This window comes from Lagopus leucura, unplaced genomic scaffold (assembly GCF_019238085.1).
Source record: "Lagopus leucura isolate 7727_CA_CO unplaced genomic scaffold, USGS_WTPT01 Super-Scaffold_73, whole genome shotgun sequence".
Lineage (NCBI taxonomy): Eukaryota > Metazoa > Chordata > Aves > Galliformes > Phasianidae > Lagopus > Lagopus leucura.
In genome coordinates this window covers 64,435,143-64,683,424 of record NW_024962252.1, presented here as the reverse complement: position 1 = coordinate 64,683,424, position 248,282 = coordinate 64,435,143, and the positions used below count along the sequence as shown (strand labels likewise).

The 248,282-nt window shown below is 38.5% G+C and overlaps 1 protein-coding gene and 2 long non-coding RNA genes across 5 annotated transcripts; 1 reads left to right on the top strand and 2 right to left on the bottom strand.

Annotated features, from left to right (window-relative positions):
- Positions 1-4,739: 4,739 nt before the first annotated feature.
- SIPA1L2 (signal induced proliferation associated 1 like 2) lies at positions 4,740-146,297 on the top strand. Of its 3 annotated transcripts, XM_042877085.1 has the most exons (23): positions 4,740-4,913; positions 37,197-37,269; positions 62,831-64,538; positions 70,237-70,370; positions 72,527-72,715; positions 78,298-78,472; positions 81,072-81,175; positions 87,105-87,262; positions 88,718-89,294; positions 95,751-96,025; positions 111,089-111,346; positions 114,367-114,450; positions 115,957-116,057; positions 116,464-116,567; positions 118,133-118,521; positions 122,332-122,556; positions 124,943-125,096; positions 127,951-128,170; positions 133,949-134,080; positions 140,499-140,552; positions 141,494-141,617; positions 144,125-144,206; positions 145,059-146,297. In XM_042877085.1, the coding sequence occupies exons 3-23, from the start codon at positions 63,074-63,076 to the stop codon at positions 145,203-145,205; spliced, it is 5,151 nt and encodes a 1,716-aa protein (XP_042733019.1). In that variant the 5' UTR covers positions 4,740-4,913; positions 37,197-37,269; positions 62,831-63,073; the 3' UTR covers positions 145,206-146,297. The 3 variants fall into 3 exon arrangements, with proteins under 3 accessions (XP_042733019.1, XP_042733035.1, XP_042733026.1); XM_042877092.1 differs by lacking the exon at positions 140,499-140,552 and having other exon boundaries at positions 4,741-4,913; XM_042877101.1 differs by lacking the exons at positions 133,949-134,080; positions 140,499-140,552.
- A 31,992-nt stretch (positions 146,298-178,289) lies between these two features.
- Positions 178,290-181,573, bottom strand: LOC122174901. Its single transcript, XR_006177257.1, has 4 exons — positions 181,405-181,573; positions 181,229-181,325; positions 178,829-178,913; positions 178,290-178,411 (listed from the first exon to the last, which is right to left on the bottom strand). It is a non-coding gene; the product is annotated as an uncharacterized LOC122174901 (long non-coding RNA).
- A 9,568-nt stretch (positions 181,574-191,141) lies between these two features.
- Positions 191,142-209,514, bottom strand: LOC122194224. The gene is made up of 3 exons (XR_006183071.1): positions 209,502-209,514; positions 205,001-205,114; positions 191,142-191,168 (listed from the first exon to the last, which is right to left on the bottom strand). It is a non-coding gene; the product is annotated as an uncharacterized LOC122194224 (long non-coding RNA).
- Positions 209,515-248,282: the final 38,768 nt, after the last annotated feature.

Here is a 248,282-nt window from a genome sequence, read left to right as displayed (position 1 = left end):
TTTTTTTTTTTTTTTTCCTTTCCTGTTTCTGTCTTCCTCTCTTTTTCCATGTTTGTACCCTTGAGTTTTTGCATCCATTGTAAGATCTTCAGTTGGAATCTGGAGTAGAATGTGCTGAGTCAGGCACACAGGTGGTTGTCTCACCACCACTTGGAAGAAGCCCTTTGGTGGCTTCTCTTCCAGCTCAGTGTAGGAGAGGCTACAGTTGCTGTGCTGCACGCGCTTGTATCCCTGGAGATGCCCACTGCTGGGACATGCTTCTTATTTACCTTTGGTTAGGGTGAACCCAGCCAAAGAGAAAACAGCTTTTAGCAAATGAAATAGTTGGGGGCTGAGAGTGTGGAGTTAAAGAGTGGCTTCTTTCCACAGTGAGTGGAAGCCAAAATGGCTGTGAATCTCATTTCAGCATCTAGCAGAAAAGCAGCCAGCCTGGTAGTAGTAAAGATGATAATTGTATGTTGTTTAATCTCATCTGGATTTATCCCCTCCAGCGGTTTCCTGCTGGTAAACCACAGCGAAGGGAGGCAGTAGTAAGTAAACTAGAGGAAGTGAGATGAAATATTGCCTGCTCCTCTGGTTAGTAGGGGACTCATCTGAAGAATATTGCTAATTAAAACCAGTAGTATTTCCCTCTCTCTGAGCTTTCAATAGCAGAGGATGCTTTATCTCACAGAATTGCTTATATTTTAGGAAAGTCACTGGGACAAAATGCTAGCAATGAGGTGAATTATGCTTGTGCTTTAAGAGAAACGTGTGAAATGGGTCCCTTGCAGAATGTGAGTAACTGCTTTCACCCTCAGAATGTCCAAATGAAATGGCAGTTTGGGATTAGAGGAGCAAAATCCACCCTCAGCCTACCTTTGGAACAAGAAACTACCAAACAGCTGTGGTTACTGGAGAAAGGGCTCGTGTGTCCCCAGGCTGTACATGTGGCTCCAAGGTTGCTGGAGCTGCAGGAGCCCAAAACCTTAGGTTTACCTGCAGTGCCAACAGTAGCACCAGCCTGTGGATTGCTTGGTGACTCACAGGGAGCACAGAGCCAGCGGCTGCTTCTTGCAGCTTTCCTCCAGTGTGGCCAGAGGAAGGTGAGGTTGCCTTAAAGGCTTTGCAGTGCACCTCACTTTATTAAATGCCTCAGAACTCAACTGAGCAATGTCAGGGAAGAGGTTTTGTGAGGGAGATGACATCTTTCAGCATTATTGAGGCCTTGTGCTCAGTGCCTACTTACTTCAGCAAGATTCTAGGCTTGTGCCCAAAACTGAGGAAACAAACGTAAATTTTCTTCAGCTTGCCTATTCATGTGTGCCTTGTGTCAGCAAAACATGCCTCGTCATGTGGCTACCGGATATTTTCTCCACCTCCTGCACCACTTCCACAGATCTCACTCCAGCCCACTTCCACCAAAATGAATGGGAAAGTCCATTTTGGGTTGTAGCATTGCCATTGGCAGCAGCCTGTAAGAGATGCTGGATCAACTCCCTGTGTGTTAAGTGTTTAAAGGCTGGCTTCAAACATGGTTGAGCTGAGTAGGCCTTGCCCTGCTCCAGAATTAAATGCGAAGGGGCAAGTGAAGATGTTGCTGAGAAGTGTTGGCATCTGTTCTGATCAGAGGTGTCTGGGCTGTGGCCTGTGGAATGTCCTCTGTCTGACTTCTGTTTGTATGCTCTCTGGCCACTGGCTGAACTGTTGTGGTATGCTCTGCATCCCTATTGTCTAAGGCCAGACTGTTCTGCTGCAAGTGATCTATCCCACACCTGAGGCAAATGGCCTTTAACAGACAATTCAAGTGAAATATTGAATGAATTAGAAGCTGAAGTTTATTCTTTCTCCCCACTCTTTTTGATTACATTTTTATGTATGTTAGTTTTTAGTTTGGGCAAGGTGTTTCTCTTAGTCACATGCTTTTGTGCTCTAGAGGTTTGAACAGCCCTTTACTATTTTAAGAAGCTCCTGTTTACCTCTTTTCACCTGTGCTCTGTTTTCTGGCCCTTGTTCTTCTCTTGTTGACTCCCTGAGGGTACACAGATGGTAGCCTGGAAGCCAAATGGAGTGATACTGAGGGACTGAGAGAGGGATAATTAAAAAAGAAAAGGAAAAGGAGGGGAGGGGGTTGAAAAGCTGTGCTTACAGACTCTTCTAACAGCAAAACCCTGGTGCATATCAGTGTGCTGGATCTTGTCAAGATGCAGGTAATAAATAATTTTGGGAATGCAACCTACACACATTTGGCTTGTTGGCTGTAACCATGTAGACCTGTTAAGTGAGCTAGCACCATTCCATCCCAAAGTGCTTTCTGTCAGCTGAGAAGGATCTGCCCATCCACATGCAGTGCCATAGGTACCCTGTGGACGTCAGCCTCAGGGGCACCACATCAACAGAATGCTTCAGCATTTCTCATATCCAAATTAAGCCCTCTGACACAGGCTGAATTCAACCTGTGTGCAGGAAGGAGTTATTCTCACCACTGCAGTCTGGTAGGGATTAACCAGCATTTTATCAGAGGATAAGGAAATGCCATGATTTACAGATAACTTCAGTCAGTTTGTTTACTTTTTTAGCATAGTGCTTTTTGGAATAATAAGCGAAACCCCAAAATATTCTCAGAGAAAGCTGATTTGTATCCAAAGTGCTTTATAAAACGAGACGTTAAAAGAAAACCCAGTAAGTAAATGCAAATGCTCTTAGCGCACAAAATATTACAGCTCTGTAACCTGTTAGTACAGCATTGTACCAGCTTCCTACGTTTGCACAGGAAATGCAGCCAAGCTCATAAAAAGAACAGTGTAGCCGGGCTGACGATAAAGGCTGCAGAAACCAGCCGCGGTGGAGGCAGCTCAGTCATTAAGCAGGCGGCTCCCGCAAAGGGAACGAGCAGAGGACACCTAGCGGTGGCTGCTACGGTGGGGAGCTGCTCCTGCAAAGCGCTTGGGCTGCTGGGGGGCACTCCTCGAGAAAAGGCAGCAGCGTTTTCTGATGATCTAGTTTTCCTTCAGAGCAAGAGTTGCAGAGTAAAGCATGACTGTCAGCAAGGGGGGTGTAGTCAGCAATTGCTGTGAGGAGTCTGAGCTCCAGGAAGCCGACTGGGTTTTGAAGTGAAGGAGTCTCGCTGCAGTGAGCGTCCCTGTAAGCAGTGCTGTGAGGAAAGCTTGGGCAGCAGTGAAATCACAAGTCACAGTCTCACTGAGTGTTCCTTGCACCTCCCGTAATTCCCCATCATTCCACTGATGTTTCCTGGAGAGCTTTTAAAGAAGTGAACCTTCCAGGAAGGACATGGTCTGTGATATAATTCAAATGGAAAACACAGTTTTGTTCACTTGCAGTTGTTGGGTGAGTTTTATTTTTAATGAATAGTAGTCTCACAAAATCATAGAAATGTTTTGAGTTGGAAGGATTCCTTAAAGGCCATCTAGTCCAACCGCAATGCACAGGGACACCTACAGCTCGATCAGATTGCTCAGAGCCCCGTCCAGCCTGACCCTGAGTGCCTGCGGAGACGGGACATTCACCTCCTCTCTCGGCAACCTGTGTCAGTGCCTCACCACCCCTACAGTAAAAGACTTCCTTGTCACGTAAAATGTATCTTATCCTGAGTACCTTGGATGTTTGGCATACACTTGGAAGTTCCTTTCTATTAAAACCTTCCCCAGTTTTCACGGGGGAGGAGAAGCTTGCGGGCCAGCGGAGCGGCATTGCAGGGCAGCAGGCAGCCGGCCGCCCGTGCTGCACCAGCCGGTACAACCAAAACAGTACTTGTGCGTGAGATGGGTGCAGGTGGAGGGAAGAATGAGCAGGAGGGCTGAAAAAATGAAACAGCCATGGGTTGTTCTGTTGGGTTCTGTCGGAGCAGCCTTTATTTCTACTGATGTTGCAGGTAGCAAATGGGAGCGAGCGCGTCGGTGCTGATAAGTGTCTTCTGTTTTGCAACTGCCGTGCACACAGCCTCTTGCAGAACTGGCCGCAGAGCGGGAATAGGGAAATTCAAATCCCCAAACCAGATTTCGGTTTCCCTACCAGAACGCGTGGAGGAGGGAGCGGAAAATGCGGTTGCCCGGCCGAGGCTCATTTGGGAGGCAAACCAGGAGTGCTGAGGGCTGTGCCAAAGGGGGAGAACATCTCCGTTCCTAACCGCCCGCAGTTTGCGATCGGTGCACAGGAGCAGACCTCGCGGGGCAGCTCCAAGAACACGAGCCATCAATACGGGCTTCCTCGGCTCGGAGCTCTGGGTGAGAGCCGCGGGCGCTGGGGGACAGCAGCAGCTGTAAGCGCCAACGGGCGGCGTCGTCCAGGGACTTGATGCGGGGCGGAGGCGCCGCGAGGGCACGGAGCGGAGTTTCGTTGAGGCTCTGCTCAAGCCCTACGGCGACTGAGGGCCTCCCATACTCCTTCCCTCGGCCCCACCTGTTGCTCGCCGCAGGCCTCCCAACCCAACGCCGAGGCGCCCCGCCATCCCCTCCCCGCGACCCCCGCCGGGGGAAGGAGGCGGCCGGCACGCCGTGGGGTGGGGCCTGGCGGTTCGGTTGCGCGACAGCGCGAGCTGCCAATAGGGAGTTCGTGCTCCCCCGGGACCGAGCTGGCGGAGCCAATGGAAGGCGGGACCAGCAGGAGGCGGGGCTTGAGTGCGTGCGGGGGACGGAGGGAGCGGGCGTGAGCGGGACTGCTCCCGCCCCTCCCTCCGCCTCCCCTCCCGTCCGGCGACGGAGCGCACTCGAGAGCCAGCGCCGGGCAGAGCGCGAGGGAGCGAGAGGCGACCGGAGGAGCGGCGCGCGGGATCCCAGCGGTCACCCTCCGGCCGCGTTCGTTCGCTGCTCCGCGCCCCGAGAGACGGACAGAGAGGAAGGAGCGGCGAGGGGGCGGCGGTGCCCGCGTGGGTGATGGGGGTCCCGCGGCTGGAGCGAGGGCTGCGGCGGCTGAAGGTAAGGGAGGAGCGGAGCCGGCGCGGGCGGGGAGATCTCTGGGGACGCGGGAGCACTTCTCCCCGCCGGGTGCCTCGGGGGTCCCCGTGCTGCGCGCGACGGAGCTCCGCTTCGGGCTCTGTGGGCCGAGGGGCGGCAGCGGTCCGGCGGAGCCCCGGAGGGGATCGCTCGCTTTCCGAGTGGCGCCGCGATCTGCCGCATACGTAACGCCCGGCGCCTCGGGGCGGTCCTGCCCCGCTGGGAGCAGCTCTGCTCCGGCACGGGGCTCCGAGCTTCGAAGCCTGCTGTAGGGATCGTTGCAGTCGTGGAGTTAGTTTGCCAGGAGAACGTTGCTCCGGGGCCGGCCGCTGCTGCACCTCGCGTCGAGGAGAGCGGAGGGAGGCTGTTCAGCCCCTGCTGCTTCTTGAAGTGGATTTCGTGCTTTTTACTTAGTTACCGCGTATGAGCCTCAACCTGCGTTTCAATCTGTATCCTTCAGCGCTCTTTGTTGCCATGTATTCCTCAGGGGTGGCTGCTGCGCTCCGTTTTCCAAACTCACCGCTCGGTTCGCTACCTGAGAGCCACTCGGGATGGACCTGACGCGGGTCTGTTCTTACGGCCCTGTCGGTTTGGGGGCCGCGTGTCGGTGCGGGTGCGGAGGCAGCTTTCCAGGCAAAGACAACTCCGAAGTTGCCAAATGTCAAATGCGGCTGTTAGCGGACACGGAGCTGGGCAGGCGATGGGTACCGGGTCGCTTTAATGCGTTGGTAGTCCCAGTGTCTGCTTTCGGTCCGGCTTCGCTAGGGGAAATGAGTTTGTGTTTTCTGCATCATAAAACTAGAAGTTAACAGAGAATTGCTTACATTAATTTTCCCAAGCTCTTTTGTGTGTGGCTTTCACTTCTACGAGCTAACGCTAGATGGCTTTCTTATCTCAGATATCCCACGGAGAAGGGAAGCGTGTAATCTTTTTCTGCAGCCTACTATTTCTGTTTTTGTCTATTTTGTTCCTTCGTGTGAATAGTAAACTGCCTTCTGCATCAGTTCGGCGCTGATGGGAGCAGAGCAGAATTTAGTTTGCTTACTGGCTGACATCATTCAGCTATTTGACCTGCTTGTCTTCATGCTTATGGGCAGTATTTCCTACATGCTGCTACCAACAACTAAAGGAAGTTTATTTGGTTGGAAGATAGTTCTGAACAATATTTGCATTTCTTTAAAGGAAGGCAGCTGCATAGGAAAGGCTGTTTGAAAATTGACAGAAGCAACAAATCAATCTCAGTTATTACTGAGTCAGGCTGCATTTTAAAAAGGGCCACAGTACACTTGTCAGCTAATTTTTCTTCAGATCCTATCCATAACTGCTTTGGACAGAAATATTTTAGAGACTGGATTCAGGAACACGGGGCATCGCAGCCTGCTGGGGATAGGAATGCATAGGCCTGATGCTCTATTCGTCTTGTTCTTTAGTCTTTCCAAAACTGTGCCTGTTAGCAGTGGACTCCAGCATTTCCTCTCTGTCTCTTTGCTACTATCTCTGAGATACTTAAATCTGATCTTTGAAATGTTTCATTATTAATGCAGAAATGTTTAAATCATCATGAGCGATGATGTGTTAGGGATGTTTAAACACCACTTAAGCTCCACAACAGTTTATTTATAATTTATGTAGCATTCATAAAAAGATCACGGGGAAGGCTCTGAATGTGTATTGTCTTGGTTTGGTAAGTCCATTGTGTTAGTTTATCAGGTCATGCAGCACTTTAGATGTAACAAGAAGGAATATGTGCTTGTAAGGATGCCAGGCTGTTTCACCAATCATGTTGGATCAATTAAAGGTGTCATTCATATATGCCAAGGGTATGATGTGAAACCTAGAGCTAAACAAAACCTTATTATTTATTTGTTTCTAGCTGGCATTTGCTTACTGTGCCAGTCAGACTATTCTTTAAGATTTCTGTTTTGTTATCATAAGAGAAAGATAATTCAGTCTTTCTTGTGGGCACTTACTGATAAGCACACCCAAGTGCATTGTGAAATATTATTGCAGATGTTGAGTGAAACCAGGAACTAAGCAAAGCAGTGGTCACACAGGCAAAGCCTCTTTTACTGCCTGATGACCTTTACAAGTGAACTGAGGCAGTTCTTTCATCACTGTCAGCTTCACGTTGGGCATGGTAGCCGGTCATTGCCCCTAAGATTGTTATGTGCAGAGCAGCAGTTCTGTCTGCAGGAAGAAGTATTTGCTCCTTGCCTTAGCTGGGACTAAGATTTCGGTTAGGTATCTGGCTGTTAAAATATTACCAGTAGGTTCATGCATTTTACTGATGAGTGTTGTAGTTTGGTAAAGAGGAGTGAGAAATACATCTTGTATTTTCTTACTAACGTTGCAAGTTCCTGGTTGTGGAAGGAGGGTGGAGTGCTGGGTTATCTTGTTTCTCACATTAGTCATCCAAAATTACCTAACAGTGGCCATCCTGACAGCTTGAAATGAAGTCATGGTTTGATGAATGTTCCTTTCTCTTTCACTGCAATTTTTTGCTTTAAAGTGTTTTACTTCTATATTCCATTTGTGCTCAAGCTTGGTGGTGATTTGGGCAAGCAGCACTGTGAAGCAGTGAAGTAAAGAGGAGATGGCTGACTTTATTTGTTGTGGTGCTGTACTTAAAGTAAAAAATATCAATATGCTGAGCAGCATAATTTGTATTCAGTCTTTAAAACATTACTTCCTGTAAAGTTAAGAAAAGTATCACTTGCTCTCTTTATTTTTAAGAGGAATTTCATCCTCTTATAAATCTGAATGGTTCAGGAAATTTAGGCTTGGGGTGCACCTCAATATTTTTCTGCCCTGTTTGGGCAAATACTGTAATAACTGTCTACAAATCTGAGAACCCAGTACCAAGCTCCAATTATGGAATTTGCATTCACTAGGTGGAGAAGCATGTTTAACACTTTTCTACTAAAGAAACACTATTTATTTTAAATATAGACTGTGCTAAGAATACCATTAATTCTTCATAATGCTTGGCAGTGGTGCCATATGACTTGATTTTTTTTCTTAAGAAATGTTTGGACTTTGTATTAATTAATCTCCTGAATGTGTAATGAATGTAATCAGCAGCTGCTCCATCTTTTTGAACCCACAAGCAAACAGCCTTCCTGGATCTGTTGTGAAACATTTTAAGAATAGTAGGTGTTTGAAAGGAAGTAGACATTGTTTTAGCTACTGTTATCTGGAGAGTTTTGGATTCTTGAAGAAAATGACCTGTACTTGCTTAAGAATAGTTTTCTTTATTTGTTTAGGACTAAGAGACGTAATGAAGAAAGATGCTGCAGTGGGAGGAGGGAATCCACAGATCACAGAATCACCTGGGTTGGAAGGGACCCCAAGGATCATGTAGTTCCAACCCCCCTGCCTAGCAATCCCTTGGAAATAAGGGAATCTAGAAAACTCTGTAGGAGAGGTATCAAGCTCTGCTGTAGTAGCTAGGAAGGCAGCAGTAGCTGAAGTTGTTCTGACTTCCCCTCCCCCTCAGCAGCTCTGTGAATTCAGATGCTTGAATAAAATTCTGAGCACGGGAGTTGGAGTTCTGCTACTGACTTTGATTCTTTTCTTACATAATGTCTTCATTTGTTGCCCTGAATCCTGCAGTGTGACATATCCAGCTTTGCAGACATTTTTATAATCCTCCCATAGCTTTTGCCATTCCTTCATTCTTCCCCCTCTCCCTTCACTCCCTGTTGCCCCATAACTTGTCACTGACATGGTGCCTATTGACTTTGATGATGCTTCCTGCTGCCTCATCTTCTAGGTAGGTTTTTGAATCACAGGAATTTCAAAATATAACTTCCTAGATTTAAGTGATATGAAAATGGTTTGATGGGTTTTATGTTAGAGGATACATAATACAGATACAGGGCTGTGATACAAATCAACAATCTGGGCTGCTGTTTCCCTTTTGGTTTGCTAACCTCTACCTTAAATCTGATAGAGCCTATGAAGCTGTTTGCTTTTGTTTTGGGGTTTTTGATTTTTTTTTTTGATTTTTTTTTTTAACTTGGCCTTCGCTTATTCTGTATGTTGAGAGTGGAAAGGAAATTCTGAACTACCATGCAGTTACCCCTATTTTGTCCTTCAACTTGGATTTTCACACTTATTCCCATCACAGCTGATAAGGCTATGAGAATTAAGTGGCAAGTAAGGGGGATAAGAACATAAAGGGGGAGTAAGAAGTGAATATGGCTTTCAAATGCATGTAGTATTAAAATCCTCGCTGCTTTTCTTTTTCCGTTCTCTTGGGGGAGTAGAAATGAATTCTGCAATTAATGCATAGTTAGCAAAACTGTCACTGCAAATGAGTGTTCTCTCTATCTCTTACATTTTGTGGAGGAGGCATTTGTGAAAGATAGGAAATCCTACTCTGTGGTCTCTCTTTTTTCTTGTTTTTTTTTTTTTTTCTTGTTTATTTATTCATTTATATATTTATTCATCTAAGAACTAATCTCACAGTTCCTCTGTGATTATTTTCTGTTGTGATTTTCAGTTCAAAGCCTATTATTTCCTACTTTTAGATACCCAAAGAACATTCAAGGAAACAAGTATTAACTATTTTTCTAGGCTCTCAGCACTGAAAAATGAATACTTGACATGTACTGCAATATGAGAATTCACACTAAATGTGTGTGACATAAAGTGGGGGGAAAAAAAGTAGGAACAATGTGTCTTTGTATATGCATACATCCTAATGCATAGTGTGATATCGTATATAGTGTGTATGCAAGCATACATCTCTTATTGTAGTGGCCAGCTGCTCTAGAAGAATTAGGAGCAGCTTAAGGTGATCAGGTTATCTCGCTGCTCTGCTGTAGTAAAGTAAGCCTTTGTGAGGTTGTCAGGACAACAGCTTATTATTTTTAGTCCTAGTGTGTTGTGTGTCTTTTTTTTCCCCCCTCTATAGCAATGAAGGGAGCTGTTTCAAAGAGTGGTTGTGTTGCCACACGAGGATTGCCAGCTGTGATTTGGGTTCAGCAGGATGCTCTGGGTTTGTCATGTAAAAATTCTAATTGATGATGAATGCAAACCCAGTGTGAGAACAATTTCATTCATTGGACTAATGCAAAACAACCCATTGTATTTATAAACCCATAGCCTTTTTTCTCAGCAGTATTGTTATTACTCTTCTGTTCTCTTCTATTTGAATCCCAGCGAAAAATGTTTTATGTTTGGCAGTATGGAACCTGTGATATGAGCTGAGACAAGATAGGAATTAGTTTATGTCAGCATGCACTATTCTGACACTGGAAAGCTAATAAGTGAAACCACTGGGAATTTCTGTTAGTTTACTTCATTGTATGTTTCACAGAAATGTGGTATGCAAATGGTGCTCCATGAGAAACTATATAGTTACTGTGTTAATTTTGCCATTTTGAAGGAACACTAATCTCATTGTGCAGTAAACGAGGGTGGCAAGCTGAATGACTGAAAGGTGCTTCTCAGCACGCGGTGCAAGAGTGGCAGTAATCTTGGCTGAAATAACTTAAAGGTTATTTGTATGTGTATGGGAACTGTTGAGTTGTGGCCTGAACCACTGATTGAGCACCTGGGGAAAGGACCTGGTCAGCCCTGGGAGCACAGGTGAAGGCAATTCAGCTGTGTGACTGGAAGGGGTGGAGCCTGGCTGCACCTCTCTTAGACCTCATTTAAGGGCTGACAGCCACTGGCAAAGGATCTCTGGTTGGAGATCCCTCCCTTGTGGAGTCCTTTCTGCAAGCCTGGACTTTCAGAGATGGGTGAGCACCTTTACTTTACCTGTGAAATATCATCTTATCCACGCTGGTCCCCTTGCTGTTACATTCCTGTATTGCCTTTCCATCATGTTAATCTGTCCAATTGCTGCAGTATGTCTAGGACTGGGAAACTTATTGGGATGTTTAGCCAGAACCGTTATATGAGGAAGGCTTTCAAATAACTTTGGGGATTATTTTTTTTAAATCTTAATGTGCTAACACACAGGATTTGTTTTGACACTTCCATAGTTGCCTTCATACTGCTGATATAAAGATATCCCTTAGTCTGATCCTCTAAGTCTTTGATCTGGGTTGATCTATATAAGTCAATTAAATGATGTCCAAGTAGCTAAAATCCCTCATCAGAACGGTAACATTCTACTGCAAATTCCTTTTTTTGGGCAACTGAAACATGTTTATTCACAGAGTAAATTGACAGAACTATATAGACAGCTGTAGAAACTGCCTAACAGAATCAGAAACTATTGGGATAAACCTGTGAATTCTCAAATGTTTTCTCCCTTACTTGACAGTTAGTCTGGAGGTGGTTGTCTTCCTCCTCTCAGATTCACTGCTACTCTGCAACTGTCTTGGTATGTTTGTACATTTCTTTCAGTCACACAGCCTTGTTTGCATAGGAAACCATTTCAAATTCATCTACTTGAAGATGATGAGACTAGTGGGGTAAACAGTGCTTGCTGTAATCCATAGCAGTGTGAGAACATGTTTATTTCTACTTCAAGTGTGGAATTTAACCAATTTGCTAAGGGAAACAGATGAGGTTATCTGGGTTGGTCAAGAGCTGTAAAGATGGTTGTTCAGAATGCTACAACAAAAAACAGACAAGCAAATATCTGCTGAGCTCCAACAGTGTTTTCTAGATGAGTTGAGGTTGCTACTGTTAGGGTAGAGGGAGTTGCTGGGAGCCTGAACTTTTGGTAACCTCTTCCCTGAAAAATCATTATTGTCATTGGAGCCTTCTGAATAAAGGGCAAGCACTGCTTCATTAGCCTGTGAGTTTCTGAGACTTGATAATTTTGCTAATGTCAGTGCTTCTCTCATTCAGGGTGCTTTGGACTTTTTCTCCGTGGTTATGTAACTTCTACTAATGAAGTTTCTGTAGGTGTAATTACCCTTGATCTTCTCTATCAAATCTTGCTGAGTCAAACGACAGGCTCAAAAATTATTGTGGCAGAGGGAAGAGTTTTACTGTACGATTGGATAAAGCTTGTTGCCTTGTAAAATAGTTGTTAGAAGCACCTGACTATTCTTTTGCTTCATACTGCCCTGCAGCAAACAGGTATTTAAATTCATAATATTATTTTTAATTTTACTCTTGTAAAATTTTAGCTTTTAAGTACTGCTAAATATATGATAGTATACTATCAATTATGGAGTGTGCTGTTGTTCCTGGTAATGTGCATACAAACTGTCTTTGTATGTGCAAGCAGTTAACTGAATATCTGCCTTGCTCTATATCTATGGAAATACAGTAGCTGCATGTTAAAACAGAACATTTGCATATATGCATAGTGATATTTTCTCCTAGGAAGTAGATGTTGGATGTCATGTTTTCCTCTTTCTTATGTAGACTATACTCAGCAGTGTTAGCATTTGCTCATTTGACTATGTTCAGGATGCCTGCAGGTCAGAGGTGTTTAAAACTGCAATTTAAGCTTCTCCTGAGCCAATTCTTTTCTTTACCAGCTGTCTCAGCCACATCTTTCAGTATGATATTTGTTTGTGACAGCTCCAGGAATAACTGTGGGAAAAGTAATAATGCGCATCTCAAATATGTTAGATCCTCCTCACTGTGACTTAATATGAGATTACATGGTTGGGGGAAAAAACAACACAACTAAGAAAAATCTGCCAAAAAACAAACTGTTGTTCATGGACACCCTGCAAGCCACCTTTGGGTCACTGTGAAAATTTACTCAACTAGAAATCCAAGTGGAAGTCAACATATTTGTTGCATTTGTGTATGAAGGAGTAATAATTTATACTGATAAGTAATAACAACTTCCTTTTTAGTAGTTCTTCATTCTTTGTTAAAGCATGAAATCTTTCCCTTTGCATAATTCATGCATAAAGGGGATACTTTTGAGTTTCCTTGCTTTGGTGGTGAAATAATGTCTCTTTCCTATATGGACTATATCTGCAGATGCTAAAATTTGAATCTTTTCTGTTTTATGTATAAACATTCTTCATCTGTGTCCTCTTCCTTTAGAGGAAGAAATCTATTGCAATTGTTTCTTTGTTGTGGCTTTTTTTTTTTTAAACTTAAGCTATCATTAGATAGCCCTCAGTGAAGTCCATGAGTATCTTTTACATGTTGCTTATTGATAAGTTTGTGGCCTTTCTGTATATTGCTTAAACAATAAAATCTATTAGCTAAGATTTAATATTGCTTATGGCAGTTTGTTCATCATCTGTCTCTGTTTTAACCAGGCTTTTAGCATGATTTCACGGTGTCTGTATAATCAAGATGCAATGTTATCTTTCCAATGGGAGGAGTAGAGGAATGGAAAAAGTGGCTGGATTGTCAGGCTTAAGAAGTTTACAGTCAGTGGTTCATACTTTGCCCAAAGACCAGTTAGAAGTGGCTGGGGACCTATCTTGTTTAGTACCTATGTCAGTGACCTAGAAGAGGAAATGGGTCCTGTCCTCATCAAATTAGAATGTGACATCACATTACAGAAGTTGATATGGTCAAGAACAGTGCTCTATGACTTAGATTGGAGGAATGGCCCATAATAAACATCGTGACCTGCAAGAAGGATAAATGTAAGGTCTTATGCTTGGGGTGGGGGTTGTAGAATCTCTTGCAGTAGTACATGCTGGGGACTGCCTGCTGGGAAATAGATTTGCTGAGAAGGACATGAGTCAATGTGCCTCTGTTCTGTAAAACCATGCAGATTGCTCTGAAAGTAATGCCTCCTATTTCATTTCTGTGGAAACTGCAGGGGATGCTTTGAGCACAATAACACTATTTGATGGAGTAAATTCTCAGCTACAAAATATTGGTGTGAATTCAGTGCTTCGGGAGTTGGGTTAGATGATGTCCCAAGAGCATTCTAATGTGAATTATTCCATATAATACCACGTTCACTGATGATAGTTGGTCTGATAATTGAGAATTTTAGTTGATGTTCCACTATATTGTTTGTACTTCATCTATTGTAGTACAAAGTATTTCTCTATTATGATACTGGAAAGATTTTTATTTAAGCCCAAGAAATAGTCTTTTGTACTTACGTTGTGTATTCTTGGTTTAAACCAGTTGACAAGTATTCCCAAAGAAGTTATTGGCAGTTAAAATATGTTATAACTATAATCCGTAACAAAGGAATAAGCACTTGAGAAATGTCATTTTTTTCAGTTATTGCTTCAGATATATATCGCTAACCTTGTCACTGAATTCTAAAACATGATTAGCAATACTAGAATTTGAATGTGTGAACATCTGTTGAACTACTCAATTGGATTTCTTCCAAAAAGGTTGTCTTACTGTTAAAGAGCAGGACAAGCTGAGTTTGAAATTGACTCGAGCCTGTCAAAACTGAATTTATATCTAACTCTCTTGTTCTGATTACTAATTTTATTATTGTCAAACTTCTAATAATCTACGCTGGAATTACCTGTACAACTGCTAAAAAAGAAAAGGTTGTGATAAGTCTTAGTTTAAAAATCTGAAATAAAGTGTTCAGTTCTGAAGGGAGGTGCTGCCTGTATCTTTTTATGTTTAGTCTTACCTCTTAAGTTCATTAACCGTAAAGAAGATTGAGATGACTTCTGTTCTTGGTCATCCAGCTCCACAGTAATTTAAAATATTTCTGCGCTTACTAATGCATGAAACAGATCTTTGTTTTGGTTTTTATATGTTTGAGTTTTTTTTAAAAAATCAAGATTTTATGTAGCATTCAGCTTTGGTATGAAAGACAATGTATATATGTGCTGAGTTGAGCAAAACAAACAGGAAAGGGAATGGAAAGAATTTCCTTTAGTGTAAACCTCCTTTACGGTGAAATAATCCTGATAGCGCTCCTCTGTTGGCAGAGGGTTACAGATTTGCTTCTGATGATTTGCTAAAGATGGGAAGGAATTTTTTTTATCCACTTTTTGGAAAGGATACAGAGAAACTCAGTTTGTCCTTTTGAGTCATATTTTCAACAGGAGACAAAACTTTAGATTTATAAAATTGTCAGATCTCAAAAATTGTTGAATTCTAAGTCTGATGGTAAGTACAAACGGGCAGTCTTAGCCTGGAACTTTCTTTATCCTGAACTCAAGTATTTGCATAGTTATTAATGTTACTGCTTTATTAAACAACTGCATCATTGATCTCTTTACAAAACCAGTTCCTTTCAGTTCTGATTTACTGATGTTGCCTGTGGGGTTTTTGTATTTTTGCTTGTTTGTTTTTTTTTCCTTCATCCATCTTGTGTGATGGAAGGCTCTTCCAGGGACTTGCTTTACTGAGGACTAGAATTTTTTTTCTTCTAACCTCTATTTGCAAGACATGCTGAGATTAAAGATCCTGTTCTCAGAAATTGTCTGCAAAACTCACCTAGTCCAATTCCCCTACAATGAACTGGGGCAACTACAGCTAGATCAGGGTGCTCAGAGCCCTGTCCAAAGACAGGGTATCCACTGCCTCTCTGGACTACTTGTCCCAGTGCTTCATCACTCTTATTGTAAAAAAATTTCTCCATTATACCTAATCTAAGTCTCCCCTCTTTCGGTTTGAAACTATTTTCCCTTGTATCACAATGGATCCTGCTAAATTGTCTGTCTCCTTCTTTCTCGTAGTCCCCTTTTTAGATACTGAAAGGCCGTTATCAGGTCTCCTTGGAGCCTTCTCTTCTCCAGGCTGAACAGCCCCAGCTGTCCTAATAGGAGAGGTGTTCCATCCGTTGGATCCTTTGGATGTGCTCTAACAGGTCCGTGTCTCACCTGTACTGAGGATTCCACATCTGGATGCAGTACTCCAGATGAGACCTCAGTGCGGAGAAGAGAGGCAGGATCATGTCCCTCATCCTGCTGGCCATTCTGCTTTTGATGCAGCCCAGGATACAGCTTTCTGTACTGTGTGGGCACATTACTAGTTCATGTCTAGCTTGCTGTCTACCAGTACCCCCAAATCCTTTTCAGCAGGGCTGCACTTAATCCTTTCTTCTTAAAGCTTATGCTGATATTAGGGGTTTCCGTAACCCAGGTGGCAAGACTTTGCACTTGGATTTGTTGAACCTCATGAGGTTTACCTTGGGCCCACTGCTCAAGCCTGTATAGGTCTCTCTGGTTAGCATCTCATCCATTGAGCTTTTCCAACCATGCTGCACAGCACTATCCTTATTTAGCTTATGTACTTTTCCTTTCTCCCTGATTTTACTGTCAGACCTAATTTTTCTGAGGTTAATCTAGTCAAAAATTTAACTAGTCTTTAAATAAGACAAACATTTAGTTTTTCTTATGCAGTATGTTGACTGGGAAACAGGTCCTTCCCTGTACTTGCTCTGTGGGTTGTTTGGTTTTTTTTTTCGTTATGCCTAAGAAGAATTTAAGCAGTGTTTTATGAAGAATTATCTGGCAAATAAAGTGGCATTGAAGTATTATTTCTACTGGAAACATTGTGCAATTCTGTGTTCTTGTTGAGTACAGTGTCACGGTTATTCATTCTGATGAACTACCAGACGGAAAAATTCTCCTTTCATTCTTGAATGAATGATTTTGCACACAAAAGTGAAATGAAATTATTCCTCAAATCTCACTTTGTTCTTTTTCAGTAACATTTTGACCTTCCTTCACAGTGCAAGTGCTTTCCAACTGTGTTATATTCAGATTTCATTAGCAGCTTCCATTTAGTGTCAAGGCCATTATTGAAAATATGAACTAAGACTGGCTTCATTATTGATCTTTGGCTTCATCTAATGAACTACATTATTTCTTGCATTTTTCAGGATGGTGTGTTTTCTCTTGTTCTGTTTTCAGTATGGTACTGTTCCAGGTACTTTCTTTGTTCCAGGTTGTATGAACAGCTTTCTTGTTTTTCTTTTAATACCATTGATGAGTTGATCTAGGAAAATCACGCTGCTATGCAGAGCTCGCAGGATCCCAGCTGAAGCAGTAGTATTCATGAACATATCAATGAATGTAAATGATGTGGCTTACATATCAGATAGGGACAGTACAGTAAATTAAAATGCAGTAGTAGCAGCATTGCACCCTGATTTACCTAAACTTTACTCTTTAATTGCGTGGCATTGTTTGTTTTTACAGTTTTGCTTTGTTTTTCAGGTTCAGTTTGAGGTTTAAGGTGGGAAAGAAAAGGTATCCCCTGAGCCAATTCTCTCCCCCTCATTTATCTTCAGTTTCCTGCTTGTTAAGGCAGTATGTGTGTCTTCTACATTACTGACTAGAGAATTCACAGATTACTATGTTGTAGAGGTTGTGTGTTTTTTATTTTCCTGAATGTTTTATTTTCTTGCTTTTTCTTGCTGCCGTGGTCTTACTCGCGTTCTCATAGCTGATTATATACCAATGGTTTTGTTACAAACACCAAAATAAGCATGCAGCTTCCTATATTTGCTTTATATTGATCACTTTACTGATTTTGTTTGTGGTGGTTCATTTTTACCAGAATCATTGTTCAATTCCACTGAAGTTGATAGAACATATGAAATTGTAAAAAATACTAATTTGTTAAATTTTCCTGGTAATATCTGAATAAGCTTTTGGTGACAGACTTTTATTGGTTATACTGGTCTTCAGGCCTATCTTTTTACTCCTCTATATATTTATAATAAGCAAACTGTTGTACTGATGTAACTCCATCTCCCACCTTGAGAGTCAATTTTCTCTCCTGATGGATGTTCTGAAAAATCTTTACTAGCATTCCTTACTAGCACACCATGAAAGAGTAGTGCTGTGTTGTAGGTAGCTTAACTTCTTTCATCTGCTTATACAATATGAAGAAAAATATCATTCAGAAAAAATCAGAAGTGGAAATACAGACAGAAGCCAAAGTGTTGAGCATTTTGGAAACAGGTTTTGCTAAGGAAGGCTTTGATGCTAACTGTTCAAAACTGTGAAAGCAATTCATGTTCTGTTATTGGAGCTTGAGTATGATGGCTCTGCGTGGCCAAAAGACTAATGACTAAAGTGACACCAGAAGACTTAATATTTGTGATGGTCTATCCCCTAGTCTGTTCTTCCAGGAGGACAAAATCAAATTTTCAGGATGGACTGAAAATTGTTATAATTTCGTGCCTTTTGACATAGTTACATAATCATGGATAATAAAGCGATTTGGATCTACTTTTTGGTGTGGGCTTTTTCTGGAGATGAGGAAAGAACTCCTGCCCTTGATACAGCTAGATACCATTCAGTGCTGTGTTATGGGTGTGGTTTGTGACACTGGCTTCACGGCTACAAGGCATTGCTCTAAATGAGCTGCTGCAATTTGCAGACTTGTATAGCAAATCACATATAATGTAACAGGAAAATCTAACCTGAAGTAAGGTCATTGTTTCAGTGTTAAATAAAGTAGATCTTTCTCGCCATTTAAATTTTTCTTACAGTTAAAAAACAAAATGGAACTAAAAATTGTGACAAAAGCCAATAAAACCTGTGAATGTTATGATCATCTTATGTGTTCTGTTAAATGGAACTGATTGTTAAGATGTGCCAAGTTATGGTTAAAGATTTGGAGGGTACCACTGCTAATTCATCACTTTACTTAATAAACAAAAGCTGCTTTCTTTTTTATTCAAACTGTCACATCTGCTCTTTCAAGATTATGACTGTCCTTCAGGATTTGCCTGTGTTTAAGGAAAGATTACTGCTGGAGTGGGCTCCTGGTGCAATTTTATGCCATTCACCTGAAGTTACAAAAGAATTATGGAAATAAATTGAAGACAAGACCTCCAATGTATGATCACTTTAAGAGTGGAAAAATGGATTTTCTTTATGCTTTGTTTTGGTTTGGAATTATATCTAATAAGTTACATATGATCCATTTTTAGCTTCTGTTGTACAACTTTGAGTGAAGTCCTACTCTACCAGTAATCTCCTTTCTTAGAACATTGCAAAAGAACTGTGGTGCTTGATCAGATACCAAATGTGTGTTCAGATACTTAGAACATATCACAGTCTGTCTCCCCACCACCACACGCCCACATGCACATTTTGTTTCATTGTTAAAGCTTAAAATATAATATTACTGATGTGAGAGACTATATATTAGGAAGAAATTCTTTACTGTCAGGGCAGTGAGACACTGGAACAGGTTGCCCAGAGAGATTGTGGATGTCCCATCACTGGAAGCATTCAAGGCCAGGCTGGATAGGGATGTGAGCAACCTGGTCTAATGAGAGGTGTCCCTGCCTATAGCAGGAGGGTTGGAAACAGATGATCTTAAATGTCCCTTCCAACCCAAACCATCTGTGATCTCTGGTGCAATACCAGATACTTTAATGAATTATTACCAAGACAGTAGTCTTGTTTTTGTCTTGTAAGACATTGTTTATTTCAGCTGTTAATTGCTGTTATGTACAACAACGTCTTTTTGTGTTACTATTTTTTTCTCCCTACCTTTGTGTATGAATTTGCACTTCTGGAGATTAAGATGCAGGAAGGAATTTGAAGACATTTTCATTTATTGGAAAGCTTTGGTTGTGGAGAAAAGGTAGTGAATGGTTGCGTGGAGGGTATGGGGTTGAACTGTGTTCTTCTGTTCAGCTGTTGAGACTTAAGGAAATAACTGTCAGACCTCTACTTTCCATTTATTCCCCAGGAAACTCCTTTCTGCACCTTTTCTTTGAAAGAGGAACTTCAGCACGCACATGCTTTATTTTGCTTTCAAATTGTTTTATTTAACCGTAGTGTTCTGGCTCTTAGTTTGCTTCTACCTTTCCCCAAGAAACTAATAATTCAAAGTCAGCTCAAATCCTAATGGGATTACTTACTTGGGAATAAACTGATAGAAACAATTGTACTGAGCCTTTTGGAGACAGTAGCTTCAGAAGCACTAAAACAAAATTGCAACTAATTACCAGTAGCTCAGGTGATTTATAGCAACAACATAAAAACTCTTACTGTTGAACTGACCGCAGTAAAGCCTTGCAGTTGTGAGATGTTATGAAACATAAAACTTCAGCTTCTAATTAAATGTTTATGACCTTCAACCTTTTTGGCAATAAATTAAGAAAAATTCTGTTCAGAATGCATTTTTCTCTTAAACTGTAACAACATAATTTCTACTCTTATACTCTCCTCTTCCTACGTAATCTTTCCTACTACAATAAAACTCTTTATGGCCTTTACTCCATGCTCTATTCTGTCTCCTACACCCTTCTACTGACTGCCATTATCCACTTGTGGGATAACAATCACCTTTCTTTGTTGAATAACTGTAGGCCTATGGTACAGCAGCATAACTCACTCCAACCCTGGATATGTTACTGTACCCAGAGGGGTAGAGTGTGTTATTCATTTAACCAGAGGCTGGAGGCAGAGCATACATCCTGATGAAAGGCAGCTGACTGTTAGCTCACAACTTCTGCCTGGAAAGCGTGTACCCAGATTTGTTTCCTGACTGCTCATGCCTGTAAGGTTTCATGTTTACTTCTGCCGAGGGGGCATGCTCAGGCTTTGATTAGGCCAAAAGCCCAGGTTACCCATTGACTTCTGGCAAATAAGTGAGATTACTTATCTTGCAACATCTTGTATGGTACATCTTGTATTAGTACAGCACCTAATGTAGAAAATTTAGGGCAAAATGAGATTTCTTGTTGGCTTTGAATTCTTTCCTCTGATGCAGTGGTCTTTCATCAATAGACAATGGTTTTTACTCTATCCTTTCAAGCAAGTTAGAAATGAATGTTTTTCTCTCTCATCGATTTGAGGGTAAGTCAACCTATAGAACACAAAGTGGTCTTGTATGTTTGTTCTTAACTCAGTGGATTTTAAGTGCCTGAATGCTTTCTAAGCTACAAATCTTAGCCTTTTGTTTCTGTTTGGTACCTGCAAGTACCTGCAAGCTTTATCACATAGTATGGGAACTGTTGGGTTGTGGCCTGAACCACTGATCGAGCTTTTGGGAAAAGGACCCGGTCAGCCTTGGGAGCACAGGTGAAGCCAGTTCAGTTGTGTGACTGGAAAGGGTGGAGATTGGCTGCACCTCTCTTAGACCTCATTTAAGGGCTGACTGCCACTGGGAAAGGATCTCTTTCTGGAGATCCCTCCTTTGTGGAGTTTTCCCAGTGAGCCTAGATTGTTAGAGACAGGTGAGCACTTTTCCTTTTTCTTTGTAGTGCCTTTCTATTGTGCTTTGTTATTACACCTCCTGTATTGCTATTCCACTGTGTTGATCTTTCTGAGGGTTATACATGTAAATGAAATATTTAAGTAAAGTCTGGTGCTCAGGTATGATGGTAATTAAAGCCTTGTGAGTCCTTTCCAAATTGAGATATCCTGTGCCAAGTCTGCCAAATTTCAAGAAGCATTTGAACAAAGCTCTCAGACACAAGGTTGTAGGTTTTTCAAATAGTCCTGTTTGGAAACAGGAGATGGACCTGATGATCTTGGTGTGTTCCTTCTCTGGATACTCTGCAATTCTAAGCACTCTGCGTATCATCAACATCTCATAATTTGACCAATGGTCCTGTAAAACTAGATGTTTTTCTAAACTCCTTGCATGGTACATACAGTCAGTATGAAGACTTGAGAGCTCTGGAAACCTTAACAGAGGCTCCTTGTTAATTTACTTTTCTTTTTTCCTCCCTCCTTGTGACTGTTGTAGCCACCATCGTGTTTTGATAACGTTTTTATAATCAAAGATGAGCAACTTGCAAAGTACTAGCAGATGAAGAAAGTAGGTTAAAAAAGATAACATATTATTAGACTAGTTATATATATATAAATCTAAAATATATAGAGAGTAGTTATATATGTATGTATATATAATACTTGCAATCAAGTAAGTTTGTCTCATCAAACAGTGATTTCTCAATGAATTGGTGGCTTTAGGTCCTCATTTGTTTAGCTCTCCATACTTGAATGCATCAAGGAAAAATGGGTATTTTTTGCCTTCGTGATGATCTTAGATGCAGGAAGAATGAGGAGGCCTTGTGGGAACATGTGTTTACTAAGAATAACTTCCATACATACAAATATGTTCAAAATGTTCCCATTTTATTGTTAAATGAATATAATAATTATTTGGAGGAAAAAACCTTTAGATTTATTTTTATATATTAATTGCTGTGTCAGATGACATTCATTATAAATTTTTTATTATATCAAAAGAATCCCCTTCATGTTCATCTGCCTGTTCTTCTGTTCTTTGACTAGGTCAAATGGAGTTGTAGATCTAAATTTTGCCAGTGTTGATGTTTTTCAGCAGAAAGACACACAAGGCAAGGTTGAGGTTTGCTAACCTTTTTTTTGGTTCATATGTACTTTTCCATTACTATATCGAGAGCAGTCTATGACAAAATAACCTATTAATATCAGAGTTCACAAGTGAGTAACTTGGCTAGCCAGTCTTACTGGCCTAACCCTATGGTCTCAATGGAACAAAAAAAATCTGTCTGAAAACTGAATGCTATCTTTTGTAGTGAACTGATACAAGATAAACAAAAGCCCTGCAAAGTGAGCCTGTCTTTGTATAGAACTGTCACAGTTCCACAGAGCTGATACAGATTCTTTTCACCTGTCGCTTTCAGTACAATAGAATCAAAGCCTGGGTATAAACTAAATCCCATGCACTCGTCTTTTTTTTTTTTTTTTTTGTTTCTCTAAATCCAAGTTCTGATGAAGGTTATTTTTCATCTTTCCCTTTGTAGTCCCAAGGTCCAGAATTGTGATTTTTTTTTTCTTCTGTGTTTGCATAGAAAAGTTCACTGAAAATTTTTCAGTATCTCTTGGATTCAGAAATCACCAATGGATACTGTTTCTCCTGTTTTGGGGAATAAAAAAGCATGTCAGACAAAAATATTGTTCCCTCCGAGTACTCTGAAATATAATGTATGTTTTCTGTTCTTCTTGTAGTCCGTACATATTTAAAATACACTAAGTTGAAAATACTTCTGTCTTCAATAAAAAGCATCTTTGTACCTGTTTTGTTTTTAAAAAATGAGTTGTTTAGAAACTGTCTAGCTAATAATCATGACAGACAATAAACACAAATAACTTTATTGGAAGAGGAAGGCTGGGTGATATTTAAGATACTTGGATCTAATAACTGTTAAGTGTATGTATTGCAATTGTACAGTTGTCTCAAGCACTTTTTAAGTACCATTCAGTCTCATTCTTAACGTTCTTGCAGTGTAGTTAGAATTTCTTGGGAATAACCTGCTACTAAAAGGAAATAAAATGCAACAGAACCCACTGTTGGGTTTGGGAGAGACTGAGTAAACGGGTGTGTGTGTATGTGCTTGTGCACATAGCAGAAATGCAGAAGGACAAAGCATGTGACTAACAGTTTCGTTTTCTGTTCCATGAACAAACATAAAAAAGCAAACTCCTCTTAGAAGAGCGGATCACTTAGAAGTGGATCACTTTTTCTTTTGTTCTTTCAGTGATCTTGGGTTTACAACTCAGCAGAACGAAACAAGTTATTCTTGGCCTGTAGAATCAGCTTAATACAAGATCTTATTGGGCTTTGTTTTGTTTTTATGTATCCTGTTAAACTTTAAAACTGTATTAGAATATCCCTGTCACAAAAATGGGATTTCAAGCCAGCTGATATTTAAATTGTGGAGTTCTTTTGGATGCTAGATAGCTTTATGTGGAAATGGTGGATCGCTCTTTATTGCAGTTTTTGGAACTGAATTTATGGTAGATAATGCCCTTAGAGGGTATAAATTGTTATACAAGTGCACCACTGAGCTAAAACTGCATGACTGCACACAAAGTAACTGATTTACGAAGCACTCTGACACTATTTTATTCCAACCTTCCTCCTGATAGCAACTGAAACTTTGTAATAGAAGAGTTTGTCTTGGTTTAGTTTTGACTCAGTGGCTGAGATAAAGGCTGTATATTTCTAGAATTTTGGCAGCCTTAAAAGTCTGTTTCAAGTCAGGTTAAATTACTTGTAGTTAATGAGTATTTTTAACGAGTCCAAAGATTATATTCACTAGATTGGAGGTCAGTGTACTGAATGAGTAGACTTTTAAGGCAGATGTGGCATGATGTGGTGCCAAATCTGAGTGCTGTTCAGTCTGGGCTACTTAGCAGAATGCAAGTAGGTGCAAAGCCTTGCTGTTTTCTAAACTCTGCCCAAAAATATGGAGCATGAGCAGCCTTGTGACAAACTTTTATTCTTAAGCAACTTATAGGCAGCTATTATTCCTGTTTCACAAATACTCATAGCCATAACTGCTTCACAGTTAAGGCCATTTGTTTAAGTTCAGAAGCAGATGGCCTCTTTAGAAATACAAACTCAGAGAATATTTTAACTGAAGATGGAACGAAAATAACTGTATATGGCACATGGCAATGTAGAACTGTCATTCTTGCTAATTATTCAGTAATTCAAATGTGTTGTATTTTTTATGTCCCTCAGACATTAGAGTCTGTAAAAATCCTTCATAAATAAGGCCTTCACATACTTCTTGGTACAGCACACAAAACTTGGTCTTAGTGATTTTTTGTTTTATTGGTGGCAAGCTATTATCTATTCCTTTTCTTTGTTTCTTCTCTCATACCATAGTGGTTATGGGATGCTTCTAGTCTGATTGTCAAGTTGGTTTATTTAGGCGTGTCTGAAATACGTGTTGTGTATTTCTCATTTGGAACCAGACAAACTATGCTGTGTTTGTAGTATGTTCTTGAAGTTTTGTTTTCAAGAACAATGGGTTTAAAAATGCAAACTGGAAATCTTATTAACAACCCGTTTAAAGAAAGTAGAGAACGCGCATCTTGTAACCCTAAATGGAAAATGAATCCAAACAATACAATTCTGACTAGAAACCAAGTTTTAATTTTAAGATAAATGTGAAGTTGCTGACTATTCTGTTAACCAGTTAGTAAAGAAAAAAGGAATGGAGAGCAGCAGTGTAGGACACACTTGTCATAAAAGGGAAACGTGAATCTCTACCTGTAAGTAAGTTTTATCATGTAGATCCAATTTCTGTAGAACACGAAGCTAAATTTTCTTGCTCTGTTTTTTTTCCACAGTTATACTGTGTCTGATTTTCATAAGATACTTAAGTTGCTCTGAAAGTAATGCCTCTTACTTATTTCCTTGGAAACCTCAACAGATGCAAAGAATACAATAACACTATTTAGTAGAGCAAATTCTCCACTAAAAAAGCACTATTTTTCAATGTAGTCACCACCATTAGCTGGTTCACATGGATGAGTTATCAATACGCTCTCTGTTTTGTGATGTGACAGCTGTGCACAGCTATCTGGAATGTGACTTGTCTTTCACATCGCTGTTTTCTCTGAAACACACCACCAACCACCTCAGTGTACCAATGTCCAATGTTTGATCACCATAAGCGTTCAGCAAGTGTAGATAAAAGTTAGGAGGTGCAACTTTTCTGCATGGTGGACTTCAGTGCCGCACCTTCACTTCATGTGCACTTGTCAGATGCCTTTTGTTCAGTCTGCCTCTCTGTCATGTAGCAACAAAATGGAATGGAATTATTGGAGAGAAGATTCAATCTCTACTGTTGTACCTACATCCACCTATGATTTTGTAGTCCAACATAGTAAAACAGGTGACATTACTTTCAAAGCATCCCTTGTAGATAATGAAAGATTTCACAGTGCTGCACATTTGCTTTGTTTATTAGAACTGCTTGTGAATGAAAAATCCTTGCATCTATATCAGGGATGAGTGAAATACAGTAGTGAGAAAATTATTTAAATCAAAATGTTTTGCACTAAAACACATGGAAAGTGGTGTATAGGTTCTTTTTTGTCTGGCAAGTAGAATATGTGCAGGACTGTAATATAAGTATGTAGATAGGGCCTTAGTTATGATGGGAATCTAAAACACTTAGAAAAATCAAAGTAATTGCAGAAGAATTCGTTTCCATTTGCGTGTATATATGTAATGTATTGTGATTCCATTCTCATTGTTATGTCAAGTTTACGCTTTTATGGGCTTCAGCTTTTTTTTTTTTTAATGTAAGATAACTACTGTAGCTTAAAATATCCTGTGTTGCAACTTCCGTAAAGAGTATCATTTCCCTCAGTTCACCTGTTGGGTAAAATTATGGTGATTTTTGTCTTTGTTGTAATTGATACTAGACTTACAATGTAGCTGAAATCTGTCCCCAAAATGGTGATCTGTGGATATGAGTTGATATTATTTAGGTGCTGGAAATTTTTGACTGATTCCAAATTAGTCAATCTGAATGGAAAGAGTATTTTTGCTAGTGTGTTGTAGTGTACTTCTTAGCCCAGATCTCTGCAGTTCATAGAAGGGTCATTATTAATTCCTTATGTTTTATGGAATGTTTTTCTTATATATTCCATTATATTTTGCACTTAGTGTGTGCATTTAATCTGGCTTATTCTATTCTACTGTTTTGCCATGTAATTGAATGCTGACTATTAAAAGCAATGGCTGTAAATTATGAGACTCATATTTTTGAAATGATTTTGATGACCAGTTATGCTATTTTTGTCTCTATGCTTCAAAGGGAAGTGAGAGACATTTAAATGCAATTGGAGGCATTGTCTGTCTTTTCAGTGTTGGATCCTAGAATTAAGGTTGAAAGAGGACTGTACAGAATTTTGAGTAGGTTTTTCAATCAAGTGTATAAGTTTCTATGAAATGTGCTATGATGATATAATTCTGTTGACTGAAGAAATGATGAAATCAATTGCTAAATTTAGTGAACTGTTAGTTTTTTTTAATTAACTGGTTATTTCAGTGCAGAATTATAATATGGATATCTGGAAGGTATATTAAATATTTTGATGTTAAATATCTGATTTTATTCCCCATAGTTCAGGGGAGATGTTGGGGAAGTGGGGAGCACCAGTAGCTTGGGTAGTAGCTCCACTGCTTGGAGCGCATGACCTGTCACAAGATGTTGACAGAGCGAGGCTTGGCTCTCCTGACAAAGCAGCGACTAGTAGGTGACCTGAGAGCATCACACAGGTACTTGAAGAGCAGTTACAAAAACAATAGTGGACCAATGACCACAGACAGTGATTTGGTAGGGCTCCCATTAGATGTGAAGAAGAACTGGATGTGAAGATGTGAAGAACTACTGGAAGTAGTGCAGCCCAGGAATTGGCTGCTTGGAGAAGTTGCTCAGTTTTACATCTTTAGAGGTATTCAAGACTCAATGAAATAAAGCCATACCTGACCTTTCCTAGTGCTGATGACAGCCCTGATCTGAGCAGGAGTGTGTCTTTCTGAAGTCTCTTGTATCCATCACTGTCATGATTCTATGATCTGTGCTCAAAAACATACAATTAAACTCATTCCATCACTTGTGGATTGGTTTAGGTTTCAGCTTCCTGCCTTGTACTTGTGTGGTTGTGTTGCCACTAGAGCAGTGGTACCAACTTATAAAAACCTACATTTGATTAGGTTTCTGCTCATCCTCTATTCACTATCTTTGATTACCACATTCTGAAGTGACTGTGGCTCATTTTTATTTGAAAAAGCAAGCAACGCTGTCAAGATGGTATACTGTACGCACAGTGAGGCATTATTCCCAAAGCTCTAATCCTGTTTATGAGAGAAAATAACAAATACGAATAAAAAATCCTCTCCACTGATATTTGAAACCTGCCCTACTTCTCACTCTTGAAGAAAAACAGAGCTGATAAAGATTTATTTTTCTTTGTATCACACAGAGAGAGGAAAAGAACAACAAAGCACACTCTCTGCACAAACAAAAGTTACTGACAAAATATTGAGCTGCCCTATGGGAACAGCAGAAAGTTTTTCAGAATTTGAAATTTTAAAATTATCTGTGTGAATGACAAAGTTAGCTAAATTTGTGCTGTGAGTTGCATGTTTCTTTTATATAACTTCTGAATAATTTTTGCATCTTTTTCTATGCATTTATCCCATGTCAGTTGTTTTCCATTCCACTTTCTTTTAATAGAAAATTATCAATACTACTTCATCTTTATTGTTGACCTTTTTCTTCTTCTTTATAATGGATTTAGGCAGAGATTGGTCTTGTGTAGTAACTTCAGTTCGGGCTGATAACTCATCTTCGTCATTAAAATTTTAACATTTACATTTTTGTATTTTCTCTTTTTTTTTGTTTAGTGGGTATCAAAAACACTGCAGATCTCTCATTGTGAAGCTCATGTTGCTCAACACAGGATGTTAAAAGCCTTTTTTTTTTTTTTTTTAATTGTATGGCATGATACTCAGCTTTGCTGTGATTATACCAAGCCATTCATAATTAAGTTGTTCACCTAATTTTGTGGTGAAGTATGGAAGAGCACAAAGTATATTAAAGTAAATATGAGGAGTGAATGCTGAGTCCATTCTAGCAGAGATCAAAGAACCTGTGCCAACATTCAAGACAAGGTGTCACTGAACAGATCAGAAATTGGCTGTGTTATCTACTCTGTATTGCATCTTCTGTGATCTGTAGTCCAAATGTGGTAACTTATAGTGTCAAAGTTGATATGATTTCATGTTTTCTTTGTGGTCTTGATTACCATGTGGTTTTGCTTCATGGTCAGTATGAGGTGTTGCAAAGTGGGGGAAGAAATGCCTGGAGTTGAGCATTGTTTCAAAGAAAAAGGGGGGGAGAGGGAAGAGCTAGGAATAAAAATGATATTCATGTTAAGCACAAGAATGGCAGCGTGAGAGGTGGCGTGTTGAAAATGTAGATTGTAAAGATTTAGCTCTGTTATTTTTTTTTTTAATGAATATAAATAAATTGACAACACGTATTGTAGGTAAGAAGGTGTCATGATAGGTTATTTCTAATATAATTTCAATATAGTGCACAGACCATTTCCCAGTTGAAAAAGGAGTTTCAAAAGGCAGAGCTTTTGTCTAGCTTGCATTTCCTGTTTTTCTCATGAACAGCACTCCTGAATTTTAAAGAACTCTTCCAAGTTAGAGCAGGGCTGATTGATTTTTTTATTTTTTTTTATTATTTTTTTTTTTCCTTCAGGAGAAGGATAGAGTTGCTGTTGAGTAGTAGGAAAATTAGCAAGTCCTAAAGGTAAACCTGTTTATGCTCCCAAGAGCACTGTCCACCTTATATCACTTCTATAACGAGTACTCTTTACTATCCATCTCAGAGAAAGGATTATCCAAAATTATAGGTAGCTCAGCAGGTTCCATAAACAATTCTTCTCACCAGTCAGTCTGAGACTTAGGTAGACAAAAACAGAATGGATATTGCTTTTCAAATAAGTACTGCTGAGTAATTAATTGCATCTAATTAGCAAATCTTTCCTTAAGTATTCAGACTGCAGTGATCTAATTTATTTCCCCAGGTAACTGATCACATTGCATTCTGTTTCAAGCTGAACTGTCATGTTGTTTTTAACAGGCTTTAAGTAACTGCATGTTTTAATGAAAATGTTATGATTGAAACAGTGTGATCCATGTGTTAACCTTCAAATTGTTCAGCCCACCTAGTCCTTGTAGTTGGCTTCCTGTTGCATTGAACTGTGAGATGATGTTTGGGTCAGTGTTCTCTCTGGTTATTGAATTCTGTTCCATGTTTAGCATTCAGCTACATGTCCAGGGTTGAGCATTGCATCCATCTAGGTAGTGGATCATATCATTCCTTCACTGCATGCGCAGGCACTGTTTCATAGAACTAGGAGCAATATTTACCATGACAGTGAAATCAGAATATTCTGAGTTGGAAGGGATCTAAAAGGATGATAGAACCTAGCTTCTGACTCCACACAGCACCACCCAAAATTCAAATCCTATATTTGAAAACATTCTCCAAATGCTTCTTGAACTCTGGCAGCTTGGTGCTCAGCACCGTCACCATCTTGGTGAAGAAACTTTCCCCAGTCCCACCTGCCCACCCCTTCCCTGACAAGGCACCCTTGTCTAAATTCTACCAACTGGCCCTAAAATTGGGGCCTTGGGGAACTCCACTATTGATGAGCCTCCAGCCTGATGTGAGCCTCTCTAATATCGCCCTTTGAGCCCCATTCAACAGGCAATCATTCACCCACCACATTATCTTTTTGTCTAGCTACGTGCTGGATGCTTTGTCCAGAAGGATTCTATATGGTACAGTATTGAAAACTTTGCTTAAATTCAAAAAGATTTCATCAACTGACTTCCCTTGGTCAACTAGTTGGGTAACTTGTCAAAAAAAAAAAAAAAAAGGACATTAAGTTCATTAAACATAACCTTCAAGTCCTGTATCCAAGTCACTGATGAAAACTACCCATAAAATGGAGCTCTGTGGAACCCCAGTAGACACTGGGTTTACTATAACTAAATGGGTCTGTAGCTGATGAACTTTGGCCAGCCTGGGTCAAATAAAGTATCTTTGTCGTAGGTAGTTTGTGATAGCATTAACTCCCAAGATTTCTTTTCAAATGGAATGATAAACTGCTACATTACTCATCTGCTTGACTGTTTTTTGAATTGTGTTTTTCCACGCTTTGATATGCAATAATTACTGATCTTAGAATGTAACTCTTACTATAATAGGTTTAAGTATTTTTGAAACTCACAAGCATGTACAAACTGAGTTATCAGTTATCTTGAACCAACGGGGGTTATTTTTCCTTTTGCTCATGACTTCTTTAAAACTTGATTATGCTTGGTTCAAGATAGAGCTTGGGAAGAAACTCTGTAAATGAGGAGTATCAGCTTGAGTTGTAAATATACTTTGCAACTTGCAACCAGCATTTGTACTATTGAAACTTGTAAAATAAGAGAGTGTTGTTTTTTTTTTATTTTTTAATGTATAAATCAAGATTCTGGCCATCTTTGACTTTGCTTATTTCATGCTGGGCAGCATGAAATCAAGAAAAATTATGTATTATGTATGTAAGAGGAAAAGCCTTGTTAATAAGTCAGCATAAAAGAAAAAGTGGTGTCCCAAACCAGATTTTTTTTACAAATTTTAAAGCATAGGTACTAGCTTGTGCAGCAAGTACATTCCCAAACATTGAATAAATATTTTATTTGATAGTATTATAAAAGTATTGCATGGAAAGAGGAATGGTAAGGGTGGAGATTTGGGAGAGCTGGAAAACAAAACAAATCAAGTGAATGCTTAATTGGGATTATTAGCTGTATCTTTGGGTCCATGCTTTTTTAATTACATTTCACTTTCTAAATCTTGGTGACTCTTGTCTTTCTGTGTCTCATTACCCAGAGCTAAGAAAAGAAAGCACCTTGTGGATCTTGCTTATGGCTTGTTCATTTTATATTTTTATTTTGTTCCACAGTGAGGCATGCTGCTACTTCCTTACTCTTTTGTTTTCTGTTTCTTGGTCTGTATTTCAAAAAGAAGCAGCATGTTTTCTTTCTGAAACGAAGAATTAGAATTACAATAGATTTCATGTCTGAAACACCTGCACAGTAAGAAATGAAGCAGAATTTTTCAGCTCTTGCTGTTCCATGGCAAGGCTTCTGTTGCCTTTCCTTCCTGTAAACAAAGGCAGTCACTTAAAGAGTGGGGAATAGGCTGTTTACAGGATATTTTCTGTATGAAAGGAAGGAAAAGTGCCTTTACAGAGATCAACCTATTGTGTTTGGAATATTGGAATTTATATGGAGATAAATTGAGTTTAGCTTTTTGAGGGGAAACAGGCAGGAAAACACATGTAATCAATTCAGTCTTGACCCTGAGAAGTGCTAGATAACCCCTTTAGTTGCTGAAATCAAAGCAGGAGTTAGAACATGAGACATTTTGGTTTAGTCGAAAATCCTATATGATCATTTTAAGAACTTGATCAGATATAGGTTACGCTTCAGAATAAAAGGTAAGAGTTTATGGAATTTGGATTTATAAATTAGCCACTGCTGAATTACCATCATCGTTCTTAAAGAAATGTTATAATTAGATTGAGAATATGTGCAGTCCTCACGTACATTTCAAAATTTTACTTGACTTGTGATATATACTAACAATAGTTCTCATGGGAATCATGTTGTTTTATTCTTATGTTGTGAAATTAATTTCTGTGGCTAGTTATTTGGTTTTCATGCATCTTCTCTAGCACCAGCAGGAACCTTTTATAACTGATAAGAACTGTGAATTTTAGGCATTTTAATTATCTCCAAACATTTCAGAATAATCTGGTTTCATTGTGTATGGGAACTGTTGAGTTGTGGCCTGAACCACTGATTGAGCACCTGGAGAAAGGACCTGGTCAGCCCTGGGAGCACAGGTGAAGGCAATTCAGCTGTGTGACCGGAAGGAGTGGGGCCTGGCTTCACTCTTCCTCAACCCATGTAAGGGTTGACTGCCACTGGGGAAGGATCTCTTTCTGGAGATCCCTCCTTTTAGTGAGCCTAGATCCTCGGTACAGGTGAGCATTTCTTCTTTGATTGTCTCTTTTCCACCATGATAATCTTTCCAACTATAAAACCTGTAAAGTACCATCTTAACCATGCTACTCTTCCAACTGTACATTTGTTGGCTGTATGCAGACCTCATGTCCAGGTTGCATGGGGCCTTGGGGCAGCCTTCTCTAGTATTAAGTGTGGAGGTTGGAGGCCCTGCATGCAGCGGGGAGGTTGAAGCTTGGTGATTCTTTTTGTCCCTTCCAACCCATGTCATTCTACGATTCTGTGTCTATATGAGAGCAGCTCTGAAAGTAATGCCTCCTATTTTATGATGTCAGAGACAGATGTTCATGTTATGGTAGCAGGGATTGAACCTTCCCACTGATACTCCATTCTGTTTCATTGTTGTCTGACAGATAACAGCTGAGGGACATTCTGACCAATTGGCATCTGACACAGAAATGCATATGAAGCAAAGGTGTGGCATTGAATTCCTCTGTGAGGAAAAGTTGCACCTGTTGACGTTTATTGATGCTTGCTGAAGATTTCTGGAGAACAAAGAGTGGATGTGAGCACAGTGCGGTGGTTGTTTGGTGGTGCATTTCAGCAGTGGTGACAGACATGGGAAAAACAAACCATGTTTCGGTTGGCCACGCACAGCTATCACACCAGAAAATGAAGAGCATCTTGATTCAGCTCATCTGTGTGAGCTGGCTGATGGTGGTGACTATGTTGAAGAAGTGTTTTGTTTGTTTTTTTTTAGCAGAGAATTTGCTCTATCAGTGTTACTGTACACTATGTATATGTTGTAGTTTCCATGGTAATAAGTAGGAGGCATTTCTTTCAGTGTGACAGGTGTATATAAGCTGATAGGATAGGCAACAGATTTGCCTAGGAAACAGGCAAAATAGTTAAAAATAAACTTAGTGACAAATTATATCGTATGCATATTTCCTCTATTTTATCTATAATTCTTCTACTGTAGTCAAGCGTGTCCAAGATTTCCAACTTCAGACTTGATATATAGATCATAGTGAATGTGCAGTAAGCTGTTCTGGGTGTCTTGCTATGAGCTCATCCATGTAGTGACCATCTGTACAGTGTTCAGAGCTCTTGGAAGCCAACTTTAGAACTAGGCTTTTCTGACCTGGATGCTGTCCATCTAGGCCATCCTTTCTGGACAATCCTTTTCATACTAGACAAAACATTTTTCTTTTTTCAGAGGAAGAAAACTCGCCAGAAAAAAATTAGATGTCTGATACTAATGCTCTGCTTTTCCTGTGATAGGAAAATAGGAAGAGAAAATATTAAAAGATTGGGCGTAAATAACACCAAAGGTTCAGGGGCAGATTGTTTTCACATCAGGTTTGAGAAGGAAGAATTCACAGTGATTTAATGTCCAGCATTATATGCTTTGTATTCCAGCCTTTTTTTTTTTTTTTCTGCTTGTTTTCTGTATTGTACCAACTAGTTGTGGTTATAGGAATTTGAGATCAAGATAAGTGTATTTCTAACCTTTGGAAATGGTGTGCAGTATATGGCAGGCAACAGTTTGAATGCCTGACCTTTTGCCAAATGGGAATTATGATGTGACTGGCCTTCTTAAACTCACATTTTAGGTATCTTAAATGAGCATTTCTTTGCCTTGTCATTGGCCAAGTTGGCTTCCTCAGTGACATTTGCTGTAGAAGCAAAGTCCTGGTTTTTGATTCCAGGGGGCACTTAGAAAAACAGAAAGAGAGGACTGAAAGACCTGCAGATACATGTATTACTTCGTGGAGGAAAAAAAGCAATCTGGGTTGTACCCTGGGAATAGTGAATGGATGTCCAGGCGTATAATTATTTTCTTACTCAGAGGATTCTTCTGAAGTCTAATATTACAATCAAGTTTTATGGTATATTGAAGAAAATAAGCATGGTTTCACCTTGTTTCTGATATGCAGTTACCTTAAATGAATTTAAAGCAACTTGTGTTTTGAATAACTTTTAAATTGCATATCTTCGCACATGTAGGATAAGATACTATGAAGAAAACTCTTAGAATGCTGGTAAAACCATTAATTCTTCTTACGTGTGCCAATTTATTTTTCTAATCAGTTCTTAATTTCTTTTCCCAGTGCAGTGCACTGTTTTCAAACTCTGTATTAAAAAAATACCAATATGTGGACAAAGGCTAGTGTTTTCCAATTTGTCTATCTCTTGAAAGAACCATGTAATTCTCTGAAGTTACTTTACTTTATGGACCAGTGGATTCTACATTCTACACTCATAAACAGGCGATCAGAATCATTTGTGACAGGGTGTTTTTAAATTTTTTATTTTTATCTAACATAGAACCCTTAGACTTGGAAAGGACCATAATATTTAGACTTGTAGTTGACTTAGAATCTTGGACCTTTTTGTGCTTTTTCATTTTCTGTATTTTTGTGCATTTTCATTTTCATATTCAGTAAAATACTTTCTAGAATTGTTTTTATCCTTATGGTGGTTGTTTAGTAGAGGAAATAGCATAGCTTCCTGCTGTGTTTTCCTTTCTTTCAAAATGAATGTAGCATTGTGTATTTTCAAGCTCGATTTTACTATCTGAGATTATGGTAAAATAAATTCCCTTTGAAACTATGTTAACACAGATAACATATGTAGCTAGTTAACCATAATGGTAGATAGTGATTTTATATATGATATCTCTATATGTTGATTTAAGAGACCTATCTGAAATACAATCAGAGAATGGCATTGGTTGAAAAGGACCACAATGATAATCTAATTTCAACCCCTCCTCCCCCTCTGCTCTGTGCAGGGTTGCCAACCACTAGACCAGACTTCTCAGAGCCACATCCAGCCTGATCACCTTCAGGGATGGGGCATCCACAGCATCCTTGGGCAACCTGTTACAGTGCATCACCACCCTCTGTGTGGAAAGACTTACTCCTAGTATCTAACCTAAACATCCCCTGTCTCAGTTTAAAACCATTCCCCCATGTCCTATCACCATTAAACAGTCATACCCCCTCCTGTTTATATCTTCTCTTCAAGTACTGGAAGGCCACAATGAGGTCTCCTTGGAGCCTTCTCTTCTCCAAGCTAATCAAACTCAATTCCCTCAACCTTTCTTCATAGGAGAGGTGCTCCAGCCTTCTAATCATCTTAGTGGCCCTCCTCTGGGCCCATTCCAACAGCTGTCTTTCTTCTGCTGGGGGTTCCAGGCCTGGACGCAGTACTCTAGATGGGGTCTCCCAAGAGCCGAGTAGAGGGGGACAGTCACCTCCCTCTCCTTGCTGGCCACTCCTCCTTTAATGCAGCCCAGAACATAGCTGGTCTTCTGGGCTGCGAGCGCACTGCTGGCTCATGTCCAGCTTCTCATTTACCAGGACCCCCAAGTTCTTCTCTGTGGAGCTACTCTCAGGGAGATCTTCCCCCATTTTATGTAAATACCATTTGTGGTATTTACACACCCAAGTGCAGCACCTTGCATTTGGCCTTGTTGGACCTTATCAGGTTCTCAAGGGCCTTCTTCTCCAGCCTGTTCAGGTCCCTCTGGATAGCTTCCCTTCCTTCCACTGTATTGACTGCACTGCTCAGCTTGACATCTGCAAACTTGCTGAGAGTGCACTCAATTTCATTGTCTATGTCACTGATGAAAATGTTGATGAGCACTTGTCTCGAGACCAACCCTTGAGGGATCCAACTTGTGATCAGCCTCCACCCAGACACAGAACCATTGATCACAACTCTTTGGCTGCATCCAGCCAACCAATTCTTAATCCATTGAAGAGTTCATCCTTCAAATCCGTAACTCCTCAATTTAGAGAGAAGGAGGGATGTGAGGGACCATATCAAAGGTATTGCAGAAGCCCGGGTAGGTGACATCTGTCCCCCTTCCCCTGTCTAGTGAAGCTGTCACTCTATCATACAAGACTACCAGATTGGTCAGGCATGATCTGCACTTGGTGAAGTTGTGCGGCCTGTCTCAGAACACCTCTTGGTCTCATATGTGTCTTAACATAGTTTCTAGGAGGATCTGCTCCATGATCTCAGGCACATAAGTGAGGCTCACTGGCCTGTAGTTCCCTGGGTCATCCTTTCTCCTGTTCTTCAAAATGGGAGTTTTCCTTTTTCCTGTCACTGGGGACTTCACCAGACAGCCATGATTTTTCAAATATGGTGGAGAGTAGCTTGGTAACCACATCAGCCATCTCTCTCAGAACCCTAGGAAGGATATCATACAGCCCCATAGACTTGTATAAATTCAATTGCATGCGGAACTCTCAGACTTGTTCCACTATTACTGTGGAATGGAATCCACTCCCCACACCTTCACCTAGAGGTTCAGGATCCTCTATAATAATAATAGTTTTAAGTATATTTTACTTCTTTCTGAATTAGCAATATTTCTGTATGTTTGAGCTAGAGTTGTTAGTTGTTAGTTTAGACATTTTTGTTAATGTTTTAAGGGCTTTCTTTTTTGCCTGTAAAATGTGAAGTTTAGAGTGTTTGATGCTCTGTTAGCTGGAATTCATTCCATAAGTTGTAGCAGAATGTTTTTTAAACTTTGTGGAAAGAACTGACTACAATTTTCCTTCAAAATATTTTATGAAACATAATGAATTTTTCTGACTTGTAATTGAAAATATTACTGAGCTACTTGCTGCAAAAAATACAGTTCTACTGTGCACCTTTTATCATGACCATTGAAGCAAAGCCATAAGGAAACAAGCTGATAGTTCTGCAGCTAGTTGTTTATTACGCCTTCTCCCCACATTCCTCCCCAGCATAGCTTTTTTTCCCCAATTTATTGCCCGGAACTTGAACAAATAACATCTTTAAATTCTCTGTTGCACCACATAAACATGATATGTGTTGCACTATGCTGAATTTTTAAGCCATTAGGGTTTATTTGTATTGTATTTCCATATGCTATTAGATTCTCATACTAATGTTCTTCTGAAGTTATTGTGTTAGGCTTTTTTTTTTTTTACTTATGCCTAAATATTGTAAGTGGACACCTTCGTCTAAGAAACAAATGAACAAATAAAACAACAACCAACCTTCACTTCACTTCACTTGCAGGTATCTCCATACTATTTAAGTTAGAGAAGAAGTGACTCGAGTAGACATCCTTTGAGAAGCTTTCTAACCAAAGGTAAGCAAGATTTTTAACTCATGACAAATATATTTTTGGTGTATCTGTTTTATGGCCCACCTTTTAAATAAACTGGCATCTGTGTTTTTGTCTGTCTTGATGTTTGACATGTCAAAACCTGTATTTCTTACAGATTTGTTAAAATGCTTCTAGATGGTCTGAAGGGAATTGCTCATAAAGCTCAGCGTACAAGTGAGGTTCAGTCTTTTTTCAAAAATCTGTAACTTGGCAGGTTGCTTCTCATTAATGTTGGAGCACATGGTACCGGCACTGAGGCTAAAGTTGTCGTACAGATGTTATACAGAAGGACTCTTGCGTTCCTTAACGCATAGGATAAGCGCAGATATATATATAAATATATATTTAATTTTAAATTTTGGTCATTTGAAAACTCTTAGCCTGGCCTTCCTCTGGAAAGCTGATATGACCAGCCATGTGGCGCTCTTTTAGTATGTTATGCTAGTGTCTTTTTAAGGGCGAATTAAACTGTTTGTAGAAAGTTCTGAGCCTACAGTTGCCAAAAATTACCTTGATGTGTTCTGTGACAGGAATTATGAGGTGCAGTCATCTTTCTAAGCTCCTAATTCTGCAAGCTCCTTGATCTAGTCAAACTGGATTGCTTATAGCTTTAGCAAGTAGGTAAGCTTTAGAAACACTTCTTGTTTGCTCAGTACAGTCAGACTGTCATCTAACAAAGGTGCGCTCCTTACATCATAGTGAAGAGATGAATAACTTGTTTAGAGTTTGAATGCTTTACCTGACAGCGTGTGTGAATGCACACTTCTGAATAAAAACTGCTTTTGTTTTTTTTATGAAATAGGGTTCTATCAACAATATACAGTCATTTGAGGAGTATTTTAATACAAATTTTATCAACTTGATCAAATTCATACTACGTACTGTTATCCCATGGATTCCCCAAGATGCTGTAACATAAAGAGGAATCTGCCATATCAATATTTTTTTCAGTGATTGGCTCTAGCAATCTGGTCACTGTCAGATGTTGGTAAATATGTGCTACAACTGTTCTTGTTTTGAAGAATGGAATATTGTAGTATTGGTAATGGCAAATAGTAGAAGATATATTAGGTATAAATGTGTGGGAGTTGAGTAAGTTCAGATGAAGAAAATTAACTTGAAGTAAATGCAGTGATAAATGTGAAATATATGGAAAATAGCAATATAAGTTCCTCATATTACAGATAAAGAGAAGTAATGGAGGGTAAAGTAGTTGTAGGTGATGTCTCTTGTAGAGAGGAAATAAAATAGTACAAAGCCACAATGTGACTTACGATTCATTCAATTACTGGCCAGTCTAACATAGAGCATATATCAAATGTGTATGAGAAATACAAAGTTGAAGGTAATAATCATTTACAGAATTAAGGTGTACTGTGATATAATTAAAGATTTTTACAATTCTACATCTTCTGTAGGAGAAAATAAAGTTGTGAAGAGCTTGATTTAAGGGAAGATCTCACAATTTTTGCACATTTGCATTAGCACTGAAGTTAACTTGTTAGTGGGTACTGGAGGGAAAAGTCATGTACTCCTGTTTCTTCTTTCAGTGTAATGGACAGATTTGGTGGGACAGGGGGAAGAGATGAGTCCTTTCTACCTCCTTTCTAACTGAATAATATTAGGAGGATAAGATGAATGTGCAATCAAACTGTATCAAAAACAGAAAAAGAATCTTTGGTAATGACTGCTTCTAAGACAGCTTCTGTAATTTCTTTAGTATTAGTCACTTTATTGTATCTCTGTAATGCAAAGCACAAAATAAATGTATACATTTAGACTTGGGAAAGTAAGTAGATACTCTGAGATATTAGTCTATTCTAGCTTTTTTTTTTTTTTCCGATTAATGGTAAAATTCAAATGCTGCGTTTTGTACTATTAGGTTAATTTTATGTAAACAAATCATGTTCTATATAATTATAAGCAAATTATATTAAATGACTCCTGACACTGCGTTCCTTCAAATCTCTTTTATTTCCTGTATATTCAAGTGTTGTACTTCTGCAGTAAATTAGTGTTCCTCTACTATTCTCTTCCATACTTCCTAAGTAAAAGATAATTACTGAAGCCAATCAGAAACTTCTGTTCTTACTTTGAATGTTTCTTTCCAAAATATTCCTATATTGGGGTGGGAAAATAAGATAAACAGAAGCAACTTCTTTCTTCTTTCTTTTTCTAGATAGGTCCCCTTTGATTTCAACCCTTCTAGGATTTAGGATTCTGTGATACTCTAAATAGGAAATAATTGTAAGAAGCACTAACTGATCACTTAAGACATACAATATAATTTTGGTGAGGTTCAATAAAGTTACGAATTAGGCTGGATTAATGTTCAAGTTAATAATAAGATCTCCTGTTTTAATTTGTTTTGTGCTGTCTGTTTAGCAGAGGACATAGGGAAAAAGGAAAGAGCAGGTTGGATTTAAGGAAAGAAGATCTAAGATCAATTGCTAAAGAGTGATAACTTTTAGAAGGGAAAGGGAAAAGGAGGCTATTTTTAACAATTGAGAGCAATTAATATGGACTTGTCTTACAGCCCTCCATAAATTTATTTTCTGTGAGCAAAAGGCTGACGTAACACTAGTGCAAACTAAATTAATCTAAGAAGAAACCTACTACACCCTAGTAGCCAAATACAAAGAATTGAAAGAAAGTTCTTGGGAAAAGATGAGAAGGAGAAAAAAAAAAACACAAAAATATAAGAATGTAAGCTATCTTGATCTCTTTATACAATTCCTTAAACTGAAATAAATTAGAATGTATATTTTTCTTTCATACAAAGTGAAGGATTATGATAAATTAATTGAAGTCCTTTGTTTCTGGCTCTTGCAAAAAGTCTAAAGAAATATTTGAAGTAATGAAAAATTAATGCAAATATGCTTGTATGTCAACTAAAAAATTGGTCAGAAACATATGCTATGAGCCTATTTTCAGTTGTTACCAGCACTGTGCAGTGTGAAAAGATAGGTTAAAAATAATTACGTGTTTTCGAAGGAAAGACTTCTCTGAGAAGATTGGTGAAATGAAGTATGTAACAGAATGAGTAATGTGAGAAATGAGAATTTGAAAAAGGTTCAGGGAGAGCCAAACACCATCTATGATTATGAAGATGGTGAGGGATGTAAAGAACAACAAAAACAAAAAGACTACTGTGTGTGCATAAGTAGTGAAAGAAAAGCTAGGCTGATTAATTGAATTGAGTGATTACAAAGGTGTGGGAATAACAGAAGCCACAGAAGAAACTAAGATCATCAGTACCTTCTTCACCTCTGTTTTCACTGATAAGCGTGGCCTTCAGGTATCCCAGACCCTTAAGAAGGGAGGCTAAGCCTGCAATAAGAAAGATTTACTGTTGAAAGAGGAGGATTATGGTAATGAATGCTTAATCTGGATGTCAAGAAATCCATGGCATTGATGGGATGTATCCACGAGTTCTGAGTTGATGGCTGATAGCAGTGTAAGGGCACACCAATTTTCTTCAAAATGTCATGACAATTTAGAAAAGTTCCTGAGGATTGGAAGGAAGCATGGATCACACCCTCTAGGAAGGATCTGGAGAAGTGCAGGCTGGTTAGCCTTGTCTTGATCACTGCGATAGTGAAAGAATGTGTAATCCTGTAATTTCAGATAAAGAGCAAGAAGATGAATGGGAATAATGGCCATGGATTTAAAAAGAGAAAGTCATGCTTAGCTCACCTGATAGCTATCTCATCACAGAAGGATAGCTTGGTGGATGAGAAGAGGAGCAGTAGATGTTGTCTACCTTGCTATCAGCAAGACTTTCCGATTTGTTTCTTGTCGTATTGTCATAAGCAATCTGTACGGGCTGAACAACAGACAGCAAGAGAGACCGAAAGACTGTAAACTGGCTGAACTGCCATCTCAGAAGGTTGTGATTAGCACTACAAAGTCCTACGGAAGGCCAGTCGCTGGTGATGTACACTGTAGATTAATGCTGGCTTCAGTACCGTTTAACATTCTAATTAGTGATCCAGTTGATTGGTTTGATTGGGTACTTAGCATGTTTGTTGATGATCCAAAACTGGGAAGAATGCACAATACCCCAGATGGTTGTGCTTATCACACATGGTGAATGTTCTTATCAGCATATACAAATACCTGATGAGGCAAATCAAGAAAGGGAAATGAAATCCTTGGTAGAGTCAAAGCGACAGGACCAGAGAGAGTGGGTGGAAACTGAAATAGATGAAATTCCATCTGAGCACTGTGAAGGCTCTCAGGTACTGGAACAGGCTGTTAGGATAGTCCCCAAGTTCTCCATCCTTGAAGGTATTTAAAACATGACTGCATCCTGACCTGTGGTCCTTAGTAACTTGTGGTAGCTGACTGTCCTTGAGTAGGGGTGTTGGCCTAGATAATCTGCAGGAAGTCCCTTCCAACTTTACCTACTCAGTGATTCTATGTCATTCTCTGACAGTTTATAAGAAAAGGGGAAACACTATGTATTTTTCAGGCAGAAAAAAGTTAAAACATACTAATACATTCCATGATTGCCTGGGACACAAGTTTGCTTGCAATTCTTTCTTTCATAGTCAAGCTATAGATAAGCAGGGATGATGCTTAAGCCACTTTCCCCCTGATTAGGAAGTTTAGGTGATAGAGTAGTAAAAGAAAAGATACGTTTCTTAGGCTCAGCTCAGTGTTTGGTGTTTTGTTGTTGTTTTTTCTTCCCTCCCAGGGGAAAAAAATAGAGCTTTTGGAAGTATTTTTCAGGATCTAAGTGGAAAGAACAAAGATCAATTTTGATCTTGTGAAACTGACTGTGCTATAATATTTTTACCCTGCCTGCAGGGTGTCTTAGTATTTGTTTGGAATAAGTTCTAATCCTTATCTTTCATCTTAAAATACCAATGATGTGATACAGATTGGCCTCTCGTCATGCTTGGTCTTCTCTTAGTTACCATACCATATCACACCCACTCTCTATCTAAAAAATGCAGACAACTTAAAATTTCTTTGCAGGCTGACTTGGTCTGCTTATTAACCTGGCATGCCCTGAACCCTGTTTGTGAAGACTGGAGTGAGGAGAGATGGGGTCAGGGAGGGTAGAGGAGGTGAGGAAGTATCAGGTTTCAAAAATAGAAATCTCACAAGTATTTTTTTTATTTTTTTCTTAGTCTTGTAGAAAGTCATTGGTTTGCTCTGAACAATACTTCATAGTTTTTACCTGCTAGACTTGCAATTTTGTCTTGCCTTCTGATGCCATTTAGCCTGGTAACTAGATTTGCTTGTCAGATTCCTAATTTTGAATGTACTGTGTAATCTGTCACGTATATCAATCAAGGTGAGTGGGGGAGGGAGTGCTACAAAAGTTCCCCTGATACTCTACTTCATCTGCTGTCAGCTTGTACACAATTTGGTTTTGTTCATGCTGCAAATGGAGGAAGTGATATGAATGGCTAAAAATCACAGTTCAGGGAGAAAGGAGGAGGAAAGAAAGGACAATTTTCTTCATAAATTTCTTGAGATTTCTTTGTTATCATACATGAAAGCAAATGTTGGACAACATTGGGAGGGGCAGGGCTACATGCCAGCAAATGCTGAGGATCAAAGTCTGCTGTAGCAACAAAGTTTTCCTAAAAATGTAAACTAAATTTTTTTAAACATTTTTTTGAAGTGGTTATTTATAAGAGGGACAGGAAAACGTTTCCATTTCATATACTTTTTGTTAAACATCTATACTAACTGCTTGCTTAGAAGAAATGAGGAGTTGAACTGATTCTGTATGTGGCATGCTGCTTGTTGTTGTTTTTCTACAACCTCCAAAAGACAAGTGATCTTCATTCTTGTTAATGATGATAACAGCTAATTATGCTCAGGAGGCTGACAGATTAGATACACTATTTCTACATTCCTTAATTCTTTAGTTGGCTTCAAAGTACCATTCACAGATATTTACTTACCACTCAACGATGAGTGTTCTGCCTGTAACATGTTTAGAAATTAGATGCAAGGAATGTGATTTTGATTTTTTTTGACTCTGATTCCTTTTTTTTTTTTTTTTTTTTTTTTTTTTTTTTTCCCCCCCAAGAAGAGAATGTTTCTTGCTCATTTTAAAATTTAGAATACACTTGTAAACATGCGTATATATTTCCTGTTTTGTTCTTGTCAAGACTTCTAAAATTTTGAAGGTCAGATGCATCTTCAGGTTTAATTCAGAACCTGTCTTCTAGGGAGCAAGTAACTTGATGTCGTATTTCAGGCCTTTTGCTTTACATATGCTAATTATTATATTACATTTGACAGTTGGTGGTTTTATATAGAGGAAGAGGAAGTGTGAGCATTAAATGACAGCTGTATGCTTTGCAGCTAACTCAGTTTTAAGGGCAGCCAGCATTTAATGGTATTTTTAGGTTTAGCAAAGTGAACTTGGTTCTTTTGTTTTGCCTTTGATGTGCTTTGAAACACAATAAAGATAAATGAATTACTTTGTTTTTCTTGAAGGAAAAAGTGTAGCATGTGTAACCTTGATAGATTCTAAGTTACTAAAGTGCAGTGGTTTGGCGAAGAAGAAAGGAAACTTGTACCACTATAGTGAATTGTTGGGATTGTCATTCTGTATGGAGGTAGTGAAGTGATCTAGTTAAAAACTTAACAGCTAAGCTTAAATTAAGCTTTCTTTTTTTCTTTGTTAGGACTATAAAAATATAAATGTGAAATACAAAAACTGGCATACTGAAGTTACATTGTAGCTGGCAAGTCTGCTTTATGAAATATAAAGATAATTTTGTCTTTAAGCCCTATGTTTCTATTCCTGTTGCCCTTGTATTTGTTATTAAGCTCACCCAGGAACTTAAAATAGCTAAACCACACACTGAAGCAGAGTAGAGGATTCTGTGAAGAGCTGTAAACTTTGTTTCTAGAACTATATACTGAAATAATTATTTCATCATTGGAAACTTGGCTTTTTTGATTTAGTAGAATTGAATTAAAGCACATTTTGAAACAGATGCATTCAAGACATACAGGAACACTGCCACAGTTGCCTGTGTAACAGCTGCAGGTCTACAGACTTTATAAGGCTCAGGGAAGCTCTAACTGCGGCTGTACTTCTGGGGTGAAAAATAAAAAGTGAGTATTGTATCTTGATGTTTCAGTGATGCAGAGCATGGCTGACAACTTTTCACGGATAAATAATTTCTTAACTTCTCATTTTTGTTTTTTTAAAGCCAACATCCAGTGCTTTTGAGTTCAAGTAGTTTAGAACTTTATTTTAGGAAGATCTTGTAGAAACACAATAAAAATTCTGGAGAGACAGGAGATGCTTTGTTTATGGTCACACAAGGTTTAGATATTTTTGTAAAGTGTGATCAAAAATAGCATATTTTAGAATACTCGGGAAAAAAAAGTGGAATTTCATCTGTGAAGGCTTCCTATCTTGCCTCCCTTCTTTATGAATATCTACTGGAAGTGAGTGCTTTAGTGTTAATCTGTTTGATTTATGTATTTTACATGTGGATTGGTTTGTTTTTTTAAATCTACTTTAGTGATGTATGAATAAATCTTAACTGAACCTTTTATTTTGCTGGAAAAATCATTCCCTCATTAACTTCAGTGCTGTCTGCAAACGAAATGGATGGAGGATGAAGAACTGGTGTGTGTTTTCTTTTGGGAAATGCATTCTGTTGCATGTCCCTTATCTGCTACATGCTCTTAGCTCTTCAATTCTTCCGTCTTTGTTTCTGAGTTTTGCTCACTTATGCATTACTTCCTTTTCCCTTTCCCAACCAGCTTTTTTTCTTTTACTTTTTTTTTTTTCGCTCCTTAGTAAAACTACAAGGTTGCTTGTGTGTAGTCCACGTGGTTGCAAAAGAGGGAAGAACTGACATCAGCTAACATATGCAACCTTCCTGGCCGTACTGCTACATAAACATATAATACATAGCATATATAAGTGGGTGTGTTCATGTACTTCGTACCCTGAGGGACTGAGCAATCCAGTCTTGCTCAGTCTCTATGTAGAAGGAGGCCTAGAAACTGAGTGGCTTTGGATATTGCACAGATGTAGAGACTGAGAGAAATGCTACTAAGGAAATTTTAATTTTAGTCAGCAATGATTTGGTACTGCTTAATTTGTCCAATCCTTTTAAAAAAATATTTTCTCTAGCAATTCTTTTTATTGCTAACACGTCTTCCCCACTTCTCCCAATTTTATACCTTGACTTTTCATACGTATGTACTTGAGTTTCTATCTGATAGATTTTTGTTTTAAAAAATCAGTTTTATTTATGTTTTTGTTGCTTTTACATCTAAGTGTCTGCTATGGCTAGAATATACTTAATGTCTCCTTTCGGTCACTGATGACTACGGTGATTATCATGTAGTCATCTACCTTCATTATTTTAATTTGCATATTAGCATATTAATTCTCTGCCCTTTTTTAAAGTTACATTTCGTCAAGTATTTATCACAGCAACTGTCCAACTACGTTGGGTATACTACTCTGTGAAGATGTTACTAGAATAGTTTTATTGCATGTTTTCTTGCATACTACAGAGGGGAAGAGCTAAGCACAATGGCAACAGATATTGCTTCATTTATGTTTAAGTTACAGAAAGTAGTAAAATTACAAATAAGGTCTTCCATTCTCACAAAGTAGATTTTGATTCTTATTCATATTTAAAGAATCTTTCTGTTGATCATATATATAGTCTTAAATGTTATTTGTTCCTTCTCTAGAAGTATAGATTTCCAAAATAGTATGGCATACATGTTGACTACTCAGACCCAGTATCTACTTCTGTTGTTGTGTCTATAATTAAATGTGGAAGATAGCTTGAACTGGGGAAAAAAAAAATTTCCTATTACATTAATATTTAATTTTCAAAGTGATCATGTATTTGGTGAGGATGAACTGGAGATCTGTCAAACATTTTTGCTTTTCCTCTTCAGAGGATTGCTTGGTAGTTATGGTATTTCACTAGAATGTTGATTGCTGAGGTTCAGCCTTGTAGACATTTTGCAGTAAACGTTTAATTTCCTTCTCTGTTTCAAATAGAGAAGTGAGAACTTATTTGTTACTGGAATATTAATGATATTTCAACACAGTGGGAATACATAGTTACTGATGTAACTTAGAGTGCAAACTGAATATTGGATAAACCTTACTCTCTTTTTCCCCCTTATTATATGTATAAAGCAAAATTGCTTTCTAAAATGTGGAACAAAATCCCTATAGAAACAACCAGAAAACCCCAAATTTAAATTTGGTTCCTTGTAGGTTAAATGAATGACTGTACAAGTCAACCTGTTTGCATAGTATTTCAGAGTAGGATAGGAAAATGTTCAGTGCATTGTACTTTGTAGCTGCTCTGGCTAATCATTTCTGTATTTATACCTCAGTTCTACAGTTTTCCATAAAGCTGCTTTTTTTCCAATTGACTCAGAATTTTTATGCTAATGTGTATTCTTTCATCAGTCTCTTTACAAATGTCACTGAGGATCTGTAGAGCTCAATGGAAACAATGCCAGCCTTGTTTAGCTTAAGCACAATATGCTACCATTGTAGTATTGTCCAACTTTTTATGTGCATATCAGAATGAGATGGAATTCAGTGCACCATGCAAACTAATATTGGGTCATTGTGTGTGTAGGAACAATTAACTATTTATCTCTAAATTGCATTCTCTTTTTTGTGCAAGTGCACTTTTTAAGATTAGTTCCAAATGCTGTAATGAACTTGTTGCTCTGGTGCCTGCTTAATAAAAAATAGGTTAATTTGAATTCATTTTAATCTTAATTTAATAATCTTCATCTTTATAATCTTAACAATTAAGACTCAACAATACTAATTTGAGCTATACACTGTCTGAGCACTGACTGTGGTCTCGTTCAACATCTTCATCAGTGACCAGGACAAAGGGATAGAGTTCACCTTTAGGAGTCTGTTGATGATGCTGAGCTGGGAGGTGTAGCTGATGCACCAGAAAGCTGTGCTGCCATTCAGTGAGACCTGGACAGATTGTAGAGTTTGGCAGAGAGGGATGTGATGAGGTTCAGCAAGGGAAGTGCAGAATCTTGCACCTGGGGAGGAATAGCCACATGCGTCAGTACAGGTTAGGGGCTTACCTGCTGGAGAGCTCTGCAGAGAAGGATGGGGGTCCTGGTGAAAAACAGGATGGCTGTGAGCCAGCATTGTTCCCCCATGGCCAAGAAGACCAATGGGATCCAGAAGTGCATTAAAAAGATCATGGCCAGCATGTTGGAGTAATCCTCCCCTTCTGCTCTGTTCTGGCAAAGTTACATCTGGAGTCCAGTTCTGGGCTCCTCAGTTCAAAAAATGTAGGGATCTGGAGAGAGCCCAGTGGAGGGTCAAAAAAGACGATAAAATGAGGAGAGAGAATCTTATCAATGCTTATAAATATCTAATGTCAAATGAATGGGGCTTTTTTTTGTGGTACCCAGTGACAGGACAAGGGGCAACTGGTGAAAAGTGGAAGAGAGGAAGTTCTACACAAACATACAGGAGAACTTCTTTACTGTAAGGGTGCTAGAGCACTGAAGCAGGCTGCCCAGGAGGGCTGTGAAGTCTTCTCTGGAGATATTTAAATCCTGCCTGGACACTTTCCTGCTCAACCTATTATAGGGAACGTGCTTTAGCATGAGGGATGGACTAAGCAATCTCCTGAAGTCCCTTCCTGTATGATTCTATGATTATATGATCCTTAATATTAAAAGAACTGCTGCATGAGAGTGGCTTGCAGTTAGTTTGGGTTTTATGGCTTTTTTTGTATCTTTTAATTGCTCTTCTTACAAAATCAGTTCTCACTGTGCCTTAAGACATTAAATTACTGATGTGTTTTTAAAATTACTTACTGTAGTTTCTTAAGTAGCTGTAAAGGAATTAATTGGATTCTTTACTTTATTTCCAGGTGATTTGACAGGTATGTCTGGCAAAATGCATGGCCCTGTGACAGCCATAATTTTAACTGCTAGCAGGGATCTGAAAGGAAATTACATTCCTATACATTACACAACAGGAAAAGAACTATTCTCTTCTAAAATTCTACTTTAACTTTTCTGCATAAAACTGTCTCATCTCTTATGTGCAATTGGTTGTAGACTAGTTTATTCAAGTCCATTTGAAAAGGTTCACCTTCATCTGAAGTGGGATGGGGGAGAGGTCAGGGGTTTGTACTAGGGAAACGGGGAAAGGTCACTGTTTTACCTGAGAAATGTGATGATAGATCTTAATTTTCTGCAAAGTCTAATAAATTGGTCTACTATTTGCTATGGCTAATCTTACTGGTTCTATCAAACTGATCTTCAAGCCTGTAGAAATTTTTGTTACCTTATTGCATGGATGTGTTTGTGCTTATTTAATTGTTTTATAATTTTTTAAAAATACGTATGAGCATTTATTTGTTTAAAAATGAGGAAAAATCAGCTGAGCATAGTCTGTAGAAAATCTGTTAAAATCACTCACTTCATAATCTACCCTAGGTCAAGATACTTTTATCAGTGCTATACGTAATGGTGATGCTAATATCCAAAGCTTTTATAAGCAATTTATAATTCGTTGACAAATGCAGAGGCAATTCACTTTAGGGATGGACATTTCTCTAGGTTACAAAGAAAATAGAATGTGATAATGTTCTAAATTTGGGAAGAGTGGAGGGGTCTATTGTTCATTTTACTGAATTGAGAAGGAAAAGAAATTCAATCTCATCAGGATGTTTCAGAAACGTAGTTTGTGTAATAATCTTATATGAGCTTTCTAAGAGTCAGAAGCTTAGCAAAAGTGATTATTCCTTTCAAAACTCTTGGTTTTTGCAATAATTCTGTCATTTCTTCAATGTAGATGTGTTGTGGAAGAGAGAAATATGCACTGATACTAAGTAAAAATGCAGTTCCAGAAATGTGTGTTCTCCATGAATGAAAGTCTGTTGGCTGAACAGAAACTTTGTGCTAAATTGAGGCCAATAATAAAATTCAAAAGCAGATTTTTTTTGCAGTGCTTTAAGTTCATAGCTACATTTGTGCACGAACGGTTTGGATCAGTTAATTATACCCTCTTATTTTAACACTTTCATTTACATAATGAGCAGAACTTGATAAAACAAATGTAAAATTCAGTGTCTGAATTATTGGATGAGGAATTATGTAATCTGAATTTTAAAAGCAAAAAAAAGAACCTATAAATGTGAACCATTCCAGATAAGCATGGAATTTGATTCATATTCCCTATGCCTGATAGTGAATCACATTTGCATTGTTCGTATCTTCCAGTAGTATTCAGTATTCAGTTAATATTAATCTATTCAGATAGATATGTAAAGGTAAGTTACTGAAACTGTTGAGTATGGGTGTTTATTTTCCCCGTCATCTTATGACTTGTTCATAATGTCACTAAGCTACACAATTTGCTAATTACTGAAATATTTTGGTAAGTCATCTTAAAGTGTCTTCAAAAAGTATCCTAAAGTCATCTTTATCCAACGAATTTAGGGACATGATAGCAGAGTTACGAATAGCCTGAAACTATCATCATTTTGTCTCATAAGAGATTTTTTACAGAGAAAGAGATAAGTTTGGGAGTTGAGAGGGTGGAGGGCAAAGTAGTAAGATTTCTGTATTGTTAAGAACATATTTTTAAGACTGTACCTTTTACAGGCTAGTTTACTCCATTGTCCTCACACTAAGAATCAAGACAGGCTTATAAACGTTCCCTTTAAAGTCTCTCAAGCAGGAAGGAATATAAAATTGACTCTTCCTTAATTTTGGTCACAGTGACTCTGTCAGAAAAATATGTCTACGGTAGGAGAAGTCTTCTGTTTAGAAGAGCTAGGAAGGTGAGATCCTTGCTCATTTGGCTCAGAATTTCTGAAATATGTTTCCAAACTGTAGTTTTGAAAACACTTTTGTTCCTATTTAAAATGAAAATATATAGCAAATTTTTGCAGCAGGACAATTCATGGTAATTCTCTGTCACATACTTTTCCCTAACAAACTGAAGACAAAACTGTAGAGCAATGCCAGAGACAGATAAAAGATAGCTAAATTACTTTTGTTTTTTAAAGGAGCAAGAAGATGGGTAGGATGGGGTGGGATGTAAGACATTGTTTACTTAAAACTTTCATTTTACTAAAATTGCTTTCAGTTGTAATCTTAAGTCTCATTCCAGATAAGATATCAAATGATCACTGTACAAATGGCATTGACTTTTTATTGTTCTTAAGTTGTACTGAATTTGAGTGGACTGCTGGGAAATGAAGGGCAATATTCTGCTAGGAATTCTCTCATTTCTGTTACTGTTCTTCTGTTTGCATTTTAGTTTATGTGAAAAGGTTTCCTTCATTGAAAGAGATCTGTGACTGTTAAAGTTGCTAAGTTGTTTGGTAACTAAGAGTAATCTAAAATATTTTGTTAATATTATGCAATCTGCTTTCCACATTTACATTGTAGGATTAAAATCAAAATTGTTTTTACTTTCTAAGACTGTATGAATTAAGTGTATTCCAATCACCATAGATTTCAACATCCTTTCTTTTCGTATTTAGCTTGATCTTTGATTAGATTGAAAGGACAGAAGAAATGAAAGCGTATGTTCTCAGTAAGAACTTATTTAAAAGCTCTTGATATATGGTGATGTGCAATATTACTTCAGAGTACATGAGAAGGTACTTGTTGATATCTGAAATTACGGAGCCCGGGTCAATTGGAAAGGTGCATGAAATTGGCCAGTAGTATTTCAGTTTATGCCACCTCACAGTCTGTACCAGTCAATAAAGAGCCAAGTTTCCATTAAAAAAAAAAAAAAGTAATCAAGATAAAGGTTAATGTTTCTATTTCTATTTAAAAACTTTAATCAACTGCTTCATTCTTCACTGCTGAAAGTAATTCTGAGCTATGATATCAAAGCCATTCTATTGCCAATGACATGACATAAAACTTTTTTTTTTCCTGTTTTACTGTCTTGAAAACATAAGGAATAGTGCAGAAGCTAGAATTTCTATTTTTCATGAAAATATGCCCTTTTATGTGCATTTTGTACTCTCTAGTGAAAATTTTAGATCTGTTCCACACTATATGTTTAGATTTTTCAGTAGTCCATCTGTCATCATGGACAATAGTCAACTTTTTAATTATTATCAATTAATGAAGGTGTACTTGTTTGTTTGTTTTTTCAATATTTTGTTCTTTTGTGTTGGGCAAGATTAGTCAGATTTTTCCTTTGCTTTAAAGAAGTAGGCCTAAGGTCCTTTTTTTTTTTTCTTCCCTAAAAATGTGCTAGCTTGAATTTGTAAAACTATATTTATCCACTTTGTGATTGCCTACCTCTTCAGAGGTTTCAAAATATCAGAAAAAGTGCTGTTAACAACAGCAGGTCACTGTTTGTGGTGCATGAATTGAAGTAACGCTGAAATGACTTCTAATTTGTGGAGCCAACTCAGCTCCTGAAATGTACAGAGGGCAAATGTCTGCAGTTGCCTCTAGTAATTACAGATAGCTTTCCATCCAGCCTAAGGGAACACTGATGGTGAGCTTACAGTCCTTCTAACAGGAGTCACAGTCTAAAAAAATTTCAAGAAACTGTGTGTTCATTATTGTGAATATTCATTTGATGATACCTGGGTAGTAACAGTATGAAGCTATAGAACAACTCCTTGTACTTGGCTATGCTCAGAGACACATTTGTTTCTTTAGGCAGCACTATTTGGTGACAGGAGATATAGGCTCACTTACCTGTACTTGGAAATGTTGGGCAAATGCAATTGGTCTAGCAGAAGAAAAGGGAGTTAACGTTGCTTTTGTGTGTTTCGTTGAGACACTGCAGAATGTTTGAGGAATTACTGGATGATGCATAGAATCATAGAATCATAGAATCACTAAGGTTGGAAAAGACCTAAAAGATCACCCAGTCCAACCGTTCACCTATTCCCAATAGCTCCCACTAAACCATGTCCCTCAACACAACATCCAGTCTTTCCTTGAACACCCCCAGGGTCGGTGATTCCACCACCTCCCTGGGCAGTCCATTCCAGTGCCTGACCACCCTTTCTGAAAAGTAATACTTCCTCATGTCCAGCCTGAATCTCCTCTGCCGTAGCTTGAAACCATTCCCCCTGGTCCTATCACTAATGACACGAGAGAAGAGGCCGACCCCCAGCTCACTACAACCTCCCTTCAGGAAGTTATAGAGAGCAATAAGGTCTCCCCTGAGCCTCCTCTTCTCCAGGCTGAACATTCCCAGCTCCTTGCATACGTGCAGAGTGGCTGTGTAGTGCATTTGCAGTATGATAGGGTAGGAACAGAGGATTATTCTCTGTGGTAATGAGTTGTAAGGTTTTCCTATGGGACTTCTCTAGATCACCACCAAAACAGTATTGTTTTTTTTTTTTTTCCAAAAGAAGCTGGAATAATTGTATTTGTGTGAGCTGTTAATACATCTAGGAATTGGAGTCCTAACGAAGAACTTTGTGTATCATCAGGTGGCTTTGTTGCATGACAACTCATAAAGAACCAGAATGTGTTTTTTATTCTTCATATACTAAACAGATCCTATGAAGACAAATTTAAACAAAGCTTATGTTTAGCAAAGTTTTTAAGGTTTTATTTTAATTTTTGCATCTCTTTCAAGTACTGTCAAACAGTATTTGCTCACAGCGCATAAAATAACAGAAGTAATAATGTCGTTTCATAGAAATTGAATGTTAATGTCACATGCAGATATTCTGCACTTCCCATAGCTTTGTGTGGGTGGTGGGCAGATGGGTGGAAGGGTTGTCTGTGTGGCAGTTTAACAATTGATGGGCAGCTTCCCAGCGCTACCTGTAGGCATTGAACTAATCTTAAAAAGGTGAACATTTTGAGCCACGTGAGAAAATACATGGGGACCTCTAAGATGACGTGTTCAATTCTCATGAACATCAACAGAACAAGAGGTCAAATTTCCTCAGTTACCACTTGGAGACTTTGTACCTTTGAATCCAGTCTATAAGATCTGTTTCCTTTGGGCGCTCATGCTCTCACTGATGATAATTTGGCAAAATAGAAAACGTTTTTTTGGAATTGATTAGGATTTTTTTTCCTCTTACTCAAGGTATTGCATTGTTTTCTGACTAACAGTGGATTCATACATTTCCAGAGTTCTTCTGAGTACTCTGTCAGAATTAGAAACCTATTTTAAGGAGTAGGCAACTTCAGGGATCTCTGGAGGTCCCTTCCAACCCCTACAATTCTGTTACTATTTAATAATTTTGTTTTTTTGTTGGTTTGTCTTTTTACTGAGTGGACAATCCATCCTGATTTTGGGTTTCACTGTAGTACACTTATGAAAAATGGAAATGCCTTTTATAAACTGTTGGGGCACATTGACTTGTGAAACTCAAAGCTTGCAATCTATTCTCCTTACTGAGCAATTTACTTTTTTCCCAGTGCTTGACTCTTTATTCAAATGAAATACAGCCTCTGAACCTATTACCAAATTTCTGCTCCCAAATGTGAAATTCTAGTCAAAATGTTAACATTTCTTTCTTATAAACTTCTCATTAAAAGCCCTTTCTTCAGACACACCAAGGGTCTCCAGATCCAGTATTCATTATTTGATTCAGAATAATAGAAAACAATTATAAGCAGTATGTGAAAATAGTTTTACGAACATCCCATAAATGGTCTGGGAAACCTAGAACATGTATTTTCTACAGAAAGTGTATAACAGTGCTAACATGTTCAATGAGAAGTCTTAAAACATTTAGGTATTTTTTGTTTGAACTCATGCTGTATTCCTGAAGATTTAAAATTCAGACCATTAACTTCACTAGTTATAGTTAGTGATATTATCTAACTACTTGTAATTTTTCTATCATATCATTTTGTCTGCAGAAATTTGTTATATGTTGAGTGCGAAAGCTCTCTTACTGTTACTTTTGGAATAAAACTGGATGGGACATTTCTTAATAGTCTGTTTTTTCTTTTTTCTAATTTTTCCCTGTGCCTGCTGCTGCTCAGTGTTTTTCTAATGGAATTCCAATACTACTTATTGCACTGAGCTAGAACAATAAGAAAAATTGATACTTTAGGACATTATGATTAACTCTGGAAATAGGTAGAATGTATTTTTCTTTAATTGTTTCAGAATAATGGAATACATGTTCATTATTTCTTAAATGGTGATTTGCTTTTTTTTTTTTTTCTGCCAGTGTTTTACAACAATTGTGAACTTTTAACTCCTGTATTTGGTAGTGTTTGTGAGCAACCTGAGAGTAACAAGTTTGCTTTGAAATGTATCACATGTATTACATGCCTTGATTATAATATGAATATTTTCCTCTGTAATCCCCAGCTAGTCAGTTTACAGATGCAGAATTTTCCTTGGAGCATTATCCCAACACGTAAAATTGTCATGCAGCAGGTTATTCAGCAACTAGTGACTTTCTGTTTGCATTATGCAAACGATTGCTCACTGCAAGGTAGTAGTCCTTTCCCTTGTGTCTGAATGATCAAAATGTGGTGTACAAGTCCTGTCTTTCTTTCTAAGCTTTGCCTCTGAAAATGATTTAGTTCATTTGTTATTTACTAACAGGATTATCATAGTGTTTAGCATCCTGTACAATAGGGCTGGCATATGAGGGTCCTGTTGGATCAGGACCAAGAAACATTCCCTGCCTTTGGGGGATTATCCACTTTAAATGAGAATACGTGCCTTCGAACAGCAAAGGGCAATTCAGGAAAATGTGAACATGTGACCATTTCTGAGCCTGTAGACATCATTGTTTTTACAAAGGAATGAAGGATTCTGATGTTGTGCAGCTTGCTTTAGGAGACCATTGAAAATGACTTCTGTCTGGTTTTGAGTGAAGCTTGCTGCAGTAAATATTTTAGTTTTGTAACTGAAAGTTCTTCTAAAAGATGAATCATTCGTGCTCTAGCCTGACCTCTCTTATGAAGTCATTTCTAGTGATTGAGGCAAAATACATGCCATAAAAGCAGCTTTTTACTTCTATTTTGGAAGCTCTTTAACTGCACTGGCTATGTGAAGTATTATACAAAATTTACCTGAATTATCTGCTGTCTGATATTTCTGGTTTGTATCTGTATCATTATGTATTAAAGAATCTTCATTCTCAAAAAACAAAACAAAACAAAAATCCCCAAAATAAAAACCTGAAGTAAATATTTTGTATTACTGGTTTGTTTGTTTGTTTGTTTTTAAGGATAAAGATATTTATGAGGAAATTCTAATCACTATGAAATGTTGCAGGCAGAGAGATAAGTATGCCTAAATACTTTAAGGTATGGAAAAATCTTACAGTCATCTAGTCTGCCATACTTCTGTCCTAAGGAGATAATATACATAAATGTAAAATGTGTTCCAGATGTCATTTTAGTCTCCCTGTAGAAAATAGATTATTTAATGTTCAGTAAGCAGAGGTTTTTTTTTTTTTTTTTCCCTGTACTTTGACATGTAGATTCATGAATGGAAAGAAGAAAGGGAACAAAGACTCTTTAGTGATTTCTGTTTATTTAAAATTTGCACTGATAGAAAAACTTGACTGACAGGTATGTAGATTCTATTTCCAATTAAAGATTCACACTGCAAAAAAAAAAAAGTTTTGGTTAACAATATTCTGTGAAGAGTTTAGTGTTTGTATTCTTTTCTTCTTTATTCTTTCTCATGGGATAAAAAGTGGTCAGTGCTGGTAGATGTACTTTCAACTCTTCCCTAGAAAAATTAAAAGAATTTAATATTAAGACATTTCCTCTTTGCTTCATTAATAGCATTATGTTGTAGGCCTTACTGTATTTTTGTGAGGTTACACAATTTCATTTAAAAATAATGCAACTGAATGTGAAGAGTTCAAATACTCTTAGTGTGTTTGTTAGTGATCATTTTGCTTTTGATTTCAACACAATTGTGATTTCACTCTGCTACTTTGCATGGTTCTACGTGAGCTATGTGTAATTCCAATTTGAATTTTATAGTTAAACTCTGCATAAGTTGCATAACTGAACAGTCTTCAATAGAACTGTAAGAACAGCAGGCTTTCCGGTTTGTTTTGGAAATTGAATTAACCTTTATGCGTCTTTGTTTCAAAACTTGTGCTAGTGGAACAACAGAATATTGATGTTGGTGTTTTAAGAAAATGTAATGATAAAACATCAGATGGAAAATGATTTCTAAGACACTTTAAGATCAGTGACATTAATATTTTAGTCATTAATGGCTGTAGATAAAAACATAAAATCACAGAATTAGTCAGGTTAGAAAAGACCTTAAAGATAGAGTCCAACCATGACCTGATGACCTGACCATACTACCCTAACTCCAACAACCCTCTGCAAAATCATGTCCCTGAGCACCACGTCCAAATGGTTTTTAAACAACCACCTCTCTGGGGAGCCTATTCCAGTGCTTAACAACCCTTTCTGTAAAGAAGTGTTTTCTGATATGCAACCTAAACTCGCCCTGGAACAACTTAAGGCCATTTCCCCTTGTCCTGTCAAATGTCATTAGTGAGATGAGACCAGTCCTACTCTCACTGTAAGTACCTTACAGATACTGGAAGAGAGCAGTAAGGTCTCCCCTCAGCCTCCTTTTCCCCACGCTGAGCAGCCCCAGTTCCTTCAGTCTCTCTTCATGGGGCATATTTGGCCTTCACAAGCCTCGTTGCCCTTTGAACATTGATGTTCACTGAGAGATCACCTAGGTTGCTTGATTGAAAATCTTGAATGATGTTTTTCAGTGAAACTATCAATTGATCTTTAATATTTAAGAAATGAATATTCAATGAAAGTAATAGAAGATATGGTGATAGGTGTACTTTGTTATTATGATTTACACCAGTGGATCTTTGTCCAGATAGAGATTGGTCATGAGTGGGTGTCCCCCAAGAATCTGTCTTGGGACCAATGCTCTTCATCATCTTTATCAATGGCTTGGATAGTGGGATTGAGCATACTCTCAGCGAGCTTGCAGATCACACCAAACTGACTGGTATACTTAATACAATAGAGGGAAGGGATGCCATCTAGAGGGACCTTGACTGGCCTGAAAAGTGGGGCCATGAGAACTGAGTGAGGTTCAATGAGGCCAAGTGCAAGGTGTTGCACTTGGACTGGGACAAACCCAGATATGTGCACAGACCGTGAAGAATTTACTGAGAGTAGCCCTGCAGGGGGACAACTTAGGCATCCTGGTGGATGAAAAGCTTGACACGAACCAACAGTGTGTGATTGCTGCACAGAAGACCAGCTGTATCCTGGGCTACATAAAAAGAGCAGGGAGAAGGAATGTGATTATCTCTGTGAAGCCCTATCTGGAGTACACTGTCCAGGCCTGGGATCCCCAGCACAAGAAAGATGTGGAGTGGGTACAGAAGAAAACTGTGCAGATGATCGGGGGCTGAAGCATTACTCTCACGTAGAAAGGTTGAGGGAGCTTACTCTCTTTGAAGAAGAGGAGGCTTCAATGAGACTTTGTTGTTGCCTTCCTTAAGGGAGCTTATAAGATGGAGGGAAGATTGACTTTTTACATGGGCAGGTAGTGATAGGATGAGGAAGAACAGTTTTAAATTAAAAGAGTGGGTGTTAAAATTAGATGTTAGGAAGAAATTCTTTACTTAGAGGGTGCAGAGGCACTGGTGCAGGCTGCCCAGAGAAGCACTAGATGCCCTATTCCTAGAGGTGTTTAAGGCCAGGTTGGATGGGGCTCTGGGCAGCCTGAGCTGGTGGGTGGCAGCCCTGCCCATGGCAGGTAATTGGGACTGGATGATATTTAAGATCCCCTCCAACCTGAGCCATTATATGGTTCTATGAATCTTGTATGTGTTCCAAAGTCATGCAACTGTACTGCCTTGACTAGAAATGTGGTGCTCTTGTACTGGTATTGAGAACCATGTACGCTGTTGTCATTCCTACTTATTTTCCCCTCTCAACCCTGCCACACTATCCTAAATAATTTAAGCTGTGATATGATTGTTGGTTGATTATTCTGTAGGAAAATATATTTCTGTAACTATTATTTCAACAAGGGTTTCTTTTAACTTTCTTCTTTTACATTTCTCTTGCAATAATTATGATAATTGTAAGGAAAGACAAAGCAACTAAGGAAGTGTGCAACAAATATTCACTACATAGCGACTCAGATGTATTTCCTGTAGTCAAATGAAGAACTTCCCATCTTTCCTCTGTCTCTTATCTATGTCTGCATATTAATCAAGTGTCTGAAATATTCATATGAGAAGTAACCATTTATACTCTCGTAGTTATAGCTTTAATTGTAAATTTGGTATATTATAACTTGAATCACTTTTTCATGAACTGTGCTCATAATTTGTTCATTTTATTATTTCCAAACCATTTTGCACAGCTGCAATCTGAATAAGCAGCTCAATTATAGTTAGTGTCATCCTTTAATATTCACTGTGCCTCATAGAAAACTTTGAAAGAAATGTTCTATTTAAAGACAATTATTCTTAAATATCATGGCTTTCTAGAGACATTTGCATGAAAACAAATGCCTGAAGAGCTCATCTTCCTTTTTCATATTCCAATCTTAAGTAATAGTTCTCCTGTGATATCGTAGTCAACTGTCATATGGTATGAGATCACAGTTTTATGTGACCAGAATTTTCTGCCTCGGACACATGCTTGAAATCCAAGCATAGCCCTTATTTCGCTAATGACAACTGGGTAATTCTGATTTCAGAATCAACTTGGAATTAGGCTGCAGGGTTAAGAAATAAATGCCTTTAATATGCATACTAAAAATATTTTCATATGAATTTTCTTGTTTTGAAAACGTACTGTTTTTTTTCCTGGATTAGTTTTAGGAAATAATAGTTTGGATCAGATTTGTTCAGTGGGTTATGTTCAGAATTTTTGAAAATATCAGTAGCTGGAAAACTACGTACATTTCTCCTTTGCTTTGTTCATTTTCATTGAACAGAATTTTCTTGCAGACGTGCTTTAAATTTCCATAAAGTAGCCATTGTGTAGCTGCTACTTTGCAATAGTGGCAAAAAAAAAAAAAAAAAAAAAAAAAGAGAATACTATATTTCCATGTATTTCTTTGAAGAGTGGAAACTAAGCAGAAACTGAGCACACATAAAATGTTGCGTAGAATTATGTGAATACAAATTATGTCTTCAGCTTTTTGTATCTTCTTTCTTCCCACACTCCTATTTTATCAAATTGCACTTCCCATTTTTTAAGATTAGTAGATCTTGAGAGTCATGATTTGTAGAATTGTCATCTTGATGAATAGTAGAGATTAATGCTTTCATCCAAATTATGTGTCCTTTTTAGGATGATAACATTACATAATAATAGGGGCAGATTTCCAAATTCTTGATCAACAAAATGGTTACAGAAAGACTTCTTAAATAATTCATTTCCGTCTATCAAGGCTGACATGAGGCAGGGTTACCAAACAACCTCCTTTTGACAGGATAGAGCAGTAGTACAGTTCTTATTCATTGCTCTGCTACTGGCACAGGAGCGTCTGTGGGCGTATATCCAGGTCCCCAGAAAACTTGGAAACATTCCATTTTAAAGAACTGTAACTGTGGCTAACAAACCGGCTGCTGTATTGAGCTCAGAAGGAAGTCTTTGTAGCAGTGTGGAAGGAACTGAGGTTATTTGCATAACATCCAGCAGCCTTAGTGGGAAGAGTTGGCAAGAGGACAACAGCAGGGTAGGCAGCATGGAGCTTTTTATCTTCTGACTTGTCTGTTAGTGATTCCGTTCTTAAATCATAAAATGAGAAGAGAAAGACTTGAAGATTTTGAAGGAAATGGGACAAGCGAGTACTCATGATCTTACTGACAGCATTCTTGGTGGAAGTGATAGTTCATTACATTTACCAAATAAAATAAGTTTATATCAGATAGTATCAACGTCATCTCTAGATGCTTGTGAGTTGCTCAATTCTTATTATGGAGAGAGAAAACCATTAAAAATAACAACTACAGGATAACATAATCACCATCGACCAGCTGTCAATCAAAGCATGCTATTGTGCTAAGTTTTGGAAATTTACAGAAATGGTCAGTGCTGTAACACACATTTTACATTTAAAACAGGCAGATTTTATCTATTATGCCAACTTTTTTTTTTTTAAGTTTCCTAGTATGTCTTAAACAAATATTAGTATTTGAAGATGTGATCAAATTTTCAATAAAATGCCAACCACGAATTCTAAAACAGGCATTTCTTCTTCTGTCTTTCCAGCTTCGCTCTGTAAAGAATAATAATACTCTTTAAATGTTACCTTTTGTAAAGTACCTTTAATTAAAATGCTCAGGCCATGCTACATGAAGTGTTTAAGGCAACACTACCAGAAAAGATTGTCTTGCCTCTGGGTTCTTTCCTGCTATTTGCAAATAGAGCACTTTGTGAGACTAAATGGTAAATTACACTATGGATTTGGATTCAAAATGACTAGGGTGGTAGTTTATTTGTTACTACCCCTTTTTGCCTCCCGCCACTTCATGTCCAATTTAATTTTGACCTACAGTTACATTCCTGTCCCAGTTCACAACTTTTGCACAAATGCGTATCATGGAAAAAAGTTAACAGAAGGGAAGAAAAGAATTGAATTTTAGTAGGATAAACAGTATTGGCCTTACATGTATTTTTCCATTTTGTAAGAGCTTATTTTTTATTAAAAATAATTTCACAGAGTAGCAACTTCTGTGAATGGATTTGTGTAGGAAAAGACAAGAAGTCTAGAAGAAGTGATTCTCCATAATTGAAAAAATTAATCTTCAGTAAGAAGCTAAATATTCTTCCTGATATGAAAAATTGCACTCTATTTATTCTCAGTACTTCTTTTTCTTGCATAATTAGAAAGATGATTCTGGAGTAGCTTAGTCTTCTTTCATTGTTTTTTATTTGCTAAAGTTGACTTAATGTGAAAACTTTACTATTCATATAAAGAACACTTCCAATAAATATTTTGTATAAAAAATAAAAATGCTGTCAGCTGTTCATGTTAATGTGAATCTCATGGAAGTTTTAATGTATCTCACCACTACAATATTAGTTGTGCCACAAAAATGCTAAGTATGTTGATGGGTACTTTTCTTTTATGTTGTATTGTTATAAGTCTGTGTTTAAAAATCCTACCTATTTTTTCTGAACGATTGTTTTTCCAAACAAGTTAATGTATAGAATTTTTGGAGTCTGATAAGAAAACCAGGACTTTATTTTACTTGATGTAATTAGCCATCAGACAAGTTTTGAGGAATTCATACGTAGTTAAAGTTGCAATATATAAACATATCTTTGGATATAGATAGCAGTAACAATGAGTTGCATAGAAACCATCATATTCATGATGCTAGCTTGTGTCTATTGACTCATTTTAGCAGACTCTTCAAGTTTGCTGTATGAAATGCATCTTTGTGTTGTTTCTTTTTCTTTTTTCTGACACCCAGAAAAAAAATACTCTGAACTTTTATTTCAAATTAATCCTTTTCCTCCCTGCCTCACACTTTTTTTTTTCTTTTTTTTTTTTCTCTTTGGGAGTTTCTGTGGCATTAAATATAGGGAGAAAAAAAAATCATTTTCTGAGCTCCTCTCGTTATCTCTTATCTTAACTGAAGTAAGTGGAGAATTCATATTTCGGTCTAATTTGACCTGGCTTTCTTTAAGTCTCATAAAGGCATATATGTTTGTTAGTCTAGTTTTATGTGATGCATTAAAGTATGTGCTCTGCTTGTGAATGAATCTTCACAGGATGAGTTATAATCTTCTTTGAGGTCATTAAAGTTTTTAAAGATATATATATATTTTTGTCCTAGAAATTCCAAATTTGTAAGTAATTTAAAACTTATCAATAGGGCTACTCTCTTGTCTGGTTTATGGAAGGCAGCAGATGTGTTCTCCAGTATAGTAACTACATTAATGATCCACATTTCCAGCTAGTGAAATGTTAATGTAACAAACAAAGCTGTTTTGCACTCTAAGTAAAGGAGCATAAGGAAATCTGTTAGAAATTACATGTACTCACTGAGTTATCATAGAAAGTTTACTAATTCTTAAAATGCTCTTTTAAATGGAAAATTTTGATTTGTCTATTGTCCTATCTGTTTTCATATATTTTACTTACATTTTTACCACTCTTGCTTCAGTAATTCCCATATTAATCAGTCTCAGGCAAACATTAAAAAGATGTCTTGGAGATGACTGTACTCTCATGTTGTGTAAAAAACAGTGATTAAGTAGATATTAGGCATGTATTATTACTGTCAATATTGGGGGGAAAAAGAAAAGGACAGAATTGTACATAGCTGATATGTTTGTCAGAACCTGTCAGCTGGCTAGACAGTGTACATGTACTGGTTGGCCAATGAACAGGTGTGCAAGTCCAAACTACTCACATCCTGTGGGGATCATATAGGAAACTGGAATTTTTGCATTTATTGTGTTTTAAGTGTCAGAGCATATAAAACCACAAGAGACATTCTCATTAGTTTCAGTTTCATGGGAGATAGTATGTATACAAACAACACTGAAAGCTTACCATTGTTGACTATAAACATTTTAATACGCTTTGTTTTCATTTTTTTCTAAACAGATAAAAAACATTTGACTGGATTAATACTGAACTGAATGCATCTGAACGGAAGGAAATGTTTTAAGATTGCTCTCCTGGCAGAAGTTGGACAAAAATGGGACACTGAGAGTTCTGCTTACTCTTGTGGGAAGACTGTAACTGTGTATTTACTTTGGGGTTTACTGGCCCGTGAAAAAACAATGTAATAATAAAACTAACAGTACATTTATGTGACTTTAGTGGTTCCCCTCCCACTGACTGGACATGAGTGATCAAAGGTCTTTGCAAGAAGATAAGCACAAAATCAGCAGAACTTCTTCAAAGTTCAGGGAGTCTTCAAGAAGCATGCAATCTGATGATTATTTTGCTAGAAAACTTAAGGCTTTGAATGGTAGCATGGGTCCTCCTGTTCCTTCAAATGCATCTAGCAAATCTGAGAGTAGTCAATCGAACGGTACACCAGCTGTGCCTAAAATGGGTGTTCGAGCAAGGGTATCTGAATGGCCCCCTAAAAAGGATTGCTCTAAAGAGCTGAGTAAAGCTGCTTGGGAAAACAGACCACCAGCTAGTTATGAAAGCGTTGGATCAGTACATCCAAATGGACAAAATGACCAAAATGAAGGGCAGCAAGAAGAGCTGGAACTGGAATTTGCAGAGGGAAAATACTCTATTGGGGATCTTTTTGTTCATTCCCCTCAAAGGGGACTTCATCCCATAAGGCAGAGAAGCAACAGCGATGTGACAATAAGTGATATTGATGCTGAAGATGTTTTAGACCAGAATGCTGTCAACCCAAATACTGGAGCAGCACTTCATAGAGAATATGGCAGTACTTCTTCAATTGACAGGCAAGGATTGTCTGGAGAAAATTTTTTTGCAATGCTAAGAGGATACAGAGTGGAAAATTTTGAACATAAAGCCCTTGCTCCTTTTGGATTTCCTGAGTTTTTCCACTGTGATCCTTCAGTTTCTCCAAGTCTACACGCTGCTGCACAGATTTCCAGGGGAGAATTTGTCAGGATTTCTGGCTTGGATTATATGGATAGTGCCCTGCTTATTGGTCGAGAAAGGGAGAAATCTTTCAAGAGGAGACTAAAATCAGAAACGGTAGAAACGTCTCTGTTTAGAAAATTACGAACAGTTAAAAGTGAACATGAAACTTTTAAGTTTTCTTCTGATCTGGATGATAGACTCGACAGAAATGTTCGCTCTTGGAACTGTCAGAAGTGTTTTGCACATTACGATGTCCAGAGCATTTTGTTTAACATAAATGAAGCAATGGCTACCAGAGTAAATGTGGGAAAAAGGAAAAATATAACCACTGGGGCTTCAGCTGCATCACAAACTCAGATGCCAGCAGGCCAAACGGGAAACTGTGAATCGCCTTTGGGAAGCAAAGAAGATCTCAATTCAAAAGAGAACTTAGATGCTGATGAGGGTGATGGGAAAAGTAATGACTTAGTATTAAGTTGTCCTTACTTCAGGAATGAAACTGGTGGGGAAGGAGACAGACGGATTGCACTTTCCAGGGCAAATTCAGCATCTTTTTCTTCAGGTGAAAGTTGTTCTTTTGAGTCGTCTCTGAGTTCCCATTGCACAAATGCTGGTGTTTCAGTGCTAGAGGTACCAAGAGAAAACCAGTCGATTCACAGAGAGAAAGTGAAGCGTTACATCATAGAACACATTGATCTTGGAGCGTATTATTACCGCAAATTCTTCTATGGAAAAGGTAATTTCTTCTAATGCGTGCATGTCTCAAATCGGTTGGATTAGATTTTACTTGCTTAGGAAAAAAATAAAATTCTTCTCTATGGGAAGACCTAAGTATTACTGGGGATCTTGAAATGTGCTACTAAAGTTAAGCCTCTTAATATTTCCCTATGGGTAAGCAAAGAGTCCAGTGGCTTATGTGTAAAGATATGCAGTACTTGCCTAAATTCGCTAAGTGTTGGATCACTTAAATTGGTAGATGAAGTAACTTCTCTGTTCCAAAACTTTCTTCGAGGGCAGGAAAAAAAAGATCAGTTTTATACCCAGAAAAAGCTGTGGAAATACCAATACTCATAATGGAAATCATTATTTCCTAAAAAGATGTTTCCAGAAGAAAACATTTCATTATCAAAGCTCATGACTGCCTTCTAAATTAAACTGTCTTCTTGTGTCTCTAGGGTGTTTACTGTGCATACATATGTATGCTGATTAAACGCAGAGCTGTTGACAGTATTTAATTTTTGAGCCTTAAGAAGATTGTTGTATGCTTTTCTCCTCTCCTTTTACTCTTTTGAGTATCATCAAACTGCAAAGTAGCAGGGTGCTCTTCTCAGTAGAGTAACTAACTTGGCTTGAATTGTTATTCAGAGAGGAGATTTCCACTCTGATCTGCTTTGGCTCTCTGTATTCAGCACTGCCTTGCTCTCAGTGTGTTTTAATCCCTGTTTTTGTGAGAGGCAGAAACCCAAAATACTCTCTGGCCTATCTGTTATGAGTTCCCGCTCAATCTTTTTGCTGCTATTAAAAGAACGAAAAAAAAGGAACAAAACAAAGAACAAAAAGCAAAACAAACAAACAAAAAAACAACAGATGCCCAAACCTAAGACTTCCTGAAATCATTTTTCCTTTGTCTTCTAACTGTATTTGAACAGCAGGAAATAAGCTCTATACTGTATTCCTTCCTGTACTCCTTGCTCTTGTGACCCTTCATGAGAGACTCGAAAGAAAGTCCAGTAAGGTTTAATAACATGATGGAAGCCTAGGACATACAGATTGTAAAAACGGTGTATTTAAAAGAAAAGGAGGGAAAAATCTAGAACTGTCATGTATGAGAAAGAAAAAGGCACATAGCTAAGCAAGGATGGGCAGTAAATTCAAGCATTCAAAATGGCTTCTATGCTAGGCAGGTTGAAATGGACCGAAAAGTGCTGAGGGAGTCAGAGTGGAAGAGAATGAAGGGAAACTTGTGAGGGTAATGTGTATTATTTGAAAGGCAGAAGAGAAGATTGGCATAGAAAGAAATAATTGTCAATGGAGAAATGTTGTGGTATAGTAGGAAGAAGGAAAAAAAGACAAGGACTAAGTCAAATAAAAGATGACTTGTTTGTGAAATTCTTTTGCAGTGGAGGTGTTAAAGGTTCCAAAGAGCTGAACATTTTTGTTTTTGCAATAAAAACAGTGTTGGAAGGAGAAAGAAAATACAAAGAGAAAACACTTTAAGATACCTGAAACAAAGTTAATGTTTTTTCTTGAAAGCTGATGCAAGTGAAGTTATATTTAAGTAACTAATGTTCTGATGATGAATGATCTCTTGATTAAAAATAAAGTGTATTTATGTTAGTGTAATAATGAAAACTTAAATAGTACCTGAGAATTGTACTCCATATGGTGTAATACTAGTGAATGTGAATTGTTAATGTCCTTGTTACTAAGTGCTCTGTGGGTAATGTTCTTCAAAAGTAAATACCATGATGCATTTGGTATTCAGGAAGAAACTGTTACGGTTTCACCGTTAAAATCATATATATGCCATGCCCTCTCCCGTATTAAGTTTCCATGGAACAGTAACAGAAGCTGTAGAAGAGAAACCTTTATTTGATAACTCTTAAGAGTAAAAGAATAAGCAAGTCAGGGCACACATAGCAAAAACTCAGTTTTTGGTATCTGCTATCTGAGGGGATCAGGCATGTATGGAATCTCCAGATTACCTCCCACTGGGCGCAGTTTTACCTAAAAAAAAAAAGCACATAGAGGATATAAAACAGGTATTTTTCCTTCAGCGCCAAAATGTCTTGCTGTTGTGCTGATCTCCTGTGCAAGAAAAAATGACATGTGCGTACCGAGACTTGATACTATTCTGTGACACTGAGTTATCCTAGCTGATTGTTCAGTGAATTGTAGATTTAATAACACAGTTGAATTTAGCAAAATAATTATGGAAGGATGAAATGAAAAATGTAGCAAATAGTCACTTGCATGTAGAGACATATGTAATGCTACTGATTTTCTTTGCCTTCAATAACATATCTGTGATAGAGAAACAACTTTCTGCATATGTGATTTAATTCACAGTTTTATAATTGGCACTTGTCAGCATACAAGTTTTATTTCTGTTTTAAGATGCATTGAAGAAACACCCGGGCATGTGTAGCACTAATTATTCCATTCCCTTTGAAGAAATGAAAGATTTGGAATTCAATCTTCTGAAATGAGCTGTAGTTTTATATTGCATATTTATAAGCATTGTAACTATTGTTAAAATCAAATCCAACAAGACTGATGTAAAATATGTTAATGTTTATGAAAAATATCTTCAGTTTCCAGTTAAGGTTATCAAAAGCTAGAACATCTTATTTTATCTAATGGTTTTGATTTATTTATTGTGTCCTTCAGTGAACTACAATTTTGTGTGATGGACTGAGATGAGAGGGGGGAAAAAATTGTGTTGATTTTTTTAAAAAAGGATAATTGAAGCATGCTGTTATTGTCATTGAGTTGTCCTTTTCCTTTTGTGTGATTATCCTCATAATACCTCAAGACTTGACTGTTATTACTATGCTTTTTATTTGTGGGATGCTTGCTAACAGTTTTTACAATTGTTGGATTTATGAACTGATATTGAAGTGGAAAAAAATGTCTTAAAAGAAACGTGCAGGCTTAGCAAACTTTTGGTATTAACTCAGAGTTCTATAAGACCTTCATGTAAGAAGGAATGTTGACATCTGTTCCTCAAAATGACAGATAGAGTATTTACTGTCTCTCTTCAAACAGCTAGAAAATAGCATTTTCCTCTTTCATTTCAAAAAGATGATACTTTTAATTCAACGTAAATAAATTTAGTGAGCTTAATGAGTTTGTAGCTTGAGATTAAAACACTAAGAAATAAAACAACAACTTACAATTAAAAATACTGACTCTAAACATTGAAATATATACATTCATAACATTTTAATTTTTTTCTCTTATCCGCTAACGTCTTGTACAACATATCTGCCAAGCTTGCATTTTTCTGCTCAGTAATATAGCTGCCAAGGTGCCTGGTAAATGTGGAATACAGTTTTCCCTACCTTGAAACAAAGAGCTATACAAACTAAGTTCACCCTTTGTCAAAGCTTGACTAAGCAGCTATGGGGAGTTATGTTGTTCAGAATGTTTGACCTATGAATTTTATTCTCTCATGCACACACAAATTAATATTTTTATAATCTGTACAATCTTGTTCCATTGATTTGTTAAGTTTACTAATTGAAATTCAAAGTTTTGACTTAACACTATGAAGTATGAGCCATAATTAATCCATGCAGATATAATGGCCAGGATGGAGATGGAGAGAAGAATGTAGCATAGCTGGTGAGCATGAAAGAATAGGTTTGTCTGTGCCTTTTTGATCCCAGGTGTTCCTTGCAAAAAAATTTTTCTGTCTATAATGTGCTGCTACTCGTTTTCTTTCCAGTGGGAGATGGACTGTAACCACCACTTTATAGACAGAGCTTGGGAAAATTACTGGAAATATAATTTAAAATTGATTTGACAAATAAGTCTGTCATTTACATAATTAGAGATAACTTTATCTTTTTGTATCCATTCCAAGCGTGGGATCTCTGGGATGACTTCCCAGCAAAAGAAATTTTGTGAAAACTTCCTTATTCATTTCTGAAAACTTTCTTATTCATTCATGAAACTAGTTTAATGTAGGTAATCTTAAAAGAACAAATCAATCTATTGCATCGTTACTATTTAAAACCTAGAGTTACAGCATAAACCTGTTTGGGGGAAAATTCCAAGGATCATCAGTCCAATTCGCTATTAAAAGCCACCTTTAAAAGTAGATTCTGAGCAACCTGTTCAGAACCTTGTCTCTCTAGATTCATTCTATTTTCAGAAATAGAGATTTCACAAACTCTCCTGGCATCCTGCTCCTTTATTTGATTCTCCATTATGGGGAGCAGCATTTTGTAACTGAGGAATCTTGTCCTTTCTTTCTTACCTTGGAGAAGAGTCTGGTTCTCCCTTTGCTGTTGCTCTCCTTCAGGTGGTGGGATGAGACAATTGCTCTCCTTGTACTCTTCTTAAGGCTGTGAAAATTCATCTTCAGGCTTCGGTTCGTCTGTTACATGCTCCAACTTACTGTTGTCTTCAAAGATTTCTTTCTAATTGTCTGTTGGATTTGTATCCAGTTTTGGACAGAGGGTGACAACATTGCATGTGTGGTCTCAAAAGTGCCAGACAAAGAGGAATAATCTTTTCTTTTGACCTACTAGAATATTCCGACTAGCACAGCCTGGAGTGTGCTTAGCCTTCGTTCCTACCAAGCTGTTCTGCTGACTGCTGTGGAACTTGGTGCTCACCTGGGCCAGAGCTGCTTCTGAAATAGTTTGTCCCAAGCCCATGCCTTTTCATGACCTTTCTCTGTCTGAAATGCAGGTCTGTGTCAGTCTTTGTGTTCTTAGACTGCTGAGGTCCCTCAGAAATGCAGCTATAACCTCCAATACATGAACTCTTTCCCTTGAATTTAGACTTGCTTGTGAAATTCCATCCCATCCTTCAAATCTTTAAGAAAGGGTATTAATCAGAAGCAGCTCCTGTCTACTATCAACTTTTGATACAACTCCTTTAGCAACTGGCCACTAAATGGAATTTATATTGCTTATCAGAATCATTTTAGGACAGTTGTCCAGTTACTTTGTCTACTTTGTAACTTCTATGTCCAAAGCAAGTATTTTCAGTTTACATACACAGATACTATGGAAGGCTATCAAAAGCATTGCAAAAATACATGTTGTTGGCATTCACTGCTGCATCTTCATCCACAAAACTAGTTATCTCATTGTAGAAAGCAATTGGTTTGGTGATATGCTGTTTGCATTTAGTAGATCTATTCAGGCTAATCCCAAGCATCTTTTTATTGGCTTCCATTATAATTTTTTCTTTAATCTGATTAGGGCCTAATAGTCCCAATTTAACCTTACACAAAGATTGAAGAGTCACTAGTCTCAATTTTCACTTCTTGAAACCGAATTACTGAATGTAAAGTGTTAAGCAAGAATAAGAGTAAACTGAATGGAATGAAGGAACCTACATGGTACCTTATTTGTTTGGAGACTACTAACTTTTATTAGGAACTTTATCTAGATAAAGTTTTTTCAAATTAGTTTCTTACAATGTCATGTAAAAAAATAACTATTTCGGTATCAGAAGTTGAACTTAATTATGGGCTGTGTGATGAGGTATCATTCTACTAATCAAAGTTCATATTTTGTGACTTACATGCTTACTGTACAGTAAGTACAGAGTACACCCAATGTATTTACAAATCACTGCACTCAATTAGAAACAGTACTTCTTTTGGTGCAAAATTTTTTGATGTAGTTTGAACGTTTTCTGGGAGATTCACACTTCATTATTCTCTTCTTTCTTCATTCAATTTTGTGCAAAAGAGCATCAGAACTACTTTGGAATAGATGAAAATCTTGGACCTGTAGCAGTCAGCATCCGGAGGGAGAAGGTTGAAGATGCTAAGGAGAAAGAAGGATCTCAGTTCAACTATCGTATAGTTTTCAGAACAAGTGAGGTAATATTATTTCGGTAATATTATTTCAGTAATTCTGCAGAGGAAAGCTGACTTAGAACTTAGGGTGCTAGTTGTTTGCTAACTTGGAAAGTAAATCTGTTATTGGGAAAGTAATGTTTCTTGTACTGTTAGTAAATGTAGTCGCTACCTAGATTGAAGTTCTTCTCTTCACTGCTACATACAATTTTTATTTTTAGATAGGCGTCCAAAAGGAGGTAAGTTGGCTGAAATTAATATATCTGCAAGAGGTAAACAGGGAATCAGGTAATAAGAACAAACCTGTGGGCAAATTTGGACCAAACTGATAAATGTTATGCTTCTAAGGATTGGAAAAAAATGATTAAGAAATGCAGGGGAAAAGAGAGGGGGAAAAATATGAAAGTGAGTACTAAAACTTAAGTGTACTTTTGAGTATTCTATTTCAAACTATTTTCTTAGAAGCTTTTTTTTTCTGTGAGACGTGCTTTATGCACTTCAAATAATTTGTGGAAAGAACTTTACAACTTCCTAAGGAAGAGAAATGGAGAAGTGCTGCTCTCTTCTCCTTCTCAGGGGTAACCTATGATAGGATGTGTGTGACTGGCAGAAGGTCGCGTCAAGGGTATTAAGAAGTGAAATACTGAAACGGCCTTCACAGTGAGGTGGCTGATGCCCCAGGCCTGACAGATTCAAAAGAGTTCAAGGATAATACCCTCAACTATCTGCTTTAACTTTTGGTTAGCCTTGAAATGGTTAGACAGTTGGACTTAACGGTCTTTGTAGGTTACTTCTAAGTGGAACTATTTTATTCTATTCTATTAATATGTTAATAAGATAAGTACTTTAACTGGAAGAATAGCTTTCATTATTATTATGGAAGGACATTTCTCTTAATTTTTATTTCAAATCAATTAGTGTCTCTTGCAAAAATAGTTTATTTATGACAGCAACTATGTCTGATTTGCATGCAAATGCACAATGTTATTATCCTTATGACTGCTTGCCTTTTATTACTATTAAAACAAGTTCTTGATATCTCTGGGCTCATGCACTTCTTACAAACATGCAGAAACAGATTTTTTTATGGCTAGTTTTTTCCTTCATTGCCAAAAAAAGATGTGCCTCTGTTTATGGAGAGTAGTGATTTAGGTTACTCACTTCTACGTAATGTTTCTTTTTGCCAATAAAGACAAGTTAGCGTGGCTTAAAAAATGGATAAGATAAATGAAGGTGCCATTAGCCGTGGCTTACCTTGTCTGTCCAACCTCACAATCAAGTACCATGTTTTCTAGAGTAATATGACATTAAAATTAATGATTTTTAGCTTTCCTAGTGATTTAAAATTCTATTTTAGAAAAAAATAAATCTTCAGAATTTTACTGAGTTAATAAGTTCATCAGTAAATCTCTTTAAACAAAACATAGAAGCATTTCAGTTGGAGAAGATCAAGATCACCAATTCCAACCATCAGCTTGACTTCCTGAGTCTCATCACTAAACTGTTTCCCTTATTGCGATGTTTTGATATCTCAAATATCTCCAGAGATATGGACTCCACCACTGCTCTGGGCAAGCCTCTTTTAACACTTAACCAACCTCTCCATAAAAAAATTCTTCCTAATGTCCAATCTAAACCTGTCCTGATGCGACTTGAGGCCATGTCTGTTTGTCCTGTCACTTGCCATGTAAGAAAGGAAACTGGCACTCTCCTTGCTGCAGCTTCTTTTGACGCAGTTGTAGAAACAATGAAGTCTCTCCTCAGGTTCCTTTTCACCAGACTAAACAAGCCCAATTTCCTGTATTGCTTCAAATAAGTTCTTGTTTTCTATTCCCTCCACCAGCTTCATTGCTCTTCTCTGCATGCTTTGGAGCAATTCAATATTCCTGTTGTTACAGGGACTTAAAACTGAACACAGTATGTGAGGTGTGAACTCACCTGTTCCACATATGAAGAAGCAGTCACTTCTCCTGTCATGTTGATTATAAATACATAACTGAGATAATAAGAGCCTGTGTCCTCTGTAAAAGTTATCTAGCAATCTTTTTACTCATTTAAGAAAATTGAATACATTGATATTTTTCTTCATACTTTGTTTCATGCTTTTTGTAAAACCTGAACACATTATCTAAAATTCTTTCTAGTATTATAATTAAAAATGCTTTGTATCTTTATTGAAGCTTACTACACTTAGAGGAGCAATTTTAGAAGATGCTATACCATCTACTGCAAGGCATGGCACAGCAAGAGGTCTGCCTCTCAAAGAAGTACTAGAATATGTAATACCAGAGCTGAGCATTCAGTGCCTGAGGCAAGCATCCAACTCACCCAAAGTACCTGAACAGCTACTTAAATTGGATGAGCAAGGGGTATGTAATGTATGACTTTTATTTAAAGATAATTCAATTAGAATATATTTGTGGCAGTGGGGATTTAAAATATTTTGCAGATAATATTGATAAGCCTGGATCTGTAATGCAGATCAGTCACATTTTTTATTTTGGCAATATTTACTTATGAGCTCTGCATTTCTATTGACAAAATGAGGTTAACTTTTCTAAATAAATTATTTTAAATATGTTACAGCTTGAGAAAAATGATTAGGCTATTGCAATCCTCTTTAGACCAGTGAGTGGGATTATAACTAAACTTCTAATGTCTGTATTGAGTTATTTCCATGATCTTTTTTTGCCCTGTATATACTGTGTACAAATACTGTATGAAAATGAAAATACTTCTAATATGTTTCCTTAATACTGCTTACAGGTAAGAATGCAAAAGAATATAACATATCTCTATATCTTAAATTTTTATTTCTTTTAACACTAATTTTCTGATTAACTTTTACAGTAGATTGAATAGAATCTTCCTTGGTTCAAACAATGGAAATTATAATTGAGACTATGTAATTAATTAACTGCACCAGTAATGAAATAATCACCATTTTCCCCTGAAAATTTATGCTTATGAAATTTGTGTTCAATAAAGAGAATCAGCCTCTCTAGAAGCTTGTAGGTAAATTCATAGCTTATGAATAATTTGGAAGGACAAACTTACAAAGGGATTTCATTGAAGTGTTAAAAACTTGTTTTATTACATTTAAAGTGAAGATTACATGTTCTGTGTAAAAGTCAATATCTGTCTGTTGAAGCTGATGGATTCTGTTGTTTAAAGCAGTGGTATAATTTTTTTTAATGCTAATTCAGTTTCAAACGTGGTTGCGTCAAACATTATTGGTGTCTACCAATCTTTTCCTGTGACAAAGTGAAGGTAGAGTGAGGAGTATTTCTTTTTGGTTTAGACTATTAAGCTGGTTTTGTGTGCATGTTTTATTATTTCTCTTTGCTGTAGTCTTTGAAGAAAACTTCTAATTTGAAATTAATTTTGTCCAAGGTCCATATTTTTTACTGTTTTTGTCAGTGCTTCTGGTAAAACAACAAAGGAAATCAGTAGTGCTCTGTTCTGAATATGAGAGTTCTTGATCTCCTGTTGCTCTCAGGATTTCCTGTTTGAGTTCCAGAATGAATTTAGATTTAGATCTAATAAATAATATTCATTTCCTAAAGGCACTGGATAGCCTAGAGAGCAGGGAGTACTTGTTTAGTTGACTTCAGTGAGATATTTCCCAAACTCACGAGAAGTATTTCTGAAAAATAGTTATGGAGATCAGTAACTTCAATGAGTAGTGTAGTTTTAAACATCAACTCTTAATTTTGAGGCGCAGTGGTAATAGCACTACTGATTCTTAGTACTTGGTTCTGAAAATTCAGTCTTGCTTTTAAATTGACTGTCACCATGCAAAATGTAGTGTTAATTATTTTATATACTGCTTCTTATGGGATAATTACTTAGATATAAGCAGAAAGCTGTGCATAGAACCGGCATGAGATCCATTTATGCTTTTAATCCCCTTATGTACTTTATGCTTTCAGTTTATTAATTAAGTAAATATAAAAAGTTATGCATTGTAGCTGAAAGTGATAAGTGCCTGAAATATCATGAATTTAAAAATATGAATCGTGATCTAGAGATTTAGTACTGTCATCAGAATAATAAGTATTTTGTATAACAGTCTATTACATGTTTGCATAGTTCTTCAGCAGACTGAAAGTTCTTTCAGTGTTATGAAGCAGGTAGTGAAAGAAATCAGTAGTTCCAGTGAAATCTAAAGTGGGTTGTGGAGAAAACATGGCTAAAGCATTGTCCTTAAAATGACAGTAGAAAGCTGATGCAAAGTAAATGGTTGACATGATTTGAGAATGTAAGTAGTTCCCAGTTATTCTGCCATGTGCTGATCAGTGTTAGATTTGACTGTAAATTTACAGGAAAATTCATTAGTTTATCTACAACCTTGACAGGATTTCTTTTCTCTTTAATTCCACTCCACATTTCTACTAATGGTTTATGGTATATATACTTTTTGATACCAGTCATCACTCTATGAATGTTCACTTCTCAAACTAAAGCTTGAGATCACAAAAAGCCCTAAGAAAATATGAGCTTTGAATGTGGTGATATTTAGCTGCTTTTGAGGTTCCTTTCCAGAAAAACTGTGAAATCTCCACATGGTAAAAGGCATCAAGTTGTTATGTGATAAAGAATCTATGCTGTTTAAGACGACGAGGCACCAAGGTTCAGTAATGAGTGATTCTAACTTGAAGTTGTCATTTTGAGGAGTTCTATGCACAATTAATAAATCACAAAACACTCAAGTATGTCAATAAATTTAGACATTATTTTCTGATTATATGTTATTAAATTGCTCTCAATTACGCTAAACACAGTATTTCTTGTTTAGAAATCATGAGATCAGAACCATGTCTGAAATTATGTATACTTATGTAAGCATGGAATGCCATTCCAATACTGGCAAACTTTATCAATTTAAATTTTCTGATATTCTGATATTTTCACATCAGTTGAATCACCTGTTTAAGATACTCCCAAAGCTCGTTTAAGTATTTCTTTCTTAGGCATTGACTTTCTACAGGTACCTTGATTTCTGCCTCTACACAGGCCAAATGATTCTGAGCTGAGTTACTTTGCTTAAATCTACTAATCTTGTGGGCATGAGTGCTCCTAGTGCATGGGTGGGAGGCTCAGATTATTGCAAGCATGTTTGCAGCTGCTGTTTTGTTAGGGAATAGTGGTATTGATAGAATCAACCTTGTATAGGATCATTTAGAATTAGCAATTCTTGTCCATGAATTGAATACCCAGGATTAAGTGCTTCATAGGCACGATGGTTTTAAATCTTTGTCTTTACTATTTCTGAAGGAGAGTGTTTTAGCCATGAAATGACAGGACATTTTGGAGGATACTTCACTTTTGTTTGGAATTAATACTAATGATTCTGTATCTAATTCAAAAATTACTCATCTGGGAAAGAATGAAGGAGCATCACTGCAAATTTCTATACTGTATATTTTACCCAAGTGGTTCCCTGACTTGCCATTCACTTGTACTGTTAGTTGTTGCCACTACTATCGTAAAGTCCAGGAAATTAATTTAAGTTCCCTGTTTTTTAAATTGGAGTGTATTAGACAATGAGCTGGGGTAGAGGTGGCAATGTGCTACAAGCACTCTCATTCTCTGCTGAAAAGTGTCAAGTAACAGTACTGCTTCCTATAATCTGATATTTATATGAGCAGTTCTTCCAGTTTCTTCCATTTAGGGTTCATGCTAGCTTTACACTGAATAAAAAGTTCCTGGCATGCAGTCCAGAATGTTTTATTAGCTACATAGCTCTCCCCAGGCACTCTTTCAATGTGGAGATCAATCAGGGAGGCATTCTGGATGGATAGTATATATGGCAATCAAGAGGAAATAGCAAGAGCAGACTGGGATCTTAACCCTGCCTTTCCCCAGAGATTAGAGGTCTAACTCAGGCACCTTCAGCAGCGCACACATCCATACCCCTGAATCTTCTTCTACGTGATGACCCATTTCATTTCAAACTATGGTTATTTCTAGTTGATCTGTGCTCTGTGTGGTCTAGGCTTAATGTTGTTGCAGTGTCACTCCTCATTCCTGTCCTTACTGAGCCTGTATGTATTCTATATTCCTAACTGATCCCTGGTTAATGACCTTCAGTCAGAATATGTAGAGAGCACATAAAGATTCACCCTATGAAAAGCATATATCAAATGGAGAGGATGGACTGGGACTTGTGAGAGAGGGGAAAGGGCTGCCATTGTATATTATTACAGTCTGTTACATACCAGTAGATCAAGTCCTGTAGTGTGCTTTTACATGTATATAGATCTGCTGAAATTGCAGAGTAGGGCATTTTATACAAGGTTACATGGAAATAAATTGTCCCACTGATACTTTAATTTCATTACACGAAATGAACTTCAGTCTAGTTGATGTTTTGAAGGGTTTTGCTATTGATTTTAATAGTCTACTGCTATCCTAGTACTTCATTTCAATACATTTAGCTTTGGAGCATGAGATTCATAGTGTCAGTGATTCTGTCTGTAACCTACATTAATTTGGACATCTTTAGGATATTCTACTGTTGGTTGTGTATTGGTTGTGCTTGAAGGTAAATAATTAAACCAAGAATGCTGTCAAGTTAGACCCTGAATTTCATGGGACACAAGGAACCTCAATTTTAAAATCATGAAGCAGAAAAAATTAGGTTAGTAAAAGCATAGTGAGAGTTTCTATTCCTTCAGGGGTGATTTGGGGAACTGTAGGGTTTTTTTGTTTGTTTGTTCTAATTGATGCTTGGCGACTGCCTTGCATAGAACTCTCCAATAAATGTAACATTTCTCCATTTTACATGAAGTAGGAAAGATAAGGAACATTTGAAGTTTGGAATTATATTTTTGATGCTTTTTCTTCTGTATAGTGTGTGTTTCCTTGATTCAGTCCTTTAGAGTTTTAATTTTACACCTTTTCCTAGAAACTGCTGTGATAAAACATGAGAGCAGTAGCATTTCTGTGAATATAATATACTTAACAATATAGACTGTTTTACAAATGACTGAGGCGAAGCAGACCGTTCCTGTCACCTTTGATCTAATGTGAGAAACTGTCTAAATATAATTCCTGTTTTGGACACTAATCCTGAAGTTTAATTAGATCTGGTCTGAACATCTGGAGAGCTGAGTGGTGTGTATACAGACAGCGGATGGTGTCTGTCAGTTTGTGAAGCTCTACTGGTTTGTCAGTTAAGAATAATAGGAGTACTACATAGAGTTTCCAATTTGTCATTTTAAGCACGCATAAAAGTTGAGAAAACAGGACCATATTCCACTCAAGAAATAACTTTTTTTATATTAATACCCTACCATTGAGAATGATTTGTTTAAGAAAACTTCAACTACTGTTTGATTTCTAGCTTGAAGTATGTTGTTATAGAACTTGTATTTACATGTTAGAACCTTTGGAAACTGAATATTTTGTTGTTGTTGTTTAAACGGGCAATTTTATGGGGTGGACGCAAGATTTATTGAACAATAAAATGGAAATTATTGTTCTGTGAGTCTGTTTTTGTATTGCCTTGAGAGAAGCACATTTTCTGAATGGCTGCTATTACTGAATTAGAAGGTTGTGGAGGGGAAAGTTCACGTATAGGGAATGGTTCGGCTGAATCTTAAATAGAAGATCTAAGGGAAAATAAACCCACCTTGGACAAATACACAAAATTTGCCAGTTAAAATTCCAATACTATAACATGCAGTAGAGGTTGCTTCAGTACATCAGTAAGACAAAAGTTGTCTTGCGCTGTTTTTAGCTGTTTGAATAGTGACAATCTGGTTTTCTTTCAGTATATTTGTTTGCTTTTTGCTTTATATGGTGACTTCATTTCTCAAATAAGAACACAGTTTTGCATTTTCAAATATTTTCTGCTAGACATTAACAGTGTCAATATTATAATTTTCATTCATACTAATTTCCTTTACTCTGTAATTGTTTTTTTTTGTTTTATTTTCTATTTCAGCTGAGTTTTCAACATAAGATTGGTATCCTTTACTGCAAAGCAGGCCAAAGCACAGAAGAAGAAATGTATAACAATGAGATGGCAGGACCAGCTTTTGAAGAGTTCCTTGATCTGCTGGGCCAGAGAGTACGGCTAAAAGGGTTTAGTAAATACAGAGCTCAGCTAGATAACAAAAGTAAGTTATGTTTCTGATCTAGGGTAGGAACTGCTGTTCTCAAGTTAATCTTCTGCAAATATCATTTTATCTTTTCATTGTCATATCTTTGAATTTTGGTTAGTAATGTTATACGGTAGACAAGGATGATGAAGTATAGCAAAAATAGGAATTGCAGTGTTAACAATACAATGACACACATCTTTATTAGCTTTGCTCATCACTGCCCTTAACTTCAGCTTAACTCATTTTTTTTAGCTTAATGTGATTTTAACAGTATTTTGTCAACTGGTCACGATAAGCAGTGATCTTTTCTGCAGCTTGTCAGCTACATTCTGGAAAAAAAAAATCAGTTTTTGTATGCTATATGAGTGTGTAGTGAAAGAGAAACATAGTTAGCCAAGTACATCATTTTAAGCTATTAAATCCTGCTGTCCTGTGTATACTACATGTCCTTATAATCAAATGGGAAAGTTGCTTAAACTGTTAAAGATAAGCTGCCAAGAAGGAAACTGAGAAAGATATTATTAAAGGAAATTAAGGGAAGACCTTCTTGTCTTGTGTGGAATCTTTTGTCTTTTGGATAATCACAGAGATCTAGGAATAGATAAGTCCCAAGTTTCTTTGTTCTTCCCACCACTGTGTACCTGATCTAATCTGGTTCTTAGGATAATCTAGCTGCAATTCTTATCTATATGAAGTTATTTAAGACCAGTAGTGTTATTTCATTTGGTAAAAATGCTTTTCTGCACAAAAGCAGATGTGCTTCATTACTCAAAGAAATTTAGCTGTTTTTTTTCCCCCAAAATTTGTGAAATAAGTATTCAGAAAAGAACAAGGTGCAGAAAAACATAGTCCAGGTATGCTGTTTGCTAAAACTGTTAGCAGAGAAAAGTTTATAGTAGCAGCCATTCTGTAAATTCAGACAGAGGGGTACTTAAGAAATGTTCAGTGGAGCATCTGCTGAGTTAGAAAATTCCAGCTTACTTAAATAAGGGACTGAATTTCAAAAGAAACTTTCTGGCTTATTTTCAAAGTCAAAGTACTAAATTTAAATCTCTTGACTGAGTAGGATGTTGTATAAGAAACTTTTTTTTTTTAAAGTTAAACAATCTGCTTTTCTATAATTAGTATTTAAAAGGGATTATTTTCAAGATACTTTGTCCCTCTTTGCCACGCTCAGTGTAGTTTAAGCAGATATTTACATTGTAAGATCTAGCTGATTTCCCCTTTCTACATCTTCCAAACTCTGCCTGTCCAAAATGACACAAAGTTTATAATGAAATTAATTTCATTAAGGATTTTACAATAGAGGAATGCAATAATGGTTACTTTGTAAAATAAAATCCAAATAAGAAACTTAAGTGGAAATTATGCTTCCTATTTGTTATCAAACTAATTCATATTGTGTGAACGTAAATGAACATAATTTGTGCACACATAATTGATTAAGCCAATTGTAATATGAATGTATTCAAAACTATAAACACACTTAAATGCTTTCAAATTTAGGACTATAAATATACAGTGTAGTTACTGCTGAATGGTACACTTAGGTATATGTTACAGCAGGTTCCCTACAGCAGATTGCTTGAGAAAGCATCCAGATGGGTTTAGAATTGCCTATGGGTCCATTGCTCCTTGTCCTGGTGCTGGGCAGCACTGAAGGAGTCTACCCCCCCCCCCCCCCCCCACCTACCCTTTAAATATCTATGAGTATTCATAAACAATTATAACATATGGTCACTGCTTTCTAAATAAATAATATTTATTTTCTAAATAAACACTATGTAAAAGAATGCTAGAGAATGCTTATTACTTATTGCTTATGAAAGATGTAAAATTGTGTAAAAGAAATAGGCGAACATTGAAAAAATGAAGAAAAATTGAGATCTGCCTTGGCAGAGTAGAGTTCCCAAGCTCTTTCTTTGAAGGTAATTAGTCATACCTAAGTAATCCAGACATCAAAGTGAGTAACAGCAATTAATTTCTGACTGCAAAGTAAATCCCATCTAATTTGCTGTAAACGTTCTGAAATGTGAACTGTATTTCTAAACTACCTAATAAAAAGTCATATCTGATATGAAGTGTATTTCAATAATTTTTAAAACTCTGAAAATTCCCAACAAAATTATCTTTACATCGTTGTACAACATATTATGTACATATTCTGTGATTTTAAAATGTCTGATCTGCAGTATGTGTTTTACTGTGAGATTTGAAGTGTCATTGCCAGTACTTTATTTTTTGGTAAAGAATGGGATTAGTCAGTTGTCTTTATTAAGATTTTAAATAATAATAATAATATATGTATATAATACAAAACTAAATCATTTGTTTATTTATCCCATTGAATGTTAAAATCTTACAGTACTGGCTTATACAAAATTTGTTTATCCCCTAGGCAGCAATCCCTAAGAGTAACTTCTTGCAGAATCTGTCTGTCATAATATGAAGTTACAGAACAGATTTTTAGCTGATACAAATTGTTTTTATTCTATTGAAAAAAGTTTTAAATTGCATTAATAGATTTAAATCATAGCATGTAAAGAGTGGTGTCCGAAAAAGTCATATGAATGTTCTGTTTTACTGACCTTCTTATGATTAAATTCATTTTCAGCTGATTCAACAGGAACGCATTCCCTCTATACTACTTACAAAGATTATGAGTTAATGTTTCATGTATCAACAATGCTTCCATACATGCCCAGTAACAGGCAACAGGTATGTTATTTACCATTTTTATATAATTTTATTTTATAGATATTAACACAGAGTTACTGTTTCTCAAACAGTACTTATTTTAATTGAGCTGAATTGTTTTTATACGAAGTGTGTCTCATAATCTTGTGATTATGTTGGTTTTTTGCTTTTTTTTCTTAATCAAATGATTTTTGTAATATCTTTATACTTTATTAACTGATTCTATATTTACTTTTCACAGTGCTATTACACAGTATAGTTGCCCATGGTCAATCAGTTATTTTCAATTTGGAGTTGGTTTATATCTTACATAAGTTTTAAATGTTGCCTGGAATAAAGCTTGAAAACAGTCTTATGGTAAAAAATGTGCATGTGATAAGATTTCTAAATGACTCTACTTCATGCTGCAGATCTTAAAACGTTTATTGATGCATCAGCTTAATATTCAGTGCCTAATTGTATCCTTCAATGGGTCTGCTTGTGAAGTCAGAAAACTGCCGTGTACTTATTTCTGATAATTCTCTTTGCTTACCTGATTTTCAAAATATCTTTAAAGCATTAAGGATGGCTAAGCAGTAGCACAGCAACCAAAGTGTGCACCAATAAGGTTATTCTGTCTTGCCTGTCTCAGATATTTCTTATAACCAACTGAAAAACTACAAGCACATTTGGTATAATATATCAACATCATAACGTAACAGCAGAATTACTGCTCAGACTACTGATAGTTTCTGACTTTCTACACTACTAGTCTACATTTCTTTAACTCTACAGAAATAAATATTGTATTTATTTATAGAATATTATCTCCGTCTGGTGCGAGATATAAAGACTTGGGTTGTTTTGGAGGGTTGTCATGAAATGAAGATGCTATCTCATTTTTCTTTGTGAATGGTGTGCAGAAGTTGTGGCTAGTTATTGTTAAACCATACGATTTGCACCTTTAGTGTCTTGCCCTGTCAATAGGACTTGTGGAAGGAAAGAGATGTATCAAGGCAGCAACAAAAGGATACAAGAAAAAAAATAAAAATTCTTAATATAGGGTAAATGAAGTTTGCAATGGAGGTATGTAACGTGACTCAGGTAGTCAGTTCTCTTAACTCAGAACTCTTTAAACAGTTTCATCTAAACAGTTAAGACAACTGTGAATTTTACTGTATGACACAGGATTAGGATGTGGTGTAAAGAAACTAAATTAGGCATAAAAATATAAAAATTCTCTATCACGTGAATAATATGAATGTTTAGACAAATCATATATGAAAGTGTGTGCCTTTTAGAGGGCAGAATGTTCAGCTGCTTCACACACTCAGCTCTGACAGTAGCTAGTAATCAAGGTAACAAATTGTTATCAATATCTTCACTTCTCTGAATTTTTAATTACTATACAGGATTAATTTAGTAAGGAGTTGTTGTTTCTGTAATCTGTTGTAATGGTTTAACTCTCATTTGAAGTGTTTGCTTTGGTTTGCACACAAGAATACTTGGCTGTTTCATTTTTGTTAAATAGCCCAAGTTTTCCTACGGTACTGTACATTTTCAGTAATAACTTTAAATATTAAATATTAATATTTATTTAAATATTCAGAATATTAAATATTCTGAAATCCTGAAACACTCCAAAAACATTGTTATATTTCAGTTTATTAGTATATGTATAATATATTTGCAAGAACTTTCCAAGTTAGCAAGGCACAGATGAAGAAACTGTAATAGAAAAATTCTGAAAAATTCTGGAAAAAGTACATGTAAATTGGGAAAACTGTACATTCTTTTATGATATAATGCACTGAATGAGCTTGCCTTAAAGAAAAAAAATAAACGTTTTCATAGTTAATCACAGGCACTGACAGTAAATATGACCTTATTTGGAGTTTACTACTTTTATCATCTTTCATGACTTTCCCTTGTTTGTGAGGAAAGGATATCCTTTTGACTCGGTCCGCTCATTTTCACTATTGTTTGCAGTTTGTACAGCTGTACTGCTGTTCTGCTCAGCCACTCCCTATTCCTGTCCTTTCACTTCTTCTTCTACTTTCCTTACATTCTTGTCATTTCCTTAAGTGTCTCTTTATCGACAGGTGCCAGTTGTTGTAAATAACAGCCTTTTAACTCCATGGTTTTCCCCAGCAACAAACACTCCTTTCCCACAGTGTTTTAGTAAGCACTCATTGTCACTTTAACAGGTTCAGTATTTAGTAGAAGCATCATGTTGTTATTCATTGCTTTCTTGGGATCAAAATAATGCGTCAGTTTTCCAAGTTTAATACCATGTCTATCTGAAGACACCTCACCCCCACATTATTTTTAGGTGCTGGAATCTAGTACTATTTGCGCAGCACGGACACTGCCTTAATGAAGTGTGACAACAAGTTCACCCAAATGACCAGAATTTAGCCAGCCTTAATGTTCAAAAAGTATCTGCAATCATTATTAAATTTTCTTCTATCACCAAAATGAATACTGTGAAAAAAATTATCAAGGATTTTAACCTAGCTTTCACAAACTAAGTTAAAATTGGATTAGGTCTTTTTCCTTGAGACATTTTAGATGCTGAAGACCACAAATGCAGTTACGTCAGTTGTGCTTGAAACAGAACAGAGAGACACTTACAGGTGATGTGGAATGCAGATGTTGTTCGTCTCTTCAGGAGTCATCACACTAATTCTACGTAGCCAAAAAAGGGGAATTTTTTAGGGATTATGGTAATTTTCCTTTTGGATTCTATTAGTAATGAAGTCCTCCATTCAATAGTTACTTTTTATTAGCATATTGTATATTTACTGGCAATGAGGTTATCACACCCTCTCCCTACATCCTTTGTTTGACAATGACTGAGCAAAATACTGGATTACTCCTCATCATCTAGAAATAAGACCTTTGAAGAACAAGCACTGAACTTTTCTTAGATTCCAAATACCTGTGAGCCAAAACCAGGCCACACCAGAACTGTTTGTTGCTTCTTCCAGGACATAACTACGCCCTGCTTGGTCACTGATCAGGACATCCCTCTAGTTTTAGAGCCAGCAGGAGAACCAAAAACCAAGGTAATATTCACTTTGGCTGCAATATAGGCTGAGAACTTCCAGGTCAGCTGCTCCTTCCCTAGGACAGAAAAGAATGCCAGCCCTGGTGTGGCCAGTTCCTTTTCCTTCAGTGGCCTTTTCTTCAAGTCATGGTTTAAGGCCATCTCCTTTAAACTTTACCTTTGCAAAGTCCCTTTCCAAATCATTCCTTTGCATTTTTCCCATTCACATATTTGCAGTCTGCCTATGTACACATAGTAAGAGCTGAATAATCTAAATCAATTCAGTTTTCACCAGGTTTAATGAAAACTTGAAACAGATATGCAAGAGTGAAATGAACTTTTTGAATTTAACCTACTGCTGAAACGCTTGAGATAACCACACATATGCTTATGTCAAACTCATTTTTACCAGATCTGATGAAATATCTTTTGATATTTTTTCTGGTTTTGGTGCAGATTAATGACAGATTGAAATTAATATTTTTTAAAGCCATTTATTTTAGAAATGTGCTAAAATAAGTTTTGTGTTTTTGTTTTTTTTTTTTACTCTTGGAATTTATTTTAATGAAGAGAGCATTTTGTCACTGCAACTACAACAAGAATACGTTGTTTCTCAGTTTGATGAGATAGATAAAATTCTGCAAAAATGGATAGATATTTATGGCTGTATATAGCCTGTAAATGTTCTAAGTTTTATGACAGCTAATACTTTGCTTCAGAGATGCATATCTGAAAATTAAGAATTGTGTATTCTAGTAAAAATCTCAAAGTTAGTGTAATTATTATTTGGTATAAGTACTTTTAATCAAATGGATTCTGCTTTTCTAACATATTTTCCTTACTGGACTCCCCTTTGTGTGTCTTGCATTCCCAAATAAAATTTCGCTGGTTTCCTGTTGGCTGCCTATCGTACTTGACTGGGTTCATTTTTAAATTCTACCATGCCAGTTTATATTGATACTGGAATGATGTCAGAGTGTTTGGTATCTCCTTACTGTAAGTAATTCTCTGTGACCCGTGTACCCTGTTGAGAGTTCCTACTGTGCTCTGCATTGGCATGAGAATCTTTAGAGTATGTTAGAAAGGCAGAAGGGTGAGGGGGTGAGGAAAAGGAAAGAAAACAACACCTGAGCAGACCTCAAAATGGGAGAGGAAGCAGAAACTGAGAACCGGGGGCTTCGGGAAGGATGTGAAAGTTGGGAGGGATATATAAGTTACAGAATAGAAACTAGAGAGTTTCTTACAATTCTTCTTGCTTAGTTCCAGTTTCTTTCAATTCCTCTTTCATTTTCAGTATGCTATCCTTAATTCACATTTTTCGGGGAAGTATGTGTTCCCTCCTCCTTCTCCATTCAGTGCTTTATTTTCCTATTCCTTTATCCTATCCAGAGCACTTCTTTCCATGTTCCAGATCACCCCAATTTTTCTCTTCCCTTTCTACGTCCTTGCATTTTGACTCTCTGTGGACAGACATATGACTGCGCTTTGCATTGTGTTAATGTTCACTGACCACTTATGCATGACAGTTATTTATAATAGTGATATGCTGATTTTATTTTAAAATGTTGAAGAAGTCACTAAGATCTCAGCAAACTTGGTAAGGTTCTTAAAAATGATGACTTCATATTTACAGTTTTTGTGTCTCTTACTGTTTTAAGCTCTTGAAATAATAGCCAAGACATAGGATATGTGAACTGCCATTGTTGTGCAAAGGACTTTTTTTATAGTACAATTTCAAACATTTCTAAAACTTGCCTCTTAGTAAGGAACTTGCTTAAGTAACCTGTGGCAGCAAGCAGAATCTCTTAGAGTTCTACAAAAGCAGAAAATATACTTGCAAGCAGTGATTGCCTTGAGAAATAAATACAATTTTTAAAAGGTTATAGTTTTCTTTTTTTTCTGTAATTTTGTCTGTGGAAAAGTATAGGCAGAAGCATGAGGCATTTTCTATGGCAAGAAAGAGTAAATGGTCAGATGCAGTTACATAACCAAAACAGTAATGAATCACCTTGTACCTTGTAATTGGAAAGTGTCCTAGAAACTTTACTGCAGTGTAAATTCCAACCTGTGAGATAATAATAATCTCTTTAATATGAACTTCTGTTTCACTACTGTGATCTAAATATATGGTTCACTAGCTCAGCAAATTAAGATTTACCTGATGCATTTATTTCTGTGATAAGTTCCACATGGTGAGTTTATAGCATAATTTGTGTGCAAAAGGATGCACGTTGTAACTTGTTCAAATAGGCAGTTACATTCACTTTGATCTTAAATCTGATAAGATGATCAAGTCACATGACTTAATCAAATGCTATTTTCTGATATATGTTTTAAAGTTTCATCAGAAGTCTTGCTTAAAATAATACAGTTTCTAGTAGCTATTGTTTCTCCATGAATATTTTGTCTTGGCTCTCTTGAATTATGCAGCTATATATAGATTGTGATGATACTCCTGATAATCTATTAAAATAAAAGTTAAGATGATCACATTAAGGATGATACTAAATAAAAATGCAATATGGAAGAGGAAATTGCATTGAGAAATACAATCAAATGTTTTTTGTATTAAGACAGTTATTATGCTGTAAAAGGGGAACTGATTTTAATTAATATTCTGATGCACTGAAATAAGATAATTTTTTTCTTGTAGAATAAGAGAGAAGTGAGCTGAAACTATGCAGAACTAGTGTGGGGATGTGGAAAAACTCATTAGTATTTTTGTGAACTTAGTCCAGTTGTGGTGTTTTTCCTGTCTTTTTACAGTTCAGCTTGATATTCTTTATTTCCAGCATCCAAAATATCGTAACTTGAAAGTTTATTTCTGGAAAAAAAAAAAATCATTTATTTTTTGTTTGCTAAAATGAAGAAATTGTGATTTATTTAATTTAACTAATTTTTCAATGCATGTTTCTTGTCTAGCTGCTAAGAAAAAGGCATATAGGAAATGATATAGTTACCATTGTCTTCCAAGAGCCAGGAGCGCTTCCTTTTACTCCAAAAAATATTCGTTCCCACTTTCAACATGTATTTGTCATAGTCAAAGTGCATAATCCTTGCACTGAAAATGTGTGCTATAGGTGAGTAGAGCTTTATAAGTATTTAAGTTTGCTCCTAAGAATACAATGCAACTGGCCTTTCTAACCTTTTTATGCATGCTAGAGGTATTATGTGTACAGTTTTAAGATTTATACTTCATTTTGCATGAATTTGAAACACCATTGTCTTCCTTGCACATATCTAGAATCACAATGCACAATCTGTAAGATTTAAATGACTTTTGCAGAGCTCTGCATCTTGATTTATGAACACAAAAAGGGGCTATGACAGGTTGCTGAAAGTAAGATTTCCAATCATAGCAATAGAAATTAGTTCAGAATTTGTATTGCATGTTTCTTAAAGTAGGAAAATGGTTTAAAATAAAGTATTTTAGAATGCTGTTAATGTATATGAGTCCCTGAGTTTGACTAAGCACTTGAATTAGGGCTTTTGGGGAATGTAGTATTTCAAATTTCAGTTCATCTTAACTGTCACAGTTGAATCACAGTATCATAAATTCTAACAAGTTTACCAAGGAGGAAGCATATTTCTGAACTGATTGGGAAGTGTGCAAAGAATGACTAGGACTTCAAGGACAGTGGCACAGATTTAACACTTGTGAATTTTATATTTTGTTTAATATGAAATTCAGAATGCATCATGAGGTTGGATCATATTGCTGGAGAAGATGTGTTATAGAAACTTGATTTTGTTTTAGTAGCTCTTTTGTGCATACTCTTACGTGATATTTCATAAGTTCATTTTTATTGTTACTAAATGATAGCAAACGTGACCTGCATTTCAGTCAATCTCATAGTAGTTGTATGTAGTTTGCATGCTACTTTAAAATTCTTTTATGGATTAAATACCTTTCCAAGCTACCAATTGTAGTTATAACAGAATATCAATGAGAAAAATGTTTTTATTTCCTTTACATTTTGCTGTAAACTTTCTCTATGAAAAATTGTAGATATTAAGAAATGTTATGAATTTAGTAGTGGCAGTGCTTCCATTATAGACAGTTTGACACTGATACCTTTTCTGTCTTCACATCTTAATATTGCAAGATGTCTGAAGATTCATATCAACTTTATTTATATTTTTCTTAGATCTAATGAAATTACATGAAAACTGAAAGTGATAGATTTAAATAAAAAAATGTTTTAAAAAATGCTTAGATCTCATTTATATCTTGCAAAGAATTTATAAATTTATTCCATTAAAGAAAGGAGTCAGTGACCCCCTAAGAATTCATCCTTGATAATCTTTGTATTATAAGAATACATTCACTATGTCACGTATTTAGAAAGAAAAAACATTTTTAAAACAAATGGCTAAATAAGTTTTCTTTGTGTCTAAAATATCTGAAAATTTACATTTTAAAACTAAACTTATCGTTGTAACTGGTCTGCATAGATAACTGCTTGTTTTCTGATGTTTTGTTGTTGTGTTGGTTTTTTTTACGGAATTGACCATTGCATTTTTTCTATTTTTAGTGTTGGTGTTTCAAGATCAAAAGATGTACCTCCATTTGGTCCACCCATTCCCAAAGGAGTAACTTTTCCCAAATCAGCAGTCTTTAGGGACTTTCTTTTAGCCAAAGTTATTAATGCTGAAAATGCAGCACATAAGTCGGAAAAGTTTCGAGCCATGGCCACAAGGACACGTCAAGAATACTTGAAAGATCTGGCAGAAAACTTTGTTACCACAGCTACAGTGGATACTTCAGCGAAGTTTAGCTTTATTACTTTAGGAGCAAAAAAAAAGGAGAAAGTGAAACCAAGGAAAGATGCCCACTTATTCAGTGTTGGAGCAATTATGTGGAATGTGATTGCACGAGATTTTGGCCAGTCTTCTGACATTGAATGTCTCCTTGGAATCTCCAATGAATTTATCATGCTGATTGAAAAGGAATCAAAAAACGTTGTGTTTAACTGCTCCTGCAGGGATGTTATTGGATGGACATCTGGATTAATGAGCATCAAAATATTTTACGAAAGAGGCGAATGTATTCTTCTGTCTGCAGCGGATAACTGTGCTGAAGACATCAGAGAAATTGTTCAAAGACTTGAAGTAAGTACAATTACTAAACTGGAATACCAAAATTTTTATGAAGAGTTGCTTCTCTACAGCTCCTTTGAGATATAATTAAAAACGTCCTCTGTTTGTACTTCAGTACCATTTTCAGTCTTCAGAGAGCATTACGAAAAGTAATCCTCACACAGCATATGAGATAAGTTATCAAACCATTTTCAGGGATGAGAAAACAAATACCATCTACATTTGATAGACTTCTTGAGGCTATGGATGGTTTCAATATTGAAGTCAGTACCGAAAGGCTAACTTTTTGCCTTCCCTTGCTGTAGCCTATTCTCAACTCACACCTTTTTAGGTAGAAATATACCTTGAATTAAAAATACACAAAATCTCACGTGTATAAAATATTCTCACTTGAATTTGCTATTAAAAAAAAACAAAACAAAACAAAAAAAACCTGTGAATCTTAGCAGAAAAAGTTGTGTAAATTCTGCAGATTTGCTTTTTTTGTACTGAGCAACTGCAGGGAATGAAGAAAACTAGACCTAACAATGCCAGTTTTTACACCTGACTGGATAAAGATTTTCACGTACTTACGACCCTTAGTTAACTGTCCTGTACCTATTCCAGTTAGTGCGAAAGGACTGACAGGAGCTCCAAAGTAAAACCGCTGATACATCTCCTCCATGTGGTTACACTTTTTGCCCCTTTGATCTTAAATGATGTGCCCTATATATGGTGTTAGCTTTGTTTATATTAAAAAGCCTTGTACTGAACAGGAATTGTTACGCTTACCCTCTTTATGCTGGATTGCAACTGATGTTTCAGGGCTTCTCTAGTTCTACATACACATGTAGCATTGCATGATATTCTACTCTAAATAATCTTTTTTTTTTTTTTTTTTTTTTTTTTTTTTTTTTTTTCAATGATGGAGGCCTTTGGACTCCTTTTCTTGCTATTATTGTTTTCATTGGGGCATTCAGCTTCACTTTCCTTGCATAGATATTTTCCTTCTGAAAATTAGCGTATGCTTAGTCCCCTGCTATTATATATTCCACAATGGATAATATAACTTTTCACCTACTTAACACAGGTGGGAAAATGGTTCAGATTTCTAATGAAAACTTCTGCTGTCAGCAGTTGTAACAACTTTCTTTGCTGTTCTTCATTTCTTTGGTTTTACAAAATACGCAAACATGCCAGCTTCTGAGGGTAGATCTGTAAAATGAAGTAATTGAATACAAAATGATAATCTATATGCTATGATAACACAGATGATCGTCGCCACAGCTTCAGCTTTTAATTTGAATGGTGTTCTGTTTTATGAAGAAGTAAGCATCTGTCACAATAATATTGCTTAATTGACTTGAATACTTCCTCTTTATGACAAGATTTGCCGTATAGCCTTTAAGCCTCAAAATTTTGCATCAGTTATTGCTAAAATAATCTGAATATTATTTTCAGATAACTATTCTAATGAACCCTGGCTGCCTCCTCTTTTCACTACCACCTTTCCAACTTTCTCTTGCTTAGAAAGATAACTGTCATACAATTTTTAAAAATGCTTTTCATCTTCTTTTCTTACATCATATTTTCTTTTTTCCTCTGCTAATTCCTTTATTTTGAAAGCTGCATTGTATAATCAGTTAGTTATTTTATGATGTTGAATGTTCCTTATCTGTATTTTTGTATAGAATTTCAGAGATGGCACTTAAAACCACTAAAGAAGCATTTGAAACAGATTCAATGCTTCACATATATATATACTTTAAAACCCTTTTAATTGACTCAGAACACATCTAAGGTTGACAACTGTGCTAAACTTGAAAGCTTTAACTGTGACAAATTAGCAAGCTCCACTGACTGGATGATTAAATCTTTCCAGGCCCCAGTACAAACATTTCTTAAGCGTGTTTCATTCAGTGGTTTTAAAAACTGAGATTGTCAAAGAATTAACTTTATTGTCTGACTTTGAATTATCAAAATGAATAGGACGTCTCTCTGAATACCTGTATTAAGCAAAGAAGTGAAAAGCTGTGGTCTGTGATTTCAGGTTGAACCAAAAGAATGAGTTCTGGCCTAAAAGAAAGAGCTGCGATTGTTCAATCTAGAGTCAGCTCTGTATTGGAGGAGGAATATTAAGTGGTACGCTGCAGAGGTGGAAAAGTAAACTATAGATGAACTTGACAGATTTGTCTTTTAAGGCAGAAAAGCTGTAGATCTGGATGTTAGGATAATAGAGCAAAGCAGAGAGAGAGATTAAATGAGAACCCTGAATGGATCTTTGGATAACAATTTCAGTAGACAAGGGTTCATTAGAAGCCTCTATGCTTCCTGGTTCCTTCATGGGATTTAGAAGATCTGTTTTTTAATTTCATCTGTATTAAGTGTATCCAGAGAAGCGAAGCCATCTCTTCCTTCAGGCACAGCCATGTGTTTACAGAAACAGTAGCCAAGTAAACAGAAAGATCTGCTTTAAAGTGGAGAGTACTTTGTTTTATGTGACATTACTATGTATGATGCCATGCTATATTTTAAGGGATGTGCCTGTGGGGCACTTGATCTCCTGGAAATCTTTTAACCTTGCTAAGGACTTGTTGAATCTAAAGCAGAATTGATTGCTTTTCATCTCTCTTAACCTTCCAAATATTTAACCAATTTGAAGAAGATTCTGACTCTTCTGAGTTGAGGAAGTCCGTATACGTTGGTGCATTTGTTGTGCAGTATTCTATAATTGGGACATAGCAACAAACATGTATCTGCTCCCCCCAGCATCGTATTGTGTGCTTTTGAGAGAATAAAATTTCATCCATCAGCAGCTCCTGATTGTAATAGTCATTGTGTGACTAAATATTGGATATGTTTCAGAAGTTTGTGGCAGAAATATTAGGATAGTAATGAGGAGTTGAAAATTTTAATTTGCACTTCTCTGCTATAAATTATGAAGTTTTGCTGAAAATTAGCCAGGACTGAAGGTAAAGCTGAGAGCTGCAAAAAAGAGTTAAAGCTTAGTGTTTTCAGTTTGCTGAGTAACTCTAATAATACATGCACATAAATAACTTACTGCTGAGTAATGACAAGGGAAATAATTATTTAATAATTTCAGTGGGAAGATCCAGAACATGATTTGGTAAACAAAACCCTAGAATATGTATTGGGCATTTGAATAATGACTTTCACATTTTAACTTTGAAGCTGACACCCTCAGAAGGTCTGTGAAGTCAATGTGCTACAGCTTACATAGCCTAAATTTGTCAGACAATGATTCTTGAAATATCTGATCCTTGCAAGATCTTTCTGATGCTTCACAGATTGGTAAGGATTAGACCTTAATGAATGAGGGGATTACCTTGATTTTCTCTTGGGTTGATCAGCTCCCTAACAGTAGCCTTACAGTGGCTCTTTGTGTGTGTGCATACGTTCTAATTTTTCCTAATAGGTAGTAAATATCTGTATAGAAAATAATTTCTAAAGGTGATGGTGCTAATGCTTTGAAACTTACTAAGGTATTGAAAATGCTGACTTTCAGCTGGCCAGTTTGCAGGCGTAAGTTATACAAATGCTTTAGAGTTTTTCCCACCAACCATTGGATTGAGGAGGAATTAAAGTTAGGCCTCCCATCCTTCCAGGCTCTAAAACAAACATGGACAAAGATTTGTTTAAACAGGAAGCATAAAAAGGAAGCTGTGAAGGTAACTTGCAGCTTAATGTTTGCTTTAAGTTCATTTGTTGATGTTGATATGCTTTGGTTGCAGCTGTAATTGAAAGGGACAGTCTGTTCATTCTCTGCCCGCCACTCCTTTGAAATATTATTAGAAAAACAAACAAGCAAGGAAAACAATAAAAGCCTCTGTTTTTTAGATGAGTCATATCTTTGCATGGCTGCACAAGACATAGTGTAATGCAAGGGAAAGGTAACAAGGTGTTAGATCTGCTTAAACTTCCCATGAAATTGCACCTAGTCAAATCATCTGGCTCAGGTGGTGAAAGGAATGTTTCTGTGACAGCTTTAGCCAGTCTCAGTGGCATTGCACTGTCCACAGCTGTGTTTCCATGCCCTCCCCGTAAAGCCCTGAATTAGGTTGGATCATGCTTCTGTAGGATGCACACAATAAGCTACTGAGCTACTCTTCCCAAATTCTGGCTCAAGTAGAAAATGGAGAGGGAGAATGATATACAGACACCAGCCTCCTAACTTAAGGTAGCTAAGTTAGATGTCAAAAGTTGGATAATGTGCATGCCTTTGTAATGATTATTAAAATAAAGTGCAAACAGTGGACCTGCAAACAGTGGAACAAGGCATGCTCTTCATTCACTATGACCTTGGGAAGATCCCTTGACCTATGCTGTTAGCATACACATCTGTAAAGGGAAAATATTTGCCTTGCAGGAGAAAGAATGATATACATTATGAACAAAAATTTTTGATAATATGATTTGATAATGTCAGGGTGGTTAGGTGCTGGAATGGGCTGCCCAGGCAGGTGGTGGAGTTACCATCCCTGGAGGTGTTCAAGAAACATTTTGATAATGTACTGAAGGATATAGCTTAGTGGGAAATATTGCTGATATGCAGACAGTTGGACTGGATGATCTTGGAGGTTTTTTCCAAGCCTGGTGATTCTGTGATTCTGCTTTGCTAGTGGTTAAGTTTTTGCTGTAATTGTAGTAATGGCGCTAACATGCATACTGGTTTTGTGACAAAAACAAAGAGGAATGTTAGAGAAACTCACGATTTTATCTTGGAAGTGAGCTAGGATTTGGTCCCTTGAATCTGGCAAAGTAGCACAGCATACAGACTGCTGTAGGTTTACTGAGCAAAACTTCAAAGATTAATTACGTTCTATATAAAAATGAGCCTAATTAGCAAAATCTGCATTTAAAAGTTTTTGAGTGTTCTATATAGGGACAGAAATAATTTTAATTGAATAAAGTTTCTAACTTTCCTAGTGACATGCAGATCTTATCCCATTTTAGAGGTCTGCATCTGGAGGTGGTGGTGGCTAGGAACCTGACTACATGTAAAAATAAATCAAAATGATCTGCATTGCTGAAGTCTGGAGGAAGAGCTGCTGCTAGAACTGAAATGTTTGACTTAATTTCGCTCATGTTATATCTCAAGTATGTCTAATACTGAAGAAAAAATGCCTGTGCACCTGCAATCAGTCAGCCTACAAGAGTGAGGCAGTTGACAGGAGAGGACTTTGCTTTTTTGCTTATTTTGAGTTTTGAAGCTAAAGCAGTTGTTATGTTTTAATAAGATATAAGTGGTGTTCAGTTCATGTTGGACTGGGGTGAGGGAAGGAAAGGAATTTGACACAGGACAGCTGCTTCCATTGGGCATGTAAGATTTTAATATTGTGAAGTGTTCTGTTCATTTTAACTTATCAAGAAACCAACAACCACAGATGTCAGAACTATGATTAGTATTAGTATATTAAACATATTTAATGGCAATTAAATCTGAGGGCTGCTCTGAAAATAATGCCTCCTATTTTATTATGTTGGCCCATGATGTCAGAGATGTATGTTAGTGGTATGGCAGTAGAGGTTGAATCCTCCCACCAATATTCTGTTAAATTGTTACTGTGTGACAGATGCCAGTAGAGTGTGACAAAATGGTGTCTGTCATAGAAGTGTGTATGAAGCAAAGGTGTGTCACTAAATTTCTCCATGTAGAAAAAACTGCACCCATTGACTTTCATTTATTCTTAGTGAATGTTTAATGGAGAACAAGCAATGGATGTGAGCACAGTGAGGTGGTGAGTGGTGCATTTCAGCAGTAGTGACAGCAATGGTGTTTCACCTTCACTGGTACAAATCTGTTAAGAGCATAGCATGCAATCTCTTGTTTATCACATGTGTAAATCTATAGCTAATGGTGGTGTCTGTGTTGAAAAATAGTGTTTTGTAGCTGAGAATTTATCAAAGTTATTGTGCTTTTTTGTATCTGTTATAGTTTCCATGGAAATAAAACAGGAGGTATTATCTTGGAGTGACCTATGTATTTATGATCTAATGTCAATTGGGTGTAGGGAATAAGTCTTACAAGGAGTGGCTGAGTGGACTGAGATTGTTCAGCTTAGGGGAAAAAAGGCTCGGAGGAGACATTATTGCTCTCTACAACTACGTAAAATGAGGTTGTAACAAGGAGGGGGTCTGTTTCTTCTCCCAAGCAACAAGCAACAAAGGGAGGTGTAGGTTGGATATTAGAAGATGCTGCTTCTCTGAAAGAGTTGTGAAGCCTTGGAGCGGGCTGCTCAGGATGTAGCTGAGTCACCATGCCTGGAGGTATTTAAAAGATGTGTAGATGTTGTGCTTAGGGACATGGTAGACTTGGCAATGCTAGGTTAACAGTTGGACTTGATGATTTTAGAGGTCTTCACCAACCAGAATGATTCTGTGAACAATACATGGCTTTATACTGCTTCAAAAGTGATTTGTCTGTGTGTTCAAAGAAAAGCGTGTCCTAACAATTTGATACCTTTTTAGATAGTGACCAGAGGATGCGAAACCACAGAAATGACCCTTCGAAGGAATGGGTTGGGCCAGCTTGGATTTCACGTGAACTTTGAAGGAATAGTGGCCGATGTGGAGCCCTTCGGTTTTGCATGGAAAGCAGGCCTGAGGCAGGGGAGCCGCCTGGTTGAAATCTGTAAAGTGGCTGTGGCAACTTTGACTCATGAACAAATGATTGACCTTTTACGGACATCAGTAACTGTAAAAGTGGTGATTATTCAGCCACACGAGGATGGAGCACCTAGAAGGTAAGGAACAACAGTCCTCAATGTGATATTTGCATCTCTTTTGTTTTTCCTCTGACACTGCTTACACAGTTTCTCTGGAAATAGATATTGATGTTTAAAGATAATACTATTGAGACTCTTAAAGCAATCTTTTCCCAAAAGTGTTTTCCAAAACAGTTATTGGTTTAGAACATAAGATACAGTGAGATCTTGTAAGAAATTTAGAGGGAAATTTACATTTATGTGGCTTGAAAGAGCAAGAAGTAAACTTTATTGCGTAATGATTGAGCCACTATGAAAGCCTGTGTGACTTCTTTCCTTCCACAGGCTAATTTTATATTTCAGTGCTAATTGAAACCTGTAATCTTCTGACAACTATAGCTTTTATTATTTTCTAGTTTCTGTGCTGACTATGGAAAAGGATTGTTATTATTTTCTTGCATTGAAATTTTAGCAAAATTAGGAAAACAGTACATAAAGAATACCAACTCCTAGAGTCCTCCTCAGTTTCCACAGAAATCTAATTTAATATTATTAAATGTTGTTTTTAACCTGTGAAATCATCTCTTAAAGCATTTTTTTTAAAAAAAAAAAAAACCTTACTGGAGCATGAAAGAACTGGTCGCACACATTCAGGAAAAGACTGTAGTAGAAGTTATGGTGACTGTGCAGTTGTTCTCAGGGATGAAGTGCAATGTTCTTTTGTCAGCATTACTTCTTTTCTTCTGTGACAAGTATGTTTGCTCTTCTCTCTATTATTAATATTATTGAGGTAGATAAAAAGTAGGTAAAGTATAAAACTATTATAATGTCTTTTATCACACACTTTTTCAGACATTTTAATTTGGCTTATTCTGAATGAGAACTATACTAGAGTAAATTGGATTACTTGTCTACTTGTAAAAGGCCATCTTTAAATCTCTTGTTGATTTTTAATTTAACAGAAAAAAAAAATTAGATGTGTTGCTTTTGGCAAGACAACAATCCATTAAATTTTACACAGCATACAGTTCTGTGAAGTTGGTGCCAGCTGTACATGAATACTGTTTAATTGGTGGCAATTATCCAAGTAGACATTGGCCTGATGAATGACACAGAAGTGCCCTTCCCTGCCTCAACCTGCACGTTGAAGCATTGGGTTCCTTTCTGAAGTAAATGTCTGTGAATGTAGAATACTATCGTTTTGCTTAGTTGGATAGAATTTGCAATTAAGCATCTCTTTGCTTAGCTTTGCTGTTCTCACCATCTGCTTCTGGGTATGAGTTTTCACTGGCTTGTTTGGTATACATTTCCAAGTTGTTTGCAGAACATGAGCTTAATGAGCTGATCGTATTATGTTGAAGGTAGTGTGTATTTTATAGTCTCTGATAGAAAAATACGCACTGTTTGAGTTGTTATCTTAGTTACATGTTTAAAAATAAAACATTAAAATTCCACATCAGCTTAAGATACATGGCACTCTGTGTGTAGGAGGAGTTTTAACTAAGGAGTGCCATCAAACTGGGAAAGACCTACAAAAGCTGTTCTTGTTTATAAATTTTTTGCATTTTTGTCAACTGTGTAACTAATTACTAAGGAAAATGATTTTTTAAAAAACTGTTTCTATTCTAAAATGTGAAGAACACATGGAAGTATTTTTCAGCACTTTTCAGCATATCTCTGTAGTATAAAATAGAAATGTTCTTCAGTGCTTCTTTTCTCTCAAATTCCAGCTTCTCACTGAAACAGAAAGCCGCTCATTTCCCCCTCTGACTCCCAAAAACACGTAAAATGCTTTTGGCCACCTAGTTTGAAAAGCATCTGATAAACAGAAAGTTTTGAGCTTGCTTGACCCAAATGTTTATTATATAGAGCAGACAGAAAATTATATAGATACTAACTAACAGGATTGACAGTTTCAATTAGCAAATGTGCCCTGTGACACTGTGGGATGAAAAGAAGGCCTCTGTACTTGGCACTGGTGAGGCTGCACTTTGAATACATCCTTTGAGTAAAAGTCCAAAAACAGTTGAGGTTTTATTTTACCACCCTCCACCATCATTCTGTTGGTGGTATTGAATAATGTCTACAATGTGATTAAGATCATTTTTTATGGCTGCTTATTCACTGGATTTATTAAAATAGTGCATCCCACAAAACCATGATTATGCTTCAAGCAATAATCTGAATAATCAATTACCAGTCAGTTTTGCAAGATGCCGTGTCACACTCCTTCATTTCCTTATTAAGAGATGAAATAACATGAGGTTCAGTTCAATCCTTGTGCCAAATTACACGTGCCAACTGCCTACAGTTATGTATCACCAATCCTGGGACCCCTATCAAACTTAATACAAATCCTAATGGCTTGTATGAGAGAACTAAGTGGTGTGGATTACAAACGTAATCTAGAGTGTGGCTTGGAAACCTTTCCCTTGTAGCTAAGGAAGGCAGGATATTCAAATTATAATTGAATCATAATTCTACCACTTCTACAGGGACCACCTGTAGAGTTTTCTGGCATGTGAGTGTAATCAGTGGTTCCACAAAACAAAAAGCATCCCTTTTGCAGGATTAAATGTGCCCTGATGAAGGTTATATTCGCTCTCTAATTGCATGCCAATTGTCTGTTCTCAGTATTCACCTCTATTTCAGAACAATCAACAAAACTAAAACACGTTTCTACCCATGAGACATTTGCTACTCCAAAAGCTTAAATCTCTGTAGTCAAATATTCACTGAGAAAATTAGCAAAGAGCTACTAATGATTTTTTTTTTTTTTTTTTGGCTACTAAATATTTTCTGTTTTGTGTGTGTGTGGGGGGGGGGGGGTTAGCATGAAATTATTTGAATTGTTGAAGTGCTTAGAAATGAATGTCACAGAATGGTTAGGAAAATGGAAGGAGAGTTTACTCGCTAAATGTATTCCGTTACTTAAGGTACATCCCTCTACCTGTCGTCTTGATAGGAGTATATGCAAAAGCCCCAGTCATGGGTAAGGATTTCCAGGACTTGCTATCCTGTGGAGTTAATGAATTTGAGACAAAGCTCCTACTCTTTTCAGATTGCTCCAGCAATTAAATAATCATGAACAAATAGAGAAATCATAATTATTTACATGGCACCAAGCTGATATTTAGTTAGAAGGGATAAATGGGTATTAGAAAAATATACTGCTTTGTAATTTAAAGAATTTGAGAACAAACGTGGTTGTCAGTACATTCAGATCTGAATAAATATCCTTGTGTTATATTTATTTCTGACATGTCTTTCCCTTCAGAGTTGTTGATGTGTTCTTCTGTTGTCAATATTACTGCAGCACAGTAGCTAAAACTATACAGACTTTAACAAGAGAATAACAATTCACTTACAATTTGCTTTCACCTGTGTTATCACAGTAATGCTTAAGAACACTATCTCCTTAATCAGTCAAATCCAATCAAAGAATTCAAGAACTTGTAAATCCATTTTAAACTCTAGACTGTTGCGTTCAGTTAGAATCTTTAGTACTACATCAACCCTTATGTGTCTGAGTTCAATTATGTATCAAAAATGCTTAAACGATTTCTGGAAAGTTTAGAAAGCGAATGAAGCTTAAAGTAAGATATTCAGGATGGGTGGGAAGCAATAGTCCAAGTACAACCACTGTAGGAGAAGTGGCAGTGGTAGTTTCCACTTGTTTGTGAACAGGCTTTTTTTCCTGTTGTTGCTGGTAATTTTGAAAATGGAAATATTTTTGTACCTGCAACTAGAACTGCCTTGGAGCTGTTATTAAACACTACTGCATTTCTTTTGAGATTATTTTCTTCTCATAAACTTTGCAAACTTTTATGTGCAAAGTAAATGTAATGACCTTCAGTGCTTTCCAGTTCTGTTACTTGTTCTTAAATGGTTGTGATTTTATCAGACAATCGTGTTTTTAAGGCTTCTTTAAGTAACAGATATCCAGCAGAGCATTGAATGTTTGGAAAAGTAGTTTAAGTGTGAAAGAGTTAACTTAGTGAAAGAGTTCAAATCTTAAGGGTTTTTTTTGCCATAAACTGGTGGGATAGTTGATAAGCCACTTTTTTTTTTTTTTTTTGGTCCCTGGACTGAGTTCTTTCCTAATAATGTAGACAGTGTCACAGTAAGACCTTCTGGCTCTCCCCAGCACTGTGAAGTGCCTGCCACTCCTGCCTTCAGAAAGGTGACGGAAAGCAGCAAACCACAGAGCTTATACATACAGAATGGGACATCCCATACTGTCCATATACTGGGCCATAAAAAAGTGTGTTCTGTCTCTTATCTAAATAAACAGATGATCATGGTTCTGTAATGAAAAAAGGAAAAATACTTCCTTGTGAAAAAAAAAAAAATCACTTTTCTTTTGTTTCATTGCCCTCAGTATAATTTTTAAGGAAAAGAATTTGTGAAGTTGGCCTTTGTTTGTACCTACAATTTGCACTTTAAGATCTTGCTCTAAATCCATCATTCTTGAGAAAGTGGGGATAAGTATATGCAGCATTGCTGTAATCCTTGGTGAGCTGAAACTTTACTCAACTAGCATCTTTTTCTACTTTGATGTGCATCAAAATAAGGGAAAATCTAGGCAATATATGTAACATGTGGACTCTACCCAGGAATAATCTAACAGAAAAAGTAGAGATAATAAGGTGCAAAATTGAAACCAATTGTGAGTGCTTTATCATATTTTTGATCCAAGAAAAAAACATCTTTGAGTTTTCCTCATACTTGAGTTATGAATTGAACTCATAGCAGGAGCTATTTATAATTGCTGAAGTTTTGTACAGTTACTGTAGGCAAGCAATAAAAAGGGCAATACTAACATACAGAGCTCTGTGGAGAGATGGACTTCAAAATTCTTTTAATTCTTCTCTGTTATTCAGTGTGATTGAAAAAATCCTTGAGAGTGCCAAATGTTTGTGTTTTGAAACTTAATTTACTGCTTACTCAATTGTGGCTCAGCAGAGAATTTTTTGGTTGTAAATAAGTTGGGGCATATGTAACTGATATTACACAAAATATTTTTTAAGGATCCAGTGTGGATATAATATATCTGGGTTGGAACGTGCAACTTGTCTACAGAAATTGTGACTGATTTTATCTTTACTTCATTGAAAACTTTTTTCATTTATGGGAACACAGAATAACTCAGGGTAGAATGGATCCCAGGGATATCTGGTCTAACCTTCTCAAAACAGCAACAGCAATGAGGTGAATCCAGGTTATTGAGGGCTTTATCTAGTCATAGATTCAAAAACTCCAAGGATGGAAACTATGTAACCTAGGAAACACGTAATACTTTCTTTTCTTCAGTGAGAATCACTTGCTTTTTATCAAGAAAAGTATTTGGTAGGTTTAACTTATTTTAACCGGAGAGAATAGAGGAAAAAATGTCAATCTGTGTGTGTATACGATATAAACATCTATTTAAGAAGCTCCAGCTCAGTATTTGCAATTATACATATCTATACAATATTATGGTATCATTGAATGCTATAAGCTGATCTAATAGACAACTTCACTGGGTATTTTTTTATGTTGAACTAAGCCTTTTTCCTTAATTTAAAAAAAATCTTAGTGACTCGAGGTAAAACTGTCTCCTACTGCTGATTTATATTGTATCTCTTTTATTTGTTTTAAAGCTTTCTCATTTTATTATCATTTGGAAAGAATACCACAGTGTCTACCAATATCAAACAAGGAGTTCTATCTCTTCTGTCAGATTATTCGCTAATTTGAAGCAACTTCTAGTTCCCCTCCTTTTACTCTTCATGTTTGACAAGTTCATTGGTATGCCTAAATTTTAGAAGACCTAACCATGTAAGTTGAATGAGATATTTACAGTGCCAATTGTTGTTCAAATTGAGACTGCAGTTCTAGCTCATTCAGTACGTTATGCTTGTTTATTTATCTTCTAAGGCAAGAATTGTATGCATTAAGAATGAGAATCATAGAATCATAGAATCACAAGGTTGGGAATGACCTACAAGATCATCTAGTCCAACCGTTTCCTCATCACCATTGCCACCACAAACAAACAAACAAAAAACTCCTCCAACTTTCTTAAAAGGAAATAATTTCTGTTACTATCTTTAGAACTGAGCTTTCATTTCTAGGGAAGTGCATTAGCGGAAAAAAATTCATGGTTAGGTGTTGAAGTTAATATTAAAAATAAGTGACCTTTGCTTACATTTTGTACAACTCGAAGTAATAGCAAATTATCGTTTCGGGTAAAATGTTTGCAAAATCCTGCCATTGAATCACACTTCTGTTATTGGTTTTTGCTTAATAAAGATAATTTTTCTTTTTTCTTCTTTCCAAGTAACAGTAAGCATGGCGGCAAAGAATAATTGTATGCAAAGATACAATTTTCTCCTATATTTGACGTAGTAAACTTACGCATTCACATAATGATGAAATGATTGAGGTTGGAAGTAACCTCTGGAGGTCATCTTGTCCAGCCTCCCTTACTCAATTAGGACCATCTAGAGAAGGTTGAATATTTCCAAGGAATGAGGCTTCACAACTTCTCTGAGGAACCTGATGTACTTATTCACAGTTCTCATTTCACTAGTAAAATAAATAAATACAAATTTTATGCAAAAGTGCCTCTGATGTTCAGAGCGAACCTTCTCTGTTTATTTTGAGCCCACTGAACCTAAGCACAACAGAAAAGAGCCTGATTCTGTCCAATTCTCATCCTTCCATCAAGTATTCATATGCATTGATCAAATTCCACCCTTTCCTTAACCATGATCTTTTTTGAGCTGAGAAGTTCTATTTCACTTAGATTTTGAATTTTCCATTATTTAACTAAGGAGTTTCTTCTCTGCCCATTTCTTCAGCCTGTTGAGAATCCCTCTGAATGTCATCACAACCATCCTGGGGTATCAAGCACTCCTTCCAGTTTTGTATCATGAGCAGTCTCTAAGCACATACTCTGTCCCCTCATCTGGATCATTAATGAAGATGTTAAAACAGGATTGGACTCAGTATTGAGCCCTGGGGTTCACCACTGAATACTGTCATCTAGCTCAACCATACCACTGATCATATCTCTGTGAGTCTGACACTTTTCAATCCACATCACTATGCGTGCATCTAGATCACACTTTATGTATGTACTGTAGCTGATAGAAGCCCCGGGTATTCAAATTGTTCACTTGGTCCCTCAATCAAAGTAAAATACACATATCCATAACTATTTAGAGTACGCTTGAAAGATTTTTATCTTTCTCTATCAGAAGTTATAGTCAGTCTCATTTTTCTTTTGTTAAAGAAATGGATGAAAGTTTCAAGTAGCAAAGTTTAAAATACACCTTCAGAAATATGTTTCACTGAACTGATCTTAAGATTGGTGTACTATCAGTCTAGACAATTACTATGCCGTGTGCAATTGCTGAAACTTGTTGATAGCTTCAGAGTCATCTGTAGTTCAGTGTCTTTATTCTGTGTCAAAGAATTCAGGAGATATTAAAGTCTTTTTGCTGGTATGGAAAACTGTTTTGAAAAATATCATTTATCCTCCCACTGAAGTAAAGAATCAAAAATGTTGGAGGATTCTCGATAATCTCCCTCTTCTGATGCAGCCTTAGAATATTGTTGGTCTTCCAGACTACAGGAGTATGCTGCTGGCTCATGCCCAGCTTTTCGTCCATTACAGCCCACAAGTCCTTGTCTGCAGAGCTGTTCTCAATGAGTTCTTCTCCCAGTCTGTACTCATATCTGGGATTGCCTCAACCCAAGTGCAGCACCTTGCATTTGGCCTTGTTAAACCTCATTAGATTCTTAAGTGCCCACTTTTCGGCCATGTCCATGTCCATCTGGATGGCATCTCTCTCTTCTATTGTGCCAATTGTACCAGTCAGCTTGGTGTCATTGGCAAACATGCTGAAAGAGCGCTCAATGCTGCTGTCTGTGTCATCATTAAAGATGTTGAAAGAGTACCAGTCCCAAGTCAGACCCCTTGCGAGCAGCATTTATGGCTGACCTCCACCTGGACATAGAGCCATTGACAACAGCCCTCTGGCTGCAACCATCCAACCAGTTCTTTATTCACCTTATAACCCACCCTTCAAATCCATCTCTCTACAATATAGAGATAAGGATGTGGTGCAGGACCATGTCAAAGGACTTGCACAAGTCTAGGTAGATGATATCAATTGCCCTTTCTCTATCCTCTGATGATGTCATTCCATCATAGAAAGCCACCAGATTGGTGAGGTATGATCTTCCCATGGTGAAGCCATGCTGGCTGTCTCAGATCACTCTTAGAATGGGAGGAATTTTGCTCCCTGACCCCTGTTTAGTGCTCCCAGGACACAAGTGGTGTGAGAAGCCTGAGGAAAAGAACATAAGTACCTCAGTCTTCTCCACATGTGAGTAGTCCAGCTCTTTTTTTTTTTTTTTTTTTTTTCATTTCTCAAATTCATTTGCCTGTTTCTTCTGCCCAACGTCTCTAAAGAATCCCTTTTTGTTGTTTTTCACATTCTCTTACCAAGTTCAATTCTATCTGTGCCTTGGCTTTCCTGGTTCCATCCCTGGGCATCTGAACAGCATCTCTAGATTTTTCTTAAGCCACCCACTTCCACTGCTTACACTTCTCCTTTTTTTTTTTTCTTTTTTTTTCTTTTCCCTCATCCTGACCAGCCTTGCTCGTTTCCTGCCTCATCTGTCTTATTTCTTATTCAGGGGGATGAAGAGCTCTTGGGCTGTCAGAAGAGCATCCTTAAAGTGCTTGCCAGCTCTGTTCTGTTGCTGTGTCCTTCAGGATAGTTTCCCAGGGGATCTTGTCCAACAATTATTGAGAGCCAAGTTCAGCTCTCCCAACTCCAGCTGGGTACCAGAGATGGAAGAAAAGTGTGATGTGGCAGCATCCAGCTGGCACCTTGGGACTGACAAGATCCATATCTTTTGGTTATCTCTGTGTTGAGCTGAACTTGGCTCTCCTGAATTTCAGGGTCCTGAATAACATTTTCACCTGCTACTTGCTCATGGCTGATTCAAGTATCTTCTGAAAGGAGATCTTCATCTTAATTCTCTCTCTCAATTATCTTTAAGATTATTTCAGAATCAGATTTCATTCTGAACTCAATTCTTTCAGAACTCAAAACCTTATGTCTTTACTTGGTTCTTCATTTATTGTCTCTGTTATATTCTCTTTGTTATTTACCTTTTCCATATGGAGTCTGGAGTGCTTAGATGTTGGTTTTCCCAATCCTGGGTTTTTCAAGTCTTTTTACAGACTTCTGGTTAATTTTGAAAGTGTTTCTCTTCAATGTCACAAAAATCCATCCTATTTGTTTTCTCAGTAATTCTTACTTCTTGCCTGTAGCTTCTCGAGCCTTTACCCCTGCAATTATAATCTTCTTATGTGTTTGTCTTCATATTGACTGGGAATTGGAGATGTGCCTTGCTCTTCTTGAGTACCACTTTCCATCAGTGGAGACTGCAAGGATTGTTACTGCCTCACTGTTTGCTCTGTGAAGTGAAACACCATGGTTGTTTTGTGTTTTTGTTCTCCCTTTTTTTATTTCCTGACTAGTTCCTTTCATCTAATGCATGTGTCCTGTCTGTATTCCTCCTGCCCTTTTCATACAACATTGTGGGCATAGAGGCTTTTAAGAAGCTTCAAGTTGTTTGTCGGCTTGCTAATGCTAAGATTCTGTAACAAAGATTGAAAGACAACAAAGGTTCTTTCATAAAGGAGAGATTGCCAGCTTCAGCTCTTCAGAGAAGGACCTGCCAGACAGTTATTATCCCCCTAAAACTAGAAGAGAAAAAGTGGGAGCAGCCTTATGACCTGAGCTTGCCTTAAGCAGTTGTATACATCTGTTGTGTAAAGGAATTGTTTTAAACTAAAACACATTTAATATTTTTCAAATGATATTTTTCCCTTGTTTGATGCATGTCTGGACTACTTAGATGTCATAACTTGGGAATGTTTTTCTTTTCATTTTTTACCAAATAAGTTGTCTGAGGTCATTTGGATTTTATCCAATATCTTGAGGTTGCTCTGTAGTTGATGTAGAGAGTCAATAGAGTTCAGGGGTAACCTCTGGGAGCTACTTCAGAGAGTCACAGAAAAGAAAATGTATGTTTATCTTACTTAATTGCACAAGTCTAAGAAAAACTAAGCTAATAAATTCTGCTTTTTAATCAAATCTATACAATTATATGAAATCAATCTGTTTTATCATATGGATTTAATAGATGCATGGTGAGTTCTCCTTGTGACACCTTGTGAGAATTGCTAGAGAGTAAGAATAAACATATACAGTAATAGAAGAGATTACTTTCAAAGTTTAAGTTGGAGGAATGTAACTAGTTATTGTACTGACACATGTAGATAATAGCTCTTTATTGAGCAGGATGATATATATTGATTTGAAATGGTGATAACAACGGAATTGCAATAAAATTAATGATCACCATAAATACCTTTCTATCGCTACAGCCCCCCTTAGTAGTTCAGATCTGCAACACATTGACCTAATGTTGAATTGTAACCAGTTATTCCAGTTTTGTTATGCTAACAAATCATTCATAAGGATGAGTGAAATCTAAAAATTAAAAATCATGTTTTTGTGGGCTCTCGACAACCTCAAATGCCATTGAGTAAAATAACTTTCACCTAAAATCAGTTTTTTAAATAGTTAAACTGATGTCTGCATGATTGCTTTACTAGATCAAGCAATGCTTTTTGTATCCTTTCATCTCTAGACTTTCATAACTTTGGAAACTGAGAATAACATTCTCATTATATGAATTTATGGAGCCCAATAATGTAAGTTTTAAATAAATTTTTAAGATCTTAAAATACAGATTTATCTTTACATATTCTTTAAACTGAATTTTAAAAGTTTAAAAATTAATTAAGTAAATATATCATGGTATACTGGCACAAATTCTGTAATCTTTATCCAGTGGAATAAGTTGTGATTTTATAAATAGAAGTTAGATAATGGTCCAAGTATTTAATAGGAAATCACATTTAATTTCATCAGTTATTTTTCATACAGGATAACAGTTCCATAGCTAAATAAACAAATAAATAAAATCCCTATTAGATAACAGGCATGAAATAATTTGTTGTCATTGTTTGTGATCTACAGAGTTACAGTTATGGTCTTATATATCTCAGTAAACTGCCAATCTGTTCTTTAGCCAGTGTTTGTGAAGTGGTAAATTATTACTTTACATATAAATGCTGAATTGAATAGTTGGGCACTTTTACATTAAAATAAATAGTCTTATGTGACAAAGGAAGTCATGTAAAATAGTTCAGTTTAGCCATGGAGTATTGTGGGATTTTTGTGACAGTTAAGAAGGTGGGGTCCATTTTGGATTCCAAAGTAACATTTTTAGATTTTCATGCTTTTAAAAAAATTTTTTTATTCCTCTCTCATTGTAATTTGTCCTCGAGGGGAATATATTTTAGTAGAGTAAAAATACTTGTTTAAAGGCATTGAAATTAATTTTCTTTGATGGAGAGTTTGTTGGCTGTTCTTACATCATGCTGTAAGGATTTAGTTAGCAAGCTAAGTCAAACTGATATTAGTAACAATCTATTTTGCTTTTAGAGCCCATGGATATTCTTACAATACTTTAGAAAACCCCTACAAAGTGATTAATAAGGGATATAATGATAGTTGCCTTTCTCAATTACTAAGACAAACTGTGAAATCAATATCCTAATAATTAAAGTTGGAGAGAGAATGTTTTATTTTTAACGCTTAAGATTTATGGGAATGAAGGAATGAATGAAATAATACATAGAAATCAGCAGAAGAATGATTGAAATAGTTGCCTACTTAATTGTTGAACTTCCTATTCAAATAATGAATATGACTGCCTGAAAAATTACACAGTGTGCTAAACTAATATTAACGTTGCTTTATCAACTGCACACTCTTTGTTCTGTTTGTTTTGTATATAAGGTTTTATGAAAATCTTTAATTGAATAATCAATCTTATGGTTGTTTTTTTTTTTTTTTTCTCTGAGAACCTTCTGTGTTCACATAATGTTATCGCCCTGCTTTGGAAATGAATCAAGGTTGCACTGCTAGAGGCTATTGTGCCTTAGACATTGGTCTCATTTGTTGCACATAGTGAATAATATGTGGAATCTTATGAAGAGAAAGATGGTCTTATAAGAAGTTGAATGTTGCACTGGAGAAGTTCTTTCTATTTAGGCTTCTCCAGTATAAATGTTCGTGCAATTCTGTGCAATTTGCTTAACTTGCCTTTACCACATGATTCCTCATTCTAGGAATCCAATATTTGTGCTCCATGACTTTTCAGAAGGGTGAGACAATGTTAGAAATATTCATAAATGAACTGGTTTGAAGTGGTAATCTGAATAAATGTGACATTCATGCAGGGGAGGTGGGAGAGACCAGATTGATCTTCTGAAATTAATTGATAATTTTATAATATTGGTTTTTCTGTAGCTCCATTTTTTTTCTGTGATAGGAGACTGTTAAGGTCTTCTTACCTCTGTAGGTATGCTAAGACAGAAAGCCATTCTCTGATGCTTTGTGATAAGAGGAACTGGAAGGAAATGAGTTTTATACCTAGTGAAATTATGCACCTATCAAATAATTTCTCATCGTAAATCAGTACAGAAATACAACTGAATATCTAACGTATTCAATCATAATGATAATTACATATTGAGCAGCATCTCTCCAGCAAACTCTGATCTTTATATGCATGGAATGAGATAAAGAACTCTGCTAAAAGCAAAATACTAAATATATTGTTTCACTCCACTGACAGAAAGAGAGTAAAATGAAGTTGTATGCAGAATTAATTTTGAGATTTCTTACCTTCTGAGTTCTTAAGTTTGCAGAAATAATGTTCTTTTACAGTGTTAGCATGATTCCTTAGATTTTGTTTAAAATAACACAAGAAATTCTATGTCCAACTACATCATCAGAGTTTGCTCATTAGATTTTACTGTTGAGTTTTTTGTCCTTTGTTTGTTGGTTTGTTTTGTTGTTGGTTTTTGTTCTGTTGTGCTTGGTTATTGGTTTTTTTTTGTTTCGTTTGTTTGCTTTAGCCACAGAATAAGCTTGAAAAATCAGGAATTCTGAGTTCTGTTTTAGAGTACTCCAGTGACCCTTCTTTATCTCATCTTTATCACAGTATGCCCTGCACTAGCTACGAATATGCACCCACAATGCTTTATCCTCTGTATTATGACTGTAATTTTTTCTTTACCTCTTTTGGGGTCTGAGTTTTTTATGCTACATGATAAACACTGTTCCTATTCAAGTACCATAAAATTCAGCAGCCAGAAGCATTTGGTGGTTTACACTGGGTAGATACAGAATATGTGGAGTGCAGTTGTTAAAGTTATACGCGTCTTCTTTTCAGTGACCTTGAATAGCATTGCTAACATTTTTATAATACCTAATTTTGATCTGCTTACTGAAACACTGGGAGTGTAGGTATTACTTTAAGGTTTTGCTGAGAAGCCTTGAGGGATAGTATCTATACGAATCTGCACTGTGTATTTGTGTTAAGTCATTTCTCCCAAAGTATTTTCAAGGTTAGGACTGTACATGCTTTATAAACATTTTATGCAATTTTATAACAATTTCTCTAAGTGTTTTTAATTTAGTCAGAAATTATGAATGTTGAGTTTTTGACAAAAGCAAATTTTGATTAGGACTGAGCTCAAGGACAGAGTAGTGAAATTTGACTGTTTCTTGCTTTAACTTGGTGTGCATCAATAGAATTTTTTAGGCTGTTCACAGAATTAAATTAGTACATACTATCTATCAAGCAGAGAAACAATAGGTACTATTGTGAGAATGTGAGATATAAATGCAGTGGTAATCATTGGTAATCTCTGTTAATGAATTGGTGAAACAATTATTAACACAAGTCCAGCTTGAATCTGCAGAAAATACCCCAGAAGCAGACTGATCTTTTGGGCAACAGTGTCACTAATGTTATCTGAGCTTTCTGGGAATGCTAGTAGTATTTAATGATGCTGTAAGATTCAAACCAAAGTTGTAAGCTTTCCAACTTGTCTCTTTCTTCTGCGTCACAATTTGTCTTCACAGCATGGAGACTCCCAGAGGAATATTAGGAAGTACTATTTAGAAATAAATGGAAAAGCATATTTATTTACAAGTTAATCACTGACATCACAGTGTAGTCAGTGGGAACAGGACAGATTATAAAGGCTATTTCTCAATATCACTAAGGATTGTCTGGATTGCTGGAAAGCATCAAACATGTTTTGTAGTTTCAGATATGTAAATTTTACATTAAGAAATTGTTTGAATTTATGAAATTTAAACAAACCAACAAACCAAATTTAAACAAACAAGCTTTGATTGAAGAACTTGATGTTTGCTGATTTCTAAATGCTTTATGTCTGCTAGTTCTTATTATGTGAAACTCTAGTCATAGAATCATAGAATAACTTAGGTTGGAAGGGACCTTAAAGATCATCTAGTTCCAACCCCCTGCTGTAGGCAGGGCTGCCACCCACCAGCTCAGGCTGCCCAGGGCCCACCCAATCTGGCCTTGAATGCCTCCAGGTATAGGGCATCCACAGCTTTGCTGGACAGTCTGTGCCAGCCTTTGAGTAAAGAATTTCCTCCTCAAATCTAGCCTAAATCTCTCTTCTTTTCATTTGAAGCCATTCGCTCTTGCCGTTATCACTATCACACTCTGAAAAAAGTTGATATCTCCCTACTTTTTACAAGCTCCCCTCAAGTACTGAAAGGGCGCAATGATGTCTCCCCAGAGCCTTCTCCTCCCCAGGCTGAAAAATCCCAGCTCCCTCAGCCTGTCTTCATAGGAGAGGTGCTCTTCACATTAATATATAAATTAAAGCTTAATATTTTCGTCTTTTTGAAGAGAAACAAGAGAGAGAAAACTTTTGAGCACAGGAGAGCGAATCCTCTATTTTGACATGTTTCCCACCTGCTTGGCATGATAGCTTTGCAGCATGCAAAGGACAGCTTAACGCTATATGAACACCTCTAAGCACCCAGAAAAAAATGCCTGTACATCTGACTACAAGATTGTTTTTTCTGTTCTCTCCAGTGAGGCTGATCATGATTTTTGTTCATCCAACAGGGGTTGTTCAGAACTTTGTCGTATACCCATGGTGGAATACAAACTTGACAGTGAAGGCACCCCATGTGAGTATAAAACCCCTTTCAGAAGAAATACCACTTGGCATCGGGTGCCGACTCCCGCTGGGCAGCCTCTCTCTCGTGCCTCTCCAATCCTAGGAACATCTGACAGACTGCAGTGCCAGCAGCTTCTCCAGCAGGCTCAGACAGCCATTCCTCGCAGCACTTCTTTTGATAGGAAACTGCCAGATGGTGCAAGGTAGTATACCTTTAATGCCCATCATTTTCCTAATATGCCTTAGATATCTCTGTTCTGTAGAACTCTGGTGTACTTGATTTTAAACAACTTTTGAAGATTCATGCTATTTTGTTGAGTTTCAACAATAATTCTGAGGTTGTATCAGAGGGAATTAATTGATTACAGTTCATTCTATATGAAACAAGTGACTTCTGTTGTTCGTGATAAGAGTGTACTCTAAGAGGATCCTACTGATGAGGACACCAACATTCCCCTTTAGTCCCAAATCAGTAAAGTAGGAAACCCTAGTTACTTTTTGATCTAAACAATGTCCTGTCCTCCACCTTTTGGGATCCTATTTAAGCAATTAAGGGTGTAAATAAAATGAACCCATCCCTCTAAAAATGAATGATTTAATCTCATTACCACACTATTTGCATAGTTTCAAAGGATTGTGTAACTCATTACTAGTCCTTATGCTTTCCCCTGCTTTTAATTAAACAAAGCAGAGCTTGTGATTTGAATATATAATGTATGTTAGATGATGGGATGGTATCTTTAAATCTTAGCTCTGTTCTAATTCAATTGTAATCATAACAAAAGAATTTCTTTTTAAAAATTGTAAATACATACATCTTTAATTATTTAGGAAAACTTTAGGTCTTGTGCTCTCTGTCCCTTATTGTTCGCATTATTTCTGCTTAATGTCCTCTCTGGAGTGATGTAGTTCTCATCTTCAAGGATATAATATTGCATGTTTGGAATAGCTAAATTATATAAAAATCTGAAGTACGATTCTTGTACATCCTTAAAATTTCTGCCTGAAATCATTAAATGCTGTTACTGCTATACTGTCTACCTTATTTAGTAGAAGAGCTCTGACATCTCATTACAGATATTTTTGGAAAAATCTAACATAAGGAAAAAATACATTGAATGTTCCTCAAATATATCAGGTTTGATGGGTATTTGTTAAGCATACTAAATGTGAATGAATAGGGAAAGAATGAAAAATTTCTGAAATTTCCAAATTTCCAAATTTTGTTTCCAAATACTCATTTCCAAAAAATGTTCACAAACATAAATTTCAATTCTTACTCTCCATAAAGTACATAAAAAGCTTGGAATACAGAGGCTCTCTCTTCTCATGAAGCAATCTCTAGATTACTTAAACAAATCAAGTGCAGTGCATGAGTGCTATTCTGGGGAAGGCATGATACAGAATATAAATAATGAAAAAGGAGAGAAACGATCAATTATGATATGTGGGTCCTGAAACATGAAATGTTTCTAATTGGCAAGGTCGTTTCCACATAGCAAGAGGCATAGCTAATAGCTTGACAGAGAGATGTGATTAAAACAAGAGTTTGAAGTGAGGTTGATTAGTACTTATAGTCTTGTAAATGTGAAAATGTGTACTCAGACTAGGAAAATGATGAAGAGTTTTTAGAGGGTTGAGCTGCAATACCATCTTAGTCAAATTGAAGAGGAGTGAAGGCAGGGAAAAGTAGGTTGATTAAAAAAAAGGAAGTTATCGCAGATAATCTGAAAATGAGCTAACGTTGAAGTCTGTGATAAAGAGGTTCTTTTTACAGATAAAAAGAGGAAGAAACAACAGAAATGTTTATAGATACAGCAAAAAGCTTTAAAAGGCTAGATATAGCAAAAGGCATCAGCAGCAACAGTTTAACTACTGTGACATGTGACAAGTTAGGTGCCCAGACCAAAGATGAAATTAAAAACTGGGAGCTGAACGCCTGTACTCCTAGATCTCCTCCTGGGGAGAGTTCTTTGAGAAGGAAATTTAAATGTTTTTGTGTTGAGCAAAGTTTTGCCTGTAATTTGTCGTTGAGAAATACACAGATATATTTGAAATCTACTTCTTTTACAATTCGCCTAGTTCTGTGACAGCTTCTCCTAATTAGTGTCTAAAAGTGAAGCTTCAGTTGGACTCACTTTTTTGGCTTTTCACAGCAAGAAGATTCTGTATACTTTAGTCTTTGAGTCACAGTGGTAGAAGAGCGCGTTCTTTCACCTGGAGTCCAGAATCCATTCCAAGTATCAGACAGATGCTACTGTTCTGTGAACGAGCAGTGAGGCATCCTCAGAATACATTTCTGTGGTCCTGATTTTGTTGCCACTTTTTGTGTAGCAGGCTAATAAGTAGGCACTTGTCTGGGAAATAGGTTGGCAATATCCAAGGTTTGAGGATAATGTCCTAAATATTAATTTGAAGGCTCAAAATGTGTGGGATGATAATTTACCATTTCTTTAAAGCTGGTTCATTTAAGAAAGAAGTGCCGCATTCTTGGCAATAAGAGGAAAGAACACACAATTGAAACTCAACTGTAGCCTACAGAATAATTTGCTTGATTGTGAAAGGCTTAGTCCTGTCAGTGCTTATCAGAATGGGATATGCTGAAGAATTAATTAGGCACTCAACCATCTACATGTTTATCATACGTGTGTTTGATGGTTAGACAAAATATAAAGCAAATGTCTTTGAAATTTTCAAGCTGAACTCTGAAGTTGCATACTGAACTTCATGTCCTTGGGAAAGTGTGGTGCTTAAATCTAAAACAACCTTTTTCCAAGTCTTCCCTGAGTATATAAATTCATTCCTACATATTATCTTGAAAAAAAATTGAGATAATGTAGCTGAGTGAAATTGCAGAGTTATGGATTGATATGCACAGAAGTGAAGAGTTGGAGGCTGATCAAAAACAAATTTCGGCAGTGCATTTCAGCTGCCCAGAAAGGCAGAGGTTCCTATGCATGCATTTAGAGGTCTAATCCACCTGTTCTGACTTGTATGTAATCCCACTTGTTCAGAGGAAAAAATGAAAATTAGTGATTAATCATGAAATAAGTGATGTATTTAGAAAATTCTGAAAAAGAATGTACATGAAGTATATTTTATCTGTTTTGTTTGTAAAAGTGAATGCATATTTAAAAAAAAAAAAAAACAAAAAAAAACAGTTCAAGTCTGAAACTTTATGAATATTTCAGTGCACTGTTAATGACTCTAGTCAACATTACAGAAGTTCTCCAAGCAACCAGTCTTCCTCCAGTGACCCAGGTCCCAGTGGTAGCAGCCAATGGAGACAGCAAGTGGGATATGATGGGTATTGATTTTATTTTATTTTTCTAATCTTTCTGAATCTCCCATGCATCTTTTTTCTGAAACAAATTTTATATGGATGTTCCATATCATAGATTTATTTGGGAAATCTATTAGTAAACTTTTAAGACTCCTGAGGTTTGATGTAGTTTAATCTGTATGCTAATAAAATTTTACTCATACTACTTAATTCTTTAGGACCAAACTATTATTTTACAATTTTGGTAAATAACAAACAGTTCTTAGTTCTGCTTTCCCAGGACAGGACAGAAATCAGTTGGTAACTCAGAACTGAGACCATATAGTGATTTCTCCTCCTTTAGTTTCACCGGGGGAGTATTTAATTTACAAATGACCTTTATAGACTTGTAAGGTTTTATTTCCTACTGTTCTTGTTCAAGTGGTATCCATTCCCTAGTATCTCTCCTCAAAAAAGTAACAGTATTTCATAAGTATCATCTCCCTTTAAGGCTATTGCAATATGTAGGTGTTATGTTTGCATGCCTGTTAATCCCTTGGTGCTGAAAGTTTTAGAAATTAGTTATCCATGAATAAAAAAACCAACATGCTGTTCAAATTTTAAAAATATTACGAGAAAAAATCTGTTCATTACTTTAAATGAATCATTTTGTTGTACAAAATTAGCTGAAATGCTTATAAAATGTTGGGATGTAGATAGTGTAATGAAAAAGCATTTGGCTTTTGGAAACTGTAAGAAAAAAAATGTAAATACAGAAAGCATCGTCTTGCCTATGCAAAAAATTCCTTTGGCATAGCTGTTTGTGTGTGCAGATGTAAATGCTATATCTTGGAGATTGTTCACTGAAATCTCTGACAGCTAAATAGGTGCAAATATTTAAAACAAAACTTTTTTTTTTTCACAGTATATGCATAAAAATCTATCTGGTGTCTTTTTACTGGCACAGAGATTACTAACTGCGATTTTATTTTTGTTATGTTGCTTTGTGAAATAACTTAATTTCTGCAATTTTTACAGTAGAATTTGTATTTCAGATTGTAATCTCAAATAGATTTAATTCTAAAATGAGTGCAGACAATCATTCATAATGTTACGTAAAAATGAAGGAACAAAGTTTACAAAATATAAAGCATTTTATCTAGCAAACACGTTCTGAGTGTGAAACCTTGCAAAAATACCATTATTTTCTGTGGGGCTTAGTTTATTAAGCAGTTAAGTATGCATTACCATAGTTATCCCCTGCAAAACCCTTTGGCTACTGTAGCTCCAAGAATGCATTTCTTTTTAAAGCTCAAAGTTCTGTTCACACTGAAGGACATAAGTGTGCTGTTGAGAAAATTGTATGTAAATATGTCTATTCAGTGTTTGGAAATGTTACTATACTTGCTTGGTGGGAGAAATAATGACTGTTTAAACAAATCACTTTACAAAATATTTTCTTTGAAGAGTAGAAAGTGTTGTTTGTCATGTAAATATTTTTCTAGAAAAAAAAAAAAACCAAATGGCTTGATTTTCTGCTTATGTTAAAAGGTGCCAATCCCCTTTGCTTCATGAACACCAAGGTTCAGGCTCACTGGAGATTGAAGGAGGCAGAGAACGAGATGAAAATTTGGAAGGAACTAGACATTCTGGTAATAACAAATACCAAATCTCAAAAATAAATGCTCTTTCCACTGTAATACTTGCAAAAGTGCAGCCACTTTCTGATGTAACAGTTTTATACCCAAAAAGTGGTTATATGACATGACAGTGAAAGATGGAGCTGTTACAGACAATCTAATAGAATATGGTGTGGGATATCTAGATATCCAAATGAACTCCTGAACATCAGAAAGCATCATGAATGATGGAAAACAGGTTGAATTTCACTTAATTATGTTTGAAAAATTAGATTTTAATGATTCTGCAAAGTTGCACATCTCTGATTCCAAAGAGTGTACAGGTTTGAAACCTGATGCTAAGCCATGTGCTCTTTTCTTTGTGCAGTATACTCATCTTTTTAGCATTCAGAAATTAAAACACAATTATTTATGGCAGAAACCAAGTGGCATGCACCATCGACCAAAATCCTCAGCTCCTACAAAGACCGGGCTTTACAAAAAGATGGCAGTGGCAAGGAGTCGCCAAATAAACTTTCACATGTAAGTCTTTACCTCACTTTGCAAAGGAACCTTAACATTCTTCTGTGCATTCCCTGTTTATTCAACTCGATTTGCCAAATAGCTATTAGCTTTGGGACAGCCAGTGAAATTCACACTGTAAGCATACAATACTCTGTGGATTCTTTGAGTATTATAGAAAATGTCTATCCTGTAGTTTATTTTATTTATTTATTCATTTATTTGACCTTTGCTTTTCCTGTTCCTTTCCACTTTGGTTCTGTTTTACATTTACAATAGAAAAAGAGTCCTTTTTGCTGGACACTTACCAAAGTAGCTCCTTGGGAAAACTGTTCATTTGTATTTTTATCAGTTGTTCTGTTGTTTTTAAGGTCATGGCCATTTTGTAAGGGATAGAAGAAATGCAAATACAACCCCTACTTTTTTAAAAAATAATTTTCTCAAATTCTGAGGCGCGTTAATTCCTATATGGAATGGGAATGTTATTTCTGGAGTCTGGTTTTTCAAACTGCTTTACTGTATTAGTAACAACTATGTGTATATACATCTGCTAGGAGGGATTTTTCTCATTAAAAAATAAAAGATTGAAAAAATAAGGGTCTACCTACCCATTTATATTCTGCCTAGTAGAAGCCCATCTGCCTTTGTTCTGGCTACTCAGAGATGTTACAAAGATAAGTTAATCCAGCTTTCTATAAAATCTCTTTTTAGGAAAGAAAAGCAAAACACAAAAACTTTATTGACACAAACGCGTGACATAATTCTTCCACTTCAGTTGCCGTACTTAGTTTGGAGGCGTATTACTGAAGTTACTTTCATCTGGTACACATACATTGCACTTGGCTGGAGTTCAAGCGGCCATACATGCAATTGGATTCGATTCAATAAACAATGTATTTCACCCACACAGAGAAAAAGCCAAGGGTAATTCATTCTCCTGTGATCTTCAGATTTGCAGCAGAAATTGTTTAAACAAATAATTATGAATGCTTCTAGCTGTAGCAAATGCTTGTTTCAACTCTCTAGAAATTCAATTTTATGGATGTTAAGCAAGTCCTATAATCAAAAAATTCAAGTGAGATCTTATGATTTGCAATATAAGATGGAAATAGAGCCTAGTATTCACTTTTATTTGCTACCTCAAATTAACACCAAGGTTGGCAAAGACCTCCAAAATCATCTAGTCCAACTGTCCACCTACCACTAGTATTTCCCCACTAAACCGTGTCCCTTAGTATCACATCTAAATGTAGGACGATAACTCCACTACCTCCCTGGGGAACCCATTCAAGCACCTGATCACTCTTTCTGAGAATAAATTTTTCCTGATATCCAACCTGAATCTCCCTTGGCACTACTTGAGGCCATTCCTTCTAGTCCTATCCTAGTCTGTTTAGCAATTATGCAATTATTTAATAGAAACTAGTGGTATAATTTGTTTTTTTGTACTTTGTAATTATAGCATTCCATAAAAAAATAATAAAGTAATCTTTGAATGGCACAAATTCAGTAATTTACATTAAAATTAAGATTTTATAATTAAATTGAGGTGGTTCTTTTTTGTTTGTTTTCCTCTTGCTGTTAAGATTGGAGATAAAAGCTGTTCAAGCCACTCAAGCAGCAACACCCTATCTAGCAATACATCCAGCAACAGTGATGAAAAGCACTTTGGTTCTGGAGATCTTATGGACCCTGAGCTGCTTGGATTAACATATATAAAAGGAGCTTCAACTGACAGTGGAATTGATACAGCTCCTTGTATATCTGCACCTCTTCTGGCCCCTCTGCATCTTGCTGGCAGCAGGTCTGGAGTACACTGTCGTACTGAGCAATGGACTGAGTCTTCTGAAACTGCTGGGCTAGATGAGGATCCAGCTAAGATATATGCTGTTCATAGCTATGCCTCTGCTGTTTCTGCCAGTCATACAGCTGAAGGAAGTATGGGAGACCTCAGTGAAATCTCTTCTCATTCCAGGTATGTGTTTCTTATAAATTAGGGATTTGGGTTTATAGATTGATGTTCAGATAATTTTTTGTTGTTGTTATTGAATTTTTTTTCCTCACTTTTCTTTGAAAACATACCTGATATTGATTTTTGTTGTATTCAAATACCCGTGAGGAAGTATAGCGTTTTTCAGGTAATTTTTGATGAGTCTGCTTAAGGAGCATGACTAGTCCTGCTTCCAGATCTGATCAAGAATGTGTGTGTAGCTTTGTACAAATTGCTTAGGTTTTCAAAGCTGAGAAACATCTGATTAAAAATGAAGTGGTATAATAAATTGAATTCTTCAGTTGTATTTGTTTTTGTAGTATTTGTGAAGGTCATTCTCACAGTGTATTTCTAGGATATGTTTTGACAATAATTTCACTTCTATTTGGGAATTCACCATGTGCTATTACTGAGAAGTTTACTGAAATTTCTTGGATTTAATCTTTGACAATCCCATGATATTCTGCAAATGATTGAGAGCTAGAATGTTAGAAAACAATTTTACTTTCGTTGATGATGAAGGAAACATAAGATGCTTTCATGATACTTTGTGTCATTCATGTGAATTTAAAATTAGTCTTTCCTCATCTTTCTTGGTTGTAAGGAGGGTTGTAGGTCCAAACACCCCAGTCATGTTACTTTGACATCAGACTTTCCCCTATATTTCCCCGATATTTTCCCCGATATTTTTTTCCCCTTGAACTTATTTCACAGACTTATTTAGTACAGGGCAACAAATTACATCAGATAAACGATGAAGAGAATCAAAGAAATTAAAATTGGCAATTTTTACATAAAGTGAAACTGCATTGTATACCATCAACTCTAATTTACCTTGTTGTGGCGTATACTTTACGCTTTTGTATCTTGAGCTGTATTTCTAGCTGTGTTTGCGCTCTTCTTTTTGTTACCAATGGAATGTATGTATGGTACACCTGTTAAAAGGAAACTGTGAAAGTACACTTCTCAGCTGGTTGTCTTTATCTCCCATTTCCCATTGTATGATGACTTTAAATTTGAGACTTCGGTCTATGTGTGGAAGTTTTTATTCTGTAAAGTAATGGAAGGAAATTGTTCTTTTCATCTCGTTTTTCTTCTGAATGTCAATTAGGACAGGAAAATAACAAAATAATATTCTCATTTCTTCATGTGCTTGATTGAATTAGTCTTCAAAGCTTACTTTGAGTGTTAGACTTTTTCTTTATAATTTATGGGGAATAGCTTTGACTGGTATAATAGTTCTTTTTGTGAAAAGTAGGTACATAGTTTCACACTAAGCTTTTACCACATTTGTGATAATGTAGAAGCTTCAGATTTACTCTGCTTTGTATGTGTTGAAATTTAGTTTTACAGATTAGGAAGAAATATGCTCTTTTCTGGGACTTCATCATAGAGGGCTGTAATTGATTTCTGATGGCTAAAATATGTATTTTCAGCACATGTGTGGCTGCTTTCATAATTAAGGTTCCATGCAACTATTAAGTATTATGCTGATCACTTATTTGGAATGAATATGCCATAGATTCCTTTAAAAAACAATTAAAAATATATAGATTAAATAGATTGTAAGTGAGTTTATCCAGAGATTTACAAAGTAGCAATTATAGTTGAGGTGACAACTCATGTTAGGACTGACCAATTCCACTTTGCAATAGTGATGTTCAGCTTCTATCTGTGTTCCAAATCCTTTCACCACAAGAAAATGTCAGACTTGCATTATGTAACCCATCTGTATTGTTCAAACTTTTCTTCAGCATCCTTCAAATTATCCTGGAGTGATAAATGATTTTACAGTTCATTTTAAAAGCTGACATCACCTATATAGCACCTGCAGGCTTATATTATTTTTAAAAAAATCTCTTTATATAACTGTCGTGTTGCAATACTGTAACATTCAAAGAGAAGCAAGAATGTTAATATTTGTGTGCTATCTACTGCCACATCCCATGTATATTTTCCAGCTGGTCTGACACTGAGTTCTTAATTGTTCATAATTTGCAATGATGAAGCTCTACCTAAACAAGGCTTTTACTCAAAATTAGTTTATAAATGTTGAACAGTGAGCTTGTTTTACAGTGGCTAAACAGCGTAAAACTGAAAAGCAAGTCCACAGACTAGTGGAAAGTCACAGATCTATAAATGCTTTTTCCTTATTTCCTTATTAAAATTGAATTTATTGAGCAAAAAACATGATTATGTGACTCTGTGATGATTCTATGAATAAATTAAGTTCAATTGGCCATCAATTGGTTTGATTCTCTAACATGATCAGATAAAGAACCACTTAAAAATAACTGATTTCTGAGAATTAAGTCTGCTGTGTGAAACACTATTTCAAACTACAAGATTGACTTGAGCTATGCACAACACTATGTCTTGCAGCTATGTTGTTAATGGCTTTCTCTCTCCTATTTTATATTAAGTACACACATGAATTATCAAATGCCTTTAGGTTACTGTAGCTGAAACAGCTCCGTTGCCTTTAGGTTTTTTTTCCTCGCATAGACCATCAGTACCATTTGGATGCTGAGAATATACAGTTTTTATTCTAACCATTGCTTTGAACTCATTTAAAAGCAACTTTCTATAAGTATTTCATTTCTTAGAAAAATGTCCTGGTATTTAAAACGTACAGAATGAAGCTGGATGTTCAGTTTTTCTGGAGTTCAGTTACATAGAAAAATCTAAAATGCTCTGGATAGTGTCCTTGTTGTCAGTCTGATATGTTTTTTACATTATGCTTCAATACTTTCTTCACCTTTAGACTTCAGTTTTTTGTTACTGAATTATTCTGATTATGCCTTTATATAAATGTCTTGATATAATTTCTTTACACTTTTGCAAGGATAACAAGCATGAGAGCAATCATACTGCTATTAACACCACCTCATTTATTGTCTTCCTCAAAAACTCCTGATCTTGTTTCTGCATTTGTGGGGAAAAAGAGAGATGTTTGGAGCTTCTTCCATATCATGCAGTTTAATCAGATATAATGACATCTGTGCATGTGCACTGCTTGTGTTTGACTCAACAACCTCTTCTGGTCCTTTGTGAATGAATCCTGTACATTAAAAAGTAGCAATGTGTTTAGTATTTGCAAATCAACAATGAATCTTAGGAGATGCTGCTTCAGTTTCCAGTCTCTAATTTAAGTTCAGACTCTTGGTTTGTGAATGCATTGGTTGCTTCGCGTCCAAGGTGAAAAGAACAACTTTACTCATCGAGGAAGTGTTTGATTCAGCTCGTTTTGAATCATTTTGAGAGTTGTTGGTTAGATGCTATTATTTGTAGTAAAAGAAACTATTAAAATCATCCAGATAATGGTACTGAATGAAGGACTGAATTTAAACTGTCATAAGCTTGAAAAATCAGTGTGAAGTGGAAGAGACATAGAATTCTTAGATATTTGGGATAATTCCCTATATAGAGCCTTGACATAAATCGAATTATACTATGAATAATGTTTGTGTATGTACATATTTACTGAAAAAAGCAAATGGAAATCCATGTATTTGTATTAAGCCTGTGTCTTTAATTTTGGCTCACATCATGGTTTGTGTTGGCATTTCAGCATGTTAAATTGGACATTATTTGCTTTAAAAGCTCATTATTATTGTATTATCATCAAAGACATTTGATATATATACATATATATAAGCAGTATGTAGGAAATTATTGTACTGATGCTGCTGCCTTGATTTTAACTTGAGTAAAAGTGAACATTGAGAATTATATCTGAGTACATGGGGAAGAATTTTTGATTTGCTGTTTTGTGTGTTTCCTTTGCTTTTTCAGTGGGTCACATCATTCAGGAAGCCCATCAACACATTGCTCTAAAAAGAGTGGCTCTCTAGATACCTCCAAAGTCTATATAGTGTCGCAGAATAGTAGTCAACAGATTTCTGGGTCAGTTTCAAAACCATACCACAGACAAGCAGCAGTGAGTAAATACGTGATTGGATGGAAGAAATCAGAAGGAAGTCCTACACCTGAAGAATCTGAAATTTCTGAATGCCACGAGTAAGAATTCTTTTCAACTACGTTTGGGGCAGAAGGGCAAAGAAAATATATTTTAAAATAGGATAGAAAGATGAAAAATTACAGATTCCATTTCAAATGTTTGGTTTATTCCTGTATCTTTATGTATGACCTTTTCAAATCTCTGGGAAACAATTGGAAAGCCACAATTGTATTATGTCTAAAGGCTTTTTCTAGAAATCTTCAGTAACATTACAGTTACTTGAAAATAGCTTGCTTCTTAATGTTTCTGTATTAAACCTTCCTACCTTGTTGCATATTTTGTCGACTAATACATTAGAGATTGAGAGAGGTGACTATGAATTTAGCACACATCTGTGTGGGTAACTAGGAAAAATAATGCCACTTGAGATATTTGAATGGTTTCCATATACTTTTTTTCTGATGTATTTTAACAAATAGGTAGGAACTGGTGGATAGGACCTCACAAGACAGAGACGAAGTGTCTCTAATCCTAATCTCTGATGCTCAAGAGATTGAGCACAATGTGCAGGCTTCATTAGCAGTGCATTTTAAATTTATTTTAGCAAATAACATTTAGACAAAGATAATCTTATCAGTTCTAGTCAACAGCTGCATGTACAAGTTAATGCAGGAATAGTTCATTAAGAAAGTGCTACTCTTAGGTGGAAGGAAAACACTTGCATTCAAAGGAAAAGATGCAGCAGTTCAAATAGACATGAAACTTTCCAAGAACTGCAGCAATAACTAATACTCGAATCAGCTGTTTAGAACAAATGTTCAAATTTCTGTTACCGTCAGAATCATCTTGTCTGATAACCTCTTTGATATCTTTCTGTGCATAATTTGTTTAGTTCTATATCTCAATAAATCATATTTGGCCCTACATATCTTGATAAATTTACAATATGGCATGCAGCCCCTGATTTTTAAATGCCTAAAACGGGATTACTCCATTTAATAGGAATGGGATATTTCCATCTAATACTTTGTAGTGGATGTGTGTACAAATTTATAAGATAAAAGCTTGATGATATTGCTAACATTTTTAATTTTCAAAATTTAAAAATACAACTTTACTACCTTCCTGTCCTTGTTATTTACGTTTCTCTGTGGTATTGTACAGGTTATCTGTTTATTTGTTTGCTTATTTATTTTAGGCTTTCAAATATTAAATTGCTCAGTCATAGCAGTACTTGCATTTGGAAAGTAGTAGCTTCATTGATTCCTACAAGTTTTTGTATTTTGAAATTAATGAACCTCTGAAATAATTTCTTTTTATTTCAAATAGAACCCTTAAAACAAAATTGCATAATGAGGCATGGCATTTAGAATGAAACCACAGCTATTTTGAAAAGCATCCTCAAGAGCTAGTTCAATTTATGAAATATTAATTGAATATGGCAGCACTTCTTATACCAGAAAACATTTTCAGGTTTTTCCATGGTTTAGAGCACTTCTTCACCTCTTTCTTTCTAGGAAAGCTTTCTATACATCACAGAGAGGAAATATCCCTCTGAGGATAATTATGTTGAAATAAAATAACATCTCTAATTAGCAATGATGTTGGAAATCAGGTCAATTGCTGAATGTTGTGCCACTATAGGATATAATTCACTGAGAATTACACTTTACCATAGCAAAGCTTGTTTTCTCTCCGCTGAGGACAGAGTCACTGATTATGCTGCACTTGACAGTAAGTAATGGATTCAAATGCATGTTCTATGTGATTGGGAATCTCTGGTTCCTTAGATTGCATTTCAAAAGTAAATCTGCTAAAATTCTCTCCTTTCTCACTGGAAGGAGGGTGAAAAATAATAATTCAGCTTGACAGTCCTTTGTTGGCTGTAAATACATTTTTATATACTGATAATTAAAGAAGACAGCTGTTTATTTGTCTAAATAGCTGTATGAAATTGCTGATAATGAAACACACTTGGCACATGGCACAATTGATTACAAATATACCTCAAATGTTGCTGTTGATGACCATAGTAATTTTTTCAGTTTGGATACAATATCACACTAAAAAATCTAGATTGTCTTATTTGCTAAGGAATTAAAAATTGTTTTGATTTGTGAGGAGCTATTGAAAATGTTGATATGAGTAAAACCTCAACAATACAGAAATCTTGTGTGTGAAAAGGAGAGAGGTGAGTTGGGAGAAACTAGCATTATGCTCTTTTGTTTGTTTGTTTGTTGGTTTTTTTTTTCCCTCTTCAGATCTTTCAGTGACTTAAGAATTTCATCTTGGACCCGTAAAACCCACAAACAGTTTAATATAAAATGTCTGGAAAATGTTATAAATAAAAGCATGCTGTAGCAGGAGATCAGTCTAACAAGTTTTATTTTGTGACTGAAAATAAATCCAAGAGCACTATTGCTTATTTTGCAATTGTTTCAACAGAGTATATGATGATATAGATGCTGTGTCTGCATCAAGTCCACTTCAAACTGCTGTGAGGAATGCCATTGTTGAAAGCCAGCAAGTGTTGTCCAAAGAAGATTTTCTGAAGTTGATGCTTCCAGAAAACATCTCTGTGGAGGAGGGGAGAAGAAAGGTTAGCTACTTTCTTTGTATATAATTCAGACACAGTTATGTTAGAAATGATCTTCTGGCATTCCGAAAATGTCTATAGGAAAGGCAGCAGCATTTTGTGTAAACTAAGTATATTCCTTGGGAACGCTTTAAATACTCAGCATAAATCCCAAAACGTCAGCTCCCACATCAAGAAGATCATACCTACTTCATGATTATGTATGAAATACAGCGTTTGTCTAAGTATGACTCTGCTTAACTGTAAAGGTTGAGCAAGTTAATTATAATTTCAAAGGTTAAGAGTAACATTTTCAAGGTTGGATGGTTACATTTATTCACCTCAAATTATATTTAGGCAGAGGAATAAAAGTAAGCCTGCTTTTCCCCTGTCTTGTGCTACTCAATACAGACAATTCTGTCCGAATCACAATTTTACGTAGGCAGTGGTTGGAAGTACTCCAACCAGTAGCTGGAAGTACATAGTTGATGGTGTTGGAGGAGAGCGTAACTCTATACCGAATGAAGACAATCAGGAATATTAAAAAGTTCACAAGAAGAGTATAGGAAATTTAATATTTTCTAGGTTTCATGTATACATAATTCTGATTTTTTGGGCTTAATTTGCAATAAAGCACAAAACAATTGAATTGCTTGAGTAATTGTCACGCTTAGATATAAATTCAATGCCCTCTTAACCCCTGGTGTTCATTCACTGTGCTAAATAACTTAATCACGTCTGAACAAAAGAAACGCATGGGAATCCTCTAAGTGCAGAGTTTAGAATTCAGATTATATGTATTTTTAAAGTGCAATATGTTAAGTACATTAAGTATGTAGTTGAATTCTTATGAATAATGTCCTAGAGGTTTTTATGAATTATGATTAGTGCAAAATTTGGCTTTCTGTGACGATTTCAAGAATTGACAACGTTTCTGTCATTTCAAGGCTGCCTACATAAGAAGTGAGGTGGTGTGGCCGTTCTGAGATCTATTACTACTGTCCCCTTCTCCCCTCAAGATATCTAAGTAAGAGAGACCACGGGCTCTGATTTGTAAGAGACCCCCACAGGAAGCCACAGGAATTAGCACTATCCAGTCTTTGATGATGTCCTCGTAGAGAGTAGTTATCTTGCTGTAGCTTAGTCAGTTGCTTTTGACAGCAAACCAGAAAGTAATTTTTCTGAGTATGTAAAATTGAACAGAATTGAATCACATCTTCGGTTTCATTTTATCTCACCTTCTTCAAAGAGCAGGGAATAGTGAACTCTCTAGAATGTGTAGTGTTTAATTTTTGTCATGCTCTGAAACTCTGTAAAGCTTCGACAATTAAAGTTTAACATATTTGAAGAGCTGCTGGCCAATCTTTTTAGATAAAAATGTAATGTGATGTTGGGAGACTTCAGAAACATACAAGAGTTGTAGCAGAATGCTTGCTGAATCTCAGGTGTGTTAAAGAGGATTGGAGATGCTTTTAATTCACAGAAAGAAGGTTTTTAATCTTTTGCCCAGTGTGGTGCCTATTAAGACTCAGCAGCTTTTGGTGTTCTTTAACCACAGTTTATAAAAGGATACCATATATTTAATGTCCATATACTTAGGGATGTTGTGTATGTCTTTTATCCAGTACTGCTGCTCATGACTGTTGATACCACTATTTTACATGTGTTAAAATAAGGATTTGGCCTGACGTTTATTCCTATGATGGTTAGACTAGATGATCATATAGGTTGTTTCCAACCTTTAGAACTGATCATCCCCCCTTTCTTTTTTCCCCTTGCTGATATTATGATGCTTTCCTAGATTAGAATCTGAGAATCTGCCTTAATCTTCTTTGGGACATAGTTAAACATTCTAACAATTCAGCATTTTCTGTATTGTCCTCAAGATAGATGCTTTCCTGAACTAAAGATATGAAATACATTTAACTGTTCTGCAAAGACTGTTCTTTGTGGCATGATTGAGCGTTTCTGTCTATTCTTTTTAGATGCATTCATCAGTGAGTGAATTTTGTTCAGAAATATAACAATGTAGATATTTTTAACTCTATGCTAGATTCACTGTTTTGAAGAGTTACTGGTCCTGAGCTTACTTTCTTCATAGAGAGTATGCTTCTCGTAGTTAGGTACATGGCAAATAGGGCTAGATATTAAATTGTTACATGCAAGAGAAACCAGTTAAAATAATTAAAATAACTGACCTTTGTACATGTGAGAAGTAACAGGATTTGCAGTGCTGAAGAATGACTTATGAAGTGGAATGGCCCAGTTTTACACTACAATAACATCTTGTTCTGCTGTAGATGTTTGGGTTTTGGTTAAATAACTTTTTGGAATACGTAACAGTTTCCACTGAACTCTATTATCCTATTCACTAAGCCTATTTCATGATATTTGTAGAAATGCAGTCTCTAAAATCACTCTTACTGTTCAATGAATTATATTGCACCATGTATTAGTTCAGAATGTTAAATATTAAAGCATAGCCATTTCAAATTAAAATCAAAGAGTACAGTCCTCAATAAATGTTACCAAAAGCTGGTAGTCTTAGATACATATATTTCTGGAAAAAAAATTGCTGTCATAATGCTATGGAGATTTCATTTAACATTTAGAATTAATAAAGCTGCACAAAATCTGATTAATTCATGGAAATTTGTTCCAAAATATCGAGAGGAAGAAGTATGAAAATCCAATTCAACTTTCTGAGACCTCAGTACAGAGCTGATGTGATGGAACAAATCTCTGATCTGTGTTAGCTCAACAATTTCAGAATGCCTGCCCAGAAGAATACTCCCAGCAGTCTGATGATGGGATATGCTAGTGGAAATTATTTTAACCAGTAATATATGTTCTTATATCTCCATATTTTGATGTTTAGTTTTCATTTTATGGAAACCTTTCTCCACGGAGGACACTTTATCGTACCCTGTCAGATGAAAGTATATGTAGCAATCGAAGAGGATCTTCGTATGCCAGCTCTCGAAGTTCAATGCTAGACCAGGCTCTCCCAAATGATATCTTATTCAGCACTACTCCACCATATCACAGCACGTTGCCTCCCAGAATGAGCCTGACACCTGGAATGGGAAATGTGAGGAGTAAGTGATTGTCACTGTTGTTGCTGAGTTCGGAATATATGTTGGAATTTACTTTTGAGGGGAAATTGTGAAATGTCGCATCAGTCTTTTGGGTATCCTGGTAAAAGCATATTTGGTCATCAGTACATGCTTATGCTTACCTTGGTGATCAGTTCAGGTTTATTATGTTTGGAGATGGTGTTTACTTCCTATGAAGTTTTCAGATGATCAGTAATCGACAACAAACAATTGTCTGAAGATATTTCTGGTTATAATTTTATTTTCCAGGAGTGGCCCAATCAAGCCAAACTGGCCTGTTTTGCTTCAGTCTTTGTGTACGTTCAAATTAATGCTACATTCATCATATAATACATGAATGCTTATATACCACAGCCCAAATCTGCATACACAGATACATATATGTAGGCCACATCTTTATATACTTAATAAGGGTAATTTTATTATTTTTTTTAAATGCTGCTCAATTATTTCACTCCGGCCATAGGAGACACGAAATCTAGAAATAAAGAAATACTTAGCTATGTTAATATTGTATCGCAACTGACTGCAGTTTACAAAAATAGAACAACTGTGAACTCTGAAATTGATAGTTGAGAAGCTGTGGGTGGATTTCCTGAACATGTTGAGGATGCTTGTAAACCCATGTCCAGAGAGAATATGGACAAATAACTGAAGTAATAATGATAGGCTTCTGTCATTCATCATGTCTTTAAGGCACTAGCAATCACTTGCTTTCAGTATGAAGTTATATGAAAAAACACTTTCCTGTAACACTGAGGTGCATCACACTGAGCTTCTTTTTAAACTATTATAAACTTCTAAACTCCTGCTTCAGCTGGAAATGCAAGCTTTATGTACCTTTTGCCAAACTTCAAACTATTCCTCTTCCATCAGCATGAAACTCTTTAGCATAAATTCAGAATAGGAAGATCCTTTGCTTTTATTGAAGCTCCATTTTCTTTCGTTTGAGACTAATACGAAATTTTGTAGTGTGTTAAGGGCTTTAAAATGGCTTCCTGATTGCATTTTTTTTTTCTTACACCTGCTAGACCTGTACTTGTAGAGCATTTTGTTAGGATGGTTAATCTGCAAAGTGATCAAACCTTTATCAGGATGGAGGCTTCAGCATTCTGGAGGCTGGCACACAGCAACTAATGGTGCACATTCAGGCTTTATACTGCTCTTCCAGCTGTGGAATTTCAGTGTTTTGTGTATTGGTACTGTCTTACATTATTTTCCCTTCTTGGTGCATCTTAGATACAGACACTTACGTGCATAGTGGGGAAAAAACATGAAATTAGTATCCTGTCAGTCAGTGTGAAGCTGATTGTTAATACCCAAGAGAGTTCCTGTTATTTTCATACACAGGTCCTATTTTCTGCTTCTGGTTCCTTATTTTAAAAGTACCTTTCAAAGCCAGTGATAAAAGATCTGTTATGACGACTGTCTTAAGGAAGCTATAATCGTTTATCTGTAATTGCCACCTGAAGACAAACACATAATGACTTGCCCACCATTATTTTCAAAATACTGCTAGTCAGTATCTGGTTATAAGGAACTAATCTTGAATCTTGTTAGGGAGGATTTTATAATTAGCATGTGTCAGATATTTCCATTCTATTGCATTTATAATAATAGTTGGAGACTTCAGTTTCAGATACCTGGACTCCTAGCTCTGATAGTACTGTCTTCCATAAAATGCATCCATTTGTGATCTTAAAACATTTTAATTTTACTGATATTTAATGTTAACAGAAATCAGTAAAAATACTGTGGTTTTGACCAGAATTCATTTTTAGATATGCTCTTGCATGTTATTACCCAGCATGTGTTCCATGAAATATTGTGGCAGCACCAAGTCTCGTGAGACCCCTCCAGCAAAGAATAGACTGTGATTAATAGCAAAGCAAAGCCACAGCAAAAACAGTGCATAATGGGCAACCTGAAGGGTTTCAGATTACTAGAAAATCAGACAAAATGACTGTGCAAATATGGAAACAGGAACTTAAACTGTGTGATGTTCACTGTGGGAAGGAAATGAGAAAATAAAGCTGTAGGACTTTTTTTTATCATTCTATCACTGGAGGAAGTGAACTGAAAAAAAATGTTGCTTTCAGTAGAGCTTGAAATGAGTACTGTGGATTGCACACAGTACACAACTCCAGAAAGATTTGTTTTATCTTAGTTTTTAACTTAAACCAAAAAGCAGAACTTTTGTAGCTGAGAACTCTTAAATTTTACCTTGGGGATATTGAAGATTCCCTGACACAGTGCTTTTAGTGTTGAGTGATTCTCACATACCCTGCACAGTTGCAGATACAAATGTATCCCTGTCTTGTCAATTCATGGCGGCTGAACTAGCAGTGAAGGAGTGAAAACAACAAGAATCACAGATACAGAATTACTATACAAACGTGAGAGAAATCCAGGAAGACATACAGAGGCAGTCAGACTGAGACCGTGGTCCACTCCTATAATGAAAAAAAAAAAAAAAGAGGGAAGGAAGGATGGTGTGCTTTGAGAAAAGGAGCAAGGTGCAGGATGCTTTCACTGATGAGGGTCGTTAAGAAGGGAATATTTTGTAATAAGACACTAGCAAATTCTGAATGTTTTCCTTCATATTGTAGGAAACGCCTGTGAGAAGTTGAGCACAAAAGTAGTTATTGGGGCACATGCCCACTGTTTTAACAGTAATATAAACATAATTCCATGAGAAAGTCTACTAGCAAGCTGGCATCTTTGAAGGGAGACTTTTGTCAACCCTAGGCAATGATGCAGAGGGGGGAGATGCTAGGCAGGTAGTTACTAATTGCAGGAAAAAAGAACTGGAAGAGGCACTGGGATTTATGTCCACATATGACTTTCTATGTTCCTTCACTTGTAACATCTTTTGAGTATAATCTGCTTATTAAATAATGTGTTAGTTTATGAACACAGTAAGTACATAGCAGATATTATTCCACTGCCTACAATCTCTACATAAAAGTAACAGTTTTGACTGAAGCAAGATACTTATCTTAGAAGTAAAAAGGGTTAAGCCAGGTGAATCTTTTTTTTCTTTCTCCTTCTGGTTACTCTTTGAATACAGGAGGGGTGAGACTGACAGCAGTCAATTTCAGGAGATCTCTATTGGAAACTGAGTTTACCATATAATTCTGGTGAAAATAAGAACTCTTGAAAATGCTTTTACTTTAATGTAGCAATAATAAAAATAAAATTTGTAAGTACAGGAAGGGGCATGAATGAAAGGACCAGAAGCCAGGAGATCAATGATTTTGTGCCAAATTGGAGTAGAGCAAATAAAGTAATCTTTAAAACTGAAAGATAACATGCATTATTTCCTCAAGGTAATAAAGGAATAAGTCTGCATTGGTTCAAAACCAAACTTGCGTGCAATGAAGATAATGACCTTTGAGGTTCTGCATACCTTCCGGGAAATGCAAAAGTGTGCACGTCACATTTGCATAAGTCAAAAATGAAAACAGCAAGCAGCCTGCATGCTGATATTGCATTCATACAAAGAAAATGTGTAGGCAACAGGAAGGTAAGAGAAACTGGAAGGCAATGCAAATGCACTGCTGTAGAAATAATTCTTCCTAGCCAGAGTGTTCCTAAAGTATGAATAGTATTCTCTGAGGTTCAGATGCACAAAAAGGCCTATGTCTTTAGAGCTCCTTATTCTGCAGTGGCACACTGGTGCCTGTTCAGTTATCCTGCTTATAGTATCAGCCATCAACATGAGCACTTGAGTTTTCAGAGCTATCAATATTCAAATCTCCTACTCCAGGAGGCTTTCAGCAGTTAAGCTGCTCTGTCAGGTACCAAATAGAATCCACCCTAAGGTGAACTGAGGTTCTCACAAGACAGCATGTAATGAAGGTTGACTGCTGGTGGATATATCACTCCTACACTTCAATTTGGAAAGTCAGCAGAATGTACGGAGTACAGGCATCTTTCTGACAGCTTTCACAACCAGCCTCTGTAGGCTTGATTGTATAAAAGCAAGGGCTGCCCTTTAGGGCCTGCCTGCTGGTCTAGAACCAAAAGCTGGCTTGCCAGCCTTCAAATAAGGCTTTCTCTCTGTTTTCCCCAACAGCAATATATAAAACATTTCTACTAGCACAAATATGGCTCTTACAATTCCCAAATCATATACAGAAGTTTAGAGTATTCTCTACTGTTGAGCTTACAAAGCACTTTTACTCCAAGATAACCTTAGATCAGATTTTGTGTTTATAAGAAATTGAAAATATAATATTATATTATTACAGATGTATGAGTAGTTTCACTTCATATATCATCTACTTTGGCATCCCAAAAATGGTTACTATGGAATACATTTCTACAGAGAATTGTCAAATCTTTTCCATTTGTAGTAGAACAATACTTTCATGTAAGTCATAGAACAAGATGAAGTCCGTAGTAAATAAGATTTCTTCTTCACAGGCATTGATTTTGATTCATGGGACTTCCAGTTCTTGATAGAGAATTGCAAAACTCCTTTCCTCTGATGTTCCAGATATAAACACAAAAAAAGCCCCAGGTTTTTTTTTTACAAAGCTCTAATTTTACATGCTCAAATCATTGCTCTGTGCAGTGGAATGTTCTGTAAAGGGTTCTGCATTGGGATTTTTAGGTCAAATATTTAATTCAAATAGACTTCAGTATTCTTTGTTATGGTTCTGGACAATGACAATGTGCCACTTTCTTACACTAGAATAATCTTCCATGTGTGCGTGTGCATTTTTTCCTTCAGTGATTTTTATGTATGGTATTGTGCTAGAAAAAACATCACTTTAAATATTGTAATCTAAAGCACTAGAATAGTTAGATGGAAGAGACCTCTACTTCTGAAGTGTTCAATGAAAAAATAGGTATTTTGACACATCTTAAAAGCAAAAATCATTTTTCTTTTGACTGTACTATTTAATAAAAGTGATTGCATCAGTATCTTTAGATGAAATTCAGTTTAAAATTTGTTTTTAATGCAGTTTTAAATCATCTTTGTGTCTATTCTACAATATTCATTCACAGTGAAGATTGCTATAGAAAGATAAGGAAAATATTAAACTATTTAAGATAGTTATGAAAATTAACATCTCCTCTACTATGTTGTATGTTCACGGTATCTTTCTAAAAGACCGCATAACTGCACGAACTAACATTATAGATTAATTGAAATGCACACACTAATCTTCAGTGTACAGCATGTTACACCTTAATCTGGAGCTCAGGTATTGACATGCAAATCTTGCATTCTCAGATACACGAGTATTAATAGGTAATATTTTCAGTGTGAAAGTGAGTCTTGGATACAGGCTAGAACTTACAAATGCAATAGAAGTAGGTGATGTTTTTGAAATTGAAATGTTTACATTCCAGAATAAAACCCTGTGTGTAAATATTTCATATGTTGATTGCCAGCTTTATTTAAAGCATACCTTTGTTCATCTAGCAACTTTTCTACTCAGTGCCCAGGTTTAATATAGTATGCTTTAAGAATCAGTGCTGCCTACTCACAGAATTTACAGGAAAGTGCAAAGACCACATGATGTATGGAGAGGCAAAAAAATCTCTAGAAACCCTTGCCAGCTCATTTTGCTCGACTTAACAGTTGTGTCCATTCTTATTGAGTATTGAACAAGAAACAACAGGAAAAAGAAAAACGAAGATAGCAGTCATTAATTTTATACATATATTTACAGTTCATTATAACAGGTTCAAAATTAATTGTACTTCATTGTTATAGGAAGACTAATTATTGTGTTTATTGTTTAGATGAATTCTGGTTCTCAGATGGGTCCTTATCTGATAAAGCCAAATTCAATGATCCTGGCCTGATGCCCCTGCCAGACACTGCCACAGGGCTAGACTGGTCCCACCTGGTAGATGCTGCACGAGCGTTTGAAGGTAACAGGAAAAGTTGAATAAAGATCACTGTTCACTACACAAACATTTTTTGGGGAAAAAGAATATATATTTATATGTACATACACATACAAACACATTTTGAATTAACAAAAATCCAGTGTTTACCTTTGAAGCCCCTTTGTTCTTTTAGCAGTATGCTTTCTCAGTGATGAAGATTGTCACTGAAAATTTGGAGTATTCTCTAAAATACTCTCAGTACCTGTCTTACATAACATTCATCTCTTAGGGACACAGTGCTCTCTGTAATCTATTGGAAAAAGCAGGTGCTTTGAAGGAGAGATTCAAAGCACTTGAGTTAGATGCTTAAAAAGTGATTGGGAGTAACAATTTCTCTGGATTTATTGTGTTGTCTTCAAAAACTTTGTATCAAAGAGATGTTACAAGCTCTTGAAAACAGCAAAAATGTATGGTATACTTTCCAGTACTAGAATTTGAAGCATGGGATATAAACTAGGTTTGCATTATTGAATTATAAGACTGGGTTAATGAAGAAAAACCTCATTCACCTCTCTGGCAGCCAAGCATACTCGTAATGTATAAACACAGAAAGATGGATGTGTGTTTGAGTCTAATCATCTATCCATTTGTACATTTGTGTTTCTTGGTTTCCAGTTTTGGTTGGGTCACAAGACTGTCCTAAAACATGCAACATTTTTTATCTGGTATTATTCTCACTGGTGAATGTATGAATCAGAGATATCAGTAAGGATGATGTGTAGCTCCCATTTTTATCAGCTGAATGGGTTAAGTTATTAATAAGGTGCTGGTTTGTTTGGCTCTTGTTGTGTTTTGTTTTTTTTTTTCAGCTAAAAGCAACCATGGTAATAAGACTTCAGGTACTGGTTTCCTCCCTGAGTATGAAGTGATTAAATTTCAAAAGCTCTTCAGAAGTACTTTGCTAATTTAGTTGGCATAATTAAAATTTCAGAAAACAAACAGTAGTAAAAAAAAAAAAAAAAAAAAAAAATCAGATCAACAATGATGATCAGCATCCAAGAGAACTGTATTGTTTATTTTATCTACACTCAGGAAACATCCTAGTATTTATTTTTAGTAAATAACTGAAACAACAGTGAATTATATATTTGATAACTTGGTTCTCTAAGAATATTTTTAAATGCTAATACTAATACAACATTTGAGTTCAGCTATCTAAAAGCTTGTTCATATAGGCTATGCTCCTACATTTTTTTATTTCTTTGAAAACTGGAATCAATTTTCTTTACTTTTACTGCTTAATATTTTGGTGAAAATAACTTCATTTTGCTAAGTGTTATGTAAGTGCAATTGCCATTTCCATTTAAGAGATAAATGTAGAAGAAACACAGCTATCCACAGTGCGCTGTTCTAGGGAGGGCAAATATTGCTGGATTTTAATTGCAAATAGCTTAGTAGGTAATTAAGGTGAAGAATTGATTGGCTGAATTGCAAGATGGAAAGTTTTTAAGTCTGATTTTTTGGAAGAATTTGAGGCAGGAAATAATATATATATATTTGTATATTTTGGTGAATGAATGTAATTCTTCATGTTTAGAACTCTGCAGTAGATACATCCACATACATGCAAGATGATTTGTAATATATTTGGACTTTACTCATAATACTGCAACTTAAAAATTTTGACTTGTTCATCTTCCTCTATTCTATCTCCTGCAATTGGAAAACCATTTTTAAAAAGAATAACTGATAGGGATATCATAAAAAAAAATTCATTAGGAGGGAGGGAGTTGGATATGAATTGACAGATGTTTTTTCCTTATGTGTTTTAATGTTGATAACTGGGGAGTTGCTTCATCTAAGTGTTTAAAAATAACTTGGAACTACTTTTCTGCATTCTTCATAGTGAAAAAGAGAGAGTGGATAATTCTAAAAATCATAAACCGATGCATATAAAACTCTTTTGATCTTTTCTTTCAGTGGAATGGAAATAAGATCACATTTTAAATAGGACGATCAAAAAAGACCAATGAAAAAGGGTCAAAGATGGGAAATTGATGTTAGAGTTGACTTCTAGTTTGACTTTATTAACCTGATATTTAAAAGTTATGTTCCTTTCTAGAACCTAGATGCAAGTCTTCATTTGAGGGGTTTTTTTTCTTTGTAAAGGTCTTTTAGTATTCTTTGATTAGAATTACCAAACTGATTACAAGGTCATAGTTTTTCCTCAGTTATTTTTCTAGACTGTATGCTAAGAAGATACATTCTTCTCTGTTAAAAATCCATACATCCTGTGGGCCCCACAATCCTTTACCTGTCCGTATGCAAATGCAGTTGTATTCTGATTAATGCAGCAGTTTCTCATCTGTAGTCTAACGAGGGTGGAGGAAATGGTTGAGAAGAAGAGTATGGGGAAGTCATAACTTGTTAAATTAAAATTATCGTGATAGGGCTTTTTTTTTTTTTTTAGTTTGTGAGAGTTTCATTTCTGATACTTTTGCTTGGCAAGAACTTTTGCGAGAAGCTGAATATTTACTTCAGACTTTGCTGGAAAATCCAGTTTTACGTGGACAGATCTCCACAGTGCAATGAAGAGCTGCGCAGGGTTTACCTCCACAAGCTCCAGAATCTGCATCTGTAATAGGTTTTGTTGGAGCTGTTTGTGTTGAGGGTTAATATCTAAAAAGTTCAGTGCAACATTATTTTAAGTATTTGCACTACCTTCCACTGCAGGACATAGATTTGACTCTTTTATCCAGAGATGATTTTTAGCATTCATGCAGTCAGTTGCAAGGAGTATAATTCAATGTCTTCCATATGTAGATTCACTACTTCCACTTCCCGTGTATTATTTTGGTAGAAGGTATAGAGAGAGACAGCTCTAGAGCTAAGATATAGCTATAGATAAGACAGCTGACATGCTGGAAGTTCATTGTGGCTGTATCTTTGTATCTATACTGTTGTATCTACACCTGAAATAAAACATAAAAAAAATAGACAGAACTGCATGTGAATGTGCAGCAAAAGAGAGAAAAATGAGGTTAAAGAAGAAAAGAGAAGTAAAGCAACTTTTTGAGGAAATTTAAAGAATAAAGTTGAGAGATGAACAAGAACAAGGAGAACAAAGAAATCCAAAATAAATAAATAAATGAGAGAATGTGGTTTTTGTTCTGTTTTGTTTTTTAAATTCTCTTTCTTTTATTATTATTTTATTATCCTTTTGATAGATCTCCAAGTAAGGAAAGGAGGACAGATTTTCAATATGTGTTATGTAGTTGATATTTCATTTTGTATTCATTAGAGAACTTGTGGAATAAAAGGTAAAGTCTTTCAAGATGTCCATAACTGCTAGAGCCATTATAGAAAAGGATTGGCCCAAACATAAACACTATTGTTATTAATAGATCTTTGTTCTATTTTTGTTTGTTTAAACTTACTGTAGTCTGCTTTAGAGAGGTTAGTGTTTTATAAATAATATTATGGGACTAACAACCTAGAAGTCATTTTTGTGATGTCTTTAATTTAGTTCATTTAAATAGGTGGTTTCAGCTTCTGATTATTTTCCAGGTTATTTTTGTGATCATCTACTAGCCATGCCAATCAGAATGTAGTGTTTCTTAATGCCAACTTATCTTTGCAGAAACATCTGTGCTACTATAATTAATATAATTTTAATATTTCCATTTAAAATCTTTTTGGCTTAGTGCAAATAATGCTACTCACAACATAATGAGAATGAAGTGAAGCATTCAACAAGAGAAAATTATTCAAATCAAATTAGTAAATTAAACTGTTAGATTGATAAAAGCTGAAAATATTCAGCTACGATTTGGTCATTTCTAATGCATGCATGTGTAGTTCTGTTTTGCTTCCATGTGAATCTCATTGTATGTTTGTAGGTAGCCTTTACTTTGTAATGAAAGGGCTGTTTCATGCTCCATGCTTATTTTAGTCTTTTCTGCTCTCCAATAAGTAAAAGTTGTTTTGAGAATTTTAAACTTTTGTACAAACACTGATACACTGTAGAATCATAGAGTGGTTTGGACTGGAAGGTACCTTAAAGTTGATGTAGTTCCAACCTTCTACCAGCTCAGCTGCCCAGGGCCTTGTCCAACCTGGCCTTGAGTGCCTCCAGGGATGTGGCATTCTCAGCTTCTTTCTGCAGCTTGTGCCACTGCCTCATCACCCACAGTGAAAAATTTCTTCCTAATGTCTGACCTAAATCTTCCCTCTTTTACTTTAAAGTCATTTCCCCTTATGCTATTACTGTACTGCCTGATAAACAGTCTTACCCATATTTCCTGTGGTCCCTGGATAGGTACCAGAAGGCTGCTATGAAGTCTACCTGGAGCCTTCTCTCTTCAGACTGAACAATCCCAACTCTCTCAGCCTGTCATTGCAGTATTTTCTCAAATTGTTTATGCACTTGGGTCCTTGTATAGTTTGGCAAGAATGTCCCAGCTAAAACCTAAAATTCTGACATTTTAGCAGTTAGGGATGTCCTCATAATTTTGAGGAAGCACAACCTGCAGTATAATAGTCAGAAATATGCTTGATTGTTCTGTTGAAAAGTCAAGCATCAACAAAGGTGGCACTGATTTCATTTTTGTGAGTACAGTCAGGTCAGTTCTGTTGGGAATAAATAGAAACAAAATCAGTAGGAAAATTTTAGTATTTGAAACACAAGTTCAATTTTAACCACAGTTCAGATTTAAAAGCCATCTTGATTTAAATAGTAAGTTGGTGAAACTATTGTGAAGCATGAATGCTTTCAGAGAGATCAATGAGGCTTGGTAGGAGTTATTGAATATAAAAATGCATCCTTAAAAGTACTTGAAAAGTATTCAAAAGCAAAATATTTTAGTACTCAGGGATCTTGTTGATATAGTAGTTTATTGTGTCAGTAACTTGTTCAGAGAATGATTTTGACACCAACCAGGCTTTTGAAAATTGCCTATTTTGAAGAGCAACGCAGGAGTTTTCATAGTATGCTGTATAACTGGAGACTTCTGGTTATTAATGGCCATGCAATGACTTTGTTCCTCATCTGAGGAATGGGAGATGTTTTCATATTTTATGAATATAGGAATGTTTCAAAAATATTTTAAAGTTATACTATGTAAACAGAAAAGGGTTCATAATTTATTTCCTACTCTAAGTGTTATTATTTTTAATGACATGCATTTGAAATTCATTATGGAATATACTAGAAAAAAAAAGTCAATCCACAAATTATACCAAATTGCAAGCACCCGTTTTTGTGTTGTTTTTTGTTTGTTGTGGTTTTTTTTGTATTTTTGTTTTGTTGTGTGTTGACGTATTATGAAGATATTTAAAAATATTGGGCTTAAAACTTGTATCATGTGATTTCATTAACAGCTGCATGCATCTACTTTTACAGCTGCTTTTACACATCAAGAGAAAGCTACTTTAAAACACTGTTAGAGAGAACAAACTGACAAAACATGTTCTGAGCTGACAAAACATGATGAATGAGTGGCCATTCTCTTTAATTAAGCTTACTTTTTAGTGGAAGAAAAACACAGGTTTTTATCTTACAGACAGTATGGCCTCTGAGATGCAATGTCACGCATCACATGTTAGTAACCACAGAAAAAATAGCAATAGCATAGAATAACATTTGTTGCTGACTTTGGTTTCTTCTGTCAAGAGACAATGGAAATGTTAACAGTATAAAAGTGAAATTGATAATTACATATGTAGTTCAAACTTCTGACCCAATCCATTGTCAGTCTGATTGTCTATTCAGTTTTGTTTCTGGCCTGCATACTGCTTTTGAGTTGGGAAACTCCTTTTGGTTTTTTATCTGTACTTATTAAATCTACCCACTTAATACGTTTCAAATTGATTTAGTGTTTGAAATTATATTCTTACCTTATTTTCAACACACATGAAAGCATCATGTTCAAATTGGCTGAGGTCTATCATAAGTTAGAAATGAGGTTAAAATCAAATTAAATGAGCTGTGGTCTTTAAAATTGGATAAAAGTATGACATATTTCTCTTTTCATATAATAAATGAATTGTTAATATTTGCTATTCTGAAAACATAAGTTCATTTAGAAATGCCCTTAAAATGGCTTTTGAATGATTTCCTATTTTTATTTGGGACAAGTTGTAAAACAAGTTTTTCTGCCTATTTAAAGCATTCTGACCTGTTTTTGCTGTTTGGTGCTTAGAGTTTGGAGGATTGTCTTTTTTGTGTTTCGTGCCAAATTGCCATGCACAACACTGGGTATTGCTGTTAGAGACACTGTGCATGACATCGCATGCTTTACTGTAATGTTGGTGTACAAAAATGGTTTTGTAAGGCTGGCACTGAGAGCCAGCATGAGTTGCACTGGGAGTATCCCATTATGTGAACATTACATAAGGGCCACAGCTACTTTAGTGGAGATGGATTGTCTTGTTTATAGGAACATTCTAAATCTTATTCCAGGTTTTGACTCAGATGAAGAACTTGGGCCGTTCTGTCATCATACGCCGTTTCTAGGTGATGATTTGGGATTGATGACTTTTATATTTTGTAAACTTTCTTTAATATTTCCTGTGTTTGCACGTTTGCATGATAATGCAAGCTTTGGGTCTCTGGGGTGGTAGAACAAGGGGAGAAAAGGCGAGGCAGGCATGTTGTCACCAGAATTTAAACAAACCTAAGGACTTGGATTTTGCTTAAGAGAAATAAGTTAAATGAATCTCCACAGAATATGGATTATATTTTTATAGAAGACAAATTAAATCCTAATGAATGCATAATTTACTCTCATTCTGTGCAATTATGATCTGCATGGCATAGTTCTATTACGTGATAACTGATGTATTTTGGCAACCACACTGTATATCCATAGGTAAAACCTGTGCTTGTTAGATTACACTCTAGTGCAATCCAACATAGGTAATAGTGTGCCTTTGTAATATGTATAACAAAAACCTCAACTGATAAAACTAGCATGAATTTGTTGTTTTTTCCAGTCTGCAGATTACCAGAAGGTTCTGCAAATGCTTGAGATGATAGTAAACTGCAAAAAAGTACAAAATTGGCAGTAGAGATTTCTGAGGAATCCAAGGGCTCTAAGTCTATAGAAAATACAAACTTTTTCATTGAATTCATATTGACACTGGTTGTGGCCCTGAGTTCTCAAGCAGTTTTCTGTGGATTTCATCAAGACCAATTTACTGATCATATCAGTCTTAACTAGTCCAAACAGATCTGAGGTGCAAAAAATTTGCTTTGAGGTTGCCTTTGGATGCAGATGTGGGGAAGCCAACTAATTAGAACGTACTTTACATCTGCTGACTGTCTTCGAAGCTATGATGTAGAAATCTACATCCTTTTGTTGAACTGAGCAAGAACAATGGCTGTAATAGAGCCTTTTATTTTATATATATAAATATACATCTTTAAACATAACCTTACGTTACTTTTTTTTACAGATCAGAGAGTAGCATCTTTTTGTACCTTGGATGATATGCAGCATGCTCAGGGTTTGGAAGGAACACAAGAATTACCTTTGGATGAGAGTCCCACAGATGGAAAAGATTTTCTTGATGCTGCTGGGTATGTCAAAACTACAGCACATTTCCTTAAAACAAAACAAAACAAAAAAGTTGCTTTCTTTTTTCTCCTAGTGTTGCTTGTTACATATCCATTTCCTTAACTTAAATGCTGTAAAGGGGAAGGGGACATGGAAGGAGGTGCAAAGAAAAAACTGGACAAAATGAATAATCTGTGAGCCAAAAAGTAAAGAAGGTTAATAGGAGTCAGGATGTCATGTAGTGGGTGTCAGCCCTGCCCATGGCAGTTGGTTTGGGACTAGTGGATAGCTAAGATCCTTTCCAATGCAAACCATTCTTTGATCATGTGATTAAATGTGAAAAAAAGAAACCAGAGGAGTATAGGAAGCAGAGCTCCTGTGCTCTGAAAATATGCAAGTTTCAAAATTAAATTTAGTACTTTATTATTAAATTTTTAAAAAAGAGAGAGAAAAGGGTAGGAGATATATTTGGATATTTGCTTTGAGGTCAGTGTTCTGGAATGAATGCTGTAATCCTGATGTTACCTACCTTTTGGCTATGGGCAGTTTAGCATTTTGTTTAAACTATTCAGAAATTAACACATTATAAGATCTGAGGAAGAAAATATGACATTGGATGGAATTATCTTGGTCCAGCTACTGGTTTGTGAAAGTTAAGAATGTTTTCTTACTGCTCTTCAGCTGACAGATTTTAACCATAGGAAACTGACACAATCTTTAACTTCGGAAGTCCTCTCAATGGCACTGGCCTTGCATAATAGTTGCCATAAGGAATTAAAATCCTAACAGTTCCTTACAGTCTTAATTTAGATCATGAATTTACTGAACAAGGACTGCTTCTCTGAGTTTCAATCTATCAAAGCAATCTGTATATAGTGCACACAGTTTTGCTTGTGTGAACATTGCCTTTGTCTTCATAGTAGTATTTTTGCCAAGTATATGAACTATCAGTGAAAATGGCTCTTAGGGTTTTACTTCAAAACATGTGATGTCTAACTGTCTACAAGAATGTTTCATTATTTCATAGCTGAACTGTTGCCTTGACAGATCACACCTTCACTTTACTTTTGAAATGTTGTTTCAGTGTGAATCAAACTCAGAGCATTTTCATCTGGGAAATTTGTAGCATAGCCAGGAAAAACTCTCTCATTAGAACAGTAAAGGTATATACAGAGTTTAACCAGTTAACCTGAACTGATCTATTGCACCTCAAAGCTGCATTTTTCACTGTGTTCCTCCTTTGCAACAGTAGTTTGTGTTACATTCATTTCTGTTTTCATCTGAACTGGTAAAAGGAGCTCAGCTCAGTAGGATGCAAGACTCTTATCTGCAGCAAACATTTCAGCTCTTGGAGCAGGTGTTCCTATTTATTTTTTGCAGCTGTTCACATTCAAGGAAAAATTGCTACTTTTTCATTTATGAGGAGAGAAATAAATCAGGAGAACCTATAACTGGGGGCTGCGGGAAACTTCTGTGCCAAAACTGCCCAAATTCTTCACCCCCAGTAATCTAAGTGTGCTCCTGTCTTCTCTGTTGTGGGGAGTAGATTCTGTCCATTAGCTCATGTTAGAAAGGAAACACGTCTTTGATTAGTTTTGCTCTTCAGCAACAGGAATGGAAAAGAGGAAATGGAGGGATAAGAAAGGGTTTAGTCTTCTTGCTTGTTAGAATGTCCCATTTAATTTTGAACACATTTTAAACAAATTAACTTCGAAGTCCACATCCTTCACCAGCTAGTGATCAATAAGGACTGCAAAAAGACTTTAAAATGTTCATCTTTAAGCATTGGAAAATGACTGATTTTTGCACTTGCTTGAAGAAACTGATTCAGCTTTGTATTAAAAAAAAAATTGCTCTCTCTTCAGATTTTCTTTTCTAGATAATAATTCACATTATGGCTAATTTCATCTATAACATATTATGAAACTCTGCCAGTGTTCAGTGTCATACAGGGAACAGTAGCTATTCTCAATATTTTCCTCTAGTCATGCATTTGATTAACCTGTAGCAATATTTCATATGTTTTGACCTTTAAACAAAATATTTGTCTCCACGAAGCTGTAGGTTTATCTTTTGCTGGAAATGACACAACTGCAAACCAGACAAAAGAATTCAAATGGATCCTTTAATTTGCAAAAATTACTGCTGCAGCTTGCTTCAGATTAGTACAGTCCTTATCTGAAAGTAGCTTGTTAACAAATGCACTCAGCATACCATTTACCAGCAAGTTTGACTTGCAGTGGGAAGGTGTGTGCAAATAATACCTGAAACATTCCTCCTTAAAATCATTTTGATTTCTGAGAGACCTGAATGAGACACAGTGTCAAAATTCAAATAACATAGCAGTGGGTTTGTGTACTGATAGTAAGTAGTCTTCCACTGTTGCTGCTTTTATCTATCCCTACTATCCCTAAAGCGATTTGCTTCCCCTGCTATCACTAGAAGTATTATTTTGCAAAAGTGGGTGGAGAAAACAGGGGTTGAAATGTTTTTAAGTAACCCAAATTGAATGTAGTGGTTTTGTTTACAGGGAGCATGCTCCAACTACTCTGACAGGAAAAGTTAACCAGCTGGAAGTGATCCTTCGGCAACTACAAACTGACCTGAGAAAGGTAAGAGTAAGCTATTGGTATTATTGCTCTCTAATTTTAATAGATAGATTTTTGTGTGAAGGTCATTAAGGGCTTGAAAAAAGTAGGTAAGTTAAAATAGGTAACATAATCACGCTTATGAATGGTAGGGTCTAGTGATAAGTGTGGGAGTGGCTACACAAACAAATTGCTGCAAGGCTAACAAGTTTGCAGGTCACTGACTACTGCAGAATTAATTATACTACATATACTACTCTAGAATAAATAATGTACTTAATCCCTATCTTGTGATGTTTGAGATTTAACAAAGCATAGGGCTATGTACACAAGCGCTACTACTAAGAAGTTAGCACTCTAGATTTGTCACCCTTCTTGCCTCATGTGTGTCTCAATCATGTAATAATGACTTGATTTATCTCATTTGCTGTAATTCCTGAGCTGGGAACAATGCCAAGGACTGGTGGAAATGATTCTGTTTTTGTCAGAAAATAATTATTATGGGAAGATTTTGAAAGTAGATAATTTTCTTTCTTCCTGGACTTTCACATATCATTTATAATACTCAAAATCTGCTTATTTTTTACTCCTTTAATTTTTGTTGAATTGAGTGAATTTCTATGATTTTGATATTGAAATAGGGTCTAGCTTTCTTTTTAGCTTGCATCATTTTATCTTCATAACAATGTACTGAGAAGGAATGAGGCACTTGAAACACATTTTGGGAATCAACTTACCGTTATCAGTTGTCAAAATACATTAGAGTGCTCAACAGAATATAGCTGAATGGTTTGCATGGAAATATTAACAATAACACTATATAAGTCCTTGAATCTCGACTGCTTGCTTTCTTCAACTTGTATCTCTGTTAACCAGGAAAAACAGGACAAAGCAGTTCTCCAAGCAGAGGTACAGCATCTGAGGCAAGATAACATGAGGCTTCAAGAGGAGTCTCAAACAGCAGCTGCTCAACTGAGGAAATTTACAGAATGGTTCTTCAATACGATCGACAAAAAATCCTAATGGCTGAACCCTTAGAAAATACTTGTAACAGCTGTAATGTAGCAGCTGTATTTTTTTGAATTAACGGGGTAATAATTTCACTGTGTTCACAATCCATTGTAGGTGTTTCTGCTACATTCTCTATCCAGTTTTATTCATTTGAAAAGGAGAGAGACCTGTGGTAACTTGTCTTTAAGCTCGTATGAAGAAAGGAGAGAATAGCAGATATTTGTTTGTGTGAAGATGAATGTAAAAAAATTCCTAGTGTCATTTTAGACATTTTTAGAGGACGTGCTGGCTAGGGCTTGCCTGAAAAGGAATATTTGGGGTTTTAGTTCCTGCGTTTCAGGTGCACTGGTGAAGATGTTAAAGCAATTTACATTAGCTTGGGCTTCAGTATTGTAAGATAAAAAGAATAACCAGACATATACTTTAATGTTTAAAAGGTGCTCTATTTTTTTGTATGTACAGTAGTTTTATTTCCCCAGTCCACATCGTCATAGCAATAAGAATGGAGGTATAGTGAATAGTCAAAAAGCTGTGTTTATAAAATGTTAGCACTGATGTGTTTAACACTAGTTTGGATGCAGATACATTAGAGATTATTTATTTGCAGGAACAAATGGTGCCTGAATATAAACAGTGTTTTGATTTTCTAAAGATACACATGCCTTGTAAATGGCTCACAGGGGTTAGCCTACTCCCAACTTCTGTTACTTTTGTATAGTTGATGTTCAGCTAAACAGTTATACTGCTTAACTATTGGAAACATGTATGGTGTGAGCCAGCCAATCAATTGTATAATGCCAAATTTGTTTATCTTTGTACAGAAGCTTTGATCAAGTGTCTTGTATTTAACACCTTTATTTAAGCTTATTTAACCTTAAATTGTTGATTTTATAAAGTTTGTTTTATCTGCACTATGGTGAGGTCAGTTGGTTGCAAGTTGTAATATTTTTAGCTTGCCAAGACTGTACTGAGGAGTTCTAGAAAATTCTAACAATTGGATGCTGCTAGTACACAATTGATTTGTTTGTATGCTTTAACATTTTTAACTGTTTAATTTGAAATGAACATACATCCTGCTTTTTTAATAAATGTTCAAAATCTAAACCTGAAAAATTACTTTATCTTGTATCATCTACAACTACTGTCATCACAAATAGTTCAGGTTTCTGTTCAGCTCAGTCTACGTTCTCAATCTGGAATCACTCCAAGCTCCCATAGCTCTTACGGTCTCTTATTACTGATGAGGGATTGTCACCATTATGAGAGTTGATTTGGTGTATCCTATCCTATAACTAAGGTGGTAGCTTCATAGGTCAAGGAATAAAAGTTGTATTGAGTGTTTATGGGCATATATTCATTAGTGACCAATGAGAAAAACTGCTGTATGCATAAATATGTTCTAAAGAAAAAAAAAATTGAAAAGATGTCTAGCTTTTCTGTATTATTTTATATTTATCAAAACAGCAAATAACATCCATCCTCCTCTTGTATCTGCAATTGAAGATTTGATTGCAGTGTTAGCATGTGAGATGTGAAAGTAGGTTGATGATAGCTTGCACTACTTTGTTCCTCTTCTTTTGTAACAGTTTTGTGTGTGATATTGAGCTATATGTACTAAGTCTGCTCCAAAAAAGTAGAAGTTTACAAAATGAAATGAAGCCAATAAGATCCTTTGAAGTTATCCTTCTGAAAGAAAACGAAATAATTTGAGATCATGTTTGTATCGCATTTACATTTCAGTGGCTGACTGCATTCAGGCAGACCTACAGAAAATTGTAGAATTGTTAAAATATATATGCAACTGATGCAAATAAAATTCTGTATCCATTGTTAGCTTGTATTGGCTAAGAAATGTTTCATAAGACAAATGTATATTCCTGCTCCTGCTAATCATTGTTCTGATTATTTGGTCTTAGGAAGTTACATGGGCAGTAAACCGACGCTTTGATATCTTCATATTCAGATGAAAAAGTCTATTTTGTCTTTGTATTTTTCATCAAAAACTCTGACTCTTACATACCAAAGAATATTCATTAAGCTATATCAGCAAAGAGTAATTAAACATGGCAGTCATGTGTTACACTAGATTCTAATTTAAACACCTTACAAGAGTCATTAGCAAATCCATCTGGCTGGAGACCTTGCCAAAATAGCAGTGCTGAACAGCTCGTGCAATTTGTCTGTGAACATGTTTTCATGAGGACTGGTTTGGCCTTTTTGAGAAGCTGTGTTAATGGAAGTGAGCTTTGTCTGAAGGAATGCTGTTAGGTTTGTGTGAGATTTTATAGTCCAATATTAATTTCAGCGTTCATCTTTATCTCTCAATTACCAAAAAAAAAAAAAAAAAAAAAAAAAGCATTATTTTAATTAGCTTTGCAAAAAGGATTTTTCCATAGTTGTTTTTCGCCTTTTCCAACCAATTAAAAACGTTTTGTTTCTGACAGTGGCAGAAATCTTTCCCACAAATCTCTTGCTGCCTTTGCTGACCACTTCCTCACAAAAGTAGATTTGTCAGAGGTGTGTTCTTCTTCCTCAAGTGTCTTTCACCGTAATAAGATGTTTTAGTGACATGTGAATACAGTATTTATTAGGGATCATGATACAGGTTTGGCAAAGGTAATGAGTATTTAATTGGACACTTCAGTTATCTGATTTTTTTTAAGAATAATACTTTGAGACATTTTACTGTTAAAAATGCCTCATTTATATACGTGGAGAGACAAGGGCTTAAGTCAATGTTAGCAACTAGTGTGGAACACTAGAAAAATTGACACTGTTGATAATGCAAGCTTTGAAAGTGAGAGGAGATCAATCAGGCTCGCTCTTGTCCGGTCTTGTGATTGGGTAGCCTTTGGTGGCTGAAATGGTATGTTAGGTTGGCTCTGGTTTAGTTTTATCTGGAAGGATGCCAGGCACTGTGCAATAAATCCAATCCATATGAACCAAAGCATAGTAAGTGGGGATGGTCTGAAAATTCACTTCAAAGATTCTTTTGTGTTCTGAACTGAAACAATAATATGGAAGTGATTTAGATGTCAGAGAAGTCTTTCCAGCACAGTAGACTGTGCTGTGAAGTATACCAAGATGCAGAAACCAAACCAACTCAGGCATTTACTGCTGTAAGGGAAAAATATAAATTGTGGCAACATTACCAAATGTTCAACTTCTGCCTTAAAAATGATATCATAATTTATATACGGATCCTTATTCAAAGAGATCCTTACTGAGACTTTTGTCACAACATGGGCTGTATTTTATTGTGTATAGGTTTCTTTTCTGAGATCACTGCTAAAAAAATCAGGACTAATTTTTGCTATTTTGTTGACAACATACTTTTGCTGTGGTCAGTAGGCATGTAATAGCTTTATACAGAATTTTTATAAGGCACTGGAGGGACAGGAAGGTGACCTGAAACAGACAGCATAGCTTCACCAAGGGAAGTTCATGGCTGGCCGATCTGATGGTCTTCTGTGATGGAGTGACAGCACTGGTGGACTGAAGGCAACTGAGGTCATCTTCCTAGGCTTATGCAAGACTTTTGACGTGGTCCTCCACCACATCCTTGTCTCAAAATTGGAGAGATATGGATTCAAAGTGTCAGCTAATTGGCGGATAAGGAATTAGTTGGAAGGTCATAGCTTGAGGGTTGTGGTCAATGTCTCTATGTCAAAGGGGAGGCAGGTCACAAGTTGTATCCCTCAGGGTTCTGTTTTTGTACCAATGTTATTTCATATCTTTATCATGACATAGACAGTGGGATTGAGTGCACCGTCAGCAAATTTGCTGACTCCAATCCGAGTGGTGCAGTTGATAATGGCAGAAGGAAGGGGTACTATCCAGAGGGACCTTGATAATGTCAAAAGGCCCATGAGAACCTAACGAGGTTCAAAAAAGAAAAGTGCAAGATTTTGCACTTAGGTCAAGATAATCCCAGACATGTATGCAGACTGGGAGAGGAGCTCTTCGAGAGTAGCCCGGCTAAGAAAGATTTAAGGATCTTGGTAGATGAAAAACTTTAAATGAGCCAGCAATGTGTGCTAGCAGTCTAGAAGATCAACGATATCCTGGGTACATCAGAAGAGGGACGGCCAGCAGTTTGAGGGATATGATTGTCCCTCTCTGCTCTGCCCTCAAAAGGCCCCAGCTGGAGCACTGCATCCAGGTCTCAGGCCCCCAACTCAGGAAAGATGAGGAGCATTTAGAGAGGGTCCAGAGAAGGTTCACAAAAATGATCAAAGGGCTGGAGCACCTCTCCTACAAAGAAGGAAGGAACTGGGCTTGTTCAGTCTGAAGTAGAGAAGGCTGCGAGGAGACCTCATTGCAGCCTTCCAGTATTTAAAGAGAAATTATAAATGGAAGGGAAATCAAGTTTTACGTGGATAGATAGTGACAGAACAAAGAGAAAGGGCTTCAAACTAAGTGAGGGAAGATTTAGATTAGAGGTGGGGAAGGGTTGTGAGGTGCTAGAACTGGATGCCGAGAGAAGTTGTGATACTCTGTCCCTGGAGGTGTTAAGACTGGGTTGGATGAGGCCCTGGGCAACCTGATCTGGTACCTGATCTAGCAGTCAGCAACCCTGCCTGCAGCGGGGACTGGGAACCCGATGATCCTTGATGTCCTTTCCAACCGAAGCCATTCTATGATTCTGTGATTCTTTATGTCTTCTGTGCATTGTTTAATATAAATTCTGAAATTAATTTGCCTTTTTTTCTGTGCCCCAAATCAAGTTGTTTGAGAAATAAATGCTTCAATTACTTGCAATGCAAACACATAAGTAAATTGTAGAGCAAACAATTGGAAAAACAACTTTCAGTCTGTAAAGAAATTGCTAGACATTATGATATTTTTGCACTGGTATTTCATGAGCTCTCTGTAATACTTCTTTTAGTCTGAAATGCTCTAAAATTAAATTTTTGTTCTAGTTTCTAAGAAATTTAGTGAAACCCAGGAGCTGGTGTTGTATCATTTGAAAACATCATAACATTAAATATTGCTAACAAATTATTTGTTACCCCAGTTTCTCACTTCCACAGCAAAAAACTAGAAGGAAAAGAAAGTATTTTAATCCAAAAGCAAAGTTTTTAGACAAAAGCTTGCTTCTGTGTGTTTGGGAGCAAATTATGCAAACTGGGAAGGAAATATGTATTTTAGGAATCCAGAAATCAATTTGCCCAGAAAATAAGCCTTAATCTCAGCTCTTTTCTCTGTGCACACAGGATGCCTTTTTGTTTGATTTCCCACACTTCCTTTATTTCACTCCTTAGCAAGTTCCCTTGCTTTCTCTCAAGACGAATCCAATAGCATGTGGTCCAGAAGGAACACATATTGGCCTGCAGTAGCCCCCTGGTCTGGACAGCCAGGAACAGTTTTATATGGGTTTGGACAAAGCTACTGAGAGGCAGAGACTAAACGTTTTTCAGTCTTTGCTCCTCTGACATTCTCCACAGTGCCTGTAGAACAGAAAGCGAGGCAGGTAGACCTCCATCCAGCCTTGCAAAATGTAAAACTTTACTGTGGTATGAGAGTGAATTAACATTCAACATTAAATTTCTTAAGTTTCTCACTCTCTTATCACGGTACTAGCCTTTGGAATCATTTTTGCCATGTCAAGCCAGTCAAGAATATGTGTTTCCAAAATAGCTATATCTAGCAGATTCCTAAAATCTTAACCAGGGACGCAAATAAAACAAAACAAAACAAAAGAGAAAGGGTGTAGAGAGGGGAGGAGGAGGTAGGGAGGATATTTGCTTACATTTTCAATTCTTTTGATTTTCTTTTCCATCCTTCCAGACAGGCAAATGACACTTCTGGCTGTTGTGCCAAATTATGGGAAACCAGTAGGACCACAGAATGGAATGAATGAGCTTAATTGTTCTACTTTTCCACTTAATTGTTCCCTTCTTCTTAAGAGATTGTGTGAAGGTATCAAACTGTTCAATATGGGATTTTTATTTATTTTATTTACTACTCTTTAGAGAGGTAGTTTTATGTCCTTTGTTCTGTTTTTCAGACAGATGAGCTTTTTGTTTCCACTAACAGTTGATACTTAAAGGCTCCTTAATATGATAAAAGTCACATTGATATTGTAACAGGAGCAACCAGAAGCTGTTAGAGGAGCAACACAAATATGTTTGTTTTGCAGAAAAGCTATAAATCTATTTTGTGTTTTTCTGTGTTCCTGTTATAGCAAATCATTAAATCTCAAAATCTGAGAAGCAGTAGATGGGCATTTTCTGACCAACATCAGAAAACCCAAATGATGATTATATATTCTGTAATATCAGTTTATGTGTCCTCGTGTCTGTAGAGTAGCTGGAAGTGTTTGCAGTAAATCTGAGGCAAGATGACGGAGAGTAAAGAGACAAAACGTTCCATGTCAGAAAGTGGGATGTGCAAAATACACTAATAGTAATTGGGGGCATTATTTGAGTTGTACTTTTATTGATGACAGATAACTCTATCTCCAAATATTAGAATTTTAATAAAATTGGAAATATTTATGTATCCTGCCTATTCTTTTGTAAATCCACTGTTTGGAACCTAGAAAGCAATTGTGACTACCTCAAGAAAAAGTTTCCTCATGACTTAACCCCAGAAGAAGTCTGGAAGAAGATCTACAATATTCAGACTTAGTATGTAAGCTGGGACACTTCGTTAGTCTGAAATGTAAAGTGTTGGTAACTCAGTCCTTTTCATCTTTTCCTGTTTGAAACTGGTGAAAGTGTATGACTATTTAAGTGACCAAAACTACCAGTGATAGAATAAATATATGCCCTACAGTTGTCCAGAAGTAAATACCAGCCTACCCATCTTTCATTACCCATAACATTATTTCACGACTTTGTAGATAGTATATTTTTAAGATTTTTTTTTTTTTTTTGCATGTAAATCTGAGATCTATGTTCTCATCAGTGCTGCGTTTCTTGCTCTACAAACACTTTATTCACAAGCCCAAGATATATTGTTTCTTTTAAAGAACAAGTGCTCCAGGAAATACGTGCTTTAAGCACACTTCAAGCTGCTGAGCTCGAGGTTCTTCCCTAACAGATTTGAAATGCTTTTGAAATTGAACTGTTGACAGCATTTTGTCTCATAACTCCCAGATTCTTGATCATCCCTTCCTTTGCTAGGAGCAAAGTGTTTATCAGTAGGGGTTTCAGTTTGAATAAGCACAGAATTTTAGACTTCTAGTATCTTAATTTTGTAGGAAATACGTTTTTTTTAAAGGTAGAAAAATCCACTCCTTTTTTCTGGGCTTTCTTTTACTTTAGCTGCCGAGGCAGCTCGGCACCTAAACAATTCAAAATCCCTTTTTGTGAAATGTTTTTTGATTAGTATGGGACCCTAAATATTAGCACTAATTAATGTTAAAAATTGTTCAGCATGCTTTCAGACTGCATACAGACATTGATGTGGACATTGAGGAATGAGTTATCTACCATTCAAAAGAGAAAACAATGGGCTCATTCCTTTGCATTTTAATGTCATCTAGCCATCAGAAGATTCCTATCATTTAGCCAGAAGTACTCCAAATGGCACCATTAAATTGAACTGCATGTTGTGGGCGTGTGCATACTGGGTGGCAGATTTCTTTGGAAATATCAGTAAATATGATTCAATTCCTCTGGTGTTAATAACAGTTAAAAGTTTAATATAATTAAAATCGCTGAAGAGAGTAAAAGTGGGAAAAATGATCAGTCTCTTTGTCTGAAATGGTGAATTACATCCAGACCATGCTTAAAAAATGAGGTCAAGGGATTAGACCAAAACAGGATATGAAAATAAAATTGAAGCCTGTCTTTATTAACCATGACCTCAGTAGCCCGCAGTTTTTTGGCTCATTGATTTCTAATGTTAATGTGGTTTAAACCTCTTACTAAGCTCTGAAGAATGTTCTTTCAACAGAACCATATCTATTAAATGAGTCATTTGCTCTTTAAAACTAGATAGCCTCACAGCACAGCATGCAGTAAGCCTCCTAACGTCTCGCCAATTGTCCGGCAAGAGAAACGTTTATGCTGCGAAACGTTAAAGGGATGCTGACAGGAGAGTTTCATCGTTTGTAAATAGCCTTATTAAGGTTCATGCAGAAAATCCTCTTGGATACTTGAAATGTGGATTGTCGCTAAGACTGTGTATAGGTGCTTTCCTTCTGTCTGTCCTAGTTTGTTATTGCAGAGCAAGTTGAAGTTGTTCAGTTGCTGATTTCTTATTTTTGTATCTGAAGCATGAAATATAAGAGATCTAAGAAGATTCAGACTAGTACAGATGAGCATCCTTTTTACGTGTTTCTGTAACATCATAGAGATAATTTAATAATCTCCACAGAGAGAAAAAGAGAGGAATGATTAGGCATGCTTATTTAACTGGCCAGTGTATAATTCCTGAATGCATCAAATGTTCTCTGTCAAACCATGCAAACAGCAAACCACATTACCTTGAATGGCCAACAATATGGTGATCATGACTCGTCCACTTGCTATGAATTTCCTCCATAAAAATCACAGTTTTCACCCCAAAGAAAATTCTCAGAAATACCCCTGCTGCATTTTTGTGGAAATGATGTGGAAATACTTACTGTTAATGTTATGAAGCCTTTAGTATTATGAATGAGACTGGGATTCTGATCTATGCTGACAGAAAAATGAGATACCCAGAGCAGAGAAGCAGATATTCCTGCACCTTTCCTTGAAGGGAAAATGCCTGAAATATCAAAAGGGCTCCCAGTCAAATGCATAATTTGATTAGAATACAGATGAGAGAAATGTAATTGCTGACAGAGATACTCTGATCTTTTGATGGAGACAAACCTATTTTTTTCCAGTGTTGAAAAATAAATCTTTATTTTCTACCCATGAGGGCTGGCTGTTTCCTCTTGCTTGCACCATAGAGCTTTGAGCAGCTTTCTGGACTGCAGGGTCCCATCTGATACTTGAGGAAACTGTTTTCCTCTGGCAGCCTATGGCTATTTGTGAATCCTAGTGTCACAGGCAGGCTTTCTGTTCCCTTTGGGAGTCCCCAGCCAGCTTGCAAGCTCCCTACTATCTACTCCTTGCCTTTCACCACTGGTTTCACCTGCTCCACATGCTGCAGCAAGCTGCTTGCTTGCATGCCAGAGCAAAGCAGCCTTCCATTCTGCTGTCCAGCTGCAGCCTTTTAAATTGTACCTAGCACACAACGCTCATACAGTAAACAGTGATCAAACAAATACAGCTGATACCATCCCTCCCAATTATCTACTCATTTTCTGAAACATTTGCTTGTGGTCGTACAACGAGAACTCTGGAAAATCTGGTGTTACCAGTACTAAGTGCATACTGTGGACTGCAGCTGGAAATGCAGGAAATAAAGTGGGCTTGAAAAAATGTAAACAGCTTGGTCTGATTGAAGTCATCTACAAGGAGAAGAAGCACAAGAATCTTCAAATACTTTGAAGGCTCTGAGACAGTTCGACCCTTGATTGTAGAAATGTTTCTGGTGGCAAACAAATAGGTTCAGGATTCCTAGGTTATTTTGAAAGTAACTGTAGGAGTTTGCTGTGCATAGAGTAGCTTTTCTGGCATTCAAAAGCAGTCAACTGTACAGCTAAAGATCTACCTCTTTGAAAGCATCTTTAACCTCCAGTATGCTTAAGATACTGTGATGTCTGAAAAAAAGCACTCCTCTATGAACCTCCTTCTACTGAGGCTATTGTTCCAGCTATGAGCAGAATATATATGGAAAACTCTCAATTTTCAGGGAGGCTGGTTTTTGTTCACTCTATTACATGATGACTTTAAACCTGCTAAGGCAACATTGCCAGAAATGTAAACACTCTCCTTCATATCAAAGTGAATGTTCTTCATCTGGCCTACTTGGATTTGCAGGGTCCGGAGTCTATTTTTTATGTATGTAATGTTTCTGCTGCTCTCTCTTCAGTTTGTTGCTATCCCTCTTGTACCGGGAGTCCAAACTCAAATAATGTTCCAATGTGCCTTACAGGCACAGTTACCTATCTTGTATATCCAGGAACACGCAGAGAAAATGTAGTTTCCTTCTTTTTCCCACCTATCCAAACTCTCTTTGAAGATGCTGTAATTTTTCTTTTTGTTACATCTAACTTCAGTTTGAGGACAGAAAATGCTTTGCTGTTTATGGCATCAGTGGAAGTAGCAACAAGGGTGAAGATATGCACAGATGCACACATGCTTGTGATAGGTGCAGTGAGAAGTGTTGGTATTTGCAGTCAGCACTGCTTTGAGTTCTGTACAAAGTAATATCCCTCTAAGGGGATTTTTCATTTTGAATAAATGAGAACGGAGTATGTGGGATGCACTCACCTATCTTATTTCGGCTGAGACACGTTTGAAGCATTGTTGGATGCCCTAGATAATGATATATGGTCATCTGGAAGCCAGTTTTATAACCCAGAATTTCTATCCTTTTGGACAGATTGTTATGAGTAGAGGTCAGCTGTTTTCAGTCTGGTGTTAAAGCAGGATCGAGTAAAGGCACATCGAACTTTTGATAAATGAAGAGCCTTTGAGTCTGATCTACCACTATTTCATTCTAGTTTACTTCTAGGGTAACCCAATTCAGTAAATGTTATTATACTTCATATTATGCTTCAAAGTAGAGCTGCTCATTGTTGAATCAAGCCCCGTGTTTAGATCAAGATAGAGAGAAGTGTGTTTTTGAAAGTGCTGAAGTATTTGTTTATTTGTTTTGGAAGGTGTTTAAACATGTTAAGGAAAATTAGTTCTAGGCTGAATATTTGTATGACATGTTCTGCCTACAGCAAATTTCTGACTGAGCTACAGATCTCTAAAAATAAGATTTAAAACAGGAATGTTTATGCAAACCTGAACACTTGTGGTACCAGTGCTTGTTGCCACAATAATAAGTAGAATAACAGAATATTCTCATGTTGTATTGAATTTTTGACGTCTGTTTCATCTTGTGAGATTAATTGATCCTTGAACATGAGGGCTATGATGGTTTATCTGAGCACAATATGCTACGTAATACAAGGAAACAATAAATAGATTCATTATTCTGGTCTGTTTCAAGTGTCACTGGCAGTAAAGCACAAGAATCATCACCATCCAAAAAAAAAAAAAAAAAAAAAAAAAAGGAAACAGTATGAGGGATCTTTCTTATGATTTGTCTAACATGCCACAGCTGATAGCTGATTGTTTCTAGAGAGCAAAAGTACACAAAACCCAGTAATGAGTGCAGGAACTCCTACTGTTCCAGAGGATGTTTTCTTAGTGCACTGAAACATTTCTGGGCTCTGACAAAGAGGCAGTTGGGGTTCAGGTATAGCAACTGTAGAAGAAATGTCAAGGAGAGTTGTGCTTTCTGCTGCTACTCCCCTCTGTTACTGGTGGTGCTCAGAGCTGCCCCAGTGGCACCACTGATTTTGTAGGAGGCAGCAAGAATGGGAAGATGGAGGTACACTGCTACATTTGTGCTTCTTCGGCACCATACTGAGTCACCTCTGGATCTTTTGCATACACTTTAGATTGTGCTACTGGAGTTGTTTGGATCGTTCTTCAAGGTCATGGAAATTATGCTTGGAAACAGAGCCAGCCTCTTTAGAACCAGAGTAGCTGGAAGAGCAACATCTTGGCCTTTCCCTCTTCGTGCTCTGGGCTTCCTTGCTGCAGCCAGGGATAGCTGTCTGGGAGTCAATATGGAGCACATGTTTGCCGGTGCCATTAACATCAATTAATATCCTCATATTCTCTTTTAGAGTGACCAAAGCACTGTTAATGGCCAGAAAATAGACCTTTGTCTATACAACTATGCACACATGTATTTGTGATATCTGAACTCTGGGAGGATGGAGTGCCTCAGCCACGGATCTGCAGCAAGGATGCACTTAAAGGTCTCGATACCCAGGTCAGATAATCAACATAAAGAAGGTAACTTGTATTAGGTGAGTGTCTTCAAGAAAATCTTACATTAAACAACCGCAAGTCAACAAGCTAATAAAAGTGGGGTTTCTGTTACTTCTTTTTCTCTGATAACCTCCAAGGCAGAGTTACGAGTTTCCTTGCTTGTTCTGCTGATATTCCACAGAAAAACCTTCACCTTTTGTCCTCACCCCACGGATGAAATCCCATCGCACTTGGTCAGGTAATCTACTTTGATTCGATTGCAAAGTGAAATCAATAACCTCATTTAAAAAACTTGCTGAAGGCAGGGAATTTCCCTCATATTGTGCGTGCTATCAGGAAGAATCTGCCACTCTGAGTAAACCTGACCTACAGCCTGCAAGGATAAGTAGCTTGAGAAAGCGTGAGGGATTTAGTAGCAAAATCAAGTGAGAGGAGAGAAAATTGTGATAAGAACTATATACAGATACTGAGGAGTTATTAGGATTATACCACATTTCAGTTTTCCGGTCACAAACTTTTCCCCCATAGATTGTCTAAATAACTGAGCTCATATACATGAGAGGTTATAAGGTATGTATAGATGAATAAGTTGCCATGCTTTGAAAGTGTAAGCAGAGGACTCACTGATTCTACTGCTTGCCTCACTGTACACAAATGACAGTCAAAGTCATGGTGTGTCTCTGAAATCAGGAGTTTCTATGATCATTGCTGAGAAAATGTTCATTTCCTTTTTCCAGAAGGCTGTTTCAGGCACTGCGGTGGAAGAAAACCAAAGCAGCTGAAGCTGAATGCCATATTTTGGGCTTCCCCCACTGAAAACAAGACCACACTGCTAGTCTGACAGCAGAGAAGACCTGTTTTCAGAATGGGAAACCATGCTATTCCTAACTTCCAGCCTACATATTGTTCGTGTCCTTTAGAAAATCAATAAAATTAATTTCCAATTTGGAAATTTTCCATATTTGGAACACATATGCTCTTAAATCATTTCTAACCATCTTTCTGATGTTCTTTTACATTCAAGAAATGCAAGATTTCATAGGGTGACTCCATCTCCTGAAGCCTTGAAAAGTGCTCATTGATAGTCTCAGACTAAGTGACTGCGCTTGAGGGAACTGGGACACTTGAAGAAAAAGAAGAGTGCAGATTAAAAGAAACAACCCCCATTACTTTCCATGAGTCTGTGAATGATCAGACAGGTTTATTGAGGTACAATCTCCACTTCTCCCATTAATGTCTTGTGGGAGGGTACAGAGTCCCATGTACTCCTATTGCAATTGCTCTACCTGAGCAGCCCCAGGGCAGTAACAGGAGTCCTGTTAAGCTACATAGCACGTGTTACAGTAGAAGCATTTGAACTCTGTGGTCTCCTTTGCCTAATTTCTTTGCTTAGATCACATTAAGTGCATTGGAGTTAGGTATCCTCCTGTCTGCTATGACTTCAAGATCCTTCATACATTGCATCAGTCCCTGAGGGATGTGCCAAGCTGACAACTAGTCAAAGCCACAAACAAGCAGTAATACTTGATTCATCAGCACAAAGTCATCATTACATGTCCTCTGGACATTCTATTAGGCAAACACACTTTGCCTTCATTTCACTAGCTGTAGAATGTTCATCTGTTTTTGCTGAACTGGTGTTGTGCTTGGTAATGATTTGTAACTCCGTTCTTAGGCCACAGACTAAAGACACAAAAGGGTATTTTGTGAAGGCCAGAGTGTCTACCAGGGAGTATGGGTTACTTTAATCTTAAAGGAAAACAATGTAGCATCAAAAAACACCATTCAATCTGTGGCTCTCACCCGTGTCTGCAAAGAACATGTGCTATTGATGGGTGAGCAAAAGCTGCATATTTGGAACATATAAAGGAGAAAAGTGTGAGGGAAAAGAGAAGAAGAATCTCTATAAACACTGTGAGACGATGATCTTCCCATGAAGAATGGAGAGGATTGATATTTTCCAGGTGTGAATGATTATTTCCTACTACTGAAGTACTGTAGTGAGTGACCTGGATGCTTGCGCTGTAGACCATTGATATCATCATTTCAGTGCCTACAATAGCTGAAAAAGCATGGGAAGTTCAAGGAGCTCTTTGCAAAAGAGAAAGTGCAGGTCTGGGGGAGGTGAGGGCAGCTTCAGCAGGAAGGCCACGGAGAGTGTGGGAAAGAGTGGCCCTGTACAGATATTCTCCTGGAGCACAGGGCTGATGTTTTCCCGCCTACTGCGGGTCCCATGGATCTTCTCATCCCATGTGGAGCCATCTGTCTCAGCTCCCAGGAGTGCCCAACCTGAGACCGCCATGGACAGCCCCAGGCACTGTGCAGGAAGGCAGATACAACCTATTGATGACAGAAATCTGATTTGTTTCTGGAGATATATCTGCTTCCTCAGCAGCTGATTTCTGCTTCCTCAAGCAACAGACATCTGGAGAAGGCTGGGTGGGGGTGTTTGTGTCTAAATACGTGCTGTCTCTGTGTTTTCTATGTTTGTGCAGAATCAGGCTTTTTATGCTGGTAGAGGACATCGTAATAAGCTGAGCAGATGGGGAGGCCCACCTGGAAGGCAGAATCACTGCCATCCCCTCCATACATTCTGCTGACAGCCCATTCCAAGCCTGGTGCATAGGGCTCTCTCTTGACCCCAGAGAAGCCTTGAGATTTGGGTGTTTCCATACATCTAAGTATGTCATTAAACCTCAGCCTGATAGCAGGCTCAATAGCATTTTGATAAGAGTTGGAGCCAGGGAAATGTTAAATTTAAATCTGTTTATTTCTCTTTGATGTTGATAAAAGATGAACAATGCATAAAGCTTCCTTCTTTATAGAACAGGAAGCGAGAAACAAACTCAATTTCACCCGAGAGTAGCCAAGAAAAAAGAAGGTGAACTTGTCTTTGAAGCCTAAGCACTGATCATAAAATATATGATATTATTGCAGCACATGCTTCCTCCAGGTGCTTGGAGGTCGCTATAGCTGCAATGTAAGGGACATCCTGTTGCCTCGGTTTTTTCAGGTTGTACAAAGCAACTACTCCTATTTATAATGCATGGTAAGTTCAGCTATTGGAGTTTCCTGCGTGGCTGATTCTAATCAAATTTACAAGGTACATTAGTCTTGTGATTTACAGAGCTACCAGATTCCTGGGCAGGATTCCCCCCTTGAAGAAAGCTTCTCATCCACAGTAGGCCTGGGCAGTTTTACTTGCCTGTGCTAGCTCCAGCCCAGGATCCTGTAAGAAGAGCAGGGCAGGCAGCAGACAGCGTGAGACAGGTGAAGCAGCACTCTTGACACAGCAAATCACATCTGTGTTGGGAGAACGGTCTAATCCAGGTTTGCTTCTACCAGCCTCCTCTCTCTTGGTACCTTACTTCCAGGTTTGCCTTCCTTGAACGTATGGGTTTTGGCCAAACCCAAAATGAAATTGTAGGGCTGTATTTGCCTTTTGAAAACTCAGAATGTGGGAGAATTCGTCAAGTCGTTTGCACTTCTATGGCCCAAGGGTTTGTGTCTGCTCCTCTAAGGAGCCAAGGTGGAATGTCTCCATTCTGGGTGAGCCTGGGTGTAAGGTCACTCATAGGCATGCATTATGACTGATTTAAACGCCATGCAAAAGCAGAGCAAGATGCCAGAGCCCACAGTCTGCAATTCCTTGGGAACTAGTTCTCCTATTTGGTTACCTGGTTTGGTGTCAGCATTGTGCTTTGAGAGGCAATGGCTCTGGAGCAGCACCACTCAAAAGAACCTCATCTCTGGTGAGTCATTTGGCAGGCACAACACTTTTGATGACTTAATGTTATTCTCAGAATGACAGTAACTACTTCTGGCTTAGGAATAAAGTAAAGGAGAGGGAAAGAGGATTCAGAGGTTTGGTTGTACCTCACATGCTTACAATAGCACTCCTGCCTCCTCCTTCCCACCCCACTCCCTACGCTCCTCCCTGGCCTGCATGAAGTAAAGAGAGCAGCAGGTTTTGAGTAGCTTTGATGTGGTGCAGCAGTATGCTGTCATACTTCAATTAGGTACTTAGAAGCATTTCTAAAAGGTATTAATATCACAGCTGATGCTCGTGGACACTTTGTTGTCAGTCTTGAAAGAGTGGCAAAAGGCTGAGTTAAAGACAGGATCCTCAACCTGAATATGCTCAGTCCAGTCCAGACATGAAATACAAACACTGCATCACACACTCTGGCTCCAGGTGTCCTGTGTGACTGCACACAGTGCTTCTGTGCCAGAGCTGTCAGAGGGAAGTCTCCCACAAGCTCCAAATCCATGTCAGTGAAACAAAACAGAAGTGAAGGCTGGTGGTTAATATGAGCCTAAATTTGCATAGTATCGGGAAACTGAAGGCTCTGATCAAAAGCTTGTGATGGTTTGTAGTAAGTGCATGAATAGAGGTGAACATCAGATGTTTCAGAAGAGGTCATCGGGGAAGCTTAATTTACTAATCCATCTGAATGTAATGAGCTCACAAGAAGTTATTCTGAAGCAAATTGCCAGGACTAAAGCAAATACCCAAGGTTCATTGAAGTAACTGGTGAGTGAAGAGGCCTGATTTCAGGAAACTGTCTCAGTGCCTCCTGGAAATTTTTGAAGTCTGAAGGGCTGTTATTTTGGCCACCTTACGTGCTCACTGTTCTCAGGCGGCTGAGTATTTCTTCAGACTCAGCTATATAGTTTGCCCATCTGCCTACTGGGGAAAAGTAGTTTGTGACGGTCTTTTTTCAGAATGCTAAGAGCTTGGAGTGTGAAAAAATGCAATTACATTCCTGAATGCTGATCAGCTAAGAAGCTAAAATGCAAGGTCGCTACAATCAGAGGTGGAAAAACTGAAAATATTCACACTGCTGCGCTATTCAAATCAGGCCAAAATGCTGTGAATCAGAAAAAAAAAATCCATTTCCATCAGTTTTCCTGAAGAGAGGTAGTATGTATGTCCTGATGAGATTTAGTGGTCAGCCTTTAGATTATTTACCCATCTCTTTAGCTCACGGTTTAACTGCTTTCATTGCTTGGGCAAGTATCGACATCACAGAAACTAAAAAGCATTAGAGTATCTGGTTAATTTATGTGATATTGTAACTTTACTGAATCATCTCTTGATACTGAAGTAAACTTTGATAAATATCAGAAATACTCTGTCTTATAGAATCACCAAGGTTGAAAAAGACCTCTAAGATCATCTAGTCCTATCATACACCTACCGCCAATGTTCCCCACTAAACCATTTTCCTTAGTACCATATCTACACATTTCTTGAACACCTCCAGGGACAGTGACTCCACCACCTCCCTGGACAGCCTGTGCCAGTGCCCAACATCTTTTTTTGGGAAGTTTTTCCTAATATCACACTTGAACCCTTTCTCTCCATTCCTGGTACAATTTGAAGCCATTATTCTCTTATCCTAAAGAAAAAAAAAGACGTATCTCACATTGTCTATTACTAAAAGAAATACCTTCCAAGTGTCAATTATGAAATTGTTTCTATAAGAATACCTCAATTAAAAAGTTTTCAAATGATGCTATTGTCCTGGTTTAGTTAGCACAACTAAACAAATCTATGCAGAGTGCCCTCTTTCTAGCCTGTGTAGATAAAGTATCCAGAGGTTTGAAACAAAACAATCAGCTGTACACACAAGCCTATTTTTGTGGACCTCAGCCAGGCCATTAACACAACAAAGGAAATATGTTCTTATTCAGATTCTATTCATAATCCATATTTCATAACTTCTAATGAAGGAATGGCTTGAATAACGGCATTAATAATATATTAGTAAAGTTTCTTGCTGTAATCGTCAAAGCAGTCTGACAACTACAGAAAATACAGCATGCTGTTAAGTATCCTAAAGTGTGTGTATTCGTATGCTGGTAGAAGATTTGCAGAAAGGTGCATCTGTCACAGAAACATTGTATGAATCCTCACTAAAAGTAGTTATGGATCACAAGAAGTAGTTTGGGTCGATTTTTTTTTTATCCTTTTCACTGCCATCCTGAAAATCTTCATTCTAGTTTTCTAGTTCAGCGCTGTGAATTCTGTCCTCAGCCAACACTGTGATGATGACAGAAGTCTTGTAGAGCAGATGATGGTTTCACCACAACCCATGTGGGAGTCCTGCATATTGGGGTGTGTGCGACTTGGAACTCATCAATAGCTATGGAGGTAACTAAAGATGAGACTATTGGAAAAAGGCAGTGGGCTGCAATAAAAGATTCAAGTCCCCGCAATAATGCCCTGGAATAATGTCTGTGTTCCAGCAACGACAACATATTTGCTAGTTTGACTTGCATTTATTTAAAATTAAAATCCAAGTAACTTTTCATGGACAGATTTTCATACTGTATTTCTACCTAATACTGGACACACAAAAACCAAATTAAAGCAAGTGCTTTGTGTGATGTTTTCCCCATTCCTAAGTTTACTTTTTAAAGAGTGGGGAGCCTGGGTGTTGCTGCTTTCTTCCAATATACTTGAACTGCTGCATGCTTTCCAGTACAAGAGATTTTTTTTTTTGTTTTTTTTTTTTTTTTTTTTTTTTTTTTTTCCCTAGAATTGCCATTAGCAGAATATGGCACATGGAGAGATCTTGATGTGAAGACATACCTTATCTTCACCTACATAAAATCTGTTTTAGAATTAGCCAACTTATAAAGTGAGTGGACTTATTTATAAACTATGGGTGTTATTTTCCTTCATTAGCCTTCTACAAGGCCAATATCCAAAATAATAACTAAAAGAGGGCATTGTGAGGTGCAGGTATAGAAATGATGAAAAACTGAGGGAGAGCTGAGCCCACCAGCATTCCCCATGCGTTCCAGGCAACTAGATGATAGTATGAGCATCTTAGAATTTTGTTCTGCCTTGCTGGAGATATGGGCACATTGATGTCTAGTCACACATGGACATTTGTCTTGCAAAGAGCAGGGGATGGCCAGGTAGAAGATGGCACAACTAATACAGCTAAAAACAGACCCTGTATTTTGTTTTAATTTTTACTGATTTACTCAATCTACACACAGTAGATTGAATGTAGCCCTGATGAAAAAGACATGGGGATACTGGTGGATGGGAAGCTGAACATGAGCAAGTAATGTGCCCTTGAAGCCCAGAAAGTCAACCATATCCTGGGCTGCATCAAAAGAAGTATGGCCAGCAGGAAAAGGGAGGTAATCCTGCCCCGCTGCTCTGCATCGGTGAGACCTCACCTGGTGTACTGTGTCCAGATGTGGAGTCCTCAGTACAGGAAAGACACAGACATGTTGGAGTGCATCCAGAGGAGGGCCACAGAAATGATCCAAGGGATGGAGCACCTCTCCTACAGGCTGAGAGAGCTGGGGCTGTTCAGCCTGCAGAAGAGAAGGCTCTGAGGTGACCTGATAGCAGCCTTTCATTATCTAAAGGGGAGCTACAGGAAAGAAGGGAATTGACTCTTTAGCAGGGTCTGTGGTGATAGAACAGAGGAAAACGGTTTCCAGCTTAAAGAGGGTAGATTTAGTTTGGATATAAGGAAAAAGTGTTTTACAGTGAGGGTGGTGAGGCACTAGAACAGGTTGCCCAGAGTTGTGGTGGATGCCCTGTCCCTGACGACTTTAAAGCTGGATCAGGCCCTCGGCAACCTGATCAAGATGTGCATGTTCCTGTTCATTGCAGAAGAATTAGACTACATGATCTTTAAGGACTTTTCTGATTCTAAGGATTCTACAATTTTATGTGGTACAACATTAAGAATTTCCTTCAACATTTCTTAATGGTATGAAGTATGGTAAAGTAGATGAAACAATAAAAGTAACCTCAAAAAATAATAGTTTCTCTTCCCAAGTAGGTATTGCTTCCTATGCAATACCTGAAGTGATACCAGTGGGATAATATCTGTATCACTGTGAATCCCTTGCAGGTACAATTTATCATGCAGCTTAGTATATGTAGGGGTATTCATCCTTCACCCTTGTACTACACCCTTGTACCCTGGCACTGCTTCACATGCTGGCCAGGCCCCAGGGCCTCGGTCTTTCCCTGTGTGTCAGGATTACTCACCTAGGAAGCTTCAACTGTTTGCTTGTACAGGCTCTTCTCAATCATCTCTTTGTTAGAGGGGGGTAAGCAGGGAAGTTATAGGAAATGGGGTGATGCTGAAAAGAGAGTTCTAGGCACAGGAACACCCTCAGTTCTGCCTTAATCTCTCCTTAACTCCTGGTGAACTTGGAATTTCCTTCATACTGCACTGCCTCTATCTCCATAGGGATAGCTGCATTCTCAGCAGGAGCAGGTCATCTTTCCTAAGCCCGTGTTCCCATACAAAGCAGACCAGCCAGAGCTGGCTCTCCTTAGGGAACAACAATGATTCATAAATGACTGAGCCTGACAGGAGTACAGCAAACACCATGCCAAACATGGCCAAACAATTTTTCTTGACTCATGCTCAATGACCAATTGATTTGATGTATGTACCTACAGCCTCAATAATATGGCAAATTGACATTCCTTTTCCAAATTTGCATGGGCACATTCAAATAGGCTCCCCAGGGCAATGGTCACAGCCCCAAACTGTTGGAGTTCAAGTAGTGTTTCAACAATACTCTGAGACATAAATCTTGAATTTTGAGTGGTGCTGTGTGGAGCCAGGAGTTGAGTTCCCCTCCAACTCAGAATATTCTGTGATTCTGTGAATGGAAGAATTCTTAATGTATGGTATGATGAGACACATTTATGTGCTACAGGGCAGGCAAAGAGAACAGAGGTACTCCAAGCATTACAAATGCAGGTATGCCCCATTCACATTTTTAATTAGTGGAGAAATCATGAGTACCACGTCCATGTAATACACACTGAAAACTCAGGCTGGGTTTAAAACATAAATAATGTAATTAACTCTGCTTGATGATGCACAAGAAATGTCATGAAAAAAAAATGTCAAGTCACATATTAAAAATGCTACTGTGGGCATGATAAACTCATTGGAAAACACTGAGTGCAGACAGTTGCCATTTTTGCTCTGGAAAGAGCCAACAAATTCCTGTGCACTCAAGGGTTTGATAAAGGGAATGCAAATCTCAGAAGCCCAGATGCTGGCCTGGCTTCCTGGGAGCGAGCCAGCAACTTCCTTTTGGTCCTGCTATATTTAGTGAACAGTAAGTTCAAAAACTCAATTTAGATCCCTCTTACACTAAACACTTTGAATTAGTGCTTTATTTTGCCAATATTACTCACTTTCCTTAGTATTATAGTTGGATGAAAGTATTAGAGCATTAGAAGAATTACATTCAGGAGCATGTTGTTCCTATCCAAATTAAAACTTATTAAGGAACATTACAACATCCTTGAAGGCAAAGTCCATGGGAAAGACTTAATTATTTAATTTCTGCAGCCTCAGTTGTGAGGCACCTAGATGCAGAAGTAACAAGGTCTTTGTTGTCTTCTAAGAAGACCTCAGACTCATAGGTCATGGGGCTGATCCTCTGTACAGGAGGAAATGGGAATGTTGGACAGAGGAACTATCAGCTCCACTTTGGTAAGCTCCTGACTGTGGAAAGGGATGGAGATCTGGCATCCCTTTACCAATGGCAGCAAGAGAAAAAAAGGACTGTGCACTACTTTGTGCTCTAGAAAGCTTGCAAGTCATCCAGCCTGACTAAGGAAAAACAGATCTATGTTCAAATGAAGCATTTCCACAAAGCAAAGGTCTAGATGGTTCAGCAATATCCAAGAGAAAAAGCAGCTGGTACTGCAGGTATGCAGTAATCCTTGAGCCTGATGGTGTCTCTGCTGAGGCCAGCAGCCAACCCAATGGCAAACAGAGAGAGGCTGGGGATAGGTCTTTCCAGCAGTATGTTTCTAGTAGTGTTAGGTAAATATAGCTCCACATGATGTCTGGTGACCAACAAACAATAAGCAAGTGCCTACTTTTATTGAGTAATTCATTAATTATATGCCTCTCTCTCAGGGCAGCTCTCAGGCTGAGTGTGTTTAGTGGGATGGCTTGTATGTCTGAGCTGGCTAAGGTTGGAACTGTGGCAGCTGTACAACATGCTGATGCCTACATTGATTTCCTTGTCTACCCTCATGTGTTTTCTGCAGATATGAGCACTTGGACTTCCCAGTGGGCTGCCTCAGACAGCTGAGGGTACAGCTGTGCTTGGCCCCTCTGACTGCAAAGCATTCACTGGTCCATATTGCGGAGGCTTTCAGCCCTGTTGTCTTGCATCTCTCTTTGTTTGCACTGGGTAATAGAGCTGGAATAAGGGGTCTTCACTAGCTTAGAATTGGTTCAGAGCCCAGTGTGTACTGAAAATTTTTCTTTACGCTTTAATTTCAACCTGGTGTAAATCAGGTGAGAAGTTTGTAGAAAGCAGCGTAAAATGGCTGTTCTTACTACCTCAATGCTTTACAGTTCATAAGCATGAGCACAGTAGCTATATGTGGTAAAGAGCTTGTATACACAAACATAGAGGATATACCTGGTGATGTTTCCTTCTCCCTGTTATACCTTCGGATTTTACATGCCGTCTTTGTCACTTTTTGCTGACAGGAGTCAGAGGTACAGAATCAGCTCAAGCTGATGCATGTCCAACAGCTGGCAGGCTGGATGGCCATCAGTTCCATTGGTATGCTCAGCAAGATAGGCCTTGTGCAAACAGACTGCATACATTGACACAGCAGACAAGCAGGGGAATAGCCAGTGCCTCTGTACCATTGGGTGAGTGCTTGCATCCCACTTAGCACGAATTTGCACCTTTGCTCTCATATTCTCTCTGCTCAGCTCTGCCCCACATCATCATGGTAGTGAAGCATTAATGTCACCAATGAGTGTGTGGGAATCAGCATGGTGCAGAGCTGAGAGCTTTAGACAGTCCCTGAGTGTTAGACCTGAGGGAAGCTAGTTTTCTGCTGCCTTCAGACCACTGATATTCAACAATGCCATTCTTTGAATCTCTTGAGTGGAATCTCTGTATGTATTAATGTAAATAAGTTGATAAGAACTAATAATCAGCTCTTTTTGTCTTTCAGAATAGTGTATGTGCATTGTGTGGAAGTCTGGTGCCTGCTGAGACAACTGTCATGCTTTATTTCTCAGGAAACTTTACTATTTCCTGCTGATAGTTTTAATCAACCAGGAGGGAATTACACAGGCAGTGCTGCCAGACATATGAACAGAGATGTTACTTTAAAGGAAAAAGTGTGATGCTGGGATACATATGCGCATTCTGTCATGCATTTTCCTGATCTTCGCGTGTAATATTAATCAGATAAAAGAATACACAGGGAAGAAAACAGAAAGTGAAAGAGAGGAGCGAAGAGCATCTGGACAGCTTCTTCTGGTTGGATCATCAGGGTGAAAGGGTCAACAGTTCAAAGACCAAATGGCACCTTTTGTAATGAGTGGTTGTCTGCAAGATTTAATATTGGAGTAGACACTGTTTAGTATCTTCATCAACAGCCAGGATTTTTTATAGGTAAAGGTTGAGAAGATCCCCCTTTAGTCTTCTCCTCTCCAGGGTTAACAGCCTCAGCTCGTTCAGCCTTTTCTCCTAAGGAGATGATCAGCCCAAAGTCATCTTTGTGGCTCTCTGGACAAGCTCAGCAGACAGATATAGAGGGCTGGAGTATACAACAGATGGGGAGAAACTGAAGGAGGTGGTAGCAGTGGGGCAGCTGAGTCTCTGAGTTTCTTACAGAAACTGACTTCTATGAGTTATGAAACATGGTCAATTCTTATCACTTTGTCCCTTAGAAGGTGTCAACTGCTGTTCTTAAAGCCCAGATTCTCATTTCAAGTAGATTAATACACTTTTTTTCTGTCATTTCAAGATAACATCAATAAACCAGGACATGACCATTCTGGAACAGAAAATAACAAATATTCTTACTATCTTTCCAAGCGAAATGTCAGCTGCAGTAAAACTGTTATTGTTTTTCTTCAGAATTTCAATCACCTGTCCTTCTTCTAATGTTTTTTCCTCCTCTCAGAATCTGTATGAACCCTCAGCTTTTCTCAGATGTCAAAAGGACCTCAATTTACCATCTGTGAGATGAAACTGAACAAAAATATGTGAAGTGTGCAGAGATATAACATCAGCATCCCTCTGCAGCCAGCAACCCTAGGGCTGGGGAGCACTGAAACTCAGAGGGGTGGCATAGCAGCGGCACTTACTGCTCCAGTGCGGTGTCACCACGCAAGTGCTGCTATCTCCTTACTCTGGGAACCAATGCGGGTAGCTCTGCTAACCACCTTCCCCACTACCTATAAGGAACCTATTCACAACCACATATTTTCAGCCATAAAGAAGCTGCATTAATTAGCTCACCTGAAAGGTATGGAGCTCACTAACGCTCACGAAGATGTGAACATTTCAAATGTAGCGATGCAGTGTTACCAGTGTGAAATACACTCAGCTCATCGCAAGTTCTTCCCTAAGTCCTTCTTCCCTGTCCTTCCTTCCTCTGCAGAGGCACCAGGCACCTTCAAGGTTACTTCTCCCTCTCCCCTCTGGTGTTTTCTGAGCTGTTTCTTTGAAGCAAGGTCTAGAGGGACCTCTCCTCCTTGAACCCAATGGCCAGGCTGTCACTCATTCTTTACTTGCCTGTCTCTCCTCTGAAGCAAGTCTCCTGACTCAGGGACCTACTAGGCACCTCTTGTCACTCTTCCTTGGAAGGCACAGCAGATCTTTGTGTTCATATGGGTTCATATGTTTCATAAGAGAAAGTCCTTAGGGAATGGAAGGCACAAAGCACTTGTTCAGCAGGCAGGAGGGACAGTTCTCTGTGTTTAACCTCTGCATCAGCAAGGAGGAGAATGTGACTGTCAGGTACTCTGCAGGGGATGCCTGCCTTGTTTGAAGGAGCTGATGAGACCCAGAGCTGGAGGCACTGACCAGCAAGGCCAGAGGTGAATATCTTTACAGCAAGTGAGGCTTCAGCTCTGAGATCCTTAGTATCCTGTCATCCTGAAAAATTTTACAGCTTTGCCAAGTCATTCTCTCTGAAGCCATTTGTAAATGACCACTCTGCCCCAGAAGCAATTGGTGCTGTTTGCCCTTTTGTTCTTGCGACAGGAGAGGCACACTGCAAGTCAGAGGCAGCCCAATGCCTTTGCCTTCTGTGGGGCTGGTGTGAAGATGCTGCACCTGTCCCTGCAAATGCCATGCTTATCCCACCATCCTTCCCCCTAGGAAACTCCTACACCCAACCTATACCCTCAGCTCTGTTGTGGTAAGCTCACCTTTCATTTACAGTGTTAAAAGCATTCTAATTTTCTTTTTCTTTTCAGATTCCCCAAGGCGAACACCTCAATTTCACTCTGAGTCATATCTCCTTATGCCAATTGTGCTGACGTGCTGAGGTGAGTGGTGTGAAGTGCCGCTCTGCCTGGCTGGATGCTGCAGCATCCTGAGAGCATGAGAGCTATCACAGTGATGTAACAGCCAGGGACTGATGCCAGCCAGTATTTTCCAGGCGGAGTCCATCATTAGCAGTGCAGTCATGGCAAAATACCACACTGGCTCCCAAAACGCCATGCAGAAGACATTGCTCTCCCACCTAGTTCTGCCTTACAGTGGGAGATACTACTCACAAAGTTTCCTTTTGTAGTAGTAGCTGCTGCAGTTGTTCATGGGATCATTGGCAACCTGCAGTAAATTATAGCAGCCTTCAGGTATCTGTGACTTATGTCAGGGTACGGCAGCACAGGATCAAGCTTTTGCATCTGCTTTGCAAACCTCTTGCTGTTCTTTTTCACTGACTTTGTCCACCAATCAGCTCTTCCTTTCTTGGTTTCCCTTCCAACTTTTCTGAGTAAAAATCATTTTTTCCCTGGAAAGTCACCCTATAGCTGTGCTGCACTTGGGCCCCTCGTGGAAGAGCTTGAAGGAGAAGTATCTGAAATACAGGCTACTTCCATGCAGCCCCATGAGACCTGGCACCTCCTGCTCCTGTTATTGCAGTGAGACCCTCAGGTACCCCACGCCACCGGACCTCAGGGAGGGTGCAGGAGAGGGAAGATTCCAGTGAGAGATGTGTGGCAAAGAGGAAGAAAGACTGTATCACCACTAGGAAAGTCTTTTCAGCTGCCTATACTCAATGGCAGTACAGGGAGGGCAGAACTTGATACAGTCAGACTTGACTGTACAGTGAGTCCAAAGACAAAGAAGATCATTAAGTGGCAGATTTTGCAGCCTTGCTACCTGCTGTGTGACAAGAAATTGTTCTACCTGTGTACTCATAGCCTTTATTTTCTTATCTCCACTTCCTAAGCCAGATCTTCCCAGGAGCAGCTTGGTGCTGAGCAGGCTAGGAGCCAGTCTGTGCTCTGCCTTGTGGCTGCAGGCTCGTGGCAGCTCCTCCCCAGGCACCTGCACAGCCAATCCACTCCGGCTATAGACAGGAGTTTGAATATTATTACATTAGATCCATATTATTCAGATTAACTCTGTTCCCAAGTTCTTATTTAGAGAAGGATTGAGAAGATTTTCATTCTGGCTTGTGTTTCTTGAGGCTGATCCCTCATAGTCTGGTGTTTCTTCTGACTTCTCTGGGGTAGCTGCCAGGTTTTCTGAGTTACTTTAGAAGCTAATTGGCCTGGATTTTCTTTTCTGCCCCTAAGTAGACTTACTGATGACTTTTTTTTCTCCCATGCATGCCAATGTAGCTGCAATTGCAGTGCTGTACTCACAAAGGTTGCTCTCTTGTTTGCTGTGTGATGCCATTTTCCCAAGGTGAACAAAATGCATTTGAAGCCGTCACTAACCCAGCAAGTGTCCTTGTGATTTCTAGAGAGCAGAACAACAGAGAGCCTCTTTTCTTTATAATGACAATTGAATTTGCAGACATTTTATTGTTCTTGCTTCTTTTGGAGGACATAGAGAAGAGAGTGAAATACACAGGACTTAGTACGTCACTATTTACTTAAGTTTGCATGATGCTGCTTGTGACAAACTGAGTGAAGGCCTCAGAGACACAGCCCACATTTGATTTTCCTCTACCTGCAGAAACCCTGTCTTGTCCTGACTTTCAAGCTTTCTTTTATCAACTCAATCAGCATCACCAGGCTGTCAAAATGGGTGACATATACTGATTTCCAGAAGCCAGTGCCTACCATTCTTTCCTGGCTGTTCATGGAGCCCATGTGGAGTAGCTAAGGCTGGCATGACTAAACCTCAGACCTCTAAAAGAAGAGAGGTGAGTTCCAAACCCCAGTGCTCATACTCCAGTGTTATTTGTGGCTTGGGAAGAGATGGCTGTGTGGCAAAAATTGAAATAAGCAAAGCTGGTGGGAACTGGCATGTTCCTTATCCCCGTGTCCCCATTTAGTCACCCAAACACAGTATTTTCAGGCCAGCTGCCTGATGCTTGAGAGCCTTCCAAGTCTTGAGGCTGTTTTTCTGGCAGGAATCAGTTGGCTGCATGCTCCTAAGTCCTTGCTCAGAGATGGCTGCAGTACCATGTCCTCCTAATGATCCTGAACTGGTCTGCAGCCAGGCACAGCTTTCAGAGAGCAGCTGAGGGGAATCTTGATGAGAAGTGGGCGGATGCAGGTAGTGTGTGATGACCAGCAGGAGGGAAGACTGCATGGCAGGGTGTTGCTCAGAACAGGAGCTGTGAAAAGCTAGACTGTAATTTGATTCTGTGAAGTTTCAGTGGTATTTTGTGTGAAGCCGTAAGGAAAAAAGAGCCTTCATTGTCCTAACAGAAGATTTGTGTCCCCTTACTAAGTTAGACACTTGCTAAGCTGCTCTTCTCTCTGAGTCGCTTGACCCTATATTTGTTCAGGTCTCTTCTACCTGTGGTCCTCACAGTGGGACTTGCTGTCTGTGCGGGATCCCTGGAGGTCAGCGGTGCTTCCCAAGAATCCTGGGTCTGCACAGGACCACTGAGGCAGGTAGCACCCAGGTGGGCAGGGTCGTAAGCCTGTGGGGATGGAGACCAGCTCCCCTCAGCAGGAGAGGTAGTGACACTGCTATGGCCGTACATCATTGCAGCCTGTGTGGCCGAAAAACAGATAACCAAAAAATGATATGGAAAGTTCATCCTAAGGAGGTGCTGTGACATAGTCCTGATTTCACACAACACTTCTCTCACTTTCACTTTTCTATGTAACACCTCAATTCCTTTGTCCCTTTCCCATCAGGACTGAATGAGATGCATTTTCCATGCAGCAGCCCCCACAGGATTTGAAACTATACCCTTGTTCCCTGCTCTCTTCCTGTAACCCAGCACTTCCTAGGGGCCTGATCTTGTGCCCCACTATACATCACTGTGCCCTGCGTTGAAGAACAGAGTCCCCACATGAATGGCTCAAAGGCAGGCAGGGACATTGGTGGATACCTTTAATGAAAGGAAAGACAGAAGCAACGCTTGCTAGAAATAGTTTTGTGACGCAGATTTCTGCTGTATATTTGGCTCATATCTGCTACAATAGCTTCATGGATATTTGCCATTAATATACTTCTGTTAAAAAGAGAGAAAAAGGAATAAAAGGAAATTATTCTTGGAATCAAATCTCCCAGTTTTCTTTGCTTCACCACCATCCACTCTATTTCCATCCTGCTGAGGCAATGATTTCACTAAGGCTGTGGTGATGGCTGGAGGCCAGCTTGAGGCCTGCACCAGCTGCAGCCTCCCCATAATGAATACCTAGAGGGCAGTGGGGGGGAAGACCTACCCACCTTGCAGGTTCTACAGCCCATCACTCCTGGCAGGGCTTTGGCCAGCCACAGAAATTGAGGCAAGGACATCTACAGAACGTAGGCATCACTCACAAGAGGAGCAGCAGTGAGTCGATAGGCCTGACTGCGTGACCATCCATATGATGGATCTTCCTGTAAACTGTGTGTGATCTGGACCTTGCCACTGTATAAGAAAATCTGGAAAAAAAAAGGAAAGCAGCACAAAACCTCATTGCAACACATTGTGCAAGGTCAACCTTGCTGTTCAGGGAGAAGAAAGCAAAAGTCCTTCCTTGCTCATGCAAAGGGATCTTACTCCTCTCTCCTGACTTACATTGCCAGTTTCTCTGCTGGCTTAAAGCCACAGGTTTTCCTAGGCTGCTTTAATAGCACCTCTGGGAGGAACAGCACACACAGTGGGGTCCTGCTGTTGCCTGAGGCACAAGCTAGTGTGCACACTGCCTGTGTCTGGGGATGTGGAGAAATTCCTTACCATATTCCCCTGCTCCTCACCAGCCTCTCACGAGGGACATGTGTCATGACAGGATGACCACTTCATTATGTGATGATAACCCCTTCACATTGTCTCCCTCTTCTCCCGTTTCAACTGAAAAACCTCTTAAAATTCTTAGTCCAAAAATAAAAAGTCCTTTTTGTGTGAGATACCCACATTTCAGCCTGTAACTAAAGCAGTAATTACACATATGCCATTTGCGCATGACCTAATCCAGAGTTTTGTGTGTTGCCAAAACAATCCTTGCTGTAACTGATGTTCTCAGCTGCTGTTTTATTTCCTTAAAATCTGAGCCTGGGCAAAGCATTGCAGAGCTTTTGGGAGCTGGCAAGGGTCACTCTGCGAAATGCGTGGGAGCTACCCAAGGTACGGGGTGCTGTTGTTTAAACACCTCTGGGCCAATATTTTCAAATGTATTTAGAAACTTGAGGGTTTACAATAAGTGCCGAGGGGAATTTTAAAGAAAATATAGGCTGCTGGTTTTTAAATCACAGCCGATAGGTACTTCTGAGAATCCATCCCAAAGTTGGGGGCTGGGTAAGAGTAGAGCCACTCTACAACATCACAGCTCTCAGTGGTGCCCAAACACAGCACAGGGGTTTTCAGCAACATGGCTTCCCAAAGTCAGCATAGCCTACTTCACTCAGGGATGCATGTCCAAGCAGGTGGGCAGCAAGGGACTATGAGGGGACAGTTTATTGCTGATAATCTGGAAGGGAAAGGCGGTTTCTTGTTAATGTGCCTTAGCTTGCCCTACTCTTTAATGTGAAATCTCTCACGCCCTGATCCCCTGGGAAACGCAGACAAATTGTCGTTTCCACTTCAGATCACGCACAGCCCTTGAAAAGCCTCCCTGGCTGCTTGTCTGGAGTTTTGTTTAGAGGGAGCTCTGGGAATTTTGGGAGCATGGGAGGAAAGAGTGTTGCAAGGTGTTATGTGAGGAGCCCAGGAGATCACCGCTAGCTGCCTGGAAGAAGTACAGTGAGCTACCCTGACCCCCCCCCATCACTGCAGGCCCACACCCTGCCAGTTCTCCCATCAGAAGGCATTTTGGGGCTGGCTGCAAGCCAGAGCACTGAGATAAGCTGAGTTAAAGTACTGCAGAGCTGCAGCCTCATTAAAGCAGAGAGGGGAAAGGGTAGGCAAAGAGGAAACTGCACAAGCAAGAGAGAAGACTGGAACAAAGTTTGTGTACGTGTTTACATTATTTCAGTCATTTAGTATATGCATTAGAATAGTCCCAGAACTTGCTTTGGCTGTTGCACTCATATCTACGTCAATGTAAGCCATACCCTGTGCCATCCCTGCTCCAGAGTGGTTGGACAAAGCAGAAATGATGGATCCAGGTACACAAATAAGGGAGTGGGAGAAGAAAGGGCCTGTCAACAAAGCAAGTCAGGAGCCTAGAGCTCCAGGCTTCTCACCAAAGTCAGATTTACTGCAGACGTTGCAAGGAAGGGAGGTTTTACATCGCTTTTACTCATTCTTGTCTGCTCGAGTGTACAGAAAACACAAAGCTGGCTTTTGCAGTGGCTAGCTGCTATTTTGTTGGGTACATGGCCCCTTGCCTTGTTTGCAGTTTGCTGTGTAAGCACTGTTGTCAAGCTGGAGCTATGTGTTTCCATCAGATTTTTGTAAGAGACTTATCACCACGGTATGGGAGGACCTCAGACATCAATGAATTTCTTTCCTCTGTAACTGAGAAAGGACAAGAAGGAAGGAAAACCTCATGGCTCTAAGGGCTTGCCTATGCCTCAAAACTAACCCAAATTTCATGTTAAATATGCAGAAAACAAGAAATTGGGTAAGTGACTCACCCGGTTTTACACAGGGATCTAGTGGCACAAGCTTGTCTCACATCTTGTGTTCCTGAGCAGTGTTCAGACAGTTCCCAAGAAACTGCTCTTTCTCCTCCAGAAGTCCTTTCCCACCTCTTTAATTATAAATCTTCACCTGAAGAGACTTCTGCTCTACTTAGTCATGATTTATCCACAAATTTTCACATCCTATGTGCTACTGGGACCGAATAAATGTGCCTAGAAATTATATGCTATGAACATGTGAAGATAAGGGAGAAGCTGGGTTTATGCAAGCATTTTCTAGAGTTTGAGTACCTGGACTTTGTGCTCTGAATCCTCTTTTTCTTCGTGTTGGGATATATGCATGTAAACTTTCAAGTTTCCCTCCTGCCCTGTCTCTTCTTCCAGTCAAATCTCCTTGCACATTTCTCTTGGAGTCGTGCTGGGCTGTTCCAGACTCACACTACCTGCAGACCACTGAAGTTTTAATTGCGGAACCCTGCATCTGAGGCTTAGGGATAGGACCGCTTGCAGTGTACAACAAATATTTCTCCTGCTTTGCAAAAAAAAGTTTGTCTTTTTCTCTCGCCTGACTCTGGAAGTTGGAGCTTAGTCAGCATTGTGATGTAGTGGTAAGAGTTGATGGTATGTCTGGTTTCCAGGAAATCCATAAGGCTCTTCCCTTTTCTGTCCCAAAGGGCAGTGCACATCTGCCCACTTTACCCACTAAAGGCTTCATCTAGATTTTTTTTCTTTGTTGGGGAATTCACATGTTGCCACTCCATAGACACTGTTTTGACTCTGGCACGCAGTGGTGACATCAAGTCTTGTCACTAGTAATGATGCAATCCAGAAAATTGTCACCTTCAGTCTTGTATTGATTCAGTAGGTACTGATAAACTTCATAGCATTCTTCCTGTTCATGGATGAGCATTCATGGGACCCACTTGGCACAAAGTTTGTGATATTTTAGTGTTGTCATCATTGTTTCCAATGTATTGAAGATTATATTCAATTCTGTACACAGTTTCCTGATCCTAATCTGTGGATGAGCTGATCAAGATGCTCTTCACTTCGTGGTGTGACAAACTGTGCGTGGCCATCCAATATATGGTTTATCCTTCCAATCATTGTTACCACTACTGAAATGCACCACCCCCCAACTTACTGTGCTCACATTCACTGTTTGGTCTCCAGAAATGTTCAGCAATTGTCCATAAATGTCAGTGAGTGCAGTGTTTTCTGCACAGAGGAATTCAATGCCACAACTTTGTTTCATATGCACTTCCACATCAGATGTCATTTTTTCAGATTGCCCCTCTGCTGACATCTGTCATGAAGCAACAAAATGTAACAGAATATTGGTGAGAAGGTTCAATCTCTACTGCCATAGCACCAACATCTGCCTCTGATATCATGGGCCAACATCATAAAATAGGAAGCATTACTTTTGGAGCAGCCCTTGCACTTCACCTCTGAGAGAAATGTGTGGGCTTCTGGCAGAAGCAAGGAGGAAACAATGTGAAAGAAAAGGCATCCTGTCAGCCACCAGTCCTTGGTCCTCACAGCTGCATGAACCTTCATATTGCAACAGCAATAACACAGAAACCTGTTAAGTACAGATTCAGCTGGATTTAAATTGAAGAGAAGCATCTATAGTAATCAAGATTTGTTGTATGTGTCTTGAATACAGCATTGCTCTTAATTATTGAGCTCTGCACACCTGCAAGAAATATATTAGATGCAAAAAAGAGTTTTCCAGCATTCTGCTGCTGGTTAAGTAAAGCAAAGGCATATGTGGTTTTGTGCTTACAAAATCAAGACAGTTAAACTACCAATTCTGTTTCCTGCCTTTCTCTACCCGGAATGCCAGCTCTGGCACAGATCTCCAGCACATTCCAGACTCTTTTGTGCTCGATCTTTAAAAAAGCTTTATGAGAAGGGGCACAACAACGTATCTAGATGCTTGGGAGCTGTGACTATGCAGGCTGCAAACTGAATAGACCTCAGAAGAGCCAGACTCATTGTGTGATCTGACAAATAAAAGCCATGGTCATAATCAAGGAAGAGCTTTTTGTGTACTTGAAACCCTTTCTTAGGGCTTCACAAAGACCACCATGGTTTACCACGGTGCTCCAGCAGCTCTGTTGCGTCTTCACACCATGAGCATCCCCAGGAGGTGCTGGGAGACAGAGCTGGAAGACCTGCAGCATGGCAGGCCTCCTCCTCCTCTCCCTAAACTCACAGCCCATGGTCTTGCCTCCCCTCAGGGAGAGGGAGATGGTGACTGTGCTTTTGCCCTGCTGACATCCAACATCCCCTGGCTCTCCATAGGGAAGTTTGCTCCATGACAGCAACGTAGTCACACTCCTGCTTCAGGAAAAAAAAAAAAAAAAATCACAAATCTTTTTCAAGAAGCAGAAGGATGATATGCTAAAAAGTAAAGCTTTGATTAAAATGCTCTCTCTAGGAGGCCCCTGAAGCAGGAAAGGCATGTAACCTTGTCACTCTTTCCTTTGACAGGGTTATTGTACAGAAAATGAATGGAGCGATAGTGGAGAAGCAATGCTCCAAACAAGAAATCTGGTCTGAGAACACTCAGGCTTGATGCAGTATTTAAATGCATGGTTTCAAAAGATAGTACTGGGCATAGAAAAGCATGAGGATGGTTCTTCCTCCTTTTTTCCCATTCACTGGGGATAATGGTAACTGTATTACCAGAGTGCTGACAGGAGCATACAGATCCCTCTGCATGTGGGCACTTGCCTTAGAAAAGAATTCCCTCACCTCAGTCTGTCACAGGGCGGGATTTGGTCACTGTGTGGGTCTTCAGGCACAGCAGTTACTTCTGCAGCTCTGTCCTGATGTGGGTCTGTGGGGTTATGGGAAATGAAGGGAAATGAAGCGTGCTATGTAGAGACTTTCCCATCAGTTAAATGGGAAGGTGGTGATCACATTGCTCTTCTTTATAATGATCTTGCTCCCTGAGTGCCTTAGCAAAAATGTCTAAAGTATGGCATGCAGCTGGGTGTTGAGCCCAGCAAGCAGCGGGAGTCACCTTGCTTTGGTTTTGTTTCATTTCAGAGAGGAAAGAATTGCAAAGATATACAAAGAGCACCAAGCTGCTGATGCACTGACATTCTATTTTGTGAAGTGACATAAAATGAAGGGCTCCTCCCTATCAACAGACCCTTAAAAGCCTTATGAATGGAAATTTGTGTGACTCTTAACCCCTCATGTTGTTACAGACAGTGACCCTGGATAGTTTAATGTGAATTTTAAACAGCAGCTCCCTTTTTGCTCCAATGGGAGGCTGCTTATGGTAGACAGGGAGGCAGGAGGCAGGCCCATACCCATCATTTGCTGCTGATGGTAGTGGCAAACAGCTGGGGCTGCTCCACTGAATCCTGGAATGGAGTGTTCCCAGAAAGACTGGACCTGTCATGTCATGTTCTCCTTTCCTCTGTTTCATAAGGGAAATTTTTCCAGTTTTCCTCTGGCAGAACTGTTCTTTATAGAGCAACCTATTGCCAAGTTTAGTTGAATGGCCTCAGAGAGCTGTGTGCACAAATCCCCAGCCACAGAGATGAACAGTGGGCTGGCAGGGCTGAGCTTCGAAAGAAATAAAGGTCTGAGGGTGTTGCTGCAGCAGAAAAATAACAAACGCAATTATTTAAGGAGAAAAGATGAATCCCGACAGTCAATCTGAGCTCCAGCAGTGAGTCAGAATCCCCCTCCACTGGGGAGATAGGGAACCATATGACCAAAATCAATGTTCTGGACTTAAAGATGTGGTTACTGGGATTATCAAGAAGACTGGATTTGCCCATTGAAGTGTACAGGGTAAAACATATGGTACTGAACAAGCCAGCAAAGCAGCCAAGGGGCTGCTACACGAAGGGATTTGTATGTAAACATTGGAGACAAGGCAAAAGCCATGCTCCTGTAAGTTAATTTAGCTGTGCTTGCTGCACTGACAATATAATTATGGGAGTGCAATTTACAAGATTTATCTTTTTAATTAGTAAACTCCCGTGCCCTTCAAAAATCTCCTTTCACAGCTCCAGAGCCACCTGCGTCAAAGTGCAGCGGGGAGCCCTCGATTACGCACAGTTCCCTTGCCCCATGCCACAACACTGCCACAGTGCCAAGCAGATGGTCCCGCATCGCAAGTGGCCTCCCTATGTCACTTGCTATTAATTAATTGGAACATTGTTAGTGTGCATCAAAATTTCCTCGGACATTTTCCGTGTGTCAGTGAATTTCTTTTCAGTCTTATCTTAAATATAGAAACATAAAAACATATACTGCTTGGGAGCAAGTTTCCTAGAAGTAATTTCAGCTGAAGATTTTTTGTTTTATAGTTGTTCCTGAGACAACTCAGGGTGTTAGCAGTGCTCCCTGACTTTGCTGTATGGGAACAAGCCAAATTCTGGGAGCTCTGCCAGGAGCCATGGCCCATCCCTGTAGATGTGTGGTGCCCAAGAGGCACAGCCCTCCTCTCACAGAGAACTGGGCACTGTCCGTCACGCACAGGAAGCTGATATATGCACAGATCATCTCCATCCCCATCCCCACCACCATTGCCATCCCCAACCCCAGCCCCAGAACAACCCTTCTGTGTGGTGGCCCCATGCCAGTCTTTGCTTCTTCCTCTCTGCAGTCCACTACCCTCAAAAGCAACACTGGGTTAACATGTTTTCCAAAAGCAGCCACAAACTTTTCTTCTCCTGGAAATAAAACTGAATTAAACCTTGTTACCATATCCTTGCTGTGCTTCTGGGAGCACTTACCTTAGAATCATAGAATAATTAAGGTCGGAAAGAGCACTAAGATCATCCAGTTTAACCAACTACTCCTGACTGTGGCTGCTCTGGACCGTGTGACTGAGTGAGACATCTACAGTTTTCCTGAACAGCTCCGGTGATGATGACTCTACTTGGACAGCATTTCTAATACCTCATCACTCTTTTAGAGAAGAAATTTTTCCTAATATCCGTTTAGAACCCTATATCCAGGTCATGGAGCAATCAAAGGCCTGAGTGGAGATGGTGGAGACTATGCATGTGCACATGTGCATGGTGAAGGATTCAGCTTGGTAGCATTATTAGGAGAAGCTAACAAGAAGGATGATTGTAAAACTCAGTACTGATGCAGAATAACTTTGATTGAAAACACTACACTTACTTTCCTTCTTTTTAAGTGCTGGGATGGAAGAAAGAAACCACATCAAGCACAGAGGTCTATGAAGACCTCACAAAGGATTCTGGTCACCTCAGCAGACCTGTAGAAAAACCGATATGTGAACCTAGTTCAGCACATTCCAGCCAGCTGCTGGTTACACCAGCTGCCTGTGCCCTTACCATTACTGCAGCCAAAAAGCAACCATTGCAGATGCTCCCTCACATGAGCACTTCCTCCAGGCACTGCTGGAAGCCCCAGGCTCTCGGTAGCTGTCAGAGCACAATCCCACCAGCATCCTGCTGTTATCCAGGCAATTCCTGGGCTAGCATTGAGGAGCATGATAAGTGGCAAAGATGAAGACACAGCAGGGGAAGAAACACTCCTCACAGTAAATCAGCTTTCCAGAGGAAGCCTCAGCACACATGGACTGTGGTACTAAAAATGCAAACGCAGATCTGTGCAGAGAGGTCTTTTATTTTAGCTCCTGCAACATTTTACTCATGGCTGAGATTGCAAGGCAAGCAGAACTAACATCATGAATGCTTATGAGGAATGAGCATATTAGAGAATGCCAAAAGAGAAGTGTATTTTTTTTTAAGTGCTGCAAAATTTTTCACTCCCACCGAAAGGTCTGAGAGTTTAGCACTGGATTGTGTGCAAGATTTTCTCTACAAGAGGATGACACATATCTGCACCACAGTGACAGGTGGGTAAGCTAACCTGGCCTTACGCATACCCAAAGCCATTTACAACAGGAGCGAACAGATAAATGGATGAATTAAATCTTGCATAAGCTTTGGGAGGTGGAGACAACAACAGTATTTTCCCATTTTGGACGTGGAAATTAAAGCATTAGACTCTCACCAAGAGTTGGCTTCAAAGGTGTCAAAAGGGAGCAGAGGAAACGACCAATGTAACAAGTTTTTGCTCTCCCCTGGGCATAAAGTGAGGTAAAGGCAACCTGCTCAGTTGAATCCAGTGATTTTTTTGGCTGCTTTTTGGCCCTAGAACAGATGCAAGATGAAAAAAAAGCTGACTACATAAAAACCCTTTCTGTTTTGATGAGGAAGATGCTGTCCCAGGCTTGGTCATGATTTCTGTGTATGAAGTGGTCAAGGATGCTTTACATCTGTAATTAAATAGATCTGCTCCATGGAGGAAACCAGCTTACCAGCTGGGTACTTCCACCCCATCACTTGTGGATGTCCCTGTGTATTGTACAGAATGCTTCTGATATAAGTAGGGATTGAGACTTTGTTTCCTTCTCCTTCTGTTTAAATGAGACCTACATTTCCTTGAAGTGTTGATTTGGATCACTGCTTTGCCTCAGACTTTAACCAAATCACAGTGAGCAAATATTTATTTTAAATGTGAAATTCCTGAGGTCTGTGCACCCCTAGTGTCCAGAAAAGTTTGCAGTAAACAGGATCACTGCATGACACTGAGAAAAGCTTTATTCAGTGCTTCTAAAAAGGCTATTAAAAATATCCCATAAGAAGATAAGTTGCTTAGTAGGTGTCTGTATAGCAGAAGATTAAACATACCTCAGCCAGACAATGCTTCCTGGTTAGACCAAGCAGGCACTGCCTCTTCTCTTCATAAACCCTAATCCACTGTATCATTTCTTCTCTAATGTGCTCTACCTGGCTCCTGCTATGAGCTTTGCGGAAGCAGAAACTAATATTATTCTTGGGAAGGGAAGAGGAAATAGAACTTAAGCTGATTGTTTAATTTTCATACAGAACATTTTGAAGACTGATCAGGTTTTATTTTAGGATAAGAAATTGTGGCTATTCTCTTTATTTTTACTGAAAATGTGATAAAATACCTTTTTGAAGCTATATTTTGCATATGGAAGTATATAAAATATAAGACTCAATGAACCAGGTTTGCTACCAGGAAGGTCATATTTAACTCCAAGATTGTACATGGAGATAATTTTAACCACATCTGTGGTTAAATTATGTGGGGAGAGAGTTGAAGTGCTCACTGAAATCAATGAAGCAGCCTTCTTCAGAAAGAGAGGCTGTGGTCTACGGGTTGCTAAATGAAGAAGCAGTTATTGGCAAGTGGTGAATCTGAGGAGCTCTAAGGCCAGGGAACTGCTGTTGCATTTATGTTGGCACAGCACCAGGTGGAAACCAGAGAAACATAGCAGTCAATCTGTCCCCTGTCCCTCAGTCAGTTATGACGGAATGGATCTTCCCTTCCCTTCCCTTCCCTTCCCTTCCCTTCCCTTCCCTTCCCTTCCCTTCCCTTCCCTTCCCAGCAGCTTTAAGTACCTGTGATTATGTAGGTCACATCAGATCTCTCTAATCTATTAATTACTGTTGTACCTGTATATCCTGTCACCAAAGTAATCATCTTTCCAGGCCTCCTGTGACCTCACCTGTCTGTAAAGAAAACCACCATAGTTTTGGCCACTGTGATCAAAGCACATACGTGAGCAAAGGCATGTGCTTCTTCCAGCCTTGCAGTCCTGCACAGAGAGTGCTGAGGCACTTTTATGTGTTTTCCACCATTGGTGCTGTCTTAACTTCCCTCCCCCTTGATCAACATGAGGCCGGGAGGTCCCATTTGTACCTATTATTTCCACCCAGGGTCAGAAAGTTATCATAAAAAGATTATTTTTCAATCAAAAGTCGATTTCTCTCTTTGGGGACCAAGGGGGTATGAGGAGTGAAGAAAAAGAGAAGGCGCCAAAGGAGGCAGAGTGATGGGCAGCTGGCAGATAAGGGAAGCAGTGAAGTGGAAATGAAAGCTTCCGTATCATTGCAAATGGCTAAATTCATGCATTAAGCTAGGATGTCACAGGCTGTAATCATAAAAAGAATCAAAGATACATAATAGCACCATTACTGGGAAATATGAGAAAGACTTGAAAGATAAGGCATCATCAAAACTCTCTTACACTGAATATTTTGCCTCTGCTTCATGCAGAAAGAGGCAAGGAAATTGTTCTTTCTGCCCCCCATTACAGGCAAGTTATTGCCCTTTTCCACACACCTTCTGGTTTCAAGCACAAATAAAGACAGCACCTCCTAAGATAAAACTATATGACAAATGAAGTCATAAAACTCCATACAGAAAGTTAAACATTAGAAGAGCATTTAGGTTCTTCCAGCTGCAAAGCCAGCTGCAGGGAAATTGCTGTGATAAAGTTGCCCTTGGAGTTCTCACATCTGTAACGCTGTATGCTGTGCAGGACAAAGCAGACTTTCACTGCAGCCACGCATAATGGTTTATTTATGTTTTCCTCTGGAAGTAAGGGCACTGTGCAGCTGTGCAGTCACTGAGTACCTGCTCTGGTTTCTCTTTGTATCCTTATCAGAAGCGGTCTTACCTACTGTCTCATTCAGAGCCTGATGAAACTCCCATATCACCCATCAGGATTTTCTGATGCAACCTTGAACTTGCCCTAAGTTTTGTTCTCTATTCTTATCCCAGAGGTCTCCTTTCTTCTTACACGATGGGAAAAACTTTGAAGAGCTGCATATGTAGGTCTGCTGTCCCCGTGTTCCAGCCACAGAGAGATGAATCAGCTTATTCAGATCTGCCAAAATGAGCCAGAAATGTTAACAACTGAAAAAGCATTCATCAATGAATAAGATTTGACTGATTTATTTATTTAAAATGGAAATTAAGTAGTAAGCAGCACATACATGCAATGTACATGTAGGTCTGTATGTGTGTGTGTCTCTCTGCAATTATACATACCTTGCAAATTCCACCTAAAAGCTGACAAGCGGCAAGAGATGAGCTTTTGGAATAGAGGACAGCTAACCGACAATATAAACCAGCAGCAAAAGTGGGAGATTATCAGTGTCCATAATCCTCTCACATTCAGCAAAATATCTGCTTGCACCGAGTGGACTTGCTTTCCCACAACAATAAACCTATTCTGTATTGACAGATTAGTAATTTAGGTTTTTGCTGAGTTATTAAAACATATCTGACATATTTAGTAGCTCTTGGATTCTTGTGGACAGACATAAATACTGAACAGAAATCTGCAGTATGAATCTTCATGCCTTTCCAAAATCCTAATCTCTAAAATAACTTAGTTCACTGCATAGAAGTCACCCTTCCGGTGGGCTCATTTTTAACCCTCAGCAAAGACTTCTGATATTCCTGAGGTCACAAGAAGCTGAAATCACAAATACTTGGCCAGTAGTTCCTTCCTTTCCAAACCAGTGACCCAGTGTTGCTACCTGGCTTCAAAGACCGTGCTATTTACTCAATAGAGAAGCCAGCCAGCTGGATGCATGCTTCCAGCATCTTCCAGTTAAGGTAAGGACAAACCACATCCTTGAGCCTTCATTGCAGCTTGAGGTCTGCCGTTCCTCCCTGGAGGGATGGAGCCAAGAGGTGAAAGAGGCAGTAGGGCTCCCACATACCATCTGCAGTGAAGGCCTGGGGCTGTGGCTCCAGCAGAGCTACCTGCCTTTCCTCACAGGCACGTGGTGCAGACTTGGAGGCCAATAGCTTGTGCAGCAGATGGGACTGTAACCCCTAGGCAGAGGGGAGGGCAGGGCATTTCCATTCAAACTTTCACTGTTCCATGGCTCTCCACAGAGATTGGGCCAACTGACACTGCAGATGTACCCCCAAGGCTCTACTCTGGCATCTGTGAAGCTCTAGTGCAAAAGATAAGCATTTCCCCACAGCTGAAATGGATAAACAGCAGAAAAATGGTTAACAGTGGAGAAAACAAGAGCTCGTGTTTTTGAAATTGGAAGCTAAATGGCAGGTGAAGAGGACATGTAATTTCTACTTTCTAGATTACAAACAGCAGAGTAAGAGGCCCACAGCCCACACCATGAAAAATAGTGTGGGTTTGGCAGTGCATAGTTATAATTTAAGAAAGCTCAGCTCTCTACTCACCCCTTAAGATTTCCTTGAAGAGTAAGGCTTGGAACATTGCCCCTGGCTGATGTATGGCAAGTCATTTGGATGAATGTCCCTTGTGTGACATTAAAGGGAATACATTAAATATATGTGCCATGTATTGCTGTGGGTCAGGTTCATTTTCTTCCTTATGCTTTTCATGAATGTGCTTCAGATACAAGCAAATAATGGTGGGAAATGACCACAAAGAACTACAGCAGTAAGCCCAGTGGGCAGTGGGGATTTGTGCGGCTGATGTTGCTGTGGTTCACAAGATCTGCCGAGCAGTGATGTGGGAATGTTTTTTAGTGTTACCTCAACACATGCTGTAGCAGTGTAATGCTTCACCATGGAGGCCCAGTTGGGCTCTTCAAAGGTCTCACTTTAAATTCATGTGAGTTTTCTCCTATGTCCCTGCCACCCATCATGCTTTCCTATATAACCACGTATAACTATGCCCTCTTCCAATCTGTATTCTGGTTAGGAAGTGTTAAAAGGGGCAAGAGAGATCATGGAGCACAAGTATGTATCCCTGTAACTGGAACCTACCCATGATAAGATGCAAAGTGATGCTTTTGAAAACAAACTGCCTTCAATTTTTTTTTTACCACTTTTCAGGCTAAAAGACCTTGCACACTGCCAGCACTCTGGCTCTAAATGTTGCGTCAGCAGTACTGCTGTTACACAGCCTTCCATTTCCCTCAGCTGTGAAACTTCCTCCAGGCTCAAACTTGCCTTTAAAGTGCTAGCCAGGAACTGGTTTGATTTTCATCAGTTTTATCTATTTTTGCAATATAAACAGGAAGGTGTGTATATATATAAATACACTGCAAGGCAAAAAAGAAAGCCATGAGTTTTTAATTTAATCTGTTTTGGTTTTCTCACTTTCTTGCACCTTGAAAAACTCACATTTAAAATAGTATGTCAGAGCAGCCAATCACATCTAATTAGGTTTTCTGCTGCTTATACACTGGGTGAAAAAACGATAATCTGAAAGGTTAGGCCAAATTCTGATCTAACTGGTCTGACATCAGATATCAGATGTAGTGAAGGCTGTCTGGGTAGAGGAAATCAGATCCAGGCCTATTGTCTTGCGGAAAATTGTCTCTCCTTTACCCAGCATATTTAACCTGTAACCCCTAATTGGTCTAATGATTAAGTAGCAAATTATTTTTCAGACACTCAAGTTCATATAGATAAATCTTAAAGAGAAGTTATTTGATTTAAAATCAGCATTAGTGATTTGATGGCTAATGACCTGCTATTAAGTTCCACTGGCACAGAGACTGTACAACCTACCTCGATAACAAAGCATCATTTATGAGTGTTTCATAGATTTTTAATTATGATTATCAATCTCCTTTTCTGTCTCACCCTTTGTCTCTCAACGCAATGTGTTAATCTACATGTTTCTGCCTAAACTGGGCTAAGTCAGATCCTGTCCTAAGCAAGTGTAGAGTCCCTCAACAATCCTTTGGCTTATAAACACAGCACTAATGACCCTTTTGGTCCCAATTGGAAACCCTGCAAATCAAAATATCTTCTGTTGCTTCCTGATAGTTATTGACAGGTGAAGCAGGACTTTCCCTGCTTGTTTTGTGTGGCTCCTGCGTGTCTCTTTATATTTCATTCTTTTCTGCTGACTGATCACTTTTCCTCCCAGTTGCACTCCCAGGTACCTTTAGCAAAGAGAGGGGAAGAACAGATGTTTAAAGATTCATTCCTAAAACATATGTGCATTAGAATAATGTTAATTTGCAGCGAATCACTAGCTGCTGCAAATTAGGAAGTGACTAAGTGCAATATAAGAGCAAGAAGCATGAGTTATAAAATATGCTCTTTTCATTTATTTGGACAGTTGTAGCTCAGTTTTTAATTATTGATGGTAATATTCCACAATGTGCTAGTAAATGTGCTGTTTTGTGTTTAGTAAAAAATGAAGACTTAGTAAAACATGAAGTCGTTACAGCACTCAGATGTTAATTATTGCTTAGGGATAGAGGGAAGACTGCAAATTTTGTGCAGGTTAATGAAGCATGAATCAGCTGGCTTCTACTGGAAGGAACAGATGAATATCAGATATGCTGCTGCAGATAGGTAGAATCCTCAGTCTTTGTGTTTGCACTGGCTTGAACATCAGCACCTGAAAACAAGCCGTAAGAGATGTTATTTCAGAACTGTGAAGGGATGCCAACTGCAGGGAACAGTCTGATTTGTTCCAGCTCCCAGTGAATTTAATGGGACTTTGATGGAAAGACTGTGAGGTCTGTGTCAGGCTGTTAGGAGTCAGTGACATTTCATTGGTGCTGTTTGGGGAAGTAGGAACTGTGGATTATCAAGTGGACTGATGATTCTGTGTGCACTTGCCCCCACCATGCGTGTGGGTTGTGCGTGCTTAAGCATCAAGAGAGCAAGGAGGGGAAGCTTTGAGAGCTTACATCTTGCCATCTTCTGTTTAGCTGGCAAGAAAGACCTTTTGTTAATACAACAAATAAGTATTCACAATTGCCTGTGAAAATAAAAGCTGCTGTTGCTGTACCTCTAGTCCTTTCTGTTGCCTTTTACAGGCATGGATGCGTTCTGACTTGTGGAATTACTGATAGAAATCAAAACACCATAAATACCAGCAGTGTAAGAAGCTGGTCCTAGACAGTAGTGCCCTGTCTATTTTTAAATATTTCATAAAATTCATACTAGATTTTCTCTGTGATTGCAAATCTTTGACAGTAAGTAGTAAATGAGAGAAAACACCAGCCCTGTTTGTAATTCTTTGGTTGTCCCAGCCAAAGTAGAAGTTGGATGACAGCTTTGGTCACAGGTTTATAGCAAACGTCTTCTAATGCTCTGAGCTATTAGAGCTAAAACAAACCATGGAGTCATACAAACTTAAAAAAAAGAAAGAAAATGCTCGTAAAAGACTTTTCCTCTTTGTGGAGGCTTCATGAATGAAAACAAAAGTTGCATTGATTGTACAGATCAGTAGTGGTAAATAACTCAAGATCCATCCCTGAGCATTCACACTGACATGAATTTCTGACCCTGCAGGAAGCCACCAAGAGATCTTCCCCTCAGGGAGTGCTCACGCTTTCCTCCCACTGGTGTGGAAATAAAAGCATGGGTGAGTGGCATGAAAGGACCACCAGTGTGAAAGTTTTGGTGAGAACTGCTGTCTGCTTACGTTCAATAGGATTCTCTTTCAATACCTGGCACCTTGCAGCTTCTAGTTACTTTTTCAAACCAGGCTGTTCACTGAAGGTAGGAGGTTTCCTTTCATACTTACTGGAGGGCTCAGATGTTACCAGTGTTCTGCCACATGAAAGTTTGATGCATGTTATTTCATGGTCTCTAATAAAAGGAGCTGATCTCTTTACCTGAGATTTGCACAGAAAGACAAACAGCTTTCGACTGTTGGTGTTTCTAGCTCTGAAGAGAAATGAAACACAGGGTTTTTAGTAAACTTTCTGCAAATTGTTTTTCACATGGATTTTAAGCAATTTGGGAGGGGCAATATCTCAGAAATGAGTGTGTTGTGCATGAAATCAAGCAGCTAATCATGAAATCAATATGCTAACTATTCTTATCAGCCAGTGTTTTTCTAATACTTTCCTGCACTGTGGCTGTATGCTGGATGGCACCTCCTATACACAGAAGGGAATTGTGAAGATACCTGAACTGTGATGGCTGAAAGCCTGGAGGCTGATTCCAGTGCACAGCTCTCTCACATGGTCGGAGCCCGCAGAGACCTGGCAGTGACCTCACCACACCACCCAACATCCCCTGCTTGCTAGGAGAGGATCAAGTGCCCATTCAAATTGAAATGAATAGCATGAATGCATAGCCTCTGCTACAAGTTCTTGTGATTCCTACAGAGGATTTTGTCAGTATTTGTGTGCTTCAGCTCTCACCAGGATGGGAACAGCCTGGCTTCTCTCCTCTTCCTGACTTGCTTTGTTTTTCTTCACTTTGTGTGGATAGGGGACCAACTTCAATGATCCTGAGGTAATGGCTAGTAAGTGTGCACTGAGTGTGCACTGAAGGTCCAAGCCAAAACAGGACATTGCTGTGTTTAACCTGTCCTCTCCAGGGACGCTGCCTCTTGCATGCTTCATGTCTGCTTTCTCCCAAAGACAGAAATATTCTAAAATATTGCCTGTTTCTGCCCTCTCCAGAGGCACAATCTGGCAGCTACCAGTCACAGAACTGTGGCGCATGTGGGACATGCTCCTGAGTAATCATCCTGGGCCATGTTGAATGCTTTTGTTTGAGCTGGGCAAAATCCACCACCAGGTGAAATTCTGGCCTTGCTTTCTGAGTTAGAGGAAACAAAATTTGAGTAAGAGATTCAGCACTGGGCCTGTCTGTGCCTATTAAGCCAGCTTCACCTTTTTGAATTGCTTGTGCCACGGCAAAGAGATGCTTAGTGCATACAGAGCCGTGCACAGAAGCTGGCACCGCCAGTGGTGGATTTGCTGTAGGGGCCATCATGAACGCTGCATTCACAAATGAGAGGAGATAGGAAAGCATTTATCTGGGACATGCTCAGGAAGAGACACAATGACAAAACAAGGTTTCTTCCCCTGTCATTACCTCCACATCAGCTGAGTGGGCCAAACACTGCCTGTGCTGCCCACTACTGGCATGCAGAGCCCAGCTCATCAGTCTCAGTGCAGATGGTACCAGCCCCTGGGACCGTGGTGGTCATGTGATCAGTGCCAGCATCCTCACAGGGAGCAGAGAGGGCAGAGGGGCTGGGATGGAGCATGCATGCACTTCAACCCGGGATGTCACATCCTGCTGCCATCCCTCTACCTTTCCTCCATGCAGCAGACAAGGGCAAAGCTGGTACTGCGGCTCCCAAAAGCAGCTGCTCCTCTTCTAGGAGAGGCAAGTGCTTCCCCTTTAGCTTTGCTGCATATGCAGTAAAGAAGGATGTATAATCTATATGCCCTTCATTAGAAATATTAGCAATAAATACAGAAATGAATAATAAAAGCAAATATTGGAGACAGTCAGCCCCAAATTTTCTCACCTCATAAGCTCCCTCGGGGAAAAATCACTGTGAAAATAAAAAGTTTCAACTAAGTTATTACGTTTTATGAAAGGAAAATAATATCTCATGCTCATAAAGAAATATTACCTCCGCCCTTTCCTCGCCTTCAAAATGAATTAAATGTCTATTAAAAAGTACCTTCCTTTTAAAAAGGACAATGAGCACTTTGATTAAAAAGAGCTTTTAAGTATTTATATGATTATCTCTTTTGTCCCCCTGGCAGCATCTGTCTTGCTGACTGCTCAGCATCTGGCACGTGCTGCCTCATGTCAGGAAGGCTCTGATTTCTCATTCAGACAGGGGGTGGGTGAGGGAACAGACATACGGATGCACAGAGAGGCTTTTGCCAAAAGAATAAGGACATTTCCCTGGTTGTCACTGCTGCTGGCTGCTTGGCCACAGCGCTGCTGGAGAACAGCTCTCCTTTCTTCCTGCTGCAGCACGCTGTGGGTACCAGATGGCTAGCTCACTGGGTTGACATCCATCAGTGCTTCTGAGTGCAACATGGCCAGCCAGAGCATCACGGCCCAACATTTCCTCTGACTGTGGGCAAGATTCCTTTTTCTTTTCTCTTTCAGGCCCTTCTGCTTTTTCATACATAATAAGAAGACACAGCAAGACATCCAAAGCCCTCAACCATGGCCTGGCATGGGCATTTTGCATCACTTTGAAGCAGGCTGGAGCAGGCAGTGGTGGGGTGCTTGGGAAAATCCCAGTGCACCATTCGGTGTGCTCATATGCAGGGCATACACAGTGGAAGATCTGTGGGTTTTGCAGGATCAGCCTTATTTTCTGCATATTCATTTTACAAAAACTATCTTTGGTAACACAGTCAATGACTCAGAATAATATTAGTCATCGTTTGTAGCCATGTATAATTCCTCGCTTTGCAGAATTTCAGAATGTTTCTAAGACGATTTAAGCTCTCTGTCATCCACAATAGGTGAAGCAGAATGAGTCCATTTCAAATACCACTGCTTAACTAAGTCTAGAATTGCAGTGGCTTGCTCAAATACGACAGAAATCAACTGTCAAGACATGAGTCCTGCTCACTCTCCAACTAGTAGGAGAGGAGAGATTTAGGCTGCAGGAAGTTTTTTACAATAAGGGTGGTAAGGCACTGGGACAAGTTGCTCAGAGAGGTGGTGGATGTCACATCCATGGATCCTTCAAGGTCAGGCTGAACAATGCTCTGAGCAACCTGATCTAGCTGTAGGTGCACCTGTTCATTGCAGGGGACTTGGACTAGCTGGCCTCTAAGGGTCTCTTCCAAATCAAAAGATTTTATGATTCTATGGTGTGCACCAAGTAGTTCTCCAGTTTCGTTTTAAGATAATGATAAGTACCTGCACCTCTATTTAGAAGTCAGTAAAATGTAAGGAAAACCTTTTGAATTCCCACTCCACTGTCTTCATTCTTATGGCACTTTGCTTCTGAGAACTGCACTGCTATGTGTTACTTGCTTCAAGGGTGGTTGTGGCATCTTAATTCATCCTTTAAAATAAAAGATGCACTGTTAGATTAATCCTCCTTATTATTCAAGTCTTAACTTTTACTGGCTTCCTCAAGAGTTGGACTGAACAGTAAGTCACGTGCATGAAATTAAGTAGATTATCTTTTGGGGGGATTTTTTGTGGTGGAAGAGGTGAAGGCTTTCACCTGCAGCTAATAGAGCCTTGAGGCCTGAAGGAATTGGTAACTACAGGGGCAACAAGTCAAAGCAGGGTTATTTTGTCTTGCCCAGTACTGCATGACTCTTCTGTGTGTCCTAGGACCCCACTGGCTGCACTGCAGGGAAGCACAGAAGGCCAGAGGACCTTTTTGAACTCTCTCCTGCTTTTACACAACAGCCCAATTACAAAGCAGCAGTCAGAGATGGACTCTCAGTTTTGCCTATGGGCCTTGTGTGTGGAAAAAATAGAATGGAAATCCTAGAGTGTCTGGCTCATAAAGGAGCAGGTGCAAAGCTAATGTTTGTGGTGCCATTCATTGACTGTGCCATAATGGATACTACAGCTCAAGACCTTTTTTTTTTTAAACTGTTTGTGTTTACAGTAATCTCAGGGACTGTTCTGCTTTTTTTGTAGACATATATGTCATGAGCATAACTCATGACATACATGTCATGAAGGACATGAAGGACAGTTGTTCTTATTCAGTATTTGCAGGGTAGTCTTTATAGTCTTTACTTGCCTTTGTTGTGGGTTTTTGCTGTTTTTTATTTGGCTTGCATAGAACTCTCAAATCTTGCTTTTTTCACACTTGTTTTCCAGATGAATAGAAGTATAAACTTCTGGTTTATAAAAAAAAAGAAAGGTGATATTCTCATTTGTTTTCAATGCCTAAGGCTTCAAGAAATAGCACATACTGTTAGAAGCCAGAAATAAGATACAAACAATTGGCAATATTGCATCAGTGATTTAGGTGTCTCCTCTCATTTTACCTGCAGTATTAGAAAACAGCAATCCACACGTACGAACAAATAGCACAGCTGGAAAACAAATGACAAAGTGATTTTATTTTACTGAGATGAGTAAAAGTATCTCTCTACAAATAATGTGCCATCTTTAGCCTTCCTCATCACACTGCAAAACAAGGTGGGATTAATTGAACCTAATTTTAGTTCTCTTAGGGATGAAACATCTCACCTAAGTTCATTGCCTAATTCATTCTGCAGTCAATGGAGGCAGTGCCAGACGGTGATTCATCCCACTAACCACTATTCCTGGATTAAATGGGATGAATCAGACAGTGTTGCCTGCCCTGTTACCACCAGCCACAGAGGCCATGCAGACAGCAGCTGGGAGGAGATGTCCAGCTTCTGGCCAGGCCCATGTGGGTGAGGTGAGGGCTTTGTGCTGGCCTCCCCAGAGCTTGGGCACAGCCCATGGGATGCTCCAGCCTGGGAGGCTGTGAGAGAGGCAGAGGAGCTGAGTCAGCCAGCCGAGCTACCAGACGTGTAGCCTGACTTATCACCTTGTGATGCGTCAAGCCATCTCCATGCTTATCTGAGGACCAGAGCTGAATCCTGACTGAAAAGCAAAATAGGCTTAAGAGCAGTTCCTAGAGGAAGCACAAGTTACAATGGAGGAGAAGACACATCAGGCTGCAGACAGAAGTACAGTATCACAGGTTAATGAAGGCAAGCAGTCCCCACCCTGTCAGAACCTGAAGGTCCTCGGTGATGAAGGGTGCCATCACACTTACCTTCTTGGTTTCAAGCACAAGGTCAGTACCTGTGCTCTGTGACAGAACTGAAACTATTCTGAAATTTCTTCCTATATTTGCTCATGTTTACCTTGCCCAGAGAAGCTGTGTATCCCTGCTTAAAGCAAAACAAAACAAAAATGTATCTAATGTAACTGCTAGTGATTAGCGGTTATCCACATACATGTCTAACCCTGTTCTAAAAATCAAGGCTTCAGTGGTATGGCATGACTAGATCTCTATCAGCAGACTATGAATGCTGCAAAACTAGTGCTTTGTTAAGCAGCTTCAGATATCCTACTCATCCTGGATAGCTAAACAGAAACACATAATTTGTCATCTGATTATCTTTAATTATTACCTTTCTGCCAAATCTATACCTTGAGGATAAGATTTACCACAACTTATCCATATTTTACTACCCTGTGAGAAACTGCAAGGATAATGTTGTGGTTTAACTCCCCAAAGCTTTATGGTCTTCTCCTGGCCTAATTCAGGCTGCCTGCCCTGGTTCTACCCTGTTCCCTGTGCCTTCTTGGTGATAGCTCTTCCTTGCTAAGGCTTGACCCAGCCCTGGGTGCATACCCATCAATAACCAAAACACCAGTATACAGTTAGCGCTGCCTCAGCTGAAAACAGGACGGATCATTGTGAAAATAGATACACTTTTGGAGCAAAAACACATAACAGAATTGTTACCACATTTTGTTTTTTTTCTGGAATGTGTGCCTCAATTGTACTTCATGGCTGTCTCTGAGCCTCACTGACCTCTTAATTCCCATTAAAGTGGGGTAGCATGGGACTGCAGAGTGGCTCAAGGTAGCAGTAGCTTGCTCAGTTTTACTAAGGTAGCTGCTCATTGCACCTTTGGACACTTCTTAGGAAAATACAAGGTACATTTTAATTTCCATTCTTATTGCTCTTTAGAAACAAGTTACTGAGTGAAAAGAATAGCAGCAGGTAGGAAACAAAATAAAATAGATCTTCATAAGTTATAGTGGAAATAATGGAGAAGAAAAATGAAGTGACTGCAAAGGCCAGGAGATGTGAATCCAAGGAAGAGGAAGGAAGATGCTGAAGAAGACACTCAGGTGAGTGGATACGTGAAAAATCTGCAAACTAAGGAATGTCTGGGAAAAAGCTGAGTTGACCTATGGACTTCGTACGCTGGTGTCGGTTTATGAAGAAAAAAGTTCTTCATTGTAATGAGAGATAATAACATCGTACTTCCTGATCTGTGGAAGTGCTCTAGAGTGAAGACAACAAGGACAAAATTCCTCTGTTAGTACCAGAACACACTCCAGGCAAGGCTATTTGTGATAGAAGTCTGGGAAGGAAATCTTTTACTCTCAGCAATCAATAGGGAGCCATAAAGACACTCAGAACAGGGCAAATCAAAGTCTATTTTGAAAGGGGTGATTAATTTAGAAGGAAACAGAATGCCTGGCCAGTCTGACCCTTGCCAAATGGAGCACAAATAAGTAACTGTCTTGCTTTGGGGACAGCAGCTTCTCCAGAAAGGCATTAGCAAACTGACTGGATCCTCTGGAGCATAGAATCAGATTTACAATCGTGATCATTGCCCTGTTGCTGACATTCAGCTGATGAAGAAGAGCTTTTTAGAGTGTTTTCACAGAATATTTTAATTCACATTCATCATAATTTCCAGTGTGATTCACTGACTAGCACAGGAAGCTGGAGTCCCAGAGCAAGACTTGCCTGGTTCAAGTTGGATCCACTCTGGGGAACAGGCGGCCTTTCATTTGAATAATGCCTGTGTGGGGATGAACAGAGGCACGGGTGACACTATTTGGAATTAATTTCTATTTATAACCATAAATCAGCATTATAGAAGACATCTTTTTGAAGAGTGAGAGAGGGAACTGGGATTGTTTTGTATGGAGAAGAGGAGGCTCAGGGGAGACTTCATCCCTCTTTCAACTCCTTGAAAGGAGGTTGTGATGAGATGGGGGGAGGTCTCTTCTCCCAAGTAACGGTGATAGGATGAAAGGGAATGGCCTTAAGCTGCAGGAAAATCAGGTTGGATATTAGGAGTAAATTCTTCTCAGAAAGAGTGGTGAGGCACTGGAACAGGCTGCCCAGATAGGTGGTGTAATCACCGTTCCTGGAGCATTCATAAAATGTGTAGGTGTGGTGCATAGGAACACAATTAATGTGTAACATTGATAATAGGTGGACAGTTGAACTAGACGATCTTAGAGGTCTTTTCCAACTTTAATGATTCTATGATTCTGAAGTGTACTCATGGCTCAGCAGCTTTCCATGTGCCAAAGGGAAAGAGCAGCAGAAAAAGAGCAGCTACCACCCAGGCACTCATCCTGCTGGCTGCAGCCCTGATGTGGTGATGGTGTCCTTAGAGTGGGCACAGGATGCCTGATGTGGTGCTAAAGGGAAATGCCAGCAGTGAATTCTAACATGCTAATTCACTTATGGCTTGATTATCTACAAATAGAAATACAGCTCAGAATTTGTAAGCTTAGTGCTGTCCCTTTTCAAGACTGTCTGATCCCTGCGAATGTTCTCTTTAGAGTATTGCCGGAGTTATAACTTAAAGGGTAATAATTCCAAGTTTCCTAAAGAGATATTTTTCCTAATATTTTTTTCAAATTTGTTATGCTGCAACCTTCTGGAATTCCAATCATGTGATAATTGAAATGTAAGTAATTGCAAAGGAGACAAGTTTCAAAGCTCCTAATTCTGCCCTCACCAGGGCTGGTGCACTCTGCAGCTTTGCCAAGTCATTAGCCTATGTCAGCCAAGACTGTTATTGTCCCATCTTTACCACTAACCATCCTGCCAAAAGAAAATAAAGAAACAACTTCTCTAGCAAAAAAATGTTTTTTGACAACACATTCAGACTAAATTCTGGGAACTGACTTAATCTCTACCTGAGAGGGATTGTTTTTACCAGTGTGCAATTGCATGCACACAGGGGTCCTTGAATTAGGTTTTCTGTTGACTTTGTCAATTCACTAAGACATGCTGTTCCATAAACGAACTGACCCAGTCCTGTGTTCTGACACTCCTTAATTTCATGGATTTTAGAGACTAAGCACAGAGATTTATTTTTGGGAGATATTTCTAATAAACATTCACATTTGCTAAAACAGATCCCAGCCATGTTATTCTCTCCATGGGATACAGAGCCATGTCCAATAGAGCAAGAAGAGCTAGCATGGACATTTCATGGCTGCATAAGTAAAAGGTGCAGAAAATCAGTAAAAAAGGGAATGCACAGGTACCCAGAGATGAGTTACAGCTTTAGACTATGAAAAATACCTTGCACATTTTTTAAATATTGGTTTATCTCTTCAGGAAACTGAATGTGGCAGTGTTAATAAAAAGGTGAAGTGGGAAGCAATGTGAATTACCCTGGAAACCATACAAGCTTTGAAAATGCACAGAGAGAATAAGTGACCTTCTGTCACTTCTTAGCCAGAAGTTAGATTAGCAAAATAACAGGGCATCCTACAAGGATGGGATGGGAGGCAGAGAGCCTTTTTGCATTCTGCCCTGCTTCGTCCTTTCTTTTCTCTTTCTCCTTTGTGTTTACTTGGAGAATGTATTGATTGCAGAAATGACAAAGACAAGATAAGTCAAAACTCCTCTTTTTTATTCTGTGAGAGGAGGTTACTCTTGTATCAAATCTAATGCTCCTTGTGTTCTCTCCTCCTCCCTGCACTGACTGGGAAGTCACAGTTAGCTGTGGGTTGCATTTACACTAATGACTGTTTTTCTCCCCCTGCTACCCTTCCCAGACTTATTTACTAAGCTTTTTCTTTCAGCATGACCAATAAAGCATGAATACAAATAGACCCAATCTTTTTTTTTTCCCTCTCATTTTTATTTTGCCACTTTTAGAAGTTACAGAAGAAAATAGTGTCATTCTGTTCCAGAAGGGCTTTTATACCAAGCTGACACTGTACATTTAAATATGTATTGCTTCCTCTATCATTTGCATTTTAATGTTCCAAACCAATAATCATGAAGTCTTGTGTGAAAATGTAAAATAATAAGGATGGGAAGAAATTTGGATCAGATTCTAAACCAAGTTAAATTACACCTAGACATGGCAGTTCATTGAGAGGCCCTTCTAAAAATTTTTTTTTTATATAGATGCAGAGATTCTGACAGAGGATGTGCTGAATTGCTTGGTGTATTTGCACTCTTCCCTTTGGATATTGAATAGGCACAGCCTCACAGGCCTTTTCCTGTGCAGCTGGTGCACTGGCAGTGTGTCTTAGCTCTGCTTTGGAAGAGTCACCCTCCAGGCGTGCTTAGAGTAGGCTCTGCAATTGTTCATTATTTGGCCAATTAGTACAATAGCATTAGCCTGGTGACATTTCACATGTATGTAGCCATATTCTGGAAGCTAGACTGAAAATAATGCATGTTCACATTGGGGGAAAGAAAAAAAAAAAGAGTCATTTGAAGTGCCAGTTATAATATTTTCATGTTCTGCTTCATTATTGTCATCATTTAGCTCCCCATTATAGAAAAGAAGAACAGAATATTCAAATTAGAATTTACCTCGTGGACTTAAGAATCTCATCTTATGTGCAAAGTGACCCAATTGCTAGAAATTTATTTGTTGGAGCTATTGTGCAGTGTAACAAAAAGCTTTTTCTGTGCTTCTGTTGAATCGTCTCTGTATGAGAAGGCTTAGCTTGGAAAAAATGATAACTGGTGGTCCAGTTATAACAAAACATTTTTCTGTGCATTTCACTCTACTTTTTTTTTCTTTTTCAGTAGAAAAAAAAAATACTGTTTTGAAAGTAAAATGCGTTTCTTGTATCACAGCTGTCATGAATTTAAGTTCCCTCTTGGATCCTTAACACAGTCTATTTCAACGGCAATATTTTGCTTCTTTGATAAGCACCAAGCACTGAAGAACAAGATGTTGAATATTTTAGATGTAAATCTGACAGGAGGCAATTTTTTTTAGTCTTAGGATAGAGCCAGAAATAATTGCAGAAGGGTGAACCCCTCAGATAGCATAACAACCACTATGGGTGTTTGCTTAGAGCCAGAATGAAGCTCAAGATGTTTTTGAGCTTAGAAAATGGCCACTTGTATACATGCATCTTTACATGACTGCTAGCTTGTGGTTCCAGCTATGAAAATCATCCGGAAAAACTGTAAGAAGATTATTTTCTGTAAATCCCCTGACAGAAGCCAAGAGGCCTTGGAAACATACAAAAGCAGCTGTTTACATGAGCTTTTCACCTATAACCCAGGTAGATAAATCATTAAAATCAAGGTAAATACTGGGACATTTTGGTATCCATCCATTTCTTACACTCTCTCATTTAAAGTATTTTGCTGTTTCTTTGCCTGCTTTAGCCTTTTTTGCTTCCAGGCTTCCCTTCAGGTCTCAGATCAGTGCTTTCACCAAGACCAGCCTTAATTTGAAGCTAAGCAAACCTTGCTACCTTGCTGATAACATGCAGCTTTGGGCATTCTCTCTCTTCTTCAGTGTTCTCCGTCTCTCCCTTTGATCGCCGTAATGATGCAATGAGCTTCAGGAAAAGATGAAAGTAAGAGGATAACAAGTAAGGGGAAACATGAGCAGAGGGAAGGTAAGAAAAGAATGGATGCCTGAATTTCCCCCCCTCTTTCATTTTCATGTGAACAGTATTTCTTTTCTACAAGAGTTTCTCAGACATTCTGAAGAGCTGCTATGTTACAACTCATTAAATTAAGTCTCTATATTTGCTGCTTAAGAAGATGTTATCTTTGGCACTCTTGGAAACTAATGTTTGGTTGTTGTGGCTTTGCCACTGGCACAGAAGCATTTCCTGCATGAATGCAAATTGCTGAAGCTCCCGACTTCCTGGCTGGATGTGGCTCAATTCTGTGTGTTAAACTGATGGAATTAATGTTTAGTCCACCAGATGGGCTGGCTTCTGGCTGATGGCTGTCTCTGCAGAAAAGAAGGTCTAGTTGGAGAGGGCAGAAGGACTTGGAGCTCTGACCTGAGATGCCCCACTGAAAATCATGGCTCAGATGCATGGATCTGGATGCCCAGCACGTGCCTCAGCCTCACCACCCTTGCAAATTTGTCTGGGGTTATATCTTGCCCCCTTATGCAGCTTGGAACTGTGGCCTGGCCCTCACCCCATACCCACAGCACAGCCTCTTGCCTGGAGGAGAGCATGGGTGAGAGGTCCTAGCTTGTGGGGTGAAGCAGGCAGCATGCCAATCAGGTGCTGCCTAAAATAGCTGGTAGGAAATGCTGAAGAAAGTGGGGTGGATCTAGCATTTAACATATTCATCAGGTGAGCCCTTGAGCTAGATCAGCCCTTCCTTGGAGAAAATGGTGGTGTTTCTCTCCACGTGGAACACTCTTTTGAGAAATGAATTCATTCTTTCAAATCCTCCCAGCATCATGGATTTCACTCTTCATAGAATCATAGAATCACTGGAGTCAGAAGCAACTCCCAAAGGTCATCTAGTCCAACTCCCCTACAGTTAGATCACGGTGCTTAGAGGTTCTCCAAGAATGGAGCATCCACCACCTCTCTGGGCAGCCTATTCTAGTGTCTCTCCACACTTAGTGGAAAAAATATATTCCTTAAATCTAATCTAAGTTTCCTCTCTTTTAGTTTGGAACAATTTCCTCTTGTCCTATCATAACAGATCCTGCAAAACAGTTTGTCCCTTTCTTTCTTAGTGCTCTACTTTGGATACTGAAAGGCTGTTCCAGGTCTCCCTGGAGCCTTTTCTTTATCAGGCTGAAGAGCCCCAGCTCTCTCAGCCTCCTTGTAGGGGGGAGTTCCATCCTTTGGATCACATTTGTGGCCCTCCTCTGGATGCATTCTAAAAGGTCCACATTTTTCCTGTACAGAGGGCTCCATATTTGGATGCAGTACTCCAGATGAGGTCTTACTAGTGCAGAGTAGAGGGGCAAGATCACTTCCCTCAACCTGCTGACCACACTTCTTCTGGTGCAGTCCAGGATACAGTAGGATTTCTGAGCTGCAAGGGCACATTACTGGCTTGTGTCCATCTAGCCATGCGCCAGTATCCTCAAGTCCTTTTCAGCAGGGTTATGCTCCATCCTTACATCCCTCAGCATGCATTGATAGCAGGGATTACCACAACCCAGGTGCAAGACCTTGTACTTGGTTTTGTTGAACCTCATGAGGTGTTCCTGGGCCCACTTCTTGAGCCTGTCTAGGTTCCCCTGGATGGAATCCCATCCCTTGGATGTGTTGACCACACCACACAGCTTGGTGTTACCCACAAATGTGCTCAAGGTGTGCTTAATCCCACTATCAATGTCATCAGTGAAGATATTAAAGAGCATATGTCACAGTACTGACTCCTGAGGGACACCATTCATCACTGATCTCCATCCAGACATTTAGCCATTGACCACCACTTTCTGGGTACAACGTCACAACCTGCTACTCATCAGATCCACATCTTTCCAATTTGGAGAGAAAAATGTTGTGGGGGACCATGTCAAAGGCCTTTTGACACCAGTGTCTCTTCCCTTATCCACTGATGCACTTATACCATCATAGAAGGCCATGGGGTTGGTCAGGTAGGACCTGTCCTTGGTGAAGCCATGCTGGTTATTCCATATCATCTCCCTCTTTTCCATGTGCCTTAGCATAGATTTCAGGAGGATCTGCTCCATGACCTTCCCCAGCACAGAGGTGAGGCTAACAGGTTGGCAGTTCCCTAAGTCATCCTTTCCATCCTTCTTAAAAATGGGTGTGATGTTGCCTTTTTTCCAGTCACCAGGGATTTCACCTGATCACCATGACTTTTCAAATATCATTGAGAGTTGGTGGCAACTACATCAGCCAGTTCCTTCAGGACTCTGGAATGTATCTCATTGGGACCCATGGATACTCTTGGTACTCTTTTCTGACTTCAGCACTCCTAACCATGAGATTTCTTCAGGATCTCTTACTGAAACTGTGCTATCTTACCTGGACCTCATACATGTATAGACCAGGCATAGACCCTCCCATGTCCCTAGTAGATCCCTTGAGAACAATGGGAAAAGTGACAGAGCTGCAAATAAGATTTCGGGGCCATGTAACTCAGGAAGCTGTACTCACTGATGGCCAGGCACTGTTCTGGAAATTAGGTTTGCACTTGTCCAAGGCCCTAGTCCTGTGTGGGCAAAGGGGTGACTGTGTAAAAGAGACTTCTCACCACTTCATCACAGAATCACAAAATCACAGAATTGTAGGGGCTGGAAGGGACCTCCAGAGATCATCGAGTCCAACCCCCCTGCCAAAGCAGGTTCCCTACAGTAGGTCGCACAGGTAGGCATCCAGGCAGGTCTTGAACATCTCCAGAGAAGGAGACTCCACCACCTCCCTGGGCAGCCTGTTCCAGTGCTCCGTCACCCTCACTGTAAAGAAGTTCTTGCGCACATTTGTGCGGAACTTCCTATGCTGCAGTTTCCAGCCGTTTCCCCTTGTCCTGTCTCCACTCACCACTGAAAAGAGTCCGGCCTCGCCATTCTGCCCCCCACACCTTAGATATTTGTAGACCTGGATCAGGTCCCCTCTCAGTCTCCTTTTCTCAAGGCTGAACAGACCCAGTTCACTCAGCCTTTCTTCATAGTGGAGATGCTCCAGGCCCTTCACCATCTTCGTGGCCCTCCGCTGGACTCTTTCCAAGAGATCCCTGTCTTTTTTGTACTGGGGAGCCCAGAACTGGACGCAGTACTCCAGATGAGGCCTTACCAGGGCAGAGTAGAGGGGGAGGATCACCTCCTTTGACCTGCTGGCCACGCTCTTTTTAATGCACCCCAGTAAGCCATTGGCCTTTTTGGCCACAAGGGCACACTGCTGGCTCATGGCCAACCTGTCATCCACCAGGACACCCAGGTCCCTTTCCGCAGAGCTCCCCTCCAGCAGGTCATCCCCCAACCTGTACTGGTGCATGGAATTATTCCTCCCCAGATGCAAGACTCTACACTTGCTTTTGTTAAACCTCATCCGGTTTTTTTCTGCCCAGCTCTCCAGCCTATCCAGGTCTTGCTGAATGGCAACACAGCCTTCAGGCGTGTCAGCCAATCCTCCCAACTTCGTATCATCGGCAAACTTGCTGAGGGTGGCCACTATCCCCTCATCAAGGTCATTGATGAAGATGTTGAACAAGACCGGACCCAGCACAGACCCCTGAGGAACACCGCTAGTTACAGGCCTCCAACCGGACTCTGCACCACCAACAACGACCCTCTGTGCTCTGCCAGTCAGCCAGTTCTCAACCCACCTCACTGTCCACTCATCTATCCCACACTTCCTCAGCTTTGTTATAAGGATGTTGTGGGGGACAGTATAAAATGCCTTGCTGAAATCAAGGTAGACTACATCCACTGCTCTTCATGAGAGTTTTGACCTTCTGAGGACATATTTACTGGTTTGGTCTCTGCCAAAACAATTGTGACAGAATATTAGCTTGCAAAACTGGCCAGAACTGTGAGATCAAGCAAGTTTTGAGGCTCTGTCTTTGGGATGCAGGTGATACATGTGAGCCCTGCTTGGGCTCCTAGGCTCCAGCTTTGCAAAAGTACCTAAGTGTTGCAGCATGGTTATATGATCCTTCTGTTGAAGGCAAAGAATCCATCCCTTGTTTTCTGCCTCCTTCCAGGGGCTGGAAGTACATTTCCTAGCATCCCACTTTTTCTGTATAATGCTTTGAGATATTTTGTGTGCATGGAGTCTTTATATCCCACGTGCTGAATTGTATCAAATATATACAAGTTTTCATAAGTAATGGAGTTGACAACATAGTCTTAAGCTGAAGTTCTTTTGAAAAGGGTTATTAGAAAAGCTACCTTTGCCTAACTTAAAGCTATTGGCAGTCAGTAGAAAGTTTGCTGCTTCTGTTTGTGGCTGGTAGTAAATTGCACAATTGAAGATGTGCTCAGAAGAGCAAACCGAGCAGTTGGACACAGACATGCACACCTCCTTATCTATTGTAAGCAGTTTGTTATTCTGTGTAACCAGGAATATGAACTTCTTTATCTGAGTGCCTGTGCATGCTTCTGTCTACATGATGTGTGGCTGTAGTCAAAGACTGAAATGATCCAGCGTGTTTGGAGAATCTGCTAAGAATGGAGTACTCAAGACAACTCCCCAAAATCTGTGGCTCTGCTGTGAACCACAAAGACCTGATCAGTCAGACAAAAATAGGAAGTCTTGCCCTATTTGCAATGTAGAAGGGAGGAAAGGAGACAAAAATGTTACCGAATATAGGAAATATTTTTAGGCTTTATGGGCTGCATCTTATTGCAGTATGTGAACATTCAGTCTGCACAGGGCAGGAATCTTCTCTGCAGTTTCCAATTGTATGTGTTGTTAATTACAACAAGAAAAATGAGACTTATGCAATACTTGTTATGTCTGTTGTTCTTGTTCCTGGTTTTCTCGCTTGCAAGGAATAGGAAACAACAACAAAAAGACTGGTGCTATTTATATACTGCTCAGGCTGCTAGCTATAAACTCATTTAGCTATTTCCTTTCATGCCAATTCTATAAGATTTGAAGATGGTTTGAGCAGCATGAATATCTCATCACCATGGGTACCAAAGTGGGACCTCTGGAATGGTTTCTGCTCTCCAAGGTCAAGGTACTCACCCTAACCCACCTCTGTGCTGGGGAGCGCTCAGGTGAGGAGTGGCTTCCAATATGCTTGTGTCCTCACAGAAGAAGAGCCGATGCATTCGAACTGTATTTCATGCTGCTGTTGTCCTTGGATAGCATTTCAGGGAATAAATATGTGCAAAAGTATCAGGCAAGCAAATTATGGAATTGATTCTGATGCCCTTACTTTCATAACATAGCACAAGAAGACTCAGAGTGGAATTCTACGAAACAAGGTGCTTTTTAGTGTGTGCCAAGATTGCAGATCTTTCTATGCAGCTTATATTTATCTTCTCTGAGGGTACACTTACAGGATCAACATCTGGTCCTCAGGGAAATCCATCTGGTAAAAGAACACGTGTCACTCTGTAGTAATGCAATTGTAAATTTATAATGAAGGGGTAAACAAACCCAAATGGAGTAATTTAGAAATTTTCTATTCCAATTTTAGCTGTTTTATTGTTTATTCCAATTTTAGCTTTGCCTTAAATTCAGTTCACATTTTTCAGCTAGGAGTCAGTTAGGATTGGAAACAATGCAGAGTATTTTCCTTAAATTTTTATGACACCACATTTCATACTTCAGTATTTTGAAGTCTCCCCTCACCCAAGTATTTTGGCATATATCTCTGTATCTTAAAAGAGACCTTCAGTAACAAGTTGAGGTTTCAAAGAATCAGCCATTCCATGATTAAAATCTCATTCTCAACTAATTTTATTTTAAACGTGTAATAAAAAATGCAGTAACCAAAAGCTCAGAAGGTTTCAAGTAAGTACTAACACTTGATGTTGAGCACCATCAGTCCTTTTGTCCGTTGCAATTCCTGTGCAATGTGTCTAACCAATTATAAGGATACAGAATTTAGGTGGTATCTCTCTGTGGTTAATACAGAAGTCTAGCTATTCTGTAATTATTATAATATACAATAATGAAACAGTAATTTCATTCCTTCTACGTAATGCACTCTACCAGCTTTAATTAAACCTAGCAACCTCATTAGTGGATATCATTATATCAGCTTCAGGGAAGCAATACTATCTAGTGAATAAAAGATTATTGCATGATTTTGGAGATCTGGAATATCAGATGCATCCCGAGGCTGCTATTAGACTCTGGGCAATTCACTTCAAGTCTCTGGGCCCTTTTTTTACTCACTGACCTAGTGAAGTCTATGGTGTTTAGACTAAAATGCTCTGAATTATGTGGGTTCCAAATATCTGTATGAGCACTGCATTTTTGCAAATGAACTAGTGAAGACGCAGAGAAGTGCTGCCTGAAACCACAAAATGAGATATTGTTGGTTCCCGGATGTCCCCAGATATTCTGAATTTCAGTAAAAATACATTACCCGTGGATTAAAACTATATTTGTTCTGCACCATCTTCCTTACCTGGTGCTGGCTGGGAACAGCCTGCAATGTTTCACACAGACACCCAGAGCGCTTCCAGTGGAAGATGTAGACTATGCCCCATCACTTCATGTGGGTTTGTGAAAGGGATTAGGTCGAGCTTTGTCTCCTCTTGCCATTTAATTGATTTTGAGAGCCTTACCCAGGCTACAGCAGAGGGCTCTACCTGGGTGACTGTGTGCATGTGTCAGCAATCTGGTTTTCAGAGATGCTGAAAACCAGACAGGTTCAACCTGAAGATGTTGGTAGGGCTTCAGAGCTGGAATAGGTGCTGCTTCCCTGACATGATCAGCTTCTACGTTGTCCCCTAAGAAAAGAGGTGTATTTTCTAAAAGGGAAGGCAAACAGAGCAGGAGGGAGTCACATCAGCTTGTCAGCAAAGTGCCATGGGCAGCATCGAGTCTTGGCAGGTGAGAGGGTTGGGAGGAAGACAGCAACAGGTGGATGTAGCAGCAGGGGTTGTTAGTGCTTTTGCTACAGGAATTCACTTTTTCCTCCACTGTCACCTATTTGGTGTTGTTACCAGCAGCATGTTTTAACAAAACTGACTTTTCTTTCCTCCCTGTGCACCACTGAGGTTACAGCTGGAGAGCCCCCACTTTGCTGTGCTCTTTCTGAGGCAGAAGATGCTTCAAATCTGTGTCTGTGGGGCTGAGTGTGAGATCTGACCAAGTAGGCTGTGGAGATGAGGAAGTAGGACAGTGTTCCTGAAGGCTCAATGGGTGACTGAAGTGCAGTGTATTCAAGGACTCTTACACATCCTTCTCTGTCTGGCAGCTTTAAAGTGAGAACAATCAGCTGGGGATCATTGTCTTACTTGGTGCATGCAAAGAGGAGGCTGCCTGGTTGGCTGTTGCAGCACAAGTCATGCACTAACTACTGACTAGTTGTGATGACTGCAGCACGAAATGTGGATTTGTCAGAAATGCACAGCCAGTTTATTTCATGCTCACTATATGTGAATTTTTTTGTGGACAAATTAGCATATTTGTGCATCAGTATATTTAAGATGTTATATTTTTTACTTTCTCCCCTCCTTTACAGTAGATCAAGTCTCAAATACCCACTGATACTGAAGTTACACTAACAATATGAAGCTGCAGGTGAATTTAAGGCATCTTGTGTGGTTTAGCAGTGGAAAAGTATGGATGATTGCAGGTTGCAACATGAAGTTGCAATCTTTTCAGCTTTGCCCTCTAGTGATTGGAAGTGATTCATTCATCACATTGGCTCAATCTCTGTGTTATTCTGAAGGAACAGCATGCCAAAACAGACTGTCATGTGAATATCTCTGTATTTTCCAAAGCTGACTCTCACATTTTTCCAGTAAATCAGAAACCCAAGCAAGTTTTTTCCAGTTCTGACTTTGATACCCACACTACTTATCTGTTCTCCCAACTGAACTTAGGAAACGTAGCTAGAAACATCACTGTTGCTATTATTAGATGCTGTTAATACATACGTTTTGCAGAAAACAGTGGTGATCAGTCATGGCTTACCAAGTATACTGATTAGAGACACTAGGAAATCCCAGCTCCCAGCCCTTAATCTTACCTCTTGTTGGACTTCATACAAATATGTTTTCATCACAAGATATACAACTAGCACACCAGCTAGTTCAATGAGCTCAAGTTCCGTGGCCCATGGCAGCCTATGGCACAGTGCTCTGGGCGCAGGAAGCAACATTTTCACAGTGCAGACAAAGGCTAAGCTTCCTTCTGTCCCCACTACATCCATAGACTTGAACTGGCAACACATAAGCACATGTCTGAGAACATTATCTCTGGCAAGTATCAACATGCTAATAGGAAATCTTGGGGAGCTAACTCAGGGAAAACCACAAGAATTCATGGATCACCTAATATCTACTTGCAGCTGCAATGTAGATACAGCAGTGTATCTCTGTGCAACACTGCTCTCTGCTTCCTGGAACAAGTCATGAGTTCATTGCTACCACATCCACTAGCAGTATCTGCTAGCATTTGTGGAGATCAGCTTTGCACTGAAGGGCTTTTAAGATCCTTCTTGAAACTAAGTATTCATTACCTGACATACATGTGTTTGAGTAGTGTTTATGAAAAGCAGCTCAACTCTATCTTGGTTTTGTAAGGAAACAGGCAAGTGAGATCTGAGGCATTAAATATCCAAATTCACTGTGAAAATTAGATGAAGAGTGCAAGAGCAAGGCAAATCAAAGCCACTCTCATCACAGAGCTGAAAAAGATACTCCCATCCCTCTAGAGAAGCAGATGGCATCTGCAGTATGAACATCAGCAGTTCACAGCCACCACTGTGCACATGTCCTTGCACCAACAGCCCCAGGTTCAAAGAAGGGAAACAATGGGAACAGAGAATGAACTAAGGAATATAGAAAAAAGGTGGAATTTAAGAAAAACTAGGACAAAAATCTCTAGGAATCAGGGAAGTCTTCTCTTGCACTTCTGTGCAGAATGCAATCTGTGTGTGCAGCTGTTAATTTTACCATATATTCCACTTTAAAGTAATGGAATGAATTGAATTAGCTTGTGAGATAGCAAGCTGATTTGTCTGATGGTTTCTATACGACACTTAAATCCAGATGGTTTTTCCTGCTAATGATTTCACTTCTGTTGCATGTATATGTACAAGATGCTCAGGTACATTATATATAATTAAAGATGAACTCCATTACTTATCTACTGAGAAGATAAACTTTGCTTGTCCCTGACACACGTGGTTGATCCTCATGCCTCATACATCCAGGTGCCTCATATATCAATATAACTCTAGCAAATGGAAATACATTCACAGACTGTCCAATCTGAGGAATGTCATGATCAGGTCATTCGCAAATTATAAAAAAGTCATTTGCATTTAATGGATCCTGGATCTGGAGATAGTATGTAGGTGCTGAGACAGCCTTCCAGCCTCCAGAATGTCCCAAACCTTTGGAAACATTAGTGAAATAATGATCACAGCACATCTGCATTACTAATTCTTTCTTGAGAAAAAAAAAAAAAAAATAGGCACAGAAATAGGAATCTTGAGCAAGAACATGTATAGAAAAACTGGGTATCAAAATTCACTTATGAAGACCCTGCTGCTTACCCTTAACTCTGAGATCATCCTTCCATGATTCAGGAACAGTTTCATCATAGACATACAGGGGATGAGAGAGAAATAGCTCAATACCAAGATTCCAGCTGTGACCACAGCCTGAGCTGGCCACAGTTCCTTGTGCCAGAGGTCATGAGTTTGACAGGTTCCTGCTGTACAAATCCCACTGCAATACAGAAGCAAAAACCAGATGATTTCTATCAACTTCTTATAATTATAAACAAAAGACAATGAGAAACATCAGGGAGTCACATTTCACTGGAGGATAGAGACAGTGGGGGGCATAATTAGCATTGGAATCACATCTGCATCAAATTGAAAATTAGTAAAAACAAAGGAAACTCTTCACTTTGCAACTTTGCAGATGAAAAGCAGCAATTCTTCCATGCATAGCATATTTTTTGTTAAAATTGCTGTCTTACTACTTACAGGATTTAAATAAAAGATCCATAAAAATAGAAAATCCATTTATCCACCCATCTGAGGGGCATGTTCCCCACATATATGTGCTATTCATGCTTTTAAGATGGAAGGATGGATAGATACCTAATTGTTGCTAGATGATTTTCTCCAGCAGCAGTCAGATCAGCTTTTTGCTCCTTCCTATTAGATTATGGTCATTTTAATAAAGCTGACTCAGGTACAAGTCACACCTCAGAGAGAGAAGACAGAAAACCAGAATTTGCAGACCTGCTGTTTGTCTTCTGCCCTTTGCCACACAGACATTAAACAGTGCTTGGATGTCTGCATCAATTCAGTTTAGTGTGGAGATGCCCTCCTGCATGGAGCATCACCCTGGAATACAGAGGACTGAGAGTCTCTTTTGCCTCTTCCACTGTCTTGGCAGTCTTGGCACTTGGAGAAAATCTCACCTCGATCCTTGGAGCCTGATTTCTTTTAACTGTAAAATGAGATAAATGATGCCAAATTCCCTTGTAAAATTATGGATAAAAAGCATCACTGTCCTCCAAGGTGACAAGTGGTAGAAGGAAGCTCAAAAGGGAGTTCAGCCCACAGAGATCCTTAGGTCTCCTTTGACAAAAGTATCTGTGGAACTGGATGTCCAAAGCAGAGTGCCTGCTTAGCAGTATCCATCTTAGACACAAGACTATCTGAACTGTCTGCCCCTGTCCCTGAGTGGCTTTCCCTGGGTAGCTGGCTGGAAAATATGTCTCAATATTTAGCAATCCAAAAGCCATCTGCCAGCAAGGACACAAGGCTCAGGGATGTCCCTAGATACCTTCCATGTCCACCCTGACTGCCTGTGTCAGGGAGTGCATTTCTTTCCTTGCTCCATCAGTGATGAGGAGCACAAAGCACTCCCCTAAGCCAAGGAACTGAGCTAAGCAGCTCTGGGTTCTGATACATAATTTAAAGCTTTTAACTAAGCACTCTTTGCTAGCACAGATCAAACGGTGGAAGCTGAGTTGACAGGTTAATCCCATTGTCAGGAGATTTCAGTATTTCCAAAGCAGGTTTCATCTGGATTTGGAGTGAAACCCTGAGGCTGCTGCTCCTCCAGGAAGAGAGCAGAGTACCCATCCAGAGAGCTAAGGCAGCCCTGGGCTGAGAAGCTGATGGGAAACATGACAAGGTTTGGCCAGTCCTGCACCCTGCCAGAGCTGCTTCTAAAACTCACCTTTTATGGAATACTTTGACCTTGTCAGCAGGCAGTTCCAACAATCAAAAAGCTTAGTCCACTTTTTTTATTTCCTAGGCAGCTCTATTCTGACAATATGCAATATGCATTTGTCCAAAAAGATGCCTATAAAACCACTAAACTTGCAATTTTTCCTCTGAAGACTCAAAAGCCTCACAGCCTCATTGAATATTTGGGCTCTTTCATTCTGCTGTTGTTTTGACAATGTAGAGAAAGGCCCAGATGAGAACAGCTGTTCTAAAACTGTTCTTCACACAGATGGGAAGATCTGAATGCTGCAATGTAGTACTCGTCCTGCCCACATCCTTCTGATTCCACATCTGAACTATTCCCGTATAAGCATGAGGCCAATCTCTAGTTAAGAGTTGAATGCCTCCAGAAACCCACAAGAAATAATTGTTTTTACTGAAATGACTTTCCCTAGATAGTGGAAAACACTTCACAATAGCTTGTACATTTGTAATTCTTTACTATCCAAGTCCCAGCAATACAGCAAGGTAATAAATCTCACTAAAGAGTGATGTGTGGTATAATTGATGGGAATAGGTAGATATGAATCTTGAACATCTGTACATCTGATATGTGCATAGCGAAGGGGACAAAACTAAATATATTGGCACCCTTAATATCTTTCGTCAAGCTTAATTATAAATACAAAATATAATCTCAGTTTTCCATTCTTCTTTTAGAACCTCATAATTCCTATGGAGTTGATGATGATTTTTGTGGCTGAAAATAAACATTAGGTCACAATTCTGCTTTCTCAGTTCAGTGCAAAACATGAGCAATATCTCTAGGTCATCACTACATCACTCCAGAAATCACTGCATGTGTGACGCTGCAGAAATCTGCTTCTCTGGCACCTGCAGAGGCATAGCTCAGCTTGAAGATCCTCTCACAAACTGTCACATGGTCAGCAGGAAAAATATCACATTCTTTTCTGGTCAGCAAAAGATGGAGTTGTTTTTGAAAACAACTGAAGCAGGTAACAAAGCTCTGCTTGCAATCAACAGTCAATTGTTGTTGGCAAATGCAGAAGCACTTAATAATACTAGCACAGACATAAATCATTACAAAAAATAGGCCTTCCATTGCAGAAAATGCTCTAAAGCTCTGAAGTATTGAAAAATAATGTGCATTTTAGCATATTTTCTTGTTTCAGAGCATATTATTAATTATTTCTTACCAAAATATTGTGTAAAAGAGCCATCATTTGTATCTATAAATGAATGGCAAATCACAGCTTCAATAAGATGGAAAACCAATCTTCTGTCATGAGTTTTTCTCTGAATATTACTTTCCAATTTTACAAAAGCAAATCTTTTGCATGCCATGGAAGCGTGTGTTGCAGCCAGTTATGTCAATTTGCATATCGTGGCATGACAAAAACAAAACAATCTCATCTCCCTCGGTGGAAGGAATGACTGGAGGTTGAATTACTTAGTGACGCCAATCCTTCTCTGCTTTTGTTTCTGTCTTTAGGTCCTTTCCTTTTTATTGTTGTTTTCTGCCCAGACAGGCAAAAACTGTATCTTGCAGTAGTTACAATCTTCTGCTTGTCCTTCTGCATCATCCTCCCCTGAGCTGGAGGTTGAATCTAATACAGAGAGAAAGAAGGACTGTGATTTGTGATAATGTCTCAAAGTCTTAGGCACTCAGGCCCACAGAAATGTCACTGATTTGTGCTTTTTGCTTTCCCTGGGCAATTCAGACAACTTTGTTCAGTCATGCATAGTCCTACCAGCACTGAGCAACTCATGTGTTAGAGCTTTAAAACACACTACTTCACCACCCAGTCTTCTTGGGAAGAACTGAAAATGTATTCACAGATGTCTCATTATTCAAAAATGTAAAGGTTAAGATCTTTAAGCCTTTGGCTTAAGTATCTCTTACAGTGTCACTTCTGTGGCAGATTCCTGGAGGATTCCTGGCTTTTCTTACTGTAGTTGCTTATTTGCTTTCCTTACTTGAAGTGATATACTGGGCAAAAACATTGTTAGCCTGCAGCTTAACAGCCAGGCCTCAAAGTAATTAATCATGCTAAGATAAAATAATTACTTCATTTATTTGAAATGAAAGAAAAATAGGTTTGCATACAGCATGCTTTCTTTTGTAAGAGGAAAAGCCTTGTAATCAATCTTGGCACGCAAATTGCCTTGGATATAGTGTTTAGGTGAATATGTTATCAGAGTTACAGTCTTTCAGGAATGCACAAGTCAGGTTTCAATACAGGTATTCTTTGATTTCCCAGTTTACTTTTTTTTTTGCTTTAAAAATATCTACATTTAAAGAGTCCACTTTTCAACATCAAGATATAGAATTGTTAAGGTTGGAAAAGACTTCTAAGATCATCTAGACCAGCTATCAGCCCATCCCCACCATGCCCACTACCAACATTCTTTTGGTGCTGTATCCACAGCATTCTTGAACACAGGGATGGAAACACTTCCAGGTTGTAGGAAATGAGGTTTGTATCAGAAATGCTAAATCACGGCCTGAACCAGTGATTGAGCACCTGGTGGGAAGGCAGGGCCAACCCAAGGGAGCTCAGATGCAGTGCACCTGAGTGACCAGAAGGGGTGGAGCTGGGATCCATCCCTTCCCAGACCTCATTTAAGAGTTGACAGGGAAGATAAGGGTATTTTGTAGGAGATTGTTGCATACCTGAGGTTTTTGGGAGGTAAGCTGCTTTTTTTTCCTTTGTTTCTGTAGCTACAGAATGCATCTGCTGTGTTTGGAATCATCTTCACTTACTGAAGCTTGGAACTTTGCTACCCTGCTGTCATTGCTGTGTTTTCCATCATGTTATAGCATTGTCTGTGTGTCTGCTATTTGTGTTGATGTTTATCACAGATTTTTAGTGGGGGGGAGGTATAGAAATGGTTAAGAAATGCATGATTGGTTATTCTGAAGGTGTTTCAGTTTCTGGAGGGAAGAAATACTGTCAGAACTCTGGATCTTGCTATAGAAGCCATAGAGGACTTTAGGTAGGGGAGGAAGGGAAGCTGCTGAACACTAACAAGCAGGGCACTCAGTTCCTGCTGTTGGACTCCAACAGTCATGAAATGCTCAGGCCTGCTGCCTGCAGCACTGCCAGCTGGCTTCTGTGGGACAGGTGATTAATGGAGGGGAAATTTCTGTGAGCAAGTGAGCAGTATTATTTACTGATTTATGACTTCTTTGGAAGAAAGAAAGAAGTGGAAAGAACAGAAGTTAAGGCTCAATGAGAGAGAATGTAAAGAGGAAAGAGAATGTTGTGTCTGCGTTGTATGAGTCTCCAGCACTTCTGAGGACAAAATGGATTATTTGTGTGTAGTATGGCGGAGATCTTAGGAAAAGACAGGAAACAAAAGGCATCCCAGTATGAAGCTACTACTCATTTCAGAATCACAGGAAAGGTTTCTCACCTGGTGTATGTCATAATACTGTATCTAATTAGATGTGTCAAAAAAGTAAAACTTGAAAAAATCACGACTGTTTTATTCTCTGATAGGAAGAAATTCTACCTTCTGAAGATGCGCATACAAATACATATAAATTGCCCTGACTTCTCATTTGTATTGTTCTCTGTGGGGGGCAGCTGAACAGGGGGCAGAAAGGGCAAACTCTAGGACTGAACAGTGAGGAAAATTGGAACAGCTAACCCTTAAGCCAGGTAGCCAAATGGAAACCATTGCAATGAGTCCCCCTCAGGCATAGCAGGGAAGCACATCCTTGGCCCAGGGTCTAGATCTTCAGGAGTGTTAATACAGGTTGATTTTCATGCAGTAACAGTTTGCTCTTGCCAGTGTATGTTTAACAGCTCACCCTGTGGTTCTGTTCTATTAGTAGTGATGAATTCCAGTCAAGGGAGGCAAGCCAAGCTGCAGTATCTCTTGAACTTTAAAACAAGGCACAACATTAACAAGGGAGATTGCTGCCTTATCTCCACAGAGTGGTGCCTGATACATGCTTTGCTTTCATGCTCTCTGCAAGTTGTGATTTGTTACGGTTTCTCTAGAAATCAACTCTTCCCTTCTAATGTTGCCCACTGGTTGTAATAGATCCTGCATTTTTCTGGGAATTACTCTGAGTTGGCTGTAACTGTTTTGGGAAGCACTCAGAGAAGGGAGAGTGTAAAGGGAAAGAAATCCAACAGGAATAGCCATTAATTTCGTAGCACTTGCTGGTTTACCCAAGCAAGGCTGCACCCTCCATGGTGCTGCAGTAGGGGACTCTTGCCTTCTGCTTTGAATACTTCATGGGATTGCACTGGATTTCATGTTAAGGCACGGTGCTGTGTTTAACTCTCACCAGCCTGCCTTGAATAGCGTTAGATAGCGCATGGAGAGCCACAGCAGCCTGTGGGAATGAAGCAGGGCTGGTGACATAATTCTCAAGGTCTCCTTGGTTGTGTGGCTGTGGGCCGTGTGCTTTCTCACGTGCTTCCTCTCACAGGGGAGAGCTCCCTGCAAACACCTGCAAGGTCCTCTCATTTCTCCTCATCCTAGCCTGCCTTCTCATAGAGCAGCTGGTTTTAAGCTGCTTCCACAGTACAATGGAATGAATCTTCACTTTTTTTTTTTTTTTTAACTTAGGCATGTGCTATTTGCTAAGCCCCTCCTTTGCAGCTGTAGGACGATTACATTCCTCCAGAGCACAAAAACTCGCACCAAGGTGGCATGTTGTGCTCATGAGAAGGAGAAGCAGAATGTAATGCCTTGAGATGGTTGAGCCAGTACAAGAAACACTAACAAGGCTGTTGTTCAGATCTGAACTGTAGCTATCAGGGGCACCATTTGGCTACCCCTTATATTTTTACCAGCTTTGTAGTCCCTTGGGAGCTAAAACATCTAAAGCTAAATGTGATTTCCAGGTAAGTCAGGAATAATATGTTTTCTGACCACATCTAGTAGAAGGGCTCTTAATGATGCTCAGGTATTTGATATAGGTAGCAGTGAATGACTTCCCTACTACAAATGGGTCTTTTACAGTAATGCTCATGTTTATATAGCTTTCATTATTGCTGCCCCTATGTAGTCACCTGTCTGGTTAGCGAAGTTTCCTCTAACACCGTCTGTGTCCTCCCCATATTGAGCTTTGCTCAAAATTTATGGGATTTAGCCCAGTTCCAATGAGCTTTTCATTCTTTCCTGGAGAACAGGAAATGTGAGAAGGAGAGAGAATTAATTTCATCTGATGTAAGCTATGTAAAAGTCAGACCTGAACCAGTAGTTCAGGCCCTGCAACTGTCAGTATAATGCCATCTCTGGAAATGGGTTTAGATCAGCACAACAAAAGATGCTTAAGGCTCATGGACGAGTCCTCTGGATTTACTCATCTGCCTCTGTGCCTTATAAGAGGAGGCTGGCTGACCTAATTGTATTAAACTCCTCACTTTTAGTTCACAAAATTCTGTTTTTGGGTTCCTGAACCCCACTACCAGAGCTTATAGTGAGGCCAGAGAGAGTTGTTACATCAGTAGACTGATGTTGTTGCCTCTTCTGTGGATGGCTGGACAAGAAGCTATGTATGAGTTTCCAGCAATGTTTAATTCATGTGTGTAGCTCCAGTTGGATCCTAGATCTTGGGTTGAATACATCCCTACAGTTGGGTGAGATCAGGGGTCTACTGTATTTCTACAAACTGCAGTTCTCTTTACCTCCAGTTGTTTGCTGTTCAGCAAAAAATTGTAATGTGCACTGGAGAAGTGCTTGCTGCTAGTATTTGGCTTCTGTGAAGATGCTTGACTCTCACTGTAGTGCAGACAGAGTACTAATATGCTCCTGTATCCATGAGGCAGCAGCAGAACAGGAGAGTGAGTCTGATGCAAGCTCATTCTTGGTGGGAAGACTGGACTCAGGCCCTCAGCAGAGCTGCTGTTGGACAGCCCCTTTTGCTCCCCCAGCAGTTACAAATCACTCTAAAAATCACACGTTTTAATCTCAGTAAGGTGTTACTGCTTTGGATGGAGAATTGCTTTGTGCTTCGCTTATTTTCTTGCTGCCTTCAACAGTACTCATGCTGACTGACTCTTCTTCCAGCTGCCTTGTTCTACACTCTGTAGAAGTTGGCAGTGCAACAAATTGGATGTCGTCCTTCTCATGGCACACAGGCAGGATTATTCCTCCCTGCAATACATGTGTTTGGCTCCACAAAGCCCAAAGGAGCAAGCAATGTTGCTTTTGCAGCTCCTTGAGTAAGCATTCAATGATTAAACAGAACTCTCCATTTGTCTGTTCTCATGGATGCCTCCCCTGCATTCTTCTCATGCCAGTGGCTTACTTGCTTTTTAATAACTGGGTTTTAGCATAATCTTTTGACAGTGAGAGTTTGTAATGGACATCGTGAGATGGGTAAGGCTCTGAAAACCTCTGCAGTGGAAAGAATAATAGCTTGCTCTTCCTATGCCAAAGCTTGAATTGGCATAAATCAGCAGTGTTTCCTTGCCCAACATAAAGTTTTCTCTCATGTATATCAGTGAAGGATACACCCTTAAGAACTTCAGTCCTTTATATATAACAAGCTTAATTTTCTTGCTCTTCTTATTCTGAAGCCACACTGAATTTGAAGCTTTCTGAAATCCAGCTCAGTAATCCTCATTTCTTTGAGTCAGATTTATTGACAATCAAATTAATCTAAAGTGAACAAGAGAGCCTGAAGAGAAGTTTTCTATTTCTGACATTTTTTTTTGTGCGTCCTTTTCAGTGTCCTTCCTAACTCCCTCTTTCCCTCCCTTCCCTGAAATCCTTCATGCTGACACCTTGGGGGGGGCGGGGGGGGGTGGGGAGGGGGGAAGGAAATTAGAGTGTGTTCTCTTGCGTTGGTATTTTTCTCCAGTCTTATTAGCTAGCACTGTATACATAATCATAATTCTGATCAGCTTATACATAATCATAATCACTGGCCAGCTTCACAGGTTACTCTTCCTGCCTCCCAAGCATTGCTAAGAATAGCTAGAGACAGTGATATATGAGCCTAAGTAGAAAGCTGTCATTACAATGGCCTCTCTCTTTCCATGGACCTCCATCAGGAATCAGAAAAGGAATGAACTGGAGAACTTCCTCTGGAAACTTGGGATGGAAATTGTGAGAAAGAAAAAGCTGAGCTGTATATTCTGTACCTTCTGTCCTCTGGTGCTGAGCAGCACTGCAGTCACTGTCTGAAGAGGGTTATCAGTGCACTGTTCATTCATTCTGAGCGGGAAGTTTATTTATAATTGTTAATCTGTATGGTTGTGTGGCTTGAAAATCAACAAAAGTATTTGCTAGAGTAATGTCCTTGTGAAGAAAAGTAGCAATTAAAGCTTCTGTTTACTGAGAAGGGCTCAAAAACAGATATTCCATATTTTTGTCCTGTGCTCCTTACAGAGACAGATGCAACATTGTTGCCTGGCCAGAAATCACACATACAGCTGGTCATGCTCTTAAAGGCCTGCTGTCAATTGGTTTCTTCTCTGGAGACAAGGCTACTTGAAAAGTGTGCAAATGGTTACTCTTTGAGCCCTTTCCTTGACTTCTATGCCTATTAGTAAGAATACAGCCAATTAACTGAGGCTTTCATGATACCATTTGGATGACTATTTTTGCATGGTCTTTCTTTCACCTTTTGTTTCCCTGTTGGCATTGCTCCCATGGCTGCCCTGTTCCCTCTCCACCTGCATGGGGTATAGCAGAGCAATGGGCAGGGAACAGGACCAGCACCCTGGAGTTCTCATGGTCTTGATGTCTGCTGCTGATGGACAGAGCCTACCACAGTGAATCTGTGGTGCTCCCTTGCCTTGAGTCACTACAGGAAAGGTGATGGCAGTAAGAGCAGGTCCTGGATGAAGGCTGGCTGGGCTCTATTTCCTGTGCTGCCATGCTGTTTTTCTAGATCACGTATCTTCCATCATTTTTGTCAGAAACTGGGAGTGACGAAAGATTTGACTGCAGAGTTGACTGATCTCAGTGAGTGACATCTGCAATGCTTCCAAATGGTACTGATATGCATGTGGGGGCAATAGGAAGACAACCTAGGAGTAGTAGGGTTAGTGTTAAGACAGTGACCGCTCTGCATTGGAGATTAACTCCTGTTAGTGACCAAGATGAGTGTTAGTTTCACTTCACCCACAAGAATCCCAGCTCATGCACCTCCTCCATGATGTGAATCAAAACAAAGTAAAGCAGATATGACTGATAGCTACAAGCCTTTTGTTGCCAGATATGGGCTTAGAGTCTCACTGAACAGCTGTGAGAGGAGGATGTTTACATGATGCTAGCTAGCTTCTGCTCTGTAATACTGCCTGTGACCCGTGTCAAACCACCCCCTGACACTCAGAAGCCTGAGAGTACAGACCAAGAAGGTAGGGAGCCTCCTGAGGCAGCCATCACACTGCTGCCATTCAGGAGCTCACCATGAGTTGTGATAGGGGAGAAGGCTGCATGCCCTCACATCCTGCGGAATGGAAGGCTTATCACCACCAGGTCCCCAGAGGCATCCGTAGACTGCTGTTTTTCTGGAACAAAACTTAGTTTTCCCTAGTAAGTCTCTCAGTTGTAGCAGCAATTCTTTAGTCAAGTCACGTTTTACTAACTTTGCATGACTTTTGTGCTGAGTTGTCATCAAAGGCAGACATATGCTTTGATACAAAGTTATTCAAGATGTGGAACCTACGGTTTTTATCAATAGGAAGGAATATATTTACCTACAGAACATCTTAATAAATAAATAAGAATCCATGCCTTAAAATACTTTTACAAAAACATGGAAATGGTCCAGGGTGTCTTTTTTAATCAAATATTTGGTTTAAACAACTGCAGCTTTAAAAATGCTGAGTTTCACTCCATTCAGAATTAGTTCTTGCTGTATATGAAATCTACAAGCAAAACCAAACCCAATCCAGCTTGTGTCATCCAGCACCAGCCATTTACTCTTGCTATCAGTGTGTTGAGTCCTGTTGTTCAGAGGAAGGTTTCACTCAGCAGCATGAGACTGTGGCTTAGAGGAGTTGTTCCTTAAGGATGAGCGAGAAAATGTAGGTGATCCAGCTAATGCCTTCCCACAGCAGTAGCAGTGAGGTCTGAAGGGTGCTCTCCACAAGGGGCTGATGCTGGTGGGTGGCACAGCTATGGCTTTAAAGGGGCAGCAACAAAGCAGTGTAGTCCAGCGCAGCCGTTGATGTGGGCCCTGGCACTACATCTGAGCAGAATGCTGCACAGCAGTTATTACACCTCAGGCATTTTGTGCTTGAAGCAGCCAAAATTTCAGCTGGTGTGGGACTAAAAATATCTGCCTACCCCAGAGCAGTGATAGTAAAGCACCCAGAAGAAAGCATTACCTGCAGTCTAGAAGCATGCAGCAGATGAACTTTGCAGCCTGAGAATGTCCTTCATTCCTCTACCTTATCTAAGATCCACACTATAAATCAGATGGGAGAATATAGACCTAAGAAACGAAGCCAAGTGAATAAACGTGAAATGAAGGATTAGCTTCATTTGATGCCATATAGCAACAGAACTGTGTCTGAAAATGTACATTTCAGGTAATCCTTTTTTTTTTCTTCCCCATCCTATTTCTATCTTAGAGTATTTCATATGCCCTGTCCAAGCTTATGTTTTTCTTAAGAGATAAGCATGTCATCATCTAGTATTCAGCAGATAGTATGGAAGGGAGAACAATCAATATGTTCAACACAGCCTCACTAAAATGGATCCATTTTATTCCTGATGATAACAACATGTTTAATATCCTTATAGAGAGGCAGTTTGTATATGGCCATTGGGAGCTTAGTTAATGTGAAACAGAAGCTTAGACTCAGGGCTGTAACTGTGTAAACAATCCTTCTCCCAGCCAACTCCTCAGCCACACAGTGATAATTATTTTTTGCCCTTTGCTTCATTCTAAAGCTCACCCCAAACTTCCATGCTTCTGTACTTCCATGGGTAAATGGCACCCTGGGCACCAAGTGTCAGGTACATAGGGGTGGTAAGGAGCTCAGTTGTCTCCCAGAGAATAAGAACAAAAAGACCATGATCATGCAGACCTCCCACTGACCTCTGAGCAGGCAGGGAGTTGTCAGAGAGAAGGTGGATGAGATCCATCCCTGCTCCTAGATACTGATCTTTGCAAAGAATACATGTGGATGCCAACTGGGATTACCAACATGTAGATCAGAGGAAAGCAGCATGCCAGAGCAGAAATGCACACACCTCCCTGAATGCATGCACCCAGCCTCATGTACTTGTTTGCAATGTCCTTGAGTAGACCAGAGGGGTGCGATTTGCAGAGGTTCATATTGAAAGAAAATGAGAAGGTAACCTTGGATGAGCACAATAAAATGGCAGAAACATGAGAGGAAAGAGAAAAAACTGAGAAGTCTTAAATTAGTCCACTCTAAGTGTGTATTTGGTAAGTGGTATAGAAAAATAATGTACTTGCTTTTGCCAAGCAGCAGTTCTTGAAAGGCTTTCAAACCAGCTAGCTTGCACTCCTTAATCTCTTATATGCTTCTGAAACTAGGTGGGAATATTATTCATTTAAAGAAACCATGGCAAATGCACTGAATAGCATATCTAGCTTTCAGGCAGTGAGTCCTTCTCCACATGCTTGAACCCAATATGGTATAGAACTAAATTCCCAAAAGGCCCTCATCTTTCAGATTTTGGGATGAGGATGTGAGTTTTTCTAAAGCTCTGGGACAAAGATGGTCAAGTACACTCCGCTTCTTCAGCCCAGCACAACTTATGTATACTGAGGTAAAACTCAGTTTTGTCAGAACAGTGCTTATAGCCAGCACTTTTTTACCACTAGTCTTTGATCTCACTGAAGGGTTACCCAATCATCTTGGGGTTCTCCATTAGAGGTAAGCAGCAGCCTGGGTGGCTGTACTGAGAGAAGACCACAAAAGATTCTGTTATTTTCTTCCACCTCTTGCTCCAGTCTCAGTCATGAGACCAAGAACTACTTAGAATGGAATCAGAGGAATTGCCAGTTATAAATGGAACAGCTTCTCTTTCTTCATCTACATATTCACAGTGGTGGAAACAAGCAAGATGTGAAGATGTAGTTATTGTAGCAGATGAACGGCCATCATCATCTTTCAAGTTCTACACAAGAATATGGAGGAGGAATTAAATCATAGGCAGTGTATAACAGTTTAACCACAAACCACAAATTGTCCAGCATACTTTTTTTACAAGCCTGTGCTCAGGGAGATTCCTAAGCCTCCATCCACCAGAATATTTAGATTTCAGCTTCAAGCAAGCCAGAACAACAATATGAACTTGACAGATAAACCTCTTATTGTTTGCTCTCAGTCATACTATGACCTGCAGCGTAACGTTAATTTCATTTCAGTCTCTTTTGCTATCAGACAACAAAGATGATTCTAAAAGGATCATCTCCTAAAAGGATGTCTCCTAAAAGGACTTCTGATCATTTTATAAGAATGACACTCAGTAATTAGTTGTATTCTTTAAAAGGTATTTGTTATTAGTAGCAGCAAGTGAGTTGATATTAAAGAGTAATTCACTATAACTCTTCTCTTACGTTTGTGTCAGATGCAGGAATACATGCCCTGTTGTTAGAACCGGCAATGCATCTTCAAATCTGCACCCATTTGGAGTTACCATTTGTTATCGCTGTAGGATCTAGAGTACCCAGTTACAACTAAATTCCCAAGATATGCAAGAAAATACCATTGCAGAGAGAGTGGAGAAGGGAGATGCCATGGTTCAAGGTCTACCTGTTGCAGAACTGGGGCTACAGTGCAGCACCTGTTATCCAATGAGGATCCACAGCCCACTGGGATGTGACGGAGCCTTAGCGTTTTCTGAGTGTAACTATAATTCAAACTGATAGGATTTCTGAAAAAGTGTTTTACCACCCAGTTTATCAAGGTCTATTTTCATTTCATTGACAAATTAGCTGAGTTTTCTATTGGTTTTTTGTTTTTTTTTTTTTTTTTTTTTTTTTTGTGAGTGTTTTTTTTTTTTCCAACACAAATGCGATATATGCAAGTTGCAGGTGTCAGGAGATCTGAACATTATGTACAACAGGATGGAAAGGAAATTACACAATTCCCCAGCTCCTATGTATTTGATAATAAAAAAACCAGCACGAGGTAGGGCGGATAATGATGATTTACTGCAACTTCATCTGCATGAGTGAATGAATATAAATATTTATAATTTTATTTGGTCTTTATGATTTATTCATTATATACATAAAGTGATAATGACCAACACATGTGTATGCTATGAATCTAGGCTCACTGATGGTTTTCTGCTGACAAAATAAACGTCTGAGCATGAATCTTATGCTTTTTTCCTAAGATATTTTATTTGGGATGCCAGACTTTTTAGTTAGGTTTTCATTTAAAATAGAGATGCAGACATGAGAACAAGAATACTATCACACAGACAGACTTCAAGCAAAGAAAACAGTCTATTTTTCCTACATGAATTCTACATTTGCTTAGTTTTTTCCTATTATTGGGAAAGTCAGATGAAACAGAAATTCACTGCTCACAAGTGAGTGAACTTTGTTTTGAAGGCACTTCTTCATGACCATGGCTCATCACAGCCTGTATAAATTCAGCACTCCAATTGTTCTGAACTTTCTCACAGAAACTTGAGGTGCTATTTAGCTGTAGGACAATGTAACTTTCACATTGAATTTCAGTTTTAATTTGTTTCAATCCTTTTGTAGGGAGCAAACAAAGATTATGCATGTTCCAACTATCAAGCCCATTGGGATTTGGGGGAAGAAAAGCCACATCGTCCCCATCCACCCCCAATTAGTTTCCAAAATGTGAAATAGTTAAAAAAAAAAAAAAAAAAAAAAAAAAAATTACCTTAATTTGTTCTCAGTAGAAATTTACGATATCAAAGCCAGTAGGAGCAGTTCTTCTGGAGAAACATATACCAGCCACTCTAGTTTAACACAGGTGCATGATTTTTTTTTTTTCTATCTCCTGATGATTTTAAACTTTTCCAAAGATTTCAGCTCAACTTTGAACTCTAGAAAACATAGTATCATCAGAATATATGTAGCTCCTAAACTTACGATTTATCACCTTATACTGTTCTGTACAGAATGTAGAAGAGCAAAAGCTCCTATGGTTTCAATGAACCTCTTTATACTATTTTTCTGTAATATAATATGCAAATATTTTCCCTATTAAATTTTATAGTTTAGCCACAGTTCCTACATCAAAAATTTGTAAATGTGTCTTGTATTCCGAATATTTATTTGGAAGCATGAATACAGTGCCTGGAAACTTGTGGTCTTCATATCTGAAGGAGCCTTTGCCCCATTCTTTGCAAACATTTTTCACTTTTTGTCTACAAAAGAAGCTTTTGGTCCTATTGGTCATATCACAGCTTGCAGTGAAATGAGATCAGCTCATGGGTCTCACATTAAGATGGCTATCCCAGCAGGTGTCCTCCAGCCCCGGTGGTTTTGTTGCGGCCCTGGAAACTTAGGAAATAAGGTATGAAAGGGTGCATGGCTTAGGAAGAACATCGGAAATCTTGAAATACGTATCATATAAGTAAAAAAGTTCTTCATCGAATTTGCCTAGGGCTAGAAATATCCCAGATCATTATAGAGAATGTACTAATTATCTCTCTTGGCTATGGTATAAATTCAACAGCAGGTCAGATTCAGCGTGTCCTTCAGCACCAAAGGTGACCTTTTGGCTCAGAAAAGCCTTGGCTTGCATAGCCATAGAGGCACAGGACCCACAGAGAGCCCAGGATGCCCAAAATATCACTGCTGCCTCATTTGTTTTCTCTGAATGCCTTCCTTCAGCCCTGCTCCCAGGAGCTCCCACAGTGTTGGATGCACTCATTATCTATAGCGTTTCTTTTACATAAGGCTCTTTAATCATCAGCAGACAGTTTGTGATCTCAGAAGAACATATCAGCCTCAGGAAATACGCCCAGGCAGCTGAGGGAGAGCGCGGGCCCTTGTAGGGTGTTCTTTTCATTTTCTAGCTGTTCTCGTCAGGACAATCCCATAAGCAATCCCACAGACTCCAGGAGGTAAAGCAGAAAGCTCTGAGAGATTTTGTGCATCTCATCTGGTTTCTCTCCTTGCAGCCCTTCTCGGTTCCAGTGCTAAGGTAATTTTCATGCAAGAGGGCTCGGGTGAAGGAACAGCTGCTGCTCCCGCGTCCTCTCTGTTATCATCCTGCTACCAGTGATGCTCTGTAATCATTCCATTGTACCGCTGTGTTTCCTATAAAGCTGAACAATGAATAATGGATGCAAAAACTAAGTGGCGTTTCAGGTTCATTAGTATGCATATTGTTAGAAATTCATTTCAGTCAGTGTTGTGAAGCCACTCTCCTCTCTTTTGTATTTTGAGGTGTTGCTGCTTCAGGCTCTGCTAATGTTCATTTCGTATTCATTCATTTGTGCCTGTAGTTTTACCTGGATTGTGGGCTATTGTTCTTATTTGCAAAGCTTGGTTTTAATTTCCTGTAGGAAGCTTTTCTTTTGTCTTCAGGGCTCATTCTCTTATTATCATCTGCCTTGAGACTACTAAAGCACTGTCCTGCTGGTAAAATATAATTTGTATTGTAGGATTCTAACAAAAATTTTTACCGCTTCTGTCCTCAAAAAATATGAAGATCAAGATTTTCCCACTTTTTCCATTCCAGCTGTCAGTACCAAGCATCTCACATCTCTTCATTCTTTTCCTGTTCCTAACACTGGGTAGTTCATGAGCTCCCCAGACACTTTCCTGCACATAACCGTGTCCTTGCCCCCATCCATCCTCTATCAGAGGCTTTGCTGGCAATGTCCCTGGAGAGAATTCTGACCAGCCATGCAGACAGCATGCTGTGTAGAAGTGTTTTCTTACAAAGTTAGCAGATACTGCTTTCCACTCTGTTTCAGGCCCCCAGTCCCTTTTACTACATCTTGCATTTGATTCCTTTATTTATATGGCATACATATTTTATTCTTTCTCATTAGGCTGTTCAATAGCAACCCATTATCTTTCAGCAAACTCCTAGTAGATAAAACATTCATATTATTGCCCCTATTTTTATATCTCTTTCATGATGTACTTCCTCACACATTCAGACTTGTGCTTCCTAACAATTGCATATCATTAGCTCTTGCCTTCAGCTATTGTTAACAAGGAACTGACAGAATGCAGTAGGCTAATCTCAAGCATTTTTTTTGCATGCCTTCCTAACTGTATCTGGCTGATGGTCATGTAGAGCTATCTGTTCAAGAAAGTACAAAACAAACTCTGCTAACACTGGAAAAGCAACAGTAGTGAGTTGTAGTTGTGCTCTCCCAAAACACACTGAACAAAAGAACAGTCGCCTCCAGTAGCCACAGTAAAATGGAATTTGCAGTGATAATACTCAGTGTATGCACAGTGCATATAAAGTAATACAGTAGCAACTGATAGCAGTTTCTCTGCACATGAAGAGAGTATTTTGCTGAAACTGTTTCTCATTCTTGAAAGTGTACGTTAAACCTTCTTAACTTTACAAGCAGTACTGTTTGCTCAGGATAAAGTATTCAGACTAGGTTGCCAAAGATAGATGTTGAAATACAAGTAAATGGGTAATGTCCTACATTTGGAACCAAGAACCAATAGCGGCATTTTGAAAATGCTGGAGTCAGTTTGTCATTGCCTCCATCATCATTACCTTTGTTCTCCTGGAGAAAAGCCCAGCTCTCCAGTTCTTTGGTCATACGAAGCCAAAGATGAAAACAGATCTAGTAGCACTAGAGAGAATGACAAGACCAAGTGAGACACAGCTTCACAAAACTAGGCTGTCACTGGGAAGGTCATAATCTCAGTTTCATCTAGGATGCCCCTTCTGCTGGTGGTGACAGCAGGTTGGAAGCACTGGAGATAATATGGCTCCGTGATAAGAGAGCAGAACTGTACATCCCTAAGCAGAGTGTGAGAGCTCATAGATAACTGGGCATGAGCATATCTAAAAGATGCAAGAGCGTGACATCAAGACATACTACATGAGGAAACGAGGATCAATCATAAGCAGCTTATTTTCATTTTTATTATGTCAAGTTGCTGGCTAATGGCAAATTGAACAGATGCTTATCTCTGAAGTTTGAAAAATTCCTATCTTGTAAAAATATGAAGAGCATGCAGTTCCGCTACAGAAATTTTAATTACCATAGGAACAAGCATCCTCGTAAGTATCATAGCCTCATATATCATGTGTGCATAGATATATATATATAGATATATACAAATTTACTTAAGAAAGCTCACACATCTACACTGTAATTTTACTCCTATATAAATATTCACATATATATCTCTCTATAAACTTGTTAGTCCCCCTACATACATGCACAGACAAGCACAAATATATATACATACAGATAACATAACATGTATGTACATGCATATAATAACATGCATATTTATCATAGTTGTGTTTTGCTTGGTTGGCCACTTGCTTTTTAAACAGGTTTGCTCTTAGATATAAAAAATATTATCTCAGCCACTTTTCTGCTGACAATGGACATCTCCAAGGACGCTTCTTGTTAGCTTATTTCCTTAAAATTTTCTAAACAGAGGTTTATCATATATCTCAACTGGAACTTGACTGTGTGCAGTGGCAGACAAATAGCACAGAAATAAACTGTGTAGCCTCTATTTAAAACCAGGGCGAGGTTAGTCTATTTGTGTCAAACCACACCACCATTCAGGCATCCCACTTGCTCAGCAGAGGCAAACTGAGTAACTAAGAACCAAATTTGTCCCAAAAGCAAAAATAATTCTCTCCATAGGCAGAATAATAGATGACAGAAACTTGGCTTTCAGGCATACAGCTCCAGATTGAAAAGCTAGAAATGAGCATAGCAGTGTGTTCCCTTTCCTTTCTTTTCTCTCTTGACAAATTTGTCTTTGTTCTTGTGGTCTACTCGATTCTAGGGATTTTTTTCTTTTTTTTTTTGTTCCAGGGAAACATTTAATTTTTCTTTTTAATACAAGCCCTGGCACTGAGCACCTGCTGCAATTAAAGCACTGGTATTTGGCTCCTGTGAGGTCTATTCTATTATGAAGTTTTATCCATTGATTGTAGACTAATGAACCCATCAATTCATCACAGCACTTCTATTACCCTACTGCTGTTGTGGGATATTGTATTGCTGAGCATGGGTAAGAGGACTGACTCTCTTACTGCTGCCCCAACCATAGCTAAGGATGTAAAAAAAAGTAAAGTAATCAGAATTTCAATGCAGTTCAACTTTGTGGCCCTTCTGTGGCCTGCCGGTTTCTCCTATAGCAAGATTTTCTCATTTAAAGCAAATCATTTTCTGCAGTACTTGCTGTTTAAAAGTAGTGGGTCTTGAGTGAGACCAAAGAGAGGAAGAGACTTGATATTTTCCTGGGAAACAGTGGGGAACAGACAGATGATGGTGTTTTTTTCACACACAGAAACTGTGGAATGAGGGATCAGCAAAGTCTAGATAAAGGCAAATTAAAGTAAATAGAAACAGCAAGAAACAGTTTTGGCAACAGTGTTTGTCTCCCCCTGCATCACATTCTGGTAATGTCGTTTTTTTATAGCCAAGTCTCAGATTATTTATGGCAGATTTATTGTCATTCCATAGATTTTTTTTTTTTTTTTTTTTTTTTCCAGATTGTCTGGCATTGTATTGATTCAGCAAAAAAAGAAATGCACAACAGGAATTGGGAAGAAAATAAAAAGCAGGAATAGGAGCAACCCTTAAGGTATCACTGTGAGCTGCCAATAATCAAATGTAATAAAGTAAAATAAAAATAATTTCTGTCAGTCTTCATATCTTTCTAGAGATTTTGGTTGAATTTGGAGGGTGAGGACTAATAAAGTATCATACTGAAAGATAAAGGAAACGAGGCTGTTATTTGTAATTGTGTCACAGAAATCACATTGTCTATGTAAGAAGTGTGTAAAGAGAAGGTCTGAAAATACAAACAAGAGTAATGGATCTGTCTGAAAAAAAAAAACCAAGATGTCTATCATATAGCTAACAGAAAGCAGCGAATACAATCTTTTCAAATTGCATTCTTTGCTGAAAACCATTAAAAATTCCCAGCATGAGCAAGTCAACTGAAGTAAAAAAATTGTTTGAATTTCAGCAACACAAGTCCACGGGGAAAAAAAAAAGAAAAGTCTGTAAATTCCAAATATCAAAGACTCTTTTTATCTAACACAAGCATCATTTGAATTTAACCATCAACTCATTCAGTTCTTGTTTTTTAGGCTTTTACAATACAAATAGCATCCTGAGTACCCAAATGTCTCGGTTCTAGGGCCTGCCTGTGTATTTAAAGTTCATAATCTGATGGCACAGTGCAGACATGGGGTTTGGGTAGCATGGGCATTTCAATAGCACATCCATCACCTGCATGTGTCCTGACATAGGTTCTTCTGGATGTGGGAGATGGAGCATCTAGAGCAAACGTAAACAGTGAAAACAATGTGAATGATTAGCTAGTAAATACTGGAGCTGCAAGTCTAATTAATTATTGTTCGTAAAATGGTCCAAGATTCCCCAGACAGAATGTGTTACAGAAGTGAGAAATATTACAAGTGATTTTCACTGAACTATTAACAATCCAGAAGGCAGGAATGCAGCCTTGTTATAAAGACTCATAACAGGTTTCTCCTGCAGTGGTTTGCTAACAGGAGCAATCAGCAGCAAAACAAGTGCAAGGCTCCGCTCCCAGCTCTGATGCCCCAGTGCAGAACAGGGGAGGGATGTATGCAGCACAGGACTCACATTGTGCTACTAATATGGATCAGAACTTTGTTACTTGGAGCAGTGTCAGGATCTTCACACTCCAAACCCACAGGACCTATGAGCATACCGATGTGGAAACACTGGTTTATTTCTCCAGACTGCTCTCCTTGGGGTGACATACAATGAAGCGACAGCTTGGCACAGCAGAGTGCTGGGTGGCTGCAACACACCCTCTGTGCTCATGTCTAGCAGTGCACCTGTGAACACGCACTGTGGCATACTGCATGTCGTGTTTCATTATTTCATTTTTGTGGTTGCCACTGTTATGAATGAATATCCACACCCAGCTTCTTTCTGAGATCTTCTGATTAGATACTCTCCTGCAAATTAGTCCTTTAATGAAGGTTTGTGGGAAAGTCTGCAGGCATCCTCAAACAACACTCATTCATACTGAATGGGGGATGTAAGGTCTTTACAGCTGTGCTTCATCCTCTTTGCCTGTCTACAGTAGCTGGATTTTTCCAGCAAGACCCTAGCAGCCTTCAGAGAGATCAATGAGGCTGAGCAGCTGCAGAAGCAGCACATAAGGTCAACGCACAAACTCCTATCTCCCTCAGCATAAGACAGTAGGGTTAAGTGATTTATAAACTGGAATTGGAGGTGATTGCAGTCTTCAGGGCTAATTACACAGTTTCATTATCTTGTCACATTTTCTACATTTGTCACAGATCTGGCAAAATAAACCAAAAAAAAAAAAGAAAGAAAATAAAAAGAAAACCAATATACAATCATGAAGGATGGAAATTAAAATCTTGGATTAAGATCTGCAGGCTGCAAAGGTGCGGACAATGTCTGTAAAACAGAAGCAGCATGGAGCTAGAGAGAAATACTCTTCCTTGTTTTGTACATGAAGCTCATGGGAAATCTTGCTTTTTGTTCACACAGCCTGGCTCCTGGAGACATCATCTAGCTCCATATCCCTATAAGCTACACCTCCTTCTATCAACCCAGACATTTACGTCTCTCTGTTTAGGGAACGTAATCATACAGCTGCCTCTAATATCACCCTACCTCCTTCCCTTCTTCAACTTCGGTAGAGCTACCACTACCTTAAAAAAATGCAAGGCACATTGTCCAGTATCTACCTTTTCCTGGAACAAGTGTGTGTCCCCCTGAAAACAGCATGATTTTGATTTATTTTCTCCCTGTGCTTGTGTCCAAGAGTGTCCCTACCATCCTCATGTGGCACTGCTCTTCTGCTATGCTCCTGAGAGGACTTAAATCCATCATCACCGCCGCTGTGAGACAGACTGCCCCTGGACTGATCTCATCTGCTCCCACAGAGTGTTCCCTTTCCATGTTCTATGCAGACAGCTTGGAAGCAGCGAGCAGCTTTCAGGCTCTGCAGCCAGTTTTTGGGGTGGAGCAGCTGATGAGATCACTAATGAGCTGTACTGGCCCCAGTGTTCCAGCTCAGAGGGAACAGCTGAGGCACTTTAACCTCTGTGCACATTTAGAGCCAGACGAGCGCTCAGCCACTTTGGAAACCATGCGTAATTAAACTAATTGTTCTCTTCAAAAATAGTAAATGCTGTAATATCTAGAGAAGTAATTAGAATTGCCACACCACTGCTATTAAGAAGAAATACCTCCTCCCTTATATAGTCATTAATCTGATAATTACTCCTTTTAATAGAAATCAAATATTTGGGAGTTTTTGATCTCCTTAGGCACAAAGAGTCCAGAATCAGGCCTGCAAGCCCCAGGAGGTTCTTTTTTTGTGGGACTTTTGGAGGTCACAGGTCTTTTAGAGGGGTGAAGCTCCCCTTCCCCTCCCGGCTTAAAAATCTCCATCTCTCCCTCTGTGCATAGATCAATGACATATATATCCACATGTACTTATACATATGTATCTACAGCTATACATAGGCACATGAGTGTGTAACCAGGGCTTTCAGGGGACCTCCTAAGCTCCTGTTGCATTCTCTGCATACTCTTAGCTTCTTTCCCATGATGGACAGTCAACGATAGGTCTGCAAATCCCCTACTTCAACCTCCCAAATGTTTCCTCCAGATAGGCATTAAAAACACTCTGGGCCTATGATGCTTTGAGGATTCTTAGTTTGTATTATAACTTAAACAGGGACAACCTTGTCTTTCTCAAAGGACCAAAATAATTATGCAAATGCTGAAACTTGGAAGAACTGCACAAAATAATGAGGAAGGGAATAAATATGCTCAAAATGGAGGTGGGTGGAGTGTTAATAAGTAGTTAACTTTCTTCAGATGAAATCAGCAAACACAGGTGTGCTTTAATTTTGAAATGTTATATCCAGGTGACAGATTATATTGGTCTTGGAAAGCTCTCAGGTGAATAGGTTTACATAAAATGAAACTAATGACTGGTGTTTAAGAAAAAGACTTAAAGATTAACTCATGGTTTTGTTGCCTGAGGTGTACCATGCTGATGAATGCACACAGAAGAGAGAATGTGTGCAGTATTCTGACAAGAAGATTTCCTTAGCATAACATTGTTGCCTATGCACGATTTGTGTCTTCTCACAGCCGAAAAACAGACTTTGTGTATCCCAATTTTGGAGGCAGTGCTAAGTTTTCTTTTTATGAATGAAAATAGGCTGAAAAAAAGGGATAAACTTTCTTGCTCCTTTAGAAAAAGAAGCCTAAGGGAGTATCAGGAGATACCTTCCTGGAGCAGACACTGTGTGTTTAAAAAAATTTGCCAGTTCTTGTTGGCTTTTGTGTTGTAGTATCACACACTTTAAAAGCTGTGGAAAGCTTTTCTGAAGCTGCTCATCTTTATGTAAACTTTGTGCATTTATAGGATGTAATAGAGCCTCAGTTGAGCTTTCTGATTTTTGTGTAGAAACTCTTTGAGAAGAGATACTTCTACTTCAGAAAATACTGCCTCTGGGCTTGATTTGTTTTGTCTTGTTTTCTCCTTCTATGGTCATTCTCTCACAGATTTGTTGTATTGAGGTTTCCAAAGTGCCTAAAAATGCGTCTCCACACACTGCAATGCTAAAATGTTTCACAGAAAAATGATTAAAACAAAAAAAATCTCCAAGATCTGCAGTACTTCTTCTGTTCTACACAGCCAAGACTTTGCACTGAGAATTCACTCCTTAAACGTAAATTTCTATCTGCACCCTTAGTTTCTCTTGCAGTATTAAAGAAGCTTGATTCCGATCCTCTAAAACTGAATACTTTTATAAAGTATTTTCCACAGTTTTGTTATGACTGTGTGAAACTGAATCCACCCCTATGGCTGTAGCCCTCTATTGGATCCAGAAGTGGTGGAGAGGGTGAGGTATGCGAAGGGACGGACCCAGGGGAGTAGGTCACGTTGTTTGTCAGTACAGAGCTGGATGCAGCTGCAGATTAAGAAAAACTGAAAAACAGGCAAGTCTCAGTGGTTTTATACAAGACTTCCACCCAAGGTATGGGAATTCTCATCAGACTGTCTGGGTTTTCTGTTATTTGGTAACTTTATTTATTTATTTATTTATTTATTTATTTATTTATTTATTTATTGAACCATGGATTCCCAGCTTTCAGTTGCTGATTTTGATGTGACCCAATATTCTGGCCGATGTTGTTTACTAGAGAAAATCGGCTCAATAATTCAAATCTAGCTGAAGTAATTAGCACCTGCAAACCGTTTCTCTGGAGTGTCCTTAAGCACAGACTATGTGAAATGGATTCATTGTCTGCATCCAGCCTTTAAATTCTGATATAACTGAAACCAGTCTAATCTGGAAAACATTGCAGACAAGAATATAGTATTGATTACCCTGGAGAAAAGGGCAGAAAAGAGTAATTCATATTACCTATAGAACACGACAAAAACTTCAAGAACCTGTCTTGGTTAGCTGAAATGGGAAGACTGTTTCCTATGCTGGGTTGGGAAAGACCAACCTGCAAGGCAAGCCCATGTGACAAAAGAACAGGTCAGCATCTACCGCCTGTTGTAAAGTTAGAAAGGAAATAAGAGAGAGGCTAATAAATACTTCAGCAGCAGAGCAGAAACACAGAAATGGAAAAACCCGAAGTAGTTTCAAGACAGTGCTGGATCTATTCCTGAATGAGAATGAAGTGTCCCACTCGCAAGCTCTATTCCCAGTGGAGGTATGATTAGTTGGAAGTTACTCTTGTCCTTACATTAGAAGTAGTCACAAATTAGTACTTGTAATTTGCTGTAAAATAGATAAAACCCAGATCCCAGTGTTTCCCTGTGGGAAATGGATATCCTTGCAGCCAGTATTCTTTTCCACTCTAATAGAGACTGACTACTGATGAAGCATTCGGGGAATGGACTACAGAAAATAATCGATGTCATATGAACTTTCAGAGTAACACTTCCCAGTTCCACCATCATAAACAGAGTACTGGGAAAGAGGATCTTTGCTCTGACCCTCTGGTGTTTCTTCCTTGCTTTCATGTTCTTAATTGTTTTCTCTCCTATAAAAAGTGAATCCTCAATGTTAGTTTTGCAATCATGTTTGTAGAACAGTATCAGGAAGACTTATGTCAGATTGTCTGGTCTGGGTGCATCATGTCCTGCAGTTTTTCCAATCTGCAGCTGAAGAACCTAGATGAGGAAATACCATGAGGACAGCAAAACCCTAAAAGGTAGTGACACATAAGCAATGAAGACAGTGGGAAACATGAGCTAAATAACAGGTGGATGCATTTATGTGCAAGGTCATAGAGTTTATTGATAACGAGGCCTCTGTAGGCTAAGAAATGCAAGCATGTTTTCAACACGGTTATTCAAGAAAGAAGGAATATTCTAGGGATGTCTGGAGGCCCTTACCATTCTATTTTTTACAACTCAGTGATTTCTATGACTGTGGTTTGAAAGAGTAGCTGATGTCAGGCAAGTCAGACTGCAGGGGAGGAAAGGATTTGGATACCGATCATACTATTCCCAAGAATAGAAAGCAAAGCACAATCATGCTCAGACTCTGAGATCTGCAGCTGCTGAGGTGTCTGTGTAGATGAGAGCAAACAGATTAAATTAGGTTCGACAAAGACAACAAAGAGAAACTGCGCAAGTGGTAAGGAAAGGAGGATTTCTTTCAAGGGAAAGAAATGTCAAGGATAGAAATGTTCATAGAGTGCTCTTAAGAATCACCATTGTCTCTGGACAAAATCATGGGGTGACTTGTAGCAGCAAACAACGTGCAGCTTGGAGCATTCTGAGTCCAGTGAGCATAGTAACTAACCCAGCTATTCCCATGACCCATAAACGCAGAGTCAGTGAATGTGATAGACAGGAACAACAGAGTGATGCTGCAGTCACTGCTGTGCCCTAGCTCAGGAAGAAACATGTTTGCAAAGGGTGCAGTTCAGTCATGAACTCAGAAGCATGTTTGCACTCGTACTCATCTATTCATCATCAATAGCGTGTTGCAAACAATCATGAGAATGCCAGTTTCCTGCCAAGGCACAGGGAGTTCTCACGTCTGTCACTTGAGAGAGGCACAGCAATAGCAGTACTGGATTCCAGCTGTGTGTTCCATATAGCTTAGTGTTTATGAGCTTCACATCATGGATATATTTGTTGTGGCCCCATTCATCAAGGTATAGCTAAGGCAGCAGTAGTGTGCCAGTCCCTGGGATGGCACAAGTGGGCTTGGCATTGCACCAGCTGGTGACAAACAGAACTTTGTGCTTCCATCACAGTGTAACTCCTACATACAAGCATTTGGACACTGAAAAGGGTTAATTGGCACCCATGATAAAGACACTGGAGAAGAAATGGTACAATCCACAATGCAGAGTTGCCATCAAAATGCATTCGTGCAGTTAATAGGAAAGCTTACAACCAGATCCTCCTGCTGTGCTTTTTGTTACTCATTTGTGGCACAGCAGCACTTTGCCACTTGGGGAAGAAAGAAAAAAACAAAAAAACCACAAAGAAACAAAACAAAACAAAACAAAACAAAAACCCCAAGGTTTTACTGCTGGGAGACATGCAAAACACAGTTAAAAAGATGTCTCCTATCCACAAATACTCAGCACCTAACTGCATGGTGAGGCGTCACCATCCATACATAGCCATTTGCTGAGTAATCCATCTGTCATCACAATATGACCATTGGGTTTGCAGCACCCAAGTGCCTGCAGCGTTAAAGACAATATCCACGCAGTCTCTCATAGGCACTGCTCTTGCCATGTCTCTGTGGCCCCAACTTACTGAGTTTGCCATATACTAATATTTTCTTATCACTTTGTGTATTGAAGTTGAGACTTGGTTGAAGCGGCCACTACAAATGTCTTGTGGAACAAACCCCATGAGTGGTTTGTCTGTTTTCAGCTGCCAAAGACTAACAAATTGAGGTGGAAGACTCAGTTTGAGTTGGAATAGTTAAGCAGTAAGTGTCAAAATGACAACCTTACTACAAGTTGCACCTCTCAGTCCAACCTCTCATTTTCTTCCCCCAAACCTCCATTTAATTCATTGATCTCCCTCATCATCCAAAGGATCTCATGTTTCTTCCCCTTTCTCTTTGGCACCTAGCTCTTGGCAGGACAGCAGAACTTATGGGATCATATAGGAAGTGCCAAAGGCCAATCCCAAGGCAGAAAGCAGGAATGCAGGTGGGGGCTTAAGCTGAGGGGCCAGCCCCAACAGGAGGAGCCAGGAGCCCTGTTTGTGCTCCTGGCTGTAGGGATAGACAGGGAGCCTAATGAAAGGTGCTCCAGGGCTCTGTTCCAAGTCATGAGATGTTAAGTACTCTAGCTGGGGAAGAAGAAGAAGGACTGAAAGGATCATGGCATGGCATCAAAGACCTTGTTAGGATAGATCGTGGTGACTGCACAGCTTAGCTCGCTTTCTTGCTCTGGCTCTCTCCAGCATGACTGGTTGCAAATCTAGAACACTGCAGGTGAGACAGCAATAGCTCACGGTGAGGAACAAGAGGACTGAACAGGGAGGTGCCTTCCTGTGTAGGGAGGCAGGAAATGCAGGAAAAACATGAGAGCAAGTTCTCACTGAAGGCAGAAGCACAAGTACTCTGCAGAGGAGAGGATGCATGCAAAGCATGTATGCAAATACATTGCAGGAGTTAAGGAACAGGAAAGAGGAAGGCATATCCAGCAGCTGGTGCAGGAAAATTCACCAGAGGTACTTCCCCACCCATCTGCAGGCCAGAACAGCTTTGACAGGGTGTGTATTTTTTTTCCTGCACTGGACAGATTTCTAATCATGCCTTTCATACTGTACAAAAGCAGCGCTAGTATTTTCATTAGAACTGAATGCACTCAGCACTGCTGTGGCAGAAAATCTGGGCTCGGTGGGGAAAGGAAGTGCATGGGGTTTGTATGGAGGGCTCTAACCCTACGTCCATTCAATTCAGAAATAGCTCCTGCCACCTTTACTAATGCTGAGCAGTGCTTTCCTGCAAGAGTGGTCTCATTGCAGCCAGCAGTGCTAAGGTGCAACATTCATCCCAAGCACTGCATAAATTGGCCAACAAAAATGATATTCTTTGTTAATGCAAATGCAAAAAAAGCTCCTCTGAAGTGAGCAGTAGAATATCCCCATGGCTTTATATAATGAAGCCAGACTGCTATTCGAAAACACAAACTTGCCCCAGAGCTCTTTTGGCTATTCATTCCCACAATATGGATTTGGACATTTCCTGGACAGTGTAGCCCAGAGGCAGTGTTTGGGCCCTGTATGCTGCATTTGACGAAGATATGAAACAGCCAAATTGAACATATCCAAATCTTTGCAATAAAAATCTTCCATCTCATCTTTTTCTCGTGCTGAAAACTATGCAATTATCCTTTTTAGTAGTTCCCCATACTTTCAATAAAAATAACCATCAAAATTGAATTAAAAAAGCAGGAGAACTGCTTTGGAAAACACCTTAATTGATACTCAGAAATTAGTTTTCGTAGTTTATTATTAAAGTTGGTATGAAGACATTATCTCCTGTGGTCAGTCAGGGGGATTGGTACATCTTCACATTATTATCCTCTTTTCAAGAGAGAAAGTTTGAGCTTGGATTCAGTGTAGCACTCCAGATAATTGTTTGATTGGGTAGCTATTCCAGCCAATAAACATGCAGAAACTGTAATTGATATTTTATAATTAAAGTACAACCTGAGAAGGAATAATAATAACTAGTGGGGAAAGCACGTAATAAGATAAGGAACAACAACATAGCCAAGAGATTTCTGTTAGGCAAATGAAGCAAATTACCCTGAACCTTTGTTAAAGCAAAATCAGTTTCTTGCTTTTTGGGAGTGGTTTTTTTTTTTTCATTTGGAGTACACTTCAGCTTCCAATAGCCACTAAAGGGATGATGTATTTGTTTGAAGGAGAGTTAATAGTCTCATTCGCATTGCTTTTTTTTCCCAGATGTCAAAGACAGGAGCCGTTCATCCTCAATGTTAAGTGTTGGGCAAATAAGAAACAGTAGAGAACATCTGCCCCTCCAGGCTTCCCATACAATTCAATTGCTCAAAACAGAGCAGCCTGCAAGTGCTAATAAGCACTTTTCAACTTCTATGTCAATACATTTCACCTTTCCCTCAGATAGAGCTGGTGATCATGGAGGATCTGTGCAGCATGGGCTACACAGGTGGTGCAAAAGTGAGTGCGTGGCCTGTCACAGGGGAATGCGGGGATCTCAGCCCAGTGAATCTGTGGGCAAATATATTCAGGACTCGGATGTTTTGGGTTTTCCTGAGTTCATCTCACACATCTGGGATTCTCCTTGAAAGCCTGATTCAGTGAAGACCTCCATGAACTACCAGAAAAAACATGAGTATCAAACTGTTTCCACCATCAGCTTCACCATTCTTCTGCCATGCGAGAATAGGACAAATATTCCTTACTTCCATCCTTCATCTGCTAGAGTCTTTAATACTACAGGATAGGTCCAGGGGGAGATACAAAAATGCTTACACTGGCGGCTAGGAAAAAGTCACATTCACTTTGCAGGGTTCCTGCAGTGAGTGCTGGTGTCATAGCACCATAGACTAATTTGGGTTGGAAGAGATCTTTAAGATAACCCAGTTCCAACCCCCCTGCTGTAGGCAGGGGCACATCCCTCCAGACCAAGTTCCTCAGAGCCCATCTAGCCTGGCCTTGAATGCTCCCAGGGAGGAGGCATCCACAGCCTCACTGGGCAACCTGTTCCAGTGTCTACTACCCTCACAGCAAATAATATCTTCTTAATATCTAGTCTAAATCTACCCTCTTCCAATTCAAAGCCATTTCCCCTCATCCTGTAGCCACATGCTCTTATAAATTGTACCTACCCAGCTTTCCTGTAGGCTCCCTTCAGGTACTAGAAGTCTGTCTTCGTAGGGGAGATTCTCCAGCCCTCTGATCATCTTCATGGCCCTCCTCTAGACCTGTTCCAACAGCTCGAGTCCATTTCTTTGTGTCATGTCTTCATGTTTGCTTCCTGATACGTAGTGTGGCAAAAGGAAAATATGACTGATGAGGTCTCTAGAGAATGCTTCTCATAAGTGGCCTCCCTTTGTTCTCCTTTCTTAATTAATCTAATCCATGCAGGCTGGCAACAAAGACATTAAAAAACTAGCAAAGAATGTAATATAAGATAAAGCTTTTATTAAAGCATTTTTTGGAAAGTGTTTCTTAGTTCTGACGATCTGGAGGCTGTTTTTCTTCCCTTTTCTTTTTCTTCCCCTTTCTTTTTCTTCGTATCTTGTAGCCTTCCTTAGAAAGCCCTTCCTTAGAGATTTCTTTCCATCACTTGAGGGCAAGATCCAAATAGATTTTGTCTTTTGATTGAAGAAATTGTATGCTGCTCTGATGTTCAGATTTCCAGGCTAACCAGCAGTCCAATGCAAATCTAATCCACTTCACCAGTGACTTCTTTTTATTCATCAGAATTTGCCTTTCTGAAATAATAGTAATGCATTTAGAAAGATACTTGGAGAATTTTGTAACCTGCCCACTTACAAAGTCTGATTAGACACAATGAAATTAAGAACAATGTGACAGGCTAGCATAGCAATAATATTACTTTTATCTGGGACCAACATACGTCTGTAACTCATACGCATTCTAAGGCAGAGCTGAAGTTGTACTCATTCTATTAATATTAAAATATCTGACAGCAGTTCTAACAGTGCAGAAATCTCTGTTCATTTCTAAGTGTAAGCACTCACCAGACAGCTGTAGCACAATCCTACTAAAAATTCTTCATCTGTCCTTCTCTAAACTAAAGTTGACTTACACCATTTTTTTCCATATTTTTTCTTCAAAATTTGCAGTCACATTTCCTGCATTATTACTGTGCTCCCTCATGTTATTTTTTCTTCTTCTACCATTCCTTTGTTCTGCATACTTTACAAGGTATATCTTAAAATTTGTATTACAAGTGAGACATGTTTCTATCATCTTAACACTGCCTGGCTTTTTATCCTACACTTTCAGACTTTTTCTGTTAGATTCTGGAGCAGTTCTTTGGTGTTCTGCCCACCAGCACTGTCTTCTAGATTAATTTAGGCTACAGAGTCCCTGTTTCTTTTCACAAGTGGTTTTCCAGCACATGTACCTGCTTCTTCAATGTGCTGCATTTCATAGATTCTCTCTACACTGTTCCTCCTGATTTCTGCCTACAGGTCACACTGATCTTAGTTTTCAACATAACTAGGTTATGTTGGCACATGACTAGCTAGGTTTCCTATGTGATATTCATACAGGCCTGTGTAGAAGATGAGGCTGGGATTTCACAGCCACATTCACAATCAGTTCCTTGTATATGACCTAGTCTTGCAAGCAGCTGTTATAGACAGTGGTAGTTAAGTCAGAGCCCAGGGAATATCTACTGGAAGACAAGATGTTTTCTGTAAGCTTTCATTTATTCATTTACTTATTTTCTCAATACTGGAATCAGTAATTGGAGGTTTATGTTAATAGGCAATAAATTCAATTGATTGGAATTCCCTCACTCAAAACTATTATTTTTGCCCACAAGAGCTGCATACCTTTAAATCTGTGTGAATTCAGACTAAGTGAAGTAGTTTTGGTGACTCAGAAGCTTTGCCTTGTTCATCCTCTTCTTTCTTTCTTTTTTTTTTTTTTTTTAATTTATTCTACAAGTAATGCTAAAAAAGGCTGTTATCCAAACTTTCATTATTAAAAATATAGAAAAATCCCAACAGCATGAAAGTGACAGTTCGTAAAGGAAGTCAACTGCCTGTAGTAGAGCCAAAGTGACACGTTGCACACAAATTGGGTTACACAAGGGAAATAACTAATTTCTCCAGTTTTTAGTGGAAGGCTACAGTTAGCTTTTGCCAAGCTCACAGCACTGCTAACCCACCGATAAATCAGTTAAAGAAAGAAAGTGTTTTGCATGACCCATCTGTATTTTAAGAGTGGACATGTATATCTGGGTGACTTTCTATGTCGGTGAGGCAGGGAGAAAGCAGAGTAGTTTTTTGTCACATCAGATGGAAGAGGTCAGTGTGGCATCCACCACCACAATCACACCAGTTTGTATTGCAAACCCACTCAACAAAGGAGTCTGTCCCATGGTTCCTAATGTCTGCTGAAGCCTCTGCAGCTTCCCCATCCCTTTTGCCCCCCCTGGGCCAGTCACCATACTCCCCTTAGCAGCTACAATCAGCTGCTTCCATCAGCTGTGAAGACACAAACTGTACAAAACACATGGACCATGTACAAACTTCCCTGTGTGCAAAGAAGCACTTGAGATACTTCATATACTTCTGCATAAATCTAAAAATAATGACTTAATAAGAGGTTTATTAACAATGTATTTGTGCCCAAGCTGAACTTTACCATGAAAGTTTTGCTGATGTCTGCTAATTTGTATGCATCCCCATCTGCCTTCATTTAATTCCTGCTTTAAATAAATACAATCATCTAATTAGAGAGAAGAAATAATTCTGGGTGACCACTGTGCACTGAAAATAATAAGTAATTTCTGATTTAATGAAAGAATTCCAAAAATATCACTGACTGAAATAAACAAAATTAAACCATTTTTGGAAATAATGAAGGATTTTTTCAGATGTAAGTTCTGTACTGAAGGAATGATGAGAAAGATGACCTTATCTGATAATTCATTTGCAGTGAGTAATTTCACTGCCTCTACTAACTGAACATTTCTATGCAGTCAACAAATTTCATTAGACAGAAAAAAAAATGTGGCGATGGAAATACATGTTTACTCAAATATCAGCTAAAGAAAAATGCTACAATCCTAATATATCCTTGAAATAAGGAATGGAATATTCTAAGAGGTCACATGTGAGTACATGTCAGAAAGGGGGAGCACAGCTGTGATTGATGGGGACTTCAAAATACAGGAGGCTCAGCCAAAAATCAACATTTTGTTTCTGATGCCAGGCAAGAGACTAGTAAACACTGACACTAGCACACTAAAAATTGTATGAAGAGAAACTGAGCTTTTCTTGAGATAGAGAGGGCTATACCTTTAAAACACCCAGGCACCCAGTTCCCACTGAACGCCCCTGAGGTCACCAAGAGAAGTAATCAGCAGTAGGATCAAGTCCCTAGAGCCAAATTTTAATCTGATTACAAATGAATTTTGAGAGACTGGGTAATAAACTCCCTAGAGCCAAATTTTAATCCGATTACAATTGAATTTTGAGAGACTGGGTACCTAATTCCCTTTAAAAAAAATGGCCTTAAAACTTTAATCCTGTTCTCAACTACAACATTTTAAACTGACTTCAGAGTAGCTATTTTGGATTTAAATTAGTGCAAGTGAGATTAACATCGGAGCCAGAAGCAGTTCACACTCCGTGCGGGTCTGAACAGCAGAAAGATTGGGGCTGAGGCACAAATGTAGCTATGAGGGAATGAAAGTGGCTGTGACTTTTCATGGATTTTTATCCTACATATCTTAATTTACAAGGTATTTTGAATGTATGCTCCATCACACTTGTTCATGAACATAAATAAAACATAAGTAACAAACCAGAACATATAATTTAATTTTCCACTCTGCTTTTTTTTTTTTTTTTTAACAGCTTTAATTACTTGATATCACGATCTAATCTATGCTTCTTTCAGTTGTCTATAGAAATTACTGACTGGCACTCTAAAAGGAGAGGAACTCTGCAGAAAGAATTAAGGAAAGTTGAACGTGACAGTTTGTGTAGAAGCCAGAGGACAAGGAAATTTTAGGCATGTGAAGAATTCTACATTATATTGAGGGCTCAGATGGGAATTAATCAAGTTACTGAAGGCCTGTAAGATGCTATTGAATCTATCTTCCCAGTTCACGGAGGGATCAATTATTTCTTTGTGCTCTGTGCTAAGTGTTCCTCTCTTCCGTTCTTCGAAATCTCCTCCACAGCAAGTATTCCAGAGGTGCTTCTTTTCCACAGTACATTTCCACTTGCCTATGGCATCTATCAAGAAAACTCCTTGGAGATTTTCTAACTGCACAATAGGGTTCACATAAATATTTAGTTAGCAGTATACTTGACACCATATATGCTAGCTGAATCACGTTTCCACAGAACTAGAAAATTACAATAAAATTTCCTGTTTTCCATTTAGGTTCATCTGAAATAAGTGCCTTAATCCAGAGCTGGGAAACTGCATAGTTTAATGAGATCGTCTTTACTAGATTATTTGCCTTGAAAATGCTCTTTTAAGTTGATTCAGTCATGTTGCAAGTAAGGTTCTTGATCTCCTAAATATTGAGATCTGCAGTTTGTCATCTATTCCAGCTACCCGAATTAGGGCTCTAAACTTCTCAGTGCTCAAGTGAAAGTTCTGGGAACCTCCTGAGTTGAAGCAGTCAGTCTGAAATCTGAGGCATCCACTGTATGGGAGATCTGGTTCCCCCAGCATTGCATAGGTATAGTGGTACCACCAAACATGCGTCCAGTGCCACTGGCATCACCTTGGGCATCCTGCCAGCCTCCAGGATGGCCACAGAAGGTGCACATCTCCAGGAGCTCTTCTGTGGCATGTCTGTCCACTCAGGGAAGGGATTTCAAATATCCCAGGATGTTTCAAAGAAATCTCTAGCAAGGTTTAGCTGAATGTAGTGAATCTTGTCAGGTATTTTTTTCCATGCGCTATGTTGGCTACTTTCTTTCTAGAACTGTGGCTATCCCTTTCATTTGAAGCTGGCCACAAATTTTAAATGGCAATTTTCTTAAAATTAAAATAACCCAGTACCTTCCTGTGTTGATTGACAGCATTTTTCTCCAGAACCTTTGCTTGGTACACAGCAGAGAGTGCAGAGGTGAGACTTCACATGCAAATATGGTTGTGCTGCTTGTGAGGCACCAGCTCCCAAGCTCAGCAGGAGAATTGAGTCCCTCTGCCTGTGGAACTGTCCCTAACTCATCAATTCCAGTGGGGTTTGGATCAGGCACTAATTTTACTTTTTCTCCTTAATCTTCATACCCATTACCAAATAGGGTGACTCGATTGCTATGCACCTACTTAATTCATGGTTGCTACATTTAATACAAGGCTCCCTGGTTTGCTTTTGTTGTGATCTGTTCTTATGGAAGCCACACATGTTCTGGAAAGAATCAAATACTAAATGAATATTTTTCTGAGGCAGAAAAAACAATCTGAAAAGACTTAAATGAACTGGGAAAAAGCCACTAACAAAAAAGTATTGATTGCATCAGCCTTTCTCTCTTGACTCACCAATATCTCCCTCTGGCTTTTATGTTTGTAGAAATCCAAGGCTGACAGAGCTGCTCCAATGTGTACCAAAGGCAGCGCATTGATGAATTGAGCCTTTGATTTATCAGTTACTCTTTCTGAATCCCACTGTTTGAGATTTCTCATCTTCTATATGTTCCATTAAATGGGAAATTTGCTATGACAATGACATTCTAGGAGTAGACTTTGGTTTCTCCCATTAATTGGTTAGGCTAGTATATTGGCAATTTTCCCAGAGGCACTGATAAACTAGGGTATATATATATATATATAGCACATATCATAAAATTTGCAGGGTATAGATAAAAAGATCGTTACGATTCTTCCCTGTTACTTTTCTCATGTTTTGCATTTTATTTCTCAATATTGTGTTCTTCCTTGTTTCCTACAAAAATATTTTTTCTAGTAGCTGTATAAGGGTAATTTAGGAAGCTATTGGAATAATTTGGGAACACTTAGCTGAAAAAGGAAAGTGTTGTCTCAGAACAACAATAGAAACAGACAAAATGTCATTTGCTCACACGTTTTGTATTATACAAAATTGCACACATCATATTCTTACAACTGAAGAAAAACCAGTTTGAAAAATGAGTCTATGATGGATAACAGAGCTTTTCAACTCTGCCTCTGACTTCGTGTACTTAGCAACCCTACTGTATGATTTCAAAGCAGCTGGAACTCTTCTGAAGCTCTTGAGCAAGGAAACAAAGTCATTCTGCTCTCATTCTGCCATGCAATTATACCCCTATAAGCACACTTGCTAATAATAAAATGGAACAGAACAGATAAGCTAAGCACCAATGAATTATAATGGATATTTAGGTTTTAAAAACTGGTAAGGGGAAAATGCTGCAATTTCAGTGATAAAGTACTTCAGATTCAATCTTTTTCTTTTCAGTGACCTTCAGCTTCATCTTTGCTGCACCTCCAATGGTAATGAGCATGTCAAAAAAAAAAAAAAGAAAATAATTCCTATTTCCCCAGGGACTTAGTCTGCCCATTAATTGAGTTGCATTTCTTTAAGCTCGTACTTTACTTCTGGGAAAGAGATCTCTAACTCAACATAGCAGTTACCCTGTTCAGCTTGGAAGTCAATGGTTCATGAAGACTGTGCCTGTCTAGCCAATCAGCTTTTGGGATTCTCATTCTGGGACACGTCTGACTCTACAGATGGCACGGAGCTAATGTGTGCTACAGATTCACACCTGGTAGCAATTGCTTCTGAAACCACTGCCTCTTAGCTCCATATACCATAAATAAAATGACCTCTTTTGCCCAAGAAAAAAACTTCCTGCTTGGTTTCTTGCTGGAAGCTGAAATCTTCCCTTTACCTAAAAAGAAAAGGCACACCTTGTGTTCATTCCATGTGAGTGAAGAGCCTTCTCAAGTGTACATAATTCACCCAGCATCTCTTCAGGCATCAGTCTCTAACCCTACTGAGAAAGAAATGTTACCAAGCCATCTGTAAGAACAGCAGAATAACATGAACCCGAATAAATGACTGCCTTAACTACTCCAAAACCCACTATCAGCGTACCTGATAATCATTCAGAAAAGAAGCAGCCTGTGATTCCAGCTTGCTTAACTGACACCATCTGCCTCTTTAGTCTCTTTCTCCCACTGACACCAACAGGTTTTCACCTTCTGGTTCATGAACACCTTGCCAGAATAATTTCCAACCCTGGCTGGAACCAAGCTGCCTTTTTTCTCACTCTTGTGTGCCTCAGGCAAAGCTTTCCCAGGAGGAGTGCTGGAAGACAGGAGGCCCTCCGCTGTCCCAAAGTGGCTGTAAACATCTCTGGCACTGTTGTGTCATGCGCCCTTGTATCTGGAGAGCAGAGAGGAAGAGTGGGTGAAGTGGGAACGTGGATCTGCCCACTGCACATAAGCACCTACCTGAAGCCTTAGCACCAGTGAGGTACCTCCCCTCACACATGGGAGAAGTGGGAAACCTGGCTTTTAATAAAAGAAGGCTTTCAAAAAGCTGGGAGAAGGAACAGGCTTGAAACTTAAATGTTGCACTGGTTATTTTTGGTGTTCCTATCGTGAAAGACCACATTCCACGTACAAGATGTAAAACATTATTTTTCTTGAAATTTGGGCACATCTGTGACCATCATATTTCACTGATAAGAACCCAGCAAAAGGAAAACTGTCTCACACAGTGCTGACTCGGTGTACCTTCTCCCTCTATGTACCAGTTATTTGAACCTGTCCTCTGTTGTCTCATGAGCTGTTGATGATTACATCTGATATATTATCTTTTAAACCCAGCATGAAGCTAATTACTGCCACCTATATCTCCAGGCACCTTGACTGCGGCTCAAATTATTCTTAGCTTTATATCAAGAAACCCCACTGACCCCTAATTGTATGAATTCCTCATTTATAGATTTTTTTCTGTGCTGTACCTGTACTTCAGGCACATCTTTACACAAGGAAATGCAGTCAAGGCCAGCTTTTTGCTGTAAACAGAAACCTCCACTTCTTGCTTTCCCTAGATGTTTTCTAACAAAATTTGTGTTGGAATTTTGTTCTCAGAGCATTTCTGTAAGGAATAATTTCAATGACCTCAGCAAATTACCTGTGAACGAATCTCACATCAGCAAGGAAAGGGCATTTTCTGCCTCTTTTTGGAGGCTCAGTTTTTGCTGTTATGGAGAAGGCTTTAACCTCCTCTTTTCAAGTACCATAACTTATTATTTGTTCAGCATTCTTTCATGAAACTTCAGGAGTGCAAAATATGCCTTTCTTCACACAGTGATGATAAGCTGTCAATAATGAAGGGCAATTATTCTGTACTACAGTCCCATGGAGGATGGTGCACCCACACCATGGCAGCTTAGGGATTAGGGGAGCACCAGAGTTCACTGCTTGAATTTGCCAAAAATTTGGCAGGGACAGTTCACTGGGGCTTCCTTAAAGGAGTGGAAAAAAAAAAAACAAAAACCTCTTTAAACCAGAAAACCCTCTCTTCTTTGCCCTTGTTTTTCTGATTAGATTAGGACTAGTCCTTAATGCTATGAACCTCAGGTGAAGACAAGGAAAGTGCAAGTATGCATGAACTGAGACCAAATGGAATAGAAGATGTTTCGACTAGATTGGCTTACAATGTATAAGTTAGGATGATGTTTTCAAATTTGTGGATTCCAGTGTACTTCACCCTACCCCATTTATGATCCTGTCTAATTTTATTTGCATTAACTACTGTTTTTTAAGTTCTGTTGAAAAATAGGAGAGGTATCACAAGATGGATGAAAGGTAAACATTTTATCTTTTTTGAAAAGCATAGAGACTGGATGATCTCAAGGATTACAGACCTGACAATTCAGTTGTTAGAAGAAAACAGTCAGCTACCAGTCAGCAGGATAACCTGCATGCCCCAGTAAGAAAAAATAAGAAGTGTAAGAAATATCATAGATTTGTCAAGGACAAATTGTGGCAAACATTCAGTTTCCTGCTACAACAGATTTGGGACTTCACAAATAGCAGAAAGGCATTGGTGTCCTGCATTTCATCTTATAAATGCTTTTCCAGTACATCACAGGTTCTCACAAGCAAACTAGAAAAGCATTGTGTAGGAAGAAGTTAAAAAAAGGAGTTCAGAAACCTTCTATTTGGTTAAAATGTAAGGACAAACAGAGGAGGCTATATAGTCTTCCTTGTCACCTTTCCTATGTGGTGCTTTTGCTTATATTCTGACCACAATACAGCACAGTCAT

What these genes read in the sequence shown, in the direction of transcription:
- SIPA1L2 (XM_042877085.1), top strand. Translation starts at nt 63,074, where the DNA reads ATGAGTGATCAAAGGTCTTTGCAAGAAGATAAGCACAAAATCAGCAGA. An exon ending in AAACTGCCAGATGGTGCAAG is followed by an intron (nt 111,347 to 114,366) that starts GTAGTATACCTT and finishes TCAACATTACAG; the next exon opens with AAGTTCTCCAAGCAACCAGT. An exon ending in GAAATTTCTGAATGCCACGA is followed by an intron (nt 122,557 to 124,942) that starts GTAAGAATTCTT and finishes TTGTTTCAACAG; the next exon opens with AGTATATGATGATATAGATG.